The 282,180-nt window shown below is 43.5% G+C and overlaps 3 protein-coding genes and 2 long non-coding RNA genes across 31 annotated transcripts; 2 read left to right on the top strand and 3 right to left on the bottom strand.

The window, feature by feature from the left end:
* Positions 1–4,415: 4,415 nt before the first annotated feature.
* Positions 4,416–25,716, top strand: Rtca (RNA 3'-terminal phosphate cyclase). 4 transcript variants are annotated; one of them, XM_087620474.1, is made up of 11 exons: positions 4,416–4,486; positions 4,574–4,674; positions 5,743–5,886; positions 9,099–9,200; positions 12,309–12,367; positions 13,726–13,867; positions 15,785–15,909; positions 17,794–17,852; positions 20,281–20,375; positions 21,382–21,486; positions 25,376–25,716. In XM_087620474.1, the coding sequence occupies exons 4-11, from the start codon at positions 9,105–9,107 to the stop codon at positions 25,475–25,477; spliced, it is 783 nt and encodes a 260-aa protein (XP_087476600.1). In that variant the 5' UTR covers positions 4,416–4,486; positions 4,574–4,674; positions 5,743–5,886; positions 9,099–9,104; the 3' UTR covers positions 25,478–25,716. The 4 variants fall into 4 exon arrangements, with proteins under 4 accessions (XP_087476600.1, NP_001004227.1, XP_087476605.1 ...); NM_001004227.1 differs by having other exon boundaries at positions 4,428–4,486; positions 9,077–9,200; XM_087620479.1 differs by lacking the exons at positions 4,416–4,486; positions 4,574–4,674 and adding an exon at positions 4,804–4,869 and having other exon boundaries at positions 5,728–5,886.
* Positions 8,868–13,345, bottom strand: LOC134485678 (uncharacterized). The gene is made up of 2 exons (XR_015676808.1): positions 13,257–13,345; positions 8,868–9,269 (listed from the first exon to the last, which is right to left on the bottom strand). It is a non-coding gene; the product is annotated as an uncharacterized LOC134485678 (long non-coding RNA).
* A 32,221-nt stretch (positions 25,717–57,937) lies between the features above and the next one.
* LOC120100925 (uncharacterized) lies at positions 57,938–102,014 on the bottom strand. 9 transcript variants are annotated; one of them, XM_087642413.1, is made up of 4 exons: positions 101,593–101,809; positions 99,620–99,755; positions 66,542–66,707; positions 57,941–58,278 (listed from the first exon to the last, which is right to left on the bottom strand). In XM_087642413.1, exons 1-4 carry the CDS (start codon positions 101,665–101,667, stop codon positions 58,257–58,259), a joined length of 399 nt encoding a protein of 132 aa, XP_087498539.1. In that variant the 5' UTR covers positions 101,668–101,809; the 3' UTR covers positions 57,941–58,256. The 9 variants fall into 9 exon arrangements, 4 of the variants coding, with proteins under 4 accessions (XP_087498539.1, XP_087498563.1, XP_087498546.1 ...); XR_015676800.1 differs by lacking the exons at positions 57,941–58,278; positions 66,542–66,707; positions 101,593–101,809 and adding exons at positions 96,479–97,337; positions 99,908–100,257; positions 101,888–102,014; XR_015676801.1 differs by lacking the exons at positions 66,542–66,707; positions 101,593–101,809 and adding an exon at positions 99,908–100,763 and having other exon boundaries at positions 57,938–58,278.
* Positions 95,936–262,577, top strand: Cdc14a (cell division cycle 14A). Of its 15 annotated transcripts, none has more exons than XM_087624803.1 (17): positions 100,892–101,468; positions 102,231–102,321; positions 119,924–119,999; positions 125,425–125,469; positions 131,343–131,435; positions 156,488–156,567; positions 173,162–173,228; positions 175,843–175,905; positions 191,761–191,848; positions 198,405–198,635; positions 205,190–205,328; positions 219,756–219,915; positions 234,776–234,888; positions 236,097–236,144; positions 240,424–240,546; positions 241,207–241,549; positions 260,413–262,577. In XM_087624803.1, exons 1-17 carry the CDS (start codon positions 101,420–101,422, stop codon positions 260,440–260,442), a joined length of 1,839 nt encoding a protein of 612 aa, XP_087480929.1. In that variant the 5' UTR covers positions 100,892–101,419; the 3' UTR covers positions 260,443–262,577.
* LOC147996503 (uncharacterized) lies at positions 143,767–145,587 on the bottom strand. 2 transcript variants are annotated; one of them, XR_015676806.1, is made up of 2 exons: positions 144,600–145,587; positions 143,767–143,985 (listed from the first exon to the last, which is right to left on the bottom strand). It is a non-coding gene; the product is annotated as an uncharacterized LOC147996503 (long non-coding RNA). The 2 variants fall into 2 exon arrangements; XR_015676807.1 differs by having other exon boundaries at positions 143,767–143,854.
* Positions 262,578–282,180: the final 19,603 nt, after the last annotated feature.

The raw sequence follows: 282,180 nt of genomic DNA, 5'->3' as shown, positions 1-282,180 counted from the left end.
TCTTCTGGCGTGTCTGAACACAGTGACATAAATAAGTAAATAATAAATAAATAAATAAATAAATAAATAAATAATAAACCATGTCATCAATTTGTCTTTGAGTCTTAGAGAACGGGGTCAGAAGCAACAGCCCCGTTTAAGAAACCCCATCACAAGGGGCTGGGGATTTAGCTCAGTGGTAGAGCGCTTACCTAGGAAGCGCAAGGCCCTGGGTTCGGTCCCCAGCTCCGAAAAAAAGAACCAATAAAAAAAAAAAAAAGAAACACATCACAAATGTATAATTTATGATTGCCCCTTGAAGAAATGTCAAATTGAGCTCAAATGGAATGGGTAAAGGAAACATCTGAAACCCGGCACTGTGAGGGTGCATGTGGGTAGGGAAGGCAGAGCTTCACATTGTGAATCAAAGATCAGTCAACAACAACAACCACCACCAAAGCAAGAGGGATAGAGAATGAGGGAACTAGGACTTTCTTTAATAGGTGGTATATAAATGTATTTCACTTGCCCTGGCCTCTTAGAGAGAATAAAAATCTGCAACAATGTTTAAGGGGTTAGAGAGAATGAAACCGAAGGAAATAGGGGGCGATATAAATCCTCAGCACTGGAAAGTCAGTGTTTGTGAAACCAAAATCTCAGGTTATTCACAAGCTGTTTAACTTTACACAGATGCACTATTTTTGTCAGTCTGTGTAACACACATACATCTATGGTAGGCAATGAATATAAATCATTGCCTTTAACAGAAAACCTGCAATAGCCAGATGTGGTGACGAAAGCCTTTGATCCCAGAGGAAGATAGATCTTTGTGAATTTGAAGCCAGCCAGGACAACAAAGTGAATTCCAGTATAGCCAGGGCGGTGAAACAGAGAAACCTTGCCCCTCAAATTGCAATAATCAGAAGAACCTGATTTTAAAAACTTGTCCCATTAAACTTTTTATAGGCACATTGAATAGGCTTCATGATCTTCTATGCTCCTGCTTGTTTACCAAGAGACAGGAGTTGTTCCTATCAAGTGGAGAATCAGCTCTTGACAGATACTATGTAACTTTCTTCCTTTCAGGTTTCACTTAATTCTATCTTACTTTTAGGAAACAACTAGTTTATCCTCATACCTCAGTAGATCCTGTTTCCATATTTGATTATGTTCTTATCTTTGTTTGTAGTCGGGTTTTGGAACCTATTTACTAGATCAGAATGGTGTATCGCTAACTAGTGCCAAGTGATGCAATTTTTGACTCCAACTGTGTTTTGGTTAGTGAGACTAAGAGGGAGGGAGGGGCCCAGAGAAGAAAAGGAGGGGCCTAGGGAAGAAGGGAGGGAGGGACCCAGAGAAAAAAAGGAGGGGCGGGGAGGAAGGGAGGGAGATAGTAAGACAGAGACAGACACTGTAAACTGAACCTAGGGCCTTGTGCAAGCTAAGCAAGCCCCCTACCATGACTACTGAGCCTCATTTCCAGCCTTCTGCTTCTCTAGCTACTAGTTTTATTTTGAGACAGGATCTCAACAAATTGTCTGGGTGGCCATGAAGTTATGATTATGCTTCTCCCCCTCCAGACTGCTTAGTATCTGAACCACCAAGCCTAGTTAAAAAAAAATGTGATTTTACAGAATAACTTGTCTAGCAGCTGAGAGTGGGAGTTTCTCATCTGACAGTTTTAAAAATATTTACCGATTCAATAGTATTATGGTGTTAATGTTTATTAATTATTAATATAGTTGAACAGGTACCACATGCTTCTTGGTTCCCCCCACCCCAACCCCTACCTGTCACGTCTCACTGTGTAGCCCTGGCCTGGAACTGGTGTGTACTCCAAGATTCTAGAGATCTCTTTACCTTTGTTGGGTAAAGGCATTGCTACTACACCAACCCTGGTTATTGAGTTTCAAATGCTTCCTTCATGCTTTTAACTGTTTCCTCTTCGTTGTGTGTATTCATTTTTCATTGTTTTCTTATTAATTCTTTTTTTTTTGGACAGGGCTTTACATAGCACCCCATCCTTGAGTACACACCATTGTGGCCAAAAACCAAACCAAACCAAACCAAACCAAACCAAACCAAACCACACCAAACCAAACCAAACCAAACATACCAACCAACAAAAAGACCTGTTGGGCTTGCTAGGCAAACCCTATTAAACCGATTTACACACCAACCTTCCTGTTGACTTTTTTTGTTGACTTGAGTAGGGACCTCTAAACTACACAGTAACTTCTATAAAAATGAGATTCTCTGCTATCCTTTGGTTTGACAATTTCTAGTTCTCATGCACACAATAACCTGAAAGTTCTAACTTCGATGATCTTGTAGGGCTTTTGTTGTTAACTTTTTATGACATAGGTGTTATTTCTGCTCTGGAACTTTCGTAAATAATACTGCTTTTGAGACTTTAGACAAACTTTTGTGAAGACACATTTTCTTTCTTTCATTCTTCCAACCTGAGAGGAATTCCTGGGAAAATCCCAGTTCCAAGTGTCTCTGTAACCTGCACCACTCCTGCAATGTGGTTTACAATATCACTTACAGTTTTTGGGCTAGTTTCTACATCATACTTCTATTTGTCCACTTCCTTCTACCACCAAATTTACAGCAGGAGTTCAGCATTAGAAAGTGTGATGGTTTACCTATGCTCATCCCAGGGAGTGGCACTATTAGAAGGTTGGCCTTGGAGTAGGTGTGTCACTGTGGGGTGGGCTTGGAGACCCTCCTCCTAGCTGCCTGAGGATGCTCAGTCTGCTCCTGGCTTCCTTTGGATGGAGATGTAGGATATTCAGTTCCTCCTGCACCATGCCTGCCTAGGTGCTCTCACCTTGATGACAATGGACTGAACCTCTGAACCTGCAAGCCAGCCCCAGTCAAATGTTGTCCTTTATAAGACTTGCCTTGGTCATGGTGTCTGTTCACAGCAGTAAACCCTAAGACAGAAAACGAAAGTGTAGGCTGGCCTGAGACTGTAGCAGTTTGGTACTGTGTTTACTTGGCATGCATCAAACCTCACATCAGTCTCCGGCACTGTGATAAGTAAAGATGAAAAGGAAAAGCTTTCTTCAGAGGCTGCTACATTTATGCAATAGGATTCTAATGTGGATGATAATCAAGGCGCCACAGGGAGGATGGCAGCTCCCCATAGGACCCAGGCTGAGTTCTCAATACCTACTTGGTGGCTCACAATCCTGTGATTCCAGTCACAGGGATGTCAATACCCTCTTTAGGCCTCTGTGGCCTGTGCACAGATGTTCGTGTAGACAATATGCCCACACAAAAATGATACTTAAATAATGTTTAAAAAGCACAACATTTATATTCAGTCCCACAGCAGCCTTGCTTCAATGTCTCATTATTTCCTGTCTGTAAAATTACATCACGGGTATCTCCTTTTCTTAGGCTCTTAGGCCTCTAATTCATCTTCTGTATACTGTACGGGGCTTGTGCCTCTCCCTTTAGTTAGCAGACCATGAGACAATGATGTTTCTCTGAATCTCATGTTGAGGAAAAGCTGGGGTTCCTGAGCCAGGCAGAGGGCAAGTTTGTCTTCCAGGAAGAGATTTTTACAGTTCTGAAAGCTGTTAGACCACTTTGCAGAAGAAATTGAGTCAATGACAGGTCTGTTTTGGCCTGGACCACACCTAGATTAGGACCTTTGACTTACTTGTGCATCAGGACCCTGAAGATAGACTAGGTTTATTTCCTTCTCTTCCCAATGGAACCACACAACACATCTCTTCTTTCTGCTTTTCACTATTATCTATTTCTTGGATTGGCTACTGAGAAGACGTTGGCTAAATCTACTTTATTATGGCTGCCAGAGGCCAGGTTCTGACGGTAACATTTCAAATAACCATACAACCATAGCTAGCATTCCAAATCTCAACTATGAGAACTTCCCTGATTAGTATCTTGGGGCACGTTCCAGATTGGTTTAAGTAATCTATGTGCTTCCGGAATATTGTGTTAATACAGTATCGAGATTAGGCGACAGTGATGTTTCATCACACAATTCAGACTCATTTCCCAGTCTTCGAGGTACCCGAGGATGCTGGAGAAAGCAGAGCTACACGTGATTGTGGAGATAAAATACCTGCCCGAGGGAAAACTGAAGAATATACCTGTTGGGAAAAGAGCTTCTGGAGCCTGAAGGTTTGGCTGTGTCACCCCCTTGTGGCCAGGCCAGTTCCCTGCTAGTTTGGGTAGAATACAGGTAGCTATCGCCTGCGCAGCCTCCTTGAGCGCTGGGCGGAGCGCATGCGTACAGCTGGGGCCCGTCCACATAGGAATTCGTTCCCACAGCTACAGTTTCCCGGGAGGCTCTAGTACTTTCTCCTTCCGGCGAACTCGGCCCGGAAGAGCAGTGTCGGGACTGCGGGCTTGCCGGCGCCTGGTCTTTTTCCCGTTGCAGCAGGGGCGTGGCTACTGCAGGCCAGGCTCAGACGCGCCGGCAATGGAGGGGCAGCGGGTGGAGGTGGACGGCGGGATCATGGAAGGGGTGAGTGCGAGGCTGTGTGGGGCCCGGGCGAGCTGTGGCGGGGCCTCTATTTAACCTCTCTTGTTTCTTCACCCCGGTGCTCTGCAGGGCGGCCAGATCCTCAGGGTCTCCACCGCCCTGAGCTGCCTCCTGGGTCTCCCCTTGCGCGTGCAGAAGATCCGGGCAGGCCGCAGCACGCCCGGCCTCAGGTATCGCGGGCCGGGGGGGAGTTTGGGTAGAGGGTATGGGGGTACCGAGATCGGAGCCTGGGTTGTGGGGCGGAGGAGGCCCCGGGCAGCATTCAGAGTGCAGCCTTCGCCCTCCTTTTCTGTCCATAGGGCAGGCCGCAAGTTGTTCTTAGGACCGGTTGAAATAGGGTAGTTTGTCCGTGCGTCTTGCCACTGGTATGTTCATTGTTGTTGTTGTTATTGCAAGATATCATCTAGTCCATGGTAATCTCGAACTCCTTAGCTAGGAAGACTAACCTTGAACTTTTGATTCCTCCACCTCTCAGATGCTAGAATTACAACTGTGTGCCACCATGTCCAGTTTGTGTGGTTCTGGAGATGAAACCTAAGGCCTCCTCCATGCTGTGCACGCGCTCTACCCACTGAACTACATCCCTATCCCTCCGTTCTCAGTCTCCCTTTTCATAAGAACAGCAGTCAAATTGTATCACCGCACACCCTAATAGCCTCCCTTTAAGTTAATTGTACCTTTAACGGGCCTATTTAAATGGGCACATTTTGTGTGGGTAGAGGCCTCAACATGGGGATTTAGGGGATGAAGCGAACATAATTCAGGCTGCACAGGTGTCACAGCTTGGTTATTGAGTGAAATTCAAGCAAGATCGGTGGCTTTTGGGTAGTTTTAGACTACCTTTTAAAAAATCTTTATTTTTTATGTACATTGGTGTTTTGCCTGCATGTATATCTGTATGAGGGTGTCCGATCCTCTGGACCAGGAGTCACAGATAGTTGTGAACTGCTGTGTGGGTTCTAGAAACTGAATCCTAGTCTCTGGAAGAACAGCCAGTGCTCTTACTCACTGAGCCATCTCTCCAGCAACAGTTTACCACTGTAACCCAAATAACCAGTCTTGAAAGCTTTGAGAAGTTGCCTCTAAGCAGTGAGTCCAAGTGCATTAAAAACCCAAGACAAAGTTCTGCCGTGGGAGATATCACCTTGCTCTCTGGCCATTGCTTTTGTAATTGTGTCATAGAGTGGGGTATAGGCAGTCTGATCAGACACGTTTTGACGCAGTATTATGACCTGAAGGCCTCAGCATTTATCTGGACTGGAAATGGTTCGGGATTTGTGTGACGGACACCTGGAGGGAGCAGAGATCGGCTCAACAGAGATAACCTTTACACCCGAGAAGATCAGAGGTGGAGTCCACACAGCAGATACCAAGACAGCAGGGTATGTCTCCCTTAAACCTCCATTCAGACCTGGATTCAGATATAAGTTCTTTGGCTTCTAGGGAGTGCTCTTTGGGTCTTTTGAGGTTCAGTTTTCTCCCTTTTAAAATATAAACCATAAACCTGCTTGTTTAGTTGTAGCCAGTATTACCTCCGGGTTGTTTTTTGTTCTGTTTTTAAAACAAGGTCTCCTTATAAATGCACACTGATGTTGAACTCATCCTCCTCCTGTTCCACACCCCCCACAAGGTGATGAGATTACAGGCATGTGTTACTATACTTGGTTACTCCTTATTGTCTTAATAAATACCTATGTAACTGTAGAAAATGTTGGAGGCTTGCCTTGCATGTCCAAGGCCCTGGGTTTAATCACCAGTTGTGCAGGAGCCGGGAAATGCTTAGTCTAGGAATTTCAGATGTCCTGATTAGCCCCTTTTCCCTAGGGAAATAGAACTGTAGCCTAGTTCAGTGGTATAAGTGCTTGATTAGGTTAAGTTGCTTGAGTCCCAATTCCCACTACCAGAAAACAAACAAAACACGAGTAACAAAACCCCAGCAGGGTTGGGGATTTAGCTCAGTGGTAGAGCGCTTGCCTAGCAGGCGAAAGGCCCTGGGTTTGGTCCCCAGCTCCGAAAAAAAGAAAAAAAAAAAAACCCAGCAAAACATACCCAAGCCTCCTGGGAAATGGATATCTTAAACTTCTAAGAACCCCTCTACCATCCCACAATGACAGAACATCGAGAAGAAGTAGTGTTTCATTGCTTTTGCGAGCTGTTTGACTGACTGCTTCCTTATTTTGCCCCTGGTACTGGAGTGCTAGCCCACTGCCTCAAGCATTCTGGCCAGGTATGTTACCCCCAAGGTTCATTTCCAGCCCCTGATGCCTTTTTAAAGTAACTTTTCTTAAACTGCAATTTTCGTTTATAAAGAATTTGACAGAGTAATGCATTGTATTATAGACCTTTTGTCAGTTCAGAAATAACTTTAAATGAATTGTGATTATTTTAGAAAGATAGTTAATAACACATGATGTCTGACTTATGGTATAAGTAGACTTCTCTGCAAAGATCTATGATTGGGCTTAAAAGGAGATCTGTCAGGAGAAAGTGTTCGTTCCTAAGGCAAGGAAAAGAATTTGAGGTGTCTTATCATTAGTTGTTATTTTGTACAAAAAAAAAAAAAAGGGAAGAAAAAGTCACAGCTATCTTTCTAAAAATTAACTGAAACAATCATAAAACTTGAAGCTATAAGAAAAAGCATTTATTCCAAATCTTCCGTGTTGTAAATTAGGAAGTCAGACCCCATTGGTGTTAAGTGATCTATCCACGGTCTTGGTGTAAGGGTAAGAATTGACATTAGAATTGAGGTCTGTTGCCTCCTAATCACCCCCCTTCCCCAGAGAGGGTTTTAGTGTGTAACCCTGGAACTCACTCTGTAGACCAGGCTGGCCTCAAACCCATAGACCCCATAGACGTTCCCCTCCTTATCTCCTGAGTGCTGGGATTAAAGGTGTGTGGCACCATCACCTGGCTATGCCTCCTAATTTTTAGAAAATTCATTTTTTTGTATTTGTGTGTGTGTGTGTGTGTGTGTGTGTGTGTGTGTGTGTGTGTGCACGTGCATGTGAGTGCACATGTATAAACATGCATGCTTTGTAATGTGTGTATCAGTCAGGGAACAACCTATGGGAATCAGTTCTGTCCTTCTAGCATCTTGGTCACAGGAATTGACCTCAGGTTCTGAGGCCTGTGGCACATGTGACTGGCAGAGTGGTTTCTCCAGCCCTCGCCTCTTAATAGCTTAGCAAGGAGAGCCTTGGGTTTGAAGGTGATAGTCCATTTCCACCTAAGAGACTACAGTATAAGAGTCCAAGCAGGAAAGCCCATTTTAGTAGTTATCACACTTAGTCCATTTTATCCCTAGCTATGACTGCAGTGCTGGGAGTTCTGTCCTGTGTCAGCTTTTGTGGTTCCTTACTTTTCTAAACGTGAGATTTTCCTTACTGTGTTCAGAATCTAAGTTTGCCCAGGAGAACATGCACTCTCTAAGTGTTGCATGATCATGGCCAGTTGTTCAGCAGTTACAAACTGTGGCTTTTAAGTAAGCTAACATCTCTTGGTTTGCTCCTAGACTCCATCTCTAAGGAGAATCTATTACATCTCCTGTGTTTTCTTTCCTAATGCTACATGCCAGTGAATATTTACAGAATTGATGAAAGTGCTTATCAGGAATAGAGATTTTTAAAATGATCTTTCAAGTAAAAGGTTTTTTAGAATTATTAATACCATGGACAGACAGACAGGAATAGAGACTGTAGCGTAGTAACACCTGCATCTGTTATATAATGTTAAGGAATTTCTTTGGATTGTAGGTGCTATTTCTAGTTCCCTTTAAGACTGCAATCTAACGGAACTCACTCGGTGGACCAGACTAGCCTTGAGCCCACAGAGGTCCCCCTGCCTCTGCCTCCCAAGTGCTGGGATTAAAGGTGTGTGCCAGTACCACCTGCTATGCCTCTTAATTTTTAAAAAATGTATTTATTGTATTTGTGTATGTGTGTAGGCAAGTGCATGCTCCTGTGCATACACATATGCAAACACACACACACTTAGAATCACACATGTGCATGGTAACAGTAACAGCCCAGGGATAGGCTGGTAGATATTTCTAGTCTTGGCTGTCCCAAGTGCATTGTCATGAACTCCTGCTTTCAAGAATACTTTTAGAAAAAGTTTGAAGGTTTTATTCTTCTTGGTTTGGTTTGATAGTGGAGACAGGGTTTCTCTGTATAGCCTTGGCTGTCCTGTAACTCGCACTGTAAATCAGGTTGGTCTCAAACTCAGCTCCACCTCCTTCTGCCTCCCGGGTGCTGGAGTTAAAGGCATGGGCCACCCTGCCCAGCCACGTTTTTATTTTAATTTTTTTTGGTGATGTTGGGTATTCAACCCAGACTTTACAAATGAGAGGCCGAAGCCATTTACGATTGACTTATTTATTACCTCAGCCCAGTTTGCTTTTGTCTTTCTCCTTGAAATACTCCTGTAAGAGTCAGGATTTTACCCTTCAGACACTGAAGTGTTTTCTAACTTTTCCACTGTCTGAGCTTCAGGTGACACTGGCATGCAGTAACAAATACAGCTGTTCTGAGACTCAAAAGACAGTCCAGTGAAGCTGCTCTGCCTTTTCCTTAGGAGTGTGTGCCTCTTGATGCAGGTCTCAATGCCCTGTGTCCTGTTTGCTGCGTCTCCGTCGGAGCTCCGTCTGAAAGGAGGCACGAACGCTGAGATGGCGCCGCAGATTGATTACACGATGATGGTAAGGGCGCCCAGGCCTCTGTTTAAATGTCTGCAGCATCTGCACATCCTGTTCACACGTTTCCTAGGTCTTTGTAGGAGAGGGAACAGAATTAGGTTTACTTTAGGGTTTGCATTATAAATTAAGATAGTGTTCTGACAGATATTTTTTAAGGAACTAAAAGTATAATGTAAATTATGTTATCATATAAATCACCTGTTTTAATTTAGCATTGGCATGTTTATAGGGAAGGAAACTGGTATAGGTCGAGTGCCGCTGAAGTACTAAGTGTGCCAGAATTTGAGCCAGTGAGATGGCTCATTGGGTAAGAGCACTTACTGTGTTAGCCTGATGACCTGGGTCCAGCGCCTAGAACACAAGAAAGGCCAGCGCTGACTCCTGCAGTTGTCCCCTTGACCGACACTCAAATGGTGCAGTACCCCCCATGACACCCCCGGACACTCAATACAGCTTTTAAAGATAGTATAAAATTCAAAACTATTTGAGTACCAACATGATACTACAAGCAGGACGTTTCCCATCCAACTCCGTGTGTTGTGCTGTGGTCATAGCACGGGTGCACACTTCACTGTATGCAGGTTCTGTGTGTAATGTGTGAAACAAGTGAATTTCATGTGTGCATCCCATGTGTTTGTGCAAATACTACAGACTGAACAAGTCAGACACTCTGGCTCTGAGCATTTTCAGGCGAGGATATTCAATCTGTGTGAGTCGTTTCTTTCTTCTCTGGGTTTGTTGTGGCTTAGTTCTTTACAGTTAAATTTACTCCTTTAAACATAGTTTTAAGAATTTTATACAAATATATATCTGTGAACCAACTTCCACAACTAAGATGTGGAATAGTTTTATTTAAAAAGAGAAAATTGTGTAGCTAGTTGTGTCCGCAGCTCCTGCCAGCCATTGCTCTGTTCTCTCGCTTAGCTCTGCCCTCTCACTGTGTCACGGGAAGCACTAATGCTGTACATAGCCTTAGAGTTTGGTGGGATTCTCCTCCTTTGAGACAGGGTCTTATATCCCAGGCTGGCCTTAGGGTTGATACATACAGAGGATGACCTTGGACTTCTCATCCCCTGCTTCCACCTCCAGAAGGCCAGAGTTGAAGTGTGTACCACCATGGCCGGTTCGTGCGACGTGAGCATAAGAATCCTGCATGCTAGGCAAGCAAACTGCTGGCCAGTCTCCAGTGACAGCCCCAGGATCTGGTTTTCTGTTTTTGTTTTTCCCCAGTTATACTTTGAGACCCAGTGTCCCTCCAGTAAAGGCCGAGTGGCTGTACTCTGTGACGAACGTGCACTGAAGGCCACAGGAGCAGCGGCTTCCAGCCTTTGTCAGTTTTGAACAAATTCACTAGAGACTACCAAAATGGTTTCCAGCTCTGCCCTTTTCATACCCCATGAAAGCTCCTTTTCTTCTGCACCTTACCCAGCACTAGATACAGATAGCCTCTGTGCTTTAACACCCCTACCCCAAATTCAGTTTTGAAATGTTTGGGGGAAAAATACACGTTAGGAACTACTCTGTCCTGGGTGACATCACAACTCCTGTGTTTGAAAAACAGCAAAACATAAGACATGTAGTGTGGTATGTCCCTCCTATACACATGTGATAGTCTGGGGAACTGAGCAAAAGTCTCCATAGGTCGCATGTGTTTGCAAGGCTTTAGGCTTAAGCACCGTCTTCTTCTGAAGCCCTGCCTTTCTGATGGATGCTGTCATCTTTGGTCAGTGTGTGGAAATGTGCAACGAAAGCCACTTTCAGCCAGGTGCTGGTGGCACACCTCTTCAGTCCCAGCACTCAGGAGACAGAGGCAGGTGGATCTCTGAGTTTGAGGCTAGCCTGATCTATGTAGTAAGTTCCAGGACAGCCAGGGATACACAGAGAAACCCTGTCTTGAAGGGGGAAAAGAAAAAGAAAAAGATTTCTTAGTTTGGATTTCTACTGCTTCGAGGAAAACATCATGACCAAGAAGCATTGGGAAGGAGAAGGTTAATTCAGCTCACACTTCCACATTACTGTTCATCACTAAAGGACGTCAGGAAGGAGCTCAAGCAGGGTAGGATCCTGGAGGCGGGAACGGATGCAGAAGCCATGGAGGGGTGCTGCCTACTGGCTTGCTTACTTCTCATGGTTTGAAACCTGTTTTTATAAAACCCAGGACCACTAGCGCACGGATGGTACCGACCACAGTGGGCTGGGCCCTCCCCCACTGGGTCACTAGTTGAGAAAACGTCTTACAACTGGATCTCATGGAGGCATTTCCTCAACCGAGGCTCCTTCCGCTCTGATCATACTAGCTTGTGTCAAGTTGCCCCCAAACTAGCCAGTACAATACTTTATATAAAGTAAATGTAAGATACAGTGGAGGATGAATGTTAAAGATACTTGAACATAGCCTTGTTTAAACTATAATTGTCACTGTATAACATACACGGGCATGACGCCTTAGAGTTCTTAACCTGTGGGTCTCAGCCCCTTTAGGAGGTCGCATAGCAGATGTCCTGCACGTCAGGTACTTACATTACGATTCATAACAGTAGCAGAATTACAGTTATGAAGTAGTAACTAAATAATTGTATGGTTGGGGGTCACAGTGACATGAGGGACTGTATAAAGGGTCGCAGCAGTAGGAGGTGGAGAACTTAGAGGATCGTTCAGTAAATTCTGCTCCGGTGCCTTGTCCTTTAAATACTGCTTGGGGCATACTTAGGATGTCATAAAACAGTGTTTCTAATGAAATGAGAAAAAAGCACTGTATATCTAATAAAATTAAACAGTATTGAGAACATAGAATGCAGACTGGAAGGCTGTTCACCAGCGGCCTCCTAAGTCTGTGTCCATTGGGTCCCGGAGGGCTGCCCTGTAGTCACTCCAGGATCCAGTGGGTGGAGCTGCTGTTTTTATTACACAGACTTGCACAGTCCCGCTTAAGTAAACGCTAAGCACGCAGCTATGTAACAGTTTTGAACGGTAGAGTTGGTGTGGGTCTTGGTTGTTCTGTGGATCTGCAGCACCTGCTCACTAGCTCACTGCATGGCGGTTCTCATTTACTAATTGAACTTGGCGAATCTGTGTATACTGCCAGCTAAAGGAACAACTGATTTTTTTCAGGTTTTCAAGCCAATTGCTGAGAAGTTTGGTTTCACATTTAATTGTGACATTAAAACAAGGTAAGTTACTCAGTCCTCAGCACCCACCCCTCCCTTCTGACAGCAGTGGCTCCAACGCAGCCGTGTGTGCCAGGCCCCCTGCCGCTGAGTTCCATCTCCATCTTACCCCTTTTCATTATTGCGTGCTCCAAAAATAGTGCAAATGGTAGATTTACAGAACCGCTACGTGGATACTCTTAATGCATTGTGTTTTGTGATATAGTTCTTACAGAAAATAGCCATACTTTGTGGCTTGGACATAAACTGTAGAGCTATAGGACCTTACCAGCTACCAGTGGTGTTTGTTTCTTGACAGAAATACTTTCATGGGAATTTCTACAAGGAGCTCTTCATAGCTAGTGTTATTCATTCCTGTGTTAATCCATTCCTCTGAACAGGCGAAGGGATCAGGGTGTGTGGACAACTGCACGAGGCACTCTAGGATCATAAAGACATGACTCCACAGGGGAGTCAGAATTTAGGGATGTCTGTGTAAGACTGTCCTGTGCTGTCCAAGCACATGTTCTGCATGGAGCTTGGTGTGTTATGGTCGCAGTGCCCCAGGTTTGCTGTCCAGTTTCATCTTCCCTCCGTTCACACTGTCATAGTCTAACTAGGTTGTCTGCTGTCGTAAACTACTTTGTACCTTTAAGTCCATGTTATTTATCCCATGCTCACATAAAAATTAGAAATCATATTTAAGAATAGAAAATAGTAATTTCTTATTTGGACTGTTGAATGCATTCACTCTTGTTCATCTGCTGGAACTTCTTTGCAATCATACTTATAATCTAAGTAGCTGGAGAACTGCGTCATCTTACCAGGGGGAGGTTTGTGAATGGAGCGGAAGCACAGCAGCTCTCAGCATCTGCAGTAAATGAACAGGACAGTTAATTTTATCAGTGCTCACCTGCTTAGATATTCCTCAAGTATTAATCTGAATGTCTGTCCTGTGCTACTTTAGATCTAGAAAGTAGAAACTAGCAGAGCCAGTGTTGACGGAACTTAGAATAGAAGTTGCTGTGGTGAGGAGAATGTTCTGCCTACCTTAGGCAGTAGTCACTGTGCTGTAACCATTGAGCACCTGATAGTCTCGTGTCACTGGGAAGATGGTTTCCGTAGGTGCTGTGGACTGAACCCAGGGCTGTACATGCTAAGAATGCAGTCTACCTCGGAGCTATACCTCTGGGCATAATTTCAGTCCTCATGTGTAACTTGAGACCACAGAGCTGACATCTGAGATTGCAGATATCATATAGGGCTTTTCATGAACTCCTACAAATCATCTATCTTTTGGTGTCATTCCTGTCACTGTGATGCATTCTTAAGCTCTGTCCTGTCCTCAGTCACTGAGTATGCATTTGTTCTATGTTTCCTAGGGGCTATTACCCAAAAGGGGGTGGTGAAGTGATTGTCCGAATGTCACCAGTTAAACGGTTGGACCCAATAAATCTGACTGATCGAGGCTCTGTGACTAAGATTTATGGGAGAGCTTTCGTTGCCGGTGTTTTGCCACTAAAAGTAAGTTGTCATAGTGTTCTTAGAAGTGTATAGACACCTTGATGATTTTGAGAGTACTCTTTTTTTTCTTTCAAAATAAGAGTCTCAGACAATTTGAGGTTTTGTTTATTTTTCTTTCTTTTGAGGTTTTTGTTTTAAAAGGTAGCATGAATAGCCCAGGCTTTCTGAATATTTTTCTGTTAGCAAAATGTTGTTAGTTTGTTTTTCTCAAAATAGAGACTTACTTATCTCTGATATAGCTGATGGTGACCTTGCATTTACATACCCCGTAAACCCCAGGATTTATATATGCTGGTCAGACACACTACTACCTGAGCTGCGTGCCCAGCCTGAGAATTCTTTTTTTTACTTTATTTATTTTGTGAGTGTAGGGATTAGGCTGCATTCCATGGTGCACATGTGGAGGTAGGGGTTGGGGCTCCTGTCACAGTGTGTTCATAGAGGTAAAAGAGGTCAGCCTACAGGAGCCATTTCTCTCCCTCCACAGTGTAAGCCCTGGGGCTCTATCTTGTATCAGCAGGCCTGGCAGCAGGCGCTTTACCCACTGAGCCGCCTCAACCAAGATGGCCCAAGAAACGTATTTATTTTGTTTTGTTTGAGACATGGTCTTACTTGGCTGACTTGGAACTCACTGTGCATATCAGGCTGTCCTCAAATTCAGAGTTGTTCTTGTCTCTGCCTTCCAAATGCCTGGAAGAACTTTTGGTTTTTAATTAATTAAAAAAATTAATTTATCTATTTTTTTTTTTAAGATTTATTATTTATTATATATGAGTACACTGTAGCTGTCTTCAGATACACCAGAAGAGGGCATCGGATCTCTTTACAGATGGTTGTGAGCCACCATGTGGTTGCTGGGAATTGAACTCATGACCTCTGGAAGAGCAGTCGGGTGCTCTTAACCGCTGAGCCATCTCTCCAGCCCAATTTATCTATTTTTAAGATTTATATATATATTTCTTTTATGTGCATTGGTGTTTGACCTGCACATAGGTCTGTGTGAGGGAGTCAGGTCTCCTGGAACTTGAATTACAGATGGTTGTGAGCTGCCATGTGTGTAGGGTACTGGGATTTGAACTTTGGTCCTCTGGAAGAGTAGTCAAAGCTCTTAACCTCTGAACTATCTCTCCGGCCCCTACTTATTTGTTTTGTTTTAAAGATTTATTTTATTTATATGAGTACATGATAGCTGTTACACCAGAAGAGAGAATTGGATCCCATTACAGATGGCAGTGAGCCACCATGTGGTTGCTAGGAACTGTACTTAGGACCTCTGGAAGAGCAGTCAGTGCTCTTAACCCCTGAGCCATCTACAGCCCCTTGTTTTGTGTTTTGATTTTGTATTGTTTATTATTTTTATGTGTATGGGTATTTTGCCTGCACATATATTTATGCTTCATGTATATGCAGTGGCTTTTGAGGCCAGAAGAGGGTGTTGGGTCCCTTGGGATTGGAGTTATAGATGTTGGTGAGCTCCCACGTGGCTCCTTGGTATCAAATGTGGGTTCTCTGGAAAGGCAGTCAGTGTTCTTAACTGCTGGGCCATTGCTACAGCCCCAGATTTATTTTATGTGCATGAGTTTTGCCTGAATGTATGTATGTACACCACATGTGTGCCCTCTGCAGAGGTCAGAAGAAGGTGTCAAGTCCTCTGAAAGTGAGTTAAGGTGGCTGTGAGCCACCATGTGGGGGTGTTGGGAACTGAACCCAGCTCCTGAGAGCAGCAAGTGCCCTGAACTGCCGAGCTGACACTCCAGTTCCCCGGACCCTAATTTGAATGTCTTCACTTAAATGTTTCTTAGAAGCTAGTGCCCTGTCTGGGAGTGGAAAAGCTGTGTCACTCACTTTCAAAGGACTAAAAGTGACGGTCCACAACCAGTGACAGATTTGTTCTCCTTTTCTGGTTTGCCAAAATAGGTGGCAAAAGATATGGCGGCGGCAGCTGTGCGGTGCCTCAGGAAGGAGATCCGGGATCTGTACGTCAGCATCCAGCCTGTGCAGGAGGCCAGGGACCAAGCCTTCGGCAATGGCAGCGGAATCATGTGAGCACAGATGTGGAAATAGTTAAGACCCTGAAGTCATTGTCCTCATCAAAGAGTTGTAGGACATTCGCTTAGTTTAGGGCAGTGATCGTCGTGTTTGAGGCTTGGTGTTGTTACATGGCTGTGCTTCCTACACTCAAGAGACGGGGGGCAGGAGGGTCACAAATCTGAGGGCAGCCTAGACAGAATCTGCATAACAAGTTTTAAGTCAGCCAGGGCTGTCCATTAATATAATACCTTAAATCAAAAACACCCACAAAAAAAAAAAGTCATCTTCCTCTTCCCTCCCCCATGTGTTTTGTAGATCCTTGTGTTTGTAGGGCCTTTATCTGTTTCAAGCAACTCCAGATAAAAGTATTAGGGGAAAAACTGTACTGTAGATGCATATAGGCATTTTTCCCTCTTGTCATTCCTTAAACAGCACACTGTGACAGCTATGACAAAGTGTATGTCTATTGCAGGACTGTTCTAAGTAATCTAAAGGGGTATATACGAGGGTGTGCTTACAAGTTTGGTGCCAATGTTACGTCATTCCCTTTTTGCCTTTGATTTTCCAAACAGGGTCCCAGTAGTTTAGCCTGACTGACCTTGTGTGTAGCCAAGGATCTCCTTGAACACATGATCTTCCTGCTTCCTTTCCGGGAGCACAGGCATGAGCCACACGCCCAGCATGATGCTTGGTTTGTAGAGACAGGATCTTACTCTGTAGTCTACGCTGGCCTCAGATTTTCAGCAATCCTGGTGCCTCCCCTTCCGAGTGTTGGGATTACAGATGTGAGCTAATTGATATGATACCATTTACATACTCGACCTAAACACCCTTGGATTTCAGTATCCTTGTGTAGATGCTGGAATGACCTCCCCATGAGTACTGAGGGACAATTGGAGTGAACATTAAGTTTTTAAGATTTATTTTTATTACTTTAGTTATGTCTGTGTGTTTTCCTGTGGGATGTGGATGAATGCAGGCATCTGTGGAGTTCAGAGGGCGGGCATCAGGTCTCATGGAGCCAGCGTTCCAGGCAGTTGTGAGCTGCCCTAAGTGAGTTCTGGATACTTAACTTAGGTCCTCTGCAAGAGCAGTTTTATTAGCCTTCTCTCCAGTCCCCTTTAATATTTAAGCTTGTCAGAAAGTAATCTTTGAAAGTAACACTAACAGAAAATTTTTAGTTTTTAAAGAAACCTTAAGTATGAAATTACTTTATAATTATTTAGTATGGTAATGTTGTCTTTAAAATATTATTATGAGCCAGTTAGAAATAAAGTCTTACAAAAGTTCTTTATTTGGGCTGAACAGTGGTAGTAACTCACACCTTTAATCCCAGCACTTGGGAGGCAGAGGCAGATAGATTTCTGTGAGTTCGTGGCCAGCCTAGTATACAGAGCGAGTATCAGGACAACCAAGGCTACACAGAGAACCAAAACCAAACACATTCTTTATTGATTTTTTAAAGTGTAGAATACAGTATTTAGTGGATACTTACATTTCAGACATTTCGTTCAGAAATTTACAAAGTTTAAAGTAAGTGTTTGCCTTCATTACCATAATACTACCTTAAAAATCAAAACAGAACTAAAGTGTGCGTAACGTCCCTTTTATCACTTGGTTCTGTAACTAGCACTAATGACAGAATAACTTATAGGGGAGGGTGGTGACATTCTCTACATGTGAGTAGTTTAGAGTCTCCTGAACTTTGCCCAAAGGAATCCTCCTGCCCCATGAGGGCTGATGGGAGGTTGTTGGTGACTACTGTCTGTGGGAGGAATTTTATTATTGTGGTGTAGATGTATGACTTGTTTAATAGTAACTGGTTTCTTGTGTTGTGTTCACATGACATTTAGAATATTACAGTGTTGGTAATTACACTTTTCCCTCTTATGTAGCATTGTTGCTGAGACATCCACTGGCTGCTTGTTTGCTGGATCATCACTTGGCAAAAGAGGTACACATGAAGGAAAGGGGTCTTTAAATGCTGTTGTCAGTGAGAAAATCTTTATCTTCTTAGTACAGACTGCTGACTGATAAGAGTCAACTAATTCTGTTTTAGAGTTAGCGAATTTTTCGTTTTTCTCAACTCCATATTTTGAGAAGTTTTTAGATCTCAAGTAGTCATTCCTACACCCTCTGCGAGGTGCCTCAGTCATGAACATTTAGCTGCATGCTATGTGCATTTCTGAAGCATTGCAGTGTGGGAACCATGCCTCAGCCATGAGTACTGTAGCATGGACTTCCTAAAACCCACGGATGACAGTGCCAGCCTTATACCTGAAGAGTTTGTTAACAGACACAGCCACACATTAACTTAAACAAGTTGCCTTGAAACAAAATGGGCTTTGGTTGTGTATTTATGTTCACATAGCTTTGGGCCGTCGTGTCTATGGGGCCTTACTCCACTTTATTAGTCTATTTGATTTTCTTCAGACAAGGTCAGTCCTGGGCGGCCTGGTAATCGCTGTATAGCTCAGCCTAGCAATCCTCTTGTCTTAGCTTTCCCCATGCTGCGATTGCAGACATGCACCGCCATGCCCAGCTTAGTCTGCCTTAAGTACAGAATTCTCTGCCTGCCCTTCCTTTTTAAATCTGATGGTACTGACATTTGGAAAAGCTCAGGACACTTGTCTCATTGGGTTTGTCTGGTTTTCTCATCTCAGGGCTTTTCTGTGAACAGTTTGAGGAGGAATCTTGCAAAGATGATTTTATGTACAGCTTTTCTGGACAGTTTCCTCAAGAGTGTGTGTGTGTGTGTGTGTGTGTGTGTGTGTGTGTACTTATGGTTCAGTAAATGTAAAGATATAGAATGTAAGCAAAATTAGCCTTATTCTGAGTTTCTGAGTTTTTAAGACATTCTTGGGTTGGGGATTTAGCTCAGTGGTAGAGCGCTTGCTAAGGCCCTGGGTTCAGTGCCCAGCTCAAAAAAAAAAAAAAAAAAAAAAAAAAAAAAGACATTCTTGTTTGTAGCCAAGGGTTTCTTTTAAAGAATATTGGAGTTTGACCTTCTGTACTTCCGGGAGTCTTATTTCGTATTCACCCTTCTACTGAAGAGTTTTGATGTATGGAAAAGTAGGAAAAAGAAAAACAGGTACATAACTTGAAGTAAGCTAGAACCTGTGCAGATTTTTTAATTTGGGTTCTGTTGTTTTGTGAAATGGTATCTTGCTCTGAAGCCCAAGCAGACTGCAGATTTAAGCCTCTTGCATCAGCTTCCCTAAATGCTGGGTTTAGTAGTGAAAGAGACTAAACTTTATTACATAGTTGATCTGAGAATATAACCTGTTACTTCTAAAGAGGATACTTTTATAATTTTTAAAATTAAATTATATTTAATTATGGCTCATTGGTTAAGAGCACTGACTGCTCTTCCAGAGGTCCTGAGTTCAATTCCCAGCAACCACATGGTGACTCACAACCATCTGTAATGAGATCTAATTCTCTCTTCCTCTTCTGGTGTGTCCAAAGACAACTACAGTGTATTCATATAAATAAAATAAATAAATATTAAAAAGACAAAACAAGAAAGTGCTGCCAGATGGTGGCATATGACTTTAAAAATTTTTTATATAATTTATAATTATATAAAATTAAATCATATATAATAAATATATATATTGTGCCTTCATGTATGCCTGTGTAGCACTTTTGTGCCTGGTACCTCAGGAGAGCAGAAGATGTTGGTTCTCCTGGAATTAGAATCACAGAGCTATCATGTGGGTACTCCAGAAGAGCAGCCAGTGCCCTTGACTGTGCCAGTCTCCACAGTCTGCATTTTGTTCTGATTTGGTACCTTTTTCATAGTTCTGGGTAAGTCAGAGCCTGACATGCGCCAGGCAGGTGCTCATGCATTGACACATCCCAGCCCATGAGTGGTATTAAGAATAAATGCCGGGGAGCATCTTGAGGCCAGAGGACATCATTTAGAAGTCAGCTCTGTCTTTTCATTTTGTTTCCTGGGAATTGAACTTGGATCGTCAGGCTTAGCCTCGGTGCCTTTACCCATGTAACCATCTCACTAGATCCATAATTAGCATTTTTAAGTGGGTACCGAATGACCTATTTTTCTCCACTTTTGCTTTGACACATTGACATTTCTCAAGTTTCATAAGAGTAAATAACACTGAGACCCTTCCTGCACTGGTTAAGTCCAGAATCCTGAAAACAGTGCTACCGCAGTGCTAATGCATCAGTTAAACTGTTTGATGGTTTGCTTTTCTGAGCAGACTTTCACTCTAGCTCAGGCTGGCCTCGCACTTGGAACAGTCTTGCTGTAGGTTCCCAAGTGCCAGGATTTCAAGTATATGTCACCTTACTCAGTTCAGTTAAACTTGGTGACTTGGGAGTAATTTGTTGTCACTTTATTACTATGCCTGTTTTAGGTGTGAATGCAGACAAGGTTGGAATTGAAGCTGCTGAAATGCTGTTAGCAAATCTTAGACATGGTGGCACTGTGGACGAGTATCTACAAGACCAGGTATGACACTTTTCAGATCAAAACCTTTTTCCCTACCAGATTTGAACATAATTATGTTGCATAAAAATTTCTCTAATTATGCCATCAAGTATCTAGACACATTAGTCCGTCTCATTCTCTTGGTCTAAATGTAAGGTATTTCCAGTCTTGAACACACACACACACACACACACACACACACACACACACACACACACACACACACACACGTCTCGAGTAGACTCGCATTGGGAAGTGCTGTTGAATGTTTGGACCACTACTCTGTTCAGAGAAGATCTCACTCTCTCCCCTCACATTCTCCATCCTGCTAGCTCAGTGGTTGGGCTCTTCTTGCCTATGTGGGTGGAGTCTTGCTGTTGGTCCTCAGAAGCAAGAAGAGATGGAGAAGGAAGAGGAGGGCCCATTTTCTTGGGACAGTTTTCCTTGTGTATAGTCATTTCCTTCTTCCTAAGTTCATGTTCCTAGGAACTCCTTAGTCTTCATTACCTTTTAAAACGGGATTTTAGAAGAGTATGAAAACTAGTCATGTACAGCAGCTTACAGAAATATTTGGTCTAGTTAAGTGTTTCAGCATCCAGCTCTCATTTTTTTCTGAAACATAAATTTTTAAATCAGTCTTGTAAGGCAGGCATGATAACACATGCCTTTAATGTCAGCACCTGGGAGGCAGAGGCAGATGGATCTCTGCGAGTTAGAGGCTAGCCTGGTCTACAGATTGAGTCCAGGACAGCATGCACAGAGAAACCGTGTGTTTAAAAAACAAAAACAAAGAAAAAAGTCAGTCTGGCTAAACATTTTTACCAAGCCACAGACTGGTTAACACTTACTCTGTGTCACTGTGTAAAGCTTCTAGAAACATAAAGAAAAGAGAAATTATTCGTTTAATTTTTTTTAAAAGCTATTTTGATTTCTAGTAGTGTTTTCCTCATGGGCAGTTGTAGAATTTATAAACCTGAATATTAGCATATTTGTGAGATTTTTTTTCTTCTTTGTTCTTTTTTGATAGCTAATTATTTTCATGGCGCTAGCCAGTGGAATTTCCAGGATAAAGACGGGACCAGTCACACTCCACACGCAGACCGCTATACATTTTGCTGAACAGCTAGCAAAGGTGAGTGTTATGTCAGAAAGACTGACTGGGCTACGAGACAGGAAGCCCAGCAGTAATCACGGTTGGCTTCACTCGTGGGCTCCCTGTGTGGCGGGCTCTCAGCAGCCTGGGCATCTGCTTCCTGTCTCCTCTGTGACACGCTGTGGGCCAGTAGTGTGAGCAGAGAGGACATGCTTAGCTGCCTGTGCTTCGTGCTGGCAGCCTTCTGGCTGGCAGCCTGGTTTTTGAGCACCCAGCACAGTGTTGCAGTCCTGAGCATCAGCGAAGGTCTCTACTTTAACATTGTGTGAACTCATGTTCATACCTTTTCTTCAGTACTCTTCTTAAAATGATGATGATGATGATGATGATGATGATGATGATGATGATGATGATGATAAATTTCACTGCAAAATTAATGTTAACCTCTTTATAGAAAGTATACTCTTTGGCTAGTAAAGCCACTGTTCTTTTTCTTCCAAATTGCTTCTCACTTTATTACTACAAATACATAGAGCTGCTTCTTTTCTGGTAATGTAGCATGTTTTTTATTTTGGAATTTCTTTTTATTGTTTTGCATGGTTTTAGTTTAGTTTTATTAGTCAAGGCCTCAGTATATATTTTGGCCTGGCCTTGAACTTCCTAGGTAGACAGTAGAACTTGTGATCCTCTGGCCTCAGCCTATGGAGTACTTGGATACAGCAGGATCCATCACGCATGACTGCTATATTCTCTGTAATACAATTCTGTAAGATTTATGACAAGTTTTATGAGGTTGCCAACTTTTTTGAAATTATAAAAGGAATTCACACGAGGCCTGGTAGTAAATCCCTGCCATCTGCCACTTGGGAGTCAGAGGCCAGCTTTGTCTGTGTAGCACATCAGGCCAGCCTAGGCTGTAAGATTGACTCTGACAGCAAGAACAGCAGAAGGTATATGGAAGAGAACTACACAGTCCCTAAGGAATATTCTTCTTTCTTCATTTTATTTTTCCAATTGAAATAATTTTTTCATATAAAATATTCTGGTCAGACTTCCTCTACCTCATCTCCTTCCAGGTGATCCCCAGCTTCTTACACGTCCAACTCCCCTTTCTTTTTTTTTTTTTTTGGTTCTTTTTTTTTCGGAGCTGGGGACCGAACCCAGGGCCTTGCGCTTCCTAGGTAAGCGCTCTACCACTGAGCTAAATCCCCAGCCCCCCAACTCCCCTTTCTTATGAAAACAAGAAAGCAAGTAAAAAAGACAAGTGAATAAAACAAAAGAACTCAAAAACAAAAAAGAGAAAAGAATAAAAAGAAGCAAAGGCTGTGCTTTATAGAGTATATTTTAAATTATAATAATTTTCTTCCTAAAAGCAAAAAAAAAAAAAAAAACAAAGAGAATGAGAAACACCCGATCGATCGTGCAGATGCACACATGCACACACGCACTCTAAGGCATTGCTGGTGTATGCCTTTAATCCCAGCAGTTCAGAGGCAGAGGCAGAGACAGGTGGATGTCTGGGTTCATGGTCAGCTTGGTCTGCAGAGCTAGTTCCAGGACAGCCAGGGCTACACAGAGCAACCTTGTCAAGAGACAGACAGGGAAGAAGACAGAGGGAGAGGAGGGGTGGAGGGAGACACAATATTCTTAATGAACAAAATTCTTAAGGCGTAGAGGTGCAGTCTTATCATTCTGTTGCTTGGGAGGTGAATGCAGGAGGATCGGGACTTCAAGGCCAGCCAGTGCTGTATAGCAAGACCCTGTCGCAAAGGCCCTCTTCACTCCTGCCACCAAAAATAATTCACTAACTGAAGAGGGCTTAGGTATAACAGCCCAGTCAGTGCACAAAGCCTGTCATCTGCTTTTCCTCTGCACTCACTGTTTCACAGCCTCTGCTCTGCTTGGCTGCTGTTGTGGTAAGAAATGGTTAGGTCTCGGTTAAGTCAGGAAACATGATGAGAATGGAAGGTAGATTACACACAAGACAGGAGTGAATTGACTATTCTGTAATATTCTTGATTCCCTTTGTTGTTGTGGTTTTATCATCCTGGGAACTCAAACCAATGATTTGTGCGTGTTGGGCAAGCATGCTACCACTGAGCTTGATCCTATCATCATCATCGTCGTCGTCATTGTCATCGTCGTCATCATCACTATTATTATTATTAAGATTTATTTATTTTACATATATGTGTACACTGTAGCTGTCTTCAGACACCAGAAGAGGGCATCAGATCCCATTAGGTGGTTGTGAGCCACCATGTGGAAGCTGGGAATTGAACTCAGGTTAAGAGCAGTCAGTGCTCTTAACCACTGAGTCATCTCTCAAGCCCCTATCATTATTTTTAAACTTATTTCTGTTTTATTTTATATGTATGAATTGTTTTCCTACATTTATGTTTGTGTATCATATTTGTGCATGGTTCCCTGAGAAGCCAGAAGAGAATGTGTGGTCCCCTGGAACTGGAGTCTTAGGTGATTGTGAGCCTCCCCGTAGGTGCTGGGATTGAAGCTGGGTCCTCTATAAGAGCAGCCAGTGCTCGTAAGTGCTTAGCCATCTCTTCAGCCCCCTTCACTTATTTTTATTTCTACTTATGCTGTATTTATAATTTTCTATCACATAGATTGGTGCCCTTGACGTTTTATTCACTGTCGCCTTTAGTTTTATAGGACTTTGTATATTTGTAGCCACTTACATAAAGATAGTACACAACAGAAAGTTCCCTGGACTGGGGTTGTGACTCTTGTTTTTATTCAACTGTGTGTATGGTCGGAGGCAGGGGAGTTCTTGAAAAAGAGTCTCACTAAGTGTAGTCTAGGCTGGCTTCAAACTCAAGACTTTTCTACCTCAGCCTCCTGTGTCTGTACCTCCTACACCCAGCTCTTTGCTGCTGGGTGACTTGTGCCAGAGTGTCTTTATTTTCCTGTGCTTCTGTACAGATAGTTCATCTGTGAGATCAGAGCCTTCAACCAGACCATCTTTTAGGCTCCGTAAGTCTGGGCGTAAACTGGAAGTGACTCCCAGTCTCTTGCTTGTGTTTCATATTTTCATGTTTGTAATTTGAAACTGCAGACAAATAACTGCATAGAAGTTTGGCTCCTTTGCTGTATTCAGGTTTGTCACTTGACCATGATTTTTAGATGTCCACTTATACTGTGCACTGTTGCATAGATGGGAATTGAAAGCTTGTGAACATTGCTGGTCAGTAAAACCACAGAATAATGGCGTCAAATTGTATGTTAGAGATTTGTCAGCCACAGAGGATGCTCGTTAAGGCATACTTGAAATCCCTTTGCCAGAATCTTAAATCATTCAGTTGTTTTGACTTAAGTTGTTTTGTTAAAAGGGACTGCAGTTGCCTTTAAGGTGGCACTTCCAGAGCACGGTCACAGGGATCACATATTTCAGAGCCAGCTTTAGCTAACAAGTGGGAGCTACAGCGTTGAGCTCAGTGGCGAAGGATGTTAGTCACCACCACCCTCCGCCCTATCTACCCTTTCTGAGCTCGCTTCTTGAATTACAACGTATTTAGAAAATTAAATTGGCAGGAAAAATTTAATGAGAGCAGATAATGTCATACCTGACAGGTAAGTGGTTCAGATGCATGCTTTAGAAAAGATACCTTCTCTCTAGCCACAGAGGATGCTTCAGAATCCGCCCTTGACTTGGCTGCACATGTCTCCTGTTCTTAGTCAGTGGGTGTGGAGTGGAGCCTGATTCTCTATCTTGACAGACTCCACAGCAGTGAACAAGAGCCACGGTCCTAGGACAAAAGAAGTATTGAATTTCTTCACGTGTTTCTTGGTTTTTATGTGTGTACCTTCTTCAACAAATGGGCTTGATATCCCATAACTGTCTCCTTACCTGATTCTAGGGTTGCCCTCTGTCCTCTTCATGTATACTTACATACTCGTGTTTTGCTTTCAGGCCAAATTTACTGTGAAGAAATCAGAAGAGGAGGAAGATGCCTCTAAGGACACTTACATCATCGAGTGTGAAGGAGTTGGGATGGCAAATCCACACCTCTAGGGTGTTCACTGACGCTCTACCTCCTTGTTGTGCTAACTTACTCCATATATGCAGCACAGTGAGTAAGACGTCAGGCGTTACAGGACTTGACTCGCTTTGGAGATGAAGTTTGGTTCTTTCCGTGGCTGAGAATGCCTCATCATGTTAAGTCTGTTGAATATCTCCCAAGATAGACTTGGTGAATATTATAATATTAATATTCAGTATTAATATTGAAATAAATAGTTGTCTAAACCCTACATATGAGCTGCTTCTTTTTTCATGTAACAAACTAAGCCAGGGACATAGATTTGATCTGTAATTGGTGAGTTCTAGTATCCTTACCTGCAGTTTCTGTAGTTTGTGCTACCTAGAGTCAGCCGTGATCCAGAAACATTATCTGGAATATTCAACATAATAACTCATCGGTTTTGAATGCAGCTCCTTTCTGAGTATCTAGGTGAAGTCTCACAGTTACTCTGTCCTGCCTGTGATATGAATCATCTCTTTGTCCAGTCTGTCAGTAGTACGTCCGCCACTCACTTGCCCATTACACACTCGGTAGCTGCTTGGTTATCAGACAGTACTTGGAGTATTACAGAGCTTGCATTCAATGGCACTCACTCTACTTAATTAGGACTTCGGTGCACGAGAGCAGTGCTTCCGTTAAGGATCTTATTTTGACCCTAGCAGGTTTTGCCACATTCATCCCAGGCATATCTGCCTTTGGACTGGAGCATTCTCGAATAGTAGAGGCCTCTGGAACAGCACTGTGGCGCCATCACTCTCTGCTGCTCCATACCTGGCCAACACCGAGTTTCCAGCTCCCTGCTCCTTGTAAGCAGCTGAGGTTATGGCTCGAGTGAACCTGGTCTGTCATTGCAGTTCAGTATGCTGCATGTCTGTGCATGAGGTTCCTGTAAATGTGGATGCTGTTGCAGGGTATCTGATCGAAGAGTTGGAGCAGGTAAACAACTGGAGTGAACATAGGCTTATTAAGAAAAGAACAGAGTATTTTACAGTAAAGCTTTTAATCATGGTAAGTTGGGTCTCCTTCAAGGTAGGGTGACCCTTTCTGTTGTAGGACGTATCAGCACTGTTGAGGGTCGCTAGGTGCGGACTGGGCACCTGAGGGTGAGACAAAGGACTCACCTGTGCATGGTGAAAGTATGGTCGGCATTGGCACCAATGCCACTGTCCTGTCTCAGTTTTTCAAAAAAGGTAGGACAGCTACAAAGAAAGCTTTGTTACTTCCACAGGGGACTTCATTTGCATTTTGTAAGAAAATTCAGCTTCTATTTTAACCCTAACTTCTGTTTCCATGTGTTCATAAGGGACCAACAAATGCTAACAGTTCTGCGCTTTGGACGCTCGGTCCAGATCTTCAGCTTCATACTTTAGAGTGTTCGGGTTGGGTGGTTCGGTAGAGTCTCACGGAATCCAGCCTGGCCAGGCACTCCTTATGTTTCTGAGGCTAGACTTGAACTCCTGACCCTCCCGCCTCCATGTCCCCAGTGTTGGTTTTACGGCGTACACTCACAGCCTGGCTCTTTAAGGATGTCCTCTCGGGACTCTGATAACTCACTGACAGAGAACTGGAAGTGCAGCCCTGAGACCGGCCCGGTGTTGAGAGTCTCACAGCCAAAAACCTGAAACTAATTCTTTAGACTCATAACCTGGCTCTTCACCAAGCCTTTACTTTCTGTTGGCCTACATCAGGAGTTTGATTTAGAGAATCGGTTTCCAACTTTTGCTGCTCACATATTTCTTCCTCAAATTGAGGGGCCTGAAAGCAGAAAGGGTTAGTGGGCTCTTGGCTTCTCTTCACAGCCTGCTCTTCCTCTTTACAAGTGAAGATTCTACAGGGTTTCCTTTTCTTATTCTAATTTTGCTATATTGTATCTTGCATTCTCCTAGACTGTAAGAAAATCTCCAGATAAGTAAGAACCTGATTTATTATTCTTTGAAAGCCTACTCAAAGGTACACATTTATGTCTCCATATATGAGCTTCAGGGTATACATAAGTCTTCATTGCAAAATTGCATCTTTAAATAAAGCTTTTTCCAAATAACATTTGGGGAAGCCCATTAGATTACTTATTTATTGTTTGTGTGAATGTGCTTGTGAGCACATGCTGTGTGTGTGTGTGTGTGCGCGCGAGCGTGTGCGTGCACGTGCGCGTGTGTGTGTGTGCGCGTGCGTGTGTATGTGTGTGTGTGTGTGTGTGTGTGTATTCCATCTGTGCCAATGCAAGTGGAGGCGGAGGTTGAAATCAAGATGACTTCCTCAGGAATTAGAGTTGCAAGCACGTAACTTGTATTCTCTGGAAGAGCAGGATGTGCTCTTAACCTCGAACATCTCTCCAGAACATCACAGGCAGCTTTTTGTGTGGGTCCTAAGGGTCTGAATGTGGATGCTTCTGTTTGCACAGCAAGCACTTTGGCCAGGGAGCCATTTCCTCAGCCCCAATTGGTTAAGCTCTTCAGAAAACAATCAACTTTGGAATTAGATTGCTCAGTCTAAGCCAGTTACTTTGCTCTGCCTTTCTCCTACCAGATGGAAAAGGTGATGGTTTCTATAATATATATCACTTAATAGCTCTCAGTAATGTACACAACTTAAGCCCCAAACTTACTTTCTGCTATCATTCCCGCTAGACTTCGTTTTATTCCAGCAGTTCATCCACGATACCTGGTCTCATTTTAAAAATAACAACAACAAAAACCCATACTTTTTTTTTTTTTTTTTTTTTTTTTGGTTCTTTTTTTCGGAGCTGGGGACCGAACCCAGGGCCTTGCGCTTGCTAGGCAAGCGCTCTACCACTGAGCTAAATCCCCAACCCCAAAAACCCATACTTCTTATTAACATATATATTTCCAGTAAAAATGTGTGTGTGTGTGTGTGTGTGTGTGTGTGTGTGTGTGTGTGTGTTTTGAGACAGGTTCTCACTATGTTGCTCTAAGTATCCTTGAATTCACTCTGTAGATCAGGCTGGCCTTGAATTTACAGAGCTCCTTCTGTGTCCCCCCCTGCCCCGCCTCCCCAAGGGTTGGGATTAAACTACACCACAACAAATTTTTACTTCAGTGTTTAATAATTTTAGATTATTTTATGATCAATTGTTTAATAATATTATCAAGTCAATAATTATTTTGGAGTCCTGTGTTTACTAAAACATTTAAAATTTAAATTAAACAAATTTTTACATGCAAAGTGATGTACACCCATGAGCAAGCACACATACATACACACACCAGAAAAAAAGTCTGATAGATTCAAATCTGACTTCCCTTAGTGTGACAGCCCACTTCACCTAAAGTGGATTCTGCCTACAGCAAAAGAGAGGAAGAATCAAGAGGTCCACCGGTGCCCTCCATGTTCAGATTACAATGAACATTAAAATTGATTGTGAAAGTGAAATGTATTACATGGTCTTTATAGATGTCAGCACTGGGTGAGCTGACTTGTGTGTTTGTTAACACTGCAAGAGTTATCAGTTGAGGCTGCCTGCATCAGACTGGCCTGTGGGCAAGTCCGTGGGGGCATTGTCTTCATTAATGATTGATGTGGGAGGCATTGTCACCTCTAGGCTGGTGGGCTTAGCTTGTGTAAAAGTAAATTGAAAAAACCATGGGGAGCAAGCCATGAAGACGCATCCTTCCACAGTATCTGCTTCAGTTCCTTCCTCTGGGTTCCTGCTTAAATTCCTGTTCTAACTTCCTTCAGTTATGGGGAAATGTAAACCAGACAAGCCCTTTCTTCCATAGCTGGTTTTGGTCAGTGTTTTTTTGTTTTTTTAAGATTTATTCTAATTTAAGATTTAAGATAATAAATAAGTTCATTTATTACATATAAGTACACTGTAGCTGTCTTCAGATACACCAGAAGAGGGCATCGGATCTCTTTACAGATGGTTGTGAGCCACCATATGGTTGCTGAGAATTGAACTCAGGACCTCTAGAAGAGCAGTCGGTGCTCTTAACCGCTGAGCCATCTCTCCAGCCCCCTGGTCAGTGTTTTATCATAGCAACACAAAGCAAGTTAAGGGTGTAGAAGAAAGCAGATTCTATTATCTGGTGGTAATTTTATGTATCCATATATAATATAATATAATATTATATATTATATTATATTATATTATATTATATTATATTATTTCCCCGTGCTAGGTGTCGACCCCAGAGAATGTAGCTTCACCACTGAACTACATTCCCACTCTGGAGACTTTCAAGTCAGCATTTCATCTTTCAGCAGTAATAATACCTCTTCTTTCCTATTCTGACCCTAGCAGGCATCTTCTGTGGTTATAATTGAGCAGCAGTATGTACAGTTCTTTTAACATATGCAAAGTTCAAGCACTGTATAGCATCTGAACAGGAAATCAGAGGGCAGAAATGTCTGGACCATTGTGAACTGTAGTAACTTTAACCCACTGTTCACCAGATACATGCAGGCTATTGGCCTGAAAGAGTTTGAGAGGCAGGAATTCACAGGTAGAAACAGGCAGCTGTCCATCAGGTTTCATGAAGTTTCTTTACAATTGTGTTTTAATGGGCCCCAAAGTCAACCAGGATCAAAATGCTAATTTTGGTCTTGCCTATTCCTAATGTAAGCTGTTAACTGGTGTGGCAAATAGATGATCTTCCACTGGAAACCAGTGCTGTAGTTACTGGAAAGCTAAAAAACCAAAGCAGACATTGAGGCAGCCAGAGCTCAAAAATTCAGGAAGCAGTTAATATCCTTAGTGTTTAAAAAATTAGAAGGGAAAGGTACTGCCACCAGAACTGGGGACCTTGAAGAGGCTCTTTGGGACCGATGGGTCTCTTAGGAAGGCCCCCTTTTCAACAGGTGATAGGACCTCAGAGCACCGTGACTGACATCTAGGTGCCGGTGCAACATGACAGTGCTTGCATGGTTCAGATGGCCTTGGCTGGAAGGTGCAGAGCAAAGCGGGGGATAATTTCCTACTGTCAAAGGGCCATAGCAAAGGGACAGCAAAGGTGTGGCAGGCGGGAGATGAGGCTGAAGAAGGTCAGCGTCAGCACCATAGCCTGCTGCTGCTGCTGTCATAGCCTGCTGCTGCTGCTGTCATAGCCTGCTGCTGCTGCTGTCATAGCCTGCTGCTGCTGCTGTCATAGCCTGCTGCTGCTGCTGTCATAGCCTGCTGCTGCTGCTGTCATAGCCTGCTGCTGCTGCTGTCATAGCCTGCTGCTGCTGCTGTCATAGCCTGCTGCTGCTGTCATAGCCTGCTGCTGCTGCTGTCATAGCCTGCTGCTGCTGCTGTCATAGCCTGCTGCTGCTGCTGCTGTCATAGCCTGCTGCTGCTGTCATAGCCTGCTGCTGCTGTCATAGCCTGCTGCTGCTGCTGTCATAGCTTGCTGCTGCTGTTGTCATAGCCTGCTGCTGCTGCTGTCATAGCCTGCTGCTGCTGCTGTCATAGCCTGCTGCTGCTGCTGCTGTCATAGCCTGCTGCTGCTGTCATAGCCTGCTGCTGCTGCTGTCATAGCCTGCTGCTGCTGTCATAGCCTGCTGCTGCTGCTGTCATAGCCTGCTGCTGCTGCTGTCATAGCTTGCTGCTGCTGCTGTCATAGCCTGCTGCTGCTGCATAGCCTGCTGCTGCTGTCATAGCTTGCTGCTGCTGCTGTCATAGCCTGCTGCTGCTGCATAGCCTGCTGCTGCTGTCATAGCCTGCTGCTGCTGCTGCTGCTGTCATAGCCTGCTGCTGCTGCTGCTGCTGTCATAGCCTGCTGCTGCTGCTGTCATAGCCTGCTGCTGCTGCTGCTGTCATAGCCTGCTGCTGCTGCTGTCATAGCCTGCTGCTGCTGCTGTCATAGCCTGCTGCTGCTGCTGTCATAGCCTGCTGCTGTTGTCACTGCTACTACAACAGTCCCAAGAGGAACTGGAAGCAGGAAAAAGCTCTTTCTCTCTTACCTTCTTCCCCTTTCCTCCCAGGCCTTCCCTTTTTCAGAAGCCCTGTCTGGAAGCTGCTTATTAAGGAAGTCTGAAAATCATGAACAGCATCTCACCCATGAAACAAGAGTTTTGAAAGGTGTGCTTGGAGCTAAGAGACAGTAAATAGTCAGATCTATTCTTGACCATTCAGCATCTGTGATGGTTAACCTACATCATCATCTTGACTGGATTTAGAACCACCATGGAAATACACTTCTGGGTGTCTATAAGAGTGTCCTGGATAGTTTTGTATCAATTTGACACAAGCTAGAGTCATCTGAAAGGAGAAAATGCCTCCAGAGGAGTCATCTGTAGGGCATTTTAGTGATTGATTGGGGAGGGTCCAGTCCAGGATGGTGCCACCTCTGAGCCGGTGGTCCAGGGTTATGTGAGAAAGCAGGCTGAGCAAGCCATGGGGAGCCTCTGATCAGACCTCCAGTGTCCTCCCCTGCTTGGCTTCCTGTCCTGACTTCCTTCAGTGATGAATTACAAAGTGGAAGCATAAACCAAATAAACTTCCCCAGGTTGCTTTAGTGTTGGTATTTTATCACAGCAATAGAAACCCTAAGACAGCTGTTTTCAGACTGGGATAGCTGCAGTGGGAAGAACCACCTTAAATGTGAGCAGCACAACCCCCATGGGCTGAATGAAATTCCAGACAGAACACAAAGAAGAAAGCAATCTGAGCACCAGTATCACTCCCCAGTGCACACGATCTGCACAGCTGCCTCGAACGCTTGCTGTCGTGACTTCACACAATGGACGGCACCTTCACACTAAGCCACAACAGACCCTTCCTCCCTTAAGTTGTTCTTGTTGTATATTTGATCAAACTGAGAGGAAACGTGACGGGTACAGCACCTGTTTACATAGCTCTATTTTAATAGCATTTTGCTTTGGCCCAACAAGACACAACAACTGTTTTCACAAAGATGTTTCCACCTACTGAAAAGATTTGCCCTAAGTTTCAACAGTTACCATAGCCTTGTGAGGGTGATCTTGTCTGTTCCATACAGTCCTACCTAGACATTCTAAAACAAGAGTGACCTGTAAAGTCAGCCGCAGTAACAGTACTTTTAAAAATATTTTTATTTATTCTTTGAAAAGTTCATGCATTTCATATATCTTGAATATGTTTACCTATCATCTGCCACACCCCTCAAAGAAAAGTGATTCTCCTCCAGCACCCATCAGCTCCTCCGCTAGGGGTGGGGCCTCAGGAGCTCCTCCTCCCTCCTTGCTGGAATTCTTAACTAGCTTGATCCTGGGCAGGTTCTGTGACTTTCAGCTGCTGTGGGTTCATGCATGTAACAGCCATGCCCTGTCCAGCGGACAGCACTTCACATCCTCCTCCCTATCCTCTGGCTCCTTTCTGTCCTTAGTGTTCCCAGAGCCTGGGGTCTGGTGGGGGAGTGGGTACAGATGTCTTATCTACTGATGGTCGGTCAGTCACAGCCACTGTTTGCAGTACTTAGAATGGCAGTCAGGTTTCCTGATCAGTTCAGAATTCTATGTGTCCTGCAACCAAGGTGTGCAGTGGCTTCAGCAGAAAGGTCTCAATTATTGTGGGCTCTCAAGAGGAGTAGCCAGTACTGTTTTAGATGCCTTGGGGCTCTCCCTGGCCAGTAACTAACTGGAAGGGAGGTAGTAACAGCCTTGACATGAAATAAAGGTGGACAGTATGGAGGAAGAGGAGAAAGGCAAACATATCAATATATACACAACAAACAAGGAAGACACTTTCTGTACTCATTACAGTCCTGTGTGGTTATGTCTGCTGCACAGTCAATGGAGTCTCAACTAGACATTCTTAGTGGAACTAATTCAGTCCACTCCCAAAGAGTCTAAATATTGGTAATCATTTTATATTTATTCCTCTGGTTTGCCCTAATGTTTAGTTCTGGATTTGATAGGACCCGAAGGCACCTCACAGAGTGTCCTGGGCTGTGGACATTGGCTTCCTGCCTCCATTGACATAGTAAGCACTCACTTTATCCTTAGTAACTTGGAGCAATTTACCAGCAAAAAATGGCGAGCCCTTCTTTGTTTGCTGGGTTAACAGGACAAAGAACTCACTGTGGCCTGTGGGAATTTCATCTTCTGATTCAGTGGAGCCATTGTTTTGACCTCTGGCAGAAGAATTCAAGTAAAGTCCAGTGATTGGAGTTGCAGAATGAGGAACACAAGATTTTGAGCTGGAATTAGCTGTAACAGTAGAGAAGTCCGTTCCCATTTTACCCCCTTTGTGTCTGGCATTCTGGCTGTGGAAGAAAGAGTACCCCATCTTTCTTGCTGATCCCCCAAATAGCACACATCCTAAAGGATGGGGTCTAGCCTTTCAGTCTTGTGCCCAACTAGTGTTACAACTGTGAGCCTTCAGTGAGCCCAGTCTCCTCTGAAAGATGCTACTACAAGACCAACAAGCTGTGGCCACGGTACAATCATGCAGCTGAGAAAAGGATTTCTCCTCGGCAGCAGTATTGCGTCAGACATCCACTAACTCCACAACACTCCCAATTATTTGTTGATGAAAAACAAATCCCTCCACCTCAAATTTAGGAGTTTGAGACCACAAATATTTATTACTTCACAATTAGGAATCCAAGAGCAATACAGCTGGGTGTTTCTGGCTAAGGAATCTCATAAGATTGCAATCAAGATGTGGCAAAGCTTCGGTCATCTCCAGACACACGTGAGGTTGAAGACTCACTGGTTCTCATCTGACTTTGTTTTGTCACACACCGATGAGCTAGGTGTGACAGTGCCTTGCCATGTCATGTAGATATTGCAATGGCTTCTCTCAACATGGTAGCTCACTTCCTCTAGTGTGAGTGATCCAAGAGGTAGGTGGTCCCTAAATGAAAGCTAATCAAAAGTGCTATCCTGTAATTACTCATTTCTTAAAGTGAAATAGAAGCAAGCCACTAATCCAGTGTAACCATGAGGAGATGGGGGTCTCTTAAATGTGTAGCTAGCAGGAAGCATAAGCCATTTAGAGGCTGCTGCAGCATTCAGAGGGGGAGAGGCACATGGCCCTTGGAAATGGGTACATACTCTTTGCAGAAACAGATCTTGGTTTGCTACTGGGCCAGGGTACAGATTTCTGGTCACAGGATTTTTTTTTTTTTTTTTTAGTTTTTTTTTTTTTTTATTAACTTGAGTATTTCTTATATACATTTCGAGTGTTATTCCCTTTCCCGGTTTCCGGGCAAACATCCCCCTCCCCCCTCCCCTTCCTTATGGGTGTTCCCCTCCCAACCCTCCCCCCATTGCCGCCCTCCCCCCATAGACTAGTTCACTGGGGGTTCAGTCTTAGCAGGACCCAGGGCTTCCCCTTCCACTGGTGCTCTTACTAGGATATTCATTGCTACCTATGGGGTCAGAGTCCAGGGTCAGTCCATGTATAGTCTTTAGGTAGTGGCTTAGTCCCTGGAAGCTCTGGTTGCTTGGCATTGTTGTACTTTTGGGGTCTCGAGTCCCTTCAAGCTCTTCCAGTTCTTTCTCTGATTCCTTCAATAGGGGACCTATTCTCAGTTCAGTGGTTTGCTGCTGGCATTCGCCTCTATATTTGTTGTATTCTGGCTGTGTCTCTCAGGAGCGATCTACATCCGGTTCCTGTCGGTCTGCACTTCTTTGCTTCATCCATCTTGTCTAATTGGGTGGCTGTATATGTATGGGCCACATGTGGGGCAGGCTCTGAATGGGTGTTCGTTCAGTCTCTGTTTTAATCTTTGCCTCTCCCTTCCCTGCCAAGGGTATTCTTTTTCCTCATTTAAAGAAGGAGTGAAGCATTCACATTTTGATCATCCGTCTTGAGTTTCGTTTGTTCTAGGGATCTAGGGTAATTCAAGCATTTGGGCTAATAGCCACTTATCAATGAGTGCATACCATGTATGTCTTTCTGTGATTGGGTTAGCTCACTCAGGATGATATTTTCCAGTTCCAACCATTTGCCTACGAATTTCATAAACTCGTTGTTTTTGATAGCTGAGTAATATTCCATTGTGTAGATGTACCACATTTTCTGTATCCATTCCTCTGTTGAAGGGCATCTGGGTTCTTTCCATTTTCTGGCTATTATAAATAAGGCTGCGATGAACATAGTGGAGCACGTGTCTCTTTTATATGTTGAGGCATCTTTTGGGTATATGCCCAAGAGAGGTATAGCTGGATCCTCAGGCAGTTCAATGTCCAATTTTCTGAGGAACCTCCAGACTGATTTCCAGAATGGTTTTACCAGTCTGCAATCCCACCAACAATGGAGGAGTGTTCCTCTTTCTCCACATCCTCGCCAGCATCTGCTGTCACCTGAGTTTTTGATCTTAGCCAATCGCACTGGTGTGAGGTGAAATCTCAGGGTTGTTTTGATTTGCATTTCCCTTATGACTAAAGATGTTGAACATTTCTTTAGGTGTTTCTCAGCCATTCGGCATTCCTCAGCTGTGAATTCTTTGTTTAGCTCTGAACCCCATTTTTTAATAGGGTTATTTGTTTCCCTGCGGTCTAACTTCTTGAGTTCTTTGTATATTTTGGATATAAGGCCTCTATCTGTTGTAGGATTGGTAAAGATCTTTTCCCAATCTGTTGGTTGCCGTTTTGTCCTAACCACAGTGTCCTTTGCCTTACAGAAGCTTTGCAGTTTTATGAGATCCCATTTGTCGATTCTTGATCTTAGAGCATAAGCCATTGGTGTTTTGTTCAGGAAATTTTTTCCAGTGCCCATGTGTTCCAGATGCTTCCCTAGTTTTTCTTCTATTAGTTTGAGTGTGTCTGGTTTGATGTGGAGGTCCTTGATCCACTTGGACTTAAGCTTTGTACAGGGTGATAAGCATGGATCGATCTGCATTCTTCTACATGTTGCCCTCCAGTTGAACCAGCACCATTTGCTGAAAATGCTATCTTTTTTCCATTGGATGGTTTTGGCTCCTTTGTCAAAAATCAAGTGACCATAGGTGTGTGGGTTCATTTCTGGGTCTTCAATTCTATTCCATTGGTCTATCTGTCTGTCTCTGTACCAATACCATGCAGTTTTTATCACTATTGCTCTGTAATACTGCTTGAGTTCAGGGATAGTGATTCCCCCTGAAGTCCTTTTATTGTTGAGGATAGCTTTAGCTATCCTGGGTTTTTTGTTATTCCAGATGAATTTGCAAATTGTTCTGTCTAACTCTTTGAAGAATTGGATTGGTATTTTGATGGGGATTGCATTGAATCTGTAGATTGCTTTTGGTAAAATGGCCATTTTTACTATATTAATCCTGCCAATCCATGAGCATGGGAGATCTTTCCATCTTCTGAGGTCTTCTTCAATTTCTTTCCTCAGTGTCTTGAAGTTCTTATTGTACAGATCTTTTACTTGCTTGGTTAAAGTCACACCGAGGTACTTTATATTATTTGGGTCTATTATGAAGGGTGTCGTTTCCCTAATTTCTTTCTCGGCTTGTTTCTCTTTTGTATAGAGGAAGGCAACTGATTTATTTGAGTTAATTTTATACCCAGCCACTTTGCTGAAGTTGTTTATCAGCTTTAGTAGTTCTCTGGTGGAACTTTTGGGATCACTTAAATATACTATCATGTCATCTGCAAATAGTGATATTTTGACCTCTTCTTTTCCGATCTGTATCCCTTTGATCTCCTTTTGTTGTCTGATTGCTCTGGCTAGAACTTCAAGAACTATATTGAATAAGTAGGGAGAGAGTGGGCAGCCTTGTCTAGTCCCTGATTTTAGTGGGATTGCTTCAAGTTTCTCTCCATTTAGTTTAATGTTAGCAACTGGTTTGCTGTATATGGCTTTTACTATGTTTAGGTATGGGCCTTGAATTCCTATTCTTTCCAGGACTTTTATCATGAAGGGGTGTTGAATTTTGTCAAATGCTTTGTCAGCATCTAATGAAATGATCATGTGGTTCTGTTCTTTCAGTTTGTTTATATAATGGATCACGTTGATGGTTTTCCGTATATTAAACCATCCCTGCATGCCTGGGATGAAGCCTACTTGATCATGATGGATGATTGTTTTGATGTGCTCTTGAATTCGGTTTGCCAGAATTTTATTGAGTATTTTTGCGTCGATATTCATAAGGGAAATTGGTCTGAAGTTCTCTTTCTTTGTTGTGTCTTTGTGTGGTTTAGGTATAAGAGTAATTGTGGCTTCGTAGAAGGAATTCGGTAGGGCTCCATCTGTTTCAATTTTGTGGAATAGTTTGGATAATATTGGTATGAGGTCTTCTATGAAGGTTTGATAGAATTCTGCACTAAACCCGTCTGGACCTGGGCTCTTTTTGGTTGGGAGACCTTTAATGACTGCTTCTATTTCCTTAGGAGTTATGGGGTTGTTTAACTGGTTTATCTGTTCCTGATTTAACTTCGATACCTGGTATCTGTCTAGGAAATTGTCCATTTCCTGAAGATTTTCAAATTTTGTTGAATATAGGTTTTTATAGTAAGATCTGATGATTTTTTGAATTTCCTCTGAATCTGTAGTTATGTCTCCCTTTTCATTTCTGATTTTGTTAATTTGGACACACTCTCTGTGTCCTCTCGTTAGTCTGGCTAAGGGTTTATCTATCTTGTTGATTTTCTCAAAGAACCAACTTTTGGTTCTGTTGATTCTTTCTATGGTCCTTTTTGTTTCTACTTGGTTGATTTCAGCTCTGAGTTTGATTATTTCCTGCCTTCTACTCCTCCTGGGTGTATTTGCTTCTTTTTGTTCTAGAGCTTTTAGGTGTGCTGTCAAGCTGCTGACATATGCTCTTTCCTGTTTCTTTCTGCAGGCACTCAGCGCTATGAGTTTTCCTCTTAGCACAGCTTTCATTGTGTCCCATAAGTTTGAGTATGTTGTATCTTCATTTTCATTAAATTCTAAAAAGTTTTTAATTTCTTTCTTTATTTCTTCCTTGACCAGGTTATCATTGAGTAGAGCATTGTTCAATTTCCACGTATATGTGGGCATTCTTCCCTTATTGTTATTGAAGACCAGTTTTAGGCCGTGGTGGTCCGATAGCACGCATGGGATTATTTCTATCTTTCTGTACCTGTTGAGGCCCGTTTTTTGACCAATTATATGGTCAATTTTGGAGAAAGTACCATGAGGAGCTGAGAAGAAGGTATATCCTTTTGCTTTAGGATAGAATGTTCTATAAATATCCGTTAAGTCCATTTGGCTCATGACTTCTCTTAGTCTGTCTACATCACTGTTTAATTTCTGTTTCCATGATCTGTCCATTGATGAGAGTGGGGTGTTGAAATCTCCCACTATTATTGTGTGAGGTGCAATGTGTGTTTTGAGCTTTAGTAAGGTTTCTTTTACGTATGTAGGTGCCCTTGTATTTGGGGCATAGATATTTAGGATTGAGAGTTCATCTTGGTTGATTTTTCCTTTGATGAATATGAAGTGTCCTTCCTTATCTTTTTTGATGACTTTTAGTTGGAAATTGATTTTATTTGATATTAGAATGGCTACTCCAGCTTGCTTCTTCTGACCATTTGCTTGGAAAGTTGTTTTCCAGCCTTTCACTCTGAGGTAGTGTCTGTCTTTGTCTCTGAGGTGTGTTTCCTGTAGGCAGCAGAATGCAGGGTCCTCGTTGCGTATCCAGTTTGTTAATCTATGTCTTTTTATTGGGGAGTTGAGGCCATTGATATTGAGAGATATTAAGGAATAGTGATTATTGCTTCCCGTTATATTCATATTTGGATGTGAGGTTATGTTTGTGTGCTTTCATTCTCTTTGTTTTGTTGCCAAGACGATTAGTTTCTTGCTTCTTCTAGGGTATAGCTTGCCTCCTTATGTTGGGCTTTACCATTTATTATCCTTTGTAGTGCTGGATTTGTAGAAAGATATTGTGTAAATTTGGTTTTGTCATGGAATATCTTGGTTTCTCCATCAATGTTAATTGAGAGTTTTGCTGGATACAGTAACCTGGGCTGGCATTTGTGTTCTCTTAGTGTCTGTATGACATCAGTCCAGGATCTTCTGGCCTTCATAGTTTCTGGCGAGAAGTCTGGTGTGATTCTGATAGGTCTCCCTTTATATGTTACTTGACCTTTTTCCCTTACTGCTTTTAATATTCTTTCTTTATTTTGTGCGTTTGGTGTTTTGACAATTATGTGACGGGAGGTGTTTCTTTTCTGGTCCAATCTATTTGGAGTTCTGTAGGCTTCTTGTATGTCTATGGGTATCTCTTTTTTTAGGTTAGGGAAGTTTTCTTCTATGATTTTGTTGAAGATATTTACTGGTCCTTTGAGCTGGGAGTCTTCACTCTCTTCTATACCTATTATCCTTAGGTTTGATCTTCTCATTGAGTCCTGGATTTCCTGTATGTTTTGGACCAGTAGCTTTTTCCGCTTTACATTATCTTTGACAGTTGAGTCAATGATTTCTATGGAATCTTCTGCTCCTGAGATTCTCTCTTCCATCTCTTCTATTCTGTTGGTGAAGCTTGTATCTACAGCTCCTTGTCTCTTCTTTTGGTTTTCTATATCCAGGGTTGTTTCCATGTGTTCTTTCTTGATTGCTTCTATTTCCATTTTTAATTCCTTCAACTGTTTGATTGTGTTTTCCTGGAATTCTTTCAGGGATTTTTGCGATTCCTCTCTGTAGGCTTTTACTTGTTTATTAATGTTTTCCTGTGCTTCCCTAAGTGTGTTCATGTCTTTCTTGAAGTCCTCCAGCATCATGATCAAATATGATTTTGAAACTAGATCTTGCTTTTCTGGTGTGTTTGGATATTCCATGTTTGTTTTGGTGGGAGAATTGGGCTCCGATGATGGCATGTAGTCTTGGTTTCTGTTGCTTGGGTTCCTGCGCTTGCCTCTCACCATCAGATTATCTCTAGTGTTACTTTGTTCTGCTATTTCTGACAGTGGCTAGACTGTCCTATAAGCCTGTGTGTCAGGAGTGCTGTAGACCTGTTTTCCTCTCTTTCAGTCAGTTATGGGGACAGAGTGTTCTGCTTTCGGGCATGTAGTTTTTCCTCTCTACAGGTCTTCAGCTGTTCCTGTGGGCCTGTGTCTTGAGTTCACCAGGCAGCTTTCTTGCAGCAGAAAAGTTGGTCTTACCTGTGGTCCCGAGGCTCAAGTTCGCTCGTGGGGTGCTGCCCACGGGCTCTCTGCAGCGGCAGCAACCAGGAAGACCTGTGCCGCCCCTTCCGGGAGCTTCAGTGCACCAGGGTTCCAGATGGTCTTTGGCTTTTTCCTCTGGCGTCCGAGATGTGTGTGCAGGGAGCAGTCTCTTCTGGTTTCCCAGGCTTGTCCGCCTCTCTGAAGGTTTAGCTCTCCCTCCCACGGGATTTGGGTGCAGAGAACTGTTTATCCGGTCTGTTTCCTTCAGGGTCCGGCGGGGTCCTGCCGCTCCTGGGCCCTCCCCCACGGGAGCCCAGAGGCCTTATACAGTTTCCTCTTGGGCCAGGGATGTGGGCAGGGGTGAGCAGTGTTGGTGGTCTCTTCCGCTCTGCAGCCTCAGGAGTGCCCACCTGACCAGGCGGTTGGGTTTCTCTCTCCCACAGGATATTTTAACACAGGAATTGAACTGCCTGTCATGCACTGGATGTTTTCTGCACCATCTCTATATAGAAAGTTTGTCCAAAGAGGAATCAGCAATGTGCCGTCAAGTGAAAATGGTACAGGTGAGATTAGGTTTAAGCAGAAGTCGGGACCCTGTGCATTGCATGAGAGGTGACGTCACTTGCAGAGTGCATTAGTAGTGGGAGATGTCGACAGCACTGCACCTGCATCCAGCTGCTATTGCTGCTCAGAATGTCAACCATGCATTTAGCTGTCAGCCTGTCTTAGGCTGAAATCCAGGTACTTTGACTCCCTGACTGCCTTAGGCATTCTGTTGATGTAAAGAGACACTGTGACCACCACAACTCTTATAAAGGAGAACACTTCAGTGGGGCTGGCTTACAGATAATGCATTTAGTCCATTATCATCATGGCGGGTGGCATGCAGGCAGGCATGATGATGGAGGAGCCCAGATGTCTTCATCCGGATCTTCAGGTAGCAGGAAGAGAACTGAGAAGAACTTCTTCAACAAGGCCACACCTCCTAATAGTGTCACCGAGCCTGTGGGAGCCATTTTCTTTCAAGCCACCATAAGCTGGCAGTTTAAAGTATTTTGACTGAAGTAAGGACTTAGAAAAAAGTCTAGTAGTTTGGTGACAAGGAAGAGGGGACAGCTCAGGTTGGGGAGCTATGAATGACACTTCCTGATGAGCAGAGGGTGAACATTCTATATCCCATTTTACAACCAATGCTCTGGCAAAAGGTGTCCATCCACCATGTCAGAGCCTTCCGGTCTCAAGTAGACCAAATGGCGAGTTCTGTTATATCAGCCTCTCCTGTAGTGCCTTCATGCTTTTTCAGTGGACACCGTGGAGGTGATGAAGTTTATGTTTGGATGGGCTCAGTGGCATGGATCTGTGTTCCCAAGACTGGTCCTGCAGTCCTGGCTCAGAGCCCTCTAGGCAGCCTGATAGCAGTGGAAAAATGGCAACTTCAGTTTCCTGGAAACTCAGGCTTGTCTCCCCCAACTTCAGTGTTTCTATCCATATAACTACGTTTATTCTTTTAAAAAATTAATTAGTTAATTAATTTTTATTTATTCACTTTAAATTCCACTCACTGCTCCTCTTCTGGTCGGTCACCCTCTCCCAAATCCTTCCCCCCAACCCCTCCCCTTTTCTGAGTGGGTGGGGGCTCCTCTGGTTATCCCCCCACTCTGGCACATCAAGTCTCTGTGGGTCTAGGCACATCCTCTCCCGCTGAGGCCAGACAAGGCAGCCCAGCTAGAAAAAAATATCCCACATACAGGCAACAGATTTTGGGACAGCCCCTGCTCCAGTTGTTTGGGACTCACATGAAGACCAAGCTGCACATCTGCTACACATGTGCCTTAGGGAGGCCTAAACTGTGTGTTCTAATGGCGTTTGACAAAGCACTCTTCTGATCAAGGATTTGATTTTTAGGGTTGGTTGGGGACGGGGAACACCCTCATAGAAGAAAGGGGGAAGGGGAATGGATGGGGGGCTTATGGATGGGAAACTAGGAAAGGGAATAACATTTGAAATTTAAATAAAAAAATCCAAGAAAAAAAAAGGATCTAATTTCTAAATCATCCCTATGTTAGGGAAAAGTATTCTTCTTGTCTTGAGAGAGTATCTTGCTATGTTGGCTGGCAATAAATTCAGTCCTCCTGCCTCAGCTTTATGAGGGCTGAGGTTATAGGTGTGTACCTACTGTGGCTGGCTAAAACAGCTTTAAAAAAAAAGAAGTTAGGCGTGGTTGGTTACATTCATGCATAAACGCCTGTAGTCCTGTAATGCTTGAACTTTGGAAGTGTAATTTCAAGGCAAACCTGGGCTGTGAAATCCTTTCTCAACGAACAAAATCAACACGCATACAAAATGCAAAATATGAGGGTAATATATCAAAATATTTGTCTAAGTAGGATAATTATATAGTCAATTTTTCTGTTTTTACTATATAACTGAGAGAGATACCAAAATAAGTTTGTAGAGGATAAATGAAGATATTTTATTTGTATTATTAAGGACAGGGGTTCATATAGCTCAGCCTTGAACTTGCAGGGTAACTGAAACTGTCCTTGATCTCTCCTCCTTCTCCACTGTTGAATTACAGGCACACACCACCTAGCCCAGCTTGAAGGTAGGTTTTAGGCTGCAGTGCTCACAGGGCTGATTCTCTGAGCAGGAAACGAATAATTGGGGCCTCTGACTACTTAACCATGGTTTCTGTGGCGTTACATTCCAATCACTCAGGCTGTTTAGCCTCTCCTGATGCTATTTCTCTGTACTTTTAGTGAGCTCAAACTTCGGTGCAATACATTTCTTTATAGATATAAAAGTCCGGTCCACTCCTCTCCCAAGACATTCTGAATGGGGAACTCTGGGTGTGCCTTGGGCATCTATAGTTTTTATTACAGTAATTTAGCACATGTGCCTGTGTGTGTGGGGTGTGTGTGGGGTGTGTGTGTGTTCGATGGCATGTATATGTGTGGTGTGTGTGTGTGTGTGTGTGTGTATGTGTGTGTGTGATGGTGTGTGTATGTGCGGTGTGTGTGTATGTGATGGTGTGTGTATGAGTGTGTGTGTGTGTGTGTGTGAGATGGCATGTGTATGTGTGTGTGTGTGGGGGTGTGTGTATGTTCGATGGCATGTATATGTGTGTGGTGTGTGTGTGTGTGTGTGATGGTGTGTGTATGAGTGTGTGTGTGTGTGTATGCGATGGCATGTGTATGTGTGTGTATGCTCGTGTGTGTGTGCGATGGCATGTGTATGGAAGTCAGAGGAACTCTCAAGAGTTGGTTCTCTTCTTATCCTATGTTGGTCCCACAAATCCAACTCAGGTTTTCAGGCTTGGTCCCAAGTGCCTTTACCCATCCCACCGCTTCCAATCTCTTTATATTTCCACAGGACTCTCATGTGACTCTGCCTTAAAAGGTCCTTTAAAGGTCGAGCCTTAAAGGAGCAGTAGCCTAGATTTACAGGTTGTTCCGAGGCTGGAAGACCTGACCATGAATTCAAGTTAACGTGTGGAAGAAACAGGCGCACGTTGTTATTGTTGTTGACCGAATCAAATTTCAGAATCACAGGAGAAAGACAACCCCAAATCTTTTCCTCCCCTTTGCTTAGCATTGATTCAAAGAGTAGCACGACCCTGTGCTCAAGTTACCAGCTCGGGTCTGCAGAGCAGTTGTCTGTGGGCATGAGAAGGGCCCACTGCACAGTGCACATGGTATCAGATGGCTCCCCCATGTCACATCTGCCTCCAGAGCCAGTGGAGACAAATGAATCTGACCCTCAGTGCCAGCCTCCCAGCTTCTCAGCTCTCTACTTAAGGTTAATAACCTAACCCTGGACTTTTCCCTGGGATGATATGAAAATGTACTTCAGCCAGGACATTCTCGGGAATTGAACTCAGATCACCAGGCTTTGCAGCAAGCACTTCTACCTACTAGTCATCTCTCTGGCCCTGGAATTATATCTATATATCTATATAGATATATAGATATAGATATAGATATATCTGCTATGGAAACATGGTTTGATTTGAAATGCCTAGTCATTTTAGATCTCAGTTCGTGCACAAACTCAGTAGCTGCTGATGCACTCAGAGGACCTACTGTCATGGTAAAACTGTCCAGGGATGAGAGACTGGACTGGTGTCACACTGACATGGCTCCTGTCCATGGCTCAGGGTGTGTCAACAGTGAGTGACGTGACCTTCCTGAAGAGGCTTTGAGCTGAAATAGGACAAGGCATCTCGTTTCCCTCCTGAAGCATCTCCGATTTCCCCATCCTCTGTCAATGACAGAAAATATCAAAAGGTCTTCTATCAAAGCCCAGGCGCCTGGCTTCTAGCCTTGTCCTTTCTCTCATGTTTTGGGCAGCCTCCCACCCCAGCTTCAAGGTGTATTGTTCAGGTTGATGCAGACAACTGACCTTCTTGCACAGCCCTGAGAGTCAAACACTTGAGGTTTTACATCATTATTGAAACTGCAAGCCACACATGCTTGCCAAAGAGGTCTTGGCGGATAAAGGCCTAAGCAAGATAGTCTTCCTGCATTCCACTGAGTTCTTCTGGTTCCATAAGGAGCTCACCGAGGACCTTCCCCCCAAGGCACACTAGGGAATTCTCTATCCCCTAGAGGCCTGTCCACAGACAGCATCAAGGAGAATAGATAAGCTAGGAAAACGATGGCATAAAACAGTACCAGACCAGACCCCACGGTGGCTGGGGAGGTGGCTCCATGAAGAAAAAGCTTCGCAAGGATGAGGATCAGAGTTCGGGTCACCACAGTCAATGCCAGATGTGACCCCAGTCCTGGGTAGAGAGAGGACACAGCCAGGTCCTGGGGGGCTGAAATGGTGGGCTTCAGTTCAGTGAAGGATCCTGCCTCAAAACTTAAGATGGTGAGTGGTGTGTGTGTGTGTACAAGTGAATACACACACATGACTCTTTCTTACACACACACACATACACACACAGACCAGACACACAACACATACATGCACATGCATACACCCCCACACACAGACACACACAGACACACACAGACACACACAGACACACACAGACACACAGACACACACACAGACACACACACAGACACACACACACACACACACACACACACACACACAGCCAATGAAAAAGCCAAGAATGAAGTACAAAAGGAGATGGAAGGGCTCTCAAGCAGCACAGTAGGGTGTTTAGCCACACAGTAGGATGATGGTGTTTATCAAAAGGCAGAGGTTGAAGAGAGATGATGGGTCAAGCCAGGAAAAGCAGAAGCAGATACACATGCCACAGACACGGAGACCCTGAAGGCTGCAGTCCTTCTCATGCAGGTACACGTCATGGTGCTCTTTTCTATCTCGAACTCTCCCAGACAGGCTGGTCCAGACTCACCTTCCCTTAGAGAGGCCTCAATACTGTCCCATTCACGACCCACATGGTCATTCTGGCTGTTGGAGGAGCTTTGATCAGTTTCCCTCATTTGCCTGGTGTGTCTTTGTCACCTATGTTAGTCAGATAGATCCTGGACACAAATTCCCCCCCCCACCCCTCCCTTTTCCTCTCCTTCCCTTCTCCTTCCCTCCCTTTCCTTCCCCTACTCTACCCTCCCTTCCTCTTTCTTTCCCAGACTCCTCTCCTTCCTCTCCTTTCTTTCAGGCCTGGCTGGGCCTCATGCCCTTCTTACCTCTTTGTATCTCATGCTCTTCTGCACCGTGCAGTTGCTTTGGTCACTTTCTTAGCATTTCCTCTCTTTTCTCTTGCAAGTCTTACTTAGTTAATTGCACCCTCATTCTCTATTCCCTCCTCATTATCAGAGCTTTCGAACTGACTGGGTACCTCTGCTTAGCAGTTCACTTGCTTCAAATGCACCTATGACCTTTTCAACATGGCAGCCAACCTGAGGAATGTCTTATTGCCCTGCATTGAAGGAGTCTATATCAAACAGCGTGGTGAACCTGGAGTGGTTTTTCCCCCCCTCACTTTTCTAAGTCTATGGCTGTTTTTTAAAAAGCTTGAGCATATTCAGGATGATTAACATGCCCTTTTGAATAGCCAAGTACTGTCACAATCTTATATATTCAGCTGCGCATAGAATTGCACCAGTACCAAAGGAAACAGGGCTGGGCTCATCATGTGCCTGATGCAGTTGAAGGGAGCGGAGGCTGGATGACGTCACGGTGCATTGTGCAGATGAATGAATGTTCTTCAGTGACTCACATAGACAAATTCAGGGGAAATGAATCATGACAGTCTATGATGTAGTGAAAACCCCGTAACACATAGACCGGAGTAATCAGTACTCGGTCTAGTTCTCACCAAACTGAATTTGTCACCTAAAATTAATGTAATTAATGTAATTAATTTCACTTTTATTTATTTTCTGGATGTTTAGAATTAACTTATGAAATTTAAAAGTGCTTTTTTAAAATCAAGACCTTATTCGTGCTCCACGGAGATAGCTCAATGGCCTTTATCACTGAAGTCTGGTCACCTGAGTTCCATCCCTGGGACCCATGTTAAGGCAGATGGAGAGAACCAACTCCACAAAGTTGTCCTCTGACCTCCTCATCCACACATGATGCCCGCACCTGCACATCACACACACACACACACACACACACACACACACACACACACACACACACACACAGGTTGTAATCAACAAGAAAACAAAAGATTTATGTGCTGTGATGGTCTGTGTTGGTTTTGTCAACCTGACTCACCTGAGAAGAGGGACCCTTAGCTGAAAAGCAGTCTGCATCACATTAGCCCTGAGCAAGTCAGTGAGGCTTTTTCTTGGCTGTTGATTGGGGGAGGAGGACCCAGCCCACGGTGGGTAGTACCATCCCTAGGCAGGTAGGTCTGGGCTGTGTAAGAAAGGCAGCTTAATTTGAGCTAAAGCACAAGGCAGTTATCAGCCTTCCTATAAGCTCTGGTCTTTGCTTCCCTAGATGATGTCTGTAACCTGTAAGATAGAATAGACTCTTTCCTTTCCAAATTGCTCTTGGCCCTGGTGTTTATCATAGGAATAGAGAAGCAAATTAGAACACATGAATAAGGGGTTCCAGCATTATTTTTCTGTATATATTTACACAATATTGCAATAAAAATAAAGCATTGTGTTTCTGCTTCCAACCAAAATGGAGGAAGAGGCATGAGGGGTGGTGGTGGTGGCTGAGAGATGGCTTAGCTGGTTAAGTGCTTGCTGTGCAAGTGGGGACCTGAGTGCAAGCCCCCAGAACACTGGGGTATGGTAGTGTGCATCCATAACCCGAGGGTTTCTACAGCAGATGGGAGGTGGAGGCAGGGCAACTGTCAAACGACCAAGAGATCCCGGCTCAACAAAGGGGAGTATAAAGGCTAGCTCAGAGCTCCTCCTCCTTCACAAGGGCCCTCACATACAAATGGGGGCAGCATTGCACACGTGCAAAACACACACACACACACACACACACACACACACACCATATGCACAGATGGGTGGGGAAGAGTGACTAGAGCTACCTTCCTTCCTGTGACAGCTTAAAAGGTGAGCCAAATATAGCATGGTAATTTTCAAGATATTAACTATCAAGCAATGAGAGACAGTGTTCCCTGAGATATGGAAAACAAGCACAGATTGTTTCTTGCAGCCAGGATAGAGTTCTCAGGCCATAGCACAGTGAGGAGAAGCCAAGGTGGGTCCTGCAGTAATCCCCAAGCTGTGTATGTGTATATGTGTATGTATATATATATGTATATATGATTATGTATGTATATACAATGAAAATAGATTCTTTTCATTCAGTATATTCTGATTACAGTTTCCCTTCCCCCTACTTCTCCCAGTTCCTCCCCACCCAGATTCACTCCCTTTCTGTCTCTCATTAGAAAACAAACGGGGCTTCCATGGAATGAATAAATAAAATAAGGTAAGATATAACAGAAGCAAACAAATTTAAATGGCACAAAACAACTAAAACAAGAAAATGAGCCAAAAGAAAAAGCACAAGAAACACATAGAAGTCGGGACACACATTTGCGCACACAGGAATCCCACAAAATCACAAAACTAGAAGTCACAATACAAATGCAGAGAACCTGTACTGTTAAAGAATGCCCTGATTCCCTCGGAAAAACCTAAATTTTCATTTGCAAGTGGCTATCCATCAGAGGTAGCTTGCGGGGTTGGGGATGCAGGCATGTGTTCATTTCTCCTTTCAGCTCTAGGACCCCATGTGGTGCAGACCTGTGGGGCCCTGTGCATGCTGCTTCAGTCTCTGAGAGCTCGCATGTGCACCGACCCTATGTATCTAGAAGGCCTTGATTCCTGGCTGTTCTCCATTCCCTCTGGCTCTCACACTCTGCCTCCTCTTCCCTGAAGGAGGGGTTTGACAGAGATAGCCTTTTGGGGGGCTGGTCCAAAGTCTTTCATTCTCTGCATAGTTTTTGGCTGTGGGTTTCTGTATTTGTCCCCTGTCTCCTCCAGGAGGAAGCTCTGATGGTGGCTGAGCAAGATATGGCTCCACGAGCAGAGCAAATGTTGTTAGGAGTCACTCTAAGGCTGCCATTTTTTTTTTTTTTTTTTTTTGTTAGCGGAACAGTGGTTTTTCTCTTGGGCCCTTGAGCCTTCCCAGTCTTAGGTTCTTGGCCACCCAATCAGCATTGGGTTTGGGTTCCATGAGATAGAGCCATCCTTAACTGAAATCAGAGAGTGGTTGGTTGCTCCAGCGGCCTTGTGCCACTGCTGCACCAGTGCATCTTATAGGCCGGTCTCTCCTGTGAGTCAGACAGACTGTAGCCTGGTCGGTGTTTAGCTTTACTCGAGGTGAGTACCTTCCAGTGCCATGAACTGTAGAGGTGACTGCTCTAGGTAGGCACTAGATTGTTCAGGGTTCTCATGGGACCTCTTTGGCCAAGAGCTCGATTATATGTAACTCATCCCTGGTACAGGAAGCTTTATTTGGTGAGGAGAGATCTCCAGTTGGGTTCTGTGTCTCTTGCTATATAGAACTTTTGTCTAGAGCATCTTCGTGTGTGTGTTTTAGCATCTATTGTATTAGTAGGTTTCTATACGACCCCTCAAATGGCCTGAGTTTTATCAGTCCTTCCCCACATTTTCTCCTTTGTCTCCCTCTTCCCTCTCACTCCCCACTTAATCACCCCATTCCAGCACAGACACACCCCCCCATTCATAACCATCTATTCTATTTCCCCATTCCTAGGGAGACCCATCCCTCTATGCCAGTCCCGCTTCTCTACCTAACCTCTGTAGCTGCATTCAAGCTGAGGATACTGATGGAATGTTGAAGAGACAATGGTCTATAGCTAACAGGACAGAATATTGGACAGAAGGGAGACAGCATCCCAAGTCTAAAGTTCAAAGGGAAACTGGCAGGAGTTTCCACTCTTGTACTCTGTAAGGCACCGAACCGTGTCTCAATACCTTAGGCTGGGAAAGAATCATATGGGGAGATTAGAGGAATTGCTCTCACCCGGGGCTGGGGGTTGAGCCTGCCTACCACCATGCCTAGCCTTTGCCAAATTAGAAAACCCCACAAATCATGAGCCAGTGAATTAGGTGCAGAGGGCTCAGGATAGTCATGACTCCTAATTGGGTGGTACTTAGCCACCAAATAAAGCTAAGACACGTTGTTACAGGATGTTTGATTATTTTACATAGAAAACACAATTGCTAGCAAAATACACAAACTCAGAGAGATATGAAAGCTGTCAAATGCAGTTGGGTGTGTCCTGGAGAGAAGCAGTTTGGGTATGCTTCTAAAAGCTGAAGAAAACCTGCCAATTTTAAGGCAAACTGCTTGGGAGAGGTTTTGTGGTCTTTGTTCTATGACCTGATGACCTTGACTGAGGTGGTTAGGGTTAGGGCTAGATGTGGCTAGGGTTTAGGGTCTCAAGGCCAGATCCAGGGCTTTGAATTGGTCCAGTCCTACATCTACCTCATAGATGAACTGCTGGAGTGCATTAAAAAAAATGGCCCATCCTACCATTGAAAAACGACAGGCTCTCCACAACACAGGGTAATGACAGGCTATCTGAGAGGAGTCCCAGTGAAGATCCAGTGCTTGCAGAAGCCAGAGGCCTTGTACCAAGCCAACAATTCTTTGAAATGAATCTGCAAGTAAAGAAGTGTGGGGGGAAAAAACCGTGGGACACACTACTTTCTCAAGATCACATCTTCTAATAGTGCCACTCCCTGTGCGCCAGTCACTCAAACATGAGTGAGTCTATGGGTGTTATGCTTATTCAAACCACCACAGTGGTGCAAGCCTCCCAGCACTTGGGAAGTGGATGTAGTAAGATCAGAAGTTCAAGGACAGCCTGAGACCATTTTCTAGAAAACCCACAAAAGTAAAGGAAAATAAAATAAAGCAAAATTGACTGATTAAATAGCAAAAGACAAAGGGACAAAAACTACCCTAGGATATCTGGGATGACTGAGACACAGGAGGGCGTTAAAGGCAGATTAAATATTGCAGAAAATAGGCTTGTTAACCTGAAGGGTCGGCCATAGAACACTCCGATGTGAACCCCACAGAAGGGAAAATCCAGATCACAAGGGAAATCCGCAAGCAGAAATCGTGGGGCAAGTCGTACTATTTTAAGTACAGATGTGTAACCACAGCGGCCGAGGAAAAGAAGCAGCAAGTGACGGTGACGTCCTTCAGAAGATCGATGGAAACTCTGAACCCACATGTCTAAGAAGCCCAGCAAACCCTAAGCACAGGAAGCAGCCCAGACCAGAGAATCTTCAGAGTGATAAAAGCTGAAATAACTACCTTAGTACATCTGTACTACAGAAAACGTGTAAAAGGAGCCCCTCGGGTGGAAGGAAAATCACAGGAAGGAAACGGACACCTGTAAGGGTGTATTGGAGATGGCAGTGCCACCAGTAACGCACCTGGGTGCATCGTTGTCATCCTTAAAGCTCTTTAAGGGAGAATGGGCAGCTTAAACAGACAGCCACACTGTGTGGCATTGCTCCTGTACATAGCGGCTGTCTGATGTCAGCAGCACAGGACTGGGAGAGGAGAAGGAGGGAAGCATCCTAAAGTTCTATAGGGGATTCTCAGGCTGCACATGCATGTGGTATAAGTGGGTCTGCTTCGGGTATGCATCCAGGCCGGTAAAGACACTGTGGAAAATGTATTTGATTTTTAATGGGACCAAGTCAAATCTATAGATGTGTAATTTTTTTTAAATGATCGCAAGACTTTCCATGATGGTCCTATAGCTGGACACACAGATGCATACTTTAGTATGATGAGAAATGTTCAGCTGTTTTGGGGTGGGTGTCCAGGAATGCGGTTGCTGCATACGGCAAGGGTATGTTTAGTTTTGCAGCAGCTTGCCGGGCTGTCTTAAGGAGTGGCTCGATACTACCGAACGAACGCAACTTGTGTTGTTGCTCCTCCCTGTCAGTTTGGTCCTAAAATGACTGGATGCCATCAGAGGCTGGATATATTCTCTTCCACTTTCAACTTTGTGTTTTGGGCTTTGTTTTGTGTATTCTTGGCTTTACTCTGCAGTCCAGTTTGCCGTATATCCCGAGGATGGACTTGAACTCTTAATCTTCCTGCCAACACCTCTCAAGTGCTGAGATTACAGGTGTGTGCTACCAGATCCATCTTAACAAACTCTTTTAAAACTACCTTTTGTTTGTTTGTTTGCTTGTTTGTTTCCAGACAGGGTTTCGCTACGTAACCCTGGCTGTCCTAGAACTTGCTTATGTAGAGCAGGTTGACCTCCAATATAGAGGACCAGCTGCCTCTGCCTCTGCTGGGATAAAAGGCATGGACCCCTCCCACTGCACACACCCACCCTGGCCTCCAGCTGATTCCTTTTCCTGGTAAGTGCACACAATAATGTGGTTTTAGATGGCATGTGCTTGGCTCATCTTTACTCCCATTCACCCCTCCTTCCCATGCCTTCCTTCTTGAAATCTTTTCCTTTTGCTGTGAATGAAAAAGGAGCTGGTGGGGGCCATTTTACTTTCAAACTATAAATATGAATAAAAATTACAAATATATATCTGGATCGCACACGACAGAAAACAAATCACTCAGAGTCTGTTTTACTGAGCACAATACAGAGCTCCCCAGTACCATTAATTCTCCTGCCTATGGCATAATTCCATTCTTCTTTGTGGTTGAATGCTGGCCTCCAAATAGACACACCACATTTCCTTTTTGTATATGCTTTTTAAATGTAAAACTTACTCATTCTGTGTGTGTCTGTGTGGACACACATGTGCCATGGCGTACACACAGAGGACAGAGGGAAGTCTGAGGGGGTTGGTTCTGGCCTTTCACCTTGTGGATCTTAGGGTTGAACTCAGGTTCTCAGGGTTGGTGGCAAGCGCCATGACCCATGGAACCGCCTCAGTGGCACCACATTTTCTTTATCCGAATCAGTATATTCTGATTACAGTTTCCCTTCCCCCTACTTCTCCCAGTTCCTCCCCACCCAGATTTACCCCCTTTCTGTCTCTCATTAGAAAACAAACGGGCTTCCATGGAATGAAATAAAACCAGACTAGGCTGGGAACCTGGTCTGAGTCCATCACTTGACTGTGTACTGACAAGTGGGCGTGGCTGCATAGGCATCTCTTCTGCACGCTGAGCTGCATTCCTTTGGGTACATCCTTAGGAGTGGTTTGAGGATCGGTTATACAGCAGTTCGACTCTTAGTTCTGTGAGGAACCACCATGGTGTTTTGCAAGGTGGTGGCATTGGTTTAATTCTTATCAGCAGTGGCGAAGGTCTCTGTCCCCTCCCCATACCTCACTTTCTTCCTAACAGCCATTCTGATTAGCGCGAGATAGAATCCCAATACAGTTTCAATTTATGATGTCAGTGTAGCTTTTAGTTTTCATTTTCCTGATGGCTAAGGATTTTGGCCATTTCTCCTATATGTGTTCATTTTTAGATGGCGTATCACTATGTAGCCTACATTGAGCTCAGTCTCCACATGGCCAATGGAGTCTTCCAAGAGGTTTCTTTAATTCATTCTCAGGCCTGGTTATCAAGACCAGGGAGAGCCTCATATATAGCAGTTAGGGTTTCTATGCCCGAGCTATGTCATCAGCCCTTGGCAGCACTATTTAACAATTAGGGTAAGGGGCTGCGAGTTTAGAGCAGTGGTAATGCCAGTGCTTATCTATGTGAGGAACTGGGCTCAACCCCTGGCACAGAACACTCTAAAGTTCTCAAATCCTAAAGTGTCAGATTCTCTAAATAATCTTTCCCATAAAGACAGGATGATTGCAATACACATTTCCACAAAAAGAAGCAACAGAGGTCAAGAGTTTTGCTCAGTAGTGTAGCATTACCCAGCACACAAGGCTTTGGGTTTCTTCCTCACCATTGGAGAGAGCTTCAGGACAGCAGGGACTAGGAAGCTGTCTCACCAGGAGCCAAAGTCTTGGTTTGACCTTCGAACCTTGTTATCTAAGATAAACAAATACCTTGGCGGATTAACTATGTCTTCTCCCCATCAAGTAGTACTCTCCGATTGTGATTCTCTTTTTTTCTTCATGTATAAAAGTAGAGGACGAGGGAAGTTAGCTCAAGTACTCTTGCATGCATCTCATGTATGAGGCACTGGGCTCTGTTCCCAGTGTTGCATTAAAAAAAAAAAGCAAGATAAATATGCTGGTTAGTTTGTCAACTTGATACAAACCAAAGTCATCAGTGAGCAGAGAATTTCAATTGAGAAAATCTCTCTCTCTCTCTCTCTCTCTCTCTCTCTCTCTCTCTCTCTCTCTCTGTGTGTGTGTGTTTATGTGTGTGTGTGATTTCCTGGACGTGGGGGGGCATAGCTCACATGGTCAGGCAGTCCTGAGGTGGACAAGAAAGCAGGCTGAGCAAACCATGGGGAACAAGCCAGTAAGCAGCACCCCTCCATGACTTCTGCTTCAGTTCCTGCCTCCAGTTTGCTGCTTTGAGTTTCTTCCTTGACTTCCTTCAGTGATGGATTATTACCCGGAAGTGTAGGATAAAAGACAGGGTTTCTCCCCCAAGCTGTATTGATCATGGTGTAGCAGTAGACAGCTCAGTTAAGGCAATAACTAATGAGGATGTGTAAGTAAATTTTCTTTAAAAAACAGATGATAGTCAAAATAGTTGTTGACTTCTTCATTATTTTATGTGATATTATTTTGAGACAGAGTCTCACTACACAGCCGTGGCTGGCTTGGCACTCACTACACAGCCTGTGCTGACCTTGAATTCAACAGAGCTTCGTCTGCCTCTGCCTCCCCAATGCTTTGATTAAAGGCATACGACCATGCCTACCCAGCTGTCCAGTTTCTCTTTCCACTGTGTCTTCACTTTTTTCAATGAAGATGCTTCAGAGTGCTATTGGTTAATGGTACCTTCTAGGACAGTAGAATCCCCTGAGCAAGAGCTGTGTGACTTGTAGGCTCTGGAAGATTCATCTGCTTCCACATCAGCAGAGCTACGGAAGACATCAGAACAGCAGCAATGAAGGCTGTATTGTTCTTCGGCGGATATCGAATCTTCCCGGGCCCCTCCCCGGGATATTATGATAAGCCTGACTGATTTCTTTGTGTCTCCGTTTGTCCTCTGGGCTAACTCAGATCTCCAAGTCCCTGGTCTGAGGAAAAAAAACAGCTTTTCCATTGAAGAAAAATTAAGCAGGAAATAATAACAAAAAAGAAACTAAAGAGAAGTCTGCCAAATACATAACTTGTTTGTTTACTTATTTATTGTAGTCCGAGGGCCTTGCACGTGCATGACAAGCACTTACTACTGAGCTACACGCCAGCCCTGCTTGCTGTTTGTTTCTTGGAAGATACGGAAGGGTTATATGTGCTGGCTATTTTTATGTCAACTTGACACAAGCCAGAGTCATCAGAGAGGAGGAAGCCTCAGTTGAGAAAATACCTCCATTGGGTGCAGCTGAAGGCAAGCCTGTAGGGCATTTTCTTAATTAGTGATTAATGGGGGAGGGTCCAGCCCGTTGTTGGTTGTGTCACCCTGGTGGTCCTAGATTTTATAAGTAAGCAGGCTGAGCAAGGCAGGGGGTGCAGGCCAGGAAGCAGCACTGCTCCATGGCCTCTCCATCAGCTCCTGCCTCTTGGTTCTTGCCCTGTTTGAGTTTCTGTCCTGACTTCCTTCACTGATGAACAGTGATGTGGAAGTGTAAGCCAAATAAACCTTTTCTCCCCAAGGTGTTTTAGGTCATGGTGTCTTATCACAGCAATCATAACCCTAAGTCAGGAGGCCTTCATAAAAGCAAAGAACATAAAAACCGATCTTCATTTCATGTCAGCAAAGGCGTCGTGAGTCCCTAAGAGAACCATTCAGCTGAGTGGTTCCTGATTTTCAGGGGCACTTCTGCCTACTATATTTTCAGTCATCAACTCTAAAGCTATGTCATACTATTCATATGTCACACTATGTCATACATTCAAATTCAATTTGAATAAAGTCAGATTTTGCCCTTCCTCCATGACCCACTCTGAGTTTGCTTTTCCTCTCTCCCTGTTTTTTGTTATTGCTTTGTTTTGACCTAAGAAACCTTCGGTGCCGTGATGTGGTTAGACTCTGAGTATAAGACAAGAGGTAAGTGTGTTTGGACTCGGAAGACTCAGAGCACACAGTGGGTGTTGATGTAGAGAAGACGCTCTGGAGGGCACGCCTTGAAGTATATATTTACGCAATGGAGAAGAGTTCTTAAGTTCAAAATGTAATTAACTAATCAACTCCTTCCAGTTTTTATCTTGTTTTATATTTATTTATTTTGGGGACAAGGTCTCAGATATTCCAGGGTGGCCTTTGCTGTGCACCCAAGGGTAACCCTTGAGTGTTGGGACTGCCGATATGCGACATAGTGCCATGTTTATGTGGTGCTGGGGCCTGAACGCAGGACTTTGTACAAGTTAGATGAATGCTCTGCCATTTGAGCTACCTCTCAGCCCCTTCCCAGTCTCCTCCTCGCAGTCACTCTAGTGGACTGAGCCCTGGCCATTGGTGGTTGGGAGGACAGCATAATATTTAAAACACTTTTACAGTTATTTGATTTCAATTTTTATTTGTGTGTCTATGGATGGCATGGATGTAGTTGAGGTCAACTTGCAAAATTATTCTTCTTCCACCATGTGAGTCTCACGGATTGAATTTAGGCTGACAGGCTTGGCGGTGAGCGTCTTTCTTTATCTACTGAGCTCTCTCTGCAGCTCCAGTATAGCCTCTTCTTGATAATGCCTCTATTTCTTCATTTGGCCAAGTGCCAGATTCAGACTAATTTTGTACACAGCTTTCGATGACCCAAGTGGCTACTGAGTAAGGGATTTATATTATATTTGATTCTTGCGTGTCCACGGCTGTCCTGGATCTCACTATGTAGACCAGAGTCACAGAGATGCACCAGCCTTTGCCTCCAGAGTCCATGCCTGGCCATAGCTGGCTCTTGAGCGCCTCATTACTAAACTACACAACTCTGTTGTCATGCCATTTCTTCCCTGCTGTAGTAAATGCCATTCTCCTTCCTGTTTCCACGGTTTTGTTCCCCCTCTCTCTTTGCCTTCATCCTCTTCCTATCTCATTTCGCCTTTTTCAAGTCCTTCACATTTATCAACACAGCCTGAGTCAACCTTTCTCTAGCTCTCCAAGCTCTCCAGCCCCCACTCTAGACTTCTCGGAATTTCTAATGAACTGTAGATTTCAGTCCTTAATTATACACTGTCTCCAAGAATTATATGTTATCTCCGTGTAGACCCAATTATTTTCATTCATCCACTCAACAATTACGTGTTGAGTAGCTTTGATGTGCAGTGCTCATTTTCTGTGTTATAGGTGCCTTTAAGTAGGTATGTGTGCACAATACTGAACTTTAAATGCTTAATAAATTCTTAGATCTTGGGGACAGGACAGATGGCACTGGGAAAATAAGGAATCAAAGTAGAACTCAGCTGTGAGTCAAGGGCAATTTCTCTTTTTTTTTCTTATTCTCTACCTCCCTCCTCCCCTCAGCCTCCTCCTCTCTTTCGCCTACTCTTCTTCCTTTTCGTTCTTTTTATTTATCTAATTTATTATTATTGTTGTTGTCATTGTTATTATTTCCACTACTATTATCATTAGTTTTTTTTTTTTTTTGAGCCAGTACTGGCTGTCCTGAAACTCACTTTGTAGACCAAGCTGGCCTGGAACTCACTGAGATCCACCTGCTTCTGTCCCCCAAATTCTGGGACTAACAGTGTGTGCCACCACTGTGTGGTCTCATTCTTTTTAAGAAATGTGTAACCATAGGACTATAGGGATGGCTCAGTAAGTAAGAGTACTACGGGCTGCTCTTCTGGAGGACCCAGGTTTGATTCCCAGCACCAACAACTGAACAGCAGTTCCCAGGTTTCTGACACCCTCTTCTAGCCTCCGTGTGTACTTTATATATGTAGTACACGGACAAGCAGGCAAAATACTCAAACACGTAAAACAAAAATACAAAAAAAGTGTGCATCTAGTAGTTAGTACTTTAGAAATTTTATTAAGGGAAGGATTATAACCCAGAAGAAGCCACTGTATTTTTTTGTAACTTCAAAATTATTAGTCAGTTCTCGGGGTGAAGTACTTTGAGAATGATTAGGCAATGAGTCCTTTGGACAGGGTCTTGAGCTGGGGTTGGAGCTCAGTTGTTTCAGGACTTGCCTTGCACACTCCAGGTTTGACCCCCAGCATCAAGACTACTAGGCACGTTGGTGCACACCTGGGATCCCAGCACTCACGACTTAGAGGTAGGAGGAGCAGAAGTTCGAGGTCATTGTCCACTGTGTAGGAAGCTTCAGGTCAGCATAGAATGAGACTTTGCCTTTAACAAAAAAGGAAGAGGAAGTTATCCTGGAAACCTGACGTCAGTGGAGCTATGAACAGTAACAAATACTTTGTACTAGGCACTGTCCTCAGTATTTGGCATATTTGTTTATTCATGTAATCCTCACGCCGATCAATTATAACAGATGTAGAAACGGAGAGACGAACTTATTCCCAGCGAAGCACATTTCAAATCCAGACAATGGGCACCAAGCCCACATCCTGAACACTTGACTACACTGTTCAAGATTGAGAGACTAGAGTCACCTCTGCATGTCTCTGCTGCTCTTGGGGCATTGCTCTGTCTTAGGGAATAAAACTCTCTCAGGAGTGTATTTCTAGGCATAGCTAGAGACTTTTGCTTTTTTTTTTTTTTTTTTTGTGGGGCCAACTCTGTGGTTTTGGATGTAGTCGAAAGAAGTTGGCCAAGAGTGTGCAGAAGTTAGAGTTGTGTGAGGGAAGGCTTGCTGGCTGCTGTCTCCTCCTTCCATGATGGTGTGCACATGTGAGTGCAGATGCCGTGGTGTCAGTGGAGTCAAGGATCTTCTTACTTGTGATCTGCCTGAGGGAAGCATTGGGAATTAACTCAGATGCTCTGCGGAACAGCAAGGGCTCAACCTCAGGGCCCTCTCTCTAGCCCCCATTTCTCTGAGCATTGCTGACGTGTTAACAACAATGTATTGAGTCCTACTATGAGATGGATGCTTGGTGTGTGTGTGTGTGTGTGTGTGTGTGTGTGTGTGTATGTGTGTGTGTGTGTATTTGGTATATGTGCATATGTGTGTGGCATGTGCACCTGTGCTCATGTATCACTGGTATCACGTGTCCCACTCTATTTCATAGCATCTCACTCTTTTGACGCACGGTCTCTCACAGAGCCTGTAGCTTGGCTAGTAGCCAGGGAGCCCCAGAGCACCTCCCATGTAGCTGGGAACCCTGTAAGCATGCTTGGCTTTTTGGTTGGTGCTGAGATTCAAACCTGGGTCATTTTCTTGGTGCAGCAACACGGATCCATTTTTTTCAGCCACTTTCCCTCCCCTGACTATTGTGGAAAGTTGTGAAGGTTTAATAGAGGGAGTGTCACTGGTTGTTCTGCCTTGATTTAATTTAATACTTTGGAAAATAACATTACAGGGCACGAGTGACCTCACATTCCCCCTTTAAGAAGGAGCAAGATGCTTCGTAGATTCAACTCTGTATAAAGAAAAGAAGGCCAGGCACCGTCGCATACAAGGCAGTCTTGGGAGGCTGAGGTAGGAGGCATACAGCTATAAAGTGAGCTCCTGGGCTAGTCTGTGCTACAGAATGAGACCGTATCTCAACAAAACAAAAACAAACAAAAGCCCATCACACAGGGCAGATGGAAAAGGAGGAATCCATTTTAGTTTCTATCAGGGACAGAGTCAGGGGTGATTGTTACATTTGGGTATCCTTGGGGGTTTCCTTACCATTGAAATCCTTTACACATTAGCTTTGGTTCCTTTCAGCTCTGTCATGTTAATAGCAAAACCTCAGAGTTTATTTTATAGCCCCTTTTGTTTGTTTTGATTTGCTTTTTGTTTTTGAGGGCAGCAGATGGAATAGCTGGAGAGACAAAAGCCCACTTTCAACCTTGGGCCTGGTGACAGCACTCCTGTGGAATGTGTGCTGACTGGCCTGGCTCTGGGATGATAAGATTAAATGTTCAGAGAACACAAAGGAGCCAGGCTGAGCTGTATAAAAGGCCCCGTGGAGCATCTAGGTAATGGACTATGTTCTTCAGTCATAACTGATGCTCTAGTGGAAAAGAGTCATCTAGTGATATTTTTGGTTTGACTTTATAACGTAGATATGCCACATTTATTTTTAATACCGTAGGTTTTTTTTTTTTAATTAACTTGAGTATTTCTTATATACATTTCGAGTGTCATTCCCTTTCCCGGTTTCCGGGCAAACATCCCCCTCCCCCCTCCCCTTCCTTATGGGTGTTCCCCTCCCAAACCTCCCCCCATTGCCGCCCTCCCCCCATAGACTAGTTCACTGGGGGTTCAGTCTTAGCAGGACCCAGGGCTTCCCCTTCCACTGGTGCTCTTACTAGGATATTCATTGCTACCTATGGGGTCAGAGTCCAGGGTCAGTCCATGTATAGTCTTTACGTAGTGGCTTAGTCCCTGGAAGCTCTGGTTGCTTGGCATTGTTGTACTTTTGGGGTCTCGAGCCCCTTCAAGCTCTTCCAGTTCTTTCTCTGATTCCTTCAATAGGGGACCTATTCTCAGTTCAGTGGTTTGCTGCTGGCATTCGCCTCTGTATTTGCTGTATTCTGGCTGTGTCTCTCAGGAGCGATCTACATCCGGCTCCTGTCGGTCTGCACTTCTTTGCTTCATCCATCTTGTCTAATTGGGTGGCTGTATATGTACGGGCCACATGTGGGGCAGGCTCTGAATGGGTGTTCCTTCAGTCTCTGTTTTAATCTTTGCCTCTCCCTTCCCTGCCAAGGGTATTCTTTTTCCTCATTTAAAGAGGGAGTGAAGCATTCACATTTTGATCATCCGTCTTGAGTTTCGTTTGTTCTAGGGATCTAGGGTAATTCAAGCATTTGGGCTAATAGCCACTTATCAATGAGTGCATACCGTGTATGTCTTTCTGTGATTGGGTTAGCTCACTCAGGATGATATTTTCCAGTTCCAACCATTTGCCTACGAATTTCATAAACTCGTTTTTGATAGCTGAGTAATATTCCATTGTGTAGATGTACTACATTTTCTGTATCCATTCCTCTGTTGAAGGGCATCTGGGTTCTTTCCATTTTCTGGCTATTATAAATAAGGCTGCGATGAACATAGTGGAGCACGTGTCTCTTTTATATGTTGAGGCATCTTTTGGGTATATGCCCAAGAGAGGTATAGCTGGATCCTCAGGCAGTTCAATGTCCAATTTTCTGAGGAACCTCCAGACTGATTTCCAGAATGGTTTTACCAGTCTGCAATCCCACCAACAATGGAGGAGTGTTCCTCTTTCTCCACATCCTCGCCAGCATCTGCTGTCACCTGAGTTTTTGATCTTAGCCAATCGCACTGGTGTGAGGTGAAATCTCAGGGTTGTTTTGATTTGCATTTCCCTTATGACTAAAGATGTTGAACATTTCTTTAGGTGTTTCTCAGCCATTCGGCATTCCTCAGCTGTGAATTCTTTGTTTAGCTCTGAACCCCATTTTTTAATAGGGTTATTTGTTTCCCTGCGGTCTAACTTCTTGAGTTCTTTGTATATTTTGGATATAAGGCCTCTATCTGTTGTAGGATTGGTAAAGATCTTTTCCCAATCTGTTGGTTGCCGTTTTGTCCTAACCACAGTGTCCTTTGCCGTAAGGACATTTTTACCATTTTTACCTTTTCTGTAAAGAAGCTTTGCAGTTTTATGAGATCCCATTTGTCGATTCTTGATCTTAGAGCATATGCCATTGGTGTTTTGTTCAGGAAATTTTTTCCAGTGCCCATGTGTTCCAGATGCTTCCCTAGTTTTTCTTCTATTAGTTTGAGTGTGTCTGGTTTGATGTGGAGGTCCTTGATCCACTTGGACTTAAGCTTTGTACAGGGTGATAAGCATGGATCGATCTGCATTCTTCTACATGTTGCCCTCCAGTTGAACCAGCACCATTTGCTGAAAATGCTATCTTTTTTCCATTGGATGGTTTTGGCTCCTTTGTCAAAAATCAAGTGACCATAGGTGTGTGGGTTCATTTCTGGGTCTTCAATTCTATTCCATTGGTCTATCTGTCTGTCTCTGTACCAATACCATGCAGTTTTTATCACTATTGCTCTGTAATACTGCTTGAGTTCAGGGATAGTGATTCCCCCTGAAGTCCTTTTATTGTTGAGGATAGCTTTAGCTATCCTGGGTTTTTTGTTATTCCAGATGAATTTGAAAATTGTTCTGTCTACCTCTTTGAAGAATTGGATTGGTATTTTGATGGGGATTGCATTGAATCTGTAGATTGCTTTTGGTAAAATGGCCATTTTTACTATATTAATCCTGCCAATCCATGAGCATGGGAGATCTTTTCATCTTCTGAGGTCTTCTTCAATTTCTTTCCTCAGTGTCTTGAAGTTCTTATTGTACAGATCTTTTACTTGCTTGGTTAAAGTCACACCGAGGTACTTTATATTATTTGGGTCTATTATGAAGGGTGTCATTTCCCTAATTTCTTTCTCGGCTTGTTTCTCTTTTGTATAGAGGAAGGCAACTGATTTATTTGAGTTAATTTTATACCCAGCCACTTTGCTGAAGTTGTTTATCAGCTTTAGTAGTTCTCTGGTGGAACTTTTGGGATCACTTAAATATACTATCATATCATCTGCAAATAGTGATATTTTGACCTCTTCTTTTCCGATCTATATCCCCTTGATCTCCTTTTGTTGTCTGATTGCTCTGGCTAGAACTTCAAGAACTATATTGAATAAGTAGGGAGAGAGTGGGCAGCCTTGTCTAGTCCCTGATTTTAGTGGGATTGCTTCAAGTTTCTCTCCATTTAGTTTAATGTTAGCAACTGGTTTGCTGTATATGGCTTTTACTATGTTTAGGTATGGGCCTTGAATTCCTATTCTTTCCAGGACTTTTATCATGAAGGGGTGTTGAATTTTGTCAAATGCTTTGTCAGCATCTAATGAAATGATCATGTGGTTCTGTTCTTTCAGTTTGTTTATATAATGGATCACGTTGATGGTTTTCCGTATATTAAACCATCCCTGCATGCCTGGGATGAAGCCTACTTGATCATGGTGGATGATTGTTTTGATGTGCTCTTGAATTCGGTTTGCCAGAATTTTATTGAGTATTTTTGCGTCGATATTCATAAGGGAAATTGGTCTGAAGTTCTCTTTCTTTGTTGTGTCTTTGTGTGGTTTAGGTATAAGAGTAATTGTGGCTTCGTAGAAGGTATTCGGTAGTGATCCATCTGTTTCAATTTTGTGGAATAGTTTGGATAATATTGGTATGAGGTCTTCTATGAAGGTCTGATAGAATTCTGCACTAAACCCGTCTGGACCTGGGCTCTTTTTGGTTGGGTGACCTTTAATGACTGCTTCTATTTCCTTAGGAGTTATGGGGTTGTTTAACTGGTTTATCTGTTCCTGATTTAACTTCAGTACCTGGTATCTGTCTAGGAAATTGTCCATTTCCTGAAGATTTTCAAGTTTTGTTGAATATAGGTTTTTATAGTAAGATCTGATGATTTTTTGAATTTCCTCTGAATCTGTAGTTATGTCTCCCTTTTCATTTCTGATTTTGTTAATTTGGACGCACTCTCTGTGTCCTCTCGTTAGTCTGGCTAAGGGTTTATCTATCTTGTTGATTTTCTCAAAGAACCAACTTTTGGTTCTGTTGATTCTTTCTATGGTCCTTTTTGTTTCTACTTGGTTGATTTCAGCTCTGAGTTTGATTATTTCCTGCCTTCTACTCCTCCTGGGTGTATTTGCTTCTTTTTGTTCTAGAGCTTTTAGGTGTGCTGTCAAGCTGCTGACATATGCTCTTTCCTGTTTCTTTCTGCAGGCACTCAGCGCTATGAGTTTTCCTCTTAGCACAGCTTTCATTGTGTCCCATAAGTTTGGGTATGTTGTACCTTCATTTTCATTAAATTCTAAAAAGTTTTTTAATTTCTTTCTTTATTTCTTCCTTGACCAGGTTATCATTGAGTAGAGCATTGTTCAATTTCCACGTATATGTGGGCATTCTTCCCTTATTGTTATTGAAGACCAGTTTTAGGCCGTGGTGGTCCGATAGCACGCATGGGATTATTTCTATCTTTCTGTACCTGTTGAGGCCCGTTTTTTGACCAATTATATGGTCAATTTTGGAGAAAGTACCATGAGGAGCTGAGAAGAAGGTATATCCTTTTGCTTTAGGATAGAATGTTCTATAAATATCCGTTAAGTCCATTTGGCTCATGACTTCTCTTAGTCTGTCGACATCACTGTTTAATTTCTGTTTCCATGATCTGTCCATTGATGAGAGTGGGGTGTTGAAATCTCCCACTATTATTGTGTGAGGTGCAATGTGTGTTTTGAGCTTTAGTAAGGTTTCTTTTACGTATGTAGGTGCCCTTGTATTTGGGGCATAGATATTTAGGATTGAGAGTTCATCTTGGTTGATTTTTCCTTTGATGAATATGAAGTGTCCTTCCTTATCTTTTTTGATGACTTTTAGTTGGAAATTGATTTTATTTGATATTAGAATGGCTACTCCAGCTTGCTTCTTCTGACCATTTGCTTGGAAAGTTGTTTTCCAGCCTTTCACTCTGAGGTAGTGTCTGTCTTTGTCTCTGAGGTGTGTTTCCTGTAGGCAGCAGAATGCAGGGTCCTCTTTGCGTATCCAGTTTGTTAATCTATTTCTTTTTATTGGGGAGTTGAGGCCATTGATGTTGAGAGATATTAAGGAATAGTGATTATTGCTTCCCGTTATATTCATATTTGGATGTGAGGTTATGTTTGTGTGCTTTCACTCTCTTTGTTTTGTTGCCAAGATGATTAGTTTCTTGCTTCTTCTAGGGTATAGCTTGCCTCCTTATGTTGGGCTTTACCATTTATTATCCTTTGTAGTGCTGGATTTGTAGAAAGATATTGTGTAAATTTGGTTTTGTCATGGAATATCTTGGTTTCTCCATCTATGTTAATTGAGAGTTTTGCAGGATACAGTAACCTGGGCTGGCATTTGTGTTCTCTTAGTGTCTGTATGACATCAGTCCAGGATCTTCTGGCCTTCATAGTTTCTGGCGAGAAGTCTGTTGTGATTCTGATAGGTCTGCCTTTATATGTTACTTGACCTTTTTCCCTTACTGCTTTTAATATTCTTTCTTTATTTTGTGCGTTTGGTGTTTTGACAATTATGTGACGGGAGGTGTTTCTTTTCTGGTCCAATCTATTTGGAGTTCTGTAGGCTTCTTTTTTTTTTCTTTTTTTTTCTTTTTTTTTTTTCTTTTTTTCGGAGCTGGAGACCGAACCCAGGGCCTTGCGCTTGTTAGGCAAGCACTCTACCACTGAGCTAAATCCCCAACCCCACTGTAGGCTTCTTGTATGTCTATGGGTATCTCTTTTTTTAGATTAGGGAAGTTTTCTTCTATGATTTTGTTGAAGATATTTACTGGTCCTTTGAGCTGGGAGTCTTCACTCTCTTCTATACCTATTATCCTTAGGTTTTATCTTCTTATTGAGTCCTGGATCTCCTGTATGTTTTGGACCAGTAGCTTTTTCCGCTTTACATTATCTTTGACAGTTGAGTCAATGATTTCTATGGAATCTTCTGCTCCTGAGATTCTCTCTTCCATCTCTTGTATTCTGTTGGTGAAGCTTGTATCTACAGCTCCTTGTCTCTTCTTTTGGTTTTCTATATCCAGGGTTGTTTCCATGTGTTCTTTCTTGATTGCTTCTATTTCCATTTTTAATTCCTTCAACTGTTTGATTGTGTTTTCCTGGAATTCTTTCAGGGATTTTTGCGATTCTTTCAGGGATTTTTGCGATTCCTCTCTGTAGGCTTCTACTTGTTTATTAATGTTTTCCTGTGTTTCCTTAAGGGAGTTCTTCACGTCTTTCTTGAAGTCCTCCAGCATCATGATCAAATATGATTTTGAAACTAGATCTTGCTTTTCTGGTGTGTTTGGATATTCCATGTTTGTTTTGGTGGGAGAATTGGGCTCCGATGATGCCATGTAGTCTTGGTTTCTGTTGCTTGGGTTCCTGCGCTTGCCTCTCACCATCAGATTATCTCTAGTGTTACTTTGTTCTGCTATTTCTGACAGTGGCTAGACTGTCCTATAAGCCTGTGTGTCAGGAGTGCTGTAGACCTGTTTTCCTCTCTTTCAGTCAGTTATGGGGACAGAGTGTTCTGCTTTCGGGCATGTAGTTTTTCCTCTCTACAGGTCTTCAGCTGTTCCTGTGGGCCTGTGTCTTGAGTTCACCAGGCAGCTTTCTTGCAGCAGAAAAGTTGGTCTTACCTGTGGTCCCGAGGCTCAAGTTCGCTCGCGGGGTGCTGCCCACGGGCTCTTTGCGGCGGCAGCAACCAGGAAGACCTGTGCCGCCCCTTCTGGGAGCTTATGCAGCCTCAGGAGTGCCCACCTGACCAGGCGGTGAGGTCTCTTTCCCACGGGGTCTGGGAGCAGAGAGCTGCTGCGGGCCGGGATCCGCGGGTGTGGGACTTCTGGTAAACACAGGACGTGCCCGGTCCTAGAGGAGTTCTGCCTCTGTGTGTCCTGATTTCACCAGGCAGCTTTCTTGCAACAGACAAGTTGGTCTTACCTGTGGTCCCGAGGCTCAAGTTTGCTCGCGGGGTGCTGCCCACGGGCTCTCTCCGTAGGTTTTTTTTTATTCCCTTTTGCTACACAACAGTTGTGTGACAGTACTGAAATGCTAGAGGTACATAGCCAGTGTGTCCTGTCAGAAGTTGAGCATTGCCTTTTCTTCCCTGTGAAGGAAGAAGAAACCTTGAGGTCACTGGGGAGTACCCTAGCAAGGTTACCCTTGGTCAGGAGTCATTGAAGGCAGTCTCTTCTCAGAAGACCACACTTGTGTGTGTGTGTGTGGGGGGGGTAATTTTATTGCCCTGAAAGATGCTCCTTCAAAGAAATTTTAGCGTAGCAGAGAGCTGGGTTTGTTGACTTGCTGAAGTGGTCATTACAGTTGGTGAACTCGGAGATTTGGGAGAACCAATCATAGGCAACGTCAAGGTCACGGCCTCACACCAGCAGAGCAAAAGGATGTAAAGGTAAAGATGATGCAGGTTGAGTATGCGCTTGTGAGAAAACAAGGAATATTTCTGACTCTTGAACTTGTAGAGAAATAAAAGGTCTTGAGACATGGCTCAGTGGCTTAGGGACCATCCCCTGGTACAGGATCCACAGTGGGTTCCCAGCAGCCATAGTAGGTGGCTCACAACTGTTCCAAACGATCCAATTCTTTTTTTCTGGCCTTTAAAGTTACCTGTGCTGGGGCTAGAGAGATGGCTCAGTGGTTAAGAGCACTGACTTCTCTTCCAGAGGTCCTGAGTTCAAATCCCAGCAACCACAGGGTGGTTCATAACCATCTGCAATGATATCTGGTGCCTTCTTCTGGTGTGTCTGAAGACAGCTACAGTGTACTCATATATAGTAAATAAATAATTCTTAAAAAACAAAAAAAAGTACCTATACTCACATATAACCTCCCCATCTCCCAATTAAAAATAATTAAAAAAAAAAAGCAGAGCTACAAGGAATGAAATCATTGAAGTAGCTAGGGAAAAGCATTGGGTCAGCATGAAGTTTGCAGAAAGAATTCATTTCAATGCAGGTGTAACCCCAGAAGGATACTGTTAGACAATTATTAGAGATCAGCAATGAGGATTTTAGTATTGATCACTTTTAAGACTAACTAGCTACTTCCAGGAAAGGACAAGTTAGGCAGGACCGTGGCTGGGCAAAATCAGGAGCTAGGAGTCCTTAATCCCACCCTTTCCACTTCCTGTTTCAGCATCTTTATTGTGTGTTGAATTCTATTTAATCTTACTTTTCTCTTTTCTTTCCAGGAGTAAGTCTGTTGTTCCTCTCCACCGCAGTCATTGTAAGGAAGTCAAAAGGATGAGTTTAGCTACCACCCTCAACTTTCTGATTCTGAGGTTCGAAGAGCCCCTGAGAGCCACATATATCACCGTACAAATTACCTTGAAGAGGGAAGAGACTCAAACCTCATTTATTCAACTGATTTCAGCCAGACACCAGGGAATACACATTCCTTTCGTAAGGCTCGAAGTGAGTCTTAACTACCGGGAGACCCCTCCTCACCAAGTGAGACACAGGAAGGAGTTCGATGCAAAGGCAAGAGGTTTATTTTCTGGTTCATCAGGGTCGACCTTCAATCAGCCCCTCGAGGCGAGTGACTAGAAGGTGACCTCGAATGGCTATAACAAGTAGTTTTTTATACTTTTTAGTTAAATTTATCGGCTAAGCACATTGACCTTTGGATCTATTGGCTAGCAAGCATATGACATGCATTCAAACTCTTATCTGGGACCAGAGAGTCAGGTGACTATCAGTCAGTACATTCTGTGGTTTTCCAAGAACGTCCCTGCTCCTCCTGGGAACTGAGGCTGGAGAATGGTACTTGGCCTAGCCTTGACTGGAGGCTGGAAGCTGGTACTTAGCTTAATCTTGACCTGATGCAGTGGGTATAAAGCTGGCAAAAGCCCTTAGGGTCCTTCACAGGAACTCCATAACCTACCTACTTTCTACCAGGCCAAGCCTCTTGATAGCTCTTACACTTCAGTAGAACTTAGGTCCTTCACTTTCAAATAGGCATATTTAGGCACGGGCATATTTAGAAATTGACCCTCTGTATTTATCCACAGAATAGACTCTACAGTTTTCACAGGATGACTACCAGGTGGAATCAGCATATACATGATAATTTAGAGTTAACTAGGGATAATGTTTTCTTAAATAATAAATTTAAAGTTGTTTATGTCTATATCTGTGTCTCTATATGGGTATGTGCATGCAAATGCAGAGGCCTACAGCTACAGAAGAGGGTGCTGGATCCTCTGGAGCTGGAGTTACTAGTATGTCTTAGTTTGAATTTTCTTGCTGTGAAGAGACACCATGACCGTGGCAACTCTTATAAAGGAAGACATTTAATTGGGACTGGCTTACAGTTTTAGAACTCCAGTCCATTATCACCATGGGAAGCATGACAGTGTTCAGGCAGACATACTGTTGGAGAAGGAGCTGAGAGTTCTACATCTTGACCTGAAGGCAGCAGAAGGAGACTGCCGTGCTGGCTTAGCTTGAGTGTAGGAGATTCAAAGCTTACTCCCAATGACACACTTCCTCCAGCAAGGCCACACCTACTCAACAAGGTCACACCTCCTAATGGTGCTACCTCATATGGGCCAAATGTTCAAGCATAAGAGTCTGTGGGAACCATACATATTCAAACGACCACAGGACAGTTGTGAGTTGTTAGATGTGAGTGCTGGGAACAGAATTGTTGTCCTTTGGAAGAGCAATATGCTTTCTTAACCAGTGAGCGGTGTCTCTAGTCTAACACCCCCATGATCATCTCCAACCCCAGGGATAATATTTTTAGTAGCAATATGATTGTCTCAATGGCTCCTCCTTTATTTTGGCATCTGATGCTAATTTAGGCAGAATAAGGAAACATTTGCACTGTATTATGCCAGGATGACTTGAAGGTTGGCTGTGCTCTGGCCAAAGGCTTTTCTTGCAGAGTGAAGCTTTGCTGGAGTTATCCCGTCAGGAGGGTGGAAGTGGATGGTCTCCATGTTTGACAAAGAAATGATGAAATATACTCTGGGACTTTCAGAGTCCTGTCTATAAATTATAAAGTGAGGCTGGTCCTTGGATCTACCTTACCGGTCCTTCCTGTATCTTTCCTCATAGCATCCTCTCATACACAATCCTTCATAGGCTACCATGTACCCAGGAAGCTACAAAGTGATAAAGCCATGCACATTCACCTTCCAAAGACGGTTTGCTTTGCCGGTGCAGGATGGTGAGCAAAGCTAGGCTTTTAGGAACACTTAGGAAATGCTCTACCACTGGGTTACTTCCCTAGCTGAGTTTTGACCAGCAATTCTCAAAATCCAAAAGCTCTCGAGCTTAAAATAAGCAAAGAAATGAACAAATGGATGAACATTACTGTGAGTTTCCTAATGCTTCCTTCCCATAGAGTATTTGACATAGACTGATCTTGTTTTTTTTTTTCTAACAGGGTTATATAAAATGTTTTGATCATCGTTCAATTTCATTTTTGTTCAGATCTTGCCTCATTGTAAGTGCGTGAGGTCACTTATAATAATAAACACAGTCTTTAAAATAGTAACCTATAAATCAGGCCCAGAGCAGTAAGAACCAGTGTGGAAAGTCGTGGCCAGGCATAAAAGTAGAACTTAAGTGAACTCCTAGAGTTAAGTTTCAAGACTGGTCTAGGATTCCGGGCGAAAGTGAAAAGGGAGATGTGATCCGTGTGCATCTATTTCTCCTCACCCCTCTCACCCTTTCCAAACACTCAGCTTCTTAGGGGAGATATACACAGCCATGCCTGATGCCTGGCCTCTGGAAGGAACTTCCCAGAAGAAGCGATATGTTTTACTAGCATCACAGTTTCTACAAAAAATTTTTCAATAACGGGCATAAAACGAAAAGGAAATAAGTCTTAATTGAATAAGGAAAAATAACGAGTGAATGGTTAGGCTTTGCTTTAGGTATGAAGGGAACAGTGAGTGTCCGTGACATGACTCAGGAGACCTGTGTTTGTTTACCAATTTATATCTCAGTAGCAATGACTAGGGATTTGAGAACCCTCACTTGTGTGCTTTGGAAACCTCACGCAATCACCTGGCACGGTTGCGTCAGTCTCTGGTTCACATGGAAATAGCCGAAGTGGTGTTCACTTGATGAGTGTTTGCTGAAGGACACAAACCCTGTGCTATTTTGTTGTGTGTTTATGTTGTGCTTCACGTAACGAAATACTTTCGGTTAATGGGCCATTAGGAAAGGAAAAGTTTTATTTACCCTGTTTATCTCAAACCAGGACAACATTGACTAGACTGTAAAAGGCGCTAAGTTGTCAGGGTTAATTCAGACAACGTGTGTCATTCCACCTTCTTCATATCACGCATCGCCTGGAACAAGACGCAGACGCCCATCTGCCTACCCGTGGGAGTCTTCTGGGCCACTTCCTGTTCCTAGTCCCTTCTCCTTTCTTGTTCTGACCCTAGCTAGGACCTCGGCCCAGTTTCCTGGAGACAGTCTGTGCTAAGCCTCTGACTCGCTACCCTGAAGGTCTGCGGCTGGAGGCTCCTGCCTTGCTGTCCTTTCTATGTTGTCCTGCTGTGCTGGGCCAGCTCGCCATGTTTCTTTGTGTCTGTGATTAGGTGTGCAGTCAGACTTTCCTCTCATGAGTAGACTAGAGTCAAAGAGAAAACTCAAATGCTGATGCTGACCACAGTGGTTTAACATGGTGAAAATAGCCAAAGGTGTATTCATCCATCCATCCATCCATCCATCCATCATCCATCCATCCATGCATCCATCCATTCATCTATCCATTCATCCATCCATCTATCCATCCATCCATCCATCCATCCATCCATCCATCCATCCATGCATCCATGCATCCATCCATCCATCCATCCATCCATCATCCATCTATCCATCCATACATCCATCCATCCATCCATCCATCCATCTATCCATCCATTCATCCATCCATCCATCCATCCATCCATCCATCCATCCATCCATCCATGCATATGCACACATGTACACACATACATAGACACATACATGCATACACATACATATGTACATACACACACATGTACACACACACACATCTGAAAAATGTTCAAATGTGTATCCATGTGTCCTAGTTATCTTTCTGTTGCTTTGATAAACACTATGACTGAGAAGCAGCTTGAGGAGGAAAGGGTTTATTATTTCATCTTACATTTCCATCACTGAAGGAAGCCAAGGGAGGAACTCAAGGCAGGAACCTCCAGGTAGGAACTGAAGTAGAGACCATGGAGAGATGCTGCTTACTAGCTTGCTCCCTCTGGTTTGCTTAGACACTTTTCTTATACAGGCCAGACCTATCTGCCTAGAGATGGCATTGCCAGAAGTGGGCTGGACCCTCCTGCCTCAATTAGCAGTTAAGAAAAATACCCCATGACAAGGGTCAATCTGATCTGGTGAATTCTTCCATTGAGGCTCCCAGATGACTTCAGGTCTATGTCAAGTTGACGGCTGAATCTAATAGGACAACATTCATCCGTCTGCCTGTCCATTGAAAAATGTTCAAATGCATACCCATCTATCCATTTCTCCCTCAAGTGCGTGGCACTGAGGAGTACATGGAAGCAAACATTACAGGTACTGTTTCTCTTCATAGTGTTGTGTTAATGATAAAGGAAGAAGGATTTTTAAACACATTTTGGTGTGTAATTTATTATTTAGCTATAGAGAGGAAACAGCTAACTAGGCAATTAGGGAAACCAATATGACAAAGTTGATGTGTTCTTCAAAGCAGTTACTAATTGTTTTCTATAGAGATTATCAAAATGGGCTGCTCCTGCTGCTCTAAGACCCTCTGCAGAGGAATTGGAGAGATGACTCAGTGGTTAAGAGCACTGACTGCTCTTCTAGAGATCCTGAGTTCAAATCCCAGCAACCACATGGTGGCTCACAACCATCTGTAGTGGGATCTGATGCTCTCTTCTGATGTGTCTGAAGACAGTTACAGTGTACTCACATACATGAAAGAAATAAATCTTTTAAAAAAAAGACCCTCTACAGCATCTGAAGATGTTATGCTGCAGTTGCAAAGAGGTGGTATTATGGCTGTAAATCAGGGACGCCAGTAGTCATCCTATGGTACATGAGACAGCCCCCACAATGACGAGTTATTGATACCAAATGATCAACAGATAGGACACAGGACTGGGGATGTAGCTCAGTGGTAGGATGCTTGCCTAACTAGTGCAAGGGTGAGCCTTAAAACCCCTGGCTACTTTATCCGCCAATCTAAATGTGTTCATTAGAGCAGCTAACCGAACTGCTTCCTTACCTGTTACTGTCTCCAATAATAACGTCTGGCATTTACTGCTTAGGGTGTGCAGGCATTATGGTAATTCTTTCAACTGATTATATCATTTAACTCTGAAAGCCCCAAGGGGTAGGCATCATTATCAGCTTGATTTTAGAGGTGAGGCAAGTTTGATGGAGTAAAGAAGCATACACAAATACTAATCTGGCAGGGGAGATGGCATGATATCGAAGATGGTTTTCCCAGGGGAAGACTTACTCAATGTGCTCCAAATGTGCTGACCCTGCATTTTCCACAAATGGGGAAAACTCAGTGACACAATTTATGGCAGCGAGGGGCTTCGTTCACATTCTTCCTTGTAAAAGTTCAGTTTTAATAACAAAATAAAGAAAGCCGTGCGAGGGTTGGGGTGATAGCTCAATGGTGGAGTGCTTGCTTCGCACACATGCAGCTCTGGGTTCAATGCCCGCCACTGCCAAAGAGACAAGCGACTAAAAGAGAAACGAAATTAAAAGCCTTGCCCAAGGTCTCATTGCTGGTGGCAGAGGTCTTTCTGTCAGCCAGGAATTGTGCCTTCTAGTCTTCATTACCACAAGTAACACCTTTAGCTCAAATGTGGACCTCCCCCTTCAGCTCATTAGCAGTTGCTTTCGTGAGCTTGCGTGGGCTCCAGGCTTCTGGTGGGAATCTGAGGGGAAAGAGGCTGGCATACAAGTGCATAAATTCAGTCCAAATTTGGGGAAGAATGTTTTACACTTGAAAACATCAACATCTAGTTTTGAAGATTAATTAACGGTTCTCCCACACAACTGTACAGTGGCCATATTAATCCAGTCTAATTAAACCAAATCAACCCAAACTGTTAGTCATCTTCAATCCAGAGATGCCAGTGTTGACATGGGACAAACAGCAGTGCTATAAATAGCAGACGAAGGCTGCCAGGCTCCCACATGGCCAGCCCGCCTTCGTTAGACTTGTTACTTTGCGCCTGCCTCTCTCTCTCTCTCTCTCTCTCTCTCTCTCTCTCTCTCTCTCTCTCTCTCTGTGTGTCTTTCTGTCACTTCTGCTTTACCAACAGCCCCCAAGGCAGGAATGATTCAAACAAACAAACAACCAAACAAACAAACAACCAAACAACCAACCAACCTATTCTTTTGCACTGCACTCTTTGTCAACTTTTGCTGTCTCCTGAACACAGGGCATCAGTGCGCAGTCGTGCAGCCCCTTGCTTGTGTTACGGTGTCGGAACACTCCCAGACTGTAAGATGATCAAGTTCCTTCACCCCACAATCTAGCTGATAGAAGGTAACTGAACACCATCTCTGCCCATGCGATAGGGGAGAATTCCTCTGTCTTCTCACCCGAGGACGACAGGCTTGTGCCACCCAGAAGAATGACAAGGTGACTCAGAATATGTGGGGTCCGCACAGCCCAGGGGGATATCTCTATGAAGAGGAAGAAGTATGGGCCCCACAGATCGCAGGTCAGTGTGAAGACTGCCGTTTTGCTTGCTCCCAGTGAGTTTTTGAAATAGCTTGTGTTGAAATAACCCATTGATTTCGCTGTTCTGTTTTTAGGCCTTTGAACCTAAATGAACGTCTTTAATACACCCTGAGGCATTTTTTTTATTAACTTGAGTATTTCTTATTTACTTTCGAGTGATATTCCCTTTCCCGGTTTCCGGGCAAACATCCCCCTAATCCCTCCCCCTCTCCTTCTTTATGGGTGTTCCCCTCCCCATCCTCCCCCCATTGCCGCCCTCCCCACAACAATCTAGTTCACTGGGGGTTCAGTCTTGGCAGGACCAAGGGCTTCCCCTTCCACTGGTGATCTTACTAGAATATTCATTGCTACCTATGAGGTCAGAGTCCAGGGTCAGTCCATGTATAGTCTTTAGGTAGTGGCTTAGTCCCGGGAAGCTCTGGTTGCTTGGCACTGTTTTTCATAAGGGGTCTCGAGCCCCTTCAAGCTCTTCCAGTTCTTTCTCTGATTCCTTCAGCGGGAGACCTATTCTCAATTCAGTGGTTTGCTGCTGGCATTCGCTTCTGTATTTGCTGTATTCTGGCTGTGTCTCTCAGGAGCGATCTACATCCGGCTCCTGTCTGCCTGCACATCTTTGCTTCATCCATCTTGTCTAATTGGATGGCTGTATATGTATGGGCCACATATGGGGCAGGCTCTGAATGGGTATTCCTTCTGTGTCTGTTTTAATCTTTGCCTCTCTATTCCCTGCCAAGGGTATTCTTGTTCCCCTTTTAAAGAAGGAGTGAAGCATTCACATTTTGATCATCTGTCTTGAGTTTCATTTGTTCTAGGCATCTAGGGTAATTCAAGCATTTGGGCTAATAGCCACTTATCAATGAGTGCATACCATGTGTGTTTTTCTGTGATTGGGTTACCTCACTCAGGATGATATTTTCCAGTTCCAATCATTTGCCTACGAATTTCATAAAGTCATTGTTTTTGATAGCTGAGTAATATTCCATTGTGTAGATGTACCACATTTTCTGTATCCATTCCTCTGTTGAAGGACATCTGGGTTCTTTCCAGCTTCTGCCTATTATAAATAAGGCTGTGATGAACATAGTGGAGCACGTGTCTTTTTTATATGTTGGGGCATCTTTTGGGTATATGCTCAAAAGAGGTATAGCTGGATCCTCAGGCAGTTCAATGTCCAATTTTCTGAGGAACCTCCAGACTGATTTCCAGAATGGTTGTACCAGTCTGCAATCCCACCAACAATGGAGGAGTGTTCCTCTTTCTCCACATCCTCGCCAGCATCTGCTGTCACCTGAGTTTTTGATCTTAGCCATTCTCACTGGTGTGAGGTGAAATCTCAGGGTTGTTTTGATTTGCATTTCCCTTATGACTAAAGATGTTGAACATTTCTCAGCCATTCGGCATTCCTCAGCTGTGAGTTCTTTGTTTAGTTCTGAACCCCATTTTTAATAGGGTTATTTGTCTCCCTGCGGTCTAACTTCTTGAGTTCTTTGTATATTTTGGATATAAGGCCTCTATCTGTTGTAGGATTGGTAAAGATCTTTTCCCAATCTGTTGGTTGCCGTTTTGTCCTAACCACAGTGTCCTTTGCCTTACAGAAGCTTTGCAGTTTTATGAGATCCCATTTGTCGATTCTTGATCTTAGAGCATAAGCCATTGGTGTTTTGTTCAGGAAATTTTTTCCAGTGCCTATGTGTTCGAGATGCTGCCCTAGTTTTTCTTCTATTAGTTTGAGTGTATCTGGTTTGATGTGGAGGTCCTTGATCCACTTGGACTTAAGCTTTGTACAGGGTGATAAGCATGGATCGATCTGCATTCTTCTACATGTTGACTGAGGCATTTTTAGAAATAATAACTCAACTAGAATTCATATGTGTTTGGTTGTCAGCGGGTTAAAACACCTTTAAGCATATAGTCGATAACAGTGTCTAGTGGGTTAAATGTCAAAGATGTTGACCTTTCTTAGGAAGGAGAGGTTGACAGATGGAGATATTTTTGTGGGTGAGCATCCCTTTGTGTGCGTGTCATCAATACTAGTGTGTCACTTCCCCCAGTATGTCTCACAGGGACCACTTCATTTCTGACTTCTTTGAATTCATTGCATAGCAAATGTCTGCCTGAGGGTGTGTGTGTGTGTGTGTGTGTGGTGTGTGTGTGTGTGTGTGTGTGTGTGTGTGTGTGTGTACAGTGTACGGAGTTTGTTTTTGTGTGTGGTGTGAGTGTGAGTGGTGTATGGGGTGTGTTTTTGTGGTGTATGTGTTATATGTGGTATGTGTGGGTGTGTTGTGTGTGTTATGTATGTGTGCTTGTGTGAATGTGTGTGTGTGATTCTTCCATCCTTTAAAAGTTATAGAAATGTTAAATATTCTTTAAAAATCCAAGGCTTGCCACTAGTTCAGGTCAGTACTATAATTCTACATTCTAGAGCTGTCAGAAAGGTTTACAGAGGCACTGCTGTTAATTGACCTTATTCTTAAACACCTTTTCACATTGCTTATAGCCCTTCGAGATACCACAAGCATTTAGAGTCCTACTGAGTGAACATAGCGGTTGGCATTAGAGAACTGAAACCTGTACCTGGAATGTTCTCTCAGCCCTGGGCATGACAGCTTTTTCATTTGTTCCCATTTGACAGAGAAGACAAGCGTAGCTTCCCTGAAGCCCTGCAGGTCAGGCATACAGCTAAGAATACAGGGCTTGAATGCAGGGCCTGACACTGAAGGCCACATCGCCAAGGCTCTCCTGAGGGTAACTGTCCTTGGACCCAGGGTTTAGCTGAAGGATCACAGAGAGACAACAGAAAGAGCAGTGTGAGCAGACAGTGGGGGCTGATGGCTGACGGGATACTTCTAATTTTCCTCATCTGAATTTTATAGCAGTTATGAAGTAACAAATCTGCCCAGGAAACTGGATATCCCTTCCAGATAGATAATACTGTATTTTATGAAATTTATCTGTGGCTGTTTTATCGAGAACTCAATTAGTCCTTACAATGCTTTGATCACACACCATTCCGTCCTTCCTCCTCATTTCCTCCCCTATCACCCACATCACTTTTCCCTCCCACCTTCATCTCCCCTCTTCCCTCCCCTCCCACTGAGTCCACTTTGTGTTGACTGTGTGCATGGATGTAAGGCCATCTACTGTGGTCTTGCAGGGGCCATATTCCTGAAGATATTGCCTTCTCTTCCCTCAGCTGCCATCTGTTACCAAGAACTCCTTAGCTAGGGGTGGGACATCATGAACCCTTCCGCATCCATGTTGGGATTTTGATATGCTGGATCTTGTGCAGGTCTTGTGTGTATAGTCACAGCTGCTGTGAGTGAGTCCACATATGCATCAGCCCTGACCGGACACTCCTTTGAAAACATTTTCCTGGTGTCAGACAGCTCAGCTGGATTCTAAACTCCTACCTTGGCTCATTTCCACTAAGAAGCACACAGAGGGGAAGTTAATTTTAATGTAGTAAGAGTTTCATTAGAGAAGTAGTGTATTTGAATTCTAATTCTGCAGAACTTTCTCTCTCTCTGTGTGTGTGTGTGTGTGTGTGTGTGTGTGTGTGTGTGTGTGTACACGCATGCTCACCTGACTGGCCAGTAGAATCCTGGGATCTACCCATCCCTACCCTCATCTTACAGGGTGGTCAGAGACATGCAGTGTCTGGCTTTTATATGGATGCCTGTAAATTCAAACTCAGATTCTTATGTAAGCACAGTAAGCTCTTTACTCACTGAGCCACCCCCTCAGCACCCATCCCTGTGTCTAGAGGGCCAGAGTCTCACTCTATACATAAGACTGGCCTGAGAACTTCAATACTGTCTCAAACATACAGCAGGCCATACTTCCTGAGTGCTAGGATTATACATGTTAATGCTATACCTTCTATCCTCCCCCCACCTTTTAAAGAAAGATTTCATATAGCTCAGGTTGGCCTTGAACTCACTATGTAGCTGAGGATAGCCTTAAGGTTGTGGCTCATCTGTCTCCATCTACAGAACATTGGGATTTCAGCCATGTGCACCACTCGACTTATTTTTTGCAGTGTTTGTGGTCCAGCTCCAGGGCCTGTTGCGTGCTAGAGAAGCATCTAATCAGGCTGCATCCCAGACCTAAGTTTCTACTCTCCGAAGCCAGGCTTGTTCTCCACATCCTGAGAACTAACATCTCTGGGCTGATCACTCACCTTATACGTCTCGCTTTTTATGTAATCCAATTTTTAGGATCTCATACAAGACATGACTCAGTCTTGTGGGGATGGCAGTCACCGGCTTAGATGTCTTCACAGAGCCCATGCATGATGAGCATCTCCAGAGAGAGCAGGATCTTCAGCATGCGCCCACCTGCTCTCACCACTCACTCCACACTCGCTTTCTCACACGTTCCCTTTCATTTACTTCCTCTACCCATGCAAATCTTTCCTCACCCATCGGTGTTTGACAGTCCCTCCAACTGAAAAACATCTTTCCCCAAATAGCTGCACAGCACGCTTCTGTGTTTCCTTCAGATCTTCGCTCTGTAACACGTTACAAGAGAGATTCCCATTGTGGCCCTGTTCTGGAAGTGCCCCTTTGCCCTGTGTCTTAAGAACCCAGCTTTATTTTTTCACAGTCCTTGACTCCACCCAATGGGTTATGTATTTGTTTCTTGCTTTCCCCTTTCCCTGGTTATGTACCACACCTGAAATGTAAGCTCCTTAGCTACAGGAGTGTGTGTGTGTGTGTGTGTGTGTGTGTGTGTGTGTGTGTGTGTTCTGTTTACTGCTTTAATCCCATTATCAGGAACAATGTCTGGCACAAAATACTTATTTGAAACTCATTTTTGAAATGAATGTCAATTAATACTTTAATTTCCAACCTTTGCAGTACCTCAGATTGGTCTTTTCTTTTTCTTGTTTTCTTATTTTAAGAGGCTGTATGCAAAATAAGCTGTCTAAGTGTTTGTTAAGAACTGTGGATCTCGGGGCTAGCTCTCCTGCCTGCCTTAGGGGTGAGGGTGGGAGAGGGCATCTCTCTCTTGCCCATGCTGCCTCCTGGCAGACAAGTTTGGAGGCCGGCTCACCCATGCTCAGGGCTAGCTTGCCTGTGCCCCTGCCATCAGGGCCATCTCTACTCTGCTGCTCAGGTGCAGAGCCTGCTCTCCCAAATGCTGTAGCACATGAGGGACAGGAATGGCTCTCCTGATCATATGACCCTGTTGGGGTTAACTCTTCCCACCTCCCACCGATGGCAAGAGCAAAAGGGAAGTGATAGGATCTCTTCCTTGCTGACACCACCCCATAGCAGACAAGTGGCAGGGCCAGCTCTCCTACACTCAAGCCTTTGGGACCAGATCAACTGAAACCCGAACAATGAGGGCTAGCTTTACTGTGCTGCCCAGGTGAGGTGCAGGTCTGCTCTCCCTGAGTGTGTAAGAGGTAAGGAGAGCTGGTTCTGCCTCTTGTGTAGACAAGGGGGCGATACCCTCTTCTCATTCCTCAGTCCTTTGCCATATTTAGCAGGTGGGAGATCTGGCCCCGGGGTCATGAGAGTAGAGCTCACCATGTCTCTCACCAGCTGTAACACTCGGCAGAGAACCTGCACTTCACCAGGGGAGCAGGGTAGAGCTGGCCCTGGTTGTGGGGTTGGCTGGTGAGGATACAAGATCAGGAAAGCTGGTTGGCTGACCTGCTCAGATATCTCTCAAGCCCAGATCCAGGGATTCGAACTGACCCACCCAAACATCTACCCCATAGTTGAACTTCTGGAGTACGTGAAGCAGCCAGTCCTACAGATCCAAAACTACAAGATCTCCATGACACAGGGCAGCAACAGAATATCAGAAAGGAGTGCCAGTAAGGTTCCAGTATTGATAGACTAGCAGAAGCCAGAGGCCTTGTACCAGACCAATGACTCACTGCAATGAACATTTGCAAGAAAAGAAGTGTGAACAAAATGAGGATACGGTGGGATACACCGAGACACACTGTAGCTTCCATAAGGTTTTTTCTCCCTATTGTGGGGAAGGTTGTAAGGGTAGAGGCTAGAAACAAGGGAAGGGGGAGATGAGTGAGAGTGGGGTGCATGATGTGAAATTCACAAAGAACCAATAAAGGTTTAAAACGTGTGGCTCCTGGGACCTCATGGGTACTCTGCAGAGAGTTTTCAGAAGAAGTGATTAAAACAGTAAATCTGTGTATACAAGGCCCCTCAACGTATCTAGTTATACACAGTGACATTCCAAAGGGCTCAAAGGAAAAGAAAACTTCCATGGGTCTTCGGTCATATGATGGTTTAGTCTGGAGATGTCACCAGGTCCTATTTCTATCTCCAACCTGCTCTGTCTTTTGTGGTTAGCCTTGGCCTTGGATTCCATTTTAAATGTCCCCCATGGCTACACACTAAAGGCTTAGTTAGTCATAAGCAGTTTGTGTGTGTGGGGGGGGTGATGCAAAACTGTCTAGTGGAAGGAATCTAAGTCATCGGGGGAGTGTGCCCTTGAAGGAGAGAATGGGACTTAGATCAGCAACTTGCTTCACTAAAGTAAGCTTTGCACTGGAGTGTGCTGCCTTCCTTGCATGGGCTCCAGTACAATAGAGCCAACCAACCCTGGACTCACACTTCAAAATTCCCCACCCCCATCCATCTCCTCCATTGCTTCCTCTGAGAGCTAGTCTTATTAGCCAAGGGTCGCCTAGAATTCAATGAACAGTTGAAGATGACCTTGAACTCTTGGTCTTTCTGTCTCTGCATTTGCCAAGTGAAGGGGATGACAAACGTGAGCCACCACCCATCTCTCCCCTTTTCATTTGTTTTGGTCGTTCAGGCTCGTCTGCTGTCGGCTCAGTTCTAATGGCTGCTTCTTTTCCCGTCTGCAGTTTTGACCCAAGATACCAGCCTTAAACAAAACAACACAAGCCACTCCCTCATTTCTTCATCGCTCTCGTGGCCCCGCCTCACCACCTCTTTCCCTCCCAAGCTTCTTAGAAGTATGGCTTTCATCTTCCACTCTGTCATATTTGGTACAAGGCCCCAGAGACACAGCAGCGAGCAGAATCAGCAGAAGTTCATGCCGAATAAAATTATAATCTAGGGGGAAAGATTTACAATAAACAAAATAAATTATTAAACTACAATAAACAAAATAAATAAAAAGTAAATCATGTTTTAGAAACGTAAATGTTATGAGGAAGATAGTGCTGGGAGTGTGGGGGTGACTTATGACTTTAGAGGTGTACAGGAGAGGCCTCATTGGCAAAGTGACATTTCAGTAAAGACCTACAGGGGTGAGTGAGTGAGCACTGAGATAAGAAGCTGAGGGAGGAGAGGTTAGAATGTTCAAGAAACTGCCAGGACCAATATGGCTGGAGAGAAGAGAAATTGAGTCAGACACTATTGGGACTAGATGATGCCGAGAGATACTATATTGCAATCTAATGATTTTGACTTTTTCTCTGAATGGTTTGTGATAGATACTATTAAAATAAAGAATCCATAAAGCCGGGCAGGATTCTGGAAGGATGCCCATGGCTGCCCTGAGGGACACTAGCTAGAGAATTGCTGCAGTTACTTAGAGATTATAGTGGCTTTGATGTAATAAAATGATTGGAGAAGCATTCCAATTATGAGTATATTTTTGTTTGAGTAACAGGGTGTCTTGCAGCACAAACTCACCTCACATTTACTGTGGTGGTTTGAATGAGACTGCCCTCCACCCCCACCCCATAGGTTCATATATGGATTAGAAGGTATAACCTTGAAGTTTTAAAAGATCCCTAGTGTTCATATTCCTTATCTCTGTCTCTCTGTCTCTCTCTGTCTGTCTCTGTCTGTCTCTCTTAGCCTCTCTGTCACTGTCTGTGTCTGTCTCTTCTCTGTCTCTCTGTCTCTGTCTCTGCTCTCTCTCTCTCTCTCTCTCTCTCTCTCTCTCTCTCTCTCTCTCTCTCTCTCTCTCTCTCCTCTCTGTCTCATGGTTGTGCCTCAAGATGTGAGCTCTCAACTATTCCTTTGCTTAGCTGTTATGGACTCCACCATGTGAAGCCATAAGCCCAGAAGAAACTTCCTTCTCTAAGTTGTCTTGGTAATGGTATTTTATCACAGCAATAGAAAAGTAACTGAGACCCTTACTGAGGAGCCAAAGTTGACCTTAAACTCTGATCCTCCTGCCTCTACCTCCTAGGTCTGGGATTTTAGGTATGAGCTATTTCTAGCTCTGAATATATATTTAAGGTACAGGTTGCAGGGTATGCTGCGGACATGATGTGCCATGCGATAGAAAGGACTGGGCTGTTAAGATAAATCCAAGGTCCAAGGCTCAAGGCATTGGAAAGGTACAATGTCAATCAAATGAGGTAGCGATTGTACAGGGATTATGCTTTTATTTTTAATAACACCAGAAGTTTTGGGTTTGGGGAAAAAAATCACAAGACTGCATACAGATCATAGTCAAAAGCCACAGGACGAGATGAGGTCATTGAAGAGGAAGTGGCTAAGGCAGAAACACACACACTCTCAGCTCTGGGTGCTCCAGTTTTAGAGAACTGAGGGATTCTCAGAAGGAGCAGATCCTAGGAAAGCAGCAGCCCACGAGGCAGAAAGGGAACCAGGAGATTAACAGCGGAAGCCAAAGAAGAGAGCGATTAGAAGGGGAGAGAACAAATGTGTTCAGTGCTGCTTGTAGGTCATGTAAAATGAAGAATGAGAAGTTATGGGGGATTAGTGGGGACCGCTGGGGACTGCACTAGGATGTCTTTGATGTGATGTGGTACAGCAATCGGACTGCAGTGTGTGCAAGGAAAAGTGAGCTGAGAACATCTGGAGACAAATTTTGAGTTTTCACACACACACACACACTCACTTACACACACTCACACACACACTCTCACACACTCACACTCTCTCACACACACACTCACTCTCACACACACAGTCAAGCACACACTCTCACACACTCTCACACACACGCACACACTCTCACACACTCTCACACACACTCACGCACACACTCTCACACACTCTCACACACACTCACGCACACACTCTCACACACTCTCACACACACTCTCACACACACTCTCACACACACTCACTTACACACACACTCACACACACACTCACACACACACTCACACACACTCACACACACTCACACTCTCTCACACACACACTCACGCACACACACACTCACGCACACACACACTCACGCACACACTCTCACACACACTCTCACACACACTCACTTACACACACACTCTCACACACTCACACTCTCTCACACACACACTCACGCACACACACACTCACGCACACACTCTCACACACTCTCACACACTCTCACACACTCTCACACACTCTCACACACACTCTCACACACACTCTCACACACACTCACACACACACACTCACACACACTCACACACACTCACACACACTCACACTCTCTCACACACACTCACGCACACACTCTCACACACTCTCACACACACTCTCACACACACTCTCACACACACTCACTTACACACACACACTCACGCACACACTCTCACACACTCTCACACACACTCTCACAAACACTCTCACACACACTCTCACACACTCACACTCTCTCACACACACACACTCACTCTCACACACACACTCAAGCACACACTCTCACACACTCTCACACACACTCACGCACACACTCACACACACACTCACACACACACTCTCACACACTCACACTCTCTCACACACACACACTCTCACACACACACACTCACTCTCACACACACACTCAAGCACACACTCTCACACACTCTCACACACACTCACGCACACACTCTCACACACTCTCACACACACTCACGCACACACTCTCACACACTCTCACACACACTCACGCACACACACACTCACACACACTCACACACACTCTCACACACACTCACTTACACACACACTCACACACACACTCACACACACTCAAGCACACACTCTCACACACTCACGCACACACTCTCACACACTCTCACACACTCTCACACACACTCTCACACACACTCACACACACACTCACACACACTCACACACACTCACACACTCTCTCACACACACACTCACACACACAGAGTTTATACCTGGATGCAAGTGAAGACCAGTGGACAGCCTAGGTGTCTCTCCTCCTGTCTACCTTGTTCTGTTGTTTTTCTTACAGGGTCTCTCATTAGAACCTGGGTTTACGGAGTAGGTGTGGCTGGCGGCCAGCAAGCCCCCGTGCTTCTCCTTGGTGGCCCTAGCACTGGGATTATAAGTGTGCCACTGTACTTGGCTATTTACATGGGTCCCAGAAACTGAATTCGGAGGTGGTGGGCACTTGAGCAGCAGCACTTTCCAACTGAGATATCGCCCCAGAGAGATAGCATTCTATTTGAATAATCCAGAGATTGTTATAATTTTTGATTGCTTTCTGGTGCTGGGATTTGAATCTGGGGTCTCATGTAGTCAATAAATTCAGCTATATTCTCATACCTTTCTAGTATCTTTGGTACAATGCACTGCTTGGCCCGCCTGGCTTACCAATATCTGTATTTCTCTATGCCTCGGGTTATGTTTTTTTTTGTTTTAAATCTTACATGCATGCAACCAAAGGAAGTACCAGGATAACATCCCAGGGCCCAACTATCAACCAATGGGTAGTGGGAGCTGATAGGTAAATCTCCTATCTTATTTTGGGGAAGAGGAGGTGGGTGGAGCTTAAGGTCGTGGTTTTATATCTTTATGCAGTGTATCTATGGAAAATAAGTTTTGTTGTTTACAATGGCTTCTAGGCCTGAAGACAACATTGCCTTTTCTTCCTGGCCTCATTTCTCCCCTCCAGATGCTGTTCCCTGTAATTCCCCGATAGATTTCTTGCTCTTGAATCTTTGCTTCAGGGGAACCTAAGTCAAGTCAAGACGCTTCATATTTAAATGTCACCTGAAGTTCAGTGATGCTCTATGGCCCTATGTTCTGGGAGGGTGGAGCACCAGAGAGGGTGTGGAATTCCTTGCTTCTTCATATCTTCCTGTTCCCCCTCTTCAGCTGTTCCTGATTCATAGATCCCTTATAGTAAATGTTAACTTTACATTTTAGAGTTCACAACATTTGTGCTTGAAAGTTTTATTAACAAATACTTTGGAGGAGGGGGCAAGTTCACTCAGTGCATTAGAAAAAGGGAAGGTTACTACACTACTTTTGCTAACAATTCCGACGCTTTTTTTAAATGTTTAAAAAAGATTTATTTATTATATGTAGGTACACTGTAGCCATCTTCAGACACACCAGAAGAGGGCATCAGATCTCATTACAGATGGTTGTGAGCCACCATGTGGCTGCTGGGATTTGAACTCAGGACCTCTGGAAGAGCAGTCAGTGCTCCTAACCTCTGAGCCACTTCTCTAGCCCCCGACACTTTTTTCCTAGTTCTTGACATAGAACATCCAAAATTATTAAAATTTCCCTCACTGATAGTGTAATAGGAACATCTTTTGTAATTTGCAAACTGATTTAGATGCCACCTGAGTTTATGTTGGTGTGGTAACCCTAATTTTGTGACAGTAGATGGTTGCTAAAGGAACCAACCACTTGAGCCCTACCCCTCTGAGAAGAAAGGATGGGCTGGAGACTGAACTGATTCACCAATACCTAGTGATTTATCAATTATTGATAGAATAATCAAATTCCTCTATTAATAAAATAAACATGGGATTCAGAGAGCATCAACACAGGTGAACATTTGGGGGTGTTGGGAGGATAGTAAGACATGTCCTCCTGAATTCTACGATGAGGAGAAATTGAAGGGACCCCTGCTGACTAGCTAGCTGGTCAGTAAGAAGTGTGGGTGACAGCCTGGGTCTTGCAGCTGATGTCTGAAGTAGAGGTAGTCCTGTGATAGGCCGTCCTTGACTTCTGGGATTGATAACTCCAGGTGGACACCGTCAGAGTTAGGTTGAATGGCAGGACACCCAGCTGATGTTGGCAGAAGAGCTTGGTGAGGAAACCCTGACGAGTTTGTATCTGAAGTGCTAGGAGTGAAGAAGCAGGGAACACCCAGAACGCAAGTCCTCTTACACACATGCTTCTTTCCGCAGTTTTTAGGCATTAGCGTACTGTGAGCATTGTCAGATAGAAGGATGAGGGAAAGTGTTAGTTTCATGACACACACATTAATTTTGCATCAGCAGTGTCTAACTATGTAAAGTCTGAGGAAACTATTAATTTGACAGTAATGTTCACGGATCTTGGGTGATTCCCTTTTGGGATACTAATTAGAATATTAATTATTCAACCAGGAATCTATGAAAGAGACAGATTGTTGTCTAGTCAAGAGTAGGTTTTAAATTCTCCTAGAGAGACTAGTTTTTCCTCAATGTAGTATTGTGCTATTAAGGTAGACTTCATACAGGTATATGAAGAATACTAGATCTCTCCCTTTACTGCTGCTAAGCATGTAACTCCCCTCTGTAACTGTCAAAAGTGTTGTCCATTAAATTGTGGAGGCTCTTACATGAGGAGTAGAGGGCTGAGTTTTCCCTCATATGTCTCTTTTAGTTTCTTTGCTTCCATGTTTCCTGAGAGAGGAAAATCTGGTGGAAGTTTCTCCTCCATTCTTTCTTTACCACCCGGTTGCCAAACACTAAGCCAGTTCAGTGCGCCAATCACTGACGTGACAAGCTTTGCAAAAGAGAGTTTTGTTCTAAGGCCTCAATCATGTGGAGATGAGGAAAACCTTTGACTCTTTCTCCTAAGGGCTAGGGTTTAGGATATGGCTCAGTGGGCAGAGGAGTTTGCTGCACAGGCCTGGATACCCACATTCAATCCCTGGAGTTCATGTAAAGATAGAAGGAGAAAACTGACTTCATTGGTGTTGTCCTCTGACTTGTACACATGTGTACCATGGCATATACATATAATATATATAATATATATACATATATATTATATATATATACACAATAATAATGAGTAAAAATTTAAAAAGAGAGAAGTAGAGAAACAGGGGTTCCTGAGCTGTTGGGAAAGGAAAATTGAAATTAAGAAAGAGCAAAGTTATTAGTAGAGTGCTTACGCAGTCAAACTCCATGCTCTCTGGGGCACCATGTGCTGAAAACAGCTGTGTTTATATCAACTGAGCATGCAGGTTTAGCTCCCAGAAAGTCAAAGGTTTCCCAGAAGACACTGGGCTCAGGTAAAGGGACAGTAGTTTCAGCTGATTGGAGCTAAGTGGCCTCCAAGCAACTTAGGAGACATTTCCACGTAACCTGCGCATCCAAATGGTTGTTCCAGTAATGTTATTGCGGATCTAGTGTTTAAATACAGGGCTTTTAATATTGGTGATGAGAGAAAGAGTGAGTGAGTGTGCGGACAAGAAGGGCAGGAGGTGAAAATCAGCTATAGATGCACAGCGAATTAGAGGCTAGCCTGTGCTACATGAGACCCCACTTACATTCAAAATGAAGGGAAAACCAAACCAGCTAACCAACCAACCAAAGCCACATAACTAAAACAAGAGAAACTATAAGGTTTATTAGTGTTTCTCTTAGCTCTTCTCCATAACACATTCTGCTTTTTGAAAAGAATTCTGGGGTTGGGGATTTAGCTCAGTGGTAGAGCGCTTGCCTAGCAAGCGCAAGGCCCTGGGTTCGGTCCCCAGCTCCGAAGGGGGGAAAAAAAAAGAAAAGAATTCTGATTCTGTATATTCTTTCTCGAGACTTATTTGAAGGGCATAAAAAACGATGTCTACCATATTTGCTGTATTCTAGCAAAAATGGTTTCATCTTCCTGATGGAGTCAGGTGGGCACTGTTGTTCCCACCTCTGGACGTGTTCCCACCATGGTGTGCCTTTGGAGAGTCTCACCTTGACCGGTCAATCCCACTCAGCTCTCCTGAGGTCAGTCTTCATACCCAAGTGCTTCACACATGTCTCCACCTCATTGTCCAGTAGGTGCCTCAAATTCTACACAACACGAACCACAGTTAGAGGCTCTGGTTCGCCCAAGAACACTCCGTGGCTCTGCTTTAGAAGATGGCATCACCATTCAGGAGTAAAGGCTCACAGTTCTGGGGCTTATCCTTGGCTCATAGATGTCTTTAATTTGTCATAGTCACATCCACCATAGATGAGCTGGTGAATATCTCTCTGTCTCCCTCTCCCTCCCTCCCTCCCTCCCTCCCTCCCTCTCCCTCTCTCTCTCTCTCTCTCTCTCTCTCTCTCTCTCCCTCTCCCCCTCCCTCTCTCTCTGCTTTTAAGGCCTGCTTTCACTAGGTAGCCTAGGCTAATTTCAATGGTAGCCCCTACAAACGCCTATTTGTAAAAGAAAAAAAAAAGTCTGTGGGGATGGGGTGAATTTGACACAATGGAAAGAGGAAGTGCTCATGAGTTTGGCCAAGTAAACAAGTGAGGTTTCTGGTGCCTGGTAACAGAGTGGTGTTTCTCACATCTGATGCCTCTGGCCTTTATGGACACCTGTACTGATAGGCAGATACCCACACACACAGGTACACATAATCAAAAATGAAATAGATCTAAAATATATATATATACATATATATATATGTATGTATATATATATACATATATATATGTATGTATGTATATATATATATATATATATATATATATATATATATACCATAACCATCTGTCCCAAACAGCTATTTCTATGACTTAATAAAGATGAATTGGCTTTTGGATGAAATGAGATTTTGCTTTTACAGTTATATATTAAATCTGCAATTAAGTTCATAAATGAAATGCTCATAAAGTTTATTCAAAGGTTATTTCTTTTTTTTTTCTTTTTTCTTTTTTTCGGAGCTGGGGACTGAACCCAGGGTCTTGTGCTTGCTAGGCAAATGCTCTACCACTGAGCTAAATCCCCAACCCCCAAAGGTTATTTCTTAAATAACCTTTAGAGAGGTATTGGAGAGAAATAGGGTGATGTCCAAGTTTATCTAAAACAAAGACATCACCTGTAATCCCAATATTCAGGAGGCTGAGGATGGAGGATTGACAAAATTCAAAGCTAGCCTTGACCACATAGCAAATTCCAGACTCACTTGAGCTATAGAGTAAGGTCTTGTCTTATAAAGTAGGAACAAAAACAAAATCAGAGACATTGTTAGTTCTAAGTATTTATTTCCAGTGCTGGGATTGACCCATAGATTCCGTATGCTTGGCAGATGCTCTACCACTGAGCTATAACTCCAGCCCTCGAGAAAAAGGGAAATCACAAAGCAAAAAATGTTCAATAGCACAGAAATCTCCTATAGCTCAACCATTCAGACACTAATGTTAAGTAGCACAGAAATCTTCTAAAGCTCAACCATTCAGACACTATCATTCGAGCATGTCACCTTAGCCATCACATGTTTTTGTTTCTGAATGATAGTTAATATTTTTAAAATTAAATTAAAAAAGATTCATTTGTATCCTATGTGTATTTGTTTGCATGCACGTATGTTTGTGCACCACATATGTACAGTGTCCTCAGAGGCAGGGATTAAACACATTTCGACAGAACAACAGAACATACAATCACCCAACATACAATTCTTTGGTTGTCTTGGGAATATTGGCTCCTTAAAATTATGTATGTGTGTGTGTGTGTGTATATGTATGTATGTATGTATGTATGTATGTATGTATGTATCTATCTATCTATCTCTCTATCTCTCTATCTATCTATCTATCTATCTATCTATCTCTCTATCATCTAATATATGTGTGTGCCAATGTATGGCATGGTACAGATGTGGAGGTCAGGAGGTCAAAGGGCATCTTGCTCCTGACTACAGACACAATGTTATCAGATGCTTCACAGATTGGCCCTATATGTTTCCTGTCATGATAGGTGGTGCTCTCGTGATAAGTTGCCAAGTTAACTTAGCCCTCCTCTAGCACATTACCCACATCTGGTTCGTCTTGTCTGCCCCTTCACCTGGTCCTCCTCCAGAGTGCTCCAGCCCTTAGGTTGCTTTTGTCAGGTTGCTACAATGAGAAAAATGACACGCATGTGTGTCACACAACTTTTCACAATGGAAAAAATCAGGGCCTCCAAAGTTGAAATATAAGCCTTTGTTTGGCTTTGTCAACAATGAGTTCTTCTAAATCTTTTCATTAGTGTTGTCCATACTGAGTATCAAGAGGCAAGGGTCTATTCTAAAGATTTTCCTTGGAATGCAGAGCTCCCGGTAGAGCTTCTTCTGTAATCATTCCGCACCAGCACTCACTGACAAGAAGAACTGCGCTCCACTACTTATCATGCACGTGTAAGGGCCCAGGTTTCACACTCAGGGTACACATGGAAATGGGCATGATAGTGCACATCTGCAATCCCAGCACTCCTAAACGGAGTTGGGCAGTAGAGACAGAGAATCTCCAGAAGTGGGAGGCCTGCCTAGCCTGGATATGCAGCGGAAAAATAACAAAGAAGCCCTGTCTTGAACAAGGCAGAAAGTAAGTCTGACACCCAAGGTTTTCAAAGGTCACACATACACACATACACACATATACACACACACACACACATACACACAAACATACATAAATACACACACACACACAGAGAGACTGAGACAGAGATAGAGAGACACAGAAACAGAGGCAGAGACACAGAGAAACATAGAGACAGAGAAACAGAGATAGAGATGGGCAGAGGGAGAGAAGGAACAGAAAAAAATGTGTGCTGAACGTCAGCTAATCACTATCAGTTTAGACTTTATGCTATCAATACCTAGTTATCTTCATTTCTTTTCCAGGATTCCTACTTTTTACTTAGAATCTCGTTACTGTTTTGTGTGTACCGCGCCAGCATTTGCTGCCTAGTTAACGGTTTCCACTGTTCAGAAGCTTACTGTGACTACCGTTGTTGGAAGCATCAAGGCTGGTTCCTTTTGAGTGGCGTATTGGATGATTTGCAATCTGGTTCTTGTCTCATTTCCAGCCTCACCTGCACTTTCCTGGTCCAACCACAGGAAGCTATGCCCTGGCCAAGCACCCCAGCTTGGTTCCTGAGGCCCTAACATTCAGAGTTGGGAAAGAGGGTAGGGAAAGGCAGAGAAGGCAGATAAACACCCGGAGAGCAACTTCACAGTGCTGTGAAGGGAAGCACCAGCTCCACTTAAGACCAACTTAGCCGACATTTGAATGATACAACAGGGAAAGGACCCCAGTCTTCGAACCTCAAGATCCCAATGCAAGGCTAAGTTTTACAGCTTTTGCTCTTGCAGAGTTCTAGGGGAAGGTGCGATGCTGCCCTGGAGACGGACATTGCAGGACTCAGGCTGCATCCTGCAGAAGAGCAGGCGAGTCACGTGAGGTAACTGGCTGCGAGTGGGGGTGAGTGAAAGACATTCTTAGCTTGGGGCCGCCTTGAGCAACTGGATGAATAAACTAAGCAGAGAGCCGGAGAATTTGGAGGGGGATTTCGTTGAGGATAGGCAGCGGCCCAGAGCAGTTCAAACGTTAGGAGAGGATTGAGTCTGGAGTCTCATCAGACTCTTCTTTGTGGATGTGGCATGTGGGAGGCAGTGTGTACAGTTATGATAATGAAGCAGACTCAGGTCAGTGAGAGAATGCTTGCCCTGACAGAGATTTGAATTTAAAATCCGGTAAAGGCACACCTAAGTAAAGACAAAACCGAAGTAAAGGCGCGCGCGCACGCACACACACACACACACACACACATACACACACACACACACACACACACACACACACACACACACACACACACACACACAAGCTTCAAGAACTAGAATCATATTGAGAGGAATACTGTGGAGGGCAAGGGGGCAAAGTCCCCAGGGATAACCTGAGCAGGTACGCTGTTGATGACCATCCGGAAAGGCTTCATTAAACAAACGTGACACACGACGTACAGGATCTAGGTCTGCAACAGCTGAATGCCTTTCTTTGAGGAGATGGGAGTGTGGGACTGTGTCCCTCTGGCAACCCAGGGCACATTGTCTGCAGTGCAGTATTTCCCAAACAAAGCCTCTAAGGAGCCTAGGGGCTTGAGTAAGCATGCTTCCTGGGCTAACCCATGGTTTCTACAGGTTGTCTTTGTAAGTGCACGTAAGTGCCAGCACCCACAGAAGCCAGAGGCATTGGACTTCCCTTGAGCCGGAGTTACAGTGGTGGGCTACCAGATGTCGGATCTGGGTATTGAGCTCTGGTCCTCTGCAAGAGCGCTATGTGCTGTTAGCGCTGACCTTCCTCTTCAGCCCTGAAAGGGATTTTTGGAGGGGAGGATGCTTGTGTAATTAATTAATTAACTGGCTTTCTGGATACCTCTGGCCAGTTTTCAGAAGTCAATTTCTCATACATCTCATAATACTTTCGTTAGTGAACTATTTTAATAGAGTAATTCTTACATATTTCATTTTTAATGTTTGCTTTTAACTAACAAATAGTCAATGTTTAGAAGAAAGATATGCTATCATATCTACATTTTTCTATTTATGAAAACAAAAGTTCAGATGCTGGGTGCAGCGGCATACACCTTGAATCCCAGCACTTGGGAGAAAGAGGCAGGCAGATCTCTGAGGTAAAGGAGACTCCCTCCTTGCCCTGTCTTCCTGTCTTCCACATCCTTCCCCCTCGCAACTCCTATTTCCCCTCCAGGTCTCTTGTGCAGGATCTGTGGGAACCCTCAATGCACGCTCTTCAGCTTTGATGCCTCATCAAAGCTCCCTACTGCCTGTCCTTACTTTACCGTATCCCACTGCTTGATAGGGAGTTCAATTGCCTGTCCACAGCCTTCCCCAGAATGTAAATTCTTAAAGACCAGGAGCTCAGATTTCTTCTTCAGTGAGTTTCCAGCACCTAACACAAGGCTAGACAATAAATAGAAGGTAGTACTTGCCAACTGAATGCAGAAATGTGAAAGAACATTGATGCTGTCCCGAATAAAACAGAAAAGAATGTGCGGTACGCTTTAGAATAAGTAGAAATTGTTTTGCTTGTGTGTAGGTTATATTATCTAAACACAGTTATTAACAACTATGAGTAATACTGGAATTCCATCTGTAGATGAGGCTGGTCTTGAACTCACAAAGATTCATCTGCCTCTGATTCCTGAGTATTGGGATTAAAGGCATGGGCCACCGCCTCATGGTATTAGTTTACATATAATTTGAAGAGTAAGCTTGCTTGGAAAGGTTTGGTCAAACTGAAGATATAAAGTGGCCTTTCCCATCCTTGAGAATAGATACAATTAAACAATTGTAAATCAATGTCAATGATAAATCAACTATCAAAAATCTGTTAATAATAATAATTTTATTGGAGAAATAGGTCTCCTGTTAGTTTCCCGGCAGTATCATTTCTCTTGGAGTTTCTACATAGGATTATGGTACCAGAAAATACAGTGTTACAAATGGGTGTGAAGGGTCACCGGAGGAACTGAAGGAGACATGTGAGTCCCAGGCATTTGGAACAGAATGATTGGAAGAAAGTGAGTCAGATGAGGGAAATTTAGGAAAGTACTGAGGAAGCCTGAACGGGGCCCTTAGCCTGGATCATACCCTAGAGGAAGATCCTATGGCCAGAAACAGTAAGAAAAGAAAGCTTTGTAACCTCAGGACCCTGTGGATCCACCAGATAAAGAACTGCTCTGCAAGTGTGTGTATTTCACACTTCATGGGCTTGAGAGGAAACAAAGTAACTGTATCCCCACCCAAATAGATTCAATCATAGGAGGCTTGTGGGAACCAGACTTTAAAAGTAGGTTTTTATTTCTTGGTCTTTAACAGTGTTTAGTTGCTGTTTGCATGCTAGAGCAATACAATGTCATAACTTATTTAGTTCTGTTACTACTATGAATTAGAAATTATTATAAAGCCCCGTTTAGTAGCAGAGGATATTGTGTCCAGAACAAGGCCCACACTAACGAGATATGCCTGGAATTGAGGTTTCTGTTATAAACGTAGCATTTCCCCCACTATTTTATGTACCCAGATGGCTCACATTTAAGTTACTCATTTTAAAAATTCATTTTTCATGTTTGTTCAGTAGCTACTTTGAAACCATTTTCCTCTTTTTTAAAATTGAGGAAATAACCATATTGATTTCATAGGCAGCTGGGAAGAAACCCTAGGTTTACACTGTCCTGCTTGGTTCCCTTAATTTTTTGTTGTGTTTTGTTTTCTTGAAACTGGGTCTCAGGTCATCCAAACTGGCTTGAATTCACTCTGTAGGTGTAGATGACCTTGAACTCTGGATCCTTTTGAATCTACTTCTTTAAGTGTTGGGATGACAGGCATCTGCAGCTGTGCCCAGCTTTTGATTATTATTATTTTCCTGGTAGAAATATGTTAAGTATAGCAGGGATATATTAAATAACCATTTGGGAGTGAAGTTCAAATTACAGCATATTGTTCCCTAGGGATGTGTCCCAGCATGGTGATGGTGGTAAGGTGGTCATGGTTGGGTGAGGAATATTATATTACATATTTAAGAGAAAATTGCTTTAATATTTTTTAATTTATTTGTTCATGAATTTATTTAGAGTAGCCTGGGGTGGTATTGACTATGTAGTTGAGGTTGGTTTTGAACTCCATAAAAATCCTTTAGTCTTAGACCCCTAAGTGCTGGGCTTTAGGCATGATCTACTACATCTGGCTTTGATTTTACATTTCTTTGGTAAAGAGAGTATGAATGACAAGTAACTATAGGTAGATACATTCTATAAAACACAAAAATGTGGGGTTGGGGATTTAGCTCAGTGGTAGAGCGCTTGCCTAGCAAGCACAAGGCCCTGGGTTCGGTCCCCAGCTCCGAAAAAAAAAAACACAAAAATGCATTAAGTTGTTGGGTTACTTGCCAATGTGAACTAGCCAATAATTAGAACACTGCACCTGACCATGAAGCGTCCTTATACCTTCCAGAAGGTACTTTATTATTTGGTTGTGTTTGTCAATGAGAAAATGGCCAGTTAAAATTAATGTTCATTAAACTAGTTTTTCCTTTTAAAACACATCTAATCTATCTATCTATCATCTATCTATCTATCTATCTATCTATCTATCTATCTATCTATCTGTCGTATGAGTGTGTGTGTGTGTGTGTGTGTGTGTGTGTGTGTGTGTGTGTGTGTGTGCCGGTGCTGTTGTACTCATGAAAAGGAAGTTCAGAGGACAACCTGTGGAAATCCATTCTCTCCCTTCAGCATGTGGGTTTTGGGGATCCAGTTCATGTCATTGGATTTTAAATTAATTATCATTGGATTTCTGTTTTGTGAGGCAGTGTCTCATGTAGCCATGGATGGGCTTGAATTCCTGCCCTCCTGGCCAAATGCTTTCTATGTCTGTAGGTGTGAACCAGCAGCCTGGCTAATTATCTTTTTTCCTTCTAATCCTAAAAGTCAGATACCAGAGATTTATCAGCGTTGCTACATTGGGAAGTAAAGACGTAGGAGGTTCAATGACCCCCAACTTCATCTTGGGGTTACTGACAGAACTTTAGGTATAATAAAGGGAGATTTGGGGTAGGGGATGAAAGGTGTGTGTGTGTGTGTGTGTGTGTGTGTGTGTGTGTGTGTGTGAAGCAGCGTTATCAAGTGTGCTGTTCTGATACCCTGGCTCTGATGCTGTGAGGTGATTTGAAATGGTCTGTATGAGTCAAGAGGAGCCCTGCTGCGCAATCTCCACCATCCCGTATCCCTTCCTGGATCTGGGTCTGCTAAATCCCTTGGACTTCATACACTGTGTTTGAAGATGGAACTGACTAATCTTCCACGTTCCTTCCGGTCTTCCGGTTCTTTGATTCCAGTTTGGAACTCTTAAACAGGCATTATTGTGATGCAGAAGATGGCCGAGCCATACTAAGATCTTAAGGCAGAGCCTTGTGGGCAGGTATTTTAAAATTTATTTTATGGGGTGCGTGTGTGTGTGTGTGTGTGTGTGTGTGTGTGTGTTTGCACATGAGTCCAGGTACCTCAGAGTCCAGAAGAGGGTGTCAGATCCTCTGGGCTGAGTTACAGATAATGGCTGCAGGCCTCTACCATGGATATTAGGTGCCAGACTCAGGTCCTCTGGAAGAGCAGTGAATGCTCTAATCGCTCAGCCACCTTCCCACGCGGGCAGAGATTTTATGAGCCACACTATCTACACACTTTCAGCGTTTCAGCTGTTATAACAATATTTTGTCTATATATTATATTTTTATTTGGGTAGTTATGTTTTGAGGTACTAGGGATTGTAGTTGGGGCCTTCAATATGCTTGGCAAGTGCTCTGCTGAGGGACATGCTTATGTATTTTGCTAAAAGGTGCTTTAAGTTGTTTTTATATCATACAGGGGATTATCAAACTAGTCAGTTTAAATTATAGAGAATTTAGGCAGAATTTCAAAGCCTTGTTTCATAATCTAAAAGTAATTTGCTGCCATCGTATATTCTGTTTTTCTTCTGCCTTCTTAGATAATATGATTACTGACAGAACAAGTGTGCTTTAATGAAATATTCTAATAGTAGTAATTAAAACATGGACTAGGCAAATGTCACAGCCATCAAGCCTTTGACTATCGTGAGTTCATTTTTCCTTGACCTCTTCCAAGAAAAGAATATTTCCCTTTTGATTTGACTGCTGAATGATAAAACTGGGTTCTTTTAATGGTTTCCATTGCTTTTGTTCCCACCCAAGCCTCCCATCACTTAGCAAAAAAATGTGTCCTCCTTATCCCCACGCATCAAAGCTAGTCACACCAGCTCAGCATTGGCCTGCATTCCATTCTGGGACACAATTCATAAGAAAGTGGGCAAATTGGTGAAGATTGGGGTAGAAAGGAGAGAGGGTAGACAGATGTACCAGAAGGAAAGGTTGAGGAAGATGTGGGATTCCAGGACGCAGTCAAAGAGCTTCTTCGTAGCTTTGAAGAGCTGTTGTGTGTAGAGTGTGACACGCTCTTGGCGTAGCCTCAAGGGAAGCACTTGGACAGGAAGTTGTTGGCATAATTTGAAGTTGCTTCCAACAGTATGTTCTCTAGGTCTTCATGCATGTGCCCTGCAAGGGATGCAAAGCAGCCCAAGCAGTATGTAAGTTAGAGATGCAGAGTTCAACATCCGTCCTTACCTGCTAAGTCCACAAGCAGATCCTCTCCCTTTTCTACAGTGAAGTGACATTGTAAGTCTCCTACTATTTTCAAGTATGATAAGCCCTTCTTACTGCTGGTTGAAGTAAAGGTCAATTTTCTTCTATTTTTATTAAGTTGGTCGATTGGGAAGAAATGTCCAGTTTTGCCTTCCTGTATGGGCTGAAGAGCATGCCTTTATTGTGATACTACAACAGGAGGGAATTTGGCCCGTGAGAACTGAGACAATAATGTGTTTTGTGATGTCATTAGGATCTTGGTGTATAGGTGTGCTGTGTGCACAGTGGTGTGTATTTTTCTTGCAGATTTTTTTTTATGATTTAGAGAGGTTCCATTTTACTGATATTACACGCAGCATAGTATTAAAGAATTTTACCAGCCGTATGGAGGTAGCACACATCTTTAATCCCAGTACTCAGGAGCCAGAGGCAGGCAGATCTCTAAGTTTGAGGCCAGCTTGGTCGAGAGAGAGAGAGAGAGAGAGAGAGAGAGAGAGAGAGAGAGAGAGAGAGAGAGAGTTCAAGGACAGCCAGGGCTACAGAGAAACCCTGTCTCAAAAAACAAAAACTACAGCAAAAAGAATCATCATAATATACAGTAAATATGCTAAGAAAAAAAATTAAATCATTTAAATTTTGACTTGGGACAGCATCTTATCTCCCACTAATCTAGTCTGACTGCTAACTCACGAAGCCCTCCTATGCTGGGACCATAGGCACGAGCCACAAGCTCAGGACCATTTTTGCTTGGAGGATTTATTCTTACGTGTGCGTATCTATGTGAGTAGATGACACATGTGTGGGTGCTCTTTTGTCCAGAAGAGTGTTGGATGCTCTGGGGCTGCAGTTAAAGGCAATTGTGAGGCTCTCAACATAGGTGCCTGGAACTGAATTTGGGTCCTCTGGAAGATTAGGAAGTGCTCTTAACTGCCAGAGTCATTTCTCCGGCCCCCCTTTTCACTACTTTTAAGGACTTTTGTTAGGTCACAATTCATTCCTCATGTCCAAAACCTCTAGAGAGAATTAAATGAAAGGCCATGGAGAATCATTTTTAAGAAACTGGAGCTTTTCCATTAGATCCCCCCTCCCCGAAAGTGTTTTATGGATCTCCTGGGACTATTTATGAACATACATGAGTGACACAGGCCCATGTTCCTGGAAGGAGGCTCAGGAGTTTACTGTCACCCTTCTTTACGTATGGAGTTTCAGGCCAGCCTGGGGTTACATGAGACCTACCTCAGAAAGCCAAAAACAGCATTGGCCTGTGAGATGGCTCAGTGGGTAAAGATGCTGGCCACCAAACCTGAGGGCCAGTGCTCCAGCCCTACACTGTGGAAGGAGCAAATGACTATGGCCACACTAAACCAGCTCAGGCCAGCACAGATGGCTCCAACTTTTACTTTCACTGCAGATGAAAAATTCTTTAAGAATGGTAAAGTAGCAGCTTGAATTAGGTTGGGTTTACTTCAGGGTTTTAGACAAAGGGGCAAAGTCTATTGAGATTCATAATGCTTTGTTTTTCCATATCTTTCATCAAAAAAAAAATCTCAATTAGGTTTATTTCAACAAGATTTGAATTGTTCAACATAGTTAAGACCAGGATTTGGGAGAATAAAGGTAACATTCAAGTTTTAAGAGGTCTTTGTTGTTTTTCTTTTTTAGTTTTGATTTTTCAAGATAGGGTTTCTCTCTTCACAGCCCTGTCTGTTCTAGAACTCACTGTGTAGACCAGGCTGACCTCCAACTCATCAATCCACCTGCCTCTGCCTCTTGGGTGCTGTAGTTAAGGATGTGTGCCACCACCCCCTGGCTATTTTTAAGAGTTCCCCCTGCCTCTCTTTTTTCTTTTTGTGAGGTCTTTGCTCTCACGGCTCGGCTCGTAGAATATGGCTCGTAGAATATGCAATATACTTAAAAGGGTTCAAGGCTCATTACAACTTTCAGGATTTTTACAGGTTTAAAGGCTGTTTTTTCTTTCTTTTCTTTTTCTACTCTTCCCCTTTTCCAAATATGAAAATGAAGCTGTTGTGCCTAGCTCATAGCGACTCCTGGCTTTCCATGAATGTGGTTAAAGGGTTAACTTTTGAATGTAAGGAGAGGGTGTGTTTTTAGATACCTTACCAAGGATGTGTTTGGCTAGAATTACTGAGATGCTTTGAATAACTTTCCTGTATATCAAAGTAGTATCCACTTACAGTTTTGTGCTTGTTTGCTTTCTGGAAAGTCAGCAGAGCAGAATAATGTCCTAAGAATCATGAGTTGAGTTGCCTCCCTGGCGTCAGCGCTCCAAGTCTCTTCAGTTGACATTTCGCTCGAGCGCCCCCTCTCTCCCTAGAGGTCAACAAGCAACTGTGAGCCAAAGGCTTGCACAAATCCCTGTTTCAAGAAGAAACCACTCAGAGCGCATGCTCTGCTGATAGTGGTTCAGTAGCGCCATTTTCGTAAGGGAAGGGCTGACCACTAATTACGTCTCTAGGGCTCACAGCATTAAAGTTGTTCAAACTGGATCAGAACGTTGCAGAACAAGTCCGGGGCCTCCTGGAGAGGAACCTTTGTACTCCCTTGCAGCGCTCAAGCCAAGGCTAAAGAAATCTGTCATTTCTCTTCTGGACAAGTGATCCTTTCCCTTTTTCCCTTCGCCCAGGATAGCCTACAGTCCGAGAGTAGAGCCTTACATCTCTGGGATGATTTTGCGCCCACACCTGTGGCCAAAATGAAAGGACTTGGAGAACTTGATGAAATATTTTTCCTCTTGAACAAAGCCTCGGTGAGAGCAGGCTCTAGTACTTAGTCCGTGTACTCCGGAGCTAGGAGGTATCGCTTCTCTTGAAATCTGGTTATAAAGACACAGATCCGACAGTGGTGAGAATAGGGGTTGGCGGAAAGATAGCGGTATGACCCAACTTGGAGAAGGTCTGAGGTTTTTCAGTGCGCGCGCGCGCGCGAGTGCTTGTCTCTCTGTGTGTACGCGCGCGCGCGCGCAAGCAGGCAAGCCAGCAAGAGTTTAGAAGAAACTGAGTGAGTGGAGCAAGAGAGAAAGAGCTTGAAGAGAGACAAGAAAAATCTGGTGTGGAAGAAGAGTTAGCCGTTGCAGAAAGGGATTGTGGAGACTGCATCTCAACCAGCCAGGCTGCAGCAGCTTCCTGGGGAGGCATCCACTCCTCTCTACCCATCCTTTTTCATTCATAAGTTTGTGGCCCCGCCTGACATACCCCCCCACCCCCACCCAGGCCGAGGGCCAAGTTTCCTGTGTAGCAATTGGTGAAAGGCAACAAAGCCTTAGCAACCGGCTCCTAGTGACCCGCGGGGCGCCTGGTAACTGGGGCCTGAGGCCGGCTCAGAGAAAGGAGCCGAGCTGTCCCTTTAAGGGATGGCCGCGGAGCCGTGAAAGTGGAGGGGGACGAGGGAGGGCGGGGAGGCAGGTCTGGGGGCGGACCTAAGAGGAGGAGGAGGAGAGGAGGGAGGAAGAGTTGCTGCTGAAAGGAGGTGGCGAAGGAGGAGTCTGAGCAGCTGCTACTAGCCCCGCGGACACCTCCGGAGTCCTGCCCGCTGCCGCACGAGTGGCCACGGGCGCGATCCGGGCCAAACGTCTTGTCCTCCATGATCACTTTGGGAGCCGGGGGAAGACTTTGCCCGGCTTTGAGAGCTGGTGTGCGCTATCCAGGTTTGGCGGAGACGGTGCTGCGGGAGCAGAAGAAGCTGCAGCTCGAGCAGCAGCAGCAGCCGCCGCCGCCGCAGAGTCCGGATCACAGCGGTTACAGTCCGGGGCGTGTGCGTCCCGCGCCCAGCGGGTTCGGTTCCCCACGGAATGTCCCCGGGGCGCCCCACGCGCTGACCCTGCAGCTGCCTCCGCCTTGGGCGCCCGCCGCCTCCCTCAGGCAGGCTCGGTGATTGGGACCGCGAGCTCCCAGCTCCTGGGCAGTGGGGAAGCCCCCGGGGGCGGGTGACCTCAGCTGGCCACGACCCAGCCCTCCCCCGTGCGGATCTCGCTTAAGATGGCAGCGGAGTCAGGGGAACTAATCGGGGCTTGCGAGTTCATGAAAGGTGAGGAGCAGCCGCCCGGCATCATCCGGCCCTTCCACGCCACTCCCCCCAACAACTCCCGGCTCACCCCTTTGTCCCAAGCCTCTACCCTGGGTTTCTTTTCGGGCCCTGTGTCCTTCAGTACTGCGTCTCGGCGCTCGGGCCCCTTCTCGCCACTCAACTCCCCGAGGACCCCCTGCTTCCGGCTTCTTTTTCGCATCCTCGCTCCCTCTGCAGCTTCCTCGTACCCGGACAGTGCAGGCTTCTCTGCTTGGGATCCTCCTGCAAACCTTTCTTGGTGGGGATCCTGCTGGTTTTAATCCTCCATCTGCTAATCTCGGGCTGACCGGAGCTTTCGGGACATCCCCCACCCCAACCACACCCCCTGTCTTTCCTTCCTTCCTCTTGAAGTCTGCTAAGCTGCAGGGGCAGGAGCTCACCTCTCTTCCCATTCCGCTGCAGCTGAGGTCTGGAGGTTTCCGAACCAAACTTGTGTCTCCAGTTTTGCGGGTACCCACAGCTCCTGTCTGCACCCGCCCGCACGCAACCAGGGGGTGAGGGAACTCCGAAGATGCTCTGCCCCCTGCTGGGTCTTCTAGCCTCTTGGCTGGTTGTGCTTTTGGGGCTCTGTAGTTTTCTGGAAGATCCTGTTTCCCCAAGATTCCCACGTGTTCAAAGGGTCTTTAAATGGTGTGTAGCAATCATTAATCCTTCGTGCATGATCCGTACTGTCAGCCTCCCGTCCCTGCTTCTCATGTTCTGTCTTTTAAACTTGTCTTTCAGATCGATTATATTTTGCTACTTTAAGGAATAGACCAAAAAGCACAATAAATATCCACTATTTCTCCATCGACGAGGAGCTGGTCTATGAAAAGTAAGTTTCCCTCTTTTTTTTAAGCACCCACCACCCCGAACTAGTTTGTTGGTCCTTTGATAAGTGGGCTTATTCGCTTTTCCGAAAGAGTTCAGGGGGCATTACTAGCTTTCTATTGGGGAGGGATGCAGACAAAATGTATATAGTTCGGAGCTGTCAACATTGCAGTCCTTTTAGAATTTCACAGGTATTAATTCTTCCTACTCCCACAGCAATTCTGGATTCCTCACACTCCCCAGAGTAGCACCAGGCGGTCAAACCCTGTGTCATCACCAGACCTGTAATTGGCCTGTGAATCAGTCACTAGGTATTTATGGAGCACCCACAGGGTACAGGGCAGTGTGTGTACTACAGGTGCTTAAGCTTCTCAGGGCACAAGGCTCCTGTTGTTTGGAAGGATGTTTTTGTTTGCACAGCCAGTTTTCCGAAAGTGGGACGCAGGACTGCAGGGAGCTGTATCCAAGTTGCATCTATGTGGAAGATTTCCGGTGTGATTGAGTTGATGGTACCTTTCGTTGAGTAGTAGAGGGATTCTCTCTCTCTCTCTCCCTCTCTCTGTCTCTGTCTGTCTGTCTGTCTCTCTCTCTCTCTCTCTCTCTCTCTTTCTCTCTCTCTCTCTCTTTTGCTCTGAGGGATTAAGATCTGAGAGTGAATAATCAGAACCAGAACTGAGCTCTGTGAGAGGTCACAGATGTGAAGGAAAAGGTTATTTGAATATTTTCAGCATAGTAAAACATTAATTGGAGAGACATGTTTCCTTCCGATGAAAACAGTAGACAGGAGTAGATATATCGGTGGGATTGACTTATATTCCTTTACTAACACAGCTGGTCTTTCAGACGAGCCTTGTATACTCATTAAGACATTTAACTTTGCTTTGTGACCATCCTGATCATGTGGGCACTCCAGTGAGCCTAGTGAGATGAACCATAAAAAGCTTTCTAGGGCTTACCCAGTTAGAAAGCATATTGGCGATTCGACTTCAGCATTTATGGGTACCACTGGGCCTTGGAAGAGGAAAGCTATTCTGGACCTTGAGAAGCCTATATTTTATCTGAGGGAAAATAATCCTCGTTACTTCGTCCTAGGGGGTCTTGGAACTGATGTCTTCAGGACATTTCTCTTAGTGCTGGAAGGAGGATACGCTTTGAATGGCTAGAGAGACAGTGGGCATGAAAGAGCCTTTTGCTGCTGTTCATGAATGCCAAGAGCTGCTGAGGCAAAGGGAGGTCTGAATCCCTGGTGTCAGGTTACAGCTCCACTCCTAGAGAATGGAGTTTTGAGTAGCCAGTTCCCTGACCCTGGGCACCTGGATGATGTCACCACCTTCAGTGTTTATTGAGTGGACACTCTATTGTTGGGCACCGTTGTTGGCTTTCTGTCTGTGAGCTGAGGGCCTAGGGACCTTTGTGTGCCTGAGGGTAGGGACTGTGTCTATACACTATTATGTTCACTGGGCAGTGACTAAAGGGCCAGGGTTTATTAATATGCATTTGAACAAGCTGCAGTTATTGAGGTCTGAATCACTTCCCTTGGGATTGCTAGATGGTGGACTTAGCAAAAATTGATAGTTAATCAACTAAACACAGCGCTCAATGGCCTCTTAAAAAGAATGAAAATTTTATGTGATTTTAATGTTTGTACTTTAGGGTACGAGTTATATAGCAGTTTTTTTTTTTTCACCATGTTCCCGGCGTCTTAAGGACAGGCTTGCTAGAGAGGCCATCTGGTTCACTTTGTGAGGTTAGATGTGAACTTGAAACTGCAAGAATCTGAGCATGGTGTACTTCTCCCTAATTCAAGGATGTAGGGGGCAAAGGCGGAGGCAGGTGGATCTCTGTGAGTTTGAGGGCAGCCTGTTCTACACAGAGAGGTCCAGACCAGTTAGAGCTACATAGAGAAATCCTTTCTTAAGGGGAAAAAATGTCTGTGTATGGGGGCTGATACCTGTCATCACCTGAGAGCAAGACTGAGGCAGGAGGGTTGCTTGGGGTTGGAGACGACTTACATACTGACTTGCAAACAAGCTTGGGCTATAGAGTGAGGAGAGAAATGATAAAGACTCAGCCTGTACAGAGCCATAGCCTGCCACAGTGATGACTATGGTCCTGACTACCTTCGCAGACACATCTTCTCGTTTATCCCGGCACATCAAGACCGATGGTGCAGAGCGTAACGTGATGAGCGTATGTGTGTCTTTCAGGGTTTCCAGGGGCTCCAAACCAATATGGTGGATGACTAAGAGGACTGTAATGAAAGGGACCAAAACTGCCCTAGGAGAAGCCTCACCTGTGGAGTAGGGAGTACTTATGGAAGGGTGGAGACCTGTTGAGCAGAGACATTCATAAAGGGCTCTGTGGAGGCACTATGTCGGCTTGAAGGATGGACAGGTGTCCATGGATATGGGTGTGAGAGGAAAGAAAAGTGAGGAGCAGGAGGGAGGCTCAGCAAGTGTGTTCAGCTCACAGTCAGTCCTCCACTTTGCCTGGTGTGTATACAGGTCACATGAGGGGAGGTGTGGAATATGACACTGAGAGGTCAGCTGGGGACAGACTGAATGCCATCGTGAGGAACCCGCAGTTCCCCTGGCGTGCCTTGAGCCTCTCAGAAGGGCTCTGAGACAGAGATGGCGTTGCTAGATTCATATAACAGCAGACGTTTACAGAGCATTGGCCTCTGTGCTGGATCCTTTGGTACAATGGTACCAACAGGGATGGTGAGGTTGGGTACTTTGCCCAGTGCCTCTGAAATAAGTAATAGAGCTGGAATTTGATATCATCTAGTCCCAGAGGTACTATCCACCCTCCATCCAAAGAAAATAACAAAAAAGCATCGTCTGCGGCCCATTGGAGGGGATATAAGAAACCACACACAAACTTTGGGATGTTCAGGGGGAAAGAATACTGAAGTGAGTACTGAACTGACATGGTGACAGTGCTGATGGGAAAAAAAGCAGGATCTGAATCCATGTGTGGATAGTTGATGAGGATGCTGAGGGGAGGGAACTAAGCAGTTCTTGGGATAATCCATTCACAGTGGGCCCAAGGGCATCATGAGCCAAAACAAGGAAATAGGTAGACAGTTGGTTTTGGTGAGAGGATCAGACATTCTGCCTTGGTCAGGATGAATTTGAGAAATGTAAGGAATCATTTGAAGAGTGTATACTTTTTCTTTTGTTTCTGAGACAGTTTCTCTGTATAGCCTTGGCTGTCCTGGAGCTCACTTTGTAGACCAGACTGGCCTTAAACTCTCAGAGATCCCGACTGCCTTTGCTTTCTGATTGCTGGGATTAAAGATGCCTCTCACCATGCCCGGCTGAGAGTTTACCTTTAAAATACTTAGAGTGGGGATTTTCCAAAGGACATGAATGAGGCTGTTTCTGAGGAGGAAGAAATCAAAGGTTTTTCAGGTAAGGAGAGTAACGGAAGAAGCCAAAAATATGTAGGAAGGAAGAAAGGAAGGAGGGAGGGAAGGAAGAAAGGCAGGCAGGCAAGAGGAAGCCATGGATTATGTCTCTTTGGCTTCACTTCTTGCAGAGCTAGAATGAGACAGTCTTCAGAGTCCCTGGGACCCTGTGTGGCAACCTGGATTCTATCTGTGGAGCATGTCCTGAGAGCAGACACCCTAATGTGCATGTCACCAAAGAAGGGAGTGTGTTTATACACATTGTCACACGGGACCTCATATAGCCTGATAGCTATAATTATTTGCTGAATGTCCCAATGAAATGACACTTTTCTGAATAAATTATCACCTGAGAAACTATTAACTGGGCTCTTTAAATATGAGAGCACGTTTAGTCTAGATACAGCTGTGTTTGTGTAGAAGGTTGTTGAGTAATTAAAGGATGGCAGAACTCTATGGTTGAAATAATGAACTTCTGAAAAGCCCAGGCAACAAATTTACCTTGCTTCATGAGGCCAGGCTATGAGACTGATTTTTGTTGTTGTTGTTGTTGTTTTTTGATTTTTTTCGAGACAAGGTCTTACTATGGTAGCTCTGGCTGTCCTGGCAATCGTTATGTTGACCAGCTGGCCATGAACTCTCAGAGATCCACCTGTCTCTGCCTCCTGAGGGCTGGGATTGAAGGTTGTGTGTGCCACTGCACCCAAGTGAGACTGGAAATTTGAAAATTTCTTCTCTGTCTCCATCTCTCTATCTGTCTCATTATGTATCTCTAGCTGGCCTGGAACTCAGTATTTAGACCAGACTGGCTTTGAGTGCACAGAAAAATCTGCCTGCTTCTGTCCCTGTCTCTTGAGTCCTGGAATTAAAGGGTTGCACCATCATGACTGGATTCTACTTGGTTCTTAACAGAACTATCTCCACGAAGGTCAGAGACATTTTAGTAAAACATAGATGATAAAAAAAAAATCGTAGTTTAAATCCTTGAATCCCAGCACTCAGGAAGCAAAGGGTGGATTTCTGAGTATGAGGCCAGCCTGGTCTACGTAGCCAGTTCCAGAACCATCAGGGCTACACAGAGAAACCCTGCCTTGAAAAAGCAAAAAGCAAAAAACAAAACAGAAAGAAAGAGATAAATTAATTATGTTTTGGGCTATGCCTGTTTTCATAGGCCAGAGTTAACACAAGAGTACAGGCAAAAATATTAGCGGTTCAAAAAGTATTTCTGTGACTGGAGACTTTCAGGGATTTATCTGTGTTGGACAGAACAACCTACAGCATGCTCTTCTCTAGAGTGGCTAATTGTTGGAGTTGGACCCTGTCATCCAAATAGAGGCTAATTTTTAATAACTTGGCCCATGTTTTTTTTTTTTTTGGCTCAAGATTTAGCAAAATCAAATGTGTTAACTGTCAGAACACTTGTGTGCTCCTAATGGTCATCTTGGGCATTGGGATTGGATGCCAGAGGCATGGAGAGCCAGTTTGCTGCGAAGGACAGTGTGTTCTATCTCTGCTTTCAACCATATGCACTTTCCCATCTCTTCTGTCCTTGGGCTTTTCAGAAGAAAGGTACTAAAATGTCATGCCAGAGTACTAAATAAAGATGCCGAGACTGGCTGGAGTTTCTTTGGTGGACCCAATAAATGTCGCCAAGTGTTTTTACTTATTAAGTATAAAGATATTTTTTTATGCTCCGGATGCATTTGTCATCTCTGAGGCTTACTGCCTCCGTCTGCTAACCTAGACCTTGTCCTGAAATCTTCTAGCCTCCATACAATCTAATCTAGGCCTTGAATGTTTTCAGCCTCTGCGACTTAACAGCTGAATAAGCTCACCCCTTTCTAGCTCTTTCTGAGCAGTGACTGGTTGGTTCAACTCAGCTATGATGGCTCAAACTCCTCTCCAACCTCACCAATTGAATCTAACTTCTTTTAGCTTCTCCTGAATTGCTCTACTTGGCTTCATACTAACTTTGGCAATCTGTTCTAATCTTCTGGCGCCTTCTCATTCTGCCTCATTCTGTTTTCACCTGTGTCCAGCTTGTTCTCTCTCTGTACCCTGTTTCTGTAGAACTATCCCAGTAAAACTGACCCTTTCCCCCTCCTCACTGCCTCTCCAATAACTTCCCCTTTTCCTCTCTTCTTGTGAGAGTTGGGCATATCCTATTCTGTCAAATCTCTCTCTGATTCATCGCTTTGTCTGCCCCTCAATTAGATATCAATTTCACGCATGAGTGCTTCCTTATATAAGCTAACTCTCCCTTCATTGTTTGGGATTAAACAATGCAGCCTGATCATATATACTCTAATTCTTTTCTTCTACTCTCCTCAGGAACTCCATCTTTTTCCCCATTCATTTCAGTCACTCCCAACAACCTCACTTTCGTGCCTTCTCTGTTTGTCTATCAGTGAGTCAGTCAGTCAGTCCATCCATCCATCCGTCCATCCAACCTTTTGTCCATCCATCTGCCTGCCTGTCTATCTACCTGTGTGCTTGCCTCCCTCCCCCATAACCTAATAAATTTGATTAGGGCTGCCTATTGGAAGACTGATCTTCTTGAGTTGGTGATCCAATGACACCAGTGACTTCTTTAGTGCAGCACCCATGCCATGTCCCAAAGGTAGCATATCACAGCACTCCTTCCCATTTTACCTTCTTCCCACCGCCTTCCATGGTGTTTCCTGAACCTTGAGTTAGGGGTTGATATTGATGTCCAGTTAGGGTTGAACACTCAACAGACATGCATCCTCAGTACTTGGCAGAGTTACAAGTCTCTGCATTAACTACTGACCACTTCAGAGGGAAGCTTCTCTGTCAGGTTGCAGGGAGCACTAATCTCTGAGGTAAATATTTAGAAATCAGTCTGACAGCGCACTCCTTAGCAAAGCAGCAGTAGTAAGTTCTAGTGTCTGTGACCTCCAGGGCCATGATTGGTTTACAGTGCTAGGCCTGAATTTATTCCTCAGGAGTGGGCCTCAAGTCTAACCTAAAAGCAGCTGGTTAACCCATAACCTTCATGCCACTCTTGCATGGGCAGGCACATTTTACCCAACAGAAGTTTTGCTTTTTACATCTTCTGGCCTGACACATACATTGTAGGTGTTTACTTGGCTATGTATGAACCTGTGGACAAAATGTTATTCTGTGGCATGCATTGTGCATCATGCATTATGAGGCTGTACACTCATTGATATACATTTATGATCAATAATCCTTCTTCTTCTTCTTCCTCTCCTTTCTCTTCCTCCTCCTCTTCCTTCTCTTCCTCTTCTTCTTCTTCCCTTTTTTCTTTTTCCTCTTCCTCCTCCTCCTTCTGCAGTGCCGGGGAATCAAACCCAGGATCTCACACATGCTAGGCAAGTGCTCCAACCCTGATCTATGCTCAGCCCTCTCAGGGCTCCATTTGTTCTTTGTAGCTCAGGCTGGCCTTCAGCTCACTGTGTAGCCTAGGCTAGTCTTGCATTCTTGATAATCCTCCTGTGGGAGCCTCTCAGGTGCAGAGATTACAGATGTGAGTCACTAAGCTCAACTTTGCAGTCCATTCGAAATTATGTGATCTACTACCGTCCAATTTTACTTTCATATTTGTTTAAAGACTTTCCGCTTTGGCCTGGTAGGCCTTGGCAGTGTATAGTTGGACTTTGATCTCCACGGTGATAAATTGTTACTCAGTTTTTTTTTCCCCAGCTTGCTTGAGATAAGTGGCAAACACAGGCACTTGAACCAAGAGCTAAGGAGTCTTCTTACAGCGTGTGTTTCTGTCAGGCAGCATGAGAGAGAGATCCAAGTGGGTTGTGGGAGACGGAGCTCTGTGCCAGGTCACCATAGGGTAGTTTCATTATTTTGTTTGAAGTAGACTCCTAAGACATCAGATGTTCTCATTTGTAGGTTCATAAGCACATTCCCAAGCCCAGAGTAAATGACTTACTTAGACACAGCTCAAAACAACTTTGTGAGGGAAAAAAAAGGACCAGACACATTTTTTTAAATGGGGTGTAAAGTAGAACAATTTGAGATTTGTAAGTGGCTGAAGATTGCTGGGTTGCTGTGCAAGAGAATACCATGGAGGTAGAGATGGAGTAAAAGTTAGCGGCAGGGCCTTGGGTAAACACAGGTAAATGATGAAGGAAACAGAGTGGAGGTCAGTGTATGAAGATCCCAACACTGTCTTCTCTGTTAGGAGTGAAGAAAGCAAGAACTTGTTACTTCCCTGGTTATTGAAAGACTTCTTCACTGAGTGATGCTTAATGTGTAACAAGCACAGGGCATTTTATGATGTCTGAGACCAGTACTGCCAGCTCTTGGTCACTGTCATATCTCTAGACCTAGCACTGTGCTTGGTGTAAGAATGGTGTCCCAGAAATACAAGTTGAATGCATGAGGGAGGGAGGGAGAGAGAGAGGAATGGAGGGAGACAGATTTATTTCAGGCAGAGTCCTAAGAAAAGGTGTATTTGGGAAGAGTGAGAGCCTGTTTGTTGGAGAGCAGTCCCAGGTGAGGATGGATGGGCTGGTCTGAGGGATCCTAGAATCCGCCCATCCAGCTTACTGATGACTGGAAAGGTACTGATTAGGGCTCTGAGCACCTGTGGCCCATAGTTTGAGAGGAGGAATGTTTGAGATACAAAGTTTGTTACCTTGGATGACTGGGAGAAAGCCACAGGTTAAGTAGGTTTATGTGTTTTAAGTTCGAAGGAGGTGAGGCCTATCTTGTGGTTGTGGTTCTGTTTTGTGTCGTTGGGGGGGGGAAGTGGAAATAAAAAAGGGTTCAGTGTAATGGAGCCTTTGACTTCTGTGGTTTTCAAGCAGGAAATAGACAACACCTGACCAGGTTACTTAGCCAGTTACTGCTTTAAAGTCTGGGGAACTGTGTGGGACAGCTCATCTCAAGTTCCCTGGACTTATGGTTTGAGTTGGACTTTCTACATTTAATTGTGGAATTTATTGTTTAGTTTTTTTTTTAATAACCCAATACTTTCAGGTCCACCAAAGAATTGTTTGTTGGTTGGGGCTTTTCAAGTTCTGTTGTTCTGGTTGAAGTGCATTTGATCCTTGACAACCTGAATTAATGACATCTAATAAATAACCACAACTAGTTGTGGTTGATGATAGATTCCTCCATAAGAAATGTTTGTGTTTGCTAAAGGTAGTGGTTCATGCCTATAATCCTAGTGAGTCTGAGGCAGGAGGATTCCTATATGTTTGAGGCCAGCGTAGGGTATAGAGCTTGTCTCATACAAACATTTGTATTGAACTATAGTTTTAAGTTTATTTTGTGTGTGTGTGTGTGTATGTGTGTGTGTGTGTGTGTGCACTCGCACGTGCATGTGCACACACATACCACACTGCAAACATGAAGGTCAGAGGATCTCTTTCTATCTTTCCATGGACTCCAGGGTTGAACTCAGGTTGTCAAGCTTTTGTGGGTAGCACCTTCACCTGGTGGACCATCTCCTCAGCTCCAGAACTACAGTTTTATAAAATGAAGCCTTTCTGTTATTCATAAAGTTGGCATTTTGGGTTTCAACATTTTCATATCTTGTTGATAAATGGAAGAATTTGCTAGTTTGGTTTACTTTTGTTATAAGATATGACTTTCTTCAGAGGTCCAGAAAAGGTGTTTTTGTTTTCTTTTTCCGAATTGGTCTCTTTCATCAACATATGGAAGGAGAACATTTATTTACTTCCATCTAGGAAGTGGACAGTTCACGAAGGCACCTGATACAGACCCGGAAAGTTCCGTGTGTGTATTTTGGATGCGCTGGAGACCAACTCATGGCTTCATCTATGCTAGGCCAGTGCTCTCCCATCAAACCTGAAGTACCGTGTACTGTTAGAGTTTGCTGAAAGGAACCCGTGTCTCTCTTAATGAGTGGACTGGTCATAAGTATGTAATCACAAATACATCGACTAAACAGTTCTGACTCAGGTCTAAGGCTTTCTAAAGACTAAACGGCCTGCTCGGGGGAGATGGCTCAGAGGGTAAAGGTTCTTATTTACCAAGCTCAGTGAGCTAAGTTCATCCTCTGGGATGCACATCGGGAGGGTTGCAAGTTGTTCTCTTTTCTCCACATATGTGTAATGGCAAGTATGTGTTCTCTCTCTCTCTCTCTGTCTCTCTCTCTCCCTCTCTCTCTCTCCCTCTCTCTCTCACAGTCTCTCTCTCTCTCTCTCTCTCTCTCACACACACACACACACACACTCTCTCTCTCTTACACACACACACACACACATTCTCTCTCTCTGTCTCTCTCTCTCTCTCACACACACACACTCTCTCTCTCTCACACACACATTCTCTCTCTCTCTCTCTCTCTCTCACACACACACACACACACACACTCTCTCTCTCTCTCTCTCTCACACACACACTCACTTTTCTGGCAATACTAAATGGCTCCTGCTAGTTAACATTTTATCTTCTATTGGTGCCATTTGGTTACTTTTTATTGATAACATCTATACGTTGAGTTTTTCTTTTCCCCTTTACTCCTTTCTTCCTTCTTTCTCTAGTTTTCTTTAGGCAGGGTCTTGCTCTGCAGCCCACACTGCCCTGAGCTTTTGATGATCCTCCTGCTGCAGCCTCCTGAGAGCTGGGATGACTGTGCGTGGTCACGTCTGGCCTCCAGTTGAGGATGTTCTTGGCTCTGCTTGCTGTTGGGTCAGTGTTCCTGCCTCGGACCACCATTTGCACTCTGATCTGCTCTGAGCCTAAACGTGCAGTGGGAGTAGACATTGGAAAACTTGCTTTCTGAATGTTGACTCTAAAACAAGGCTAGACTTTGTGTGAGACCTATAAACTCGGGTAAAGGGCATGCGTGCTCATAGAGAGCTTTAAAAAGAAACAATCCAACTGTGTTAATGGCTTCCTTACTGCTATACAGGCTCACTTGGGTGGCAGATTAGTGAGACTTCTGAGTTGGGATCTTAGCTTTTTTAACTGCTTTCTTTCTAATATTTATGTATGCATGAGTGTTTTACGTACTTGTTCATGTGTATGCAGATGTGTGTGTGTGTGTGTGTGTGTGTGTGTGTTCGTGTGGTAGGTCTACTGAGCATTAAATGTCTTCCTCAGTTGTTCCTCATGTTTTTTTTTTTTTTTTCTGAGACAGGGTCTGTTACTGATTTGGTGAGGCTCTCTGGTGAGGCTCTCTGGCGAGCAAGCTCCCAGGGTTCACCTTGTCTGCCTTCCCAGGACTGGGGTTGCAGATGCACAGGGCCATCCCTAGCTTTTACAGTGATGTTGGGGATCCAAACGCAGGTCCTGATACTTGCAGGGCAGGCACTAAACTGACGGAGCACCTCCTTAGTGCCCGTAACTGACGTCTCACTCTTTACACCGCTTCTTTACTTTTAAAGGATAAAGGATTCATGTGGCATCTGCATTAGCTGTGAAAATCAAATTATTGATTCTGAGCAGCAGGGTAGGTCTGAAAATATTCAAAATGTTTGATGTGCCGATTGTGAGATTAAAGAAGGGTGGAAAGACCCGCTTAGGAAGCTGTGTGTGTGGTGGCTCTGTAAAGTGGTGCCTTCCTGGTTTTGCCCACCAATGCCAGCACTGGACTTGGTTCCCGGTGCTTACGGAACACATGCCTGCAGCTCTGGGAAACACAAAGTAAGTGCTCTGGGACATCTAAGCTGGGAACAGCCTCTCAGGCTGAAATTGAAGCTGGCCTCTGAGAAAGGGCACTGTGATGAATGGTGGGGTGAGTGCCTCTGGCTGAGGTTATTTATGGAGCAGGCTGCACTTGGAGCACACCAGTACTGAAGATGGGGTGGTGGGAGAAGGCTGTGGTGTGCCCCAACTCTCCTCATCTCAGAGGGCTGCTCAGTCTCCCCACCCTCAGACCCTTACTCTCTGGTTCCTTCAGGCTCTTGAAAAAAAAAAATTAAGTATGTGAATATCTCTCTACGTATATGACATGAGTGCCGACGTGCTTGGAGGTTAGGAAAGAGCACAGGGTCTCTCAGACCTGGAGTTGGGCAGTCGTGGGCCACCCAGTGTTCACGCTAGTACAAGTCTTCCAGACTCAGTAAGTGTGCCTAACCACTGAGCCATCTCTCCAGCCCCTTAACCTTGCTTTGCACTGAAAGCTTATCAAGCGTGAAATGTCAGTCACCCCTCTCTAGCCATACTTAGCCTGGAGCAGTTTACTGTGTTTAGAACGGAGTGTTTTCTTTTCCTTTATTTTTCAAATGAACCAGTCCTTTATTTACTCAGCCATCTAAGGACTAGGTGCTTGGGATGCCTAGGAGCTGCCTGGCCTAGGAGTTTAGCTGGCCTAGGAGCTCAGCCCTTTTTTAAGGAGTTTGTCTTGCAGTAGTTTTTAGTCAATACACTAGTTAAGTAGACTACGGAAGCCCTCTGTCCAAGGCGAGAACTATAGCGTTTCTCTTTCTTTTTTCATAGACGTTGATCTATCCCAGGCTAGCCTTACACTTACTGTGTAGCAGAAAATGACCTGGTATTTGCCACTCTACCCCATCTTATGCAATTCTGGGGATGAATGTCAGGGCTATGCACAGGCCCTGCAAGCACGATACCAAACGAGCCACACCCTCAGCCCCCAAAGACCTTCAGGTCTTTGCAGGCAAGAAACAGAGCCTGTGGAATCTGCACCTTTGGAGAGCAGCCAGAGAGGTGGGGAGGAGAAGAGAGTTCTCTGAGGAAGGGTGATTGAGACCTAAAGCAGGAGTAGTGTAACCAGGGCTGGGGAGTAGTGTATGAAGAAGGTCTAAAGCAGGAACTCAGACATTCCTTGTGGTTTGAGCTGGTGAGGAAATGTTGCGAAAGAAGTCCCCAAAGAGAGAAGGTAGGAGCCACAGCACCTGGTTCCTTGGAGGCAAGGTGGAGGGTGTGGGTGTTAATTCCAGGGACTTCAGGAGGAAACGAGATCCATCCTGGGTTTAGAGCCACTGGCTTTAGAGCACTGCTCCCTTTTCAGGCCCTGATTTCAGGAACTGCTTTCAAAGAGGTGAGAGTTAGCATTCTCTGCATGCTGGATCCGTCCTCACTCACTGTCTCTGCCAAAGCTCTGGGGATAGACTGACTGCCCAGTCCTTGTGCTCTCAGTCGCTGCCGGTGAACAAAAGGGTTAACTCACATGGTTTGAGAATGCTTCTGTGGGAGTGAATTTTAATCCCAGCAGAGCATCCCCAAAGAAGCCGCCCCCTTGCTTCTGTTAATTGGAGTCTTGGAAGGGACTTTCTCTTCACTGACTTTGCTTCAGAGGGGAAAGACATGAAATAGAGAGCTGGATGCTACATGGTCACTCCCTTTATAGAAGCAACAGCGGAAGGCTTACACAACCCTGCCCTGGGCCTTGGGCTAAAGAAAGTGCTAAGTGGAGACATCCCTTACTAAGTGAGGTTGCTGGGATTTCCTGAGAGGAGGTGTCAGGGACAGGAGTGAGAGTTGATCATGACTCTGAGACACCAGACTGAAGCGAGATCAAATAGATACTGGAATCCTGTGGTACCAAGCGGCCTTGCGTTCTTTGTCAGGCTGTCCTGTACACAGGAAACTTGGTAGGTGCCCAGCCACTGGCATCTGTAACTGGCAAGTTGTGCTCCAAGAGCATGAGCGGGTGCTCTGTCTGACTCATGCCCAGTGTCTTAGTTAGTATTTACCAAGAGAATAGGATCTTCTGAAAATGTGGTCATTATGAGTTTTCATCAGGATCAAAAACATCTTCTGGTGAGAGGGAAACCAATAGTAAGAGAAACATTAGCTGGTATCAACGATGCTCTTAAACAACAACAAAAAATTAAAGATGGGCTGGGGAGATGGGCCAGTGGGTAAAAAGCTTGTCTGATGACCCGAGTTTACATCGCTAGAACTCACAGAAGTGCCCAGTGTTGTAGCACCAGAGTGTGTAATCCCAGCATGGTCCTATGGGGAGATGGTAGGTGGAGACAGGATACTCTCTAGAAACTCCTGACTCAGCTAGTCAGGGACAATAGCCACAGAGACTGTTCAAAGGTTGTGGTGAGGAGAGGTGAGGACCAACACCCAAAGGTTGGCCTTGGGGCCTCAGATCTCTATGTTGATAAGTGGCACACATGCAGACACAGAGAGAGAGGGGGGGGGAGGGAGGGAGGAGAGAGCGAGAGAGCGAGAGCGAGAGCGAGAGCGAGAGAGAGAGAGAGAGAGAGAGAGAGAGACTGCATACATGAAAAACAAAGTATTGGCATGCCTTATGCTCTTACAGTGTAAGGCATCCTATTTTAAAAGCAATATTTCCTTCAGTTTCACAAGAACTATTTGATTAATATGTTAACTTGTAACATCTTGCTCAGAATGGGTGGCCATAAATTTCATGGTGGGACTAAGCAGTGCTTGGAAAGTAGTATTTCTTTTTGCCGAGAGGTTGAGCAGTTTTGCATGAAGCTTTTAATGTGTAGAATAAGGCATGGCAGTGCTTTAAACAATGATCTCCTCAGGGACAGACTCACGCAAATTACAGCTCACTAGAAAAACCACAGAGCCGTCAGCTCTGTAAACCTCGTGAGAAGAGCAGGCTGTGCTGGTTACGATGTGGGTAGTGTAAATCCAGGTGACCCTAGAAAGTGTTTTCTCTGCTCTTGGGTTTCTCTTCCATGGTCCTCTGTGAAGGACACATCTCTCCTTCTTTCTCCTCCTGCCATCCTTTGTCTGCTGACTCTGTACACTTTAGTCAGTTCTTTGAACTTTTTTCCTGTCAAATCAAAATAATTTGATTTTGGCTCTTCACATTATCGAATAGAAAACCCGTTGCCCGATGTTCATTTCTTAAACTTGTTGAGATTCGTTGTAGTGATCGAGCTCTAATTTGCCAACCTTGTTAGAGGGAAAGCACATATCGGTGGGGAGATCAACTTCTTTATTCCTTCATTTGGAGATGACGGTGCTATGGTACAATGAACTGTGTCCACCTAGCCCAATGAGACTGGAATATCGGCCCCCTTCACCAAGAAGAGTGGGAGTGGGGTGTTTGTTTGCCTTTGAGTCGAGATAGTTTGCTGGAATTTGACAGAGTGGAGAAGGCACTGGTCAGTGTTTGGATTGCAAGTTCAGGGGAGTCTACTTTCAAATTTTTTCTTAAAAAAATAAACAAATTATGTCTGGGTCTGTGTGTGTTTGTTGTTTCAGGGGCTAGCAAAGAGATGCCTCTCTCTCTCTCTCTCTCTCTCTCTCTCTCTCTCTCTCTCTCTCTCTCTCTCTCTAGGATTTCTCTGTGTAGCCTTAGATGTGGCATGCTGGAACTCACAGAGATCCCATGCTGGAATTAAAGGAGTATACCATAACTGTCCGGCTAGGGATGCCCTCTTGAGTTGCTTCTCTCCCATTTTTTGGGGGGAGGGGGTAGTATTTTTTGGTGCTCAGCAATTCCTTTATCTGTGGTAGCCAGTTTTGCTTCCATGGCCTTTCCAGCTTGATGAGCATTGTTGCTTCTCACAGGCCCTGTGCCTCATGTGGCTTTTGAGTCATTTTCATGGGAAACGAAATTTTCATTTGTCATTTTAAGTAGCCCTCATCTATTTACCGTGTTGGAGAATTGCAGACGGTTGAAATGATGAGGTCTGCATTGGGTTGACTTGATTTTGAGTTATGCGAGGATACCCACTTACCTTCCTTGAATTTGGCAAAAGAGTTCTTGTTCATTAGCCCCGCCTCCAAAAGTGAATTCATATATAAGTGGGCCTCACTGTTAAAATGTGTAGCTTTAAATATGAGGTTCAAGTTGATACATAGTATTCAGAGTGAAGTTGGAATTACATGACTTAGATTCTTTGTGCTTTTTTTTCTTAATTTTTTTTGTTTTCATTTTAAATTTTGTTCTTACGTGCGTATGTGTTTTGTTTGCATGCATGTCTGTGTGCTATGTATGTGCAAAATGCATGGAGACCAGAAAAGGGCATTGGATTTCCTGAGAGTAAACTTACAGGTGGTTGTGAGCCCCCATGAGGGTGTGGGGAATTGAACTCTGGTCCTCTGGAAGAGCAGCCTCTAAACTATTACCTTTTTAGTTCCGATCTGCAGTTTTTTGAAGCTTGCTCAGCATGAATTTCAAAAGCTGAGATAATGACCAAAATTCCACATTTAATGGTCACTATGCATGTTCTAATAGAAAAACAAGAAAGCCAAGGTAGTTTTGTTAAGAAGCACCCAAGAACAAGAAAATCTCGCTGTAAAAAGTGTTGCCCTAAGCAGAGCAGAGCTGTTAATACCTGGTTCTTTCTCATTTCCTCCCCCGGTGCTGGGGGCTGAACCCAGGCCTTGTGCACACTGTGTGTGTGCTGTGTCACTGATACACCCCAAGTCCTCATTTTAGTGGTTCTCAGTGGGTTCTTGTTTATATTTATAGCCTTGCAGAACACTGGGAACTTTAGAAATAAGTTAACACCATACTGGGAACTTTAGAAGTAAATAAGGAACTTTTTACTTTATATCATTAGAAGTCATTTTTTGGGGGGCCATTTTGTCTTATCTTTTTCATGAATGCTGTGTACAAAAGAAGTCAATTTTAGTGCTATAAGTTCCAAAACATACCCACGAAAAGGCCAGTAGGGGCTGGCTGACTTGTAGTTGGAGTGACATATGTGATTTGGGTGGCAGAAAAAAGTTAAATGTCTTCCTCATTAAGAGGGTGTTTTCAAGGCAGGCTTTTTTTTTTTTTTGCAAACTTAGTGGTATTTAATACATTTGTGCTCCAGGCTGAGTTGAATTTAGAGTACTAATGAGCGTTTCTCCCTGATGCTTCAGTTTTTGTTTCATTGGATCTAGGACACTCTTTCAAATGTGTAAGTTCTAAATAAATACGGTTCTTGATGGGGAAGCTCATGTTGCAGTTGATGGGGTAGAATCAACATGTAAAATTCTGATGTGTGTACTTTGTTGAAATTCACTGAAATGGCAAGTTTTGAGGACTTTGACAAAGCTTGGTTAGAGCCCCCTAATGTGGATTTTGTGGAGGTTGCATTTTAAGGTCATCTTGACGATGCTGAGTGACAAGAGGGGCGAGTATTCTGGGTGAGAGGCCTGATGTGAGCTGAGGGTTGTCAATAGTGGGAGAAGTGTTTGGAGGTTAAGGGGTGGATGTGTCTTGTGAAATGGAGATCCTGAAGGGAATCTGCTGGGAGACAGGATCAGCTGAGAGCATGCATGTTAAGCATTGGTTGCTGGCTGGCAGAATCATCCTGGAGTAGTGCGGAGCCATTTAGCATTGAAAGAAGTGAGATTGATGAGACGCACCATCATTGGGAAGGAGACTGAGAATTCCACCAGGGCATGGCTAGGATGAAGGGGGAACTTGGCTTCTTCACCCTGGAAAGGGAACAGAAAGGGAAGGGGTATATGAAAATGGTAGCTCATTTGATAAAAGAATTGGTTTTGCTCTATTGTGCATGAAAGGTCTCATGCTCAATGACTCAGAAAGCTCAGGGTTATTTTGAAGGAAAGGTGACTTGTCGACAAACTGAGGTGTTGAAGGCCTGATGGAAGGTGGGTCCAGCTGAAGGTAAAAACATGCTACTTCCAAGGAACCCAGGAACAGTACAGTCTCTGCCATAAAAATAGTCTTGCCCTAAGCAATGCAGTTAGGTACCTGTATGTATGTGGTTCTCATCTCCTTCCCATTGGGTTACCGATTTGATTCATGACAGTGGATAAGAAAGATTTGCATACAGGTTAGTGACTGTATCCTGGAGAGGCAGGGGAATGGAAGAAGGGCCAATATGTCTCATAATACAGGAAGTTTAAGAAGAACAGACGGGAAAAAGTGGACCACTGCACATAAGATCCATGAGGATTGAGTGAGTTTGAGGGGAATTAGAATAGAGTTCATGACCTTCACGATGGAGTCGGTGAAGAAGTAAAAGCAGGAGAGAGTAGTTCCACACTAGTGAATCCGCAGTCCTCATCGCCTTGGCTGCTTTTCAATTCTTTCACCTAAATGGCACAGTCGGGAGTTAAAAGGACTTAAAATTGAAAAATTGCCTAAATAGTTGTGTGTTAAGAAATTGTTTAGAGCTGTAGAGCAGGAGGAGAGTGGAAGTGAGTTCCCTGGCCTGGCACGGATCAGACCACTTATGTGTTGAACCTTCCTAAAGGTGATTGGAATTTGATTACAAATTAGTGAAATTAAAAGTGAGCATCTATATTGCTGAAAACTGTACTTGTACTAAATGCTATTTTATATATGTATATATCTCAGTTTCTATGCAGATTTTGGACCTCTGAACTTGGCAATGGTGTACAGATACTGCTGTAAGCTAAACAAGAAACTAAAAGTGAGTATTCTAGATGTGTTTATGTCTTGGAATGAAAATGTTTAAACCAGAAAACCTGCCCAGTGGGATGGTTTCACACACACGCAGGATTTAATTGGGTGATTTAGATCTTTAGAAAAATTTGTGAGAGGTCACCCAGAAGTTGAAATCGATTCTTCAGATTATACCACAAAGGACATGTCAACCTCATTCTTTCTTCAGGACAACTGCAATATGAGCTGCATGAAGTCACTGCAATCGTGATCTAAGAGAGGGGCACAGCCTTTCAGATTGCTAATGAGTCTCTATCAGATTCCTTTATAGGGTAATTTTTCCAAAGCCTTCACATCCGCTTTGTAGATGCTGTTATGGGGTGATGAAGGAAGGGTCTCATTAGGAGGATAACCAGGTTTTGCTTGGTCAAAATGGAAAATTTTGTTAAACATCATCTTTGTAGAGTTGATAACCAAATAAGACCATGAATTACCTGCTATGACAGAATGTGGGCAGGCATTCAGTGTTAGCCTGTAGTGTTTGTATTACATGAGATCCTTCTCATTCTCTCTTTGCACATATGGATTTTGTCATGTGGGTTTTTTTCCTTTTAAACTCTGCATGTATTAGAAAAGTAACATTTATATTACTGGGATTATTAAGTTTACTAAATGAAAACCAATATTTATATTTTTCTTTCAATTTATAAATGAACCTCTTGGATGTTTCAGTTTGGAAAACAGTATAGTACAATGTATGCTTGTAAGATAATTACAGACTTGTAAAGCTTAGTGTTACTGTTCTCTATGTTGGATGAAGTGAGGCTGGTCTACAGTACAGTGTCTTATACACATAGCTGCTCAGTGATTGTCTTTGGGTTTTGGTTGCACTTAGATATAAATATAGTCTGGCAGAGCATTTCCTGTAGAATATATTGTATGCTTTATACATTTGCAGATTTTTGCCATCAACTTTAATGTGTTTTATGGTCATACTTAGACATTTCAGTTAACAATTACATAACACACAAAAACTATCACACCCAACTCATTTAGGAATTAAAGTATGCAGTATTATCTGGCTTGAAAATGATGTCATAGATTCATTCACGTAAACAAGAGCCAAGCATCTACTATTTTGTAGTTTATAAAAAATATATTTTTAAGACCCTAAAGAAATAAATAATCTTTTTAATATAAAATGAATTTTAAATGACTGAACTAATTATGGAAGGATCATTAGTCAATGCTTGAACCTTATCCTTGGGAGGATCTAGGGGTTTTTTGCCCCTCCCTCTTGTGTGTGTGTGTGTGTGTGTGTGTGTGTGTGTGTGTGTGTGCATATGTGTGGTATGTATGTGGGGGACTAGAGAAAGTCATTGGGTGTCTGCTATCACTCTCCACCTTATTACCTTGAGACAGGATCTCTCACTGAATCTGGAGCTCACCATTTGGCTAGTCTATGTAACCAGCCAAGTTTCTGGGATCTACCTTTCTTTGTCTTCTGGGTCTGGGGTCACCAGTCTATATAGCCAGCCCATCCCCCACTTTTACATGGGTACTGTGAATCCAAATGCAGATCCTTACACTTGTATAGCAAATGATCTTACCCACTAATCCGTTTCTCAAGCTCCTATTTCCTAGTTGCAAAATCATATAGTTGGCATGAACCATGTATTACAAGTAAACATACGTGACTTAAATACTATCTGGAGTTACCAAAGAGAAAGAAGTCATTATTAGGAAGATGAAGATTATGTATCTCAGTGCTCTACTACAGTGATTGTAGAGGAGTAGATGAATTGAATTGGTTTTTTTCCTACCATATTCTATATCTAACAGTTTTGGTAAATGTGTATAAAGACTTGTTTAAATTTCCTTTCATTTCGAAAACTTCCTTACATCTTATGAGAGTTCATTAAAGTTCAGACATCCCCCCTTGCTTTTTATTCCAGTGATCAATAATCAGCTACATATGCCTGGAATGACATTTTTAAATTTAATAAAATTAATAGGTACTCTGTAGCTTTCTGAGGGATTGACTTTCTAAAACTCCAGCATTAATAAGTCATAGGCTCGTTCAGTAAACCATGTCAAATGGAATCTCTGTATCAGGAGGCAAAGGTTTACTTTAGCAATCCAAAGGCAGCATAGAATTGCTTTGGATTGGTGGAATCCATTTTTCATCAATAAGGTAAGGATTCTAGCCAGGCACGGTGATGCACGCCTTTAATTCCAGCACTGTGAGGCGGAGGTATGTGAATACCTGTGAGTTTGAGGCCTGTTCTCCATAGCCAGTTGCAGGACAGCCAGAGCCACATACCGAGAGACCTTGTCTCAAAAAAAGAAACACCAGGTTTCAGAATGGAGCTGCTCTGCCAAATCACCTTCCTAATGTCACATCTGTAAACTCGATAGGGAATCTAAGGGTTCTTCCGGGAAGATTTTAAATACCTGTTCCGATGACCCGAGTGCTGTCATTTCCTGTGATGAAGCTGGTCAGTATTCTTCTAGGAATCTAAATGATAGCTGTGAAGAGATCACAGGACGAGATGGGACACCTAGGAGTGTGACCTGCTCAGCATCACCGGTGAAGTTGGAGCTGCTGCCAGTGTTCATATTCTCACCTTTGCCTCAGCGGGTCACGGGGACATTGGGGTTAGGATCCTTCTGTGCTCATTGTCCCGGTTGTTTCTGGGTCTTTTGACCTTTCCTGTGGCTGTGGCTGCCATCCTGGCCGTGTTTTCTCCTATTTGGAAACTTCTTTTCTTGTTACATATTCATCACTCTGCCAGCAGCATCTCTACACTTGCAGTCTCTCCATCCTCCCAGAGCACTGGTACCTGACAGACGGCCGCCTTTGCTCTCTGTGGTTCCTCATCTTGACTGGGGCCAGGGCACCTCCATGCTACTCCTTCCTCTGTGGATGATTTCCTGCGCTGATTTCCCGGGAACCTCAATACTCTTGCTACCCTGAGCCGTGTACTTTCCCCCATGATGTATTTATTTGTCACCATGGCCTGTCTGATGGATCCGGCTTCGTTCTTTGGTGCGTGTGTGTGTGTGTGTGTGTGTGTGTGTGTGTGTGTGTGTGATGCTTGCTATGATGTGTGTGCGGAGGTCAGAGGACAATCTTACAGGAGTCAGTTCTCCTTCATTACGTGTTTCCTGGGGATCAAACTCAGGCTGTCAGTCTTAGTGGCACCCACTTTTCCAGCCAAGACATTTGACTACTCCACAGCGTTATTTTACGTAATAACCTCTTGTTAGAATTCTTCTGGTGTGATTTCTAAGAATTCGCAATTTTATTAATTTTCTCATTTTTTTAACACTGCTTTAGGCACATGTTTTCTGTTTTTTGTTTTTTGTTTTTGTTTTTTTCTTCTTTTTTTCCGGAGCTGGGGACCGAACCCAGGGCCTTGTGCTTACTAGGCAAGCGCTCTACCACTGAGCCAAATCCCCAACCCCTTAGGCACATGTTTTCTAGTTTGGAAATGTTTATTCTTTTATGATTCTTTTCCCTTCCTAGTTTTTTTTGTCCGAGGTACGTAGATAACTTTTGCCGTGTGTCCCGAAGTTTCTAATTTCTTAAATGTCATAGGTGTGTTTTTCAGGACAGTGCTTTGAGATGATGATTTACTGCAAACTTACTGATTTTTTTTTTCTTTTGATGTGTCCATGCACATCTGATTCCTAGTGACTTTAGTTTTAATTACGTTGGCCAGAATGGAAAAAATTATTTCTTGCATATTTGCTCCAGGTGCCCCCAAAAAGCACTGTGCCCACCAGCAACAAAGTCATTTGCTCATTTTGAACTGTCTGATAAATTGCTACTAAGGAATTACACAATCACAGGCCAGAATTCGCTGGTTTTGATCAATACTTCCTGTGAAGAAGCAGCAACCAGAGAGGAGAGACTTGATCTCAGAGGCGTGAGCACAACTGGCAAACCGTGTGTGTGGCTCAATGGAAAGCGTCTTCGGTGATTGACAGACCAGGGCAGGAATGGTTCACCTGGAGTTTTGAGGGGTCTATAAATCCTGAAATTACAGTGTGCCTTGTTGTGCACTTTTATTTTTCTTCTGAGAAGAGTCATAGCTCCTTATTAGTGCTCAAAGGTATCCTTGGCTCAGACGATGCTAAGAACACTGAGCCACAGTATAAATGCTTCAGGGCTGTAGCAGGAGACGAAATTGGCAGTTGGTTAAAAAAAAAACAAAACAATACTTTCTCCTAATTTAATCAGTTAAAAAAAAAACTCCTCAAAGCTAGTTGAAAAACCTAAAGATTTAATAAAAAAAAACCTAAAGATTTAATAAAAGTAATGAGACTGAACAAGCTTTTCTTAATATAGTTGGTACATTGTTACGTATCGATTTTACTTTTCCTCAGAGGAACGGAGACTTCCAGCTTGGGAAAAAAAAAAAAAAGAAAGAAAGAAAGAAAGAAAAAAGGAGACGTTTTCTAGGGCAGCGACTTTAAAAAAAAAAAAGTCCACAGCTGCTGCTATGAATCAACAGGACAATTACTGTAATCTCGGACCATTTTGAAAGGATTCAAAGAATATTCAGAGCCATTTACAAAGCATCCCCATTACCTTCCAGCATAAAAGCGCAAGAGCGGACATCCTGGAAGAAAGGATTGCAATAAGGCACCGAGGGGCCAGGCAGGGGGTGGGTTCTGGGAATGCCCCTGCCTGAATGGCTAGGAGCAGTAATTCTATCCTGGAACCCAGGCAGCCGCCACACTCTCAGGTCGTGGTACACAAGAACTCTTTTGATGTAAGGACAGACGTCCTCTTTCTATAACCACGAAAACGCGTTGCAGTCTCCTCGCGCAGTCCTCTTCTGTTTCAGGTGGATGATGGGACTGGGGAGAAGAGAAGCGAGCTATGTTCTTGAGACCGTTCATGTAGTTTGAAGAGGTAGTGGGACTGTAACTCACGGGAATGAGGCTGGGCATGGATGCTTTGTGTGCATTCAGAAAGGCTCAGGCTGGAAGACCTTCCTCAGAGCATTCTCAGGCGCCTTTAACTGTTTGATCCCAATGATCACACACGGACGCACGCGCGCTCGCACACACACACACACACACACACACACACACACACACAACTCCACATGCACACATGTACACACAACCCTCAACCCACACTTTGGAGACAGGGTCTCTGGTAACCCAGGCTAACTGGCCTGGAGTTTCCTGCACAGCTGAAAATGGTCTTCAACTCCTTATCTTCCTGCCTTTGCCTACGGAGAACTAACTTTACGAGTGAATTTTTATTTTTTGTTCTGACCAAATGTGCCATTTATTAATGCAATCTACTGGGTTTGAAACAAAAAAATAAAATAGACCATAAAGAAGCAGTTGTTTTCTTTTAAAATAAAAAAAAATCGACCTGTTTTTTAATCTTAGCTCCAAACAAAACATGAACCACGTTTTATTTTGTGCAGCCAAAGAAAATGTTCAAGAATGTCCCTTTCCTGAGAAAGCTGGAGGTAAACAACAGCAGTCACGGCTGCTCCCTGGAAGACATAGTCACTTTATTGCTTTGGCAGTGACCCCTGATGGCTGTCCAGGTGCTCATTGTCATGGCTGTGTCAGGGCTAACCTAGTGACCAGTAAGGGAATGATGCCTTGGCCACCATGGTCCCTGTGCTGTGATCTCCTTAGTCTGACACGGTCCCTGGCAACACTTGCTTGCTTGTGCATGAGCTGTGTTTCTTACTAAGGAGTCTATTAATCTGGCTGTGCTGGGATCTTTCTTACTCTAGTCGGACTGACTTGCATAGCTTAATTAGACGTACTACCCTAGCCAAACGACTCCAATAGTTTACTTCTACCAACTTGACTGAGGGGCTGCCGGAGAGGCCACGAGCCGTCATGTGACCCAGGAACTTTTTGCTTTGCACTCAACTTGCATCACTTTTGCTGTGGAATGGTTACACGGTGTGTGGTTTCCTGATCTAAACGGAACAAGTGCATGATCATCTGTGTATGTCCCTGTCACCTAAGGCTGTACTCGGTGCTGTTCCTATGTTCGCATGCCTTTCTTTTCTCCTACCTCTGAGTTTCCATGGCTTGTTTGTCTTACATTACTACACCGGAATGCAGCCTTTCCCATAGCTCCTTATTCAAAGACAGAACATGTACATGTGGCCCCTCCCCTTGATTCACGAATCAGTCTGTCACAGCGTCACTTTCCCTGCTTGACAAGCGCCATTAAATATGTTTGATGATACGCTATGTACTTACTGTGATTTATCTCATGAAACTTTGATGCTCTGGGAAGCGAAGCAGGTCTGGAAGTCTCTACAGGTTTGACTACGTAAATGGATAGATGCTCTTCTGCTGACTAACTCATGAAACCGTCGTTGTATAGCGTGTGCCCTGTTTCCGTTGTCTCTGTGTAGTTGTTCCCTTGTTTGCAAGAAGCCTAAGCCACTATTTTGCATCAGATTTTCATAAACTGAGACCACACGTTGGCTAGAGAAAGGGTTCCCCTCACAGATTGTTTTTGGAGCAGCTGCTCAATGCATGCTGATAGGAATAGGAATTTGGGACTTTTTCAGTCTGGTAACCAGGCACAGCAAAGTGGTTACCATTCTGTCTACAGACAAGCCCCGTGGTGGATAAGTTCTCCAAAAAAAACCATTACATTTGAGCAAAGTACAGTGGTATGCACCGTTAATCCTAGAACCCGGAAGGCAGAGGCAGGGGGAGTCTCTGTGTTCAAGGACAGTCTTGATTTACAGAACAAGTTCCAGGGACACACAGTGAGTTTATTTTATTTTATTTAAAAAAATGACATTTAAATCTGTGATCAGCATCTGTGTCTGATGAAAATGCATGCAGAATTTTGGATTTGGGGCTTCTTTCAGACATGGAAGGCTCTGATGGTGCTGTGCATGGAAACAGCAGGGTTGAGTTACAAGTGCTTTCAGAGGACCTGCTTTTGTCACTTGTCACCTGACCCACTCCAAGTAAGAACCCTGGGAGTATCTGAATTTTGAGCCTCTGGAATAACTCCATGGAAGGCAGCTTCATTAAGAGATCATTGAAGGGCCTTGTTTCTGAGGCGTTGTCTCCTGTACTGGGTGCATTTGTTTATTGTGACAAGCGTTTCTCAGGAATCTGTGGACATATTCTGTAATGTCCTTTTAAAAAGTGGGTAGCATGACTTAGAATTCTTTTACAAGGGACTTCAATGTTTTTCAGGAGGCGTTTTCATTAAATGTATGGTGTTTGAGGATCACAAGGAGATGGGGAGGGATGACATTATATTTGTGTGTAACATTTTCCCAGAATTTACTGATAGAGGTAGACTAGTAGATTTTCCAGACTCTATTCCACTGAGTCAGACACTCTGGGCAGGCCCAGTGGCCAATGCCTTCTAAGCTCTCCAGGATCCTCTGCACCAATCTTCGGCAAGCATGCAATGGAACACGATAATATAATAGTAAAATATAATGGAGTTTAGGTTTAGGTTTAAATTTATTTTAATTTTTTTATTCCTGAAAATTTTTCATACTGCTGACCTTTTCAGCCCAGAACTTATTTAATAAGTTCTGAGCCACAAGACTTGTTATGGCCTCATAATTAAGGTTTACTCCAATTATGAGCCTCAGTGAGAGAGTTCTGGATTCCTCTGGCCTCCCACACTTGGCTGTGTAAGGGTTCCCAGCAGGCCTTTCCTGGGACCTGGCTTATGTGCTGGTAAAATGCAGCATGCTTATCCTATTTCAGCCTTGATTGGGACCTCTGCTTTGAAAAGCACTCTGTGCTGTTGAACTGGATCCCTCTGGCGTTGTTGCTCCTGTTGTTTTGGGAAATGATGAGATATAGTAATTGCCTAATAGATATTCGCTGCTGCTGCTGCTAGGGCCTTTGTCTACTTAGCTTGAGAAGGTTCAGGAAGCAAGACATGTCAGTTTGGAAGATGGAAGTCTAAGATACACACAGATGGGTGGTGACCAGGGGGTGACCTCTGTCACGGTCTTGTGCAGCACAGTTGGCTAGAGGGCTTAGTGTTCTTTTGGAGACGTCTTCCTTTTTTGTGTTTAAGACTGGTTTGACTTGACCCATGTTTTGCTTTGCTGTTGTACAGTGTTTTTCTGGGATCTCTGAGCATCTCATAGAAAGAAATAAAGAATCTGTAAGGATGGGGCTAGCTTACTGAAAGTCCGATGTATGACCACGACTTTGCAAATGTTCTCCTTGAAGAGCCAGGCTTACCTGGGAGACAGCAGAGGAGATGGGCCAGAGTGAACAGGAGGCCCATGTCCTGTGAGAGGCACGAGGCTCTCCCTTCGGCTTAAGGAAGAGACTTGGAAGAGGTTGATGGGGCTCATTGATAAAGCAGAACCCTGCTATCCTGAAGTGTGATCTCTCCTCGAATGATAAAGTTTTTCTTGTTATTGATTTTTCCTGTCGCTGTGACAAACTTCCTAACAAGCAACTGAAGGATAGATGGATGGAAGGATGGACAGATGGAAGGAAGGACAGAAGGAAGGAAAGAAAGAAGGAAGGATGGACAGAAGGAAGGAAAGGTGGAAGGAAGGAGAGAGGAAAGAAGGAAGGAAGGATGGACAGAAGGAAGGAAAGGTGGAAGGAAGGAGAGAGGAAAGAAGGAAGGAAGGTAGGGAGAAGGAAGGAAGGACAGAAGGAAGGAAGGGCTTTTTGACTCTCAGTCTGAGGGCACAGTCCGTTTTGGTGGTGAGGTCCTGGTGGCAGGAGTGTGAAGATCTGTTCAAAAAGCAGAGAGGTGAACGTCGTTGCTCAGCTTACTTTCTTTTGAATTCACCGTGGGCCCCACAGCGTGGACTTGTGCTGTTCACATGCGGGTCTGAAGCTCCCTGGCAGATTTGGAGGTTTGTCTTTGGAGGATTCTTTATCCGGTCAACATGAACCCTCATATTCATGAAAGAGCTCTAGAGATGGGTAGATGTGTTCCCACTGGATGGTGCTGTTCTTTTTAGGGTGCTTGGATTACATAACAGAGCAAGTGTGGTTTTTATTGGAACGGTGTTATTCTTCATATTTGAAAGAGAACATTAAAGAGTTGTTTTATCAATCAGAAAACATTAGCTAAATAGCCGGCAAAATGTTTTATTATCCCTAGTGTTTTTCACTGCAGAGATAGGGTCCCCCCCTCCTCCTCCCATGAACAGCGTCACTGGTGCGGGTCCCCACTCCCCCAACAGTGTCACTCGTACGGGTCACTGTGGGGCAGGGTGGCTATAAGGAGGGAGCCTGGCTGAAGTGAGGGGGGCGTTAGACAAGGCTGCAGTTTGTAAGATTCTTCTCTGCTGTCATCCACTTTGAGTTGGTTTTGACCCCGTGGGCAAGAACTCCACTCCCTGCGGTCTGACCTGGGGGCCAGCAGCCAAGCTTCACTACACGGAAACCATTTCTCAGCTGTAGAGCGTTGGCGACCCAAACTCTGAAAATGAAGTCCAAAACCATCTGAGCAGGAGAAATGCCCCAAATGTTCCCCTATAAATCAGCTGTAAGCCTGCCACAAATACAAGTTTGCTTCCCTTGGCAGCTTTCTGTGGGAAATATTTTGAAATAGTTAAAACTTGTAGGGCTAAGAAGGTGGCTCACACGGAGACATCCTAGTCTCTCAAGCCCAATGACCCGAGTCTCACTCCTGGGATGTGTTTAAAAAGCTGAATGTGGCTGTGCGAATCTGCCATCTCAGCATTCTTAGATGAGGTAGGAAATGGAGACAGGAGTATTGTCTGGAAGGTCGTGGGTCAGCTAGCCTTGGGTACACGGCTTATCTGCAGAAACTTTAATATGGGGGGAGGTGAGAACAGACTCTGCAACGTTGTCCTCTGACCTTCATGTGTCAGCCCCCTGGAGGCAGAGGGATCTGTGTGAGTTCAAGGCCAGCCTGTTCTACATATCGAATTCTAGGCCATCCAGGGAGAGATCTTGCCTCAAACAAAACAAAACAGCAAGTGAACACCCCCAACTTACTGGTGAAGAGCAATAAGTGGCAAACAAATTAATACAGAAATAGTAAAATTAAATAAATAAAACTATCCAGAGACTCAATAAATCAAAACTGAGAAAGCAAGAAGCCATGCGTGAACACCATTGATGATAGCCATGAAGTCTTTAAATCATTTCAGTCAATACTCTGCGGACTTGAATCAAACACAACTACTTTTTTTCTCTCTGCTCGCTAGGAAAAAAAGTCATCAATAATAACAGATTGTCTGCATCAGACAATAACTTTCAAAAGTTCAGTTCACAAGGACAGACACTGTTTTCAAAACACATGATCTGTAGTTGTTCATGTCTGAAAGGGTGTCGAGTGTCTCTTGGTTTCTAGCTGGGATCCGCATAGCTTCCTGCTTTTGTGCATAACCTTGGTCCTTAGATTTCACTTTCTTTTCCTTGTTGAAAATAACATAGTAGTGGAATTTTTTTGTTGGCTGTGCTCAGTGTACTGGGTATAATAATCTGCTTATATTTTCAGTATGAATTTACAGACGATTTGTATGCCTATATTTACCAGACTATAGAAACTGTCCCTGGAAGTAGATAGTCTTATGTGCCTACTTTTAAATAGCCATTTGTCACTATACCATAACAGTCTTGTGACCCAAGGAAATTATGATTAATTGAGCCATACCCACGTTCTCTAGATTTGAATTGTGACTAATAATCTGATTTAATTTAATAGAGCTAATTTCACTTTTCATGTTTAGCATGTGTTCAACAAACCATTTGGCTTTATTTTGGATTACTTGAGCATGTCGCATATTGCCTGGCATATAGCAAGTGCTTAATGATTGAGCTCATGGCTGTTGAGTTATGATGTTCACTGATATCCTTTTGATGGTTCCTCCGTTTCCACCAATCACTTTCTTTAAGATAATTAAAAGGGGGCTTCTAGAGTATATACTAGAAAGAAAAATTTAATATTGGTCTGTAAACATGAAAGTTTTGGAGAAGACAATAGGATGGTTGACATATCTTTAAAGAATTCTCATGCTGAGAATAAAGAGTAGTAGTTATGTCATATGCATACGATCAGGAATCAATTATTCATATTGGCTCCTGTGATTGGAAAAATCAATGATTCAGTTATCTCCATTCTCAGAGACGTCCATGTATTGGTTATATTGTCAATTCTTAACGTTCAGGTGGATCGAAAAGAAGGGAGCTAGTAGCCCCTCCCACACCCAAGAAAGTGAGCGGTAGGATCCCCCAGCTCCAAACAGGCATGTCCCAAATAACCGGAAGCTAGCCTTGAGAGGCTACAGTGTAGGAATTGCTACACTTGCTGAAGTTGGGAGAAGATGGTAACTCCTGCCTTTCTGTGGTAGTCACTCTGTGCTTTGTTCTTTCCTTCCAGTCATACAGTTTATCAAGAAAGAAAATAGTGCACTACACCTCTTTCGACCAGCGGAAAAGAGCAAACGCAGCATTCTTGATAGGTGCTTATGCCGTAAGTACTTTATTTGCGGTTATTCTGGGATCAAGGCGGTGAAGTGCTAACCCTGGCCACATTCCAGTAAGACAGGAGGCTTGCGTTATTAGCAGGTTGGGAGCTAATCAGGAATGTAAAGTGAACTAACATCATCGGTGTACTTACTGTCCATCGTCATCATCACCACCACCATCACTACCACCATCCTCCTCCTCCATCATAGTCGTCGTTGTCTTGTATTATTCTGAGTCAGAGTCCTCTGTATTACTGGCCTGAGTAGCCCAGGCTGGACTTAAATTTGATGTGGTTTCTTGTCTCAGCTCCTTAGTGTTAAGATTTCATGCATGAGCCACCTTGTCTAGATGTAGATCTATTTTCGGATAGCTGGTGAGAGACTCTTGGAATGATTACGTGTAGCTCGGATTCTCCTGTTATCAGCATTTTAGTGCGCAGAGCATCTACACCTAACCAGGACATACCTAAGAGAATAAAGTATGTGTATGAGTGAAATATAACATAGAAAGTTTAAAGCCTGCCAAGCTGTTTTGTGGGGGTGGGGGACAGAGGATGCTCTAGACAGCAAAGGGGAGGGTTATCATTGTTTATTTTTTTAAAACCAATCCATGCATTCATTTATACAAGTATTTGCAATAGAAAAATGGAATATGAACTATACATATATTATAACTTCCCTAGTAAAACAGTATGATCTTTAAAAGAATAAGTTTGGATAGAAGAGGTTTTGTTCTCTGAAAGCACAAACATATCAATATGAGCCCTATATGAGGAGGGGACAGTTTCTGGAAATTTCTGGATACTCTGGGAGTGGGCCAAGAGAAGACAGAAATCATCATGGCTAAAATGTACCTGTAACCTGCATTGCTCTTCGGGGCTGTGTGATTCCTACAGAGGAATGTGCTGATTTACAGGAAGGGAAGGTGCTGATGTTTCCGCTCGGTCCCAGGGAAGGCCAGGGTGTCTCTGAAGCCTGAAGCTTGATGCTGTGTGACCTTTCCAGACCTCCTTTGTGGACTTTGATGGAAGGCACTAGACTCTGCCATGCCAAGTGCAAATTTCAGGGGGTGGGGTGGGCGGGCGGATGACTGCTGGCAGGCCGTGGGGGTGCAGGCAGGGAAGAGGACAAGCTGATAGTCACCTGAAGCCTGGGCCTTGCTCCTGGAACCTTAACCTCTAGTTCTTTTCACTTCTACTGTAATTCCCAGAGTCGTCTGAGGCCCCCTTCCTTTCTTCTTACACAGTACAGTGTAAGGAGCTAAGAGTCAATAAAACATGGCCTTTTCATCCTGAAAGGGCTCTGTGCTGAAGGGGTCAGGTCACCTTTCTCTCAGCTTTACTTATTTTCCCTGTGAAATGGGTGTGTTGGATACTGCGACCCCGACATTCCTTTCAGGGCTTAGGATACCAGGGCAGTTGGCTGTGCGAGCAGGCTGTTGTTTCTAACCTGAGAAGCATACAGGGAGAGCCAGCTGTTGCTGTGGAGGGCTGGCGAAGTGCTAGTAGCTGAATTAAGCAGGCGTGCTGCTCTGCACCTTACACTCATAAGTGTACTTGGTTGATTGACAGCGGGATTAAATATGGCGCTCCTGTTCTTCTCTCTTGACTCAAGCCATGTACTCTCCTGTGAGGTTTTGTGATGTTTTTGAGCATGTTATTCATAGGTCCTTTGTCATAAAGGACCTCTGTCAGGTCACCCCTCTCCCTGTCCTCCTCTCTCCATCCCTCTCTCTTACCCTCCCTCCCTCCTTCCCTCCCTCTCTTCGTCCCCTCTTCTCCCTCCTTTCCCGCCTGTCATTCCAGTTTTGTTTAGAGTGAGCTTTAATTATTTTACCAGTTAACCCTAGAATTCTGAAATGAATTCTAGGTATTACACATGCATTGGGGCCCTGAGAAAATACCCTGAGATAAAACAAATATGGGAGCTCCTGTCACTTTAAAGCAGCCCTACGGGAAAGAGCAGGGCTGGCCCAGAAGAAGTGCTGAGCACAGCGAGAGCTTGTCTTACACCTGGTCACAGTCCTGAGCTGAAAGTCATCATTCTCGTGTGGGTCATTTCCCAGCTGACCTTTCTGATCTCGTAAACGGGCTCCTCAGAAAAGTTCTTTTCAAAACCCTTATATAAAAACGACATTTAGGGTTGTGGTCATTTCTTCAAGAGCGAATGCTTCTTGTGTGTACTTAACTGTTGGCACAATTCTTATAAGATAGCAATAGATATTTGTGAATACTCTTGTGAGTTCAGTGTCGCTAGGTGGGAAAGTCTCACTCTTATAAACGAATCTTCTCTGGGTATGAAAGGGCTTCTAACTTGGGAGCAGCCATGTAACCTATGAGACAAAATAGGTATATGTGGTTTTTTTCAGAGTGATGTCCCTAAGAGTAAAGACAATTCTCTCTCTCTTCCTCTCCCTCCCTCTCCCCCACTCCCCCTCTCTGTTTTTTCAAGACAGGGTTTGTCTGGGTAGCCCTGGCTATCCTGGTACTCACACTCACTCAACCTCCCAGGAGCTGGGATCAAAGGCGTGTGCTATCGCTACCGCCCCGACTGGCTGATGAGTCTCTTCTTAAATGTGCCCTCAGCCATGTTCAAGGTCGATTGGCTCACGCCTTGAGACAAGTCTTCCAAGCTTTAGCTTCCTCACCAATAAGGTTTAGATGATGCCTGAGCTTCCCTGCCTACTGCACAAACTTAGTATGAAGGTCAGACATGGAACTGTCTGGATAGCACCACATCATATGTCTAAATTATCACAAGTTTATTGTGACAACATATACCTTTCTCCCCTCTATCCCAAACTGACTTATTTCCCCAGTAACCATCCCCTTCAGAAGACTTAACTCTTACTCTTGATGAACCAATTCAAAAGTGAGTAGTGATTTCACTCTCCCAGCACCCGCATCCCACATTACACGGAATCAGAACTGTGGTTGGTGCCAACTCCTGGAACACTTTGAACTGAATACGTCTTTCAGTTTCATGCTGTAACAGCCTAGGTCAAGCCTCTGCCATTTTTCCCTTGGTCACTTCTGTCCTAGCTTCATGCATTTTCCTGCTGCCTTACTTTGTGTGTTCTTGTTTCCTTTTGAATTCACTTGCCATGCAATTGTCGGGGTGCTCTTTCCAAAAAAAAAAAAAAAGAATTAAAGTGAGATCTTATCAAGACCCTGGTTTGACTCTGGAGGCCGACTCTTTTTGGCATCTGATTCTTCCGATCGGATCCCGTGTGGCCTCATGATCTCCGTGCTCAACTCCTCCCAGCACACTGGCCTTTTAACCAAAAATGGTGATCCTTCTGTCACCGGAAACCTTCCTATTCTACTCTCTTTACCTAGCTCATTCTTGCTTAGGACCTCAGAATGCCTGTGTCCGTCTCCCCCCCAGCCCACCCCCTTCCCCAAAGTTCTGTCTGAGAGAGCTTTCCCCCAAACTCCGCCCTGCTCCCTTGTTCACCTCCCAGCACTTGGCTGTTTTATTTTCTTGACGGCACTCTGTCTTTGAAGTTACCTTGTGTGCTTGTGCGTTTACAAGTGTATTATCTCTTTCCCAGACCAAAGGGTGGGGACCTTATCTGTTTTGCCCAGTGCCCCGTCTAGAGGGTGATAAAATATTTAATGAGGAGTTAGCTCCAGTCATTCGCTAGTTGTGTTGGAAGCTGGCCATAAGGCTGTGGCAGTGTCCTAGAAGCTTCCTGCTGCGCTGAATCATGGGTAGGTCCTGGATGGGAGGCGGCCACACGGAAGACACTAGAATGTCCAGTGTGGAAGGGTCAGGTGCTAGGAGCAGCAGCTGTTTCCTCACTGGTGTATCCGAGTACCAAACATCCAGTTTAGGGTCATACTGTCTGTGAGGCAGATGCCTGTAAATACACTGAACGGATAAGCCACTGTAAAGGGCCAAGTTAGATAGAAAGTGTAAGCGATGTCTTCTTCCCCGAATGTCTGAGGTCACATTGAGCCAAAGGATGCAGGATGAAAGGTGAGAGCTGGCATAAGAAACAAGACTGACATTCTTTGAAAACGGACTTTTATTTTTCTAATTGTTTTGTTGTGGTAAAATACACAAGACTTCTTTTTTTTTTTTTTTTTAAACTTGAGTATTTCTTATTTACATTTCGAGTGTTACTCCCTTTCCCGGTTTCCGGGCAAACATCCCCCTAATCCCTCCCCCTCCCCTCGTTTATGGGTGTTCCCCTCCCCATCCTCCCCCCATTGCCGCCCTCCCCCCAACAGTCTAGTTCACTGGGGGTTCAGTCTTAGCAGGACCAAGGGCTTCTCCTTCCACTGGTGCTCTTACTAGGATATTCATTGCTACCTATGAGGTCAGAGTCCAGGGTCAGTCCATGTATAGTCTTTAGGTAGTGGCTTAGTCCCTGGAAGCTCTGGTTGCTTGGCATTGTTGTTCATAAGGGGTCTCGAGCCCCTTCAAGCTCTTCCAGTTCTTTCTCTAATTCCTTCAACGGGGGTCCTATTCTCAGTTCAGTGGTTTGCTGCTGGCATTCGCCTCTGTATTTGCTGTATTCTGGCTGTGTCTCTCAGGAGCGATCTACATCCGGCTCCTGTCGGCCTGCACTTCTTTGCTTCATCCATCTTGTCTAATTGTACACAAGACTTCTTACTAGAGACATAAAGATAACAACAACAAAACCCCAGACAAAACAGGGTTTCCTGTATCTCGGGGTGGTGAGTACAAGCTGTGTAGTCAAGGTGACTCTGAGCTTCTGATCCTCTTTCCTGCCTCTCATGCTGATCATGCAGCACCGTGCCCCCATCCAGTTTCTGTAATGCTAGGCATCGAACCCAGGACATCTTGTGTGCTAGGAAGCATTTCCACTGGCACAGACCATTGGGACCATTTTCAAGCAGCTAATTCCACAGGAATGATTACCTTCCAGAGTAGTTTTTAGTTCCCTTGTAGGTGATTTCCAGTATGCCCTAGAAGCTTTTTTTGTTTGTTTCTGTAAGCATGGAGAGTCTATTTAAAGCCCTTTCTTCTAGATCAGTTGCAAGGATCAAAAAGGAGTTAAACTACAGTGAAGCCTCATGTTCATTAGGAGACCCACGGAAAGGATTTTTCTGTGGCTGACCTTAAGGCCAGACTGCTGGATCGATGAGGCCACTTGGAGATCATAGTGACACATACTGGTGTTGTCTCTTCCCTTTCTAGGCTCTGACATTGCACTCCTGGAATTATCTTTGAATAAGATAGCTTCCTTCCAGGGTAGCACTGGGGAAGTTGTAGAATCAGGATGCCTGATCACCAAAAATGCTAATGTGCCTTGAAGAAAGTAGCTGTCAAAATGATATTAACGAGGGGCTGGAGAGATGGCTCAGTGGCTAGGACCAGTAACTGCTCCTCCAGAGGACCTGGGTTTGAGTCCAAGGCCCCACATGGCAGCTCACAACTGTCTGTAATTCCAGTTCCAGGGAAGACCTGGTCTTCTCTTCTGGCCTCTGTGGACACTGTATGAATACGATGCACACACAGAGTGAGTTCAAAGCCAGCCAGCCTGAGTTATTTAGTATGTGGGAGGAAGCATAGTTTTTTGAGTTGCAGAGGATGCTTGAGCAGAGGTTGCAACCACATTGTGGCCTCCTTAGCTTACCTTTAACCTTTGCCTTGCTGGTATAGATGAACTGGGTGTAGCCTGAGCCAGACATCATGTCTGCACTGCAGGGTGGCCAGGCTGAGGTTTATAGACTTTGTAGCCACGCATGTCTACCTTTTATTTTGTGCACCACACACAGGCCTGTTAATATGGTTTTATTGTGGGAGTAAGTCACCTTCTAATTGGAGAGGTGTCATTCTCCATCTGGCTGGAAATCAACCGCTGTAGCACAGCCACGAGTGTAGCTTTGAACCCACTCGGTGTATGTCATAAGCAAGCATTTGCTTATTTAATCTCCTGTTCTTTTATCTTTGGGAGGAGGGATAATAATACCGTGCATAGTGGAGGCCGGAGGTGGAGGAGGCCTTGCATATATAGGCGACGTTGTGATCATGTTCTAAGCACTTAGAAATCCCTGCCAGTTCTGAGTGGGGAGAGCTGTGTGGCCTTCCCAAGTTTTCTCCATCAGTTGCCCCTCCTCTTACCTGTTTTGTGCTCAGGCCCTTAGACCACAGCTCTGAGGGCTCTGACAGCTACCTCCCTCCTTTAGCCTTCCCAGTTATCCCTTTGTGTGCGTAGGTCTTTCTGGGGCTCAGCACCAATCAGGTGGCTGTTAATCTAGTTACCGCCTAGTGGAGTTCTTCAGATATGAGTGTGAGCTCTTTCCATTTTGTTCTTCTAGAACGTGATTTTCCTGTTTAAAGGAGGAATCTCTTTAAACCACATGAACCTCTCTCTTGTTACTTGGTAACTTTAGTAAATATTTAGCTCCTGTGAACCATGGTGAGTCCTGCAGAATGTAAACAAACTAACAAACAAATCCAGCTTCAAATATGGAGAACACACAGGCAATAAATAATTGTGAAAGGTGTGCAATAGGTGTGAAGCCTGGAGAAATGAGAATTCATGCAGTAAATGCCTTGGAGCGATTACCATGCGACAGGGGCACAGCCCAGGGTGAATGTCTCCTCTTTCTGCTGTTACCTTGAGGACCTGAGGCCAAGAGTGGAGGGAGGGGAGGATTGGGATGTTCCCAGCGGGCTGAGTTGGTAAGGAAGTGTCACATAAGGGGAAACACTGGAGGTGAGGACGTTTAAGAAAGGGATAATATAACAAGAAGTGGGGAGAGGGGCTTTCTTTTCTTCTTCTTACAAGCAAAAAGAAAGAGCTTAGAATGCAGCTTTGATGTGTTTCCTTTCGTGTGGTTGGTACGCGGCTGCCTGACCTGCCGCTGAGCCTGTTTTAATGGCTGTTCAGCAGACCCACCGACGGGGTATGGTACGGTTTGTTTACCATTTAATATTTTGTTACAGTGTATAAAACATTTTCCTGAATTATATATGTTGTACTTGTTCTTAGCCTAAATGCTGAGGTGTGACTTCAAATATGGATTCAAAAAAATGGATTTTTAATCTTTAGATTGCTGGAGGTGGGATTAATAGGGTTTTTTTTGTTGTTGTTGTTTTTTCTTACTTTTTAAAAAAGTATAGTGTTTAAGGCCTATTGTACTTAAATCAGTTTGTACAGTTGGCATTATGTAGAATTTAAAATTTTATACATGCATTAAATTTTTATATTTATTTGTATGTGTGTGTAGATGTGTGTATGTGTGTGTATGTGTGTAGATGTATGTGTGGTGTGTGTGTGTAGATGTGTATGTGTGTGTAGATGTGTGTGTGTGTAAATGTCTGTGTGTAGATGTGTGTGTGTAGATGTATGTGTGTAGATGTGTGTGTGAAAGTGTGTGTGTAGATGTGTGTGTGAAAGTGTGTGTGTAGATGTGTGTGTGAAAGTGTGTGTGTGTAGATGTGTGTGTGTAGATGTGTGTGTGAAAGTGTGTGTGTGTAGATGTGTGTGTGTAGATGTGTATGTATGTGTAAATGTGTGTGTAGATGTGTGTGTGTGTAGATGTGTATGTATGTGTAAATGTGTGTGTAGATGTGTGTGTGTGTAGATGTGTGTGTAGATGTGAGTGTGTGTGTAGATGTGTGTGTAGATGTGTGTAGATGTGTGTGTGTGTGTGTAGATGTGTGTGTGTGTAGATGTGTGTGTCACAGCAGTCTCAGTACAGAGGTCAGAGGACAACAGGTGGACTTTGATCTCTCCTCTCCTTCTACCAACTGACTTCCGGGGTTGAACTCAGACCTCCTCAGGCTCAAGTTTCGGAGCGAGAGCCTTTCTTTTTGTTCTTATTTGCTTATTTAATGGGTTTGAACCATACAGCTTGGGGAATTTAATTGCCAAAAGCTATCGCTTCATTATTTTTGCTGTAGTAGCTTCTTTCGCTTTTCAGATTGGGTGTTATACAGCTCAGTATGGTCTAGAGTTCACTGTCTTTGAACTCCACGTCCACCTCATGTCATAGCAGATGCCCTGGTCGCCTGGCTCTTGCCGTCTTTCAGTCCTTTCTTTCAGAATGTTCCTGATCCTTAGGTGTAAGGGTCGTGTTGGAGATGTATGTAGTGGGGTTGACGTCCCATGGCCAGTTAGAACCGTGTTAGCTCAGAGTGGCTGAAGTAAGTGTCCATGTGTTATTTGATGCCTGATTGGCTAACCGTGCATTTGTTTCGCTCTTCTCACAGACCATGTTACTTCCTTTCTTTATTAATTCTATTGACATCTGTGAATTATGATTTCTGAACCACCTTAAACTTATCGTTAAATCTGTAGCTTCAATGTGTTATTTAAAATGCAGGCAAAAATTGTTAAGAAAAATGTTGGATCAAAATAACAAGGATGTGTTTATCAAACATTTATTAAAACAGTAACTCAGCAGCAGAGAAGAGCAGCCAGTCATCCTTCCCTCAGGCTTCCTTGTAACCTAATGATAACATCATGCAGGGAGGAAGGGAGGGGCGGGACATGACTGGGCTGACTGATTTCCTGTTTGCAGTTCCTTCCTTTAGTGGGTTGATAGGCAGTACTTTTTTGTGATATTGCCTGTAAATGGGTCCCGTTTTTGTTCTTCTAAGCCTGTGTTTTTGGTGACTTTGAAATAGCTCAGGCTTCCTGAAAATTGTAGGTTTTTCTTCAGTCTCTCCAAGACTGGTGTTCTGTTTGTCTTTTCCACACAGTAAGCACAGTACCACCTTCCCATAGTCAACTCTCTTTGTGTTCCCTCTAGCTGGGATCCATAAAAAGAACCTGTACCCTTTTTGTTTGCTGAAGGCATCTTTCTCAATTTATAGCATAAATATTTTCTGTATTTTTGTTTTTCTCTACTTCTGCAGGGGAAGCTGCAAACAAGCTTCCTTTGTGCTCAAATAAGCTTGCAAACACATCTACATGTCACGGCGATAGACGCTTATTCGTCAAGCATGTTTAAAGTCTAGGTTCAGTTCTTACTACTGAGATGGCTCAGGGGGTAAATGTGCTTTCTGAGCAAACCTGGCGTCCTGACTTTGATAGAGAACCCACTTAAACGTGGAAGGGGAGAATAGACATTCACAAAGTTGGCCTCTGAACTCTCTGTGAGACCCCTACCACAAAAAAGAGTCAGGAATGATGGTTACACCTGTTATCCCAGCACTTCAGAGTTTAAGACAGGAGGATTGCCACAGGTTCAAGGCCAGTCTGGGCTACATAGTGAGACCCCCCCCCCCCCACTCCCCATGTGTGTTTGTGTGTGTGTGTGTAGTTATGCATATATAACTACATATTTTAATTACACTTTCATTATGGAAATAAAAATTAAAAATCCCCTTAAACTCCTATGACATTTGCTATGGTGAGGCTGGCTTTGATGTATATGCTAGGCCTACTATGAGACCGTGAACCCATGTCCTTGGGCATCCCTGGCATTTACTGTTCCGTTTTCTATAGCTTTCCTGATGGAGCTTGCTCAGTCAGACAGGTGCTCATGCAGGGCCACAGGCTTGCTTGTCAACATGACACGAGTACTAGGACATATGACACAAGAAGTGAAACTTCCAAGTTTTATTAATGAACATACTGGGGTAGATTTAATACTGAGTATATGGGATGAATTTACTGTTTCCTCTTAGTTTTAAAATAAACCCGTTAGGTTCGAAAACTAGATTCAGTTTTGTAGGGCCACTAGAGTGTCTCCGTAGGAAAACACTGGAAGAACCTTGACTCAGGTCTGCTAGAGACTCAGGAGGGTGGATCCAATGACTTGTCCAAGATTAATATCATTTCTCGAAGAGAAAGACCAGAACTCAGGTCCAGTCCCCAGGCTGAAGCTTTGTTTGGTCAGAGATAACTGAAAAGCTCCTCTTAGAATAACATCAGCTGACTGACTGAAGGTAGCACGCTGAGAGGACAGCTGGGCTCTCCCCGTGATAGAGAGGTGTTGTAGTGTTTCAAGTACAGGTGTGCGGGCTGCGCTCCAGGGAGCGGCTGAGTGTTGACTCTGGCTAACTGGGGGAACAGCATCTACTCACCTCTGTGTTCCTACCAGATGCAACCATAGCTCTTTTCAGATTTGTTTTGTATGTGATGTTTGTGGATGACTTAGGGGTAGGTCTGAGCAGGAGGCTAAGTGATAGGGGAGTGGGGAAAGGAAGTGGGTGAGGCTCGTATCTTGGGATAGAATTTGTCTGTTTTCTCCCTTACCCCACATTCACACACACACACACACACACACACACACACACACACACACACCCCATTTATGAGTATATTGAATGGCTTCATGAGGCAACTCGTCCTCTCTCTCTCTCTCTCTCTCTCTCTCTCTCTCTCTCTCTCTCTCTCCCCAAGGCTCTAATGTAGCTCAGACTCAAGTTGAAGCTGAGGAAGGACCTGGATTTCTGATTTGAGGTTCTCTACCTTGTAGTTATACACGGTGCTGGAGACCAAACCAGGGCCCTGTGCATGCTTGTTGAGTCCTCTACCCACTGAGCTCCATCTCCTGCCATCACGTGGTATTTTACATTGTGCGAGGCATGCCATGTTCTTTTCTATACGATTAAAAACAAATTGGTGTGGGGATGTAGCTGGTTGTCAGAATGCTTGCTTGGGATGCATGACTCCTTGGGTTTGACGTCCAGCACCACATAGGACATAGTGGCACGTGTCTGTAATCTCAGCACTGGAGAGAAGGATCTGTCTAATCTCATGATAGACAGGAGGATCTGGACGTCAAAGTCATCTACTGTATAGAGACGTCAAGGCCAGCCTGGGCTACATGATAAGATTGCCTCAAACTAAACAAAATCAGGACTGGGGATATTTTTGCATGTCTTTTTTTTAGGGCCCGGATTTTGGCATGGACTGTGTGAACAATTGTTTGGGTTTTTAAGATTAGTCCTCAGTTAACAGGATCAAGTGGAAGAAAAACTGCCAGTGTTTTCAATTTCTCTGAGAGTCTCCCATTGCTAAATAATAGGCGTGTATCAAGTCCCAGGTGGTTTTTAGTCAGCTGATGACTGGAATCATGAGAAAGGATGTTTGTGTTAAGTGCTCAAATCCTAAGATGAATCCTGGTCACATTGTCATTGGAATCACTGTTACCCCTTCAAGCTTCTCTCTGGCTTTTCCTCCCTTTCTCTAGACAGCCAAAATAGACTGTCAAGAGTAACCATGAATGAGAAAAGCCTGTGTTTGGGGCCTGCATAGGCAGCCTGAGCCTCCTAAGTTAGTGTGACGAGAGTCGGAATGCAGTATACTTTAGGTTTATAATAACGTGTGAATTTTATTTCAAGGACAGTGCCTCCCCTCCCCTAACTGAGTGTGGTGGCACACACATGTAAGGTCATTCGGAGGCTGAGCCTGGATGACTCTGAGTGCCAGGCTACCCTTGGCTACATGGTCACACCCTGTTTCAAACAAAAGAACGAATTCCTCCAAAACCATGTACCCCTCCAAAAATGGAAAGAAATTCCATTTGATAGAATGCATTTCATTATGTTTATATACATTTATATGCTATATATTAAGTTATATCCCTTCTCCATTATGGAAAGTGAATTAGTTCATTAGAAACTCTCTCCATATGTAATTTTAAAGGAGTCAGCTGCAGCTCCTGTAGACATCACTGAGATCCTTAGAACTTACGATCAGTGGTTGCACATCAGTAAACACAGACTGTGCCATGTGAGACACTAGGACACAGGTTACTACCTGGCCTTCTTTTCTCCTTTTACTTCTTCCTCCCCCTCCTTCATCTTTCCCTTCCTCTCCCCCTCCCATCCCAACATGTCCCCCACCTCACCCCCTTCCTTGGTCTTCCTCTGTAGCCCTGGGTAACCTCGAACTCCACTGACCCTCCTATCTCTGCCTCTTTCTGCCTTGTTAGTTCTTTCCTTTGTTGCGGCCGTGCGTCGACCTTGCTGGCCCTGGCCCTGTCTCTCTCAGGACTTCCAGCACATGGCCTTGAAGGGCTTTTAGACATTTCATTTTGTAGATCCAGGCCTTTTTATTTTTTATTTTTAATTATTCACAGTGACCTAAAGATTGAAGTTTAGTTTGGTGGCAAAGTCGTGGCTCAGGAAACTAAGCAGCTTTGCTGGTGTCACCTTTGCTTGAAGGAAACACTCAAAGTCGTTCTACAGCTTCATAATGCTATTAGCAGGGGGTGGCATTTGTGGTTTGCAGCTTCAAATTAATGAGCAGAGTGACAGACTTTCTGTGGAACGGTACATTCTGCAGGCTGAGTCAGACTCACGATTCTTTCAGGAGTAGGTGTGAGTCATTCAGTGGGCTTGTTTCAGGGGGGAATTTCTTATTTAATCAAAATAATACAAAACTTTTTTTAGACAGGCTCTTCCTGGTGTTTCTCCTCCCCTATCCGTCTGCCTCTCCCAGCCCGCCGCTCCCTATCTTTCACAATGTCATTTTCTTACTACCTCACTCAGAACGAAGCTCACGTCTAGCTTTCTCCTCCTGCCTCTACGGTGCCATGATGAGCTTCCCAAAGTTAGTTCTCAGTAGGCTCTCTCTCTGCTGCTAGAGCGAGTTTCTGGAGTAAAGATGAATTCTCACTCAAATTTATGTCCCCTGTACCCAAACTAGTACCTGTCTCTGCAGTTTAGGTGAGGAGGGGAGGAATGAGCTAGGAAACCTCCCTGCGGGGGATTCGGAGTCCCAGATGTGAGCCATCCCGTGTTGACCAGGTAAACAAGTGCAGACGAGCCTCCCGCTCATCCTCTCCGTTATTACAGAACCGTATGTGACTGTAGACTCCTCATTATCCCTGACACCACTTTCTGAGGTTTCAGTCAATTCTGGCCCTAACACATTAAATAGAAATTTCCAAATATTATAAAAAGCTGCACCATTTCCAGGAGTTTCATGATGGTTTTTTTACTACCTGGTTCTATCTCACTGAATTATTCCTGTGTTCAGCAGATCCACACTGTATATCCTACCTGCCTGATAGTTACCCACTACCTGTCTTGGTATCTAGGCTACTGGCATCCTGTCTCATTGTTTATATTGCAGTGATCTTTACCAGGTTACCCTCCCTGAGTTATCAACCTAACTTCATCTGATCACATAGGCACTGCATCTTTTTTTTTAAAAAGATGTATTTATTTATATATGTCTTCTGGTTTTTGACACACCATCCCCCCTAGCTCATCCATCCCCTCCTCACCTAAATCAGACCCAATTACAGGTGGTTATGAGCCACCATGTGGTTGTTGGGAATTGAACTCATGACCTCTGAAAGAGCAGCCAGTTCTCTTAACTGCTGAGCCATCTCTCCAGTGAAAGTGGTGTAAGACAAGATTTTGAGAGACTACATTCACCCAGCTTCTACTATAGCATGCTGTTACCACTTTTTCTGTCATTACTAGTTTTTGTTGTTAATCCTTTGTTTCGCCTAATAAGTTAAATATCATAGGTATCTATCTATCTATCTATCTATCTATCTATCTATCTATCTATCTATCTACAGTTATCCAGTAGCCAGTGGAATGGCTCAGCAGGTAAAGTGCTTGCACTCTAAGCTTGAACCCTAGAACCCACATACGTGTAGAAAGAGACAGCTGATACCATACAGTCATGCTCTGAGCTCCATACCCATGTCTACACACATTATACACAGATATGATAATGATTAACAAGAAGTAATGAGAAAAAAGCACAAAGTAAAAGATATATAACCTTTGGGTCTTCATGGTTTCAGGCTTCCCTTTTGGGTTGACAAGCATGTCCCCTGTGGAGGTCACTCTGCTTTAGTCCCAAGTTCTAGTTCTTGACACCTCTCACCAGAATCCCGCTTCAGTGCTTTTGATTTGAGTCAGCTGCTTGTTAAAATGTGGGAGTAGGAATGTGCATAGCACTGGAGAAGGTGCTAACATTTCAGGATAACATCTAAGAGTGAGGGAAGTCCCAAACCTCATTAGTTTGAATTAATATGTTCCCTTTCAGATATATCTGAGATTTTGAGAAAATTCTCAGTGAGTTAGTTGTAGTTTTGACCATAAACTACATTTTTTAGAGCTGATTTTTGTATTCACTTTTTTTTCTTAGAGATACTTTGGTAAATTGTACTGGAAATTATGAAAAAATGGGGTTAACCTTTTAAAAAGTTCTAAAATAGTTTTGTTTTCCTATCTCCAACTATGTGAATTTATTTGAAAAAAAAAAAGAAAGGATATCCTGGCTTTGGACTGCTGCTATGATTAGCACAGAGATTAACAAATGTGCTAGATACTAGGTTCCATAGCTGACATATTGTACTTCTCCATGCAGGAAAGAGGAAGTTGATTAAGATCTTCTAAGTTGTCGGGCCTGGTGGCCCACAAACCCAGCACTCTGGAGGCAGAAGCAGGTAGATCACTATGAGCTTGATACCAGCCTGGTCTACACATTGAACTCCATGCCAGCCAGGGCTGCATAGTGATCTACTGTCTCCATCAAAGCAAAGCAAAACAAAACAATGACCCCCAAACCCCCAAACCAAACAACAGCAGCAACAACAACAACAGCAACAACAACAACAACAAAAGTTAGGATTAACTCCTTTTTTGAAATTTAAGGACTGTTGTTTGGCCTAGGCCTCCTAAGTTCATAAGCTTTAGGATGGCGTCAGAGGGCCTCTGACTTTTTTCTTGTCCACTCTAGCAGCGCAGAGAATCATTTTCTCTGCAGAGTTGGCTCAGTGCCTCTGAACATAGCTTCTTCCTAGAAGTAGACATGGCTTAGGGAGGCTTGCTCCTTACCCCAGCCTCCCGCCTTCCTAGGTCCCATCCTCACTGTACTAGGAGACTCAGACCTTTTCAGAGGAGGTGGAACCAGAAGGGAAGGGACCCCCCTGTTAGAGTTGCCATTCCAGTATCTTTGAAACCCTTGTCTTATTTCGACACCCAAATCCCACATCTTCTCATCAGATTACTTCTCTCCTGTTGTCTTTTCTTTCTCTTTCCCCTCCTTTTCTTAATTGGCTAGAGCATAGAATGTCAGCGTTGAGATAACTGGAATGTTCTCATTCTTTGGAGCAGAATCATTCTTAGTCTTAGTCAAACTTAAAACATTAAATGAGGCCCTGGTGGTATCGTTTATCCAGCACTCCTGAGGCAGAGGCAAGCAGATCTCTGTGAGTTCCAAGTTAGCCTTTTCTACAGAGTAGGTTCCAGGTCAGCCAGGGCTGTATAGTAAGACTGTTGCAAGCAAGCCAGCCAGCACGAAACACACCCCACCCCCAATCTTAATAATAATGACTTTCTTAGTGGTTTAAGTGGAAATAAGTCGTTTATTAATTTCAGTGGGAAACCTTTACCCTCCCTCCAGTCTGGTTACTATGCGTATTCTTTTATTGAACAAGTATTTATGTGTATTCATACAGACATTCATCTGGGCTCTCAGGCAGTATCAGTGAACAAGAGGGTTTGAATCCCTTCCTCTCTGAAGAAGCACGGGTGTAAAATGTAGTGACCCGAGCGGTTGGACAGTTGCCTACTTCATATTGGAATCAGGAAAGCCCTCTTCCAGTGGCTGACAGTTAAGATACTACTCAGGAAGAGTGTTTTGGGTAGAGCATATCCCGAGGGCTGGGTGGGAATGAGCGGGAAGGGAGAGGCGCTAAGGCAGAGCTCAGGTCCCTGCATCAAGGGGTGGAGGACAGCACAGGGAATGAGCTCTGGGGTCTGTCCAGCTGGTGCATAAGAATGAGTCTGGATTTCATTCTCCACGACACAAGATGCTGTGAGGGAGTTAAAAATGGCCCAACAGCCTTTTAAACTCACTTGCTCCTTCGATGACTTACCTTCACGACTGAAATGTAGTCTGTTCCATCATGACAGTTGAATTGTTCACCTGCCTGTCTTTTCCGTTTTCCCTTTTGTGTTCTGAAAATATAACCCAGTGTCTACAAGTTGCCACATGAACAGGCAGACAGGTGTGGTACTTGAGCTGAAAAGGACCTTAGCAAATCCTGTTGACACTGTCTTGAAATTTCTTGATTTTTCCATTAAAGCTGATAGTTGTGTGCTTATTTGTGGCTCTGAGGAACAGCTATGGTCTTTTTTTTTTTTCCCGGAACTGGGGACCGAACCCAGGGCCTTGCGCTTGCTAGGCAAGCACTCTACCTCTGAGCTAAATCCCCAATCCCAACAGCCATGGTCTTGAATGTTCAAACGCTTGTAACAGTGGTCCTCAGCCATTGCTGTGTGTCAGAAGCACCCATAAATAACCATAGTCCTCATATTTAGTGAGTTCGAATCTTAGGCAGGTCTGAATGGCTATCACCTGAAACAGCGTCAAGTTTTTTTGTTGTTCCTTGTTAGTGTACTGAAAACTGGATTGAAAAAATCAGGATATGCATGGATGCTCTGTGAGGTCAGAAGCATGTTGGCCTTGATCTTGGCATTATCCATGGGTTCCTGTATCAGTAATTCTTTGTTGAACCAAGACAAGAATTGTCTGTGTTGAAATTATGGGGAATTCTCTGCCCCGCTCCTTTTCCTGTGTCTGTCCCTTCCTTATTTCCCTTTCACTGGTAAACCTGAGCTTCAAATTTTGATGCTATAGCAACGTGAGGGAGAAACAGCTGACCATGGGGTGAGGATGTGTGTGCTGGATTTTTAGAAGAAGTGAGGTTTATTCACTTACGTGAATCAGAATGGGGTTAGGAGTGAGGCAGGGTGTCTAGCGATGGGGGTGGGAATTCCTAGTATCTATGAGGAAGGAAGATGTATTTTCTATAAAGTAAGTGTGTGGTAAGTCAGGTCTGTGGTTGTCTTTATTTGTCTGTGTTCTCCTTTGTGGAAATTAGTAAGCTATGGTATGTAGGGACCTGGTTACTTAAAACCAAGATCTTTGCGTGCTTAGGAGGGATCAGTTCTTCTCTCTTCTTGAAGGACAATCCTGTCATGTGGCATGCATTTGCAAAGTTCAGGCTAATGTACAGACAAACGACCACAGGATCTGTTCTGCAAACACCCAACAAGTGGGACAAGCTCTTGTTTCTCCTGCATTCTCCAAGCAACGACTCTTATAAACATTGGGAGAGAACACCCAGTTCCTTGTTTGTGCTCACTGTTAGATGTCCATTCTTGAGTTCAAAGAGCAGGGGCTTACAAGTTACCAGGAGATTTGAGACTGCAAGGTTTACTTGTATGCAGCGTGGCTCTGCCTTAAACATTTGCATTAACATCTCCCTTGAAAACTACTCAAAACCCAGAGAAGAACAGGATACATATACTTGAAAATGTTTTGAAAGTATTTATTATTTTTGAGGTAAGGTCTTGTGACGTCACCCAGGTTGGCTTCAAACTCGAGATGTCCCCCGTCTTAACCTCTGAGTGCTGGTATTACAGGCAAGGTCCACTATATTCAGCTAAAATTTTAACTTAGAACACTGTTGTTTAATGTTCCTTGGGTATGTGATCTGGTTACTGGATGGACCTTCAGAGCCTGGCTTTCTTTCTCCATGACTGGCAGATCGCACGCCACTATTTGATGGAAAACATCCAACCTTGACGGGGTTCCGTCTCTGCTTAGCAGTCCTCGTCCTGTGTGTGTTCAAAACGTGTTTTCTTTCCAATAGCTCCCATCTGATACTGCAAGAAAATCTCTCCTCATGTCTTTGCCCCACTCCTCATTGCCCCAGGTTTTAAATCAGCCCTAAGGAAAATGCTGTGCATTTTAAAATGCAATGCATTTTAAAGTAAAATTGATATAAATTTAATAAAATACTATTAAAACATTTGAAGTAGTTCAGATTTAATTTAGAGCCACTGAGAACGTATTCATTAATTCCTTCATGGCTTCCTTCTTTTTAAAACTTCACTTTTATTTATTATTATTCTTTTGTGCAAGCAAGTGCAGGTGAACGTGTGTTTTAGTGAACGCGGAGGTCAGAGGGCAACTTTGTGGAGTCTGTTTCTCCCTTCACTTTTACATGGTTTCTGGGGATTGAACTCAGGTTGTCATCACTAGCTTCAACTTTGAACTTTGATCTTGGGAAAAGTATTTCCAGGGTTTGAGATATTCACCTTTTATAGGTAATCTTTGAAGTGTAGTTCATTTTCAGGGGAAAGAACTATATACAAAATGACATATGTTTGAAAAGCATATGTTCAATTGTGACTTATATCTGCCATTAATATCTTGATCATAAACACGTTTGGAGTCATTGTCTTTTGAGTCTGGTTTTGAGTTTTACTTAGAGGTTGCCTTCTAACAGTGAATGATAGGTTAACACAGGTTATGTTTAACTGGGTACTATATGTAACATGTAACCTGTAATATGAACGACTTAGGTATTCCAGGGGCCACATATTTTCTTCCTTTCCCCTGTACTTTTTTTTTTTTTTTAGCATTGAGGTATGAGACATTAGTGTGGTTTTCTATGGTTTGCTTGGCAAAAGCTTGGCCTGTGTCCTTATGATTTAACTGTCAGCGATGTGTGTGTTGGCACCTGGGCTTGAATCAGGCATGCGCAGTCCACAGTGTCATTGAAAAAGTGCTAGCAAGAGATTTGCAACTGTCCCAGCCCTACCATCAGCTCTGGAAAGACCTATTCAGGCTGATTATGAAAATTCTGCTTCCCATCAAATTTAATGGGGAGACACATGTGGCTAATGTCTGCAATTCTCCCAAACTACCCATCAAAGGTTCCCACTGACTCCAGTCCGATTGTGTCCGTGGGAGAGGTGGAAGGAGCGTTTCTCATCCAAATGAATTTTGAGATAAACACACCCATGTCTGCTGCTTGTCATCTGTCTACTTAACACAGATTCCAGATGAAAATGTAGAGATGTCATGAGAGCATTGCAGAGTAAACAGAACCACAGACAAACAACGTCACAGTCATTTCTAGACCTTGTTCTCTGCAAGATGCAAGATGAAGGATTTTTAGGATAGAAATAAGTGATGGAGGTGGAGATGTGGGGCCCAATTCTGCTTCCTCCTACAGTGCACTGTGGCGCCATCTTTGGTAGGCAGAAGTACTGTGTTCTTCATTGCTGAACTCTGGGTCTGTGGTTTGTTTCTATTGGACTCGAAGGCTTTTCTATACACTGGCTTCAACCAGAGTGTGCAGGAGACAAGATGCAGTCTCATGATCGTGTTTTTATTAGGATACTGAGCATGGTAGGTTTAAAATAGACCAAGACCCAGGCCGTGGAGAGCACAGTCGCATTTCTGCTTCGTAACGCCAGGCTTGCCTATTTAATGTCAGCGATTGTTCCACTCTGAGTATTTCTGCTTCTGTAAGTTAGAACAAAAGTGAAATTGTTTGTGCATCTCACGAATGAGTGTTTTTTTTTCCTATTTTTTTAAATTATGAAGTTGAATGAAGTTATTGTTTTTCTTGTCACTGGGTAGAATGGCAGGATATGAATAAGAAGAAAATGTTGCAAAACATAAAAATTTAAACATTTCTGTTTGTGCTTGTTTATGACAGTTAAAATTTAAATTTGTCGTCAGGAAACAGCAGTTTATAAATTTGGGACCCTGACATTTTAGAAGTCTGAGAACCAAGTCATAGGTACCAAGGACAAAGCTTTAAAAGTTTTCATGACGTCCCCGGCTCTTTGCAGAGTTTCTTGCTGTATACTGTCTTGTTTTGTTTTGTAGATGTGTTTTCTGTGGGTATCTATAATCTTTACAGGTAATTGGAAGTGCCTTTCTCCCCAGTCTTGACCATTTTGTTCTTTTGTTCATAAAAGTTCATGAAAGTTCAAATAAAAAAAATGAGTTGGAATAGTAATGACTCTCTCTCCTTTACATGTATGTGGTTCAAGAGGGCCAGCCACATCAGCAATCCTCAGATGCTTTGAGAGAGGATTTGGTAAAGCAGTTGCTGGTGGCATTTATTTTAATGTTCACGCTAAGGCACTGTGAGGCTTGGAAACTGAGGTTCTGCATTAAAACAAGAGGGTTTCGCTGAAAGATGGTCTTAGTATCCTGATTTTAGCCCTCCCAATTGGCATTAACTACCTCATGTCTCTGTGTTCATATGCCTAGGCAGCCTTTTGGGCTTAGCTCTATGAACTATCCAGATCTAGGTTCATACGAATACACGTGGTTGTGTTAGTTTTCTTGCCACTGTGACAGAATATTGGGCAGGAGCAACCTAAGAGACGGGGGTTGATGCTCTCTCTTGATTTTGGATATTTTAATACATACATCCCAGTCGTGTTGATTCAAGGGGGGATGAAGAATCACAGTGTGGGAAGGTTAGAGGAAAAGCATCTCATGGTGGACAGGAAGCGGAGAGTGAGGAAGGAATTGGGGGACTAGGCATAACATGCACTGTCAAACCCCTAATGACTGACTTCCTTTAATGAGGCTCCATCTTCCATAGTTCTCATAGGAGTCCGGGAGAGACATTTAATACTCAAACCATAGGAGCAGAGAATACTGTGGGACTAATTGGATCTCTCTTCTGTTTTCTCTTGCTGTGGTAGAGTTCTATGTCAGGTACAGTTAGAAGTATGGTACCTGTATATCACACCGTTTAACTTCTCTCTAACAACCTCGCAATGTCTCAGTGACACTGTGACCTTCGGTCTGAGGGAAGTTCACGGTCCAGTAATGTCCTCTCTTCACACTTCTGGAAGCAGAAGTATAGAGAATTAATGAGATGACATTCGAAGGTAAAAGAGCCTACATCTGAACCCAGACATGTTGGCTCCTGACCACTAGGCTTTATCACACTCTGGAGTATGGAGATCGGTATTTGTGAATGTCGTATTTCTTTACAAAGATTTCTTTACCAGCCATTTTTAGAGCACTTTCTATGTGCGTTGTGCTGAGCCTTACAGTTCTGAAGACATGAAAATTACCTTCATTAGCACTCACAACCTATCGAGGGAGACAGACAAAGTCAGATAACCAAGGAAACAAACTACAGTAAGGATTTGAAATAGCGGGGCCAGAAAGATGATTCAGATGTTAAAAGTTTGAGACCAGCCTTGGGTTATAGGAGACCCTGTTTAAAACAAAACAAAACAAAACAAAACAAAAACAAAAGAGAAAAAAAACCCAGAAAACAAAATGTAAGACTAGTGACCTGAGCTAGATCTCTGGGACCCACATGGTGGAAAGAGAGCCAGCACTTGGCAAGTTATCCTCTCAAGTTGCTTCAGAAAACCATGCATATTATTTCTTACAGGCTTTATGGGTCTGGTGACACCAGGCTTTAGCTTAAAAGATAATTGAAAAGTCTTGCAAGTAAATTCGGAGAGTGTTTTCAAGTAGTGTCTTGGAGTGGCCTGGCATTCTGCAGAGTTAGGAGGGATTCCTAATTTGACATGTGATCAGTGTGTGATATACACACAGATGCTTTAAAGTTATGCCCTGTATTGGAATATTCCTTTCTGCATTGATTCAGTGACAGATATTCCATTCGTAATGCTATAAAATACTTTAAATCACATTGGCTTATGATGACGGAATGTCTATATAAAGAGGTTTGGTAGTGTGTGGTGATGTGTAAGAGTTAGTCCACGATAATTAAAGTGTAGGCGCCAGACGCTTATTGGTAAACAGATTATTTTATTTCGTAGTACTATAATTTTTCTTATGTTTTAAAATAAAACCCCTTTATGTCTTGAATAGTCTGTGTTAACAATTCTGCCTCTCAGGATTCATGTAACAGATGGAAAAGTGTTTGGTTTCTGGCACTGAAGTTATTTAAATAGAAAAAAAATCACTTTGATTAGTAGGTTCATGTTTAGTTAAAAATAAGTATGTGTGTATTGGCCTTTTTATTTTTTATTTATTTTTTATTGAGCAGGTCTGCAGGACTTCCTGGCAAACATAGAACAATTTTACATAAACAATGCAAATGCCACGCACTAAATTGGAATGGAACGAGCACTCTCTTTATCAATGATTCTTGTCAAGTGTCAATCAAAGTTGGGAAAATTCTTCCCATTGGATTATGTGTGCTAATAGCTAGGGCAAGGGATAGAAAGTACATTTGCATGTACACACACACATACACACATACATACATACACATGCATACACACATACGTATACACACACACACACACACACACACACACACACACACACACACACACACTCCCTTTAAGAAGCCAAGTAGATAAGTCAGAATATCTGGTAGGTGCTTTGAAATTAGTTTCAGAAGATATTTTTAGGGAATATTAGACTTGTCTAGTACAATTTTGGGACTCAATATGGACTTTTTTTGGGGGAAATACCTATTAAACATTTCATAACTGATTTAGTTACTTCCTATTTAAAATCATTTTGTTCACACCTGTGAAAAATCAGAGTAGAGTAGGATGTTTCCTTTTCTCCAGTTCTGCATCACTTGGTTCCTCACAAACCTCTGCTCTTAACAGTTTGAAGTCTTGTAATTTAGGAAAACCACACGTGACTGTTGTAGGAACTGGGTAAAAGGAAGTGCTTTCCCTCAGATTGTTTGGAGGGAGGGTCTGTGTTCAAATGCTAAGTTGGCCACAGAGGAACAGCGGCAGTCTGGAACAATCTATACGTTTTGGGGCTTTGGGTGCATTGGCCTCACAGCTCATAAATGTTAGTTTCCTTCCTGACTTCAATCAGGCCTCTGAGCTCTGTCTCTCCGTCTCCCACTCCTTCCCCTCACCCCTCTTCATCTGAGATCTGGGATAGGGAACACATACAGCATTCATATTTCCTTTATATTGAAACGAGGGACGCATGAGTGTGTCATTCAACAATGAATTCTTGTCCGAGAAGAGTATCTTCCCAGTACTCGGGTCCAGACCGTAAAAGGTCAACCTGTAACATGTTCCGTGAATCTTCCTGGAACTTAGACGGCCTCTGTTGGGTTTCACTCTGCACCCATTAATAATTTAGTACTAGGATAAAAATAAAAACAACGGCTCTCATCTTACCATGTGGGAACACGCGTGTGTGCTCAGTCGTGCAGGTGGGATGGGAGGGGAGCCCCCTGGAGTAACCAGCCTGAAGAGGTTATTTATGTGGGCTGGGGTGACTGCCTCCTGCAGCACCCTCACCTCAAGATTAAAGGGAATTAGTGTAATTGCTCCTTAGGGGGGAAATGTATTTTTACTTTTCAAAGGAGGTTGTAAAAGCCTTAATTATCTAATCTAAACACAAGAAGCTTTCTCCCAGCTTCTTTCAGCTTCTTTCCCTGGTAGCAGCCATACACAATTTCCAAAGCCTTGAGTTTGAGAAAACAGTGCCTTTCCCCCAGCTCTGTTACAGAGCCCACCCATCGGGGGACAGTAAAGTTACTTTGTAGCACTGGTGCCTGAAAAGAGCCCTTAAAGCTAGGATTGGCTTAAATCGATTTTTAAAACGATTTTTAAAACGAGTTGAGCTGCAACCAGAGTCACTTCACGTGTAGCTCACTTCACGTGTAGCATCAGCGCCTCCCATCTGTGGCAGTCCCTTTGAAAACTACTCATCTTCCATGCTGCGTGTACGTCAGACTCGATTACTTTGGGTGGTTGGTGTGTGCTTTGTCAGACCTTCTCTCTATTTGTCACTGGGACATGGGAATTTGCTCCTGAGGCTAAGTGTACTTGTGTGTGGGATGCACATGCATGTGTGTGTATGTATGTATACATGCATACCTCGAGTGTCATACTTCAGGTGCTGTTCTGCATATCTCTGCCTCCTCAGTACTGGGATTACAAACATGAGATCTGCCGGCTGTCTGTCTGTCTGTCTGTCTGTCTGTTTATTTACGATGGGTTCCAGGGCTTGAACTTGGGTCCTCATTCTTGGGAAGCAGGCACTTTAACGACTGAGCTATCTCCCCAGCTACCTTTTTGGTCTATTAACTCTTGTGGGCTACTAGTTTTGAAATTGTTAGCAAGTGAATACATGCTATATATTTCCCATGGAATGACTTAGAGTTCAAAGGTGCTTTGAGGGGAAGAAGGGAAACCCTACTTAGGAAATCAGGGACTGTTTGCCTGTCCTGTAATGGAGTGTATAGGATCTTGATGTTGAGACATGTGGGGAAAATAATGCCATTAATTCTAGCTAGAGAGGTTTTGAGGAATTTCGCATCTTTTAGCACACAGCCCTTGTTTTGTTCTGACCTCTCACTTTGCCTCACACCCTGCTCCCTGCTGCCCATCCACACTGAACACAAGCTCTGTCCCACCTTTGCCTTGTTCTTCCCATGCCTCTTTCTATCCCAAAGTCACTAGGAGATCTGCCCCCAACTATCAATTATTGTCATTGTGCTACAATGACATAAATTCTGTTAAGGGTGGTACCCAGTACTGACTACAGAATACATTTGTGCTATCTAGACAATGTATTCCTATGGAAATTATTGATGGCTTTAACATTCCTTTTTATTGGTTTGTATATTAGTAGTTTATCAATATGTCTCTGACATCAAGAGCTGGGACTACTGTGTTTTATAGTGTTTTTTACTAGCATTCACTTTTATAAGCTTCATTATGATTTCACCTAGCCTTTAGTGAGCCACACCAGCTCCTCTCAGAACAGAGATGCCAATTGAAGTCCATGGGAAGAAGGCTCACTGTGAGCTCTGAGTGTGTTACCAGGCCCTGAGTTAATTCTTGGCCATTTTTCAATGAAGGGCAAGGAAGCTTCTGTTGGTCTTTGGTGCAAAGACAAATGACAGAGGTACAATTGTCACCCCTTGTTGTTCAGTGGCTTCTTTCAGGTCCTGCCCCCATCTGTAAACATCCATTTATCTGGAAGCCTAAGATGGTGGCTCAGCTTCAAGGTGAACCAGATGTTGACAGCTTGGTTGCTGTCTAAAGAGCAGCAGGCCAGGTGTGGAGGTGTAATCTTAGCCCTCGGGATGTAGGACCAGGAGGGCCATAGTGAGTTGGAGCCTGGCTTGCTCTGTATAGTGAGTTCCAGGCCACAGAGCTACAGATCAAAACCCGGCCTCAAAAACACACCCAAACCAAAGGGCGAAACAACCAAAATAAACATCTGAAGCGCATGAAACAGCAGGGGTCTCCCATGACTGTGACTCCAAGCTGAAGACACATGCAGGTTTAGTGAGTAGGTCAGTTTGGTATGGTTTTCTAAATGTTATTCATTGTTTGTCTGCCACAGGTCATCTACTTAAAGAAGACACCAGAAGAAGCGTACAGAGCTCTCCTGTCTGGCTCAAACCCTCCTTATCTTCCATTCAGGTACAGCTGCTGCTGGGTCTTGGGCTATACTTGGCTTGACTGCTCCTTAGAGTTGGGGTAAGGAGTCTTGTTAACTGTCTGACACTGAGACCATGATGCTATCCAATATGAACTGAGAATCCTTTCCCTCCTCTAAGTTCTCAAGATAGTTGTTGTTGTTGTTGTTGTTGTTATTATTATTATTATTATTATTATTATTATTATTATTATTATTATTTTGTGTGGACCAGGAAGAAAAAAATGGTCTTTTCTTTCTAGGCATTTCCCTCTACCCTTGAATCTTTTCTCTACTTTGGCAATGTACTAAAAGATCAGAGTGTCTGATTTATGAGCTACTTAGATTCCAGTAATTTTATCATGGGTTTACCCAGCCATTCTTTCACTCCATGAGCACTGGGTGAGCTCTGAATGCCTGATAGTGCTACAGATAGACCCAGCACTACTGCCCAGGACCACAGCTGTGATTTGTGTTGGTCCTAAGATCCTCTGTCCATTACATCTATCTTCAGGAATATTCTCTCTCATTTCAGCATTGGGAAAGAATCTTGTGTGCGTGTGAGTTGGGAATGGGAAGCTTCCTCAGTCTGCCCCATTGCTGGGTAATGTGTGAGAGTCCATTTACCCGCTCTCTTATTGTTAGCCCTGTAGGTCATTTTCTACCCTTTCCGTTGTGGCTTTTCTGTTCACATTGTTTCAGGTTCATTTTAAGAAACTTAAAAATACTCTAGAGAACTTTATTGCCTTGTTGCTAGACATCATTACAGTCAATAAATTACAGTCATCTGTTGAAAGGTACTCATTATACGAGAAGGAATATTTAGAAATGCAGGGGTGTTTGTTCCCTGGTTTAAGCCCTTGTGTCTTACTAGAATTCTGGCCTTGACTGGAATCGGGGTTGTGCTTTTCTCATAACTCAGAAAGCTATGTTGACAGTAAACTGTATCTCTGAGTCTCGCCTCATTACACAGAAAAAGCACAGGAAATGGCGGATGATGGTGAGAGGAGTGCTGTACTGGAGTTGAGCTAAAGAAGCCACCCAGCACCCATAATTACAGAATGCCTGAGGCCATGGAGGGTTATCACAGACCTTCCAGCACTAATTCTGGGTACCCATTAAGACCCTGGCTTCATTACAAGCTGGGTTATAGCATTCACAAGGCTTGTTACTCCTTTTGTTTTATGCTATACGTTTGTCTTCATTATCTAGACATTTTTTCCCAGTCATTGCTATGTTAGCAGCTGTCCATTTAAATATTTCTTTTTAAAAATTATATGTCTGTGTGTGGGTAGGTGCATGTGAGTGCCAGTGTAGGCCCGGGGCATTGGATTCCCTGGGAGCTGGAGTTATAGATGGTTGTGAGCCATTTGACCTGGATGTTTGGAATTAAACTTGGGCCCTCTGCTAGAACAGTATTTCTTCTCATCTCCCTTCCCTTCCCAGTTACCCATTTAATTTTTTATTGCTTACAGTTTTCTACAACAGCCTATTTTGATTGCTTTTTTAAGGTGGGCGGCCATGTTTGTCTGTGCGCTTCTTTGAAATGTCTGAGTCCCCAAACGTATTAGTTATTTTCTACTGCTGTGATAAAACATCTCCATGAAGATGACTTACAGAAGGAAGGGCTTATTTGGCCTGACAGTCCCAGAAGGATAGCAGTTCATGGTGGCAGATGGAGGCAGAGGCAACAGGCAGTGCAGCTAGAATGTCAGAGGGCTCATATCCTAATCCTCAAGCTCTGGCAGACACTGCCAAACAGGCATGGCAGGTGGCTTTTAACCATCAACGCCCACCCTCCAGTGATGAACTTCCTTCAGCTAACCACTTCGAGCTGTCCAAACAGCGCCACCTCGGGGCTAAGTATTTCAAATGCCTAAGACTATGGGGGACATTTCTCGTTGAAACCATCATAATCGTATGAACTGTATATTTCACTATTCCTGATAAAAGGGTTTTATGGTTACTGTTAATTTAAGTAACAGCCTTCCTCAAAATTTATTCATTTAGCCAACAATTACTAGAGCAGACAACTCTGTGAAGCCCCATTTTTTTCCTTTTTCTTTTTTCTGTATCAGCTTGGCAGGCCTTTTGCCTTCAATTCTTTAATATATTTTATGCCTCACAATGCTATACATACCATGAAAGCAAACTTCTGGTAATGATTTGTTTGCATGGATGACTTTTCTCTTGAGAGTGAAAATTCATGTTTTTTTCCTATTTGTGTCCCTAGAGAAAGACTATGTATTAATGTATGGCTTTTCCCCCATTCCAAAAACCATAGGAGTCTTAGGAATCTGAAGACAGGATTTGTGACCAACTATAGAGCAGCTCAGTATAGTTTCTGTAAGTGAATGGGGGTAGGGAGGAGTGCCAGTGCTTATCAGAGTTCATATGGGAGGTCTGAAAACAGAAATTTGACTTTGGAATCGAGGAGTGAAAGTGAGATCTAAGACAGCCCTATAGGATCAGGGCTGTCAGGGTGAAATGTTTCATTTTAGGGTGAAAACTGGGGCCCACGAACACCGGGAGAAGTTGATTTTTGGGTACTTTTAAGTTCATATGGCACAGGTTTTCAAAAATGCTATGTTTGGCAGAGTACTAAATCATATGACACTCATAGTATTTAGTACCAGAACATTATTAAAATAAAATGATCTGTTTCTTTTTCTATTTGAAGTTATAGTTAAACTTTATAATTATAGCATTCTATGAACCTTGGTTGACACTCCCCTAAAGGGCTCAATTGTCAAAGTGCTTGCAGTATACGCACAAGGAATGGAGTTTGGTCCCCAAAACTCACATGCAAAAGCCAACTGTTGTGGCGTGCACTTGTAATCCTACCACTAGGGAGGTACATCCTAGCCAGCTTAGCCTAATCGGTTAACCCTAGCCCAGTGAGAGAGGCTCTTTCAGCTAATCGAGATGGACAGCTTGTGGGAACGAACTCTGCACGCACCCTTATGTGCACTTATAGGGATAACATACAAACACACTCAAGCAGGAGAACACACAATGTGCAGACCCACACAGAGTCACTGAAAATGAGACACATTAAGGAGGAAGACTTGTGTATCATTACTACCTAATTCTTGATGGACTCAAGTGTATTCAACTTCTGTGACCGCTGCTCATCTCTGATGTGCCCCGGCTCTTCAGAAATGTTGCTTTTCTGTTTGGGAGTCAGTCTTAGGGTGCTCTCCAGAATATTAAGGTATTTGTCTCAAAAATTGTTCTTTCACTTGAACTAAGAGTGGCCAATGTGTTTATCAAGAGTGGTGGTGGCTGAAAACTAGAGGGAAAAGATATTTCAGTTGTTTGGGTCCGACTATCCTCAGGACCGGCTTGGCAGCTGGCCTTTGTGGAAACAAGGGAATTACAGTTCTGGGGGTAGAGCCAGCCGAGTTTGACTTGGCAAGCCCAGATGAGTTGTTATTGCAGTCTCTCCTTTTCAGAGCGCCCCAAGCTGAGTCTACGGTGTTGGTCAAACATTTTATAAAGTCAGATTATTTGCTTCTTGTCTAAAGTCCCACAAGACCTCTGCCCCTAGTGAATCAGTTTTGTGGTTAGGCAATGTTAGTGTTTTCCATATCTGCACTTTTAGATGAAATAGCAATTGTGAAAGCTTCAGGTTTCACAAAACATGAAGTATTGACTATATCGCATACTTTCCTTTGCGATTTGCACACTCGCATGTGTGTGTGTGTGTGTTCATAAGTGTGTACGTGCTCACAAGTGGAGATGCTGTTCATCGGATCCATCATTTCTCTTCACCATTTCTTTGAGGCGGGGTCTCTCACTGACCTCAAACTCATCAAGCAGGATAAACATGCTAGCTGCTGAGTCCCAGGAATCCACATGGCTCTGTCTCTCTACTGTGATTACAAGAGCATCTTGTGGGAGGAGAAGCAATAATCATAATAAATAGTGTAAAATTTCTCTTTTCAATAACAAAAGGAAGATCATAAATCGAAAATAAATCCTTAAAATCTCATGCAAACCATCCCACCACCACTACCACCACCACCACCACCACCACCACCACCACCACCACCACCACCACCACCACCACAACAGAAATCAACCTCCCCCCAACCCCAATCCCAAACAAGTATATAGCACTGTGCCTGACATTTTTTGTTCTGTGGGTTCTGATGCTCAAACTCTCCATAACTGTAAGGCAAGCACGTTGCTGACTGAGCCGTCTTAAAAAGCAGCTTGATGAGTTTTGTTGTTTTTTGTTTGTTGGTGATGATTCCTAAATGTGCCAAAGTCTATTTTTCCCCCTATGGTATAAAAAATTAAGGGTGGGGTAAAATCTCTCAGGACTATAGTTTTAAAGCCATATCCAGGAAGCGTGACATGAAAAGGTTGACTAGATGAGGAGGTGGGGTGGGGGTAGAAGTTGAACAGCCTGGTTCTCGTGGTTGCTGTGTTGTTTTGTCTTTGTGAGTTCTTTCCTGGCTAGGTCCAGAAATGCGTCTTGTATGCCACGCTGCTTCTGCCCTGCCTCTTGCCCCCAGCTTGCAGAAGAGGCTCGAATCTTTAGCTATAGGTCAGTGTTTCCCAAAGTTTCTCCATGTTTCTCCAACTTGTCTGTGCACCTCAGAAGTTTTTAAGAAGCCACAGACACTCAGGTTCCACTACCAGAAGTTCTGATGCAGTTGACCCGGGCTGAAATCTGGGTATGAAATACTCCATGTGACCCTAACGTGTGAACTTGTGGCCGCTTAGAGAGCTTTTCTCTCAGGTGATAATGTGAAATGCTGCCTGAGTGAAATGACCCAGGTTTAGAACCACTCTCGTGGGGATTTGTAAAGCATATTCCTATTTAGAAGATTTGATCCATGTCGACACAAACGAAGCAACCTGTTTAACCTGCAATTGTCTGGAGTTCAGAGTCAGTCCTGATGAACAGGCAGCAGAACTACTCTTCCAGAACACTCTAAGGCAGGTTTCCTGACCCACACCTTGGGATCGGAATACTTTGCTATGGTTTCTGTAACTGTTTCTGTGCTGTTTCCCGAGAGTCTTTGAAATAAGTTGGCTCACTGACATTTTTTTTTTAATATAATGTGAACAAGAAGAACCAAGCTTTCTCTCTGAACAGCCTGAGGTCAGTCTTCCTCACTAGGACACACAAACCTCCCACCGACAGTCCTTTAGCAACACTGACTTTGCAAATAGACTCCTAGTGTTTGTGTTAAGGGAGGCGTTTGCTGTGTTTGGAGGATGACCCTTAGTGATGACTTGGTTGCTGAGCTAAGAGGCTGAGCCTTAATGGGAAATCTCAAAAGCAATTAGTTGAGATCTTCGGGCATGTCAGAACCTGCAGTTCTTTTAACAATGGCTCAGAAGGGTCAACCACTTAGAACTTGGCACAAGGTTACCTTCTTCTGAAGCAAAGCAAACATATGTCAGGCATGATGATTAAAACATACCAGCTATGTGCTAGCTCAAATATGGCATTATGATTTTTGTTAAAGTTTGTTTTGTATTTTAACTCTGTACTTCAGAGGGTCACACACACACACACACACACACACACACACACACACACACACATATTTTTCCTCTTGAGTTTTTAAAATCTGGGAACAAAAATGAGTTTCATACTGTTTCATGATGTTCTTCTTGTCTGTCTGTCTGTCTGTCTGATGTCTGTTTTTGAGACAATTTAGTCCTGGCAATCCTGGAAGTTGCTGGCCCCAAATTTACGGAGATTGATCCTCTTGCCTGTGCCTCTAGGGTGCTGAGATTAAAGGCATGTGCCACTACACTTGGCTAAAATGTCCTTCTCATTCTCCACTGTCTCGCTGCTCTTTGGTAGTGTTTAGGGTCAGTGCAAGGGCTGTGTGGATGTTTCATAAATCCTTGATTTTGGTGCTTAGTGTTGGAGAGGAATCCAGTGAGCTCTGACAACTTCTGGCTTCAGTCTGTTCTGAACAGCTATGCTATATTTTACGGAGCTTGGAGAGCTATGAAAAATAGAATGTAACAGGTTTTTCTTTTTAAACACAATTTACAGAATCTGGGACTAGAAACAACCTTTAGGGTCTTCATGATCCCTTAAATTCAAAGGAGGTGATCTCTCTCTCTCCCTCCCTCCCTCCCTCCCTCTCTCTCTCCCTCCTTCCTTTCAAACCATCAAAATAATTACAATATGTGTTGTGAAAGTTGGTTCAGACTACTTTCCCCCACTGTTCCTATGTTTATGGCTTCCCATTTTCCCATTACTGGAACCAAACTTTCAGCAGTAGGGCTAGTCCCTAACCTTTGCATTCCTCCTGTGTCTAGTAGCAGCCTCAGCTAGGTGGGAAGAAGACTGCAACCATTTAACCTTTATGACAATCTGGATTATTTCTGTTTTAAAGGGAAGATTGTGGGTCGATGAGATGGCTTAGTGAGTAAAGAATTTATTGTTCAGGAAGGAGGCTCTGAGGTGTGATCCCTATAACCATGTGTGTGTCTGCAACCCCAAAACTGTGGGTTTGGGCATGGAGGGTGGAGATGGGCAGATCCCAGAGCTTGCTCTAGGTTTAGAGAGAGATACTGCCTCAAAAAATAAGTGGAAGGTGGATGGAGAGATGGCTCAGCCCTTAGCATTTGTTGCTCTCACAGAGGACCCAGGTTTAGGTTACCAGCACCCTCATGGCAGCTCATAGCCATCTAGGATTCCAGTTCCAGGGGACTTGAAAGCCCTCTTCTAACCCCTTAGGGCACCAGTATGCATGTGATGCATGTCCTTACATGCAGGCAAAGTATTCCCACACATAAAAATAAAGACAAGTTAGGAGTAAAGATAAGTTAGAGACCAATAATGAAAGACACTTGATGTTTGTTTGTTTATTTATTTATTTATTTATTTATTTATTTATTTATTTATTTATTTTTTTAGATTTATTCATTTATTATATATAAGTACACTGTAGCTGTCTTCAGATACACCAGAAGAGGGCATCGGATCTCTTTACAGATGGTTGTGAGCCCTCATGTGGTTGCTGGGAATTGAATTCAGGACCTCTGGAAGAGTAGTCGGGTGCTCTTAACCGCTGAGCCATCTCTCCATCCCGACACTCGATGTTTATATCTGGCCTTTACACATATGTACACACATGTACACATAAGACACACACATGCACATCTGCATGAAAAATTGTATTGTTTAAGTGGGTGTCAGTCAAAGATTGATAAGAAGTGCAGACCAGAGCTCTGTGACTGTTCCTGGTGTTATAGCTGGTTCTATACAGGTTCTGTCTTGTTGATTTTCTGTGACCTTTTAAGCCATGAATGAAACCAATTTTTCACCTATTTCTGCTTATTTAGATAAGCTAAATGATTTGTATGAAGTCGGATGTTGAGTCTGTAAAGTAGGAGCCTGTTTCACCTTTGGCTTCCGCACAGGTTGTAAGCGGCTTTGGATCCTGCCCCGACAAGGTCATTCTGTTTTGCTCTTTCAGGGGCAGCTGTGTTCTCTCCACAAAATCGTTCTCACCTTGGTGGTCTTGTTTTCAGCTGCTCGGATGCAAGCAATACACTCTGTCTTTCCCTGCAACTCCTAGACATATGCAACCAATTTGTTCACAGGTTGAACGTTCTCAGATATAATATCATGTAAGATAGACGTAGTAGTGTCTCGCTCTCAGGGACTATATATATGGGATCGTACAGTGTAGAATCATACAACATAGACACAATAGTGTCTCGTTCTCAGGGACTATATAGGATCATATCATATAGATCCAAAAATATGTAGTTTTTAGGGAACCTAGGACAAGATCATACAATAGAGATGCAAAGTCTCTAGTTCTCAGGGATCATATACAGTATCATGTAATATAGGACCATACGATACAGATACAATGGCTTCTAGTTCTTAAGTGTAGGGCTGTCCTGTTCTGTGTGTGTTCTTGAGCACTTGAACCTGGTCAAGTCCAAGCTGAGATAGATTACAATTGAATTGAAAAGGGTGGACCAGGGAGGTGGCTCACTGGGCAAAGGCACTTACAGCTAAACCTGACGAATTAAGTCAGATCCCCAGGGACCCACATGATGACAGGAGAGAACCAACTCCTGAAAGTTGTCCTCTGACATGTGTGCACCATGACACATGTATACACCCATGTAAGAGATGCATGGTGCACACACATGAACATACCATATAAAAGTACATTTTTAAAAAGAAGGAACAGTATAACTATATTGGATAGGTCCTGAAATGATAACATATATTTAATTAAACAAAATACATTATTAAAAATAATTTGGTTATTTTTAAACATAGTTATAAAATATACTAATATGTTTGCTTCAGTTTTGTGACTGTCACTTATGTTTTTATAGGAGAGTAGTGATAGAGGGTATATTATGCTGTTGTGAAAAATAATGTATTATTATATATATAGCTTTGAAAGATTAGTGGTTCCCAGCAACTAGAAGGGTATAATTTTTTGGATGAACTCCTGGTGTCCATCGTTTATTCATCCCTTCATTTGCTCAACAACACGTGCAGTATAACTGTACAGCACTGCACCCTTCTCTGGGTGAGCGGACAGCGGACATACTTTATTTTTAGGAAGCTCCTGGCTTTGTGGTGATTGAGTTTAGTTGTGCTTAGAGAAGGTCTTAGATGACCTTTGAGAGTTTCCAATATGCTGCTCTTCAAATGTTTCCTAACTACTTATTATCTAGAGCCTTTGCAGAGAATCATGGGCTCAAAGCACGTGTAGATGAGAGTCTTTTGTTAGTATTTGTTACTCTGTTCAGTGTCAGGTTTTTTTTTTTTAAACACCCCCCCCCCCCAACAGGGTTTCTTTATGTGACCCTAGCTATCCTCTTTTAGACCAGGCTGGCCTTGAGCTCATAGAGATCCACCTGACTCTGCCTTCTGAGTTCTGGAATTAAAGGCACCATCACCAGATTAATTAATTAATTAATTAATTTATTTATTCGTTCTTGAATGGAGTACTGACATCGTAGAGTCATGCCTTGTCTCCGTTTTTCACTTGGCACAACTTTATCAGCAGACATGTTTTCTTAGGAATTAGCATCTCGCCCTATTAACCTTTACACGGTTGTGTCACTCTGAGTGGCTTCTTAAATTCTTAGGTCACGAGAAGTGGTGTGCCAGAAGACAAGCTTGACAGAGTGCTTGCGGGTGCTTGTGTGAGTGCATTTATTCTCAAGTGAGCTAGGTGCTCAAGATTTCTGAATATTTTGCAATCAATTCCTATGAGCTTATGTAAGACATGTCTAGGACCTGAGAAAAACCAGGCCCTTTCATTTACTTAATTAATTGTAGATAGTGATCCTAGTTTCCTAAATATATATTTTTCTACTTTCCTGCAAACTAAATATAAAGAGAATAAAAAACAAACAAAACAAAACAAAGAAAGGAAGAGAAAACCCCAAATTAAAGCAGTCTCAGTTGTTCATAGTTTTCAGATTTCATTCATCTGTTTTTCTGTTTAACGAATCTATATTGATGCTCTCAAGATCAACCCAGGCTTTGACAACTGCCCAATGGCTGTGTGGCCCAGGTGACTGTTAAACCAGAAGTCACTTGTAGGAGGAATTGCCTGGGAGGATGACGTTTGGATGATGCTCAACACAAGGCTGAGCTAACTTTGTGTTTGGATGTCTGCACACCATGGCTGGCTGTAACATTAGTCTTCTTTATCGAAGGCTACAGACACCGTTTGTCTTCAGCAGAAATGGTCAGTTAGATGCTTTCGGTGTTTAGCGTGTTATCCCCTCAATATAGAGTGGCTGTGTGCTCACTAGTTTTGCAGAGTAATGTATGATGTGGTCAAATGATCATGACAGATAAGACTTAGGGCTGTAGTTTTCCTGGATAGCAAGGTGTGTGTGTGTGTGTGTGTGTGTGTGTGTGTGTGTGTGTGTGTGTGTGTGTGCGCGCGCGCGCGCGCGCGCGCGCGCACGTGCATTTCCTCTTTCTCTCTGAGGTAAGTAGGAAAATACCACAATTATCTCCCTCAGGAAATATTTGGTTCAATGGATATGAATAAGAATGAATGAATGCATGCAGGAACAAATGAATGATGAAGCAAACCAAATGCTCGAGCATCATCTAAACTTCATCCATCCAGGCAGTTCTTCCTACAAGAGTTAAGCCAAAGGTTGGGGCCTATAACTGCAAGAGTTAAAGTGGTTTTACATATTGTTACTGTGACTGAGCTCCTCAAATGTCCTTTTTGTTTGTCTAAAGTGCACCTGGTTAGTACATGTGACGTAGGAAGAGGGACGTACCCGGAGCATTGCCACCTTTAGCTCTGTCAGTCAACACTCATTGGTAGAAAGGACAGAGGCAATGACCATAAACAGGCAGGAAGAATTTGAAATTAGTTCCTGTTATTGAGAAAGATGTCATTAACCTACTTGAGTTAACAAAAGGAATCCTAAAATATTATCGATAATTTTCTTGATGAATGTCAAGGCTCTTTATTTAAGCATGTAATTACAGATATCTACTTATCCATTTTGTACCAGGTGCTAAGGTGACGTAGATGAACAATAGATGTCATAGACCCAATACTATAATGGAGACAATAGCCAAGAACCAAAACAAACATACCAGAACGGAATTTTAAATTGTGCATGAGTCTAGTGCAAAGGGTGGGAGTCTGGAGACCAAGGTAGGGTTAGAGATCTCTGAGAGCCATGATGACATCATAAGGGTTCTGGAGACACCCTAAGAAGAGGTAAGAAAGAGATACACGTACCAACTAAGACAGAGGTCCGGGGCAGATAGCTAGATGTGAGCTGCTGAGGGAAGGCCATTGTGCCCTAGGCATAGTGAGTAGACCAGGAGGCAGGGAGCGGAAGGTAGGTGAGGCCATTCATTCCAGAGCTGTGGTCCTGTTGAGGATTTCAATTTTATCTTGAGGACAATTGGAAGTCAGTGAAGAGATGTGCTTTAAAAAAAAAACAAAAACCACCACCACCAACAACAACAACCAAACAACCCAGTTTCAGTGAAAAAACTTTTAAGACTGACTAGGAAACATATCACTAGAATTGGGAGTAGAATGCTTTCCAGAGACCCTAAGAGGGGAAACGACGCAAGTGGGAGGAGCTTGAGGGATGCTGGGAGTTGTATTTTTCACCTATGACGCCGACAGACTATAATGGTTGCTACTGATTTTGGTAGGGAAAGATTTAGCCCCACCACCCCTCTACCCCAGCTTGGGGTCAAGCTGAAGCAGTCTTTGAACTGGCTGTGTAGCTAATGGTAACTTTGACTTTTTGATTCCCCTGCTTCCAGTGTGATTGCAGGTGCCTCCCACCAGGCCCAGCTTTCTCAAGTGCTTGGCACCCAGTGGAGGGCCTTGAGTATTCTAGGCAAGCATTCTACCTACAGTGCTACACCCTGAGCCCAAGAGATTTCTTTCTCACACAATGAACTTGAGGCACCTAAATGGAAAGGTGGCTAGTTATACTATTTCAAAACATATTTTTGGGGTGCGGGGGCCTGTTGTTTTGTTGTTGCTGGTTTTTTTTTTTGTTTGTTTTTGCTTTTGTGTTTTGAGACAAGATCTTGCTGCTTAGTCTAAGCTGGCCTCAAACTCATAGAAAACCCTCTGCCTCAGCTTCCCAGGTACTGGGATTACACAGGCATATGCCACCACGCCTGGCTACTGTACTATTTCAAGTTCTAAGATGTTCTAAAGAGATAGATTTGGGAGCTGCTGGGCAGAAGTAATTTATGTAGATGATACGGCTGGGTATGGTGTCTCCTCCTACCAACCAAATGGGCACCAGTGGAGAGCTTTAGCAACGCAGGGCCTCAGGCTCTGTCTTCAACATCCTGGTTTAGAAACACAATGTGACCTATATATCTTTTTCTTAATGAGCCACCCAGGCAATACTGATGCTCATTAAAGTCTAGGCAGAGGGTCTGAGTGACAAGGGCGGGGCTCGAACTTGTGCTTGCTGAGGTTTCCCTTTGGAGACTGTAAAGGATGATTTCTTTGCAAGGGGGTTGGGGAATAATGGTAGAGAAGTAAAACGAAACTCCAGGCATCGAGAGAAGAGAGCATTCAACGACGTGGGCGAGCTTTGGTTGGTGGGATGATGCTTGCAGAGTGTTGCGAGGATCTAGGGTTAAGTAAGGAATCCAGACACACTGGGCTCAGGAGTGGCTGACCAGGGGCTGGTGGAGCAGGAGGGAGAGGAGCAACTGCTGGCGGATAGGTTTCCTTTGCATGTTGTAAGAATGTTCTGGACTGATTGGCAGTGGTTCGTACAACACTATGCTTACGCTAAAAACCATCAGAAAGATGGAGAAGGGCAAGTCTTCAGTGATGTCTTATTTTTAAGGGAGAATCAAAGACAGTGTGGTAGCTGACAGACCATATGGAGGCAAACAAGTTTTGGGTGACTGGCTCTTTTTAAGAAGATCACAGAGTCCTAAAAATGTTGAATTTCTATTGGGAAGGAGAGTGATATGGAAAAGAAGAGAACCAGAAGCCTTGAGCCGTGCATTCAGAATAGGAAGGGACTTTTAAAAGAGAGCCCGGTGTTTCCCCAAACTTCCAAAGTTCTTTTTGTTTTATAACAGAGATTAAAAATCTTCCTGACGGGCTCTTCCGAGAGTCTGCAGGTCGTGCTGGGCGGGTATCCTGGTGGCTTTCAGGGATGTGTGTTGTGTTCCTTTACAAACAGCTCTCACTGTTTCCCTACTCTAAGGTGCTGCTGTTGATTCTCAAGGAGGGCTGGTTTCTTTGATGGGAGGTAGCACTGCTCCTGTGGAGTAAAGTCTTTCAACTTCTTCAGTAAACTTTCAGATCTCATGAGAGTCAGTTCCTTGGCATGTTATCTCCTCCACAGTTCTGCAGATTTGACCACCCCATCACCATAGCCTGCTCATTAGTCATTCGTGGTGGGGCTGTGAAAGTACAAAATCTCAACGTTCTTTGCAGACATTCAGACATCCTAAGTCGGGAGTACCTTATGTTTATGTACTAGGTCAAAAGCATCTAGGGGTACAGATAGACTTGTCTCCAAGTCTCGGAATTATGTTTCCTCCTCCTTTAAATACAAAGTAGTTCTTGGGTATCCTTCCTCAGGTATCATCCATTTAAAATTTTTTTTTAATTTTTTATTTTTTAGAAACAGGGTTTCTCTGTTAACTCTGGCTGTCCTGAAACTCATTCTGTAGATCAGGCTGGTCTTGAACTCACAGAGCTCTACCTGACTCTGGGATTAAAGGCATGTGCCACCACTGCCTGGCACTTTTTTTGAGACAGGGACTCTCACTTGCAAAGGAGGCTAGAGCAGCTGGTTAGCAAGCCCTAAGGATCCCAGCTCTTCTGTCCCCTACCCTCTCTAGTGCTGGGCTTAAAATAAAACAAAGCAAAACAACCAACCAAACTAACAAAGCAAACTAACGTGGATTCTAGGAATCCAGCTCACATCCTCAAATGTACAAGGCCAGCACTTTTGCCCCCGAGCTGTCTCCTTCTCCAGTCCTCAAAATTAGTTTTGCTTAGTATTTTCACATTTGAAGCAGTTACAGCAGTAACTTGAAACCTGGATTTACCAAGAGAATCCAGAGTCAGTGAATCTGGATGAGAAGAACTTTGTGCTTTTATTTTCATCCAACCTTCCAGTTTCTGAGATTCGATTCAAGGACAAATGTCGGAACTTCGCCAGAGTAGACTCAGCAATGTGGCTGTCGTAGTAGAAATCCCAGGCACCTTACTATCACACTATTAGCTTAAGATATTATCTATATTTACACCTTCTTGGAAATTAAAGCAGTTAACGAATGTGACTTTGGTGGGTGTGGCCCAGGGAGCTTATGCATGCCAGCAAGCACACTCATAGGGCCACACGCCCTCACCAATTAAAAAGCACACATCAAGGTATTACAATTTCTGTCTTTATATTTTGGTTAACTTTCTTTAAATTCAACTGACTTCCCTTTTTGTTAATTTTATGTATTTTTTCTTATGCATTCTTTTTTTTAAAGATTTTATTTATTCATTTTATATATGACAAGTACACTGTCACTGTCTTCAGACATACCAGAAGAGGGCATCAGATCTCGTTACAGATGGTTGTGAGCCATCATGTGGTTGCTGGGATTTGAACTCATGACCTCTGGAAGAACAATCAGTGCTCTTAACCACTGAGCCATCTCTCCAGCCCTTTCTTATGCATTCTTATGTATTGAACTATAGTTTAATACATAATGGGTCTGTTGACATCAGATCACTGGGTGTCGGGGTGGGGTGGGTTTGGGGGTGGGAAGGAGGAGGTGGTGTTTGTAAAGATGATGAATTCTTACTCTAAAGAGACCGTTGTGTGCAAAGGCATGTGTATTCCTATAAACTAGTATTTCAGCTCGAATCTCAGGCCGTTTCAAGGTAGCTGGAGAGGGAACTGTTTGGTTTGGATGTGTGAATTCAGGTGTCACTTACAAACAACATGGACAAAGTCAGCAGAGCCCCTGTTGAAGTTTGGTCAGGCCTTCCTGTTCACACAGGCTGACATGGAAGTGTGACGGCCTAAGAGACGTCTCTATAAGTCTCGGGAGGTCGCTGTTTTTATGTTATCAGATACTGAAGCTCCGTGGTAAAGCCTGTGTTCTTTAACTTGTGGCTTAGAAGCCACGGGACCTTGAGTTTCAAGCTCCCCGGGATGGTTGGTGATACAACACTTGGTTTTATTGTTGATTGTGTGTGGAAGGAAGGGTTCTATTGGCACTTTCCCGGGATGCTGCCCTTGAGACAACCTTGTTTGGGACGTTTGACTGTGCCAGGCTCAGCGGTTGACATCTCTCTTTCTTGGGTCAGCGGTGGGGCCCAGCTGAGGGACCGAGAAACTCAGGGTCAAGTTTCTTTCTGTACACATTTCGGAGCACTGCTTCTGTTAAAGCTCCAGGACGAGTTCCTGCTTAGCTGACCCGAACTTGATACTTTAGTTTTAGGTTGCCTGAAACAGACCCGACTTAAGCTGCTCTACAAAACAGTCTGGAGTCTTCAGTTTTCAGCACAGTAGGCTTAAGCATTATTTTTAACTAGAGACCTTGTTTTGGGCTGGAGAGGATGGCTCAGTGGTTAAGAACATATAGTGTTCTTGTAGAAGACCCAGATTCAATTCTGGTGCTTGCCTCAAGGTAGCTTCACACATGCACACACACGTAATAATAAATAATAAATATTAATATTAAATAAATAATTTTTCATTTCGGTTCCTAGCCTTTTTGAGAGCACTTTATAGTAATTTAGAACACTTATTGACCCTAGAAACTGGGGATTGTTACTGCATTTTACTTATGTTCTTGTCCTTTGTAGTGGAGGGACGGCATGTACGTGTTAAAATAACTACAAGGTTCTGTTGACCTGCCGATGTTGCCCACCCCTTCCCCCTCTGGCTCGGTACCTTTCCAGGCTTGGGTTCACCGGTTCCTAACAGGAGGTTGCTCCCCTGCCAGATGCTTATATAGTCATGACTACTTCACTTGACAAAACAACCCAATAGACTGTTACTAAGAGTAACCATGGACCAGGTGTCCTGAAACGCACATGCCTGTGATTCTAGTTCTCCGGAAACTGAAACAGGAGGATTGCTGTTTTTTTTCTTATGCATTCTTATGTATTGAACAATAGTTTAATACATAATGGGTCTGTTGACATCAGATCACTGGGGGTCAGGGTGGGGGTGGGTTTGTTATCAGAATGATCTACAGTGTCATTCCTGATTAGTGGGATTATATAACAAGATTGTGTCCATCCCCATGCCCTCAAGGATAACAATGGGCATCATAGTTAAGTGCCAGGCACTAGACGGAGGACTGTTCGACATTTTTTTTTTTTTATTAACTTGAGTATTTCTTATTTACATTTCGAGTGTTATTCCCTTTCCCGGTTTCCGGGCAAACATCCCCCTCCCCCCTCCCCTTCCTTATGGGTGTTCCCCTCCCCATCCTCCCCCCATTGCCGCCCTCCCCCCAACAATCTAGTTCACTGGGGGTTCAGTCTTAGCAGGACCAAGGGCTTCCCCTTCCACTGGTGCTCTTATTAGGCTATTCATTGCTACCTATGAGGTCAGAGTCCAGGGTCAGTCCATGTATAGTCTTTAGGTAGTGGCTTAGTCCCTGGAAGCTCTGGCTGCTGTTTGCCATTTTTATCGTGTCTGATGACCGGTCCTGTGGATGAAAGCTACTGTCATTACCTTCATTTCACATACGAGGGAAGCAAGATTCAGAGAGGAAAGGTAGCTCCTTCAAGTGTGTGCCCCGCTCAGCGGTTAAGAGCACTGACTGCTCACCCAGAGGTCCTGAGTTCAAATCCCAGCAACCACATGGTGGGTCACAACCATCTGTAATGGGCCCTGATGACCTAACTCTTCTGGTGTGTCTGAAGGCAGCTACAGTGTACTTATATAAATAAAAATTAATTAAAAAAAAGTGTGTGCCCCACGGTGTGCAGGGTGGAAATCTGAATAAAGGCTCAGGCTCCTCCATCCCCCGTGGAGTGCAGCCAGCACGCCCAACTGTCTTCACAGTCCAGTATTTGAAGTCTGCATTCGTGTTTCTAATGCCGTTTGTTTGCCATTTGTTTGCCCTTGTAGGGATGCGTCCTTTGGAAATTGCACTTACAACCTCACCGTCCTTGACTGTTTACAAGGAATCAGAAAGGTAATGGTATCTCGCTTGTGCCCTAACCGGGGAAGGAATAGTTGTCAACACCTTTATTTGTTATTGGAACGATCTAGAGTCAGTAAAGAGAGGGACTTTTCACCTCCTGGATAATTCTTTTGTGAAATATAGCCAGCCTTCAGTTTCTGCTCTTTTTTTTTAGATTAAAATTTTTATTTTTATTCTTTGAACATCTCATGCATGTATGTCATATACTTTGGCCATCTTCATAGTTCGTTAGACTCTTTCCCCTCCACAAACTCCCGTCTTGGTTCTTTATTCACAAATCCAGCCGACCTCAGATGGAAATACTTGGAGGCGGAGAACCCACTTTGCTTCCTTTGCTGCTGTGGCCATGGCATGGCCCCATCAGTCATTTGTCTTTATTCAATATCTCAGTGCGGGAGGGGCAAGAAGTTCTCTAAGCCACCGTTGTCAGTGGTTGGCTGCGCCCCAGACTGAACTGAATCATAAAGTCTGAGGGTGGGACCCTGTGGTCTGTGTTTGAACAATACCTTCGGGTGACTGACGCACTGTAAAGTTGGTTAATTAAGCATAGTTATTTAATTATTTATGTATCTAATGGAAACTTTAAGCAACGTTTGGCACGGGCTTAATTTACAACCTGAGAAGCTCTGCAGGGTGTTGTGTAGAGGACCCAGAGGATGCAACTACACGGTGAACATGGGAGTGGCGCCTGTGCGTATGACGTCAGCTGTTCAGCTAGGAGCAGAAGCGTATTCTAGCTCAAAGTCCTGTTTTTTCTGATGTAACATAAAATGGGCTTTGCCCTGTTTTGGGAAAATCAGTGTAAATAGTCTATTTAATGTCTGTCTATGACTTTATAGATTCATTCTTAAAATTATTTTATCTAAAAGAATGTGTGTTTTTTTAATGGGTGTTGAGTGTGTTGCCTGCACACATGTGTTTGGCACTGTGTGGACGCTGTGGCTATAGAGGTCGGAGAAGGGCATTGCAACCCCGGGGACGAGAGCCGTGGAGGGCTGTGAACCGAAGTGCACGTGCTGGAAACCCACCCTGGGTCCTCTGTAAGAGCCACAAATGCTCTGGACTGCTGAGGCGTCTCTCCAGCCCCTTAAATTATTTCCAGCTCTCAAAAAAACATTAAAGCAGTTAAAAAGAAAGAAACCAAACTCAAAACCTAAGGAAACATCCAACCCCATTCTCGCAAGCGGTATTGCCCAAATGCTCGACCATAAATAATAGTCTAGGGGTTTAATGGGCAGGTTACCCAACATACAAGCCATTAATAAAACATTTAGGAAACATGCCAGAGGGAAGAAAGCGTTTATTGTCCTGGTCTTTCCATCTGATAGAGGCTGTTTCTTTTGTAAGGATCATGAAAGTCATACAGTTCCCTCTGGATCATCTCCTGTCCCTTTTATGGTATCTGACACCTCAATATAGAAATTTATGACATCCTTCCTGCCCTACAGGAAAGGTGTGATGTTATTCATGAATAAAGGCCTTTTAAAGCTTAGTCTTTTCTCATGTTAGGGTGTCCTCAAGGACAGATGAGGTTTTTTCCTTTTCACTCATTAATTAATGTATTCACTTTTTATTCCAAATAAGCCTCCCGCCTCCTCCCTGTAGCCCCTCATACAGATTCTCCCCCTTTCTCCTTCCCTTTATCCTCAGCTAGTTCAAGGCCAGCTTAGGCTTGGTGAGACTGTGCCTACAGAAATGAGTACTTCGAAGAGGTTAATTTTGTGGCCCTAGTCCCAAGCAATCTGATTTAATGGCTTTGAGATCGGTCTGAGGAGCGTGTTTTATGAGTAACCTTGGAGTCTCTGGTATAGAAGGTCCAAGTTCCACGTTTTGCAACGCACACTCACCTCCGTGTACTGCAGCTTGGCCTACTGGCAACGCTGTCTATTTTTAATGACTTGATCATGTAACTTTTAAGCATACCAGTGGTTTTATGTTCTGTTGTCATGTTTATAGCTTCCTGGTTTATTTAAAAAAAAAAAGACTCTGTTTTCCTGAAAGTATTAGCTGTGAGCAAGCTAGGTGATTTTAAAGAATTTTCTCCCTGCTTCAGAAAAATACGAAAGGCTTCTGTTGTTAAGGAAAACCTGTTCTTCCTTCTGAATTGTAGGGGCAGATGGTAATGCTCATTTTATCTCAGACTACAGTGAGAAAACAAGTGCGAAACACAGTAGAGTTTTAGGAATTTAATGAAAATTCCTGTTTGGTATATATTTCAGTATGAGACAAGTGTGATACCATTTTCTAAGAAATGGTTTTGCTCTCTATGAGACGTTTGTCATTAATGTATTCTGTCCTGAGTCTAGTTCCCAATAGGCTTTGGCTCTAACTTTTCCACTATGTTCTGTTTTATATTCGCTATTAGTTTTGCATCTAGAAATGATACATAAATTGGAAAAGAAGCACCTTTGAGAGGCACATTCCACATTATCCAGAGTATTTAGTTTCCATGTTGTCAGTGATTCATAGAGACGCGGTAAGAAGCTAAAGTCCGAAGCTTTTGCGTGGAGGTTAGCGGGACCCTTTTGTGATCGGACATTCCAGAAACGATCAGTAGAGTTTTACTTGTGTCGTGTGCAAAAAACTAAATCAGTCTTTCTTTTAGGGATTACAGCATGGATTTTTTGACTTTGAGACATTTGATGCGGATGAATATGAACACTATGAGGTTTGTACACTTAATTGTTTTTGTAGAATATAATTTCATGCTAGTTGATTTTTTTTTTAAAAATTCTAACACTCAGTATTGTGTTAAATAAAAACCATTTATCGTTTTTTAAAATATAGTGGTCTGCTTTGGTAATTATGGAGTCATCAAAATTTTAATTTAGGAAAGAGCCCTGTCTTTCATCTATCTATCTATCTATCTATCTATCTATCTATCTATCTATCTATCTATCTATCTATCTATCTATCTATCATACATCTATCCATTACCTATCTATTCTATCCTATCTATCTATCTATCTATCTATCTATCTATCTATCTATCATATATCTATCCATTACCTATCTATCCTATCTATCTATCTACCTACCTATCTATCATCTATCTATCTACTATCTATCTATCTATCTATCTATCTATCTATCTTCTATCTATCTATCTATCTATCTATCTATCTATCTATCTATCTATCTATCTATCATCTATCCATCCATTACCTATCTATACATCCATCTATTACCTACCTATCTATCATCTATCTATCTATCTATCTATCTATCTATCTATCTATCTATCTATCATCTATCCATCCATTACCTATCTATACATCCATCTATTACCTATCTATCTTCTATCTATCTATCTATCTATCTATCTATCTATCTATCTATCTGTCTATCTATCTCTATGAATCATCTACCTACTCACCTACCTACCAACCTACTTATATATTTATTCTCTTATCAAACTTTATTGACAGTCTCTTTGTACTGATAGGTAATTTTGAAGTGTAGTTCACTTCGAAAGTGGAATAACTTTTACATTAAAAGTGAGGTTTTATTTAAGGCAAAATTAGGTTTTATAATACTTTCAACAACTCCATGACGATGTGTTTAGGAATTCCTGTCTACTCGGGTCCTGCTTCACTTCAGTGCTCAGGAACACTTTGGAGTGGGCTGAGGAGAGGCGCAGAAGCATTTTGCATTTTCTGTGGGCCGAGGAGTCTGTAGGATGTGAGGAAGACCAACACTGCTTCACCGTAGCTCCTCTGTTGGGTTTCTCAGGGGAACCGTCAAGCACTCTCCGTAGCACGTCAGGCAGCCTTCCCAGTTTGGGCTGGTGTCCAGAGCATGTCTACTCGTGTGTAAAACGTGCTCTGTGTTCATCTCTCATGAACAGACTTGGTCTTCTGATGCTCTCATCTGTGCTAATGTGTGCCCGCCATGGACAGCCTACTCTTCACCCAGGCTCCAGACTAGAATTTCCCCCTTTTACCTCTTACTATCTTGTGAGTGTTGTCTTCCCATGGCTGCTGCCAGAGGGTGTGTTATCTCACTTTGCTCTCTGATGTCACTTCCTTTACCCTGGCTCAGAACTCCTCACCCTGGACTACCTGAACGTTGGCCCCTTTCTCAGGCTTCTTCCATAGTCCTGGCTAGATGATCTTAAAACAGCACTCCCATCTCGTCCTGCTCTGGGCCCTGAGCTGAGCTGAGCTGAGCTGAGCTGGGCTGAGCTGTGACTTCCAGTCCGACTCTCTGAGCTCTGCCAGGCTCTGGCTGCCTCTGGAGCCTCACTGCCTGACTCTTCGCCATGCTCACTCCTGCTCCATTTGTTTCCGTTCGAGCTGCCTGCTTTTAGAATGTCTCGGCTCCATCCAAGCTTGCTCTACGCAGTTCTCCACTTTTCTACTTCTCTCCTTCATTTCATGTTTGTACAGAGTCTGTGGAGACCAGATCTCCGCTCTGGCATCCTCTGTCCCCCAAGTTTTACAGTTTGTGCCTATTTTCCTTACATCAAGGTCATTTGCATTTTTAATTTCCTAACTACACTATACATTTCCTGTGGATGGGATGTGGCCTAGAGGAAAGCATACTCTGTTCTTCTATAGCAGTCTTTAAGTACAGGAACCTCTGTCTTCCAAGGTTAATGAGTTTAACATAATTTTACAGGCTATTGTTTAAACTCTTTCTCTCTGTCTCCCTATGTCTTCCCCATGTCTCCCTGCCCCATCCCCCGTGTGTATGCGTGTGTGTGAGTTTTAGTAGTAGCAAAAGAATCTTTTCATTTTAGAAAGAAAGAAAAGAACAGAAAGCAATCCCATAAACGAGAAACAGAAGGCAGTACATTTATAATGGACAAGACTGGCATATATATACATATACATATACATATACATATATATATATATACATATATATATCTCAACCACATATGTAGTCTTCATAAAAAAGCGAATTGACTTATACTTCTTTTGTAATGCTTCCTACAATTTATTTTTTTGAAAGGACAGAGAAGAGTGCTTCTAGTTTAATACTTCTTTGTAAAGATAAAACAACTCCGTCTCATACATATATGCATGTAGATCTCATGCACATATGCATATAGCCGTGGTGTGTGAGTTGAGGTGTTTTACTCTGAAGCTAATGACTCATGTATCTTAAAACTTCTCACTTGTATAGGTGTCTTTTAAGGCCATGTACCTAAAGGTGTGAAGTAATTTTGTCCTCTTATAATGAACCCCCAAATAAAATGTTTCAGATGCCGTTTCCAAAGAGCCCCAGGCGCCTGCCCTCTGCCCTGAGTGTGTGCACATGGAGGATAGACCATTAAATAGACCATTAAATGCTAAAGACATTTCGCTTGAAAAGAGTGATTCAGGCTTGGGGGATGGACAAAGAACAGGCAGCACAAACACTACCACACAGAGAAAACAATGAAACAGAAACTTAGTGGATCTTCCCTCTGCCTTCCACGCCCTGCTGTTGAGACAGCTACTGACAAGTCTTACACACATCAGTCAGAGTGATAAATGGAACCTGGTGACAGTGTGGTCCTCCTGCCTTTACCTGAATTAATAAGAACCCAGCTGGTAGGAGCAGAGTAAGTGATTTTGGTGACTGTCTAGAGAGCTTGGTTGTCAAATGTCTTCCTTTTGTGTGCACGGATCGTCTACCCCATCACACAGCTTATCAAAGAGAACGTCACAAAGCAAAGCAAAGCAAAGCAAAGCGCGGCTCACAGGTGGTAGGCATTTCTTCAAAGTGTGCTTGGCGACTAATTGAATAAAGGGTCATTTGTGATGGTCTGTGGCCCGGGCACCCCTTGTCATAATGCGGCTTGCTGTTTGCACAGCTCCAGGGAGCCTGGTCATTTGCTGAACCATGGAGGAGCCAGCATTTCAGGCAACAAAGCCATGGTCTGGGGAAGGACTTACAGATTTCAAAGCAAAATTGTGTTGTTGACAGCAATCGTGAGATTCACTGGGAGTGATTTGAGATATTCAGGATGAATCTTTTCATAGGAGCTTTCCCCTTCTATTGAAAATAGATTTCTTTTTTACCCTCACATAATATATCTTGATCATCGTTTCCCTCCCTCTACGCCTTCAAGTCCCTCCCTGTCTCTCCTCTCATCTGGTTCCACCCCCTTCTTGTCTCCCATTAGAAAGCAAACAGGCTTTTAGGGGATAACAATAGAATAATATAAAGTGAAATAACATATAACAAGAAAAAAGAAAATCTAACACATTGGAATAGAAAAAAAACCCAAATAAGTAAAAAGAACCCAAGAAAAGGCAAGAGATCAGAGACAGAGGTCTGCTGGGTTGTGCAATCAGGAATCCCTTAAAAACACTGAGTTGGAAGTCATAATATAAACTTAAAGGACCTTTAGGGTAAAAAGAAAGAAGAAAAAATATGTTTAAATAAAATAAAAATTAGAGAGAGGGAGAAAGAGAGGAGGGAGAGAGAGAGAGAGGAGAGGGGAGAGAGAGGGGGGAGAGAGAGAGGGGAGGGGAGAGAGAGGGGGAGAGAGAGAAGAGACACAGAGAGAGAAGAGACAGAGAAAGAGAAGAGACAGAGAGAGAGAGAGAAGAGAGAGAGAGAAAAGAGACAGAGAGACAGAGAGAAGAGACAGAGAGAGAAGAGACAGAGAGAGACAGACAGAGAGAGAGACACACAGAGAGAGAGACAGAGAGAGAGAGAGAGCGAGAGAGAGAGAGAGAGAGAGAGAGAGAGACAGAGAGAGAGAGAGAGAGAGAGAACGAGAGAGACCTCCAAAGATTCTGTGGCCATCTACTACTCTGTATGCAGCCTACCCTTAAGGAGTTTGTTTCCTCCATGAGACTCCCTTGGAGAAAACTAAGTTTTCATTTGCAAGTGGCTCTCAATTGGAGACTGTCCTGGGTTAAAGATGAGGGTTTGTATCCACTTTGTCCTTCAACTCTACGACCGGATCGAGGCAGACCCTGCAGGCCCTGTGCTTGCTGCCTCAGTCTCTGTGAGTTCGGATGCTCTTCTATCCTGTTGATTTAGAGGGCCTTGTATTCGTGGCCCTCTGGATCTTTTCATCCCCTGTGACTCTTACACTCTTTCCACTGGCGTGTTAGTGTCTGTCTGTGGGTCTGTCTCTGTGTTTGTTCCCACATGCTGTAGGAGGAAGCTCCGATGGTGATTGCTGAACAAGTCACCAGTCTATTGGTATAGCAGAATGTCAGATGGCTTTTTTTAGAACAGTAGTATTTGGTTTTCTCCTAGGTTCCTAGACTATCTAATCCCAGGTTCTTAGTCACCCAACCAGTTTTGGGTATGGCTTCCATCTTGGGGAGTAGCCCTTAAGTCAAATCAGATACTGGTTGGTTCCTCCCACAAGATTTGGGCTACCATTGCCCTAGCGTAATCCTGCAGGCAGCACACCATTGTAGATCAATGGGTTTGTGGTTAGGCTGACGTTTACATTTCTCCTTTGGTAGCCTGCAGAGTGCCCTCCTCTTCCGAAGACACTAGCACATGGGGTGAGAGCTCTGGGTAGGCACCAGCTTGATTTCTCCATGCTCAGTGAGTGGTGTAGGTGTTGTCTCCAACAATGGGGCCTTGCCATTTTGGTTTTGGCCACAGCATGGGTTATTTGGGCATTCACACAGGACCATTGTGGTCAACAACTCAATCACGTGCAACCCAATCCTAGTTTGGAAGCTTCATTTGGTGACAAGAAATGTCCGGTTGGGGCTCTGTCTCCCCATTATTTAGTAAATTCATTCAGGTTGCCTTGAAATGCATATGTATTTTAGGAAGATTTTCCTGTATTAGGTTTCCATACTACCCATCAAATGGCTCTTATTTTTAGCTGTATCTCCCTGTGTCCCACCTCCCTCTTACCTTGCCCTCCCCACTTGATCCCCCGCTTCAGTCCCCGTCTCCCATCCATGCATAGCTATCTCAAATTTCCCTTTCCTGGGAGATCTATCTGCCACCCAGTCCCTTACGCTATGGATTGTAGCTTGGTTATCCCTGACTTAAGAGCTAATATCCACACATAAACAGATGCGTGCCATACTTGTCTTTCTGAGTCTGGGTCCCCTCACTCAGAATGATTCTTTTCTAGTTCAGCCCATTTAATGGCTGAGTAATACTCTAATATGACAATGAACCACATTTTCTTTATATGTCTGTCGAGGGATGTCTAGGTTGTTTCCAATTTCCTGCTATCACGAATAGAAGTGGCAATGAACATGGTTGAGCAAGTGTCTCTGTGGTAGGATGAACTGTTCTTTGGGTATATGCTCAGGAGTGGTACAGCTGGGTCTTGAGGTAGATCGATTCTCATCCTCCTGAGGCTCCACTACTTGATTTCCTTAGTGGCTGTACAAATTTGCACTCCCACCAGTAGTGGATGAGTGTACCCTTATCCTACATCCTTGACGGCATGAACTGTCACTTGTTTTTATTGATCTTACTCATAGAAACTTCTTTACTAAACTGCACTTACTACGTAGTGTGGTTTAAGAAGGCTAGGTACTTGGGAAGCTAAGGCAGGAGGATTGACATGAATTCAAGGCTAGCTTGGGTTACAGAGACCCTGTCTCGAATAAAACCAAACAACAAAACAACCAAGCAATCACCAAAACAACTAACCCAACAACCAACCAATCAACCAACCAACTAACCAACCAACCAACCAACTAATCAACTAACCAACCAACCAACCAACCAACTAACCAACCAACCAACCAACCAACCAACCAACCAACCAACCAACCAACCAACCAACCAACCAATAAAACAACAAAACAAACCAACAAGGCTAATATCTGTGATATTAAATAGTCTCTCTCACATTTTTATGTTTGTGTGTGGTGTGCCTGCACATGCAAGGCTTTGCATGTGTTGGGACACACATGTGTTTGTGTGTATGGGGTAGATGTACACACATGTGCATGTGGAGGCCTAAGATCAATACATCTATCATTCTTCTACCTATTCATTAAGGAAGAGTTTCTCTCTCAGTCAGATTTACCAGTATGACTGGGCCTACTAGCCAGCCTGTTCTATGAGTTCCGTCTCTGCCTTTGGAGGCTAGATGTACCAGCGGACTGCCGTGCTCACCAGACTATGTGGGTTTCTGAGGCTTCGATGCTGTCCCTGTACTTGCATGGCAGGTGCTCTCACTGCTGAGTCATCACCTCAGCCCTTTAAAGGAGGTTTCTGTGACCAGAATGCTACTTATAGGGGATGGGTCAGCAGGGTGTAATCACTTGCTTCTAGTCTAATGGTGAACCGGTGCTCATTCCTTAGAGGTTATGTCTGCTTTCACTCGCCATTCAAGAATCTGAAGGGTGCTGTCTATAATTAATCATATGAATTGTATTGACATTTAGGAATGCTAAAAAGAAATAGTGAAATTATTTTAAAAGTTATATTTCAATTAATTCGGTATATCCCACATGTTTCAACATATAGCTAATACAGAGATTATTAATGAAGTATTTTACGTTTTTTTTTTTAAAACAGTATGCCTTCAAAGTTCAGTGTGGAGTTTATACTGTGGCATACCTAAGTCTGGTCTGTCCATGTTGTATGACACAGGAGCCATGGTGGCTAGGGTAATGATTCCACAAGATGACAGGCTTGTCACATGGTCCCCCAGAGTGGCAGAAGCCTGAGAGACTAGACAGTGCTTTGTCTGCTCCGACTGTTCATGTGAGAGTCCTTCCATGCCTGTCCTTTAGGAGGTTTGGAGAAGGATGCCCCAGGAATTTGGGTATTTCCATGTGATCAGCGGTTGACTTACTGCCTTCAGGACCAAGAAATAGCATCAGACACAGACAGGGCTTGCAGAAAATGTCTTCCAGAATACGGTTTCTCCAGTTCCCACGTCAACCTGTCTGTCCTGCTGTTCAGACATTGCTTGAACAGGATAATTCTATCAGCAAGACTGGGACTAGCCAGATCCAACCAGCCAACCCATCCACTCACCCACCCAGACAGACAACTAACCAAACATGATGATCTGAAAGCTCTCTGCAGGGATCAGTGTCAAAACGTCTGTACTTGCTGACAGGGCTCGTAAGGTGTTCTCAAAGGACCCGAGAACCAACCCAGCCGCCACTCCTTTGAAATCTAGCCATGGGTCAGTTCAGGGAAATAATATCGACCTTTTGTCCTAGGGAGAAATCTGAAAATAAGAGCCCCAGTGTTCAGTTTGCACTTCGATGCTAAGTGCCTGAGTGTATATGGGCAGTACGCCCTCTAGTGGTGAAGTCACAGCATGACATTCTTCTGCTTTGCCGACCATGGTGAAGTATTTACCCCAGCCAGGGTCAGCAGTCAGCTTTTCCTGTATTCTTTTGGGGGGAAATTGTTCTTACCAAAAAAGACCTAAAGTCCATGGGACATTTATGGTGCTGCGTTTAATTTATGTCCACAAGGAAGGGTTTGAAGCTAGGTCTTCAATTCATCGCTCCCTCTGCCTTCCAGGAACTATTTTTCTATCCACTGGTCCATGAGCTGGTGACCTTACAGGAAAATGTAGAGGGAGGTCACCCATTAGTAGCACCTTCTTGTTTGTGGGTAGAATTGCTGGAGAAGTGCAGAGGAAGGAGTTTCAGAGGTGACCTTCTGCGGGGAGGGGCATTCATCACTGTGGGTCACATTTATTACCTCACTTAGCTTTTGGCCTGTGCAGTTTCAAAGAGTTGGGGATTCAGTAGAGTTCAAAGTTCAAGGTCAACCTCAGAACTTAGCAATTAATTAGATGGCTTCCTTTGAGATATTTGATGCTGTCTTTCCCCCTTCCCCCCACCAAAAGTCTTCCCACTTTTTGAAAGAATGCTGTCTGAGAAATGGCGCTGTCAGCAGGAGGGTATTTTTTTCAGATTGTCGAGCGACTGATGACTTTGTTCTCTCACATGCTGACAATCTGGGCCACATCTTTGACCTTGGCAGGTGAGAGCCACACCTGACTACATCTCCCTGATGACAGCAGAACAGCTGCTTCTGTAGGAGCCCGGGCACCGCACAGGGCTTCTGATTGGTTTTTACCATGGCACCCAGAGAGCAGGGTCATATTTGCTCAACACCCACTAAACACAGCTCACACCTGTCAGCAGTTGGAGCCTCTGCTTGTCTCAGTTCCTGCTCAGGCAGCTCCATTCTGATCACTGTGGCTGGGAAACTTTGCTTTTCAAAAAAAAAAAAAATGCTGGAACCAGGGAGATGGCTCAATCAGAAAAATGCTTGCCAAAGAAACCATGAAGACCAGATTGTAGATTCCCTGAGCCTGTGTAAGAACTGTCACGGTGGCGAGCCGTCTGTAATCCTAGCACTGGGTGTGGAGGTGGAGGAGCGGGTTGGGAGAGACGCTCAGGCTGTTTATGTGGCTCCCTGGGTCATTCTCAGCCCGGAGAGGCTCATGTTGTGGTGCGTTAGACGATACTATGTACACAACTGTGTCTTCCGGGACTCTCTGTACTTGTGCCTTATCCGCCTTTGCATGAATAGAGTAACCCACTAGCAGGCTCTACTCACCACAAGGAGTCAGTCGGTGTTTAAGAAATGAAATAACTGGGGCTGGGGATTTAGCTCAGTGGTAGAGCGCTTGCCTAGCAAGCACAAGGCCCTGGGTTCGGTCCCCAGCTCTGAAAAAAAGAAAAAAAAAAGAAATGAAATAACTAACAGGTGAGCAAATGACTGTCAAAAGCAGAGTGATCTATTTTCAGTGGAAATTGGCAAAACTGGTTTTTCAAAAAATTTGAGATTATACTTTAATTATAACATTTCTCCTTTGCTTTTCCTTCCTTCCATATACCCCTCTCATTCTCCTTTAAATTCATGGTCTCTTTTTGTCATTAATCATTAGTGGATGCATCTGCATATATATATATATATATATATATATATATATATACACATATAATATACATATGAATACACACACATTTCTAAATATAGTCTGCTCTGTCCATGTAATGCTACCTGTATGTATGTGTTCATACTGACCGTTTTACATTGGATAACCAATTGGTTTGCTCTTCCCTGGGGAAGAAAACCTCTCCCATTCCAAGAATCTGTCAGTTGCCTATAGTTCTTTGTGTAGAGTTGAAGCCCCCTGGGCTTTTATCCATCCAGTGTGGTGTGTTCATTGACATTATACCTGTACGGCTCATCTTTGGGCAGTCACGTTAGTGAGACCTGATATTACTAGGAGACACAGTCTCACAGCTAACCCTGTAGACTGAGACTTTTAATTAAGAACGCATTCTGATTTTGTAGTAACTCTCTAGGGAACGTACTCACTATGGGTTAGAATACTTTTTTTAGAATACGTTTTTTTTTTTTTTTTTTTTTTTTTTTAGAATACTCAAATAGAATCATTGGCTCATCTATGCTGCAAGAATTTATAACTTAAAAAACTCAGTCATGTGAAAACAAATCACTGGTTGGTGGATTTAAGACTGGGATTCGTATGTAATGCCAACTTAGTTTTTGGTGTGGCTGGAGGCTGTCTGGGCTGACCATGTCTTTCATTATACTAGGAAACTGTCAGACCAACCAGTGGATGTTGCTAACTCTTTAAGTTTCCCCTTTAGCACGTTCTGTGAGGACCAGTGATGCTTGTTATGTCTCTGTCTCTGCTGTACGGCGGGCGTCAGTGTGTGGTGGGGCAAGGCTGGGCTTGGGAGAGCTCTGTAGAACAGCCTGGAGTGGGCTCTGGATGCTGCTTGTCCTGGGATCCTCTTGTTCATGTATGTGGGCAGGACTGTATGTATAATCCTGCCCCAGAACCAGGGTGAGGGAGGCCTCAGAGTGCAGATGTGTGGGCATGTCCGCAACCATCTGGAGCAATTACAGAGGTGTGCCTCCCACGGGGATCTGACTATGAGAACTATTTGAAGCATGCTTCTGGAGTCATCTTGTTGTATTTATTTCACCACTGAGAGGCCACAAGTTTAAGTTAGCCAGATTCCTTTCTGGCCACTACAGCTGCTAGTGGGGCGGGACCCAGGGGTTCCTCATGTGCTAAGAAAGCACACTCATTGCTGTTTACAGACAGAGTCTGCTAAGCCTTAAAGACTTGTAAGGTTTCCCTCTCCCAAAAAATTATGTTTTTTCCATTCCTCTTTAATTATCGTTTGGATTATTCCTTTCCTTTCTCTGCTTTCTTTCTCTGTGTCTTTGCATGTTTTGGTTTTTGCTGTCCTGATACTGGGTCTCACTGTAGTTCTGGTGGCCTGAAACTCATAGCAGAGCTCTTGCCTCAGCTCTCCAAGTGCTGGGATTATAGACTACTACTTCTTTTCCTCCCCTCCTCCTCCTCCTCCTCCTCCTCCTCCTCCTCCTCCTCCTCCTCCTCCTTCCAAACTATTTGAGGTGTGGTCTCTATAATTATCATGGTTTGTGATGTTCCGCCAACATAGGAGTGTCCAAAACCAAACAGGCCAGGTTTGGTCCTGTGGCCAATTTCTGATTGTGAAGGCATTTTTCTTCCTCATTTTGTAACGTGATCGCTCTTGCATTTCTCTTCTTGCAATGTCTGGTCATCTTTCTCAACCTTTCTTGTAAGCCCCCCCCCCTTTGCCTACCCTGAAACCCTGATGTTATAGGCCTCTTGATTTCTGTGAACACATGATTTCTCTGGTTCAAGACCACTGATTTTTAAGTGGCAATAACAACGTGTATACTGCTGTTCCCAGGCCTTATATCTTGAGCATTAAAATGACATCAGCAAGCAAACTGGATTTTCACATCCTGTGGTTAAGTCTACTGTGAGATAGTGGACCGTGCCAGGAAACTTGGTAAGGCTGAGTTGGTTCAGAAACCCTGGCACCTCATATGTGAGGATGGTAGGTGTTTCCTGTACCCCCAACCACATTCCTGGCCTGGAACACATGACCACAGCACCCTACATGAAGAACCAGACATGTAGACAGAACAGAGCTCTCCATGATAATGAAGTATTTAGATGGGCCCGGAGGGTTTAGCCAATAAATTTCCCTTCCCAGACATTCCTTCCTGCAAATTGTATTTAATCTCTGGCCCACCCTGAGGAGGGGGTATGCACCTATTCCGAACGACGAACAATTAATAAACAGTTTGGAACCAAGGACTGTCTTTCTCATCAAGAACCTTTGTGGGGAAATCTTTTGTACAGACCCTCCACCCAAGTCTCCTGCAGAAGGCCCCTCCACGCGCTCCCAGATGCTCACGGCTAAGCTAAGCTGGAGCTCAGCCCCTGGGCCCCCCTCTGTTCCTGACTGGATGCCCCGGAGTTAGGGAGCCCCAGCTGTGGCCTCAGCCTGCGTTGTTTGTCACCCAGGCTGGGGTTCCCATCTTAGGTTGCGTTTTCCCATTCCCTGAGCAGTGCATCAGGGAGCTCGTCACCCTACAGCAGGGTAGGGTAAAATGCAGCCTAGCGTTCTGCAGTCCATCTGCACCGCGGAGTTCCCTTATCTCAGCAGAGAGGTGGAACGCAGAACCACCATCTGCAGAGGTGCTCACCGGCCTGGACTGTTGGAACCGTCTCTCAGATATCCCCACCATATCTTTCTCTCTTGCCCATGTTTGCCTTCCTTTTTGTCTTCCACCAACCACTGTGCCTCTCGCTTCCAGGTGTTACTAGTTAGGGGGCACAGTCAATGCCCATCGCATCCCCCCTCTCTTCCACCACGCTCTCATTCAACAGTCGAACCAAAGCAACAATCTGGAGTCCGATGATTATCCAGCACCAACGGGCATGGAAACTTAATTTTACCCCAGCAGCTCAAATATTGACCGTGCTTTAAGCTCACAAAAGGGCCCAGCTTCGCGGCATGGTTTGTATTGATTGGTAAAGCTGTCCTGTTAGTGTGAATTTATTAATTCAGAGGTTAAGGAAAGTGCAAAAGCATCTTTAAAATGAATGTTTGAAAAGACCTTCAAGTTTTCGCCTTAGTTTTTGAAGCACCCTTTCTGCCGGCCTCCTGGTGGATGCCCATCTTGAATGGTGTACGGTAAATGTAGGGCCGTTTGTCCTCAGTGAAAAAGTGGAGATGGCCGCGGCTCCTTCCTCCTGGGCTTATTATGGGAATAAATGGGCCACATAGTGTGCTGTTCTGCAGCGCGGCGGTGTAGGTCATGTTTGCCTTCTTCATAACTGATACTCGCCAATCCCAAATAAAAGCACCGAGACTCCCTTTTTATTATCTTGTGCATAGCAACAAGTCACAGGTTTTTTCTTTTAAAGATTTATTTATTTTTATGTGCATTGATGTTTTTGCCCACATATATGTCTGTGTGAGGGTGTTGGATCCCCTGAACTGGAGTTACAGTTACGAACTGCCATGTGGTTGCTGGGAATTGAACCCAGGGCCTCTGGAAGAGAGGCCAGTGCTCTTAACTGCTGGACCATCTCTCCGGCCCAAAGTTACAGTTCTTAATGTATGCTTTCTTGGAAACCATGCATGGTAGAGTGATGGAAAACACATATTGCTACAACTGGTATTGGTTGTCTCGCCATCGGTCCCAAGGACTTTGTGAATACCATGGAGCTATGAAAATGTTTGTGCTTTTTGTGACCAGTACATCACAGACATCAGAGAAATCGATGCTTTAGAGCCAAATCCCACGTTAGGAACAGCAGCGTAGCTGTTCAAGGGGGATGTGAACTGGAGAATCCCATAGTTTGGTGAGTTCCAGAATCTAAACACATCCATCTAAGAATGAGGCGTTTACCTTGTACTGTAGATCATCTGGAGATTTTCTAGCTGGCGTTTGATGGGTAGGGAGCTTTACATCAGACAGTGCTGAACCAACCTTCATGTCTCGTGCCCGCTTACCTGTTTCTTTACAAAATGTGGCAGGGTTGGAAAGTACCTAAAGTTCCTGCCTGACTAGATTCTTTGAAGTTTAATTAGGACAAGAGATTTGTGTCATCTTAAATAGTCTGTCATCGACATATTAGCATTTGTAGAAATCACCATGAAAGGGGCACAGATATAAAGTAACTTTTAGTCGCCTGATGTAACTGTCCTCTCGAGGCTTACCGCCTCTGCCTGCTAACTTAGGCCTAGGCCTGGAAATTTCTAGCCTCCATACAGTCTTATGTAGAATGCTTTCAGCCTGTGAGAATTACTGCTGAACAAGCTCACCCCTTCCTAGTTCTCTCTGAACTCTGGCTGTCTGGTTCAACTCAGCTGTTTGGGCTCCAACTCCTCTCCAAGTCGATGGATTCAATTTTTCTTTCTTCTCATCCTCTCCTGAATTGCCCTGCTTGGCCTCAAAATAACTTTGGCAATCTGTTCTACTCTTCCGGCTCCTTCTCGTTCTCTGGTTCACTCTGTTCTGACCTGTTTCTATATTGTTCTCTCTTCAACCTGTCTCTGTAAAACTCTCCCAGTAAACCCTCTTCCTTCTGTCTGCACTGTTCCCTGAGCCGCTTTCCTTTCCTCTCTCACCCCTGAGAGCTGGGCAGATCCCATTCTATCAACTCTTTCTCTGATTCACTATTGTCTGCCGCTCAACTAGACGTAACTTTCAAATATGGGCAAATATTACAGGTGGTTGTGAGTCACCATGTGGTTGCTGAGAATTGAACTCAGGACCTCTGGAAGAGCAGCCAGTACTCTTAACCGCTGAGCCATCTCCCTCACTCCCAGAGTCATCTTTTATAGTAATATTAAGTCAGTTAAAAGCCATGACTTTCTTTCAGATTTAAATCTAAGATCTTACGGTTTAATTCTACCAACATTTCCTAAACAGAGTCAGGTATTATCCACTGTTTTTTTTTTTTTTAATCATTTTACGTAGGAAGGTTTATAAACACAATTCTGTTGGTCCTGTGAGTGAATTTATCTTGCTGGTAAATTACAGCAAGTTCATCTCACTGCCTCTATCATATGATCAATTATGAAAGGTTACTATTTAACCAGACAGATATCTACAATCAAAATGAACAGATGTAAAGTGGTCAAGGATACAGAAATAGTGAACAGAGAAGGCCACTGCCTTCTACTGTTGATAAGGACCTGCTTTTGTCTTTTGATAATCGCAGCTCATGTTTATTCTCGATCTTGTAAAGTATGAAGTAAAGGGGTCTGTCGGACCATTCGTTTCGATTGTTTAATTTAAACCAGCAACTGTTTAGTCCCTCAGCAGAAAGTCAGACATTTGATTCTTTATTCCAATTGTTATAAAGAGAAGTCTACACGTCTGCGTGTGCCTCTCTAGGACTTTTAGGGTGCTGTAAAGAGATTTTGTTTATTATCATTGGGTTGCTATAGTGGATACGCATTCAAGATATCTTAGAAAGGTTGTTTTTAAATACCTTTTTTTTTTATGGTTGGAAAGATAGAGCTGTGTTTTAGGAATAGAAATCGGCCAGTCAAGTTTTGGTTTTCATGGACGTGGCAATGGATAATATAAACGAGGTTGTGGTTCTGATTGCCTTGAAGTTCTAGCGTATTTAATACATGTTTACTTTGTACTTACCGAAGAGTGCAAACTCTAATTGGCTTGGATGCCTACCAGGGAGGCCCTCATCATAAGCCAGAGGAAATGTTCTGTACACGGAAACTTGTTGCTTTTCTGATGAAGATGGAGACTTGGGCCAGGGGTGGAGGTGGGTGCAGAGGTGTGAATATTTTTTAATGCATTACATAGAAGTTTCCTGGTCACTGGCAAAACCTTGGGTGTAACCCAATCCTTGTCCCAGTCCGGATGGGTTAGTAGCACAAGGACAAGGAAGAAAATGAGGAAGGGAGGAGGTCCTGGAATGTGGGAGGTGAGCCATTTCTGGGTCTGTAGGCCTTTTCTGATGAGCACTTGGAGTTTGTTGACCGAAGGTTGACAATTATTAATCAGCCGCCCAGCAGATACATCTTATTTGGGTTCATAGGATTTACAAACTTGTTTAAAGATAGTCAACGTTCAAATAAGATCTCAGTGGAAAGTCTATTTGGAAGGTCAGACCGAGTAAGCCACCCTTCCAGGGTGACCAGTTAGCCGGGGCTAGAAGCACCCGCCTCTCATGCCAGCCTTGTTTTGGGCTTGGTGCCCTCTGCAGGCGACTGTGGCTGAGAGGTTTATGGTGCCTCATCCCTCCTTCCTGCCCTTTGCCAGTCTTTAAACCAGCATTGATTGTAGGTGTAAGTACTCCCAACAACAATAACAACCAGGAAAAAAGTGAATGTGTTTGCTGTGATCCGGATATTTATAGTGTTTTCATCATTTAAAGCCTCCTTACCTTGTTTGTGAATGTGCTTATATATTCTGTTTTCTCAACCTATTTTTTTTTTTTTATGGAATAAAATTTTCACCTTATTTCATTGTAGACTGACCAGGAGACAAGTTTACTTTAAGACAAATAGCCTTCTCATACAGTCTATATTTTTCGTCATCTGAGTAGAAACTTTTCTTAAATGAGGTGACTCTCTAAATAGTGTTTTATATAAAAGGCGCATCTTGAAACTTATATTAGTTTCCCTTCATGTAAGTCTCATTAATCTAGTACCCATAGTGGGGTAAGTTATTTGTAAGGACTTCCTAAACGTATAAATATTATGAACTATTTTTCTTTTCTTTTTCCATAAAATTCTGCCAGCGAGTTGAAAATGGGGACTTCAACTGGATCGTTCCAGGAAAATTTTTAGCATTTAGTGGACCACATCCTAAAAGCAAAATTGAAAATGGTAAGTTGTTTTCTCCTTTGCCACATAAACATTAATTATAGCTCACTTTCATTATGTCCTCCATAATTTATTTCATGTACAATTCATTTCCTTCGCTAACATCCGTTAAGGAATATTTATTCATAATTTTCAAAATTGAACAGTTTCAACTTGTGTTTTAAATGCTAAACTTCTAGTATGTTTTATTTTCTTTTGCTTTTTAAAAGCATGTCTACTTTATTTTTAATTATGTGTACATGTGTACTTGTATGTGTGTGCGCATGACTGTGTGTGTATGTATGTATGTGGTATGTAGTGGATAGTATGCACGAGGAGTTGCCTACAGAGGTCATAAGAGGCCATCAGATTCCCTGGAGCTGTGAGTTGCAGGCAGTTGTGAGCTGTTTAACTTGGGTGCTGGGAACCCAACTTTGTTCTGCTGTAAGAGCAGCCCACACTCTTAACTTTTGAATGGTCTCTCCAGCTACTTGAGATTCTGTTTTCAGACGCAGGCTTTCAGGCTGCTGTAAACGAAGCATCATTCACATTCACTGATATGCGAGGCTTAAGAAGGATCCAAGACAGAGCCTGGCCAAACTCTAGCAAGCACACACACCTGAAGCAGTTTTGTTTTGGACTGTGGTAGCTAGAATCTTGATGCTTAACTAGAGCTGTGGTTCTCAACCTTCCTAATGCTGTGACCCTGCAATACAGTTCCTCATGCTGCAGTGACCCCCAAACATAAAATTATTCCATTGCTACTTCATAACTGTAATTTTGCTGTTGTTATGAATGGTAATGTATATATCTGATATGAGCCCTGGGAGACAGATGGCCATCAGACCCTTAAGGGAGTCTTGACCCACAGGTTGAGAACCGCTAGGCTAGAGTCTCTGTCTTAAGAGGTGTTATTTTCTAGAAGTTCCATAATTTCTGTAGAGAATTTGAACTTTGTAAATACTTTTTTGAGCTTAGAATAATTTTCTAGTAGGATTAACAATTTGATCTAGTTATAATGAGTACTTGGGATATTCTATTTTGAGAAACCCCATATTCTGAGGAAGATGAGAGGGATTTCTTAGTAGAAAGGCCGAAGGTTCTTTATTTTTTTAAAAAATATTTTTATGTTTATTTCACAATTTCACATATATATACACAATGTATCTTGGTCATATTTGACTTCTAAATTCCACTTTAGCTCCCCTTAAGCCCCTCTCCCTTACTTCCCTTCACATTCATGTCCTTTTTGTTGAAAAACAAAAACAAAACCAGTAAAACCTTACTGAGTCTGATTTGGGCTGCCTGTTTGCACTGGTGCAGGCCCATGCAAGAAAGCAGGGGCAACAGCAACGTTTGTTAGCCATACCCCAAAGACAGATGACTCCTTCCACCACTAACCTCCATCAGTTTCCAGTAGTTCCTCAGTTAAGGATGGGGCCTTATGAGCTCCTCTCCCATCCATGCTGAAATGTTGACTAGCTTGATCTGGTAGTCTTGAGCCAGTAGCTACAGCCACCAGGAATTCATGAGCGCAACAACCACGCCATGTCTAGAAGACAGCATTTTACAGCTCTCCTCTCCAGCCACAGCTTCTCTGACCCAGACTGAGAGAAGCATCCATTTATGGGCATGAACACATATTTAGAAGGCAGTTTGACAAAGAGTCCACTTAGCAAAATGGATCCCCCCACCTCCCAGGGCCCATGACCTCCCCAGTCATAGGCTTTTGACTCAGTTTACAGTGCCAGGCATAGATTCTCTCTTGTGGAAAAGACCGAAAAATCAAACAGAAAGGTATTGGCTGTCCCCATCCAGTCAGCCACACACAGAGGGCACATCTTGCTGGACAGGCTAGAATTGTCACTCAGCTGGGTAAGACTGTTGACAACTTTTCTCCCTCAGTAGCCTGCATCTTCTGATGCAGTGAGAGCTAGCCAGCAGGGAGGAAGTTTCCTGGTCAGTTCCTGTGTCCTTTATCCAAAGTGCGTTGTGTCATCGGCAATAGAGTCTTATGATCTAGCTATGGTGGATAGTTAAGGAGAAGATGAGATTTTAAAAATAATGATCAGATAGCTGCTGATAGGAGGAGAAGTCAAAGGAAGACCAGTGATCATGGGGCCCGGCAGAAGGCGTTGTGTAAGTCTTAAGGCTGTGTTTGTGTGATCAGAGGCCAACCAGAACACTCATGGAACCTCCTTGACTCATGTAGTTTTGGCAGTAGGGAAAGAGCAGTCTTTATTTTTCTAAATAAATTTGAATTGATTAAGGAATTATAACTATAGAATGAAGTGTGTATTTTGGATTTTAGATTTCAAAACCATTCCTTTAATGGACAATGCTAATCTCTCTCTCTCTCTCTCTCTCTCTCTCTCTCTCTCTCTCTCTCTCCTCTCTCTCTCTCTCTCTCTCTCTCTCACACACACACACACACACACACACACACACTTCAGAGTTGGAGGGTAGCTTGAGACAGAATCCCAGAAATTCAAAGTGTTCGTTTGTCTATTTAATGAGCGAAGTCTTGTAGGCAGATTGAGGCCTGGCTCACCTGTCCCTTACTAGTTGTGAACTTGCAGTGAGTGTCCTCCCTTCTGTAAGCATCAGTTCCCTTGTATAGCCCGGTGAGGGAACAGATGCACATCTTGGGCAGCTAGCGAGGGCAGGATTAGAGATAAGGATGAAGAGCCTTAAGGTGGCAGGTCCCTCGGCAGCTACACAATTGTATTTTTATCACGATGAGCTGCCTACCATATCATCGTTCACAGACTAGTCATTTTACTCAGCTTCCCCTCACTTCCCCAACTTTAAAACAAGGGGCTGAGAAGAGCTGAATTGAAATCTCTTCGTTCTGAAATTGTTTGGTTAGCCTGTTCTTTAGCTCCTCTGGGTCCTGAGCTTCACCGACGCCATGTCTCCACCTAGTGGCAAGATGGAGTAAGGGTTGAGTGAGCGACCTGTCAACCCTGAGTGGACTGGTAGAGTTCCAGGAAATGGCATTGCTAAGTCTCAGTAGTCCCTCACAAGTATCCGAACACGACAGTAACGCCGCTTCCACACACTTGTTGAGAGGTCATAGGACGTTTGGATGATTTTTCTTGGTTTTAATTAATTCAAAGTCTTTTGATTTTTTTATTTTTTAGAAAAGCTCGGCCTGTTCTCTTACTTGGTGTCCAGATAAATAGAATGACGTTGAGCCTTACCTGAAATAATCACCCGCACAGGTGCTAGAGTTTGAGTTACAGGGTTTAAACGCTGGTTAGCTACGCGTGCATGGACTAGGAAGCTATCCAGGCATTATTCTGTGACTGTGTGGTTTAATGAGATAATCCATTTAGGGTACTTTCGTGCCTGGGGGCATAGCAAGTGATCAATAGAATTAGGTATTAGTGCTGTCATCATCATCATCTCAATGTCCTGGTACCACATGTGTACAAGTATTGCCCCAGGTTCTTTTTCAGAAGATACCCATGCTTTCTCTTACAGTTTAGGCCTATTAGCTCAACCCCAGATTTACTCCTCATGGACACTCATATATGAACAGTGGTTCTCTCACCTTGGTGGTAAAGGGGAACAGATAGGCATCAATCCAGACAGGGGCCCTTGTAAGGTTCAATGAATGCTAGAAACCTGTGGCAGAAGCTCTGAGTAGCTGCCACAGCCAACCAGGGCTTCCCACGACTCGGAGTCTGTGCCTTAGGAATTCCTCATATGGTACAAAAGCTTTTCTATTTCCTCACAGCAACCACAGTCATTTCCCCCTTTGTCCTATGAGTCTGTTGGGAAATTATCCTACCAAGGAAACCAACTAGGAAAACAGACTTGGGTTTTGTAAGTAGAAAAGTGTGTTTTCTCCCTGTGTGTATAAATTGCTGTGTCCACACAAGAGATGTGGAGTAAGCCCCCTGTAATCTGTTTGTTAAAATGCAGCCAGGCTGGGATTAGTAAATCTTCCAGTTTCACCTCTGCCTTTTGTTGATATCCAGGCATTACAGCTAGTGCTCCTCCTGTCCTTGCAGACAGGAGAGCCAATGCTGGTAAGTGAACTAAAGCGACATCTATCGGCTGTGTGGGGTAGCGCTCAAACGGCAAGAGAAGGCTGGAGAACTAGAAAACAGGCAGTGGGCAGAAACAGCGTATCTGCAGGGTCCACATAGAACAGGGCCCATGCCAGAAGGAATTTTTATTTACTCATTTTAAATTTTATTCATTTAATTTTAAAAAATTAGCTTACACAGTCTTCGATATCATTGCGGTATTTTTGAAAGAAGTGTGTTTAAGTAGAGTCTCCTCCCCATCATCTCTCCCATTGCTGATACCCCAGCCCTCCACCATCCCTTCAACTGCTGATACCCCGGCCCTCCATTATCCCTCCCACTGCCAACCCTCTCTTGTTACCCCTCTAGTGATTCTGACTTTCATGTCAGCGTGCCCCTCCTTTGCCCCGCTCCCTTAGCATCAGCTCCTCTTTCTCCCCTCTCTTGCTCTCATAGTTTTCTAGGCTTTATTTGTGACTACACCCATTTCTATACGTACATGTATACATTACAAGCTAGGATCCACAGATGAAAGGAAACATGTGGCTTTTGTCTTTCTGAGTTTGGGTCACCTCACTTAATATTATACATTCCAGATCCATCCATTTTTCCCTCCTGGAAATTTCATTTTCTTTGCAGCTGAGTAGCTTCCCATTGTGAATTGGTTCCACATTTTCATTATCCACTCAGTTCATGGACATCTAAATCCTTTCTACTGTATAGGGCAGCAATAAATAGGACGTATAGGTATCTGTGTGGTAAGGTTGGAGTCCTTTGGATATGTTCGCGAGTGGTACACTAGTTCATATGGTCCATCCTTTCTTTAAATGTTTTGAGTAATCTCCATGTGGATTTCTACAATGGCTGTACTAGCTTGTACCTCACCCACAGTGAGTAAGGGTTTCACTTTCCATACATCTCCAACAGCATCTGTCGTTGGAGGTCTTGATGTTTGCCGTTCAGAGGGAATTCAGGACAGGGAGTTTGTTACGGTGAGACTAACAAGAAAGACAGCAATGACGGGTGCAGAGGGTCATGGAGAAGGTAGTGGGGTCCCTTTGAGGCTGAGGGACGAAAGAAGCGAAGGGGAGTTGGGAGGACTGAGGCCCATGGGAGAAGAGCGTCTGCTGGTCCTCAGAGCTCTGAAGGGAACGCCAACTGCTGTGCAGATTTGGGGCTTGAGGAGTAGAGACCCAGGGGCTCTGCTGTTGGAGAAGACGTCTGGTCGGTTCAAGGCATGCCAAGTCAAGATGGGAGTTCTAGTTAAAGTGCTGACAGACGGGAAGAAAGGTTTTCTTTGGTTGTCCTGTCATCTTTCCTACTTTGAGAGCAAACAGGAAAGATTGTAGAAAGGTAGTCTGCATGGAGTAGTACTAGGTGGACCCAGAGTTACAAAGACTGAGTTGGAGGCTTGGCTTGGAGCTGAGAGAGAGAAAAAAAAGACAGGGTGAGCAGGACATGCAGCCAAGAGCACAGTATGGAAACCTTCTAGTTCATTCTGGAGCACATCAACCCTGTGAACTCCTAATGAGGTCACGTCATTTGCCTGGTCTGCCAAGAACCTGCCAGCAACTTGGTGAACCCTGACTAGGTGAATCCTGAATGAGTGATTGGTGGTGACTGGTGTGCTATGAAATTAGTCCTCTTAGCTTCTGGGGCTGCAAGGCAAGGTTTTCAGTGGTCCAGATTCGCAGTGGTCACTTTGGATGGCCTGCCAAGAGTAGATCAGTAACCCAGCTGCCTCTGACGCTCCCAAGAATGTTTGCTTGCTGGGGTTCGTGCCAGAGCACCTGGAGACTGTCACCCCAGTCTGTGACCAAGAGTTACCCTCTTAACTTAACTCTGAAGTATTTCCATTGGATGTGTATATATTTATGCTACACAGAATGATTGATTAAAACCATGTACACACTATGGAGTGGTGGTCATGTTTAACATATGGGTCCAGTCCCATGTGCTGTAGGCGACACGCTGTGCGCTAGGACCCTTGATCATATTCCTCTGGTCTAATGGAACACTTTGACCTCTGTCCCCACGGTTCCCAGCTGTTATTTTAAGGAGACCATTTTTTTAAAGAAATCTTACAAGCGGTGACTCGGACAACGCAAATGATAATCACAACCTGTCTTACAGGGAGTTGTGCTGTAGTTGTACCTCTACCTTCGAAAACGTCTTAGCTGTAGATGAAATGAATCTATCAAGAGTGATATTCAAGAAGGAGTATTACTCCAAATCACCCCAGCATGGCTCTGTACACTGGAGTACTTCAGAACTGCCTTTGTTTGGGGGGCTCCAAGATTATGCCTCTAGGATTCGGATTTGAGAGGTTGCTGTTTTCGGCGAACTCTTTTCAAAACACAGAGGATATTTTGTGTGTCTGTAGGTTGTAGCTGCCTCTGGTGTTCATGGCTCAGCTGCCACTTTGATTACTCCTCCGTGACCTTTCACACACACACGAGACACTCTTTTCTCCTAACTCCATGAGGTTTTAATACTTTGTTGTTTATGCGAGGTGGGATGTGTTTTCTGCTGTTTGCCTGCAGGTTACCCTCTCCACGCTCCTGAAGCCTACTTTCCGTATTTCAAAAAGAACAACGTGACAACAATCGTGAGATTGAATAAAAAGATTTATGAGGCGAAGCGCTTCACAGACGCTGGCTTCGAGCACTACGACCTGTTCTTCATAGATGGCAGCACCCCCAGCGACAACATCGTGCGAAGATTCCTGAACATCTGTGAGAACACGGAGGGGGCCATTGCGGTCCACTGCAAAGGTGTGCTCGAGCTCTTGGGGCCCGCTGTACTGGGGAAAGGTGGGCCCGGACCACCTAATAATGAACAAGGCCTGCGGGTGATAGAACACAGTGGGATGTTTTTCTTTTGTGTAGACAGTTGGAACACGAGCCCATTTTAATAATCCCTTCCCTAAAGAAGGGAAGGATTAATCGCCTTGGTGGTGGGGCCTAGCCTTCTGGACAAGTCATTGCATGCCCTTGTGACTCTTCTGAGTTCATTGACTCTTAACACCATCTATGTTACCTCAACATAGAGGCGTCCGTGCTCCGTAAGACATCTTTCCTTAGGGGACTGTGTCAAGAGGCAAATGTTGGTTCCCTTGTCCCTTTTCCTTTCGGAATTGATCATCCTTTTCTAAATACTCTTCCATCATCTAATATTTAGTGTTTTCATGTGTGCATTCATGAGTGTGTATGTCAGAGTTTGACAACTCAAGTCTTCCTTGGTCTCTCTCCTATTTTGTATTTTTGAGAGAGGGTCTCTCACTGAAGTGGGAGCTTGCCTTTTTTGTTACACTGACTGGGCGTTGAGTCCCAGGGATTCTCTTCTCTCTACCCTCCCTATTCACGAGCACCTGGATTATATCGGGGTCATTATAGCTTTATTGTGGATACTAGGGCTCAAACCACAAAACCCCACTCTTGCTGAGCAGGTTTACTGACTATCCACCCAATTGTTTTCTTTTAAGGGTCTCTCAGTTCTTCCACACTCACGCTGCCTCTCCCCTGAGTCTTCTGCCTCATAGAATGGAGGGTCTTCTCACCCATTACTTGATGTGGGTTATCTCAGAATTCACTGGAAGACTCTGCTGTGCAAGTGAATACCATGGCTTCTGGAGTGGGCACTTTGATTCAGAGACCGGTCAGGTAGAGCAAGTGTAGGTCCTCGCTTTAAAAAAATCAAACTGCAGGATTTCCGGTTAATTTTGAGCGTTGCATTAAAGTCGGAAGAAGCTCAGATTAGACTGTAGGTTTTCTAGTTCGGTGATCTTAATTTCAGCGGAGACAAATCACTCCTGGGAATGGAGCCTCAAGTGTGCCACTTGCAGCTCTTCACAATGCCGCGAGGTGGCGCTGCTCACATTGGCTTTGGGTCCACAAAAGGGGTTTTTTTTGTTGCATGTTATGCAAATCGGCCAGTAGGTGTTGGGGATGGTACTGTTCTTTTCGTGTGCGGAGCGCTGCTGTAACTGCCTTATTCAGACAGTGTGGCTTTGGTTCTGACAGAAATTAAAATACCATTTTGTAGGCCCTTGTTTCTATGTTTAAGATGTGAGTAGGTGGAGGAACTTTGCTGAACATGTGAGCTGAGAGCAGCGATGCGAAGCTGACTTCTCTCAGCAGCCTGGAAGAGAGGGGAGCGACCCGCACATGCCCCCGATTTAGGGATGGCTCCCCGATTTAGCCAGGCTGCACCCACCGTTGGCGCAGCTCTTCTCTCATCCTTCTTTGGAGGGAAAGACCCTGGCTTGCAGGACAGTCCTCCTTTTGGGCTGTTAGAAAGGTGCTCCTTGCTCACTCCTTTTCTGCTGGTCTCTCCCTAGGCAGAGAGCTGGCTTCTTCTGAACGTTTCTTTGGCACCCTAAGTTTGTTTTATTGTAACCATCCCGGTGGGAACGAAAGTACTCTAAATAGAACCTTGTGCCAGCTGAGTTTGACTATCGGGCTGTTGTGGTTATGGACCTCACAAAACTGGATTTTCATGCTGGGAGAAGCCTGCTAGAGGGAGAAATCTCTCTCTCTCTCTCTCTCTCTCTCTCTCTCTCTCTCTCTCTCTCTCATTCTCTCATTTCACATCACTGACAACTTGTCGGGTCACTTCTTTGTTCCTCTCTTCACTACAACACCTTGAATGACTCTCCTTTTCTGTTTTCTTCTCTCAAATGTATCTTTAATCAGAACACTGAGGACGGATGGGTGGCTGAACCTGGATCTTTGTGTGTGTGTGTGTGTGTGTGTGTGCATGTAGGGGTGGGGGAGGAGGAAGGGCTGGTTGGGACCCAGCATCTGACCCTAACTCTGGTGACAAGGTGGTGTCCTGTACTGTCTGAGGTTGCCCAGATGCAGGACAAGGCCCACCATCCCCATATCTCCTGTGTCAGAACCTGAGAGCCGGTGGATTGTGCTAATGATGCTTTAGTATGGGGTACACCTGTCATCTCTTTTGAAGTTCAGTTTCCTATTTAAACAAAAAAAAAATCACCATTTTTCCTAGGAGATTGATTTGGCCTTGTCCCTGGTCAGTTTTATTATGACAAAGCTATGTGAATATCATATTTACAAGCTATATTTTGGATCAACTGACTCCATGGAGAAAAAGACATAGCTTTCATTTTTCACTTAAAAGTTTTTCATACGGTATTTTTTTATTATGCTTTTCCCCAATTCCTTTCCTATCCTCCTTACCTCCCTACCCATCCAACCACTTGCTCTCTGTCTCTCTCAAAACAAGAAAACAAAAGACAAAAATCAAAACAAACAAAAAACCAATAAGATGAAAAAAAAATGCTCAAACGAAAAAAAAAAAAAAAAAAAACGAAACAAAATCTCCCTAGCTCCGCAAAAACATCTTGTGTTGTTGGTCAACTACCTCTGGGATGAGACCTGCTCTGGGATGTGCGTAATCTGAACGGGGAGGCTCCCTTGGGAAAATCTGTTTCCCATTTGCCAGGAAATAGCTTTTTTGGTTAGGGTTGGGGACCCTGTGTCCCCTTCCCTGTCTCAGTGCTGGGACCCTGTGTGGCTTGAACCTGTGCAGCCCTTGTGAGTGTTGGCACAGCCTCTGTGAGTTCACATGCGAATCAATCACTTGCTCCTGCAGTAGATGAATGAGATCCACAGTGGACAATGGGCAGCGACTTTGCAGCACTCAGTCCTGAGTGGGATGTCATTTTACACGCCCCTCCCCCAAGGTTCAGGGATCTAAGGGGAAGCTGAGGTAGAAAGATTGTAAAAGCCAGAGGTGGTGGATGATCCCAAGGAAACAGGGTATTCCAGACAAAGCTTAAATCTAAACACAGTGTCTACCTCGATGGCATGTGGCCTCTAAGAACTACTGGGAAAAGAAAACTCTGCGGTTAAAGATTCTTGTTGATATACAGGCTTTCTTTGTACATCGCCTACCTGTGAATGTTTACCTCTTAAGGAATGTATACATATTTTTCCTATGGCAGAGCTGTTTTCCTCCCCATGTTTCCACTGTCAGTTTTTTATTTTAAGTGTTTTTTTTTTTTTTTTATTTTAAGTAAAGGACTCATAGAGGAGTCACATATCAGGGCGAGTGAGGTGGCTTCCTCCTTTTCCCACTTGTTAACGCATTCAGGATTCTTCCCTAAGCCTCACACCTTTGGTTTAATTGCAGCTGTTTTGTTTTTAATGGTGTACTTAGCTACCTGGGCTTGCTAATTACTTTGACGTCTGCCCTGATTAAGTCAGCTTAATTTTCTGGAAATTCAAGCAGCACTCAGGGTTTTAATTGAACGAAAGGAACTAGAAGTGAGCCTCCTATCTTGTGTTAAATGAACCCTCCCTGGGGAACGGAGAGGGAATGAAAATGTCATGTGGCAACATACAGTGTCACAGCTCTGTTGCAGTGGTACAAAACCCACCACAAGGCCGTGTCTGCAGCCCATAATGCGGGTGATTAAAGGAGTGGCTGGAAATGCCTGGCATTTTCTAGCCTCAATCTTAATCTAAAGAATAGCAACATCGTTTCTCAGTTGTGTGCATAGGGGTGCCCTATTGGGAACCAGCAGGACTGGCAGTCTAAGGCATTTGTTCTAAATAGAGCACCCTGCACCTTTGCCGTGTGGTGCTGGGGAGCCCTTTAATTACGGATGCTTTAACATTTTTGTTAAAGTTTTAATAAAAACTTAGTGAAGTATTCCTATTCTGCTCACTGTGGTAAGAGCTCCCAAGGATGGAGTGCTAAGTAGATTCTTTTTATAGACCTAAAATTATAGACTCCTTCTAAAGGGGGGGGAGAAGCAACTTCAGTTTCAGAGAAATTCGAACATTCGCAGCACCATCTCTTGGCTGTGAGGAGGAATAGGAAACTGATTTGGGGCAGGGGGAGGTTAACCAGGCAGCTCTTTTGCATGAGGAACGGTTGTGGGAGTCTCTAGGAAGAAGCCCCCTCTGCTCTCCAGACAGGGACCGAAACTGGAAACCCCTGAGACCACCTGGCTCTGGTGCCTGCTCCAAGGAGTTCAGTGTGCTCAGTGGCAGCTCTTCCTGCAGTTACGCAAGCCTTGTCAAGTAACCGGAGAGTTACTTACTGTACAGTTTCTTCACAGGAAAGTGAGAGTCCACTGAAGCTATGGTTAACTTTACCCTCTTATTGATGTTGATGTTTGATCTGTGTCAGAAGGTACTTGAGGTAAATAGGGCACACACACACAGAGACACACACACAGACACACATACACACAGACACACACAGAGACACACACACAGACACACATACACACAGACACACACAGAGACACACAGACACACATACACACAGACACACACAGAGACACACAGACACACATACACACAGACACACACAGAGACACACACAGACACACATACAGATACACACACACATACACACACACAGATACACATACACACAGACACATACACACAGACACAGACACATACACATACAGACACACACACAGATACACACACTAGACATACACACACCAGATACACACACACACACAGAGACACACACACACACACACACTAGACATACGCACACCACATACACACACAGACACACAGACACACACACAGACACACAGACACACACACAGACACACAGACACACACACAGACACACAGACACACACACAGACACACAGACACACATACACACACACTTCGTCTACTAACACTGCATGTATGCTTTTTAAGCAGGAAAGGCGAATGGGAAGGCAAGGCAGGCATCTATGGGCGTGAACTTGACTGTCCATGTCCTTCGGATATCACCTTTGCTGGCCATTTTAAGCAGTGCTGCTATCACGTGGGCAAATGGCTTGTGCTGGGAAAAATCCTTTCTATTTTTTCCTGCATAATGTACGGATTTCCCATGCAACCTATAAGCCGCTGTAACAGTGCGATTGCATGTAGGCAATTAGAAATAAAATGTCCAGAGATGCTTCTGGGAAGCAGTGGTATCCAAACGATGGCTCAGCAGGTCAAGGTGCTTGCTGCTGTCCTGTCCACTCGAGCTTGCTGCTGGGGTCCACACGGTGGAGGAGATAACGGAGTCTTGGCCATTGCTGTCTCACCTCTCTATGCATACGTACACCACACACCAGTCAATGCAACCTAATTAAAGCAACTATGGAAAACAACGTAAAGACATTCCTTTTCTAGATTTTTAATGCTTCTTAAATTGGGGTGGGTTTAAGAGTTGGTAAGCAATGATATATATTACATGTTATTACATGTTATGGCTGTTTTTCAGATCTGATCAAATACTGTGCATGTCATAATACCGGGAGAATAGATTATCTGCATCATTTGACCAGGGAAAATGCAATATTTTGTTTCTTTTTATTCAAGTCAATGGTTTTATTCATTTATTGTATTTGAACCTAAAGCGTTGAATGAAAAACAAAGTCTCTACCATTAAGTTACTGCCCTAGTCCTAGACTATTCATAAACAAAGCTATTGACTAGATTTCATATATCTCCCTCCCTCCCTCCCTCCCCCTCCCCCTCCTGCTCTCCTTCTCTTCCTGCCTCTTTCTTTCCGATAGAGTGTCACACATTTTGCCCTGGCTAGACTTGAACCCCATGATTCTCCTGCCTCTGCCTCCTCAATTCCAGTCTTACAAGTGTATGCCACCACACCTCATTTTCCCATTCCCTTTTCCAATGAAACCTTTTCATGGATGAGTTTCAAGGTCAGAGATTTTAGTCATTTTAAATTCCATTGTGACTCAATCAAAATGTCTGTCTAATTCAACTCTTGCTCCTTATTGCTGCCTCCCTGCCCCTCTTGGCCATCTTTGCGCCTCAGCCTCTGCCCATCCATCGCCCCCTCTAGCCAGCAGTCTTCTGCCTCCAGATCCATTTCTTGAATTCGTGTCACTTTCTTACCTAAAATGTAAGGCAGCTACATTTGCCCTTTCCGGTGGTTAGAGAAAAATGTGGATTGGTTCTGTTTCGTGTTGTGTTTTTTTCCCCCTTTTTCTTCGGTATTGGGAATCGAACCAGGGGCGTTGCAAATGTTTGCCAGGTGCTTGGCCAATAAACTACATCTCCAGCCTGAAAAATGTATTTCTTTTTTTTAACATGAGAGAAACTGCGTGAACGGCAGCCATTGCTGCTGTCTTTGCACTAGAATCCAGGGTGCTCTGTGGACAGGGTAGTGTTTATGTTTTTGTGGATGCACTTGCTACACTTTGCTTTTCTTGTTTCCCTCTCTTTACAGCTGGTCTGGGGAGAACTGGGACTTTGATAGCTTGGTAGTGTTTATGTTTTTGTGGATGCACTTGCTACACTTTGCTTTTCTTGTTTCCCTCTCTTTACAGCTGGTCTGGGGAGAACTGGGACTTTGATAGCCTGTTACGTCATGAAACACTACAGGTTCACACACGCTGAAATCATCGCTTGGATCAGAATTTGTCGACCAGGCTCCATCATTGGACCCCAGCAGCATTTCCTGGAAGAGTAAGTGCCCCTTTCCAACGAATGCCTTCCCTTCTCCCCACTGAGCCTTTCAATCCTTGTTCCCTGGCTGTGGACCTGGTTACAAAATGACTGCATTGTTAGAGAAGGTGGTGCTTCTGGTAGACTATTGTTGGCTTGACAGCTAAGGTCTCTGATCTTGTACTTTGTATCTCGTAGATCAGGTGACAGAGGAGCTCCATCATCTCTGCCTACCCTTTTTCTGTCACTTTCTATGCGTGATGTGGCTACAGTGCAATTTTCTATGTCTTCCCACTTGACACTGCTCATTTCTTTCTTTTGCTTGTGTGTCTAAAAGCAGAATGACAAAAAAACCCTCACAACTGGGGTCAGTCCCTGGGGTCATTCACTGTGTCAGTCACTGGGTCAGTCATGGGGGTCAGCCACTGGGTCAGTCACGGGGGTCAGTCATTGGGTCAGTCACGGGGTCAGTCACTGGGGTAAGTCCCTGGATCAGTCCCTGGGTCAGTCACTGGGTCAGTCATGGGGGTCAGCCATGGGGGTCAGTCATTGGGTCAGTCATTGGGTCAGTCACGGGGTCAGTCATGGGGGTCAGTCATTGGGTCAGTCCCTGGATCAGTCCTGGGTCAGTCACTGGGGTCAGCCACTGGGCCAGTCACTGGAGTCAGCCACTGGGTCAGTCCCTGGGTCAGTCCCTGGGTCAGTCACTGGGATAAGTCCCTGGATCAGTCCCTGGGTCAGTCACTGGGGTCAGCCACTGGGTCAGTTACTGGAGTCAGCCACTGGGTCAGTCCCTGGGTCAGTCATGGGGTCAGTCACTGGGCCAGTCACTGGGTCAGTCACTGGGTCAGTCATGGGGGGTCAGCCATGGGGGTCAGTCATTGGGTCAGTCACCGGGTCAGTCACCAGGTCAGTCACGGGGGTCAGTCACGGGGTCAGTCACGGGGGTCAGTCATTGGGTCAGTCCCTGGGTCAGTCACTGGGGTAAGTCCCTGGATCAGTCCCTGGGTCAGTCACTGGAGTCAGCCACTGGGTCAGTCAAAGGGTCAGAGGAATGAGAAGAAAAAGGTTCACTAAGTCATTTCTGACCAGGTTGCTGAGAGGCTTCATGCTCAGTATTTGGAAGATCCCTCCTTGATGCACTCACTTACACTTATGCCTTTCCATCCAACCCCAGGCCACTGTGCAGAAAGATACTATTGGTAGGAGAGCCCTTTATGAAACAGCCACTTTCCCCATATGAAGCACTTACTATTGAACATAAATAGGAGGAGGAAACTTTTCATTTGTTTTGAGATAATAATAGCTCTGGTTGACCTTGACCTCACTAAGTCGCTGAGGATGATGCCTCTGCTCCCACCTTCTGAGTACTGAGGTGATGAGGCTGATTGAACCCAGAACTTTTTGAATGCTAGGCAAGTGCGCTAACCAGTGTGCCACCCTCCAGCCTCCTAGGGTGAGATGAAGTGGTACTAGTTGTCTTCAGTCCAATTCTAACATACTGTCAGTTTCTGAGACCTCACTCAGACATGTTTCTTCTTTGCGCTCCATTTGGAATGATTCCATCTGACTTAAGTCACTTCAGTTTGGATGAGGTGTCCTAAGTAAGAAAAATGTCCCAAGTAAGCTTTTTACCTCTGAAAGGATTAAGAAACTCTTGAGCCCAAGGGAGTACTCCTTCACTAAACCCATGGGGAATAACTGCTAAGAAAATCAGGGAGTTAGCAGGAAAAACTCAGTTGGAGGGCATGAGACGGATGTAGGATGAGTTCCAAAGAAAAGTTACACATAAATAGGGCTATTAAGGAGACAGAAGTGTCCAGGTTTCTCCTCGTGGGAACAAACGAATTAATCAGTTAGGAGTTTCTTCTCACTTTTTTTTTTGAGCATTTTTATTAAATATTTTTTATTTATATTTCAAATGTTATTCCCTTTCCTGGTCCCCTCCATCCCATTCCCCTCCCCTTCTTCTATAAGGGTGTTCCTCTCTCCATTCATCCCCCTTCCCGCCCCCTGACATTCCCCTGCACTGGGGGGGAGGGGAAGTCCAGCCTTGGGAGTACTAAAGGCTTCTCCTTCCATTGATGCCCAACAAGGCCGTCCTCCGCTACATATGCAGCTGGAGCCATGGGTCTGTCCATGTGTACTCTTTGGTTGGTAGTTTAGTCCCTGGGAGCTCTGATTGGTTGGTATGGTTGTTCTTATGGGGTTGCAAGCCCCTTCAGTTCCTTCAGTGAGACCACGGGCTTCCTCCAGTTTTCTGTTGTGCATTTATGCGTCTATAGCACGGGGTATGTGCCATTCGCTTATGATGCCAATTGCTTGGTAATGTTGAATAAGTGACCTCCAGGTTTGAAACTTGAAACCCAAATGTTCCCAAACCTACTTCCTTAAACCACTTTCCCAGTCTTAAAATGAACAGTTGGAAGAATGTCCCTTTAAAAGGCACATTGAACCCTCGCTTGCTCCAGGCTCTCTGCTAGGCACAGCTGAAGGATCCAGGACTCTTGGTTCAGTTTTTTTCCCCCTCTGTGCTGGGTGTCAGGGTCCACCATTGTCCCCCAGCTTGTGTCCCCAATGCTTTCACCACTCCATCTGTCTCTGCCTGCTGTCGTAATGGCATCTGAAGAAATTAGGGTCCCGAGGCCTCTGCACTTGGCTTGAAGCAATTCTGTTTATCTGTAAATGGATATGCTATAAGACTTTGGCGACACCCTTCCCTGTGAGTCATACAGCAGTTTCCCAAGTATTTGCCTGTGCAAACTGAAGTGCAGGGACGACCTACTCCCATAGCTAAGCACTGTAAGGATCAAAACCTTCCAGAAGGTAGATTTCTTTTGTACCCTTTCTGCTTTGGGAGGTGTTTGCATGGAATACCGCCTGAGTTGCTCATCACTTCTCCCAGGCTGTCTTATAGATCGTCTTTTTCAGTGTTGTAGTCTAGCGCTATTCTGCCAAGTTATCAAACTCAACTTTTTAGTCTCTCCTCTGCGGCCCCTCCAGTTCAATGAAGCTATGGTTCTGACTTGTCACACCATAAATGAACTGTGCAGGCTTTGAGTCTTGTCTGAGCTGAAGCAAGCAGTATTGTGTGTCTATTTTTCTATATTTCACATTCTTTTGTGCTAATGATAGAAACGCCTGTTCCCTTCTATTGCTGTGTAGCATAGGGATGTTTGAGAATGTGATTTTTTTTTGTCCTCCTGGTGAGTGTTTATGTGGTCCAGTGTTGGCTAACTTGCATCTTTTGCTCACACGATCTGTTGGATGGATCCCTGTGACAGAACAACTGGGCATGTGTGCCTTGGGCCTTAGGAGTGTTAGCTAGCAGTTTCTGGAGGTCTGGGAGGCCGAGGGGACGAGCAGAAGAAGTCTGTACTAGTGCAGGCCTTGTGTGGAGTAGGGGCAGAATGAGAGGCAGTTTGGCATTTTGGGAAATCTGATAGCATAGGCTTCTGAAGGGTTTCACAGGATAAGCGTGTTTACTTACCCTTTCCCTGATATTTCCTGTTATTAGGCTTAGAGACTTTATTTCAAACGCAGTTTTCTCCTTTGCTACTTTAAACATAACATTGAACCTTCTCCAAGGTTGTTTTGTGCTAACCCCGATTTTTCTTTTGCTCTGCCCATGTGCGGGTTGACGGCTGACAAAAGGCTCTCTCTCTGTTAAATGTAAACAACCAAGAAGAGAGTTTATCTCATTCTTTTCAGCACACCCCGAGGTTCTTAATGAGACGACTTTGAAGTAGTTATTTTCTACCTTAAATCTCTGTTGTAACTGAGCCCTGCCAAGAATTAGCTTCCCAGGAGGAAAGGTTCATTTTAACTCATGGCCTTCAAGGTGTCAGCCCATGATTTACCCTACAGATTTTGATTACCTATCAATCACATCTGTGTGTCCATCCATCCATCCATCCATCCATCTATGCATCATCCATCTATCCACCCACTCACCCTAACATCCATCCATCCATCCATCCATCCATCCATCCATCCATCCATCCACAAATCCATCCACACATCCACCCACATACACATCCACACATCCACATATCCATCCGTCCATCCATTCACACATCCATCCATCCATCCATCCATCCATCCATCTACCCTCTAGCTCTTCTGCTTACCTACCGTTTACTGTCACTGTCCTCTGCCTTCAGTCTAATCACAATCCAAACTGTTGTCATCTTATAACTTGAGTGCTGCTGTCTATAGAAATGTTGGCTTACTTCCTGCCATCTACCATCACCATTTATGATTGTTTCAATTATCTCACTAGTGAACATTCAGAACCACAGCAGAGAGAGGCAACATCCTTGCTTCCCTCATTTTTACTAAAATCCAAACGGAAGAAGGAAAGGTCTACTTTGTTCTCCCATATTCTTTCTTACTGCAATGGTTGCTCCTCCCTAAGTTTCTTCTATCTTTTTCTGTTGGTTTAGGAAATGTCTTACAGTGATTCTTTTTCTTGGGTGGTGGTGGTGGTGGTGGTGGTGTGTGTGTGTGTGTGTGTGTGTGTGTGTGTGTGTGTGTGTGTGTGCATGTATACCATGGCACCAGTGGGAAGTTCAAAGGTCAACCTCAGATGTTATTCTTTGCTTTCTACCTTGTTTAAGACAGCGTCTCTTGTGTTTGCTGATGTGTATGTCACGCTGGCTGGCCTTGAGCTTCCAGGAATCGTCCTGTCTCTGCCTTCCATTTCTCCACCCTGGGCCATCTCTTCAGCCCTAGAGATTCGTTTAGAGTAGATTGGCTGGCACTCAGTTCTTTTCATTTTCCTGCATCTGAGAATGTCTTGGTTTCTTTTTCATTCATGAAAGGTCACAGCTTCACCTGCAAGCATCTGCAGCCTCCCTGTGCCCTCCACAATCACTGTTGAGCGTAAGTCCCGCTGTTGCCATTTTCAATGTTTTCCACCACTAATGATGCCATCCCTTCTTTTTTTTTGCTGCTTTTACAATTTTTTAAAATTAGCTTTAATTTTCAGGATTTAAAAAATTTATTGTTATTTTTATTGGCAATTGTATTTTACATTTCAAATGTTATCCCTCTTCCTGGTTTCCCCTCTGCAAACCCCCCTCCTATCCCACTCCCTCCCTGCTTTTGTGAGGGTGCTCCCATACCCACTCACCCACTCCCACCTCACTGCCCTGGCATTCCCCTACACTGGGGCATCGAGCCTCCACAAGACCAAGGGTCTCTCCTCCCACTGATGCCTGAAAAGGCCATCCTCTGCTACATATGCAGCTGGAGCCATGGGTCCCTCATGTGTACTCTTTGGTTGGTGGTTTAGTCCTTGAGAGTTCTGGAGTGTCCGGTTAGTTGATATTGTTGTTCTTCCTATGAGTTTGCAAAACCCTTTGGCTCCTTCAGTTCTTCCCTTAACTCCTCCATTGGGGTCTCTGTGCTCAGTCCAATGGTTGGCTGCAAGCATCTGCTTCTGTATTGGTCAGGCTCTGGCAGAGCCTCTCAGGAGACAGCTATATTAGGCTCCTGTCAGCAAGCACTTCTTGGTATCAGCAATATTGTCTGCATATGGGATAGATCCCCAGGTGGGGCAGTCTCTGGATGACCTTTCCTTCAGTTTCTGCTCCAGTCTTTGTCCCTGCATTTCCTTTAGACAGGAGCAATTCTGTTATTATTTTTGAGATATGTGGGTGGCCCCATCCCTCAACCAGGGGCCATGCCTAACCTCTGGTTATGGTCTCTACCGATTCTGTCTCCCCTTTGTTAGGTATTTCAGCTAATGTCATCCCTGTTGGGTCCTGGGAACCTCTTGCTTTCCAGGCATTTGGAACTTTCTAGTGGCTACCCCCAGTTCCTTATCCCCTATTGCTGCACATCTCTGTTCAATTTCCTGAGCATCTGTACTTCTCCTGTCTCCTCCCACACCTGATCCTGTCGCCCTTTTCCCTTTCCCTCCTTTCTTCCTCCCAGGTCCCTCCCACCTTCTACCTTCTGTGATTATTTTATTCCCCTTTCCAAGTAGGACTGAAGCGTCCACACTTTGGTCTTCCTTCTTGAGCTTCATATGGTCTGTAAGTTGTATCATGGGTAATCTGAGCTTTTCTCCTAATACCCACTTATCAGTGAGTGCATACCAGGTGTGTTTTTCAATTCGCCTAAGAATTTCATGAAGTCATTTTTTTTTAATAGCTGAGTAGTACTCCATTGTATAAATGTACCACATTTTCTGTATCCATTCCTCTCTTGGAGGGCATCTGGGTTCTTTCCAGCTTCTGGCTATTATAAATAAGGCTGCTATGAACATAGTGAAGCATGTGTCTGTTGTATGTTGGAGCATCTTTTGGGTATATATGCCCAGCAGAGGTATAACTGGATCCTCAGGTAATGGAATGTCCAATTTTCTGAGGAACCTCCAGACTGATTTCCAGAATGGTTGTACCAGTTTGCAATCCCACAAACAATGGAGGAGTGTTCCTCTTTCTCTACATCCTCACCAGCATTGGTTGTCACCTGAGGTTTTTTTTGTTTTTTTGTTTTTTGTTTTTTTTAATCTTAGCCATTCCGACTGGTCTGAGGTGGAATCTCAGGGTTGTTTTGATTTGCATTTCCTGGATGACTAAGGATGTTGAGCTTTTCTTTAGGTGCTTTTCGTCTATTCAAGATTCCTCACTTGTGAATTCTCTGTTTAGTTCTATACCCCATTTTTTGATTGGGTTTATATGGTGCTGGGGGTCAAGGAGTCCACTAACTGAGCCATGTTCCCAGCCTGTACATGTCTTATGGCATTGCTTCACTGAGGGTGTGGGTAGGCACACGGTTTTCTGTCTTGCTGCTATAGGTAGGGGAAGAACTTGGTATTCTCCCCCTCAGTGTTTGCCGATACTGGAGACTTCTTGTTACTGGAATTGTATGTAATCTTTCCCTGTGGTTCTACTGATAACATAACGGGTGAGGCCCCCTCTGGCACTATAGGTGAGAAGGGAGGGATACCAGTAACTGTCCATTGGGGTGTAATTCCAAGTTCTACTGTTAGCACCTCTGAGGGGAGTGGGGCTTTCTTGTAAGATGTTGTTGTCTGGATTATTACACGATTGCCTTCAATGCTTCTGTGATCAGGGAGGAAGGGAGTGTGGTTGCCCCTTGACAGCCTAGTAGGGTAGGACTCTAAGATCCCTTCTCAGCCTTTGCTAGTGGGCTAGGATACAGCCATTCTTGTTTTTCTGTGATGTGTGGCTGTACCAGTGTATTCACTGTGGGAGCTTTTCCTGTTTTTTACTAGGGTCACCTCTTCTGGTCTTTGACTATAGAAAGGAAGATTTTGTTGATGGAAAGGCCCTATTGCACCATGGTTTGTCGGTCACTCGCTTCTTTAGAAGCAAATACGGGATTTATATGGCAAAACCAAATCCCAAAGACCCTCATTGCTATGTTGTTTCTTGAATCTCACGGTTCCTAACTAGTTTAATCTTCATCTGTTTTTTGTTTTTTTTGTTTTTTTTGGAATCTTCATTTGTTTGTTTCATATATGGGATTTAAAAAAATTATTCAGTGAGAACAACAGGGGAAAGTATATGTACTTCATCTTCCTACAAGTGACGGCATTGCCTTATACTTTGAGAGACTTGGCATGGCTGTAGTGTTCGGTCTGATGTTGACTATGGAAGGCTGTATGATATCCCTGACCATGCTCCTGTGTGTGTGTGACTGTATAAGAAAACAGGAACTCTGCAGAAGGGATTAAGAATCTTGGTTTTAGTGAGAGTCAGGGAATCATCTAGGGGAGAAGGCAACAAGGCAGAGGATATATCCATGTACCTTGAAGGTGGGAGGAGTGGAAAGAGGTCAAGGAATTTGACAGCCATTGGACAGTGGTAGGGATAAGGAAACAGAGCGTCTCCTCAGAGCTTCCAGTTCTGCCACACTTTGGTCTTAGCCCAGCGAAAGTGCAATTAGCTGTCGAAACGCCAACTTCTGTGTTCTTCTTAACCACTGTGGTTGTGGTCATCTACAGCAGCCAGCGCACGGTCAGAAAATACTGGCGGTATGGTGCACAGGTTACAGTGACAGCCAAGGTTATTCTGAACTTCTCGAGGTTGTCCTACTTTGTATTTGGAGCATTTGACGTGGGGGAGTGACCATGTGATGCCGGTATTGCTCAAGGAAGACTGGGCTGCAGGTTGCACTCGATGAATCACATAGATGGGGGTCAGAGAGGCTAAAAAGGAGGCCACTCAGTCTGTCAGGGAGACGGGCTTACTAAGATGTTAGATATGGGCTGCAGAGACAGAGACGTGTACCGGGAATATTTCAAGGGGAAAAAATAGGCTTTGAAGACCAACTGGTGCTGTGAAGGACGAAGAGTATGAAGTCAGCAATGACGCAAATTCGTGAATAATTAACAGGGTCATTAGGAGAGAAGTGGGGGTGAAAATTGTTGCACAGTGTCCCCATCTGTCACAAATTATGGAATAGGCACGAGGGACTGACTGCCTTCTTTCTTTCAGACCTGAAAAGTCAATCAGAGGCCTTTAAGCTGTATGGGTTCTAAATCTGTCTGTAGAAAAGCTGGTTAGTCATAGCCTAATTTCCTTGAAAAAAAAAAAACACCAAACCAAAACAAAAGAAAACAAAAATCGAGCCAAGGTCCAGGTGTTGGGTGGATGTGTCTTAGACAGAGCCTCTACTTGTGTCACCTGTGTTCATCGAGGTTTGACGACACTTCTGCGAACCGCTGATCAGCTAACACATCAGCAGTTCCGAACTTTTCCTTTGTTTGATGTTTTTCTATTTAAAGATTTCTCCAGGATATAAATAAAGATGTTTGCGAAACACCCATCGAGTGTGTTTCTTAAACTTAAAACTAAAAATACCATCCTTTAAGCTATAAATATAACTGTGAACCCAAAATGTTTCTACTATTAAATGCCCTTTAGATTCTGGCGATGGTATACAGATAACTGCTATGATTAGCCCGCTCTGAACGCCCGCTTCTGAAAGACAACCTGTAGACATGTGGAGTCAGGCCGTGTTTGTTAGACTGGACCACTCTGCTCGAACCTTCTCCCAAGTATCCACACAGAGCTGAAAACCAACCAGGAGCTCCATCCATTTTGAATTGTCTTCACAAAGTAACAACTTTGTGTCTGAAACCCTTTTCAGTTTTTTCCTTTAAGGTTTATTTTATGTGTATATATGTGAGCTTGCTTTTCTGTCTGTGCACTGTGTGTGTGCAGTGCCTGAAGAAGGTGTCAGATCCCTTGGAATTGGAGTCACGGGTGGGTTGTCAGAACCACCTGGTACAGGCGATTCGAACCAAACCTCTCAAAGGGCAGCCAGTGCTCTTAACTTTTGAACCATCTGTCTCTCCAGTGCCCTCCCACCCCCACTCCGACCCTTTTCACTCTTAAATCCATGGATTCCCAAGTTCACCATGATATTAGTTGTAAGCTGTTGTCTGTTAGATACATTTTTGCATCTTCATTTAGTTACAAGCCTCTTGTTCAGAGTGCTTGCTAAGAAGTCTGGGGCTCCAGTCAAACTATGTGGTGGTATAAACCTGGAATCCCAGCACTGGGAAGGAGAGGCAGGAGCCTCAGAGGTTCGAGTACATCCTCACCTACACAGTAACTCGTGGGTTCTGCAGGACTGAGTACTACCGGTTCTTTTTATAATTTTGCATGTTCAGCAGTAGTCAAAGGAGCACAGCTTAACTGTTTCCACAACAAATGTAAACACGTAATACTTGGTCTTTCCTAAAGTATAAGAACTTAAGGTCTTCAGTATTATTAAGAAATTATAGTTCAACAGTAGACGATGTCATGGTCTGTCTATTAATATAGCAGGTGTTTTTGCCTAAGTTTTTAGTTTACATTATTGTTAAAAGTCACATTTTTTTTAGTTACATAAATTGATGATTTTCTTTTTACTATTTACTCTTGAACCTTTCAATTTATTCAATTCATCAGTTGACATTAATAAGTCACTAAGGGAAAATAATCCTAATGTGGGTTCAAATATCAACAGTAATTAATAATTAGAATTTTCAACAGTTGTGGCAGAAGAAACTTACTTGTGCCAATTACATTAGATAAAAGCTTGGATTTTTTTGAAATAAGCTATAAAATTAAAATTTATTTTTCATCATAAAATTTTAACCACTTTGGATAAATAGCTCATTGATCTTAAATGTATTCACAGTGTTCTGTAGCCTTCCCTACTATTTGTGGGATTTTTTTTTAATCATTCCGGATAAAAAGTTTATACCTATTAAACATAAAACCTGCACTGATCCCTTCTCCTAGTTCCTGGTGACCTCTGTTTTACAAAAATCTCACAGCGCAGATATCTCATGTCTGGCTTATTTTACTTTGTGTATTTTCATAACTCGCCCACATCATCATAGTTAATGGTACATATCAAATGTGTAGCCTGGTCTTGGTAGCATGCATCAGAATGTTATCTGCCTCTCCTATTTTTGCTTTTATAGGGATTCAACCCAGGTCTTTTGCATGTAAGGCAAGCCCACTATCAGGGAGCGACACTGCCAGCTTAAATCCTGAATACTATTCCGCTGTATTTTGTTTATGCACTAACTTGTTAATGGGCATTTGAGTTGTTGCCAACGTTGGGATATTGTGAGCAATGAGGGCCTGTGCTCAGTTCTTTTAGAGTTGCTGGACTGTTGTGGAATTCTCTGTGTTGCTTTTGGAGGCACTGCCAAGTTCTGTTTCACAGCAGTTGCTCCATGCTACATCTCCACCTGCAATGCATGCTGGTCTTGTATGCAGTCATGCACTGCTCTGTGTCCTCAAATGGCCAGAGATGGAAAGAGTTGGAAGATTATTGTGCTAGAATATAAAGTGTACAGTTTGTCTAGACATGCAAATGACTTCCCAGCTGATCACAGAAATTCTATACCTAAAAGCAGATTTATCTACCTGAGTCTTTCAAAGTTTATCCCAAATGATTTTCCCCTTTCTAGTGATTTCCTTGTGCATTTCAGGATTAAAAGCCTTCCCCTACACCATCAGAAACCCCACAAAATCATCCACATGTTCCCCGACATGTGTGATTCTCCGAATACTTTTCTTCATACTCTTTGCCTCTTGGTGTCTACTTCCTGTCTGCCATTTTGATATTCTTCAACTATTTTACTAGTGAGTACCCTAGTGAAAGCTAGTTTACCTGTAGGTCTGTCATACCTCTGAGATGTGAGTAGGAAGTGCACAGAGAAGATTGGTCCTCTGGTCATTGCTAGACCAAACCAGAAAATGCGTTAGGCAGCTGGGGAGATGGTTCAGTGTACAAAGCACTTGCCACGCATCATGACGACCAGAGGTTAGATCCTCAGAACCCATGTAAGAGCCCGGCAGACTCTTTGGCCTGCCTGTAAACTTTTTATCTGGGAGGCAGAGACAGGGTATCTGTCCCCTGAGGCAAGCTAGCCTAGCTTGTCTGTGAGCTCTAGGCTCAGTGGAGAAACTGCCTCAGCATGTTAAAGTGGAGGGTGACTGAAGAAGACATCTGACCACAACTTCAGGCCTCCACATGCACACACATGCACAACACACATGTACATACACGTACACATATAATACGTGCACACACATACACACATATGCATGCACACACATACACACTAATACATATACACACATACATATACACACATACACTTTACATGCAGTTGCACATATACATACATACACAACACACATACATACACCATTATACACACACACATACCACACCAGACCACACCATGTACCTACACATGCTTAGAAGAAAATGGGTTAGGTTTCTATATTAAATGACCAAATCATGGCTTTTGATGAACACTGGGGTCAAAGTTGGTTCATCCTGGTAACCAGCGTCTTACATGGAATGTCTGAAGGTAACAGTGAACAGACGGGATAACGTAATGCAGTGACAGCCTCCTTTAAGGAGGTGAGGGAGGGCAAGTGAGCCCCACATAGAGGCAATGGCACAGTGTCTTCCTGCACTCAAAACCACAAATATTTAGAATACACTTGAGTTGCACAAAAAGCAGATATTTCCAAAGAAGCAGCCAAGCTAACTACACATTGGCTCATACTGAAGCCAAATTACTTAGTTATTATTTTTTTTTTATATCGCACATAGGTCTATCTGAAATCTGACTAATTAGGGCCAGGATGTGGCCTAAAACACTCACCCCAAACCCAGCTTTACCTCTCAAAAAGGCTGCATTCAAATGGAGACAAGTCTCTCCCTGCTGCTTCCAAGAGCATTAGTGAAGGGCCAGTCATTTCTTGCTCTTGGAAAATGTGCTACAGTATTGGAAGATTGGCTTTTAGTAGATGTGTTAGCTTTACAAGAACCGAGTTTTCAACATTAAATACTTTAAAAGACACATTTTACTTCTTTTGTTTGAGAGGAGGCTTTTAAGGCGCGACAGACAGCGCTACAGAAGCTAGCACGGTACCCCGTCTGTGGAAAGCTATCTCCGTGAAAGGCCGCTTCCTTTTGCTCAAGAAGCAATTGCGTACATCATTGCCTAGCAACACTCGCTTCAGCTCTGACACCTTATTCATCTTTAATATTCAGGTTCAGATCAAGTCTTTCCAGAGACAGGGCAGGTTGAGTCTTTGAAACCAAGCAAGTGGAAGTTGTCACTTGGCAATTTTCACCCTCGGGCTGTCAGCATGCTCTGACTCTTCAGCTTGTAACCCATGTTTGAATTGGAAATCTCTTTTCACTTTAGACTCTTTGAGGTCCTTCTGCCATTGTTCCCACTTGATCTCGGTTTCTCCTAAATCCCTACAAATGCTGCCACAATGTCTGTACTTGGGGCATCACATTTAAGTATCTTAGCATGACTCCTGAGACCCATGACGAGGAAGGATGCATCCCCAAGTCCTCTGTGTCAGTCAATTAAACAGTGCTGTGTTCTGTGTGCCATTTCCTCAGCTTGTGTTTGTTCTGGGGTGTGGTGAGGTGTGGTGGGGTAGGGTTTAACCTTGGCTGGATGAGTACTGCTGATCTTTCCAGATAGGACCCTGTATCCTTGAAGGACAGGGATTCATTCTGAGAGATATGTCTGTAGGCAGTTCTGACATCCGGTGTACAAACCTGGATGTATAGGCTGGCCATCACCAACATGGCTTTTAGAAGGTGGGGCATGGGACTGCTGCATTGGACATTGGGTTTTATGGAAAACTTCCTTTCTTATTGGGGGGTGGGATGAAGAGAGTACAAGGGAGAGAGATGAGAGAGAGACAAAGAAGAGAGAGGTGTGTATGTGTATCTATGTGTGTGGGTGCATGTGCACACAGACACAGACACTTGGCCTCTGGATTCATTGGGGATGTCTGATTCCTTTAGATAGGGCTAGGCCCCTTTGACTTGTGTCTCATATGATTCTGGGCCACAGTGCCTCAGTATGCTAGATCTCAGTGGTTTACTTCTCCTTATTAAAGTAGGACTTTCTTAAGGGACAAGGATTCTGCTATCTATCTATCTATCTATCTATCTATCTATCTATCTATCTATCTATCTATCTTAGTTTTTCAAGATGGGGTTTTTCTATGTGTAGCCCTAATCTCTCCTGGAACTTACTCTGTAGACCAGGCTGGCCTTGAACTCACAGAGATCCAACTACCTCTGCCTCCAGAGTGCTGGGGTTCAAGGTTTGGGCCAATACCGACCAGCTCTGTCTTTTATTCTTAAATCCCACCTTTCTCTGTGTGGCATGTCTGAATTTGTCTGAATGTGTGACAAGGCAGAGCCTCTCCCCTACGGCAATAGTTCTTGGATGTTCCTGTAGGAATTCATGAGCTGTCTCCAGACCTATTCTTTCTCTGTCAAGGACTCTGCTATTTCTTACTACTGTTTGAAGCCCATAAGAGTCAAGCATCAGATCAGGGTTATGATACATGTTGGCGTGAAGCAAAAAGGCTCGGAGTATACAAAAGTGAAGGTAGGATGCTTTGAAGATGCAAAAATATAAGAGGCTAAGCTACGCTTTTCTAAACATTTGCACAAAGGAAAGAAATACTAAGGTTGTTTTAAATCCATGTTTTTTCAGCTGATATAGAAGATCAACTGTGATTTTGTGGATACTAATATCATTGGCTTATATATCCTAGGCTTTGAAAGTATGTGAAGGTTAGCTTCTAAAATATAACTTCTACCACCATAGAAGACAGATACAGCCCGACTCGTTAGATTTCTGAGCTATTGTTTGTATTTTAAAAATCTCATCTAATTTTAGAAGTATTGAATTTATTTAGAAACATAATGGTATACTTCACCTTTCTAGTCTAATTGTTAAATATTTTGTTAATATCCTTTCTTGTTAAGATATAGCATCGAAAGAAGACCATTATTTACCATTATTTATTTTAAATATTTTATTCTCTCCCTCCCTCCCTCTCTCTCTCTCTCTCTCTTTCTCTCTCTCTCTCTCTCTCTCTCTCTCTCTCTCTCTCTCTCTCACAGGAAACAAGCATCATTGTGGGTCCAAGGAGACATTTTTCGATCCAAACTGAAAAATAGACCGTCCAGTGAAGGAAGTATTACTAAAATTATTTCTAGCTTGGATGATATGTCTATTGCTGGGAACTTATCTAAATTACAAAGCACAGAAAGGATTGGAGAGGTGAGTTTTCCCCAGGAGCCATCTATCTCCCTAACACCAACATTCTTTGTCCATTTGTTTTCGCATTGAACACACATCTCATGAACTTTTCTTTCTTTTTAAAACATCTACCTTTCTCTCTCTCTCTCTCTCTCTCTCTCTCTCTCTCTCTCTCTCGCTATCTGTGTGGGTGTGTGGGTGGAGAGGTGTATGTGCATACATGCTACAACACATGTGTGGTAGTCAGAGGACAACTTTTGGGAATTGGCTCTCACCTTTTACCAGGTGGGTTCTGGAGATCCCAGCTGAGATTGTCATCAGCCTCGGTGGCCTTGGTGGCAAGCATCTCTTCCTGCTGAGCCACATCTCCAGCTCAAGTGGCCTTCTCTATCGCCTGGGCTCCTGGGAGGGCTACGTTTCTAAGCTTGGAGTCATTCTCCTGTAGCGTACTGAGCAGAGCACAGACAGCAAAGACAGCAGTTGTCCTTGAAGAGTCAGGAATAAAGTCATAATTTAAGGCGAACACTTATGAAGAGTGTAGGCCTATTTATAGAAAGGCAACAGGGAAGTAAAGTTTCCATTTGAAAACAGAAATAGATACTGAGAAGAAAAAGTTGGGTGCTGCGATTGGATTGTAGCAGAGGCTGTACCTAGCACAAGTGGTCCTTTGAAAGCTTCCATTTCATTTTGATTTCTAAAGAGTGCAGAGGGAAATCAGAGTCAGGACAACTTGTTTTACCCAGACTCTTCTCCAAACAAACCACTTTAAATCGTCATTCTATCGTGGCTGATTTACTCCACACTACCCCCTCCCCCCAGTAAACTAGATAGTATCTCTATTTGCTTCCAAGGATCTTGTGTTCCAGAGGTGGGCTGACTTCAGCTTTAGAGCATGATGCCTTCCGTGTCTGTCTGATCTCAAACTTATTGTTCTCTGTTTTCTCTGAAGTAGCAGGAAATGACTTATGAAGGATTCGGAGTCTGAGCTTGTGGGGAGCTGGAAGCAACTGTGTTAGCATCATTTGTTCTAATTTTCCTCTGTGGCTAGGAAGTGAGAGTTCAGAAAAGGGATGTGCCCAAGAGTCTTGAATTATTTAATAGCAGAATCACTTTCAGAACTGGGCATCCAATGCTTAGTTTAAGTGGCTCTTCCTCCCCAAGCCTCAAGAAAGGGTCTGTAGCCCAGGCTAACTTGAAACTCATGATGATCCACCTGCCTCAGCCACCTGAATGCTGGGATTGTAGTCGTAAGCCATCGTGCCTGACCCTAGCTTAGCTCTTTGCATAACATTGTGCCTGAAATAAAGCTAAGAATTTGGGTTATACTTTTTATTCCTAAAGAGGTAAAAGGCAGGGCTGGGGAGACAGTTCAGTGGTAAAGCTGTTGCCTTGTTAGCGTGAGAACTGGAGTTCATTCCCGCAGAGACCAAGGACAAGCTGGGCAAGAGTGGTAGCTACCTATAATCTTAGAATAGGGGAGGCAATGGTAGGGGATCCCCTGAGTAAGAGACCCTGCCTCAGTAATTAAAGTGGAGAGTAATCAAGGACACTTGATGTCAGTTTGGAACATCAGACATTTACATACATCTGTATGCACATGCATGTACCTACATACATGCTCACACATGCACACACATGCACACGCACGTCCTCACACACATGCAGAAATGAAAGAGCCTGGTGAAATATTTAAGCAGTAAGTGTAGATTTACACTGCCTTAGCTGGAGGTCCGTTGACCCAGGCCAGAGTCTTGAGGAAATTTAGCTCCCAGGACCCACATGGATGGAATACAGAGCTGTCTCAAACCACGCTTGGCATCCTCTGAAGGCTTCTTCTAGTCAGAAAGGCATGCGAGCTTGGCGAGGTGAGGGTGTGCTTCACCCTAGGACACAGGGTGGAGATTGCTGAAGGAACAGGGACCTATCTTCTGGTCCAAAGACAGTGCATTCCCCTTGTTCTCAAAAGGTGAAGGGAATGGCAGCTCTCTAGAACCTCCTCTACTCCTGAGGGCAATCTCATGATTGAACCACTCCACCAAGAGGCCCCCATCCAATACCCTCACTGTGGGTTAGGATTTCGACATAGAAACTCTGGGGAATGTGTTCAAATGTGTAAATGTCAGTAGGGCCCATCGATATTTATTTCATTTTAGCTGTTCATGAGTGCTATTGTTTGTACTGTTTGAGTGAGGAAATCAAGAAACAACTACACCAAACAACCCTTCAGGTGCCAGAGCCCATCGCTGCAGGGAAGGCATGACGTTGGGTGCTTCTATGGCAGTGAGAGCACGTGGTAGCTATTTCTTCATGTCATAGCCAGTGGGAAGCAGAGAAACTAGGCCTGGGAGATGGGTAGGGCTCTAAAGCTTAACTCCTGGCTTCCTCCATCCCTCTCAGCAACCTATTTTCACCTCCGGAAAGTTCCACATCCTTCCAAAACAGTACTACCAGCTGGGGACCGTGTGCTCAAACACAGGAGTCTATGCCCGGTGTCCATGTCATAGCAGATGGCCTAATCCTACTTAGTAGCTTCTTTGTGGCTTGAGGACCACTTCATACATAGTCGATGCCTTATACAACAAACACTTCTGGACATTTTGTAGATGGGTTAATCCAGTACCAGAACTGGAACTCATACCATTATAACCCAGTGCTAGTGCGATGAAACACTGCACAGAGAGGGGGAATCAAGTGGAGTCAGTGGAGTTAGCGATGCATTTAGTATTTTGTGAGCGTCAAGTAGAAAAATCCGAATGCCTCAAGGATTTTAGTGTTTTCTATATTGGTCTTTACTGGTCTACAGAGGAGCGGCCTATGAGAGTTCTGGATATATTTGTGCACAAAGTACAAAAGGCTATGTCCCTCTAAACATTACCTTTATAAAAGTAAAGGATTGAAAGCAGAGAATCTCAGTTCCGTTTGGATTTGTGGCCCTACGGTAGTTTTCTTGTGATTGGTAATTAAGAGGCACTGTCCTGGCTGAGTTAGAACATCCGAATATAAGAAAACAGTATCTGGAAAGGCTGGGACTTTCTGGTGAATTTCTCGGCACACTCAGAACTGTGGAGTCCTTCAGAGCCGAAGCTGTGCCTTTGTGGAGCCTGGCCTTCAGCGCTGTGAATTACACTCACCACCCATGTGGGCGCAGCTTCTGTTCCCCGTCCACGCTCTTGCCGAGCTGGGAGCTTTTCTTCCGTGCTGAGGTTTTCTAACCTCCTCCCATCACGTTTTTGCTCCCTGGGCTGCACAGTCTTAGTAAATGCTACTTGCATGAACAAAGAAAGCTTAGCATTTTAGATCCAAGAATAAACGAGAACAGTCACATGAAATGGAGCCGGTCCAAATGGTGCGATGATGTCACATGCTCAAACACAAAACAATGCCAAAAATAAGGATTTGGTATGACATTCAGGGGCAAAAGAAGCCGAGAAAGTGGCCGAAAGAAGAAACGAGAAAAGCTTCAGGTAGAGACAAATATTTGAGCTAAACTAGGAGTTTAGTGGTGACAACCAGCTAGGTAGTATCCACTGTGTGCCAGGAACCATTTTGAGAATCCTACGTGGATTAACCCCTATTATATAATATGGCTCAGCCACTAGAATGAAGACCCTTTGAGAAAGATATAATGGAGGCAGAGAAGGGCAGGCAGCCACCCAAGGTCACACACAGGTTGTAGGGAGTTGTCCTTTGAACGTAGGCACACTGGTTCACAGATTGTACTTCTCCACGAGTCCACTCTGTGGCTCTAGTATGTCACTCTTCTGTGACTTAAAGCAAGACCTTTGCCAGCTCCTCCCCTGAAACTTCTCTCAGAGTCACAAAAAGTTCGGTCTTTGATTTAGCGACTCGTCTACCAACCGTCAGTGGCTGGCTAGAGATGTCACTTAGACGCAGATGCCAGACGTTGCTCATGTTCAGCCAACTCTGTGTGAATTGGTGACTGAGCAGAGAGGACCGTGGTGCTGCGTCTTTGAGAATCACATCTTCCATCTCCAAGGCTTTAAGTACCTTGCTCCCACCCTCAGGATGGGGAGGTGTGTCTGTTCCCATGGGAATGCCACCAGGAGCCACCAGAGGCTTTCAGGAGGACAGTGGCAGCACAGAAATTCACGGTGTGGGGTGCCTCTTCTAGCTTTAGTTTGGAAGGTGTGCTGGGGCCACAGAAGACTGGAATAAAGGGCCAGGAGGTTGGCGATGGGGAAGCAATCCAGGCCAACGAAGTGAGCTCACACAAACCCAAACTAAGTCACCTTCCTTCTCTTGTCCCTTCCTCTTCCTTCCCGTTTCTCCTCTTCCTCCTGCCTTTCTTTCTTTTTGGTGGTGCTGGGATGAAACCCAGAGCCTTGCGTATCCTAAACCATCTCCCAGGCTCTACCACTGAGGTACAGCTCCAGCCTCTGAAATCTAGAAGCTTCTGATCTCAGGAACTTATTGTAAAGATATCTTTGTCTACCCCTAACTTCCATATTGGACAGGTTCAACATCGGAATACTGAGAAGAACTTTGGCACTAGTGCCCCATCCACCTTTTCTATAAATTGTTTGAATTTGTTAACCATTCACTTCTCATACTCGACTGCCTTCAAAAATAAAACCAAACACAAACAAGCAGTTATACCTTTATACTCCTTAGTCCTTCAAATACCCTAAAATATGTACATAAATAAACAATAACATGGTTTCTCTTTTGCTAGGTTTCTTTGGACCTACTTGCATATCTAGATCTTTTATCGAGTTGCCTCCTCCTTCCTGACTTTGCTGCACCCGCCTCTAAACCATCTTCTCTCATCAGACTATTACAGAAGCCTCTTAACTCTCACCTCATTCTTGGTCCTTTCTGTCCTCAATTCATTTTCTAACCACAGAATAGCTGGAAGGACATGTTTGCAGTATATTCAAATACATTTCTAAGAATATACAGAACTCCTAATGCAATGTATACAAATAAAATATGAGGACCTCCTGGTTCTTACAGGTCTACAGAACAAGTCTGCATTCCTAGAAATGAAATGGGAATTTGCAGATTAGGATGACATTCAAATCATCTGTCGAATTTTAAAGACGTACTCTTAAGCTTTGCTAGGAGAGGTTCAAGAGGGTGTATGTATACTCTGGAGGGTGACTGGTTAGAAGGAGAGAGAGCTTTAAAGTGAGCTTAGCAAATCTGCTTCATGAACTTTCCTTTCACAGTACTAGGGCAGGGTTAGACAAACACTTGCATCTAGAATGACGTTTGTTAAAGCCGTGTACAGCGTTGAAAGGCAGAGAACAGTCTGACCTAAAAGTGCTCATTAAATAAACAATTTGGCATGTCTAGACAACAGGATTTTATGGAGCTATAAAATGACAAGGCGGGGCTCTTTTTCATTTGTCATCTTCATTTGAAACAGCACAGTAAATATGTATTCTTAATGAAGAAATAACTCTCAAAGCCGAGTGTAATACAACCTGTTTCTGTAAGGAGGAGAAGGTCAGGAGAAAGTCAGGGTGACAGGAGAGAGGGGAACATGCATAGTACAGTAAAAATCCTGGAGAGTGGTGCCAGTCGTGTGGTTGTTGCTGACTTTTGATAGGAAAATGATTTAACATTTGTGTTTTATTTCTTAAGACAAACATATGATAAGCATACTATATATATACTCTATTGTCTGTTATCTATCATCTATACATATATCTAAATCATCTATCTATCTAAATCATCTATGTGTCTATCATCTATCTATCTATCTATCTATCTATCTATCTATCTATCTATCTATCTATGTATCTATCTATCTAAATCATCTATGTGGCTATCATCTATCTATCATCTGTTTATCTCTCATCTATCATCTATCATCTATCTAAATCATCTATGTGCCTATCATCTATTTATCTATCATGTTTATCTTTCATCTATCTATCTATCTATCTATCTATCTATCTATCTATCTATCATCTATCTAAATCATCTATGTGTCTATCTATCTGTCTGCCTCAGTTGATTTTCTGTTGCCATGACAAAGCACCATAACCCAGTGCAGCTTGTAGAAGGAAGAATCTGTCGATGCTTACAGTTTCAGAGGGTGACTCCATGACCATTTTGATGAGGAACATGCCATCAGGCAGGCAGGCATCGCTCTGGAGCATGCCTGAGAGCTTATACATTTAAGACAACAGCCATGAGGCAGAGAGAGAGAGAGAGAGAGAGAGAGAGAGAGAGAGAGAGAGAGAGAGAGAGAGAGAGAGAGAGTATATGAGAATGTGCTGACTGGGAAACATTGGCTTTTGAAACTTCAAAACCCACCCCTAGTGGGAAACATTGGCTTTTGAAACTTCAAAACCCACCCCTAGTGGTAAACCTATTCCAGTAAGGTCATGCCTCTAAATCTTTCCAAAACAGTTCCACTCACTGGTGACCAAATACTTAATTATATGAGCCTATGGAGGCCATTCTCATTCCAATCACCAGATTCCACTCTCTGGCTACCATGGGTTTGCATTTAGTGCAATTTCAAAAGTCCCCATAGTCTTTCACAGTCCCCTCACTGTCTAAAATCCACAGCCTTTTCTGAGACTCAAAACAATCTCTTAAATATAAGCCCTTGTAAAATCAAAACAAACAAACAAGCCACAAAACCCAATATACTTCTAACATACTATGGCACAGAAATATATCATTATTCTGAAAGGGAGGAATGGGGCATAGTGAGAGAATATTGGATCAAAGTGTGATCGAAACCCAGCAGGGCAAATTCCAAATCCTGTAGCTTGGCCTCCAATGCCAAAGGGCTTAGATGGCTCCACCCGTCCAGATTTTCTGACTGCAACACCGTTCTTCCTCCTCTTCTCTTAAAGAAAAGCACTCTTCTCTTCTCCAGGGAGTGTGAGCAGGGACTATGTATGTATTGTTTCCTTCTCTTTCTTCTTTTTAAAGATTAATTTATTCATTTTTAAATTATCTTTAATATTTTTTTACAGTCCAGTCATTACCTCCCTGCCACCACCCCCATCGATCCTCGACAGTTCCTCATCCCATTCTTCCTCCCTCCCCCTGTCTCCAGAGGGTGTCTCCACCCTAACCCCCACCCCTCCAGGCCTCCCCACTCCCTGGGGCCTCAAATCTCTCTAGTGTTAGGTGCGTCTTCTCTCACTGAGGCCAAACCTGGCAGTCCTCTGCTGTCTGTCTTAGGGGCCTCGTACGATCCAGTGTATGCTGCTTGGTTGGTGGGCTCAGTGTCTGAGAGTGAGACTTTGATATAGGAAGAAAGTAAAATCAATATAGTAAATGCAGATCGTTAGGCGTGGGACAGTACATTATAGGATTATTATTTGTTTTTGAGACCTGTCATAAGTAAAAAAAATCTTTAACCTGCTGGTCATGGAAGCTCAGGTCTGTAATCCCAGCCCAGGAGGCTAAGGTGGGAGCATCATAAATCCAAGGCTAGCCTGAGCTAATAATGAGACCATGTCTCAAAAAAGCAAAAGGCAAAACCAAAGAACGGCAACAACAAAACTATGACTCTTTAAAATTTGTAACTTAGTGAAGAAGAAAAACCCCATATATTATTATTATTATTATTATTATTATTATTATTATTATTATTTTAAATAGTCTGTTAATTTAGCTATATAATTTTTTTTTATTAACTTGAGTATTTCTTATATACATTTCGAGTGTTATTCCCTTTCCCGGTTTCCGGGCAAACATCCCCCTCCCCCCTCCCCTTCCTTATGGGTGTTCCCCTCCCAACCCTCCCCCCATTGCCGCCCTCCCCCCATAGACTAGTTCACTGGGGGTTCAGTCTTAGCAGGACCCAGGGCTTCCCCTTCCACTGGTGCTCTTACTAGGATATTCATTGCTACCTATGGGGTCAGAGTCCAGGGTCAGTCCATGTATAGTCTTTAGGTAGTGGCTTAGTCCCTGGAAGCTCTGGTTGCTTGGCATTGTTGTACTTTTGGGGTCTCGAGCCCCTTCAAGCTCTTCCAGTTCTTTCTCTGATTCCTTCAATAGGGGACCTATTCTCAGTTCAGTGGTTTGCTGCTGGCATTCGCCTCTGTATTTGCTGTATTCTGGCTGTGTCTCTCAGGAGCGATCTACATCCGGCTCCTGTCGGTCTGCACTTCTTTGCTTCATCCATCTTGTCTAATTGGGTGGCTGTATATGTATGGGCCACATGTGGGGCAGGCTCTGAATGGGTGTTCCTTCAGTCTCTGTTTTAATCTTTGCCTCTCCCTTCCCTGCCAAGGGTATTCTTTTTCCTCATTTAAAGAAGGAGTGAAGCATTCACATTTTGATCATCCGTCTTGAGTTTCATTTGTTCTAGGGATCTAGGGTAATTCAAGCATTTGGGCTAATAGCCACTTATCAATGAGTGCATACCATGTATGTCTTTCTGTGATTGGGTTAGCTCACTCAGGATGATATTTTCCAGTTCCAACCATTTGCCTACGAATTTCATAAACTCGTTGTTTTTGATAGCTGAGTAATATTCCATTGTGTAGATGTACCACATTTTCTGTATCCATTCCTCTGTTGAAGGGCATCTGGGTTCTTTCCATTTTCTGGCTATTATAAATAAGGCTGCGATGAACATAGTGGAGCACGTGTCTCTTTTATATGTTGAGGCATCTTTTGGGTATATGCCCAAGAGAGGTATAGCTGGATCCTCAGGCAGTTCAATGTCCAATTTTCTGAGGAACCTCCAGACTGATTTCCAGAATGGTTGTACCAGTCTGCAATCCCACCAACAATGGAGGAGTGTTCCTCTTTCTCCACATCCTCGCCAGCATCTGCTGTCACCTGAGTTTTTGATCTTGGCCAATCGCACTGGTGTGAGGTGAAATCTCAGGGTTGTTTTGATTTGCATTTCCCTTATGACTAAAGATGTTGAACATTTCTTTAGGTGTTTCTCAGCCATTCGGCATTCCTCAGCTGTGAATTCTTTGCTTAGCTCTGAACCCCATTTTTTAATAGGGTTATTTGTTTCCCTGCGGTCTAACTTCTTGAGTTCGTTGTATATTTTGGATATAAGGCCTCTATCTGTTGTAGGATTGGTAAAGATCTTTTCCCAATCTGTTGGTTGCCGTTTTGTCCTAACCACAGTGTCCTTTGCCTTACAGAAGCTTTGCAGTTTTATGAGATCCCATTTGTCGATTCTTGATCTTAGAGCATAAGCCATTGGTGTTTTGTTCAGGAAATTTTTTCCAGTGCCCATGTGTTCCAGATGCTTCCCTAGTTTTTCTTCTATTAGTTTGAGTGTGTCTGGTTTGATGTGGAGGTCCTTGATCCAGTTGGACTTAAGCTTTGTACAGGGTGATAAGCATGGATCGATCTGCATTCTTCTACATGTTGCCCTCCAGTTGAACCAGCACCATTTGCTGAAAATGCTATCTTTTTTCCATTGGATGGTTTTGGCTCCTTTGTCAAAAATCAAGTGACCATAGGTGTGTGGGTTCATTTCTGGGTCTTCAATTCTATTCCATTGGTCTATCTGTCTGTCTCTGTACCAATACCATGCAGTTTTTATCACTATTGCTCTGTAATACTGCTTGAGTTCAGGGATAGTGATTCCCCCTGAAGTCCTTTTATTGTTGAGGATAGCTTTAGCTATCCTGGGTTTTTTGTTATTCCAGATGAATTTGCAAATTGTTCTGTCTAACTCTTTGAAGAATTGGATTGGTATTTTGATGGGGATTGCATTGAATCTGTAGATTGCTTTTGGTAAAATGGCCATTTTTACTATATTAATCCTGCCAATCCATGAGCATGGGAGATCTTTCCATCTTCTGAGGTCTTCTTCAATTTCTTTCCTCAGTGTCTTGAAGTTCTTATTGTACAGATCTTTTACTTGCTTGGTTAAAGTCACACCGAGGTACTTTATATTATTTGGGTCTATTATGAAGGGTGTCGTTTCCCTAATTTCTTTCTCGGCTTGTTTCTCTTTTGTATAGAGGAAGGCAACTGATTTATTTGAGTTAATTTTATACCCAGCCACTTTGCAGAAGTTGTTTATCAGCTTTAGTAGTTCTCTGGTGGAACTTTTGGGATCACTTAAATATACTATCATGTCATCTGCAAATAGTGATATTTTGACCTCTTCTTTTCCGATCTGTATCCCTTTGATCTCCTTTTGTTGTCTGATTGCTCTGGCTAGAACTTCAAGAACTATATTGAATAAGTAGGGAGAGAGTGGGCAGCCTTGTCTAGTCCCTGATTTTAGTGGGATTGCTTCAAGTTTCCCTCCATTTAGTTTAATGTTAGCAACTGGTTTGCTGTATATGGCTTTTACTATGTTTAGGTATGGGCCTTGAATTCCTATTCTTTCCAGGACTTTTATCATGAAGGGGTGTTGAATTTTGTCAAATGCTTTCTCAGCATCTAATGAAATGATCATGTGGTTCTGTTCTTTCAGTTTGTTTATATAATGGATCACGTTGATGGTTTTCCGTATATTAAACCATCCCTGCATGCCTGGGATGAAGCCTACTTGATCATGGTGGATGATTGTTTTGATGTGCTCTTGAATTCGGTTTGCCAGAATTTTATTGAGTATTTTTGCGTCGATATTCATAAGGGAAATTGGTCTGAAGTTCTCTTTCTTTGTTGTGTCTTTGTGTGGTTTAGGTATAAGAGTAATTGTGGCTTCGTAGAAGGTATTCGGTAGGGCTCCATCTGTTTCAATTTTGTGGAATAGTTTGGATAATATTGGTATGAGGTCTTCTATGAAGGTTTGATAGAATTCTGCACTAAACCAGTCTGGACCTGGGCTCTTTTTGGTTGGAGACCTTTAATGACTGCTTCTATTTCCTTAGGAGTTATGGGGTTGTTTAACTGGTTTATCTGTTCCTGATTTAACTTCGATACCTGGTATCTGTCTAGGAAATTGTCCATTTCCTGAAGATTTTCAAATTTTGTTGAATATAGGTTTTTATAGTAAGATCTGATGATTTTTTGAATTTCCTCTGAATCTGTAGTTATGTCTCCCTTTTCATTTCTGATTTTGTTAATTTGGACGCACTCTCTGTGTCCTCTCGTTAGTCTGGCTAAGGGTTTATCTATCTTGTTGATTTTCTCAAAGAACCAACTTTTGGTTCTGTTGATTCTTTCTATGGTCCTTTTTGTTTCTACTTGGTTGATTTCAGCTCTGAGTTTGATTATTTCCTGCCTTCTACTCCTCCTGGGTGTATTTGCTTCTTTTTGTTCTAGAGCTTTTAGGTGTGCTGTCAAGCTGCTGACATATGCTCTTTCCTGTTTCTTTCTGCAGGCACTCAGCGCTATGAGTTTTCCTCTTAGCACAGCTTTCATTGTGTCCCATAAGTTTGAGTATGTTGTATCTTCATTTTCATTAAATTCTAAAAAGTTTTTAATTTCTTTCTTTATTTCTTCCTTGACCAGGTTATCATTGAGTAGAGCATTGTTCAATTTCCACGTATATGTGGGCATTCTTCCCTTATTGTTATTGAAGACCAGTTTTAGGCCGTGGTGGTCCGATAGCACGCATGGGATTATTTCTATCTTTCTGTACCTGTTGAGGCCCGTTTTTTGACCAATTATATGGTCAATTTTGGAGAAAGTACCATGAGGAGCTGAGAAGAAGGTATATCCTTTTGCTTTAGGATAGAATGTTCTATAAATATCCGTTAAGTCCATTTGGCTCATGACTTCTCTTAGTCTGTCGACATCACTGTTTAATTTCTGTTTCCATGATCTGTCCATTGATGAGAGTGGGGTGTTGAAATCTCCCAGTATTATTGTGTGAGGTCCAATGTGTGTTTTGAGCTTTAGTAAGGTTTCTTTTACGTATGTAGGTGCCCTTGTATTTGGGGCATAGGTATTTAGGATTGAGAGTTCATCTTGGTGGATTTTTCCTTTGATGAATATGAAGTGTCCTTCCTTATCTTTTTTGATGACTTTTAGTTGGAAATTGATTTTATTTGATATTAGAATGGCTACTCCAGCTTGCTTCCTCTGACCATTTGCTTGGAAAGTTGTTTTCCAGCCTTTCACTCTGAGGTAGTGTCTGTCTTTGTCTCTGAGGTGTGTTTCCTGTAGGCAGCAGAATGCAGGGTCCTCGTTGCGTATCCAGTTTGTTAATCTATGTCTTTTTATTGGGGAGTTGAGGCCATTGATATTGAGAGATATTAAGGAATAGTGATTATTGTTTCCCTTAATATTCATATTTGGATGTGAGGTTATGTTTGTGTGCTTTCATTCTCTTTGTTTTGTTGCCAAGACGATTAGTTTCTTGCTTCTTCTAGGGTATAGCTTGCCTCCTTATGTTGGGCTTTACCATTTATTATCCTTTGTAGTGCTGGATTTGTAGAAAGATATTGTGTAAATTTGGTTTTGTCATGGAATATCTTGGTTTCTCCATCAATGTTAATTGAGAGTTTTGCTGGATACAGTAACCTGGGCTGGCATTTGTGTTCTCTTAGGGTCTGTATGACATCAGTCCAGGATCTTCTGGCCTTCATAGTTTCTGGCGAGAAGTCTGGTGTGATTCTGATAGGTCTGCCTTTATATGTTACTTGACCTTTTTCCCTTACTGCTTTTAATATTCTTTCTTTATTTTGTGCGTTTGGTGTTTTGACAATTATGTGACGGGAGGTGTTTCTTTTCTGGTCCAATCTATTTGGAGTTCTGTAGGCTTCTTGTATGTCTATGGGTATCTCTTTTTTTAGGTTAGGGAAGTTTTCTTCTATGATTTTGTTGAAGATATTTACTGGTCCTTTGAGCTGGGAGTCTTCACTCTCTTCTATACCTATTATCCTTAGGTTTGATCTTCTCATTGAGTCCTGGATTTCCTGTATGTTTTGGACCAGTAGCTTTTTCCAGTTTACATTATCTTTGACAGTTGAGTCAATGATTTCTATGGAATCTTCTGCTCCTGGGATTCTCTCTTCCATCTCTTGTATTCTGTTGGTGAAGCTTGTATCTACAGCTCCTTGTCTCTTCTTTTGGTTTTCTATATCCAGGGTTGTTTCCATGTGTTCTTTCTTGATTGCTTCTATTTCCATTTTTAATTCCTTCAACTGTTTGATTGTGTTTTCCTGGAATTCTTTCAGGGATTTTTGCGATTCCTCTCTGTAGGCTTCTACTTGTTTATTAATGTTTTCGTGTGTTTCCCTAAGTGTGTTCATGTCTTTCTTGAAGTCCTCCAGCATCATGATCAAATATGATTTTGAAACTAGATCTTGCTTTTCTGGTGTGTTTGGATATTCCATGTTTGTTTTGGTGGGAGAATTGGGCTCCGATGATGGCATGTAGTCTTGGTTTCTGTTGCTTGGGTTCCTGCGCTTGCCTCTCGCCATCAGATTATCTCTAGTGTTACTTTGTTCTGCTATTTCTGACAGTGGCTAGACTGTCCTATAAGCCTGTGTGTCAGGAGTGCTGTAGACCTGTTTTCCTCTCTTTCAGTCAGTTATGGGGACAGAGTGTTCTGCTTTCGGGCGTGTAGTTTTTCCTCTCTACAGGTCTTCAGCTGTTCCTGTGGGCCTGTGTCTTGAGTTCACCAGGCAGCTTTCTTGCAGCAGAAAATTTGGTCTTACCTGTGGTCCTGAGGCTCAAGTTCACTCGTGGGGTGCTGCCCAGGGGCTCTCTGCAGCGGCAGCAATCAGGAAGACCTGTGCCGCCCCTTCCGGGAGCTTCAGTGCACCAGGGTTCCAGATGATCTTTGGCTTTTTCCTCTGGCGTCCGAGATGTGTGTGCAGGGAGCAGTCTCTTCTGGTTTCCCAGGCTTGTCTGCCTCTCTGAAGGTTTAGCTCTCCCTCCCACGGGATTTGGGTGCAGAGAACTGTTTATCTGGTCTGTTTCTTTCAGGTTCCGGAGGTGTCTCAGGCAGGTGTCCTGCCGCTCCTGGGCCCTCCCCCACGGGAGTCCAGAGGCCTTATACAGTTTCCTCTTGGGCCAGGGATGTGGGCAGGGGTGAGCAGTGTTGGTGGTCTCTTCCGCTCTGCAGCCTCAGGAGTGCCCACCTGACCAGGCGGTTGGGTCTCTCTCTCACCGGGTCTGGGCTAGCTATATAATTTTTAAAATTAGTTTTCAGGCATCATGTAACCATAGCTTAAAATGTGAAAATAGAGCATGAGAAAAAAAATCACATTTCTTACTTTTCCCCAGACCTGTGAGCAGACTATATTGTCAGTTTCACTGTTAAATTTCTAAAGACCAAAAATTATTCTTTAAAATAATGAGGGAAAAACAAAGCAAAGGCCTTTCTTGCTGACCTCCTGGTTGTGTCAGGTCCTGTCCCTTCCATCTTCTCACAGGACCTCTTGTTTTGAGTTCACGAGAGAGGCCCTTCCTCTTGAGCTTTCATTGGGGAAACGCTAGCTGGCCACTCCTACTTTCCAGGCTGTGGAACTTCAGAAGGAAACATGCTTCTCTGGGAGTGCTCTTGGCTGTTGAGCTGCCGCGAGGGCTTGCTTGCTTCCTGGAGGGTTAACTATCGCAGAGCGTGACTGAGTGGATGTCCCCAGTTGTCTTACAGTGCACGCTCTTAAGTAGGTTATAGAATTTGCAGTAGTGGCTCCTAGAAACTTCTGTGATGTGTTTAGAGTCAGGATTGAGCCAGGCTGCTTTCCAAAGCCTAATGTGTCCACATGACAGTCTCTGGTTCTGACCCATTGTCATAGACATATTCCAGACACTCCCGTACCCAGCCCCACACTTCTTTGATTTGGAATTTGACTGATATATTTAAGTGCTGAGTGTGTGTTTACTGCTGAATTTATAACAATTTTAACAGATTATAACAATCTGCAGTAAGATCATTTCCTGTTTTGTAAGTAAGATCATTTGCTCTGATCTGTAACTGTAGATTACCTATGGTCTATTAAGAAATCGGTATAAAGCTAACCTATTTGTAATGACCTTTCTATGGAACATGCCTGTTTTCCAGAATAATTTTGAAGACGAAGATATGGAAATTAAAAACAACGTAACGCAGGGAGACAAACTACGTGCCTTAAAAAGCCAGAGGCAGCCCCGCTCCTCGCCATCCTGTGCATTTAGGTAAGGTCACGGTTGAACCTTTCAGTTCGTAGAGTGCTATTTGTAGGTAACGTGTTTCTTCTTCACTTACAGAGTATTATTCTACAAATGCCGAGTTTACCTGTGTTTTCTGATACATGGCTCTTTTGCCCCCACTCCCAGCTGTTACGTGTTTTGTGCTTCATGGCTGTCAAAGTAGCTACACTTTAGATACTTAGGAAAGCAGTTGTTACATCTCCGTCTCTGGAATTCTGCCTCGAGCTGCTGCTGAGCAGTTATTTCTGGTTCTCTGTTCTAAATTCTATCTGGTGTTGTACAAGAGGGTTTCTGGTGCTCTGGCCGGTCCTCACAGGTGTGCCAGGGTTTGTATGGAAGCCAGAGTGTGAGGAAAAGAAAGATTTGGGCCAAGTTTTGGTGTATTCCACTACCTGACCTCATCTTTGATTTTTGAGGATTGCATAAGTGATTCCTCCATGTGTCTGAGAAATTTTAAGTCATCTTGCATTTGAAGTTTGAAAATTACTCAACAAAATCAGTGCTGGGAGTGGACATCTGACTACTGGAGTTGAAACCCTGTGATTGTTCACATAGGGTTGAAAACAAAAACAATCTTATAAGGGTGGAAGGTTAAATCGTGACAGTGGTTCTCAACCTGTCCGCCATGACCCCTTGGGTGACGCTCTCACAGGGGTCCCATATCAGATAACCTGCATATGATTCACAACAGTGACAAAATTATAGTACTAGAGAGGCAACAAAAATAATTGTATGATTGGGGGAGGGGGAGCTACCATAACATAAAGAACTGTGTTAACGGGTCACAGCATTAGGAAGGTTGAGAGCCATGGTATTGAAAGAAAGTATAACTTAGCAAATGCATATGCAAAGGAACCAATCTTTCCTGTACAAATCTCAGAAGCCATGTTTAGATGTGAATTTTCTTTTGAATCCTCTGATGTTCCAAATCAGTTTCCACAATACCGTCATGGCATTATCAGCAAACCCTTCTGTACTGAGCTGTCTTTTTGTGTAAAAGTGAGATGCTATAAGTAACATTCATGGTGAAGCACAAGGCTGCCTGCTGGTGTTGGGATACGGTCTGTAAAGTAGGCGAGCACCCATATCCACCTGGCAAGGTCTTTCTCATCTTTGCAAATGCCACATGTGGTCTTCGTTTAACTGTGGGGACCTGGTGATACCTGAGCTCTTGTCTTCTTCTGTTTTCGCAGGTCAGATGATATGAAAGGACACCAAAGGGCAGTGGCCCAGACTTTCAGGTATTGTCCACATTAGCCGCTGTCAATATATATGACTTTTTAGACATGTCTACCAAGAATCAGACTCCATGAAAATAAATATAACTACCAGCTTCCTCTGTTCATTCACTGATTTTGGTAGCTGGGATAAACCCGGGCTTTGTAACTATCACTGAGAACCCCTTCCTAGCTTACAGCATTTCAAGTCCTCTTTCTTCCTGATGGTTAAAAGATCCCCATCCCCCACCCCAGGACCTTTTTCTACGTAGCTCTTGCTATCCTGGAACTCACTATGTAGATCAGGCTGGCCTTGAACTCACAGAGATCAGCCTGCACCTGCCTCCCAAATGCCAATTAAAAACCTCCTGGCTTAAACTTTAAGATGATTTATTTATTTTTATTTTATTTATGTGTGAGGATGTTTCGCCTGCATGCGTATGTGTACACGTTGTGTATGTGCCTGGTGCTTGTTGAAGGCATTGGATCTCTTAGACCTGGAGTTACAAACAGTTGTGAGCTGCCATGTGGGTGCTGAGACCCGAACCTGGATCCTCTGCAGGGGCAGCCAGTGGTCTTAACTACTGAGTCTTCTCTCCAAATCAACTACATTAAACTACATTAAAAAATGTATTTATTTTATGCATATGAATACACTCTCGTTGTCTCCAGACACACCAGAAGAGGGCATCAGATCCCATTTCAGATGGTTGTGAGCCACCATGTGGTTGCTGGGAGTTGAACTCAGGACCTCTGGAAGTAGTCGGTGCTCTTAACTGCTGAGCCATCTCCCCAGCCCCAAACTACATTTTTAATGCTCACTGTTGAAAGAACATTTTCTGTCCTTCCCTCAGATTATGTGTGGTGGTTATGACCTCTAGGCCCTTTGAGCCTCCAGCACCTTCTGGTCTCTAGTAAACTCCAAAGAGCTTTACAACTTTCCTTTCAACCCAGAGACTGATTCTGATCTCTTCCCATTTGTTATGGCCCTTTACTCTCTATATTTTTGTTTGTTCATCTCTATTTGTTTGTTTGTGTAGTTTTTTTCCTTTTTGTATTATTCATGAGAAGAGGAAATATTAGTGCTCCTCTCTTGAAGAAAAGTGCTTTGATCCTCCTGAAGTGGTACCGGGACACTGGCATTACCCGGATCCATTGTGGCACCTGCTGAGAACACTAAAAGTGATTGACTAGTTAGTATTGTTGACAAAACAGGACGAAGAACCTGCCATTTTCTCCTGGAGGAGAAAATTCTTTTTTTTTTTCATTGCTCCCTGGCCACCCTGACATGAACAAGTTGCTGTCACACGCTCTTACCATGTTGGATTATGCAAAGGCTCTCTGAAAACATGAGGCAACATGAGTGATTTCTTCTGTCAAGTTAGTTTTCATGTATTTATAATAGTTCAGAAAACTGACTAACATCTAGTGGATGTCTAGTAAGCAGCAGTAAGGTAATGGGAAACTGTGGATCTGGCAAAGCCTTGAACTACGCTCCCCAAGGGGATAAACATAAGGTCCCAAGGAGATAGCCAAGGTGGGCAAAACAAGTTCACAAAAAAGAAATGATCCTCAGGGTTGGATGGAACTCTTAGCAGGAAGACCAAGTTCTTACTCAAAAAAAGAACGGAGATATAGGCCTGTAGCAATTGGGATGAGCTAGGCTATGCTGTAGGGACAGACAAAAACAACTCCTGGGTTTCAGCAGCAACATTCTGTTCTTTTTTTTTTTATTAACTTGAGTGTTTCTTATTTACATTTCGAGTATTATTCCCTTTCCCGGTTTCCAGGCAAACATCCTCCTAATCCCTCCCCCTCCCCTTCTTTATGGGTGTTCCCCTCCCCATCCTCCCCCCATTGCCGCCCTCCCCCCAACAATCACATTCACTGGGAGTTCAGTCTTAGCAGGACCCAGGGCTTCCCCCTCCACTGGTGCTCTTACTAGGATATTCATTGCTACCTATGAGGTCAGAGTCCAGGGTCAGTCCATGTATAGTCTTTAGGTAGTGGCTTAGTCCCTGGAAGCTCTGGTTGCTTGGCATTGTTGTTCATAAGGGGTCTCGAGCCCCTTCAAGCTCTTCCAGTTCTTTCTCTGATTCCTTCAACGGGGGTCCTATTCTCAGTTCAGTGGTTTGCTGCTGGCATTCGCCTCTGTATTTGCTGTATTCTGGCTGTGTCTCTCAGGAGCGATCTACATCCGGCTCCTGTCGGCCTGTACTTCTTTGCTTCATCCATCTTGTCTAATTGGATGGCTGTATATGTATGGGCCAAATGTGGGGCAGGCTCTGAATGGGTGTTCCTTCTGTGTCTGTTTTAATCTTTGTCTCTCTATTCCCTGCCAAGGGTATTCTTGTTTCCCTTTTAAAGAAGGAGTGAAGCATTCACATTTTGATCATCCGTCTTGAGTTTCATTTGTTCTAGGCATCTAGGGTAATTCAAGCATTTGGGCTAATAGCCACTTATCAATGAGTGCATGCCATGTGTGTTTTTCTGTGATTGGGTTACCTCACTCAGGATGATATTTTCCAGTTCCAACCATTTGCCTACGAATTTCATAAAGCTGTTGTTTTTGATAGCTGAGTAATATTCCATTGTGTAGATGTACCACATTTTCTGTATCCATTCCTCTGTTGAAGGGCATCTGGGTTCTTTCCAGCTTCTGGCTATTATAAATAAGGCTGCGATGAACATAGTGGAGCACGTGTCTTTTTTATATGTTGGGGCATCTTTTGGGTATATGCCCAAGAGAGGTATAGCTGGATCCTCAGGCAGTTCAATGTCCAATTTTCTGAGGAACCTCCAGACTGATTTCCAGAATGGTTGTACCAGTCTGCAATCCCACCAACAATAGAGGAGTGTTCCTCTTTCTCAGCATCCTCGCCAGCATCTGCTGTCACCTGAGTTTTTGATCTTAGCCATTCCCACTGGTGTGAGGTGAAATCTCAGGGTTGTTTTGATTTGCATTTCCCTTATGACTAAAGATGTTGAACATTTCTTTAGGTGTTTCCTGGAGGAGAAAATTCTAACCACAGTGCTGTTTAGTGGGTAGCTCCGGGTTTCTCCAAAGCCGAGTCACTTCCCTGTATAATCTTGCCACGTTTGCTTTAAGGGAAGATGTGGCACAAACAGTGCTTAGGGAGATGAATGACAAAGGAACGGGTGGGGCAGACAAGGCTGTCTGAAGTAGACGGAAAGCACGGACAGTCCAGCTTCAGCACAGGATTTTCCTAGGACAAAAGACATTTGGTATTAAAGCTGTGACAGAACCCTGGCTCTCCTCAGTGGAGCCAGTTTCCCCCGAGGGTCCACAGGGAACCTGATGATGGAGCAGCCACTGAACCCTTCAGAGTGGAAATGAGAGACAAGTCTTTGCTCTCAAAGGGTTTACAGTGGGTTATGGAAATAGGCAAAAAAAAAAAAAACCAAAACAAAACAAAAAAAAAAAAACCGAGAAGATGAGGTACAGTATAGGAGAGGTGATGTGCTGGGAGAGTCACCATTGAAATGCTTGCTGATCCTGCTTGGGAATTCAGGAAAGCCTCCTTGTGGGAGGAAACAGCCAAATGGTTCAGGCACAGATGGGAAGCTTGAGATGGGGGACTGGGGTGTGGGGCAAGGAGAGAAGCGGATGCCCTGCAGGAGAAAAAGGATAAACAAACTACCCAAAGGGGTGAGTGCCCTCTAGTCAGGGAACCCACAGCTAGACTAGCATGTCAAGTCAACTTTGCTACTGGCTTAACGGGACAAAAACAATGGCTACAGTTGCACAAAGAGATGATAGATGGTCTTTCTCCTCGCCTGGGTGTACAGACAGGTGAGAAACAACTAAAATGAATAAGGAGGCTTGAGGTCATCATGCCCTTGACTATGTGGGTTTAATCTTGTATCTTGTAGCTAGTAGGACCCACTCAGAGAAGCAAGTGCCAGATTTTAGAAGCCTTTTTAAATATATATATATATATATATATATATATATATATATATATATATATATGCTAAGTCAAGGGTTTTGAGCTAGATTTTGTGGAGATGGAAGAGAGGTTAAATGGTTTGAATAGTGAAGTATCAGATGTTTCAGATTTCATCAGAGGGAAAGAAAACAAGAGGATGAAAAATAATGACGGCCTTATGTAGCGCAATCGGAAGCTGGACGGAAGGAGGGGATCTGAACGGAACGTTCCCATTCTTTTCATGTCTTTTAGGGCATCGAGCATTCATAATTTACCTTATCACCGTCCATTGCTGGCTATTTTAGGTAGCGCAACTTTAGTGTGACACTCTGTCCCTTTTTCCCCCCACCAAGATTAAGTTCTTCACCACAACCAACAGTGCCGACTGTGAAGACCCCCAAAGTGTGTTTGTCCCCTTCAGTGACAGCCAAAAGGATAAGCAGAGGTTCTCTGTCTTCAGGAGCAAACATAAGAAGGTAATTCTTCTACCTCTTCCAGGGCACCAGCCTGAGGTAAGAAAGGTCTTCTGCGGGCCAGGCCATCTGGCTGCAGGTGTATGAGAGGAGGGTTGCCAGGAAGAACTAGAGAAGCCCCAAGAACCCACTCTATTTCTGGGGCTTCTTGTCCTACCTCCTTGGCAGGGGTAAGGCTGTAGAGGGGCTGGTTAGACAGTGACTCTCCATTTTGCTTTATGGGATGCAGATGCAGTCAGGCATACAGAGATCCACAGTCCCTTTCCTCACCCAGAGTGTACAGTGGGACCAACTCAGCTGGTAGAGATGCTGGGTGTCAGCATAGGCTAGAATACGTCTGGGGCTAAATCTGGGCTTAACTCAGCTTGCAGACTCTCCCTATAGTTAGTTACTTATTGCTTCTGGAAGATACAGTTCTCGAATGTTCTATTTAAGTCAGTGTTAAGCCAGTCTCCTGGGTCTCTGTTAACTGCTTTTGACCAAGGAGCTTGACATGTATAAATAAGACCGTGAATGTTATTGCCACCAAGAGTGATGAAGCCCTTTAGTCATCTGTTTGGATCAGAACCATCTCCTTTGCGTTGCTGCGATTCCGTGCTTACATATAGGAGTATACATTGTTGTTTATTTTCTTTTCCCCTTCCCACCTGTGTTTTCTCTCAGCTTCTCCATAAATTCCCGGCTAGCCAGTTCCCTGGGGAACTTGAATTCTGGGACAGAAGAAACTGAGAACAAAAAGACCACATCACCCATCAAGGCTGCTTTCATAGCCAGCCCGTTCACCAGCTTCTTGAATGGCAGCACCCAGACACCTGGCAGAAACTACCCTGAGCTCAACAACAATCAGTACACCAGAAGCAGCAACAGCAGCAGCGGCGGCAGTCTTGGGGGCAACCTGAACAGCTCTCCAAGCGCCAAGCCCGAGGAGCATAACACCATCCTTAGACCTTCCTTCTCGGGGGCGCTCTCTTCCTCCTCAGTGAGATTCCTGAGCCGTTCTATACCTGTAAGTTCACAGACACCACCTCTCAGTCCTCAGAACCCTGAATGCAACTTCTGTACCTTGCCTTCCCAGCCCAGGCTGCCACCAAAGAAATTTAATAGTGCCAAGGAAACCTTATGATCGACACTTTCCCTCTGTGTTGTGCAACTGTCCATGTGCTACATTCTGCTGGCTCCTCTTCAAGTAAATGCCGAGTTTCAACTGGGTTTTCTTCCTTCCTTTTTTCCGTCCCCCATCCTTCTGCTGAAATGCAGGGGCGTGGGGGGGGGTTCCTTAAAAGGGAGACAGCTTTCATTCCATCGATCACGGACCTGTAGGCTTTGGTTATTTTTCAGTTAAGTTCTTAATACGAGGTACCAGGCAAGACGGGATACCATAGCATTTGCTTTGCTTGGAGTGGTGTGTTGAGAGTGATGGCTTCCCTACTCCTCAGATCAGGATTGGGGTAAACAAATGTGGGAAGCCCTATAAGAACAGCACTCTTCCCACAGCTGAGCACCAGGCCTTCTGCAGGGAACTGACCCCACTATTCATGAATGTGGCAAACGAAGGTGTTAATAAGAGAACATCAGAGGTCAGAGAGGTGGGTAGGTCCCTGGACTTCCAGGGTACGAGCAGGTAGAGTCTCTAGGAAGACATTTACAATTAGCCACCTCTCTTCTAGGGACAAGTGAGAACTGCAAACGATTTTTGTCAAAGAGATCTTTATCTAGTCACCAGGCTCCTATTTAATAGCCTTGTTGGAGTGAAAATCGATTGGACAAGTCTCCACTACGAATTTAATATTTGGATTGTGTCAAACTGAAATCCGTTTCTCTTGAGAGGGGAAAGGCCAAGTAGGAGAAGTTTATACAATGTATCAGGAGGTGTGATGTGGGCAGGTCTGTTACTCTCTTGCAGGAGCAAGCCTGGCTCCCTCTGGGGGAGGGAGCTGTGTCTACATTTGCTGCCCATACTGCTCTTCACGCATTTGCTCAGCCAATCATTAGGACAAGACAGCGCTCTACAGGGGCAGTGAGCTGTGGAAGAGAAGTGCAGAGTTTGTGGCTTGTGGCCCATTAGTAAAACACAGCCCCATGATTAGTCCATGTTGGGACCCAGTTTCCTTAGCCTGTATGAGTAAGAATGTAGTGTGTGTGTATGTGTGTGTGTTTGGATGTGTATGTATTTGTGTGTGCATGTGAGGGTTTGCATATATGTGTGTGTTTATGTGTATGTGTTTGTGTTTTTATCTATGTGTTTGCAAGTGCGTTTGTGTACATGTGTGTGCATGTGTGTTTGTGTTTGTATCTGTGTGCATATGTTTGCATATGTATTTGTGTGTGTATGTGTATGTGTGTGAGTGTGTGTATGCATGATCTTGTGTTTGTGTTTTCATGTGTAGGGTCTCTGGACTCATTTGTATTACAAGCTTCTTTTCAAAAATTGATTTTTCTATAGTCCATATGCAATCCTTTCCCTAAGAGGAATTCTAGTGTATATAATTTTCTAGTGTGTATGATTTTATGTCTATGAAAAAATTCAGTTTAAATTTAAATTTTTAACCTTTATGCTTATTTCATTATGGACAGGTGTTTTGCCTATATGTATGTATCTGTGCACCATGTGCATGTATGTAGTGCCTGTAGAGGCCAGAAGAGGACATCTCTAGATTTTGTTATAGACCAGGGTTCCAGTTAACCTCCGGCCCATTCTTTGACCTGATTCTGATCAGATTCTAATCCCTTTAGACACACTGAGGAGATCTGTATTGTAAGTGCGGAAATCTACAAGACTGTGTGGGATTCATGGGTAGGAGCTAGATGGGAAAAGGCAGTGTATTTAAACTTTCACAACTGTGCTGATGCAGCCAGCACATTACAGAGTGAACTGAGTTCATCCAATATGTTCATAAATTGTTTTGTGGATCAGCCTCTTTTTTTAGAACTGACTATGGATCTTTTTATTTCCAGGAAAAGTGTTATATAAATAATGATACAAACAGCTCGTGGATTACACTGCCAAACGCTGCTGCCATGCTCCTTGAAAGTTTGATGCTAGAAGCATCAGGAAATTGTCAATTTCTTCCCTTCTGGGATCTCTGTTTAGGAGGGATAAGTGAGACCCCCATTCTTCTCTTCTAATTAGAGCTCCCCTCTGCTGGGTATGGGATTCTTTGCACAGTAGAAATCACTCCTGCACCCCATGATGTTTACACAGTGAACTTTGGCCTCATTCTGGGCTCTGTTGCTTTTTCTCACCCTTTCCCTTTCCTCCTCCTCCACGGCTTTCTTTGGCCAGAGTAGGGTATTTTTCCAGTAATTAATTATAAAATGTGGGAGTAGAGTTGCCAACCCCCTCCACCTCTTTTGCAGAGAAAGGCATTTATGATTAGAATAGGCAGTATGGCTACCCTTTCTTCTCTTTCACCCTGAGAGAAAAGCAGATCTCCTGTGCAGACCTCTGTTCTTTATCTTTGTCTCTGAAGCCTTCTGTGACCTGCCATGACATGGAGGCTTAAGTTCTTGCCCTGCGGAGCAGCTGACAGGAAGTTTAAATGAAGATGGAGGTCCCCACTTCCTGTGGAGATAAGTACAGGTTTGGGAACAGGACAGTGCAGGACCCCAGAACAAGTGGGACAAACTCATTCAACAGAAACATTTTAGGGGAAGTAAAACATTCGCCTATGTAAACACAAGGACCTGGGATCAGACCCTTAGAACCACCATAAAAGCTGAATGCTTTAGTGCACATCTGTAATCTCAGTGCTTCTGGGGTGAGATGGGAGGCAGAGACAGGAGACTTTCCAAAAGCTAACAGGCCTATATACCCCAGTGACATACGACAGAAAGAGTACATCCCCCCAAATGGTGGAAGGTGAGGACAACACCCAAGGTTGTCCTCTGACCACACACACACGCACACACACACACACACACACACACACACACACACACACACACACACCCCATCACAGGTAACACCTCCCCTCCCATCACACACACACAACCTACTTTGAACTTCCTAGGTAAGAAAATGAAGTCTGAGCAGTAATATCCTCCCTGTACCCTTAAGAAAGACCCAGAAGCTCTCAGAGGATTGTGTGGGGGATGGGTGTTTAGAGGGAGCCTAATATTTTAAAAGCTACAATTAGCAGCTCATTTGAAAGCTGCAATTGCTCTCTCACTTTTTGCTGCAGCTCAGCCCCCAGAAAAATGTAAAAATGATTTCCTCGTTCTGTCATTAGCTGCCTTAACACAGAAAACAGGAATAAATGTTAAGGAATCCTTGCGGCTGTGGCAGAGTGCTAAGCCATAGTCAGATTTTATTTTCATTATCTTGGCCTATTGGGTTAGCCTTGTCTCCACTGTCCAGAGCAAAAGCATGGGATTGCACTTTGGGTGACCCCCCTCAGCCCTTTTGTAGAAACTGGTTTGCTTCCTGACTGAGAAGTTCTCAAGTGCTTAAGGAACGGGGGACATGTGATGAGGGCGTGGGTGGGGTGGAAGTGTTTTATTAAGTTGAAATTGCTTGTGGTAACTGTCTTGAATATTTGCTATGTTATATTTTTAATGACATTTTCAGTGAACTGCGAGTCATCACCCTGTCCTTACCTGACCCCAAGTCTTTGTTGGGGACTGATGTTTTTCCCTGTAAGCTGTTCTGTATCCCACTTTGGTCTTTATTGTAGCACTTCTTAGTACCATGGATTTCACTGTCCTGTGGTAGGCTCTAAGCACTGTGGGAGCAGAGATGGTACCCTCATTGCCATGGTTACACGCCTGGATCCTGTTATACAGTAGGCACTCCGCAGGTGTATGTTGGCTGGATAAAAAGATGGATGGATGTTTAAATGGAAAGGTATGGTAAGAATGATTACTTTTCTTTTGTATATAAAAGTCTCAAGGGGCAAAGAGATTAACGTTTTTTGTCCAAGATTTTCCTACAAACAGATAAGAGAATCATAGTTGGAATCTAGGGCATTGTGAATCCAAAAGACATAGTATTTTGATGGCTTTATGTTGCATATGTACTGTTACAGCAGATACATATATATATATACATATGCATATATATACATATATATATATATATATATATGATAGATATTTAAACAATTCCCCCCCCCACTTCTTTTCCCTAATGGGGCAAGGAAGCTGTGAGGTAAGGTTAATGTCTTGGTCGTTTGGGTTTTGTGGGATGAATAGGAGCCTGCAAGCAATCCTCGTGAAGGTCAGACTCTGGAGAATGGCTGTTTTATACAGCAGCAAAAGTAAGAACAGAGTTGCTTTAGTGCTGTGGTTGAGTTCCCAGGTTCTAAAAACAAGTTGACCTGACTTGGAATTCTGCTTCTGACACTTCCTTTTATGGAGGTATTTGTCAACTTTTTAACTTCTTTGAGCCTCGGGGAACCAATGTAATTATAACGCTCAGAAGGAAATCGAATTTTCTTGTTTGTGTGAGGCTTACACAATATTACTGGAATTTTTAAGATACAGAAACATGTCTGTGGCTTTGAGAATGACTGGTGATTTACAGAGTGTTGAAGTTGATGTCATGATGTCCATTGTAAATGGTTATGGTGTTTGGTTGACAAAAAACGACATGAAGGATTGTGCAACTGCTTACCAACAGTGCTTGGTGGCTGCCAGCTACTGTTGCTGTTAATAGCTGTGAGTATTCCCAGGACAGCTGAAGGACTGCATAGCAAAGAGCAGACTGGGAGGTGACACTGAAGCCAAAGGGAAGAGAAGTAGAGAAGGAGCTGTGAGGGACTTTAAAGCAAGAGCGACCGACCAGCCGGGATGATTTGGTTGGAAAACTAATTTTTTAATATTATAGTAATTCTTCTATTTTTATTATTAATTATTGTATTTGTTTACATTTCAGATGTAGTTCCCCTTTTGAGAATAAAATATTTACTTCTCTTTTGTGAAATAATCATAGCTATGTATCCCTGGCTGTCCTGGAACTCATTTGTCCCCTCCTGAGTGCTTGGATCATGGTGCCCGTGCCACCATGCTCAGATAAATGATTAACTTTTTAGTGTATAAAATAATGGGTGTTGTTGTGACATTTTATATGTCTGCTGTTGTGCTTTGTTCATATTCATACCCTGAACAAGCTCCTTTGTACCCCGTCCTCCTTGCTCCCTCCTCCTTCTCCCTTCTTCTTCCTCCCTCCTCCTTCTCCCCCTCCCTCCTCCCTCTTCCCTCCTCCCTCCTCCTTCTTCCCTCCTCCCTCCTCCTTCTCCCCTCTCCCTCCTCCCTCTTCCCTCCTCTTTCCTCCCACCCACTGCTTCTTCTCCTTTCAAGTAGTCCCTCTGCTCTCATGAAGTGCATGCGTGCATCCGTGTGTGTGTGTGTGTGTGTGTGTGTGTAGAAAACGTGATTTGTCCTTTTCCTGCTTTACCTTCTCCTGTCCCTTCCTCCTCCTTCCCAGAAATTCTCTCCCTCCCTCTAAACAGTTTCCTCTTCTAAGTCCGTGTCACACACGTACATATTGAAATCTAGATTCTGCATATGAGACAAAACGTGACCTTCATCTTCAGTAACCTAGCCTAATTTGCTTACATGATCTCCAGTGCCGTCCATTTTCCTGAAAACGATATGTCCTCATTCTTTATGTCTAAATAAAGCTACATTGTGTATATATACTACATTTTCTTGATCTACTCACTGGACGGTGGGTACCATGCCTGGTTCTGTATCTTACCTGCTGTGAGTGATGTTGCAGTGAACACGGCGTGCAAGCATTTCTGTGCGGAACCGATGTAGTGTCCTAGGAGTGGCGTAGCTGTGCCATGTGGCAGTTCTACCAGTATCCATGGTGACTGCACTAATTTCCATTCCCACTGTCCTAGTTTGATTTCTGCTGTTGTGATGAACGCCAGGGCCAGAAGCAACCTGGGCAGGGGAGGTTTGTTTCAGGTCACACTTTCATCTCCTATCACTGAGGGATTTCAGTGTAGGATCTCAAATAGGGAGGGAACCTGGAGGCAGAAGCTGATGCAGAGGCCATGGAGGGGTGCTGCTTACTAGCTTGCTTCTCATGGCTTGCTCAGCCTGCTTTCTTGTAGAACCCAGGGACACCAACCCAGGAATACCACCATTCAGTGATCTGAGTCCTCATATTGATCATCAATAAGAAAATGCACCACAGGCTGGTCCACAGGGCGAACTGGTGGAGGCAACTTCTCAATTGAGGTCCCGTCTTCCTAATAACTTAAGTTGGTGTGAAATTGACATCTAATGAGCCAGCACACCCACCATCAACATGGCCTCACCAACTTGTATTGTTTTTTGTTTTCTTCATGATAACCATTCTGACTGAGGTGAGACGCAATCTCTGTCCTGTTTGATGGACGTTCGCGAGAGGGCTAAGGATGTGACATGCCGTATGTGTTTGGTCATTTGTATTTCTTTTGAGAAATGGTCCATGCTGTTCATTTTTCTGATGTATAACTGATAGATTTTTCTCCCTTTCTGTAGGTTCTATTGTTTCTTTTTCCAGTGCAGAAGCTTTTAAATTTCATACAATTCCACTCGTTAGTTTGGTTTTTCCTGAGCTAGTGAAGCCCCCACCCCCCCGAAAGTTCTTAACTGTGCCATAGAAAGGTATGATTTGGCAGAGATATTTCTGGCATCTGTGTGGAAGAGAGCTTTTGTGGAATATGTAGAAGCGGGGAGACCCATCAGAGAGAGCCCTTTCTGCTGTGCTTGGCGCCTGCCTCAGTAGGAGTCCTTGAGTAATATTATATAGATTAAATAGATTCTGACTTTAAACACACATTTTAGCATTGATAATTCTAAATAATCCTATATAGTCAACAGTGTTAGCAGTTTCATTAATTCAAAAACAATATGCATGTGTTTAAATTACAAGTCATTATTACTGTGTGCGCACGTACACATGTGCCATAGATGTGCATGGTCAGAGGACAAGTCTATAAGCTTGGGTTTTTCTTTCCTCCTTTTGTCTGGGCTCTTGGATTGGGATTCAGGCCGTCACACTTGTGTGGAAACTGCTTTACCTATTGTGCCAACTCTCCTACCCCTTTATTTAGTTTTATAAATGAAAACTTAATCAGCTCAAGAAAAGTTATGGTCCTTAAACAGGCCCCCCCCCCCGCCTTTGTCATTTGCAATATTTGAGCATGAGATGCTGTAAAATAAAACGCTTTGTTAACTTAAAGAATGTGCATATTCAGTTCCAAGATTTCAAGAGAACGTTCCTTCAGTGTGGGAGTTCCATTATTCCCGCTTTGTGGGGACAGCCTTTTTGAAGAGGCAGCCGTGGCTGTTGGCTCCTAGGTGTGTTCGATCACCATTCCTGTAGTAGGAGCTTCTAGAAGGGGCACTGGGTGTCACCCAGTGAAACCATTTTGGTGGTTTTCCTGGAGTTGTAGCCTGCATTAGGCTTTTCTTTTGTTCGCTCAAACCCCACTCTTCACACGTCTCAGGGGCACCGTCCTGCAGGCAGTAAGGTCCACCAGTGATGGCACTCAGTGTTCTAGAATGTTTCCAGTATTCTTGGTTCTGGGATTTTCTCATTTCCTTTGTTGGGCTGATGTCTTTTATGGTCTCAAATCAGACTCTTTTAATTCGTGTTTTAGAAGTGGCCGATGTTCCCACGAGGAGCCAGTTACTCCCCACTGCATTTCTGCATCATCACTTACCTGGCGTTGTCCCTAGACACTGTGTGGCCTTTCGAGTGTCCTCTGCAGTCTGTTCTCACCCCCTCTTGGCTTCAGGGAGATATTTCTCGAAGCCCTTTGCTCTCTCCACCCATTTCTCCTCTTTAAAGATGTCTGTTATCCTTCCACTGTTTTGTGAAGTTGTTCCCAATAAACTAATTTTGCTCACAGCTTCCCTTTTTCTGTCTTATGCACCTATCCATGGTGAGTATTTAGTACTTTGTTCTTATTGACATAAAGTGTTGCTATTCTGTACATGAACATCAATGTTTACGTATTGTCCATACATGACAAATTATATGGACATTTCATGAGCTTCTTGAAATTCAGGGTTGGTTTTTAACATGTTGCTCAGGCAGACACAATAATGAAAACCTGAAAGACCTGCTTGGTTTCAAGTCAGAAGTCAAATCGAAAGGACTTTTCCACTTTTTCTTAGCCACCACTGCTGTCTCCTCCTCCTCCCTCTTTTATCCCCTCTCCTCCTCTTCCTCCTCCCTCTCCTCCCACCTCCTCTTCCCTCCTTTTCTTCTGCCCCCTCAACCCCCCACTCCCCCAACACACACACAGGGTCTTACTTATGCTGCCCAGCCTAACCTCAAACTGTGGATTTTCTGCTTTAGTCTCCCAAATGTTGGGATGGCCGCCCGGGCCACCATACCTAGCTGGCCTTGACATTCTTATACCTTGTTGAGTTTGACTATGATCCCTAGGCTAGCACTCATTCTTCTACTAAGATGGGTTGGGCCGCCCTTTGTTACAAAGACTCTGGATAAACAATTTGAACAGCCGGTGTATCACGAGGTCCTTCTGTGTTCTACCATCAGGCAGAATATCAGTATACTCTAGAAATAGTCAATGCTTAACGTAAGGTTTGAAATGATAGGAAATTATTGATTCTATCCTTGTACAAAACCAGCGTGGTGAGAAGCCACTGAGTAATTGGTGTGTTAAAGCCCATTTCGTTGTTATTTCAGAGCACTGTTACTGATGACAGGAATGAGCAGTTTAGTAGCCATGTGCTCCCAGGAAAGCCCTCCTACCTTTCAGTACTGTGTAATGGATTTTCCTGATTTCAGCTTGATGCCCACTCTCTGTTTTGAAAATACTGACCCCTTCCTCACTTTAAATATGACATCTAGTCATTGAGTCGTTGCGAACAGTCTACTGACCTAAGAAATGACAGACTAAAGGTGAACTGTATTAAATATTTTGAATTTATGGATGCTTAATCGAATGTTAGTGCACTGAATAGTGAAGATGGTTCTGCATTTCTAAACTTTTGTTGTTTCTGACTTGCTGTGATTATTTTTTTTCCACCATTCCTCTTTCCTCTGACCTTGGTTTGGATTTGTGTATATTCTCTCAGCCAAGAGACACTAGTAAGAGTAAGAACAGGAACTCAGTCAGAGCATTAAATCAGGTCCTCCGCATTCCACCCTGAGCCCCTGCTGCTCCTGTGTTCCCCACCCGGGGGATCTGGGATTGGGGAAGTATCCCGTGGTTACAAGGTCAGCGAGATGCAGAGGAAGCCTTTAGATTTGCAACAACTACTTCTGCCGGGTTTGCAGACGTACCTGGCTGTAATTTAAGTCTCTAATGTTAAACACTGGTTTACATTAACTTTGCATAAAGCCTGACAGCTATTTTTGTCTCTCCATTTGAAAGCACCTTTCAAATACAAGTGGCAAAATTGCTACCAAAAAAAAAAAAAAAAGTATGGCATGGGGTGGTTTATATTATCTTAATTGCCTTTATTATTAAACTTAAATTTACTTACTCATTTCTTCATCTTCTTTCTTTCTCTCTTTTTCCCCCTTCTGCCTCGGAGGAATGTTCTAGAGCCTGACTCATGCTGGATGAGTGCTTTGTCACTGACTAGTTATATCTCCAGCCCCTTCCCCTTTATGTTTTGACAGCAGGTCTCACTAGGAGGCAGGCTGGCTGAGCTTGCTCCGTAGCCCAGCCACCCCTTCCTTGAACTTGGGGCTCTCTAAAGTGGCTGGGATTATAGGACTGACTGAGCCACCAGACCTGGCTGCAGCCATTTTCTTACATAATAAGAACAATTCAACGAGGTCAGTAGCAACGAGTATGACTTTAATGCTTTATTTTTATTCTATTCGTTTTTTAGGAGCAAGGAATAAAAGAAAGTATCTTTTATATATGTATAATATATGTATATTATATGTATATAATATATATATATAATATATATGTATGTATACATATATATATATATGTATAACTTAACAATTTAAAATTGCTGTACCTCATGTATAAATCTGTACTACAGGGCTCAGGGTTGTTCTGAAGCAAAGTCAGACAGAGATACACGTTGTTTTCTGCAAGACCCATAGTTCCATAGAGGCATCTCCTGGCTCAATTCATCTTCAGCCTTCATTCCTGGTCTTTCTGTCATTATGTTACCTCCGCCACACTCCACTTAAAACACCTACTTCCCAATTTAGGACTGTTTCAAAGGCTTGTACCGTGAGATGATTTTTCTTTTGCTTTAAAGTTCATTGGTTTCTGTAACACATCTAAGGCTTAGATGACTCCTGACGGTCATTGCTATTTGGGTTCCTTGTGTTCTGATGGCTTTTGTGGTTATGGAGAATTCTCAGCTATTAATTTTTTAGATGCATCTTTTCTCTTTTCCTCTTACCTTCCCCCTGAACTTTGGAGAGAACCAGGTATTACCTCCCATCCAGTGTGAAAGTACCCGCCGAAGGTCCCTAGCACAGAAGGGAAGTGAACTCAGGGTATTTATGCTGACCCCGTCAATGTATCCTCAGTATTTCTGATCTTTTGTTTTATATTTTAGTTCTGAGCTCTAACTAATGCGGTGATCGAGCTCCTCTGTTTTCCAGGTATTAACTGTCTTTACGGCATGTGCTTTCTAGCATCTACCTGTTTATGGCGTCTGATGCAATGATTTCAATGACCTCATTTTTCTCCTCTAGCATCTCTGATCTCTGTGTTACTACAGCCATCTGTTTGAGTCTGGGCCTGCCTGTTTGGGTGTTGTAGTTTTTCCTTCTCACTATGACCTGTTCCTTGTGGGTCTCAATGCTCAGCCACTCTCTCTGGCTTTGCATTTCCTCTTCGGAGGCCTTTGTCTTGGATGTGGCCTTGTCTGTTCTCTCTGTCACTTTCCTTGTAAGCTCTAGCATTCTAGTTGGCAGGTTCACTCTGAATGTGAGGCTGTGTGTGTGAGTGTGTGTGAGTGTGTGTGAGCGTGTGTGTGTGAGGGTGTGTGTGAGGGTGTGTGTGAGGGTGTGTGTGTGAGTGAGTGTGTGTGTGAGTGTGTGTGTGTGAGTGTGTGTGTGAGGGTGTGTGTGTGAGTGTGTGTGAGCGTGTGTGTGTGTGAGCGTGTGTGTGTGTGAGCGTGTGTGTGTGAGTGTGTGTGAGTGTGTGTGTACACACGCCCGTCTGTGTGTTGCCCAGGGGCTGATGTTTGATGTCTGTAGAGTTGTTAGTAGGGGGACTGATTTACTCAGAGCATTAGAACCAATTCCCAACAGGTGTCGTCCTCATTCTCCACCTTCTCTTTTGAGGCAGGGCCTCTCACTGAGAGCCTCTCTGCCTTGACTGACTTACCTGTAAGCTCTCTCGGGCTCTTCTCCTCTCTGCCTCCCCAGTGCTTGGGTTACACTGTACCGGGCTTAAGTACGGGTGCTGAATATCTGCGTTCAGATCCTGATGTTAGACAGGCGCATTGCTCACTGAGCCATCTCCCCAGCCCCAGATGGGAGGTTTATATTTGTTTATATTTGCTTCTCCCTCATGATTCTTCTCTTTCCTGAAGTTTCGTTTTATTTAATTTATGTAAGAATTATGCCTATTTGTGGCTCCAATGTGATGTTTTGATATGCAGTGGTGAGATCAGGAGCGACTAACATATCCATCGCCTTGGCTAACTTATCCGTTCTGTGGGTTCTGCTGATTCTTTGGGGTCTTTCAATTTAGGGACAGGTCTGAATGACTCCAGGCTCCTGTCTTGATGAGCTGGTCCCAGGCTTGCTTCTCAGGCATGGATGTGTGCATGAATGAGCCCTGGTCTGAGGACAGTGGCCATGGCTTCTGCAGCCCCCTTTCATAGCTGGGAGAGCCTGAGCCAGCCGTGGCATTAAGCCTGGGGTCCTTGTGTCCTTTTTGCCTGTGTGTCCTTGAGAACAGAGCAGCTGGTCACCTCTGCTTGCCTCCAACTCTGCAGTCAGTGACCTACCACTGAGGCTTCATTTGTTTCCAGGTCACAAGGATGCTTGATCTTGCTTGGAGCCCTGCCATGGTTTCTCCTCCTTCCTTATATTTTACAAATATTTAATATTTGTCCGCAGGGAGGAGGGTCATTTAGAGCATAGCTTGCTGGTCCACCTTGATGTTATGTCTGCGGCTCCCCATTTTAGGGCCTTTTGGAATTTATCCAATCAGCTTTTAAAGCTCATTGCCCTGTGCGTGTGAGCATCAATCTTCCGATCCTGTCAGGCAGTTCCTCGTGTCCTGGAACACCTCCTGCTCCTCCCATGTGCCATTCCTTACCTGCTGTGTTCCCAGCCTACTCAACCCTCCTCCTTTCCTCTGCCTCTCAAACTCTCCTGTGCAGCTTTTCTTGGCCACACTCGACTCTAGCACACTCGGCCTTTTCAGAAGTTACCCTGCTTTGCGTGTTTGGCCTACATCACTCCTCTCCTGTATAGACTCTCCTATTTGGTGGATGTCAGCCCCCTGGATTCCCTACAGAATTGCTTGGTAAACCTGAGGTGAGGCAGATATATCAAGCAGAAGACATGACATCTAACTTTTGGATGTCTCGTGATATCTCGCTTTTGGACAGGTTTACCTAGCAATTGCAGGTTTATTTATGTATTTTTATAGTTTTAAATATTGATAAGGTGATTTCTTTCTTTTAAAATTTTGAAACTCTGTCTCTAGTAAGGACATTCCGCGGACTCTCTTTCTGTGCATGAGACATATTTGTATTGTAGCCCCTGTCATATACGGAAGGCATTTCAGTGGGAAATGCATCTATATATGCATACACAGATAACACATTACTTAGGAGGCCTTTGGGTCTGCCAGAGCTGCCCCCAGACCCTATGGCGGTCCTTGTGAACTATTGGATAGCCCCTCTGTACTTTCTCCCCATCACTGGCACCTCTTGCCTTTCATTTCTCATATACTGTCATCTGTATTAGTTTCTGAGAGAGTTGACCCAGTCACATTCATTTGCCATTGTTCAAGGGTTCTGCTCTGTCTACAGGGCCGACTCCTGATCTCTTTCTTGGCTTGCCATTCAAGGCCCGACCCCATCATCCCTGTGCCCTGCTGTTTGCCTCCCATTCAGCCTCTGCCTTGGCATCTTGGCATTCAGTACCTCTGCCCTGCTTGAACCCGAGGCCGAGCACATGACATTTGCTCTGTGGTTTCTCTTTTTCTCCGATTGGATTTATATTTCCAGACCTGCTGAAACAGGCTCTTTGGATGACAGGTCTGCGACCGGCCGGTCCAGGTAGAAAGCCTTTTGCTCCTTGACTCACGCAACAGTTCACACACCTGCCACTCAAGATGTCAGGTATCCAAGAGTCTTCTTTCTGCTGCGGGCTTTTACGCTGCTCAGAGCATCTTTGTTCCCAAAGCTCCACAGAACAAGAAGCGCCTACTAGGTAGTGTTGAGTTAGAAGCTGGATACTAGATCTCTGCTCATGTTAAGCAAATGAGCCCGAGAGCCCATAGACCCCTTTAGCCTTGCTGGTGTGTGAGGAATCAAAAGAAAACCGAGTTTTCAGTTTTAACCTTAGTATACAGTCATCTGGAAGTTGTCTATTATTTTTAAGGGAATATGACTTTAACTATAATAGAAAATAAATTTAAAACAAGCTGACATCAATATAATTTTGGTGTTCGGATGAACTGAAAACACTCAGGTAATGGTTGACTGAGTCAAGGAGGGTGTCAACAATCTGTCATCTAACAATTGAACTCTTTGTGATTGCTGAAAAGCCTATATTAAATTCCCCCAGAAAAAAAAGTCTATTAAAAGCCATGTAGGAAGGTAAAAGAATATTTTACATCATGTTTTAATTAACCAGAATAGTCTTGCTCCTTCTTGGGGCACTTGGAATGCATGGAGGGTACAAGGAGACCGTGCCTACCCCTCTCAGAGACGATTTTATCACAAAGCTTTGGGCTTTTTGTCTTGACCATAAAGCCATCTCTAGTGGACTTTTGTCTACCGTCCCTGAAAAGTTTGCATTCTGTCACAAGAAGTGAATTCTTTAAAGCATTGAGAAGCTTTAAAGACTTTGTGGGAATATGTATCAGTGTGCACATTTTGTGTGTTAATTCCTAGGCAGTGCAGAAAGCCTCAAGCTATAATAGAGACATGAAAGGCATATAAGGGAGGAACATAAAGAGGGTTGTAGATTAAAATTCTCTGTGTTCACTTGTTCATCAATGCTTTGGAAGCAAGGGTATAAATAAAACCTCATATTATCAAATACATAGTTTTCTTAATTACCTAAAGTGTTAAACTATTTTTTCTTCAGTGTATTTTGCCTCTATAGTTAGAATTCACACTGGGGATAACAAGCAGACCATGTGTTTCTTGCTTAAGAGACCTGAGGAAATAAAGAAACATAATAGATACCCAGTGTACTAAACGGCCTGTAGTTGCAGAAAGGGCTCTGGCTTCCCAGGGTGCTAAGCCATAAGCTTTTATACGAATTAGTTGAACAGAAGATACATCGTTACTGTTCTGCTGTCAGGATGTTAATCTGTCATCCTTTCTTATTTGTTGTTTTTGACAAGCAGCTTATGGTTGTATTTACTAACGTCTGTACTGTATGTATGTCTATAATTATGAGACATTTCCCTGCCACGATTAAGTGGCTGGGCTGTTTAAGAAAGAAACGCCCCCAGAAGAGCTAAAGTTTTAAAGTTACAATGTACATCTGCCAAAACAGATTAGCAGTGAGTTTCCGAGCAGAACAAGCAGTCCTGAGCTTACCTAACACTTTGTTTTATGTCAAACCTTCTTGCTTTCAGGGGATGTAGCTTCCTGACGGAAGTTTGTATTTTGACACAAAACCTTGTCAGGCAATAAATTTCACCCTTGCTTCCCCGATCGAGCATTTCTGTATTCTTTCATGTTAGCCATACTGTGATAATGCTGTATATTCCTAAGAGACTTGATCTAGTCTGAGTCCTGTGAAATTTACAGATCAAAGGAGCTAGAGACTAAATATCTTGGTTAGGTGACCACTTGTGAATATGAAATAACGTTTACATCTCAGGTCTCATGACCATCCCCACTGTCTCTGCCATTATCTTGATTAATTTATCTTAGAGACATTGGCATTAACACGTGGAGACCAAAACAAAACCAAAGAACAAAAACCGAACAACAACAACACTGTCCAGACAGAATTAAAACATTATTTAACAAGAATACTCAATGTGTAGATTTTTGTTGTTGTTGTTTCTGAGACAGGGTCTCTGTGTGCAGTCCTGGATGTTCCGGAACTTACTGTGTAGTCCAGGATGACCTCTAATTCAAAGAGATTCTCCTACCTCTGCCTCCACAGTGCTGATATCAAAGGCATGCACCACAACGTCCGGCCATGTAGTTACAATAAACTTTTTTTTTTTTAAATTTTGGTCCTGATAAAAAATAATTTAAAAATGTACTATCTCCTTTAATGTGACCCATATAATGTTTTGTAATTCATATATTTTGTTCTCATCAGGGTGAGAGAGCCTGTTAAATGGAAATTCACGTAGTGATACAGGACAAATCCTTGTGGTTCCGACGAGGAACTACTGTGCAGATGGCCCATGTTTGTGCCTTGGAGCTGGGCTCCCAGGCTTCAGACGCCTTCATTTCCTAGTTGAGTAATCTGGGCCAAGTAACTGCTATGTGCCCCAGTTTCCTCATCTGTAAAGTGGTGGCATGCAGGACTTAATGAGTAAATACATACAAGGTGTCTAAACTGTGCCTGACGTATAGAAAAGTACTCAGTTGATATCTCAGACCTGATAAACTGAAAGTATTTTATCTAATTTATTAAGAACCCCTAAGTTTTCTTTTCAGCTGGCTTAATAAAGTTAATGGTAATAATAATATTGTTTTTCAAGTACAATGTATATTCTTATTGTAAAAAACAAAAATTTAGTAACTGATTACTATCTTTGCTACAACATTAGTACAGGTTGAATACCCCTCATCTGAAATGAATTTGAATTTTATTTACATGTATATGATGAAGTCTATTGGGGCTGGGGTCTGTATATTACAAGACAGTTTCCTATACAGTCTGCACACAGCCTGAATGTTACATTATGTATTTTTGTTGTTGTTTACTTGTTTGTCTGTTTTTGTGCCTGCATGTTGACTGAACCCATCATATAAAGTCGCTGTGGGACTTTCAGCTTATAAATGGTCAGTCGTAGGTTGTGAAGGCTTCCGCTGTTTGGTCTGTACTTCTGTGACATATACAGAGGGAAACATTCTGTACAGTTGGTTGTCCTGTTGATGTCTGTGCAAGGAGCCTGAAGCCATGTTGTGTTTGGTGTGCTTTTGGTTGAACACACAGCTAAGGACACTTAGACACCCATCATTTGTGCTGAGAACCCACGCACGTGCACTGATGCTTTGCTTCAAAGTCTCCATGGCTGAGTCCAGGTGGCCCACAGCGCCCCTGGACCTAACCTCATGATGCAGGCACACAATGCTTTGGCATCTATTGTTTCTGTCACCACATACTGTTCCTCCCCTGAGGAAGCCAGTGTTGGTTGTGATGTCCTGAAGGCAGCAGATGTCATAGACTCTGGTGTTTCTCTTTCCCTTTAGTCTTTTTCATTAAAAAGTTTTATTTTTAGATTGAGAATAAAAAGGATGTTAATATTTTACAAAATACTGAAGTTGCAATGATTGGATAGACTCATTTTTACAGATCTTTTATTTTATTTTTTAACTTTCCTTGTACTCTCTAAAGAAGCCACGGGGTATGATTTGTTCCAAGACTCTCAGTATTGCATCTTCCTCCTGCACTGCCTAATCCATCTGTAATTGTTTGCTAAACAAATGCACTGGCAGGACAAAGGGTCCTGCTCTGGCCAGATTTGGTTGCAGAGATCTGCAGAGCGATTTCAGCAATGCGAGAGAGCAAGCTGGGTCCAGGAAAGCAAAGCAGGAGGAATCGTCCTGAGCTACATTTGGAGCTGGACTGAATCCCGGGGTTTGTGGACTTTGCTAGGCAAAAACAAAAGCCCTGGTGGGGAGACCAATGAGTACATACATGTTCATGTGAGTAAGAGAAGCTGAAGGTATTCTAAACCTTGCCTGATTTCCAGCTGAGGGACTGCAGGGAGTTAGAAAATGAAAACTATAGCCACACGCATAGATTTACAGGATACATTGATGTCTGTGTAAGAATCCTTGAAGAGAGTTTCAGGCGACTGAGTGATGTTTGCCACATCCTGCATTGACTGGGAACTGACGAAGCCCTGAGGCTCTAAGGGCTGCTTGCAAACACAACTTTGTTGTAAACTTACAAGCTGTTTAAGGAACTCCTAATTTCTGTTAGAGCATGTGCAGCTTTTCTAATCAGAACAAAAGCATGAGTTGAATGTTCCGGAAGGCACAGCATCTGCATCCCACAGGTGTAATATCCTTGCTGACAGGGAGACACTGCACTGGCTGTGCCTCTGACTGGTTTTCCAGACTTCAGGAGAAACTGGGGGAAAGCAGTGGGGCAATAATCACTAATATTGCAGCTGTTGTCCTATGAGCCGAGGGCTGTATATCCCAGTCCACAGGACATCCCCTCTGTGAGATCACTATTTATATTGTGATGCTTAATTTTTATCATCGCCCTCCTTTCAAAGCTTTAATCTAAACCACACCCCCAGTTAAGAAAGTTAACCCCTTTCCCCTTTTCTAAGTGTTCTTGACATCAAATGTCATTTAGCCCAGAGACCCACAACTCTCCCTCTTCCTGCATGCAGTCCTTTGCTAGTGAAACACGAAAACTTTACACTGTAAACATTGCTAATTAAGTAAACTGCTAGATTGGGTTAAAATACTTAATAAATGGCTAAGTTCTTTGGAAAGTGAATGTTGTGTGCATGTGTCTGTGTGTGTGTGTGTGCACCACGTGTGTGTGCGCACATGTGTGTGTGTGTATGTGTGTGTGTATTTATGTGTGTATGTGACTATAGCTATATCACCACCAAAATGGACCAGTATGAAAATTAATAAGATCCATAAATAAAATACATCCTGTTAGCAAAATACTGCAGATTGGTTTGAGTATTACTGAGAAAGAAAAGTATCTTGTAGAGAAACAAGAGGTCTTTGTTGCTCTAGGAGTTTGATGAGAGGAACTGTGCAAACGATTGCTAATGCTTAGATCTGTATTCTGATCTGTATTCTTCTGTACAACCGTTATGTGCTACCCAAAAATTAACTTTGGTGAACTTTCTGCTGTTTTTACTCCTTTCCTGGTTTGTGTCTCTGTCCGGGCATTCTGATGCACGCAGCTCTTGTTCCTCTTCTGTCAGAGTGTCCAGCTCAATGTGGGAGGATTCGTGTCCTCCCTTCATGCTTACGTGCTGTCACATTGTTATAAGACTCCTGTGCTCTCCATGCTGTTGGGTCCTCAGATCAGATTCCAAAGCTAGTTTTCCTTTGTGCTCCCTTAGTGGAAAGGATTTATAAGGTAAACTCAAGCATCCTCAAGGACTATATTTAACTGGCTCCTATCTCTGTTTGAGAAGAGGATACTTACGTGTATTAAGTAAAAAAGAAAAAAAATCCAAAGTTTGTTCCAACAGCTCTCAACAGGTAATAACTATCATTTAATGTTGTTATGTAATAGCATTACTATACTAAGGCTCAAGAATCAAATTGATTCTTTACTTTCGATTAGTACTTGATTGGGATCACGCTTAAACGTTGTTAAATCATTTGAAAAATGGAATTCTCCAGTAATCACTTCACCTAACCAAATGCCTTGCTGTCTTGGTAACAGCTTTCTTTCCCCACTGTTTGCTTCCTTAGCTCCTTATGTGCGTCTTTTACATAACATACCTGAGCGGCCTTGTGTTGGAGGAGGAGGCTGTATGACGTGTTAGCAGCTTTACATGTGATGGAATTTAACCTCAGTTTATGTCTCTCCCTACACAGTCCCTTCAGTCTGAATATGTTCATTACTAAGGCCTTGCCACTCCGGTGAAGACAGTTCCAGTCTTAGACATCTGGATGTGCAATGTGGAAGAAACCAGCTGCTTGTCCGGAGGATGTCTCTACCTTTTTACCTTAAATTAGAGAGAGTGTTAACATAGTACTGTGGAGAGACTAGAGGCCAGAGCACTGGCTACGACTACTATACATGCACTGGAATGATCTTTATGGAGCTGTCCATACTTGTAAAGACAGTTTTAATGTTAAATTGGTATTTTAAAAGGTTATTTTTAATGTATTTCAGTAATGCATTTGTTACTGCATTTACATGTACAGTGTTACATTATATATGTATCATGAACTTTATAAAAGACTATTTTGATAATTTTATAAATATATAAAATTATGTAAAAGCTACACTATATTTTGATTTAGATTTTCCTGCTGTTTGCTACCAAAAAATTTGTATTTTAAATTTGTTTAGCTTTAGTATGGTTTTGTCTACAATGAGTATAGAATTCTTCCTTATTAAATGAAAACGAGGGAGCGAATTTCTAGATGTGATTTTAATGCTCCCCTGTGAACTCAGTCGATCAGGCCATTCTCTGCTGAAGCCTGTCTGAACTAAAGTTCATCCAAATTTATCTTTACCAAGAGTGGGGGTTGTTTGATAGTTTATTTAGGAAAAAACTATGCCCCTTTGTTTTTGTTCTGCAGCCTTTCAAGTAGGAGGCTTAAAAAAAACTTGACAATTTTTCAAGATCAGAATTAATGGGCGTTTCTCCTGAAAGCATGATTTTTCCTTTCTGTGAAATGACAGAACATTCCAATGCTTTTATTTTTTTTCCTTCTTTCATGCGTGCTTTAAAAAAAGAACATGCCTTAAATCATTTATTTTGCTTATACCTTCTTGTAAATATGCAAAGGAAGGATACGAATTTTAAGACCCATGTCTACGGTTCGAAAGAACACACTCAGTAAATGTACAATAATGTTGTTAAAAGACCAAAAAGCACTTGAAAGGGGTTGATAACTCAGAACATTCTGTTCTTGGTACGCGGTGGTCTTTGCCCTGTGAGCATGCATGGTCTGATGTCAGTTTTAAAGCAATGAAGGAATAAACCGAAGAAATCGCTGCTAAGTAGATCCGTGCACTAAAGGGGACATTTGAATGGACGCACCCTCCTGACCCCGGTACAGACCGGATGTACACACACGGGTCTGTCTGGAACCGGATGTGAAACTGAAAGGACCCCGCCCACCTCCCAGGGTACCGCCCAGCCCTTTCAGGTGTGATTCTGTATTTAAGTTTCCAGAAGCCTCTCGGCTTCTTGTCTAATTTGAGATGGAGATTCTTAAATACTGATTCTCTTCCAGGCTGCTTGAGAATGGGCAAGGGCTAGTTAAATGGATTCATGCAAAGTGCTTTATTCCAACTATTGAGTTATTTATCTGTATTTATTAGGAGGGGGTAGGTTCAGACTATTGTGTATGCTTCAGGAAGACACCTTGCTTATGTTTTTACCCTTCTCAGATGACATTGGAACGGAGTTTGACTCAGGTTTGCTAACATAAGTTCCCAGAGCTGCAGTACCAAATAATTGCACTCGCCTGACGGAAAGTTGAATTGTTTTAAGAATCGAAAACATAAAGAGGAGTTAAATTGTTTATCTTTTCCAAAGTTGAAAGAGTAAAATATTTTATTATGAGTCATTATTTTAAAAAGTTGGCTCACTGTATAGGAAGAGAGTGTTATTTCTTTCAGATTATCATTGTAAAGTAATTGAGGTGGCATTTGAGATGTGGGGGGGGGAAGAGAACCATATTATTATGGTTTTTAGTTGTTCTATGAACACTAAGGAGTGCAGCTACTAAAATGATGGTAAAGCTGACTACTGTAAAATTTCCATAATTATGTGTGTATATAGATGCCGTATGTATCTACATGTGTATGTCTTAAGCTTATTATACACATGTGCATACATAAGGCACACCAAGAAGGGGATGTTTGTATTATAGAGATTATATAGCGCAGAGATTCTCCACTTATAATAAAAATGGTTTGCCATGTATTTTGTTATGAATAGTTTATCTTCCAGAAGATATTTTGTTCTATTTTGAAGTGTAGAAGAATACACTGCTAATAAATAAAAGTTTTATGCGATTTACTTCTGGGCATTCATCATTTGATTTTGAGTTGTTAGTGTACTAAACTCTCTTGGAAATTTTATTTTTTACTCCGTTTGGTTGACTTCCTTTGGCTTCCTCCGGCTCAGGATTCAGTTCATCTTGTATTGATCCCCCCATTATTCACAAGACACACACTCAGAGCAACTTTGTACTTTGAATCTCACAAACATCGGAGATATTAGCTTCCTCTTCTCTCTTTTTATAGCTGATTTTCCTTTCTGTTAATAAAATACTGTTATGGCCCTGAAGCTATGGATCTTGCTATGCCGTTTGCAACTATGGATGATACTGGACAGCAGCCGGTTCCTTTTGAAGAAGAATGACCATTTTTCATAAAGGAAAAAAATTACAGAACTAAATCAGTTGAGCTATTATGATGACCCTGTCCTGCTCCTGTCCAGAAAGCACAGGGAAACCCTTTCCTGTGGATAGGAAGGGAGTTTATATCTGGAGGTTTTTTCCTCTCTTCCAAGTACTGGAGATCGAATCCCAGATCTCACTGTAGGCAAACTCCTGTGCTACAACTCCAGCTTATTTCCAGAGTTGGGTGGGAGTATCCAGGTAGCTTCTTCTCACTCAGGGAATGAAAACAGCTGAGGCCAAAGGTTCTCAGGAGATTTTTTTTTAAAAAAAAATAAATCCCTGGACTGGTTTCAAAGAACAGAAGACTTTGTAGAGATTGAATTTCTGTGGCGAAGGAAGTTAAAATGAATAGAGATGACTAACCTCAACAGAGTTAGCTAACTTCAATGAACTCTTCATCAGCCACATTTGTGAGGCATCATTGTCCTCAGGTGCAAAACGATTTATCAGTCTTAAAACACATCTGGAAAGACAAATCAGTTATTTATGTTTTTCATCCAAGGTTCAAATACAGCAGAAATATGAATTGATCAACATCAGATCCATGACATATTTTTAAAACTGTTCTGATGGGCATACTTTCTTTGGTCACGTGTTCAGCCATCTAGATGTGAAACGTTTCTCTGAGTCGGTTGGTGTGCCAGTCCAACAGTACTCTCTGGTCTTTCATGCCTGGAAGGACAGCCAGTTCTGGTAGAGTTAAGGGCAAGAGCCTTGTTGTTCTCTAACCAGTTCATAGTAAAACTAGAATTTGGTCGCTATGTGTCTCTTCAGAAGATTAAATAGTAATTACAATTACAGAGTACCTGATTTCATAAGATTTAACTACTTTATTTACAAAGGGATTGAATATAGGGGGTGGGAACCACGACATACAAGGGAAAGTGGAAAATAATGTATTAAGTTATTTTGAACCAAATTGAAATGTTAATATATTCCCACCTGGTTCCTCCTCTATGGATTGAATTATGATAATCAGGTCAAGAAGGAGAAAAATAGCTTTTCTAGAGAATGTTAAACTTCTTTTGGTAGGTAGAAAGCAGAATGACATTTAATGCAAAAATATATATCTTTGGTGGACGCAATTGGTCTCAGTGAACATTTTCACATGCATGTCTGGTTTTAACACACATAGAAACAATATCAAGGTGAAGGACATCGCTACTTGTTATTTCTCTTTGAATTTTAAGCAAGTTGACCAAAACATGTTTGAACAGCTACACCGTAAGGGAAGATGGGCCTACTTCTAAGTAACTACTTACTAGTTACTACTAAGGCCTAATAGTAACTGTAAAAATGGCTACAGACACCAAAACAAGTTAAAACCCAGGAATGACTGCAGCCTCAAGCACTTATGCTAAACCTCCAGAACTGGTGAGTGTGAAAATTATCCATCAAGTAGGTCTTCTTTATATTATGACTCCTTGTCTTAGTTAGGGTTTACTGCTGTGAACAGACACCATGACCAAGGCAAGTCTCATAAATGACAACATTCAGAAGTTCAGTCCATTATCATGAAGGTGAGAGCAACATCTAGGCAGTCGTGGTGCAGGAGGAGCTGAGAGTCCTACATCTCCATCCAAAGGAAGCCAGGAACAGATTGAGCATCCCCAGGCAGCTAGGAGGAGGGTCTCCAAGCCCACCCCCATGGTGACACACTTCCTCCAACAAGGCCACACCTTCTAAGAGTGCCACTCTTAGGATGAGCCTAGGTAAACCATCACATTCCTCTAAAAGGCTCTGGGGTGGGACTTCAGAAAACAGCAGGTGAATTACAGGGGAGAAAACTGGGGCTAGACACCAGTTTTTGAAGCAGCTGGTATTAATACTTAAGATACTTTTCTCACATTAGATTGTGAATTTTAACATTCAGATCCCCCCATAATTAATTGAATACAAGACTGAAAAAAATCAAAATCAGAGACCATGATAGTCTTATGACTCTATATCTGTCTGTCTGTCTGATCATCTCTCTTTGGGTCAACTGTCATCTTTATCACCTACTTTGCCCCTACAAGATTTACTGTAACTTTAATATAACTGTAACATTTTCTTTAAGAACTTGGAAATTAGCTAGATAAAACCTACAAGCATCAGAGGCTCCAGGAAAGTCAAGATTAAAGGAGCTGGTTTGCTGTTGTCCTTGTGGGGTGAGGAGGTGGGACTGGGCACCATATTCTAAAATCTGGATTTCCCACAGGCAGAGAGCCTTTTAAAATATCATTACATGAATTGTAAGAGGTAGGTGTAGCCTAGGGGGAACATTCCTGGCTTTCCTTCAGTTCTAGGAAGATTCGGTCCCATTGGATTTTGCCTATTGAATTTTGAGGCAGCTGTACTGTGCCAGCTGGGTTAGAGGCCTAACTAGCTTTTCCCTCGACTTGAGGAAAGGTGTAATTAATTCCCTTATGCTTTCTTCCTTTATACCAGTCTTGGGCAACTAGCCTTAGGCTTTTCATGCTACTTTTGGTCTCTCTAGGAGTTCACATCACCTTTAGACCCTGAGCCTTCCGCAGCTGGGATAGAGTGAAAACTATAATGTCCAACACACAGGCATGTTGTCAGAAGACACTTTGGAGGTAGAATCATGGGGCTCAGAGACTGTCACCATGAGCCTTGCTTGGGGGAGGGGGCAGGAGGAGGCTCTTTCTATGATATTGTACCCAAGGCTGGGTAAGGGACAATGCTGTGTCATGCCAAGAATGGGGACTGCTGAGTACAGCCTTGAAAACCAAGGATGATGACAGATGGAGACTTCTGGATAGCTTGATCTATTTTAAAGTCAAATCTGCTTGGAAAATTATCCCTGATTAACAATTCCTGTTTAAGTGACAGGTTGTTAAGGTTGTTAATTTTAAGGTAAAACAAAAGAGGAAAAGTTCACCCACCTGGTCTGCAGGGGAGAAAAAAAGTCAGCTGCTAAGTCAAGATTTTAGACCAGGGAAAGCTCTGTGTTTTGGGGATCCCCAAGACCCCTCCCATTTTCTGGGACTCAAGAAATCCGAAAAAGAATCTAAAGTAAAACTTCAGGAAAGGGAAAGACTTAGGGTTGAAATCTCAGGCCTGAGATACAGTCACCAAGGAGTCTTCTCCTAGTAAAGCCCAGTACACAATCCCCAAGCTGTGAGTGAGGAAGTGCTGTGTCTAGGGAACCCATTAGAGACTGAGGCCAAGGGTGCCATTGGTCTGTTGTGTGCTCAACCTGCCCAGCGGTAGCCAGGATTTAGACTCCAAAAGGAAAGCAGGAACGTGAATAAGCCAAACTGGTTGCACAGTCCTGGCACAGAAAACCACTCTTACCATTGCAGGGAGCTTTCTTTCCATATTTTAATTACAATTAGATACTATCAGCTTTACCCATCTCCTTCTTCCTTCCAGCCCTTCTCTGCTACCTTCCTTGGAACCCTCCCAGGTATGTATGTCCCCACTTTAGTTGATAGCCTATTTTCATTATTGTTACATATATGTCACACACACACACACACACACACACACACACACAATCATAATCTGCTGAGTCTGTTTTTGTTGGTGTGTTTATATGGTTTCAAGGCTGATCACTGTACTGGACAATTAATAAAGAAGTTCATTCCTGGGAGAAGCTAGCTCTCTTCCCAGCAGCCATTAGTTGCCTATAGTTCTATGTCTAGGGGTGCAACCCTGCAAAAGTTTCTCCCTTCCACATTAACATGTCCATTGATATCATGATGGTTGTTGTCTTGCTTATGTAGCCATTTCCGGGAGAGAATTTCATAGCAGACTTCCTGATATTCTGGCTCTTAAAATCTTTCTGACTTCTCTTCAGAGATGTTTCCTAAGTTACTGAGGTAGAAGCCAAGATGGGAAGTCTTGTACATCTTGCTTACTTTTGGAGTTCTCCAGCAAAAGCTCAGCTCAGCCTTGTTAGTCACCCTTTGTAGGGACAGCACATGAATGCACGTCCTGTACCAGAGCCAATTAAATCTGTAAGAACTAATGTGTATTTAAATGAATGTGTCGTTTCATAGGAAGCTAACTCTAATCCTCTATCCTAAACTTCTTTGGGGGAAATAAAGATGTGTGATCTAGGCTCTGTTGACTCTAGTGCTCCAGATGTGTTAGAGCAGTGGTTCTCAGCCTTTCTAATGCTGCTACCCTTTAATACAGTTCCTCATGTTGTGGTGACCCCTAATCACAAAAATTATGGTTACTGTTCTTCATAAATGTATACCCATCTTTGCTATGGTTTTGAATTGTAATATATCTGCATTTTCTGATGGTCTTAGGTGACTCCTGTGAAATAGTCATTTGACCCCCCCAAAGGGTTGAAACCCTTAAGAACCATTGTGTTAGACCTTGAGATTTTATTTCTTAAATACATAAATCAGAAGTAGTAATAGTCTGCCTTTCTATTGTCAAAAACAAAATAAAAACCCAACAAAATCCCAGCAAACTGACTTCCTACTTGTTATGTGTGGTTGTAAATAGACCCTATGCTAAATTTGACTATTCACTGGCACCGGGGTGGGGTTCGCCCAACCCCATGGCTTGCTCTATGCTGCAGTTCTGCTCTGGTTCCCTCCACTAGCTTGCTAAGCTAACCAAACCAGTTTAACCTGAAATGCCTGGAGCTATTGCTCACATTTCTCAGGCCATCCACCCCCTGTGGCTGGTCTGCATATAGACAGCTATGGTTCACTCATCTCCCCTTAGGCCTGTGGAATAAAAACACTAGAGACTTATATTATACCAGCCAGATTTATAACGGTAAATCTTCAGCCCCCAAATGCCCGTGGAAAAACCATAAAACTCAGCTGATATGAATACAAGCCACATGCCTAGATTGGGCAAATATGCCCTGCACTATTCTACTGCCCAGCTATGAGATCCCTAGCTACTTGCAGCTACTCCAGGCCATGTGAGTTGGCTCTATCTTCTCCCTCTGACCTCCATCTCCCTTCTCTTCTCCTCCTCCTCCTCTCCTTCTCTAAAACTTTCAGCTCCACCTTTCCCTTCCACTGCCCAACCATAGGCTCTAGCCTTATCTGACCAATTAAGATTTTACCTGACATCACCTGAGTACGTCGGGAAACCCCTCTTGAGGGAGCAGAAAATACAATCAGCAATCTACAACATTTCCCCCTTTTTGTCCAATTAAAAGGCTCTTTTCATTCGGATATAAATTGAGCACAACTATTACCATTCTACAATTTATAAAGTATAAGATACACTTAACACTCAGCCCATCAATTTTGTCAATTAAATAAAGCAGTCTACCATCTATCCTAACCTAAAAGGTTTATAATTCTACACCTGTTATGTCCTGGTTTTAGTTTACATACTATCTGAAAACCATCTTCTCAAATACATAAAGTATCTTTCTCAATGCTAGATAGCTTAGGTTGGCTAAGAGACTGTGGTCAGTCTTTAATCCCTGCCAGAAATCCGAGAGTGACGTAAATATTACCTGAAAATATATGAAACACTAACATAGCTTCCAAAACTCAAATTACAGTGTCCCCTATTTCCTTAAAACCTTGGAGCATCTGTCTTTGGCTGTGTGGCCCAGGATCAGATGACCTTTGTAATGCAGAATTTTGAAGGACTGATTACCCTGTCTTGGCAGAGATTATTAGTCAACTATTCCACACAGTGTCCTTTTTCTGGACAGCATTTTTGTCTGTAGATTAATAGGCAATTTCTGCCCCATGGCTACCTTGCCACGATAAACAACCTGCCTAGAGGTGAAGATGCTCAGTCTCGTCTTTGAACCAAGAAGGGGTTGCTGTCAGGAGCAGATACGTCTCAGCATCAAATGATTAGCTAGCATTAAATGTCACATTCTATGGATTTCTGACGCTTTTGAAAACTATCTATCTATGCAAAGTAATCTGGACTGTTGGCCTTTAACTACTCTTAGCTATTTCTAACTGAAATATCTTGAAACATCTTTACAATGAACTGGAATTCATGACATCAGAGTTCGAGCAGGTCAGTTTAGCATGTCTGAGGATGAATCTCGCCAAAGCTGTATACCCTACAATATACAAATCTCAAAACAAAGTTTAAGTACCATCAAGATATCTGCAATGGATTGTGTTAGTCTGTGTGGTGTGCACAGACTAGCTCCGCCTTTTCCTTCCACATCCCAGTGGTTCTACCCTTATCTGACCAATTAAGATTTCACCTGACCTCACTGGAGTACATGATATGCTCCTCATTGGGGCTCCCCCTTGAGGAGCAAAAAATGCAAATAGCAATTCACAACACCTCTCTCTCTATCCACCTCATTACAGGCCAAAGTAATAGAGAAAACTCATCCAAATAGACACTTCTTTGTTAAAGAACTATCATTGCTCTTGTGGCTCAGTAGAACAATTACCTAGTGTGTGCAAATACTGAACGTGTGTATGTGTGCATGTGTGTGTGTGTGTGTGTGTGTGTCTGTCTGTGTGTGTGTGTGCGAGTGGGTGTGCACGCACATGCATGTATGTACATGTGTGTGCTAGTTTAAAGATTTTGCTCACTACATCTGTCTCGTCTGTTGCTAAATAAGCAAAAGAAGTTTTGAAATATTACAGTTTTAAAATATTAAAGGCAACACATGATTGTAAAAAGAGACAACACAGCACAGTTTAAAAGGATATACTTAAAACAATAAAAGGAAAGTTAAAAGAATGTACAACTTAGTTATAGAACTATAGCACTGAATGTACTATCTGACTCACATTGGTTATAGTGTTAAAAGTACTCCCAGGCTTTGCGGCAGGCTGGCCATCTAACAAGAATAGCCTAGAGCTGGTGAGATGTCTCACTCATGGGAAGGTTTATTATACTAGGACTGTTCTTCTTGGGGCTTTGACTCACAAGTCGAGTTCAGAGTAGATCACCATGAGAACAGGCTAAGTAGAAGGCCTATGGGTATTTGTGAAATTTTCTGCGTAGGCATCCTGTCCTAGTTAGGGTTTTATTTCTGTGGACAGACACCATGACCAAGGCAACTCTTACAAATAACAACATTTAATTGGATCTGGCTTACAGGTTCAGATTCAGTCCATTGTTATCAAGGCGGGAACATGGCAGCATCTAGGAAGGCGTGATGGGGGAGGAGCTGAGAGTTCTACATTCCATTCCAAAGGCAAACAGGAGAAGACTGGCTTCCAGGCAGCTAGGATGAGGGTCTTAATGTCCATGCCCACAATGTGTCCATGCCACAGTCCTCCAGCAAGGCCACACCTACTCCAACAAAGCCACACCTCCAAATAATGCCACTGCCTGGTCCAAGCATATTCATACCCATCGCATATTCCAATTGCTCACTGTATTAAAACTTTATTGATGTCCATTTTAAAACGGACATCAACATAGTCAGGGCTGCTGTTGGAGGACATGTTGATTTGGTGTCTGTGATCCACACTGCTGGCGGCATCCATGTTAGTACCTGTGATCTGAGCTGCTGTAGGAAATGTGTTGAAGTCCATTGCAATGCACCGATGACTGCAGACTGAGAATAAGAGGCTTTGGTGGCAACCTTTCCCTGTCCCCCACTCCAAGGAAACAGTGCAGACAGGAAGCTATTGAACTGAAGTAGAGATCTTCACAATTGCTGGCTTCTGGTGGGGGGTGGGAGTGTGTTGGGTAAGGACTCAGTTTTCTTTAAGGGGCTAGCCCTTGGCAGTTTGACCATGCTCCAATGTGTATATGGGTTGTTGCATGTAAGTATTAAAAAACAAATCATGCTAATGCCGGCTATGCTCCAGTAGTGCCATCTCCCCTCCCCCACTGGGAGCTGCAAGCCTCAGTCTTCCCTGTTTCCCTGAGGTTCATCTGCCTCAGAACTGCTGGTTGCATCTTTGCCCCCTGCTGTCATAAATCCCTGTAACTCAGTAACACCAAAACTCCAGAGGCTTGTAATTTATCAGTCAGATTTGTATCAGTAAGTTCTCAACCCCCAAGATGCCCACACAAAGAACTCAAAACTCAACTGATATAAACACTGTTCTCCTAGATGGGGTAGTTGCCTATATTATTCTCTTCTATGACATCCATAGCTACCTGTGACTCTTTCAAGCCCCGTGGATCAGGTTCATCTTCCTCTCCTATAAATTCCATCTTGCCTCCTCCTCTCTGTCCTCCTCTCTTTCTGTCTCTTTGTTTCTCTGTCCCTACTCTAGAGCTCTCAGCCCACCTTCTTTTTTCACTGCCCAACCACAGGTTCAAGCCTTAACGTTTATCTGTCCTTACCTGCTTACAGACAGCAATCTACAATGGGTAGCACAAAATAGACTTGCTTTGTGGGGGGAGGGGAGGTGAAGGTTGGAGGGTGTGGACCTGGGAGGAAAGGGAAATGAGTGTGGTAGGGTTTATTTATTTATATTTTTATTGAATTTTTTGTTTACATTTCAAATGTTATCCCCTTTCCCAAACCCAACCACCCACCCCTTCCTGCCTCCCCACCCTGACATTCCCCTACACTGGGGCATCCAGCCTTGGCAGGACCAAGGGCTTCTCCGTTTGGTGCCCAACAAGGCCATCCTCTGCTACATGTGCAGGTGGAGCCATGGGCCTGTTCATGTGTCTTTGGATGATGGTTTAGTCCCTGGGAGCTCTGGTTGATTGATATTGTTGTTCTTATGAGGTTGCAAACCCCTTCAGCTCCTTCAATCCTTTCTCTAGCTCCTCCAATGGGGACCCCATTCTCAGTTCAATGGTTGGCTGAGAGCATTCACCTCTATGTTTGCCATGCTCTGGCACAGCCTCTCAGGCGACAGCTATATCAGGCTCCTGTCAGCAGGTACTTCTTGGTATCAGCAGTATTGTGTGGGTTTGGTGGCTGTGTGTATATGGGCTGGATCCCCATGTGGGGCAGGCTCTGAATGGCCATTCCTTCAGTCTCTGCTTCAAGCTTTGTCTCTGTATCTCCTCCTATGAATATTTTCATTCCCTCTTCTAAGAAGGACTGAAGCATCCGCACTTTGGTTGTCCTTCTTCTTGAGCTTCATTGGTCTGTGGATTGTATCTTGGGTAATTTGAGCTTTTGGGCTAATATCCACTTATCAGTATGTGCATACCATGTATGTTTTTTTGTGATTGGGTTATCTCACTCAGGATGATATTTTCTAGTTCTATCAATTGGCCTATGAATTTTATGAAGTCATTGCTTTTGATAGTAGAATAGTACTCCATTGTGTAGATGTACCACATTTTCTGTATCCATTTCTCCGTTGAAGGGCACCTGGGTTCTTTCCAGTTTCTGGCTATTATAAATAAGGCTGCTATGAACATAGTGGAGCATGTGTCCTTGTTATATGTTGGAGCATCTTTTGGGTATATTTCCAGGAATGGTGTAACTGGATCCTCAGGTAGTAGTATGTCTAATTTTCTGAGGAACCTCCCAGACTGATTTCCAGAGTGGTTGTACCAGCTTGCAATCCCACCAACAATGGAGGAGTGTTCCTCTTTCTCCACATCCTTGCCAGCATCTACTGTCACCTGAGTTTTTGATCTTAGCCACTCTGACTGGTGTGAAGTAGAACCTCAGGGTTGTTTTGATTTGCATTTCCCTGATGACTAAGGATGGTGAACATTTCTTTAGGTGCTTCTCTGTCATTCAATTTTCCTCAGCTGCGAATTTTTTGTTTAGCTCTGTACCCCGTTTTTAATAGGGTTATTTGACTCTCTGGAGTCTAACTTCCCGAGTTCTTTGTATGTATTGGATATTAGCATTCTATTGGATGTAGGATTGGTAAAAGATCTTTTCCAGATCTGTTGGCTGCCATTTTGTCCTAATGACAGTGTCTTTTGCCTTACAGAACCTTTGCAGTTTTATGAGGTCCCATTTGTCGATTCTTTATCTTAGGGCATAAGCCATTGATGTTCTGTTTAGGAAATTTTCCCCAGTGCCCATGTGTTCGAGGCTCTTGCCCACTTTTTCTTCTATCAGTTTGAGTTTATCTGGTTTGATGTGGAGGTCCTTGATCCATTTGGACTTAAGCTTTGTACAGGGTGATAAGAATGGATCAATTTGCATTCTTCTACATGGTGACCTCCAGTTGAACCAGTACCGTTTGTTGAAAATGCTGTTTTCTGCTGGATGGTCTTATCTCTTTTGTCAAAGATCAAGTGACCATAGGTGTATGGTTCATTTCTGGGTCTTCAATTCTATTCCATTGGTCTACCTGCCTGTCTCTGTACCAATACCATACAGTTTTTATCACTCTTGCTCTGTAATACAGTTTGAGGTCAAGGATGGTGATTCCCCCCAGAAGTTCTTTTATTGTTGGAGATAGTTTTTTATATCCTGGGTTTTTTGTTGTTCCAAATGAATTTTTAAATTGCTCATCCTAACTCTATGAAGAATTCAGTTGGAATTTTGATGGGGATTGCATTGAATCTGTAGATTGCTTTTGGCAAAATGGCCATTTTTACAATATTAATCCTGCCAATCCATGAGCATGGGAGATCTTTCCATCTTCTGAGATCTTCTTCAATTTCTTTCTTCAGATACTTGAAGTTCTTGTCATACAGATCTTTCACTTGCTTGTTTAGAGTCACACCAGGGTATTTTTATGTTATTTGTGACTATTGTGAAGGGTGTCATTTCCCTAATATTTTTTCTGAGCTTGTTTATCCTTTGAGTAGAGGAAGGTTACTGATTTGTTTGAGTTAATTTTATACCCAGCCACTTTGCTGAAGTTGTTTATCAGGCTTAGTAGTTCTCTGGTAGAACTTTTGGGGTCACTTAAGTGTACTATCATATCTGCAAATAGTGATATTTTGACTTCTTCCTTTCCAATTTGTATCCCTTTGACTATCTTTCATTGTCTGATTGCTCTGACTAGGACTTCAAGTACTATATTGAATAAGTAGGGAGAGAGTGGGCAGCCTTATCTAGTCCCTGATTTTAGTGGGATTGCTTCAAGTTTCTCTCCATTTAGTTTGATGTTGGCTACTGGTTTGCTGTATATGGCTTTTACTATGTTGGGTGTGGGCTTTGAATTTCTGATCTTTCCAGCACTTTTATCATGAAGGGGTGTTGAATTTTGTCAAATATTTTCTCAGCATCTAATGAAATGATCATATGGGTTTTTTCTTTGAGTTTGTTTACATAGTAGATTATGTTGATGGATTTCCGTATATTGAACCATCCCTGCTTCCCTGGGATGAAGCCTACTTGATCATGATGGATGATTGTTTTGATGTGTCCTTGGATTTAATTTGCGAGAATTTTATTGGGTAGTTTTGCATCAATATTCATAAGGGATCTGAAGTTCTCTTTCATCGTTAGGTCTTTGTGTGGTTTAGGTATAAGAGTAATTGTGGCTTCATAGAAAGAATTGGGTAGTGTTCCTTCTGTTTCTATTTTGGGGAATAGTTTGGACAGTATTGGTATGAGGCCTTCTACGAAGGTCTGATAGAATTCTGCATTAAATCCAGAGACTTTTAATAACTGCTTATATTTCTTTAGAAGTTATGGCACTGTTTAAATGGTGTATCTGACCCTGATTGAACTTTGGTACCTGGTAACTGTCTAGAAAATTGTTCATTCCCTCCCATTTTCCAGTTTTTTTGAATATAGACTTTTGTACTAGGCTCTGATGATTTTTTTGAATTTCCTAAGATTCTGTTTTTATGTCTTCCCTTTCATTTCTGATTTTGTTAATTTGGATACACTTTCTGTGTCCTCTCATTAATCTGGCTAAGGGTTTATCTATCTTGTTGATTTTCTCAAAGTACAAGCTCCTGGTTTTGTTGATTCTTTGTATAGTTCTTTTTGATCCAACTTGGTCGATTTTAGCCCCAAGTTTGATTATTTCCTGCCCTCTATTCCTTTTGGGTGTATTTTCTTCTTTTTTATTCTAGAGCTGTTGGGTGTGCTGTCAAGCTGCTAATGTATTCTCTCTCCAGTTTCTTTTTACAGCTCTCATTTACAGCTGTGAGTTTTCCTACACAGGATAATAGATGGAAAACTCCAACATAAGGAGGGAAACTACACCAAAGATAAAACAAGAAAGTAATCTTCTTGCAACAAACCCAAAAGAAGAGAGCCACACAAACATAATTTCACCTCCAACAACAAAAAAATAATAGGAAACAACAATCACTATTCCTTAATATCTTTTAACATCAATGGATCAATTCCCCAATAAAAAAACATAGACTAACAGACTGGATACATAAAGAGGACCTAGCATTTTGCTGCATACAGGAAACACACCTCAGTGAGATAGGCAGATACTACCTCAGAATAAAAGACTGTAAAACAATTTTCCAAGCAAATGTTCCCAGGAAACAAGCTGGGGTAGCCATTCTAATATAGAATAAAATTGACTTTCAACAAAAAGATATCAAGAAAGATAAGGAAGGACATTCCATATTCATCAAAGGAAAAAATCCAGCAAGATGAACTCTCAATCCTGAATATCTATGCTCCAAATGCAAGGGCACCTACATTCAAAAAAGAAACCTTACTAAAGCTCAAAGCACACATTGCATCTCACACAATTATAGTGGGAAATTTCCACACCCCAGTCTCATCAATGGACAGATCATGAAAACAAACTAAACAGAGACATAACAGAAGTTATGAACCAAATGGATTTAACAGTTATAGAACATCCTTAAACAAAAGAATATACTTCCTTTTCAGCACCTCATGACCTTCTCCAAAACTGACCATATAATTGGTCACAAAACAGGCCTCAACAGGTACAAGAAGATTGAAATAATCCCATGCATCCTATCAGGTCACCACGGGCTAAGGCTGGTCTTCAATAACAACAAAAATGTCAGAAAGCCCACATATACATGGAAGTGGAACAATGCTCTACTCAATGATAACCTGGTCAAGGAAGAAATAAAGAAAGAAATTAAAGACTTCTTAGAATTTAATGAAAATGAAGGTACAACATACCCAAACTTATGGGACACAATGAAAACAGTGCTAAGGGGGAAAACTTTTTTAAAAAAGGTCTCAAATTCATTTTTTTTATTTTATATTTTATTTTATGCATATGAACATTTTGCCCACATGTATGTTTGTATGGTTGTGCCTAGTCCCCACAGAGGCCAGAGAGGGCATCGGTTCCCCTGAAACTGGAGTAAATAGAGGGTTTTGAGCCACCCAGTGTGTGCTGGGAACCAAACCCAGGTCCTCTGTAAGAGCAACAAGTGCTCTTAACTGTTTGGCTATCTGCAGGCCTTGTTCAAAAATTTTAACGAAGCCTTTTAAAAAAGCGCTTTTTCATTTTAAGCCATCACCTTGCATAGAGTTCCCTATGTATCTCTTCAGTTTTTCAACACTGTGGTCAAATGTCTGACAGTAACACAGGAAAGGATATCTGTTGGTTCATGGTTTGAAGGGTTAGTTCATCATGGCAGGGAAGCACACTGGCAGGGGTCATTTAAGGATATGGCAGCAGTTGGGGATTTAGCTCAGTGGTAGAGCGCTTCCCTAGCAAGCGCAAGGCCCTGGGTTCGGTCCCCAGCTCCGAAAAGAAGAAGAAGAAGAAGAAGAAGAAGAAGAAGAAGAAGAAGAAGAAGAAGAAGAAGAAGAAGAAGAAGAAGAAGAAGAAGAAGAAGAAGAAGAAGAAAAAGAAAGGATATGGCAGCAGGAGCACAAGGCTAATTGCTCATGTTTTGGTGACCAGGGAGCAGAGATGGGACAGGAAGAGGTGTTGGGTTACAGTTCTCATGGCCCATCCTTTAGTGATGTGTTTCCTCTAGTTAGGTTTCAAGTCCTAAAACCTTTAGACCTTCTAAGAACAGGGCTACCAGTGGATGATCCTGGTGTGCCAACACATGAGTCTGTGAAGATCATTAACATCCAAATCCTTTTTTCAATAATAAAATATTTTAATAATATAATAAAACAAAACAAAGTGAACACACTAGAATCAGGCAAGAGAAACAAACATCTAGAAGGAAAAGAGCCCAAAGAAAGGCACAAGATTCACTTGTCCACCCATTCACACTTTCAGAGGTCCCATAGCAACACTAAACGGGAAGCAATCATGTATACGCAGAGGGCCTGGTACAGACCCTGCGCAGGCCCCATGCATGCTGCTACAGTCTCTGTGACTTTGTAGGAGCTGTGATCACACTGATTTGGAAAGCCTTGTTCTGGTGTTCTCTGTCACCTTTGGCTCTTAGACTGTCTCCTCTTCAGTAGAGTTCCCTGAGCCCCGATGGGAAGGATTTGACAGAGAAATCCCATCCAGGCTGAGTATTCCAAGGTCTCTCACTCTCTGCATAAAGTCTGTCTGTGGGTGTCCATGTTTGTTCGCGTCTCTGATGACTCCTGAGTAAGGCCCTGATCTATGAGGATAGCAGGAGATCATTAGGAGTTATTTTATCACTACCTTTTGGGTTGGTTATAGAAGGGAAGCATTTGGATTTACCCTAGGTAAATCATCTATCCATCCATTTAAAAATTATTTGTTATTTTTAATTATGTGTTTGAGTGTGTCTCTGTGCGTGGGTATAGTACCTTCCCATAGAGGCCAGAGGTATCAGATCTCCTGGAGCTGGCATTACAGGTGATTGTGAGACTCTTGCTGTGGGTTCTAGGACTCGAACTCAGATCCTCGGGAAGAGCAATACATGATTTTCATCACTGAGCCACCTCTCCATCTCTCATCTTCCCTACCCCAATTATCAGAGAAATTTAGCTTTAGGCAACAGAAGCCTCATTGAGCCCAACAACTGGTAGGTGCCTGGCTTTCACTTAGGCATGGCTTGAACTGGAAGGTCCACTGTTTTAGTCAAGTTTTCTATTCCTGCACAAACATCATTGCTGTTCATCAGCAAAGGAAGTCAGGCCTGGAACTCAAGCAGGTCAGAAACAGGAGCTGATGCAGAGGCCATGGAGGGATGTTACTTCTGACTTGCTTCCCCTGGCTTGCTCAGCTTGCTCTCTTATAGAACCCAAGACTATCAGCACAGGGATGGCACCACCCACAATGGACTGGGCCCTCCCCCTTGATCACTAGTTGAGAAAATGCCTCACAGCTGGGTCTCATGGAGGCATTTCCTCAAGGGAGGCTCCTTTCTCCGCGATAACTCCACAGCAGCACTCCATCTGCTCCTCAAGGGGAAATGCATCTGGCTGCTGACACAGGCCATGTTTGTCGCTCAAGTTTTGGTCACTCAGAAAGAGACCAGCTTTGCCAAGTTGAGGTTCGAGTGGCTCGCATTCTTTCCTGGGCTTATGAACTGACCCTGGAACGTGACACTGGGGCTGTCGGGGTCAGAACTGGACTAACAGGACAGAGAAACTTGTTTGAAATCAAATGAAAAATTCTTTCAGGTCAACAGAGATTTTAGTTTAAAACAAACAAAGAAACAAACAGACATCTATTTATGGAGGGTTTTGTTGGGAAAAGGAAACAAGTGTCTATACGCAGCTTAGGGCAGGACAGATGCTACTGGACAGTACAGCACATGACAGAAGGAATAAAAATGCATGTACAGAGTATTCAGGCATTTTATGCCCCGTGTTTGAACTTCTACATCTTTAGAGCAATGCCTGCTCAGACTGGGGGTGTGGGTGTGGGTGTGGGTGTAGAGGTGGTGGAGGGTCTATGTGCTGTCCAACACTTCAACTTCTCACCTGAGGGGTGGGCTGGAAGGGATGAAGTGAGGCAGTGTACTTAGGATTGCCTTACATCACAACAGGCTGTGAGCACAGGCGACTTTTTGACTTGGTTTGGTCTGTGTTTAAGAGGCGTCTGAGAAGTCTAGTGAGAAGCCGAGAGGAGATACTGACCCATGATACAGTCTGCTAGTATATTTGACAGCTGCTTTCTCCTGTTATATGGTAGAGAACACACCACACACACACACACACACACACACACACACACCACAGACATATACATATACATAAACACCACAGACATACATATACACTACATACACCACATACACATACCACACACATATATACCACATATACCATCCACATACATAGCATATACACAAACACCATACACATTATATATTTACACCACACATACCACATACATGTATACCACACACACACCCATCTACCCCACAGGCACAAACATACACATCACACACACCATGTTACATATACTACATATACACACCACATACACACACATACCACAAACATATACACCACACACACACACACACACACACACACCATAGACACCACACACACATATCACACACAGACATAATACACTCCATACCATACAAACACCACACACACACACACACACACAAAACACACACCATGCACGTTATATATATGTATACCATACATGACACATACTATGCACAGACACCACACACATTCATCACACACAGCCACCATACCACACACATACATCACACATCGCACACCATGCATAAACATACACTATCACACAGACACCAGAAGTGCTATACAACACACCCACATATACATGCACACACCATGCATACACACACACTATACCCCCACCACACACACACTTACACTACACAGCTCTTTCAGACCAGTTTGATCTCTTTAATAGCCTGAAACATTTCTAGTGCTTGAAAATACCTATCTCTATCATATTGACAACATTTCAAGCATATTTTTTTAAAAAAGAACATATTAAACCTTTTACTGGAAAAAGTCCACTTTTGGACAAAAACCAAGCCCAAGCAATTTTAACTCAAGTTGGATTTCCTGGAAAAGCCGAAGATGTAGTTCAGAAAAGAAATGCCTTGGCTTCCCTTCAAATCCACACTCAAAACTAACAAGCTCAGTCAAAATACCCTTTGCTTCCGTGGTTCCCAAATAGCTGTGTGGAGAAGGAGCGTCTGTTTCTTGTTTTATTGCAGAGCTGATGAAGGTGCAGATCCCCAGCCAGGGGTTGGGAGCACATCCAGGTGGGTCTGGAGATGTAAAAGTCACAACTCAGTGAACTAATTCAGAAGAGAATGCAGAGACTCCTAAACGAATAAGACGGGAACATGGGATTACACTTAAGAATGATCGTCTGAATCTTCTACTTCCAAAGAGCTACCAGGCTGCGAGACGACTCCATCATTGACCCTGTGACTTCAGTAAACTGGGCATCGTTGAATAAGATGTGACCAGACGGTCTGAGTGTATTGAGGTGCTGCTGCAGCATACCATGGAGCGGGGTGTGGGGAGCAGGTATCAGTGACAGATATTTATTCTGTTCAGTTCTGGTGGTTGAGACGTCTGAGATTGAGGCCCTCAGCAGAGCCACCGTGACTCTGGAAGTAGCAGGGGCTACTCCCTGGTTCCTATGATGGGAGTTCTTTTTGTGTGAGGTCTCTTGCTGTATGGCCACTGATGCAATTGTAGGTGTGTGCTCTCATGATCTTATCATGTCCTCAGACACTCTGTCTCCTGACATCATCTCCTTCTGGGGTAGGATTTCAACAGATGAGCTTCCAAGGGGTATAACTGTTTGAGAACAATATCAATGGCTCTTAATCTTTTCTTGAAATTGTAAATTCTGTCCAGCAACTAATAAAAAAATGTAAGCTTCTTTCCAAAAAAATGCACGAGAATGGATTTTTGTATATAAATTTAGAGTCCATCATTATTTAAAACACACACACACACACACACACACACACACACACTCACACGATATATACTCACTGATATGATAAGTGGATATTAGCCCAAAAGCTCAGATTACCCAGAATATAATCCACAGACCACATGAATCTCAAGAAGAAGGACGACCAAAGTGTGAATGCTTCAGTCCTTCTTAGAAGGGGGAGCAAAAATATTCATAGGAGGAGATATGGAGACAAAGTTTGGAGCAGAGACTGAAGGAATGGCCGGCCATTCAGAGACTGCCCCAACCTGGGGATCCAGACCATATACATACAGCCACCAAACCCAGACAATATTGTGAATGCCAAGAAGTGCCTGCTGACAGGAACCTGATATAGCTGTCTCCTGAGAGGCTCTGCCAGAGCATGACAAATACAGAGGTGAACTGAGAACAGGGTCTCCAGTGGAGGAGTTAAAGAAAGGATTGAAGGAGCCGAAGGGGTTTGCAACCCCATAAGAACAACAATATCAATCAACCAGAGCTCCCAGGGACTAAACCACCACCCAAAGAGTACACATGGACAGAGCTATGGCTTCATCCGAATATGTAGCAGAGGACAGCCCTGTTGGGCACCAGTGGAAGAAGAAGCCCTTGGTCCTGCCAAGGCTGGACCCCCCAGTGTAGGGGAATGTCAGGGCAGGGAGCAGGAAGGAGTGGGTAGGTGGGGGAACACCCCCATAGAAGCAGGGAGAGAGGGAATGGGATGGGAGCTTATGGACAGGAAACTGGGAAAGGGGATTGCATTTGGAATGTAAGTAAAAAAAATATCCAATTTTAAAAAAAAGTAAAAAAAAATGCTTACATTAGCTTTTCTCTTACTCAGTGTTCTGTTGTTATGAAGAGACACCATGACCGACACGACCTACTGACCTACTCTTGTGAAGGAAAGCATTAAATTAGGGTTGTTTACAGTTTCAGAGGTTTAGTCTATTAATGTCATGATGGGAAGCACGGCTGCTCATAGGCAGACATGGTGTTGGAGAGGTAGCTTAGAGTTCTACATCTGGATCAGCAGGCAGGGGAGAGAGAGAGAGAGAGAGAGAGAGAGAGAGAGAGAGAGAGAGAGAGAGAGAGAGAGAGAGAGAGAGACTGGGCCTCACTTAAGCATTTGAACCTGAAAGCATGTTCCCAGTAACATATGTCCTCCAACAAGGTCACATCCCTTGTGCTTTCCAATGTTGCTATTCCTTACATGTTTTTGGGGGCTGTTTTCATAAAACCCACCATAGTCCACTCCCTGGCCCTCATAGGCTTATAGCCATATAATAATGCAAAAATGAGTTCAGTCCAGCTTCTAAGTATATCTATCTCAATTGTACATTCTGGGAGTGGGGAAATAATCACAGGATGAGTTTTGGGGACTCATTGAACCTAATGTGAATCAGATTTCAGCCAAAACTCCATTTTGGGGTTTAGTTCCAGATGTAGTCAAGTTGACAACCAGGAACAGCCATTACAAATCCACCCCTTGTCAACTTGACACACAATCATATCTCCTTATGCTGTGATTAATTTCCATGCTTCCTGCCATGACAATAATGGGCTAAACCATGTACAATGGCAAATGTATTATATGTTTAAAACAGGTGGTAACTTTGAGGGATACTCCTTTAGTATTTCAAATATCATTAGTCTGGCTTCT

Source organism: Rattus norvegicus, chromosome 2, assembly GCF_021556685.1.
Source record: "Rattus norvegicus strain SHRSP/BbbUtx chromosome 2, alternate assembly SHRSP_T2T, whole genome shotgun sequence".
Classification (NCBI taxonomy): Eukaryota; Metazoa; Chordata; class Mammalia; order Rodentia; family Muridae; genus Rattus; species Rattus norvegicus.
This window is presented reverse-complemented; position numbering and strand designations above follow the sequence as displayed.

Bases quoted from the DNA above. Each gene is read 5' to 3' on its own strand.
- Rtca (NM_001004227.1), top strand. From the start codon at position 4,442: ATGGAGGGGCAGCGGGTGGAGGTGGACGGCGGGATCATGGAAGGG. The intron at 9,201-12,308 runs GTAAGGGCGCCC...GATTTTTTTCAG, and splicing joins AGATTGATTACACGATGATG to GTTTTCAAGCCAATTGCTGA. The intron at 17,853-20,280 runs GTACACATGAAG...TGCCTGTTTTAG, and splicing joins ATCATCACTTGGCAAAAGAG to GTGTGAATGCAGACAAGGTT.
- LOC120100925 (XM_087642413.1), bottom strand. From the start codon at position 101,667: ATGCGAAAAAGAAGCCGGAAGCAGGGGGTCCTCGGGGAGTTGAGTGGC. The intron at 66,708-99,619 runs GTAAGTGGATAC...CTTCCTTCACAG, and splicing joins AAGCAAACAAGCACAAAACT to GGAAGAAAAGGCAATGCTCA. The intron at 58,279-66,541 runs GTAAGACCAACT...TTTTTGTTAAAG, and splicing joins CTTGAGCCTCGGGACCACAG to GCAAAGTCTCATTCTATGCT.
- Cdc14a (XM_087624801.1), top strand. From the start codon at position 101,420: ATGGCAGCGGAGTCAGGGGAACTAATCGGGGCTTGCGAGTTCATGAAA. The intron at 131,436-156,487 runs GTAAGTACTTTA...TGTCTGCCACAG, and splicing joins TCTTGATAGGTGCTTATGCC to GTCATCTACTTAAAGAAGAC. The intron at 156,568-173,161 runs GTACAGCTGCTG...TTGCCCTTGTAG, and splicing joins CCTCCTTATCTTCCATTCAG to GGATGCGTCCTTTGGAAATT.